Here is a 243,793-nt window from a genome sequence, read left to right on the forward strand (position 1 = left end):
CAGTGGATGACAGCTGAGGTGGAGAGTGTGACCTGATGGCTATGTATGTAGTCTGGGTCTCAGAGGGCAGAGAACTGAGGACCATGGAGACGACAGTGTTTGACAGAGGGTGCCTGATTCAGCAGCCTCCACTCATGAGGGCTACAGGGGAAGCCACGTTAGGTCTTGAAAGCCAAAGAATGTCCAGTGAGGAGGCTGGGAGTATGAGGGTCTTTGCTGATGAAGAAATGGGATTCCGGCAGTCACAGAGGAAAAGTTTAGGAGGAAAGGGGGGACAGAAGCTGAATCAAGTATGAGGATGAGAGTTCAGGGAGGATATAACCCCTTGAAAGGGCTTCCTTCTTGGGCACACATCAATATGTCAAGGGTCTCAGGGATGGCAGGTTTGACAGCTACACGGATGCAACAGAATTAATGGGGCAGGGCTCTCAGGATTCAGCTTTGTCCTGGGTATGTGACACCTCCGAGTCCTGGGTCTCAGAGTAATCTGGGTCTAGGCTCCAAGGAAAGTGCCAGAGTGGAGGGATGTGGGTGGTGTGCCGTGGTGTGGCTCTTGAGATGCGTGCAGGCCAGGGGCTGGGTGATACTCGATATCCCAACTTCACTCTCTCGTATTCTGCATTATTTCAATGCCTCTTAGTCTAGTCATTTTAGGACTCAGTTTTGTCTCTCAACTTAAGAGTCCAGGGGGAAAGTATTCAGTAACCTTAGAGCACCAGGAGTTGTTTCGGGAAAGGCAGCTTTCCTGACACATCAGAGCATTAACCGATTATAACCCAAGGAATATCAAAAGGTACTCCTTCAAGGAAAGATACAGTGTTTAGAGTAACGTCCTGGAATGTTTGCTTTCATTGAAGAAAAAGAGAGAGAGAGAGGCAGAGAGAGAGAGAGAATTTAAAAGGACTCTGATACAGTGCAAATTGATTTTTTTCTAAAATGTGTATGGCAATCCACTTGGCCTCAGGTTGGTCTATTTATGTATTATAGTTATGTTCAGTCTCCATGGTGAGGTTTTTGTTTTTGTTGTTTGTTTAAAAGGTCCAGGTCACATTTTAGCTTCTGTTCAGTTCATTACACACGAACAATTTAGTGTTCTTTAGGATACCCCCGAGCCCTTGAAATGCCATATGTTGAAGGGGTACCTTCCTTATGGTCTCCTTGTCAGCAGATTTTGCTATGAACATCTTGCTGGTAGACCCCATTGTTTAAAAAAAGAAACAACGGGCCCAAAATGGAGTCATTTATGCTAAGCTTACACCACCGAACCAATACTTAATACCTAACTTAACTGCAGTTTCGGCCTCTCCTGGGAATGTAACCATGAATCAGTCAGGCTGAAATTTCCTAGTCAGCAGTAGTGAGGTAACCTGCCTGATAGGTCCTTTCCATCTCCTAAAGAAAGATGAGATGATCTGCCTTTTCCTTATTCCTACCTCTACAAAAGCCTTCCATTTTGTACAGCTCCTCAGAGCTCCTTTCCAGTTGCTAGATGGGATGCTGCCTGATTCATGAACTGTTGAATAAAGCAAATTTGATTTCTAAATTTACTCAGTTGATTTTTTTTTTTTTTTGACACCATGAGGAATAATGTTTTAAAAAACCTTAGTGGGGCTTTGAAGTAAAGTAGAACGATCTTCTCTCTAAGCCTGTTCTACTCCTTTCCTCTTGCATAGTAAATTCCACCGTAAGTTGCATGCTTTTAATGGAGTGTTACCTTCTTGCTTACTTAAACTTCAGTGCAGCATCTGGTGACATGGGGATCATTTTACAGCAGGTTCAAAGCATCGGTTGACAAAAGAAAGGGTCAGTAAACAGCACTGTTTATATCTTAAATGAATCCAATACTCACAGCAAACCAGGTGGCTTGGAGTTTGGCTGTATCAGATACCTGGTGTCATGATGCAAACGACCATGCTTATATGACTTTCTTCCACATGGCCTGGGAACACTGATGACATTATGGTTAAAATATAGAAAACACAGCTAGCGTGGGAGAGATGCTAAGTGGTCAGTTTCCTCATTCACTGATATGTTTGTCATTAATTCTTTACATCCCCACATGACTGATTCAATCTAGTCGAAAAAATTAAGTGTAATCATCATACCTTAGGTTCTGCTTAAAAAAAAAAAAAGAAGGGTGAGTTGAAGGTAGGCAGGGGATAGCTGTTTGCTGCTGTTGAAGTCAGTTGGCTCTGAGCTTTCCTGGCATTTTTTCATCTGTGCTGCCATCTAGAGAGGAGAGTTAGAAACACACAGAGGTAAACTGGAAGTCCCAAGATGGAGTACGGGAAAATGGACTCTATACTAATTTGTAGAAAACTGTAAGAAACATCAGTGAGATTTTGGGGTGATAATTTTATGTTTTTTCCCTCTCTCTCTCCGTCCCTCCCACATACAAGGCAAGACTTGGATATCTGTTTATTGTTTTTTATGACAACATTCCAGGCATTGTGGGGAAGCCATTTCCTGGATTCAAACTGACTTCTTACATAAGTAAAATTCAATTGTATTAACTTTCTAGTACCTCAAGACTAGTGTCCATAGTTAAAATATTACTGAAAGTGCTCATATTCTCAGTCCTGCAGGATTTGGAGAAGAAATGCCAGGATGTGTGTGTGTGTGTGTGTGTGTGTGTGTGTGTGAATTAACGAGGTAAAGAGGGCCTTTGAATGCAGTAGGGCAGTTTCCTGAAGTCAGTGTGTTCCACAGAAACTACTAGTTCTGTTTATAGGTGAAATATTGGTCAGATAAATTGGGGGGAATGCTAGGTAAACACTTTTAAACACTTTTCTTTATTACAAGCAGGAATTCTGATAGGTTATAATTTACCAATGTACATTGAACTTTCAAGAGAAGAGAATGCTGGGCAAAATTTCCCAAATTTACTTGACCTTGAAACCCTGGGCTTTTCATAGGACTGGTTTTGTGTGGAGAAAACTTTAGGAAATACTACAACAGGGAAAGGCAGTTGGCCTGCTTTGGTTTGAGTAGAGATTGGGGAATTTAACTGTTTTTTCCCTGATGAAGTGTTATGGGAGTAGGATTTGATAATTGCTACATCCAGGTAAAACAAAGTAAATTTACCTACAATGCAGGCTAGATTATCTCTCACAGCTTGTACGTCAACTAGCCCATAATAAGATAGGGTCTTTTTAGCCACATTTAGGGTGCTCTCACCCTATGCAAGTACAATTTGGTGGAAAGAAAAGGAAAAACTGATTAAATATTATTCCTGCCTTTGTCAAACCATTCCATAAGTGGAGTGCTAAGGTTAGATACAATTTACTAAAATTATAAATAATTATACCAGATTTATTCATCATAACTGAAATATTAGGGCTTTGTTTCCCCCATGGAAGAAAATGGTCTTAAAGAAATACTGTTGTAGTAGCACCCGCTGTTTGAGGATTTCGCTTTATTATTTTTTTAAAAATTAAAATGTCAGTGGCGATGAGAATATTTCTGTATTAATTCTGAAAAATGACATTCTTGGTGAAACTAAGTGAACAATATTAATGCTTCTCTTTCAATAATTTTCCTGCACTTTAGGAAAGGAAATATATAATTCATGCTTTTGACTTAAGAAGTAATGTCTCTGTTTAGGTATTAATAAGGATAATGATAAATTATCATCTCTCACAGGGAACACATATTATTTTCATTTTGTAGAAGCAACTGGGGCTCAGAAAAGAGAATCAGTTTGTCTGATTGCTTGTAAATTGTGAGTTTCAATTCTAGTCCTGTTTGCCCCAAATCCTTATGGTACCTAAGATGGTGGGGCAGAGTAATTTTAGAAAACGTTTACATACCCCTTTTTCTCTGTAACCTAAAAATATGACTTGCCAAACTGAAGTGAGAAAAATGGTTTTCCTGGGAGGTAGAGAATTATACACATACATATACATATACATATATGACACTGTAGGCTTTATGAGAGCAAAAACCATTGTACCATGTCTGTTCTCTTTACCATACTAAACACAGTGCTTAGTATGTAGGTCCTCAATAAAGATTTGCTCAACAAAGTACACACAAATGACGATGTTTGGGATTGGGTGGTGGGCACACAGGAATACCTTCAATATCCTATTGTCATTTTTCACAAAAGCGTTCACAGGGGATGCTTGGGTGGCTCAGTTGGTTAAGCTACTGCCTTTGGCTCAGGTCATGATCCCGGAGTCCCAGGATGTCCCAGGATGTCCCAGGGTGTAGTTCCCCATCGGGCTCGCAGCTCCACAGGGAGTCTGATTTTTCCCTCTGACCTTCTCCCCTCTCATGCTCTCTCTCTCAAATAAATAAATAAAATCTTAAAAATAAAATAAAAATCAGAATAAAAAAAAGAATTCACGGTTATGAATCTATAAAGTCTTCTCTCTTCATGAAATGGTCTGAACTTGGTCAACAGCATTATCCACACTTGCAAATGTATTTCCCAATCAAATGTCAATAATCAATTAATCACATTGTGGGAGGTATTTGTGTGGTTTTGTGTGGTTACTAAGAACCTTCCCCTGCTGAGTTGTATTCATTCTCTAACAAATTCAGTCCCTGTAAGTGGATAAAATTAGCAGGCTTAAAAGAAAACTAAATTTGAAGGCAAAGACTCAATATTTTTTATACTTGTATTCTCGGTGCCCTGCTATATAATAGGTGCATGGCACATGTTTGAAATGAAGGAAGAAAGCAAGCAAGTGAGGGACCAGTGGTAGGTGATTTAGCTTTGGTTCAGCCGTGTAAACTTGGCCCCTCATTTCCCCTTTTTTGTTCCTCAGTTTGCTTATCAGGAAGCTAGTGTTGATCTAGTTGATCGTTAAGGCCCCTCTGGATTCTTTCTTGGTATAAACAAGACCATGTTTCTTTGTGTCCACTAGGGGGTACTGTAGTACCAGTGCAGTGGCCGCCATCTTCCAATTTATCCAATTCTGGTGAACTTTTTTTCCTGAATTTACTCCCCTGAGAAACATTCCTTACTTTTAACTTTCAAACTCAAATTCATACTACAAAGTATATGATTTAATTCAGTAATATAAACTGTATAAACCTGGGAAGAATTTAGCTTAATGACTCATTCAGCTCAGTAGGGGAATTAGAATCATAGAGTGATTTGCATAGGAAAATAATGAGATGTTAAGATTTTGCTTGGGCCAAAAGAAGGGCCTTGAAACTCTTAAAAGAAAATAAAATGGAACAAACTCTAGCTACCCTAAGAAAAAAAGACATAAACTTAAGAAGTGTGCCAAATCTAAGCCAAGAGAGCTATATCAAGAGTATAAAAGGCGGCTTAAGAAAATAGAGATATACCATGTTCTTGGATAAGAAGATTAAAGATTGTAAAAATTTTAAATTATTTCTCAAATGTATTTATAAATATAATACAATTCCAATTAAATTCCAATGGGATATTCTTGGAAACATGATAAAAGAGCTGTGAAATTCATTGATAAATATTAAGCTGAGAAGAGCCAAGGAAAGTTTTTAACCTTTTGAGGGGAAAGGGTTGAGCCATCAGATGTTAAAAAATATTTTAAAATGGGGGCACCTGGGTGGTTCAGTCATTAAGCGTCCGTGCTCGGCTCAGGTCATGATCCCAGGGTCCTGGGATCAAGCCCCACATTGGGCTCCCTGCTCAGCAGGAAGCCTGCTTCTCCCTCTCCCACTCCCTCTGCTTGTGTTCTGTCTCTCTCCGTCAAATAAATAAATAAAATTTTTAAAAATATTTTTAAATGGCTGCAATTAAAACTGTCATAGTGATAACAAAATAAACAGACCAATAAAACAGAAGAGCAAGTCCAAAAATAAACCCAAGGTTATGGTGGCCTGGCTGTGTGTGTGTGTGCCCATGTGTGTTGGCTACTTTGTATCCCAACACTTTTCCCAGTATGGAAACTGAAAAAGGGCATATTGTCACTCTTCTAGACAGTAAGGGCATCAGCACAGAGCTGAGGTTTGTCCAGTGGGATTCTGACGCTCAATCCAGAAGGAGTGATACAAAGGTGCATGGACTAGCAAGTTACTTACAGAGATGGTAGTAACCTCAATAATCCAGGAGAAGAGAATGTCTGGTGGTGGCAGTGTCACCGAAAACATTCTGCTTAGCCTCTTCCCATAAAGGCTCTTGGCCAAGTTCTGGCAGCATTCTGACCAGACTTTCTACAGAGGTTCTTGGCTGAGTTTTCTGTCGCCAGCCTCTTTTGGCTCCTATCCATTTTCTGAGCCTTGTTTTTAAATTTCCCATAGATTTTGTGAGCCCTTGTTTTGCTTCCAACAAACTCCACTCTATTTAAGCTACCTAGAGTTGATTACTAATGCTTGCAACTATGAATCCTGACTTGTACAGAAACTGGTGATGGGGAATTGGTTATAAACAACAGACTCTTAACAAAATGAGACTAGTTATCTAGACTCATTATGTTCGAAGATAATAAAAACCTGATTAATATTCAGAGATGGGATGCTGGAAGACCACGGCTTGTTATAGTTAAAGAAATTAGTGCCTGTGAACATTAGGACTAAGGTGGGCATTGAAGACAAGAGCATGGAGGACCTAACTGTTGTTACCATAGAACAGCATGAAGGATATGAGGAATTCAAGAGCCGTGTGCTAAGGTTAGCTGTTTCCATTGAAGAGATTAATAAACGAAATCTCTAGATTCTCATTTTAAAACATGAAATGAAACCCAAACTAGAATTTGTTAAAAGAAATTCTTATCACCCTAGGACTGAGATAGCTATAACTCAATATTTGTTTTTTCCGATTGCTTACAAATCAGTTGAATTCACCTCCTTATCTGGGAGTCTTACATGAGTATATGCTAAGGTGCTGATCCAAAAAGAGTTATAGACTTAAAATTAAAATGCCATGTAGAAGAGAATTTGGAGAACTTCGATAACTCTCACCCCTAAACTCCACTGAACCTCCCTTGCCAGCTGAAGCATTATCTCCGTTTGCTTATGAGGCTGTTCCTCCTTCGTCTGATGACACTGAAACACCTACTTTGAGGGAGTTACCTTATAAGAGGAAGCCAGTTTTCTAATGCCCACTCTTTTTTTTTTTTTTAAGATTTTATTTCTTTATTTGACAGACAGCGATCACAAGCAGGCAGAGAGAGGGGGAAGCAGGCTCCCTGCTGATCAGAGAGCCTGATGCAGGACTCAATCTGAGGACCCTGGGATCATGACCTGAGCCAAAGGCAGAAGCTTTAACCCACTGAGCCACCCAGGCACCCTCTAATGCCCACTCTTACTCCGAATATCTCCAGATCTTTAGAATTAAATTCTGGTATGTTTCAAGAGACCAATTACAAAGTGAAATTCAGGAAGAGATAGCTCCAGCACCAAAGGAATTGAAGAGTTTTGCTAATTAATCTGTGGAGTGGGTTAGAATATATTTTAAGAATGCTGGATGAAGGAGAGGAGGACCCAACTGAATCCTGAGCTGATTTACAAACAGGGTTTATAAGAGATTCTGGATTAACTGTTCTAGCTTGAAAAGTTGGGGATAATTCTGTTTGTTCTGCTAAAGTTTGACTGAAATCTGGACATAACAGTGACACATGTAAAATGAAGTTAAGATGCAAATCTCTTCAATAAAATGTAAAAGAACACATTTAAAAATTTCAAGAGACAGGAATGATGGGGTGGATTTATCATTTCTGACCCAACCACTCACCTCAACTATGTCTTTCGATAAGGTCCAGAAGCCATTCTTCACAAACGCCTTTACAGAATATGTGTGGCTGTGATTCTAAAGTGAGGGATAAAGCATTGTACCTGAACCCTTTACCAATATGAAGAGGCACTATTTTTGTGAACTATTTTGGATTTTTAGAGTCTTGCTACTGGGTCCCACTGTAACAACTAACCCAGGGCACCAAGTGATTGCAATCTCAATTGCTCAACATGATCCAGATGTTATCGGAGACTCCTAGCCCAAGTTGAAAGGTAAATATAGAACCAGGCTTGGACAGGTTTTTGAAGGCAAGTAAATTTTATGAGCAAGTTGCCTATATTCTCTTGTTGCTCACTCATGTCAGACTGCTGTCCCTTACACATATGGCTTCACGGGGGTATTCCCATGACCACAGAGCCCAGAAGGACAAAGGAAAAGGATAATCCTCACAATGGGAAGAACTTGAACTAATAATATATCTCAGTGTTCAATTTGCCTGGAATTAGCAGTGTCTAACAATTTGATTTTCTAACCTGAGTAGCAACTTGGGAGGGGTAAGACTGGTGACAAGGATGTTTGAGAAAAAGGCATGTGATAGGACCTTTAGGAACGGACCAGGGGATGTGAATATGATTTCCTATACTGTTGAAAAAAGAAGTAGAGATGATCAAATTCCCTGGTTATAATATTAAAAATTTTAATTAGCTTTGGAGCTTATACTGGAGATTAATAATTAAAACAAACTTGATCCAGCAGTAGTTGAATGTGGTAGGGTGTGTGTGAGTGTGTATGGCAAAGATCTCACCTAATTCCTCTTCAGTCTTCCCTTATAAGCCCTTAGGCTCCTCAGAGCATGGTTTGAAAGCTGCTAATCTAGTCCATCCTCCTTATATTTTTTTATTTTTATTTTTAAAATTTTTATAAAGATTTTATTTATTTATTTGATAGACAGAGATCACAAGTAGTCAGAGAGGCAGGCAGAGAGAAAAGGGGAAGCAGGCTCCCTGCTGAGCAGGGCTTGATCCCAGGACCCTGAGATCATGACCTGAGCCGAAGGCAGAGGCTTAACCCACTGAGCCACCCAGGTGCCCCTTTATTTTTACTTTTTAAAAAATTTTATTTATTTATTTAACAGAGAGAGAGAGAGTGGGGGAGGAAGGACGTGCCCATGGAGGGGGAGCGGGAGAGGGAGAAACAGTCTCCCCCCTGAGCAGAGAGCCCGATGCAGGGCTTGATTCCAGGACCCTGGGATCATGACCTGAGCTTAAGGCAGACGCTTAATAGACTGAGCCACTCAGGCACTCCACCATCTTCCTTTAAAGATGAGAAAATGTCCAGAGTTGACTTGAACTGTCTCAGGCCGTACGCTAGTAGCCAGGATGAAACTCAGGTCTGCTTCTCAGGTTAGTGCCCTCTCTGAATAGCATATTACTTCTGTAATTGGGAATAAGTCCCACTTCATGGCAACTCCATTCTTCCCCGTTATTTAACTCATAACTTATTGAGACGGGAAAGTACCATCATTTCTGTTCTTCAAAACAGGGAAAATAGAATGGCAGGGGTAAAGACCAGAATAAAAAAGGTTAGGGGCGCCTGGGTGGCTCAGAGGGTTAAGCCTCTGCCTTTGGCTCAGGTCATGATCTCAGGGTCCTAGAATCGAGCCCTGCTCAGCAGGGAGCCTGCTTCCCCTTTTCTCTCTGCCTGCCTCTCTGCCTACTTGTGATCATCTCTCTCTCTGTGTCAAATAAATAATAAGTCTTTTAAAAAAAAGAATAAAAAGGTTAAATATTTGAATGTATATTTGTAATCTCTGTTATATAACATTTTCCTCTCAGGCTTGGAATGGCCTTCCAGCTGTAAGTGTCTAAGACTGTGCTAAGCATGTTGTAGTCATTGTGTCATTTAAAGGTAAGGCAGATTAATTCTTTGAAAGACATTGTGTCCAGTTGTAACTTTTCTCTTACCTAAAGGCTGTATTGTCCAATATGATAGCCACTAGCTACATGAGGCTACTAATAACTTGAAATTTGGCTAGTCTGAATTGAGATATCCTGTAAGTGTAAAACACACACCAGATTTTGAAGACCTAGTATGCAAAAATAATGTAACACATTTCATTAGTAATTAAAAAATACTGATTGTATGTTAAAATGAGATTTTGGAAAAAATTGGTTAAATAAAATATTAAAATTAATTTCACAGGGTTCTTCTAAATTTTTTTTGTTAATGTGTCTACTAGAAAATTTAAAATTACATCTGCGGTTTGCTTTAACTTCTGTTGATTGGTGTTGATATAAGGAAATCAAACCAAACCAAGTGGAATTCGGCCAAAGTTCCTGGTAGTTCATCAGAGTTGTCAGAATTCTAAAGATGTCAGTTACTTAAGTCTATGAGGTGCTGAGCTTTTACTTTTGACAAAATTGCCATTCACAAATTGGAATTTTCACACTTTACAGAAAATATTGGAATGGCAATGAGCAAGATGGGACAGTGTCTAATTCTGTTTTTAATACAGAATGAAGTACCTTGTTGGCATTTGATATTTTTGCTTTAGAAATCAGTAGACAAGAGCTATTTAGTTCCCCAGAGAAGTTACAGCAAAAATGTGCCTTCTGGTTAATTGCTTTGAACATAGAAATATTTACACTGAAAATCTGAGCCTCATATCACTCTATTATATCCTTTCCAATTTTATTTCACTATAAAGTTTTCATTTCTCTACCTGTAACCATGAGCACAGAGTAGGCAATGAGTTGATGGTATTCTTTATGATGTGTTATATACAAAATTTTAGGTTGGCTGTATTTATTCTTTTAATTATATTCACTAAATAAAAACAATAAGTCAGTAGAATATACTATTTTAGATCTATTATATAAAATATATTATATTATATGGACACACACCAGCATGACAAAACTATCGTTAATGCCTTCCTTTTCAGAGACCAAGTAGGAATCCTAAATTTCCAGAACTTAATGATTTCCATGGCCTCCTACCTGGAGGAATTCCAATAAAGTACAAACAGTCTGTCAAGATATAATCATATTACAGCTGTCTTTGAAATGAGATATTCTGTGATTGCTACATGGGAACAGAACAATTTTACTTGCTAAAATGGATCATAAAGGTCAGTGGTAATGCTCAGCTAGATTAGTGTCTTCTCAAATCCGTTCTCCACCTTCTCCTGTGTTGATGGTATCTCCATCTATTCACAGTCCTTCCATACTTCCTCACTTTCATTCCCTGTTCCAAGCAATCGTTAAGTACTGCCAAGTCTACCTCTGAAATTACTCTTGAACTCTTCCCTTTTCCAACCAGGTGAGTCACTTATCAACTCGGCCTCATATGCCTGGAATAGACTTTACATGATTAGGGTTTCCAGAATAAGGACCTTTGAAACTATTTTCCCATTTTTAAAAAAAGATTTTATTTATTTATTTGACAGAGAGAGAGAGAATATGAGCACAAGCATAGGGAGTGGCAGGCAGAGGGAGAAGCAGGCAGAAGCAGACCCTCCGCTGAGCAGAGAGCCCAATGCAGGACTCGATCCCAGGACCCTGGGATCATGACCTGAGCTTAAGGCAGACGCTTAACTGACTGAGCCATCCAGGCACCCCTGTTTTCCCATCTTAATTTTTTAAATTTTATTTTAAAGATTTTATTTATTGGGCGTCTGGGTGGCTCAGAGGGTTAGGCCTCTGCCTTCGGCTCAGGTCATGATCTCAGGGTCTTGGGATTGAGCCCCACATCAGGCTCTCTGCTCAGCAGGGAGCCTGCTTCCTCCTCTCTCTCTGCCTGTCTCTCTGCCTACTTGTGATCTCTGTCTGTCAAATAAATAAATAAAATCTTTAAAAAAAAGATTTTATTTATTTATTTCACACAGAGAGACACAGTGAGAGAGGGAACACAAGCAAGGGGAGTGGGAGAGGGAGAAGCCAGCTTCCCACTGAGCAGGGAGCCCGATGTGGGGTTCGACCCTGAGATCATGACCTAGCTGAAGGCAGACGCTTAAAAACTGAGCCACCCAGATGCCCCTATTTTCCCATTTTAAATGAAGTTCCATACTGCCACCAGGATATCCTAAAGATCCAAACAGATCACTTACTTGCTTGAAAACTTTCCAGTTAGATCCCCACTACCTATAAGATAAAGTCCAAACTCTTTAGCATGACATTTAAGTCTTTGTATGTTCTAATCTCAGTCCCTTTTCCAGACTTATGTCCTGCCTTTCCACCAATCCCATCTAAGAAAACCTAAGTTTTAAAAAAAATCACATAATCTATTAACATTCTGAATTTTTTTTATTGATAATATGTGAGGGAACTGAGAGGATTTGTATGTGGTATAATAAAGCTGACACTACTCAAATATAAATCTATTATTTATGGAAGATTTATTCAATGTATTTCCTTTTGTCAAAGAAGTGAGAGTCCTTTTGATAGCAAGTGACAGAAATTAATTTGAATTAGCCTTGGCAAAAATGAGAAATAATTGGCTTATAAATGCCAAGGAAGTATTATAAAACCAACCTGAGAGATGGGCAGGGCTGCAGTTGGCTCAGGAACAACTGCAGGAAATCCACTGCCATCAGAATTCCTTTTCACAGTTGGCTTGGCTCTTCTCTGCATGTCAGCTTCATCTGCTCTCACTGCAGGATTTCCCCACAAAGCAGAAAACTTGGACAACAACAGCTCTTTGGGTCAGTGTCTTTTAACAACCATATAAATGACTCTCTTTTAACAACCATATAAATCACTCTCTTTCTTGACCCCAGCTTGAAAAATCCATAGGAAACTTCTGATTATACTGGCTGAGGCCAGGTTCCTACCCATAGACCCAACAAGTCTGACCAGGGGAGTGGGGTCGTATAAGCACGAGAAGTTCTGCTTATAGCCATGTGGATGGTTGTGGGGCAGGGGGATATCTTAGGAAAGAGCTTTTGGGAAAGGCAGTCTCACTGACATCTATGACGGTAATTCTTAAGTAATTTTAGTAGAATTAAAACAACGGGGCGCCTGGGTGTCTCAGTGGGTTAGAGCCTCTGCCTTCGGCTCAGGTCATGATCCCGGGGTCCTGGGATCGAGCCCCGCCTCGGGCTCTCTGCTTGGCGGGGAGCCTGCTTCCTCCTCTCTCTCTCTGCCTGCCTCTCTGCCTACTTGTGATCGCTGTCTGTCAAATAAATAAATAAAATCTTTAAAAAAAAACAAAAAACAGCTGAAAATTGTATGACTAATTATATTTAACTTCAATTATAATTACTACTTGATTGCTTATTCTATCTAAGATTTGCTATTTGTTTTAAGGTATCTAGTCATAGTGGTTCCAAATAGTGTAATTATATTTCCTAATAGTTACAGCTTGTATTTCTGTTTTGTTGCTTATTTTACTGGTCAGAACTTCCAGAATCACATAAAAGGATCATCTGTATAATTGTAAAATTTTCAGGTATATGTATAAATAAAGGTTAATATGGTAAGGAAGCAGGAAAAGGACATCTCAATTGAGTGATATATATGTTTCTGTTGGAGCTAGAAGGGAACTCAGATACAACATACCAAAGCTTATAACAAACCAGGATGCAGAGTATGGCATTTCTAGTTTTTAAAGCATTGGATCAATTCTATACGGGTTGGTGAACTTCTGTGAACTTCTGTGGCCCTGAGATATTATCCCTCTTCTACCTCTCTGCAGTCCAACAACTAAAGATTTATATCATGGCATAGTGGGGGACTAATTGGTTCTGACTCATTGTTTAATATTTTGAGTGTCAGTGATATTAAAACACAGTGATATTAAACACATTGTATAATTTGACCCCTGGTGGGATATACCCTCAGGACCAAAAAACCCCACAAAACAACAACAAAAACACCACCACCACCATCACAACAAAAAAAAAACCATGCAAAACATTTTCATATTATTTAAAAAAAGATTTAATTAATTTATTTATTTTGAGAGAGGGTAATAAAGGGGGAGGGGCAGAGGAAGATGGAGAGAGAATCTTAAGTAGACTCCCCACTGACCGTGAAGCCTAACTTGGGGTTCAATCCTACAATCCTGAGATCACGACCTGAGCTAAAATCAAGAGTCAGATGTTTAACTGACTGAACCACCAAGGTGCCCCTCAAATTATCTTTAATACTAAATTGTCTGTAAAAATTCTGAAAGTGTTAAAGTATTCTAAAAGGAGGGGACAAGATTTTCAGCAAAAAGAATGGAATACAATTATAAAATCAAAGAAGTAAAACTCTGTAATCCTAAATTTGAATAGAAAATATCAGTATGAACTCATAATTTATTTTCTTATTTCTGTTCACAGAAAAGGCCTAGACGCAGTTAACAAACCATAGAAGTAAATACTATTATTGTCCGGATTGTAGTCCCTAGGGATTCTTAGAGAAATGTCTGATTAGAGATCTGGGGCAAGAAATGTATGAGTCTGGACATCTTGTCATACAAAAAATAAAGAAGCTATCAAAGACTACTATGTGTTAAAAGGACCTTGGAGCCAACTCGAAGAGGTTCTTATAATCGGAGTGTCTGTAAGAGTAACCGCAACTGAACAAACACATTAGATAGGTTTAAATCCTGAGAACATAATGATATTTTATTTTATTATTATTTTTTAAAAATTTATTTGTTGTTGTTTTTTTTAAAAAAGATTTTTATTTATTTATTTGACAGACAGAGATCACAAGTAGGCAGAGAGGCAGGCAGAGAGAGAGAGGAGGAAGCAGGCTCCCTGTTGAGCAGAGAGCCGGATGCGGGGCTAGATCCCAGGACTCTGGGATCATGACCTGAGCCCAAGGCAGAGACTTTAACCCACTGAGCCACCCAGGCGCCCCCATAATGATATTTTAAAAACGGTTTCCTCAGTCACCTTGAGAGGATAATAATGAACAAAGTCATTATTCTGAAAACTGGTAAATAAAAGAAAAGAATCAAGCATTTAATCTGCCTTTCTTTTATGAACTGTGTCTCATGGCAATTAACCAGTTGAGGTCAGGAAAATTGTAGAAATAGGTATTGTAGAAATAGTCTAGCTAATAAATGAAGAAGAAAAGATATAATTAGAATATTACCAATTGCAAACCCCAATGGAAATAATGGAGCTAGGCAATTATCATTAAGGATTGTTAACGTATAAAGAAAGAAGATTAGATATCACTATCTCCTAATGGAAATACTCCTTACCCTTGTGAAGTGTTTTTGTAAAGAAAAAAAATCAAGCCTGAACCAGATCAAACCACCAGACCTAACTAGAATTTTATAGGTGATAAAGGGAACAGAGAAATATGTTAATTGAGGAATACAGTCAAATCCAGATGTGGGAAACTCTAGGATGAATACCCAGTTTCTTCAATGAATACAAGGGAAACAAAAATGGGGACATGAGAAAAGCATAGCTTCAGAGAGACTTAAAACACATAGCAGTCACACACAATATGAGGACTTTGTTTGGTTTCTCATGAAAACAAACCAATCAGAAAAAAAAATCAGAAAAATTTAAACACTAGATATTTATGATATTAAGAAATTACTGTTAATATCTTAGATGTGCTAATGGTATTGAGGCTATGTTTTTAAAAAGTCTTTCTCTTTAGTGATAAATACTGAAACATTTACAGATCAAATAATATATGTAGACTATTTCACAAGAATCCAGTGGGCCCAGGGGTAGGGAGGAAAGTGGGTGGAGAATAGATGAGGAGAGAAGGACTATGAGGTGCTGACTATTGGGCTGGGGGACAGGTCATTGGACAAGACTGTCAACTCTCGTGAAAGTTTGAAATCTTCCATAATAAATGTCAACAAATAAGTTAAATTTATTTAATATCATCCATGGATGTCACATAATTAAATTCCCTAATTTTACAGATGGTACAAACTGAAGTCTAGAGAATTAATCAGTGGAAAAAACTTCTCACTTACTCTACTAGCTATGTGACCTGGGCCGAGTTACCTAACTTCTCTGAATCTCAGTTTTGTGAGAATTAAAGGAAATGAAACCTATAAAGTGCCTAGCACAGGGAGCACAGAATAGGTGCTCATAGGTAGCAACTGTCATTTTCAGCATCCAAGATCACACAGCTTATTGTGGCATAGCAAGATCTAGAGCACACATTTTCCTTTAAAAAAAAAAAATTATTTACTTTTGCAAGAGAGAGAGAAAGTGCATGCACAAGCAGGAGAAAAGGGACAGAGTGGGGAAGCAGACTTCTCCCTGAGTAGGGAGCCCAATGCAGGACTTGATCACAGGACCCTCTGATCATGACCCCAAAGGAAGGCAGACACTTAACCAACTGAACCACCCAGGCCCCTGAGCACACATTTCCCAATTGGTAGTTCTGTCATAATATGTCATTTCTTTTGAGTAACAGGCTTTTAATAAACACTAGTTGAACAGGGGGCGGGGCGCGGGGGGAGCAACCCCTCAATAGAAATTGGCAATTGACAAGAAGAGGTTTTATCTGAAAAAGATTTATTTTTCCAGATATCATACCATATTATATCTTTGATAATGGCAAAGTTTAGTTTCTCATCTGATAGTCAAGGCCTGACAGGATCCTTCTGCAAGTCCACACATGACTCCATGAGGGATGATTGAAATAAAAGAAAGTTCCTTTAGTAGGCTTTCTATTTTGAAATCTGTAACATGAGGCAACTAACTATACATGGTAATAGACTTGCCCAAGTCACTCTGCCACACAGGGGCAAATAGGATTAGAACCTAAATTCCCAGATCTATGTGTTTGCCTTCAGTGAATGTATCATTTTTAGGTGTTTACACATTAGGGAGGATGATTTCCACTGCAAAGCATACAATGCACAGTTTTATCCTTCTTCTAAGAATCAACAATAAGGCAGTTCAATTTATCAGCACATGGACTATTTCTTTGTTTGAGATATTAGTTTCAGTGGATGCTCCTGGCATTTTAAACTTCTTATCATCTGCTCTGAGAAATAGCCATGGGGCTTTAAACAAACACCATACCCAGTGTTATGTATTTGTTGGCATTACTTGTTTTGTTCTATATCTTTGTAAGCCTCTTTCTTCTCTTGCGCTTCTTTTAGTAACCTTTCGTAAGAGAGGCAAAGAGGACAGGATGCCTCTATTCTCTGTACTTCTCTGTGGAAGTGAGGGAGAACATATGATGAAATTGATTAATGGAACTGATCAGACTAAAGGACTTAGGCCCAGTCTAGTACTACAACAATGGGAAAAAAAAATCAAGCTAGTTTAATCAATACCTAACATTGTGTTAGATGCTGAGATACAAAGATGATCCAGACAACATACCAGTTCACTGTACCTGCCCTCAAAACAGAGTTTAGGAGGTTAGGTGGATGGGTATCAAAACAACTATGATTAAAACAAACCAACACACAAGCAATATAACTGATAAACAGGGGTAAAAACAAAACACTTGGGCGAGAGGAGAGAAGTTCTGACAAGAACAGGCAGGCTTTCAGAGAGAATGTGGCACGTGGTTGGGACTTTGACGGACCTTGCTCTGCTGACTAGGAATCAGAATTCAAGACTCTCCACACAAAACTCTTGGTGGTTTCAGTACGTAAAGGAAATGCGACAGGACAGGGTGTGTCCTGAGAACGCTGGAGCGGCTGCAAGAGCCACAGCTGCATTTCCGCCGGCGGTTTCTTTCTCGCCGTTTGGAAACAAAATGTAAAGGCATGGCGGCTAAGAATAAGCAAGCCAAATCGAAATAAAAAGAATAGCCGCACAGACGACACAGTAAGAACAGGGTAGTTTCCCTCTGCTCAGAGCCTGTGTGTCAGGAAAGGGGCTGTGTGCACCTGTACGGGACGAGTGTGGCCATTCATTCAACAGATACTTAACAAGCCCCTCCATGTGCTGGACACTGTGATAGATGCGGGGGTAGAGCAGTGAACGAGACCCCCATCATCTCTGACTTCATGAAGTTTATGTTCTGACTAAGCAGTCAGTCTTTAAAAAACAGCAAAGTATAGAATTGCGACTGTAATAAACATTGTGAAGGAGAAGGGCAAGATGCTAGGGGAGCCTCTGACCAGGGACCTCATGTATTAGGGAAGTTGTCCTTGAAGAAGTGACATTTGAGCTGAACCCTGAAGAAAAAGTAGGGGTGCACAGGCCAGAGTTAGGGTTAAGGGCAGGGGGGAAACCAGGTTGGTGGTAGCACAGTGTGGGTGGTCCACAAACAGTGAGAAGGCTAAGGAGGTGGGTGAAAGGCTCTCGTGCACAGCCTTGGAGGCCCCACTCATGATTTGGGTCATTACCCTTGCATACCAGGAAGCAACACCTTTTTGAAAGGTCAAGCTGAGTGCAGAATGGAGAAAGGATTAAAGGGAGACAAATACACGTGTAAAAAGGCCAGTCAGCAGGCTATTGAGGCCTGCCTGCCCAGAGTCTAGGCAAACAAAGGAAGGTGACTTGGATTGGGGTGGAGACAGTGAGATGGAGAGAATCCAGAAGAAAGGTCAGGAGGAGGAGGGCACCATCTGAAGCGAGCATTGCTTGACCAAGTCAGACAGTGTATGTGTGTAAGAGCGGACCAGATTTTATGTCAATAAGACTGCACTGTTTTTAGTTATACTCTATTTTTCTTCATGCCAGAATCCCCACACTCCCAAACCTGGCCCCAGGTCAGAAGAGAACTTCAAGAATCAGGCATTCTTTTCCTAATCCCCATCTACAGAAACTGGGCAAGATGTGGCTTGTGGGGTCACACCCTAGGCTTTCTCACTCCTTTTCCAGAATCTTGGGTTCAACCTTAACTAGAGGCAACAGGCAAGGATGCGAGGAAGTTATAAGAGGAAAGAGAAAACTTATAATCAACTAGAAAGAGAGAGTAGCTGAGTAAATATGGATTAACTCTACAGGCTGAGTTGGAAAAATATATCGTTACGAGTCCCCCAGCCTCCCTGTCTTGGGTGGAGATAAAAATCACCCTCTCAAGTGAACGTTAGCTGTAACCACGTTTGAGGCTCCTGTCTGCTGAAGCAACGCCTAGTACTCGACTTGGACCTTGCGGTCACTTAGTCAATATTTGTTGAATGGAAGCATGATTATAGCAAAGTGTAAGGGCTGTCCCAAGATTCCGAGAGCTATATATTCTCAGCACAATTTAGAGTTCCGCAGCTCCTGTCATTTCATTGTAGAAAGGAGAAGGAAATAGGGAACAGATAAGGGCTTCCTTACTGCTGTGGAAACAGGAACTTTGTGGCATATGAAGTAAGTTTTGGGCTGGGAGTTCTAGTAAAAAGTTGACCAAGGCTGTGTCTTTGCTTTCTTAAAGTAAGGGGATCATATAACAAGGGCTGTAAGTCTAACGTAGTATGAAGAGCAAGGCCCAAAAACTCACATAAATTTGGGTGGGGAAAGGAAAGAAAGCAAGCCAGTTATTGGAGGCAACTAGAGAGCTTCCCCCCACCCCCTACCTACATTTCAAAACTAAACTGAGACAGTGCTCAAGTGTGCATTCCTCTCTCTGGCTCGACTAGGAAGTGATTCCTTTATCTGCTTTTGTTCATATCAGCAGCTATTATTGTCTAAAACAAGTATTCTCACTTCACAAAAGTCCTCAGTTTCCCAACAACTTTCCTTACAACACAGGAAACCCAGTGACCTTGCCAAGGACTGGAGTTCATCTCTGTTTCTTCAGCCACAGCCTCTTAGGGTCCTTATCCAGGGTGGCCAAAGCTTAAGCCTCCTTTCCAGGCACTTCAGTGTTCAAGTGCCAAGGGAAAAAAATTTTGTTTTAACCTCTAGCAATAAAGATGGTTTTATAATTTCTAATGAATTCTATTCTTCATGGGAATGAGAGCGGGCATGGGGAGGCTGGCCAGGGATCTCTATGTTTAATCTGCTCTTGCAAACCATGGCCTCTGTAGCGAGGGGAGCGCCCTGGACTTTAGGATACAAGTAACAGGTAATTGAGGCTCTGGCAAACTTAACTCTTCCAAAAGAGGTTTGGGCAATGGTTGGATCCCCTTGACGTGTCAATCGAGGTAGAAATCAAGGGCCAGTGATAACACATTGAAACCTTCTTATTTGAAACCCTGATGGCCAAGCATTTCCCTTATCTTTTCTTTTTATCTGAGGAGTCAGCAAGCATAATTCTCAAAGAGGGATTTTTGACAAAGGGCCTTCAGATAAAAATGTAATTATCAAAACCAAATTTTCAACAAAGGGCCTTTACACACTGTATAATTCTCCTTCCTTATAATAAATACTCAATCTCTTTCTTTGAAGGGTCCCAAATGTCTTGCTTAAGAACAATAGATAATAGTCATAGTTTCCTCATTCTATTAGTCAGAAAAAATTGTGAATTCAGAGGATCTTTGGTCATAGGTGAGCCTTTCAAGATATCCTGTAACAAGGGTTGACATAGAAACATGAAAAACTCCCAGCAGACACAAATTTAAGAAAAAAAAAAAAAGCATTAAGTTGGCTTTATTTGGTTTACTTTGAGGGATAGGCTGGAGCCTACTGGAGTCTAGTTAAACAGCAATATACTGGTTTGCCCTATGTTCTTTAACAGGGTTTCCATGGCAATTCTGTAGATTTTCTGGCTTGTCAATAGCAACTGCCTTTGACTTGCCAACAAGTGTAATTACGATAGACCTGAAATTCTAAAGACATATTCATCCTACTTGAATGAAGTTGTCTTGTTAGGGTCAGAATAGGGTATTTGGCACCCAATCAGTTTCCACAAAGAATCATCTAGAACTGTGCTAATATGGCACCCATTAGCCACATGTGGCTATTTAAATTTAAGAAAAATTAGATAAAAATTAAAAACTCAGTTTCTGAATTTCAAGTGCTATATTTCAAGTGCTCAGTAACTACAAGGAGCTAAATGGCTAACTCATGGGCAGTGCAGTTACAGAGCATTTCCATCATCACTGAAGTTTTGTTGGATAGTACTGATCTAAAAGAATCATTTATTTGCAAATATATCAATTAGTAATCCAATTTGTAATTCACTTAAATTGGGACAACTCCCTAAATTCTTTCAGCCTCCTAAAAAAACTGAAAAAAAGCAAACAATCTCTTCTCCACCTCTTGAAATGGCTCTTTAATATTATATTTCTATGTAGCTCCAAGTTGGGGGAGAGAGGGAGAAGTGTCCTTATTAGTGAAGTTGGGGAATGAGCCATATTGGACAGAATCCACATTGTTCCTGAATTTGAAAGACTCATGGACAAAGGCTCTCCATATCTTGTATTAACTTAGGGAACTGCAGAAGGTTCTTTTGTCTTGCTTTAAATATACCTTTTCTACCTACTCATTGATATATCCTCTTTCAAGGAGGATATATATATATATATTTAAGTGGTAACATTTTTTAAAAGATTTTATTTATTTGACACAGAGAGAGAGAGAGAGAGAGAGACAGAGATCACAAGTAGGCAGAGAGGCAGGCAGAGGTAGAGGAGGAAGCAGGCTCCCTGCTGAGCAGAGAGTCCCATGCAGGGCTTGATCCCAGGACCTTGAGATCATGACCTGAGCCTGAGGCAGAGGCTTAACCCACTGAGACACCCAGGTGCCCCCCCCATTTTTAAACATTACCATATAAAGATTTAGTATAAATATCCTTGGGAGAAATATACTAAGCTGTAAATGATTCCTGTTTACTACTTTCCAATAGGTTTTCATTGGAAATGGAAGAGAAAGTTCAAAGTTGCTAAATTCCTAGATTGAGGTGAAATTTGTTAAGAAGGATCAGAAGGGGAGTGATTTGGAGTGGGGATAGATTTTTATTGCTCAATTTTTGAAAGGTTGGCCTTTGGTATTTAGGGAATATGTAATGACAACAGAATGGACAGAATATTCAGCTCTGGTTTCCATTTGTTTTGAAAGTGGGTCCTCCTGTCCCTCCAGCAATTTACTGATTGCTGTCAGCATGAACATGGTCAATATTGGTTGAGGGTGGTATCTGAAAGAGGCATTTGACTCTTGGTGACACTGAATTACAGAATTTCAGAATGAGAAACTTTGGGTAGCATTTTGTCCACTTCACTAAATCAAGAATTTTCAGATTCTCTTCTGTTAAATTTCAGGGGGTATTTTAAATATCAGGGGATATCACAAAATTTTACCTGATTTTCATTTTTAAGTTGCAAAACTTGGTAGATAAGAGTAGATACTTCCTGCCTGTCATCTCTATTTTCCATCACATGGAAAAACACCTACTAATGTTTGTGGAACTGCTGAGCAGCAGTCCCCTACTTTAAAGACGAAGAAAATGAAGGCTAGAGAAGGAAAAACCTTCTCCTAAGGTCACAGAGTGGGGTAACAGTAAGATAGCAGCAGGAGAAAATCTTCTGTGTGTACTTTCCGCTCCACTCTGCTGATTGCTCACAACTGCCTTCTTTCTTCAAATACTTAGTTCTGGAGGCTGGTACAGCTTCCCACCCACAGTTTAACTGGGTGCAATTATTGTTTCTCTCTTATTTTTGCATTTTTTTATTTATTTCTTGTCCAGCAGTGTTGAAAGCATCAAGTGATAGTATTTTTCTTGTACCAAACAAAGACAGTTCAACATTAAAGAAAAAAAATACTAGAAAGGAATACAATAAAATATTATCAGCTTATCTTTCTGGGTGGTGGAATGATAAACTATTTTTATTTTTTTCCTTATCTTTTCTGGCACATTCCAATTTTTCTACAATGAACATTAATTTTAAAAGTTTTTATTGAATTTTTTCTCATGAATTACTTTATAATCAGAAGAGAACATTATATATATATATATATAATCTCCTTCTCCTCCTATTCCTACTGTTTGAAAGGCTCCTGCCTTCACTTAAATAGAGTGGAGCAGTGGGCTTCCATTAAGCCAGGTAAAGGGCACATTAAATATCCAACAGATTTTTGGAGTAGTCAAGAAGGACTCTCACCTGTGCTATTCCACTTTCATATTTTCAGCTGAAAAGGAAGACTTGTTGTCTGAAATGATTGCTGGTCTTTCAGTTGAAACCAGCTCAATCTCCTTTTCATTTTATAGCACATGTCTTGGCTTTCTGTAAATGCAGTTTTGCTTCATTCTCAACAATCCATTGATTTTCGTATTTCATATATGTGTGTGTGTATGTGTGTGGTTTAAAGGAAAACACCCTTTATATACCTACATAATTCAAGACAATAAAATATTAATCCTAGAGGTAGACTTTTTTACTTCACTTGGCAAGTAAAAGGTAATTAGTTTAACTTCCTGAATATTGCACTTACATATTTTTTCATGATATATAAAGAGGAGTATATTCTTAGGTTTCTGTATATGAGAAATAAAAATAAATAAAAAATAAACCTCAGAAACTATTAATGATGTGTGACTGTGTGTCCATGTGAAAGAGAGAGAGAGACAGAGACAGAAAGAGACTGAGAGAAAGAGAAGGAAGGAATGGGTCCTGATCCTCTATTGGTTGGCCTGGGTATGTTTTAAGATGTTTTTCTGCATCTACCACCACACACACACACACACACAAATCTATAAAATCCCACAGAAGTTAAACTCTGAGTTTCGTCCAAAGTGAGGAAATGTGAAGAATTTGAATTTTTTTAAAAAAGATTTTATTTATTTGAGAGAGAGACCAAGCACCGATGTAGTGTGTGTGAGCGGGGGTGGGGGAGAGAGGGGGAAGGGAAAGAGAAAGGGCAGAGGGACAAGTAGACTCCCAGCTGAATGTGAAGACTGCTGCAGGGCTAGATCCCAAGACCCCAGGATCATGACCTTTGCCAAAGTCAGATGCTCAGCCAACTGAGCCACCCAGGCACCCTGAAAATTGGAATCTTTTAATAACTATTTAGACATTTGTTTCTTTCCCCTCTTCTTTGCTGAACCTCGAGCACCCTCATCATACCAGTTCCCTTATGCTGCTAATCAAAATAAAAATTTGTCAGTAGCATCTGTTTTGCTACTTTTCAGCTTTGCCCAGATTCTAACAATTAGACAAGGGTCAAAATGGACAATTAGAAGATGTGCCAATTTGCTCACTGACATTTTTCTATTTAACAGATATGTAATATATATTACAAAATTATGTTTTCCCCTAGGGGACTTAATAGAAGAGAGGTATTCATTTAGAGTTTTAAAAAATGTAGCCCAAAACATTTTTTCCCCCAAGTTGGGTTTCATGAAAATAGTGGCTCACCACTGAGCCAAGATCACATCCTTGTTCATTTAAAACATTTTTTACTTTCTGCCATTGAAACCACATCCTCAGTATCTCCTTCTCCAAGGGCCAAGCGTGAAGACCAGGAACTACCCCAAACACTATGGATTCATAGTTTATCCAGTTCAGTTAATGATTTCAATGACCTCTTCGGGAAGAATCCCTTCTGAAAGTCACCTTTTAGTGACTGAAAAAGGGGGTTTCAGGAGGCCCAAGACAGGCAGGGAAGGCCTTTTCTTTACATCTCCCACCTCCCTGTTCCCCTGTCTCTCCATCTGTTGTCTCCTTTCCTTCTCTCCTCCTTCTCCTCCTCTCTCTCTCCTTTTATTTTTACCACCTTTTCTCCCTTTCTCTCTCCCTGCCTGCTATAGAACTTAGCCATGTAGAAGATGGATGGGCCCTTTAATGCTAAGATCTTAGTGTATAGCCCTTGGGGATTATACTATGAGACTGTGAGAACACAAACTACTCTTATTTACTATTGTTATCAATAATAACAATTATTACTACAACCAATAAAGTTATTATAACTATAACAACTCTTTATTTTTGTATCATGATACTCATAAAAGAACGTTTCCATCTAATAGCTATCTGGTTTGATTCTTAGGGCCTTGTGAAGAAAGGCAAGCATTATTTCTATTTTTCAGATGGAGAAATAAGGGTCCAAGAGGTTGACGTGCCTGTAGTAGCACAGGTAGCTAGCAATGAGTTTGGGACTGGAACCTGAGTTCTGGTGGCTGTATTCTCTTAGATGGAGTTGAAACTGTAAATTTAAGTTATGGGGAGTGGTACCCAATAATAAAGGTTTGTTTATTACGAGTAACTGACAGTGTAGATAAAGGAAGTGTGCCTAACCAGCAATTCCTTATACACTTGCCAGATGTGATTGAGATGGCTTTTGCCTCATCTTACTACCAAGGGTTATTCCTGGAATACTCTTTGGTTGCCTCACATTTGAATTTTAAGATGAAAGCCAGGATTTAAGCAGACACAAACATACACAGGGTTTGGAGCTTACTGTAAAACAATAAAATAATTTTCTTTTTACAAATGTGTTACTTTGGGGTGTCTTTACAGTAAAAATAGGTTTTTAGGGCAAAGAGGAGTAAGTGGGGCGAGGTCAGTGAGTAGAGGACAACAAAGACAGCAGGAGCTAGAAAAAAGAGTGAAAAGACGGCATGGGTGACTCAGGAACTTGCTCAATTGTGGTGGCGTTACTATTGAACCTGGGAGAATTTTGCCATAATCTCCTCCAAGGTTGGCTCCAGGCAAGCTTGTGAAAGAAGCAATTTTGTAATTCTTCCAGTACCACAACCCTTTGTATAACTAAGAATCCTTCCTAGAACCCTTATGCAATCTCTTAATTACACCTAAGGGCTCTTTCACTCCATGCCCTGAAAGTATTCTAGGCCTCTTCCATCTTGGTTTCTACTGCCGGAGAAACTACTCTACTTTTCCATCTTGGTTTCACTGCCGGAGAACTGTGCTCCCCTGCTCAATGGGATCACTGTGTTACTCTAGTCATACTTCAGGTGGCAGTGTTATCTTTCTGCCTTTATTTGTGGGGAAACTGTGAGATAGCTCTGTGTTACTTTCTACTTTCTCTGTGTACAAGAAACTGGTGAGTGAACTCCTGAACTATTACCTTTAGGTGATAACTTTCAAGTCCAAACTCAAGTCCATGTAGTAAAACTATAGGCATCTCAAAATCAACATGTCTGAAAACTGGACATACGGTTTTCCCCTAAATTTGATCTTCCTTTTGTGTTCTGGCAATTCATTTCTCAGTTGAGTAGGCTTGAAATTTGCTAAGTTTTATATGGCAAGAGCTGGTTGGAATTTCCCCCATATCCCTAGATTCCTCCAATTCTCTTAATTGGAGTAAATCCCTCTCCTACCTCTGGTACCTTGGAGCCCTTTGCTTGTATCTATAGGAGAGCAAACCACATTGTATCTACTGGTGGTCACTTCTGAGGATGTGTGCGGTCTCTCCTCTAGGAGCCTACAAGTTGCTACCAATCTCTTCTCTGCCCTGTTATCTAGGCCCTGGTATATAGCAGGTGGGGCTGGTAGAGTGTGCTGGAATGTTACAGGTTATAGGAATTGAAGTCTCTACCAAAGCATGCTCCTCAACTTAGCTATGCTCTCAAATGTGTCCTTAGTGAGAGCTCTTCACCATTCTTCTCTGCAGGTATTCCGGTCATGAGTACCCTGTTCCTTAGACACCTCCCTGGCTTATCCTTGAGAAAGAGCCTTGCCTCCTGTTTCATTCTGAAAATCGAGAACACTAAGGAATAACTTCCTTCCTAGACAGTACTTTTTAGGTCAGAGATCTTTTTTCTTTTCTTTTCTTTCTTCCTTTCTTTCTTTCTTTTTTTTTTTTTAAAGATTTCATTTATTTATTTGAGAGAGACAGAGCAAGCATGAGCAGGGGGGAGGGAAGAGGCTGAGGGAGAGGGAGAAGTAGACTCCCCACTGGGCAGGGAGCCTGATGTGGGGCTCGATCCCAGGACCCTGGGATCATGACCTGAGCCAAAGGAAGATGCTTAACTGACTGACCTGATTTTGCATCCTGACTCTCCTAAATGACAAGATGCCTTGTCTCTCTACCAAATTTATAGGCAGTTTGTCTGTAAAACTGGGATAATATTAGTGCCTTCTCTAAATGGTTACTGTAAAGATTGAATTAAACAACCTATGTAGGGGTGCCTGGGTGGCTCAGTGGGTTAAGCCGCTGCCTTTGGCTCAGGTCATGATCTCAGGGTCCTGGGATCGAGCCCCGCATCGGGCTCTCTGCTCAGCGGGGAGCCTGCTTCCTCCTCTCTCTCTGCCTGCCTCTCTGCCTGCTTGTGATCTCTCTCTGTCAAATAAATAAATAAAGTCTTTAAAAAAAAAAACAACCTATGTAAACCACTTAGTGCAGGGCCTGGTGCCATGAATATTAATTAATGTTGTTATTAATAACTTTCTCTCTCACCACCTACAACTTTGTCTTTCTCTCTCAGCCCATCTTCTTTTTTCCTCTTTCTACCTGGGCCGAATTCCACCTCACTTGTGATTTGTCCCCTCTGCTCTGTCTTAGCTATTTAGCCTTACCCCAACTGCCCTGTTTCTTAATCTTTCCTCTCTATTGACTTTTTTCACTCCACATACAAAGAGGTTCTGATTTTCTCATTGTAAAATAACCCTCCTTCAGTGGTGCATCTCTCTTTCTCCTTTCCTGTATTACTCCTGACCCTTCACAGCCAAATTCTCAAAAGGCCAGTCTACACTTATTGTCTCTGCTTCCTTACAGCCTCAATCCCTGCAATCCCATTTCCTTGATAACGCTCTTGCAAATGTCCCTAATAACCTCATGATAGCTAACTCTGGGGGACACGCTAATGTCTTCACCTGGGGCTCTGATGTTTCTGGCCAACCCCTACTTGAAATTCTCTCCTTTCCTTGTGCTTCTGTTTTCCCACTGTTTTGAGTTTGTACGTCCATGGCCAGTTCACTTTAGTCTCCCTTTGGGTCACTCTTTTTCCACTCCACATTTAAGTGTTGGTATTTTCCTAGTTCTGGGCCTCAGACCTCTGTTCTCTATCAGTTCCTCAGTGACCTCCCTCACCTACCCAAGTTTTCAGCCACCACTTTTCTCCTGATGACTGGAACATCTCTATTTCACAACAGGATTTACCACAGGTTTCTTTTTTTTTTTTTTTTAATATTTTATTTATTTGACAGAGATCACAAGTAGGCAGAGAGAGAGAGGAGGAAGCAGGCTCCCCACCAAGGAGAGAGCCCCATGCGGGGCACGATCCCAGGACCCTGGGATCATGACCTGAGCCAAAGGCAGAGACTTTAACCCACTGAGCCACCCAGGCGCCCCTACCACAGGTTTCTTTACCATAGGACTCCTCTAAGGCATTAATGTGCTAATGGAATTGGTAGCTCTTTGGGAGAGGGAATGATGGTATATATGATGGGAATGATGGTTTCTCATTTATTTGACCATGAAACCTTCATTTTGTTTTGTTTTATTTTTCATGGAGAATCTTGCAGACTGGTGCTCCAGGAAACATACTTTGGAAAATGATGTTTCATTCCTTACTATTCCCAGTCTGATTTAGTTGTGTTTCCTCTGGGTGCCCGTAAGCATTTGCACACAGTGTACTCTATCTTCACCACGCTGTACTTCTCTGACTCTGCCACCCGCTCCTTGAAGGCAAGGTTTCTATCTCTTTGCATCCACTGCACAGTGACTGGCATAGAGAGTTTGCTCGAAAATACCTGATGAGTGCATGATGCAGGAATGAATGGTAACCTACGTCTTCCTGGCATAGTAAAGAATATTCTATGGCACATTTAAAGTAGTACTAATTGGGCAGTACTTGACCCTGATAGTTGGTCTTGAACAGGTCTTATGTTAGGAGCTACAGTAGCTGAAAAGAAATATGAGACAAATTCTTTTTCCTCAAGGAAGACAAAATAAATTCAAATAAAGCCATGTGGAAATATTTAAGTGTTAAGCTGTATGGGCCTGACTATAAGTGCTAGGGGTACTCTGAATTTGTAGAGATCACTGAGGTCTGGAGAAGTAAGACTTGGTAAAAGGTATTATAAATGATACTTTAGTAGGACTATTCTGGCAGGACTGTAGGTTAAGAATAATTAAAAAGAGGGAACTTGGAGAAAATTAGAATGGCTGGGAGTGAGGAGATATGGCCTGGCATAAACTGTGGTGGTGCGAATAGGTGGGAATAGTGAAGAAAAGGCCATTCCTTTTCTGGTATAACTTGGTGATGGTCAGAAGGGAAGTGGAAGGACAGGAGACAAGTAAAAGAGTTTTCAGGTTTCTATCAGAAATCTGCTGGTTCTGATAGAACACGGGCAGCACCAGCAGATTTGAAGAAATTAGTTATTGCAGGTGTAGCCAATCCAAGCACTTGGAAGTTACAACTCTAGAATATACTGAGAGGAATATAGAGCTAATTACTATGCAAGGTATACACTATACAGAGACTTGGATTATAAATTTAAAGAATATGTCCAACAGCTGAGCTGACATCATTGACTTGATAAGGTCTATAGATAAAATTGACTAATAACTTGCATAAATTTCAGACCAGGTTTGCTAAAAATGTTATGCATGATAAACCATGAAAACAGGAATGAGAAGTTCATGATTTCCCATAAACAAGTAGTAATTCATTTTGTGATCTACTAATCCTGCTGTTTGCAGCAAGTTCTCTAATTTCTCCAGCCAGGGGGAGATAATAGAGCAAAACATGTCTTGACCATACACGTCTTCAAAATATTTGCTGTTTTCACAGTAATTCAGTACAATGAAACATGCTGGTACTGTAAGTCAACATTTAACAGTAAATTATTTTAAGGAAACAAAATCAGTAGGTTTTAAAACCCAGACACAGTTTAAAAGTAACGCAAGTGATGAAGTCCCAAAAGTTCATTTTCACTTTTGTTTCCTTTGCCTTTGGAGACATATCTTGAAAGAAGTTGCTGTGGCCAATGTTGAAGAGATTATTCCCTATGTTCTCTAGAATTTTGACAGATTCCTGTCTCACACTGGGGTCTTTTATCCATTTCGAGTTTATCTTTGTGTATGGTGTAAGAGAATGGCTGAGTTTCATTTTTCTACATGTAGCTGTCCAATTTTCCCAGCACCATTTATTGAAGAGACTGTCTTTTTTCCACTGTATATTTTTTCCTGCTTTGTCGAAGATTATTTGACCTTAGAGTTGAGGGTCCATATCTGGGCTCTCTACTCTGTTCCACTGGTCTATGTGTCTGTTTTTGTGCCAGTACCAGACTGTCTTGATCACAGCTTTGTAGTAAAGCTTGAAATCAGGCAATGTGATGCCCCCAGTTTTGTTTTCCTTTTTCAACATTTCCTTAGCAATGCGGGGTCTCTTCTGGTTCCATACAAATTTTAGGATTGTTTGTTTCAGCTCTTAGAAAAATGCCGGTGGAATTTTGATCAGGATGGCATTGAAAGTATGGATTGCTCTAGGCAGTATAGACATTTCAACAATGTTTATTCTTCCAATCCATGAGCATGGAATGGTCTTCCATCTTATTGTGTCTTCTTCAATTTCTTTCATGAGTGTTCTGTAGTTCCTCATGTACAGATCCTTTACCTCTTTAGTTAGGTTTATTCCCAGGTATCTTATGCTTTGTTCTATAGTAGGTGGAATCTATTCTCTAATTTCCCTTTCTGTACTTTCATTGTTAGTGTATAAGAAAGCAACTGATTTCTGTACATTGATTTTGTATCCTTCCACATTACTGAATTGCTTTATGAGTTCTAGTAGTTTGGGGGTAGAGTCTTTTGGGTTTTCCGTATAAAGTATCATGTCATCTGTGAAGAGAGAGAGTTTGACTTCTTAATTGCCAATTTGTTTTTTGTTTTTTGTTTTTTTAAAAGATTTTATTTATTTATTTGACAGACAGAGATGACAAGTAGGCAGAGAGGCCGGCAGAGAGAGAGGGGGAGGCAGAGACCCCGATGCACGGCTCGATCCCAGGACCCTGAGATCAGATCTGAGCCGAAGGCAGAGGCTTTAACCCACTGAGCCACCCAGGCGCCCCTTCATTGCCAATTTGAATATCTTCTATTTCTTCTGCACAGCAAAGGAAACAGTCAACAAAACAAGGAGTCAACCCACAGAATGGGAGAAGATATTTGCAAAGGACATTACAGACAAAGGACTGATATCCAAGATCTATAAAGAACGCCTCAAACTCAACACACACAAAACAGATAATCATTTCAAAAAATGGGCAGAAGACATGAAAAGACACTTCTCCAAAGAAGACATACAAATGGCTAACAGACACATAAAAAAATGTTCATTACTAGCTATCAGAGAGATCAAAATCAAAGCCACACTGAAATACCACCTTACACCAGTTAGAATGGCCAAAATTAACAAGAGAGTAAACAACATGTGTTGGAGAGGATGTGGAGAAAGGGGACCCCTCTTACACTGTTGGTAGGAATGCAAGTTGGTGCAGCCTCTTTGGAGAACAGTGTGGAGATTCCTTAAGAAATTAAAAATAGAGGGCGCCTGGGTGGCTCAGTGGGTTAAGCCGCTGCCTTCGGCTCAGGTCATGATCTCAGGGTCCTGGGATTGAGGCCCGCATTGGGCTCTCTGCTCAGCAGGGAGCCTGCTTCCCTCTCTCTCTCTCTCTGCCTGCCTCTCCATCTACTTGTGATCTCTCTCTGTCAAATAAATAAATAAAATCTTAAAAAAAAAAAAAGAAATTAAAAATAGAGCTTCCCTATGACCCTGCAATTGCACTACTGGGTATTTACTCCAAAGATACAGATGTAGTGAAAAGAAGGGCCATCTGTACCCCAATGTTCATAGCAGCAATAGCCACAGTCATCAAACTGTGGAAAGAACCAAGACGCCTTTCAACAGACGAATGGATAAAGAAGATATGGTCCATATATACAATGGAGTATTATGCCTCCATCAGAAAGGATGAATACCCCCAACTTTTGTATCAACATGGATGGGACTAGAAGAAATTATGCTGAGTGAAATAAGTCAAGCAGAGAGAGTCAATTATCATATGGTTTCACTTACTTGTGGAGCATAAGGAATAACACAGAGGACACTGGGAGATGAAGCGGAGAAGTGAGTTGGGGGTAACTGGAGGGGAAGACAAACCATGAGACACTGTGGACACTGAAAAACAAACTGAGGGTTTTGGAAGGGGGTGGGGTGGGGGGGTTGGGTGAGCCTGGTCATGGGTATTTATGGAGGGCACATTTTGCATGGAGCACTGGGTGTGGTGCATAAACAACGAATGCTGGAACACTGACAAGAAATAATATAAAGTAAATGGAAGAAAAAAAAAGAATGCAAGCGAGATCTGGCTTTATTGGAAACACAGGCATTAAGAATCCTGAATTGGACCTTATTAACTTTCTGACTTTGTGCTTTTCATCTAAACTTTTTTTTCATCATTTATTGAACACCCCCAGCATGCTTACACCCACTTAGAGCATGCCAAAGATGCAGTCCTAGAAGGTCACTTTCTAAAACAAAAAAATGGATAAATGCACAAAGATGTTTTTTTTTTTTCTGGATTAAAAAACTGAAAGAGGTTTAGGAAGATTGCTCATGAAATTCAGGGTGGGAAATTTATACCCAAATTCATGAAATTTAGGTATAAAATCTGTCCATTTTATACAAACATGACATTTTGTCCAATTCTGAACCCAACTCTCTCTATAATGTTGTTGTCAGATCAAGTTAAATATCAAGAACAGAGCTGCTAATATCTCATCCTTCACCATATACAAATTTCCTATCATCTTCTCAAATAAGAAATAAATGAGTACACTTGGAAGCATCATGATTCTTTGTTTTTTAAATTTATTTATTTATTTATTTGACAGACAGAGATCGCAAGTAGGCAGAGAAGCAGGCAGAGAGAGGGGAAGGGAAGTAGGCTCCCTGCTGAGCAGAGAGTCTGATGTGGGGCTCGATCCAGGACCCTGAGATCCTGACCTGAGCCAAAGGCAGAGGCTTCAACCCACTGAGCCACCCAGGCGCCCCAAGAAGCATCATGATTCTTGCCATGTGCTGAGATATTATGAGCTCCTTCCTTTCCTTTTTATAATGTTCTTATAAATCTGTAACCCTCCCCTCCCTTCATCCTAACCAAGAAGTAGTGGACTCATTGCTTCTTCTATTCTACCACTTGCTGAGTGTTTTAGTATCATCTTGAATTCTCGTGCTTTCATCCAGGGAATTAGTAGGCTCACGAAATTTGGTCACCCATCTTGATTATGACTTCCATATACAGAAACACTGAATTTATATGTGTATATGTGAATGTTTGTGTGTGGAATAAGCTTTCTAGGTATGTCCAAAAGGCTCGATTCTGCACAATTGGCTGAACTTACAGCTAATAGAAAAAGGTTGTATTACATAGATTTAGCTTTAGTCTCATATTCAAATGTTAAGAATATGCTACCATGACCCCCATTCAGGACATTAATAATGAAACTCAGATTGACTATTCTGGGCCATCATTCGCAGAATGATTTCATCAATGATCACTGTTCTTTGGGTGCTGGCCTTGGTTATTCATATCTTGAGCATATACTCTGTAGGACCTTAAAATTAAGCCAATGTATCCCAAAGGTGTTAGGAGGAAAATCATTCTGTGGATGAAACCCTATTACACAGGGTTACAAAGAATTTCAGGAACTTTAATGAGTAAATGGGCAATTTGACTTTTCAAGGGGGCAGGGTTACAGTGGGAAGTGTTTCCCAAATTTATGACAGTAGAACCACAGAAACATGCTCAGTCTCCAGAAGAACTAGCATCCTACCGAATTTACTCTGGGAAACCTCCAACTATATAAATTTCCAAAGTGGCAGATCCCTGCAATCCATTCTCTTTCTCCAGGGGGGAAAAATACAGAACATTCCATAGGCCTCTGGAAAATGCCCAATGGCTATTTGGTGTTGGACCGACTTTCAGTCGGGCACCAGAACCAGATGTATAACTACCAAACTAGGCTGATCACCTAGCTGGTTCTAGGTTAGAATACAGAAATCCAGATTCAATGTAGGCAGTTCTTCCCATTATATTATACTTGGTGTGTGTATGTGTGTGTGTGTGTGTGTGTACATTACACTTGTACAGAATCTCAACTTAAAAAATATTTTATATTAAATTTTCCATTTATCACTTTAGAAACCCTAACACTCTACCTTAAGGCTAAAGTCAAAACTTTGCCTAAACCAATAAGAAATTATTAGTCATAGACTGAGAAAGGGAATGTGAAATAGAATGTAAAGCTTTATTAGTTTTTCTATAATTATATTAAATATTTGTGAGCATTTGAACTGTGGTTGAAGCAGACTTACCTGTCATTTTCCTCTTATTTGGATAGCCTGTTATTATGTTATAAAATGAATTTATTTGGTATCACTTCTCTTTTTTTTTTTTTTTAAAGATTTTATTTATTCATTCGACAGAGAGAGATCACAAGTAGGCAGAGAGGCAGACAGAGAGAGAGAGGAGGAAGCAGGCTCCCCACCAAGGAGAGAGCCCAATGCGGGGCTCGATCCCAGGACCCTGGGATCGTGACCTGAGCCGAAGGCAGAGGCTTTAACCCTCTGAGCCACCCAGGCGCCCCTGGTATCACTTCTCTTTAAGAAGCCATTTTAATTGCTATCTGAGCAAGGAATTGGTATTTTCCTGATGGATTAATATATTATTTTACTGATTTTAGTGTTTTTTTTTTTAAGATTTTATTTATTTCTTTGACAGAGAGAGACCCAGTGAGAGGGAACACAAGTGGGGAGAGTGGGAGAGGGAGAACAGGCTTCCCGTCAAGCAGTGAGCCTGATATGGGGCTCAATCCCAGAACTCTGGGATCATGACCTGAGCAGAAGGCAGACGCCTAATGACTGAGCCACCCAAGTGCCCCTGTTTTAGTTTTTTTATGTATATCAAAACTGAACTAAGCTGGGTTATCCTTTACTTTCTGCCTAGCATTAAATATTTCATTTATCTTCTTGCAAGTTTTAGGAAGTTTTATCTTCCAAGGTCTAAAGCAGAATGACAAAGGACAACATGTTCTTAGGAATACTGGTGTTTTTTTAGGGTTATTAACTTTGAACATACTTTCATTTGTACTACTTCATTTGAACTTAACAATAGCCCATCAGGTAAACAAGATTAAGATCTGATTAAAAGGTAAATGTGAACAAAGGTAAGGAAAAGAAGAGAGAAAATGTGATACAACCAGAACTTCAATCCAGATCTCCTGACTCAGGGTTTCGAGTTATTTCTACAAAAGCAGGTTTCTTTCCCTCACTAATACTGTGAGGTGTATACCATCAGACCCTCATGCTAAATATATTCAGCAATTAAAAATAACATCTCTGACCCAACGTTTGATTTCTACTCTACTTTGTCAAGACCAACTGTTGTACCTAACTAAATTATTTTAAGATTTGGGGATAAAACCACCACCACCTAGAAACCATTAACAAAGAAAAACAATTATCGTTACATGGTCAATTGTAATCACTTTTGCTTCCCTGTTTAGGGGAGTATGTGTGAGATTTTCCTCACTCTTCCACTAACATACACAATTGAAGAATGCTTTTCTGTTAACCTTTATATCCATTTTATTTTATTTTTATTTATTTTTTTTAAAGACTTTATTTATTTATATGGCAGAGAGAGAGAGAGATCACAAGTAGTCAGAGAGGCAGGAAGGTGGGGGGAAGCAGGCTCCCCGCTGAGCAGAGAGCCGGATGTGGGGCTCGATCCCAGGACCCTGGGATCATGACCCGAGCCAAAGGCAGAGGCTTTAACCCACTGAGCCACCCAGGCGCCCCCCATTTTATTTTTTTAAAGGATTTTATTTATCTATTTGAGAGAGAGCAAGAGAGAGAGAGCACAAGCAGTGGGTGGGGGGTGATGTGCATAGGGGCGGAAGGAGAGGGAGAAGCAGACTCCCCTCACTGAAGGGAACCTGACATGGGGCTCCATCTCAGGACTCTGGGATCATGACCTGAGCCGAAGGCAGACACTAAACCAACTGAGCCACCCAGGTGCCCTTTTTATATCCATTTTAGATTGTATCTCATTTCTTATTTATCTTTCTCTCATCTTTCCTTATAAGATAAAAAACCATTCTTCATATTACTCTTAGGTAATTTAGCCTCAAGGAATCTTATCTAGGATCGGAGAAAATTCCCTGAAATATGAGTGACTATAAGATCAGTTTTTTAAATGAAAAAATAATAAAAAGAGTTTTAATGAGTTGACAATAGTTTTGAAGTCACAATATGAAGGAATATTCCCATATATTCATTTTAATTCCTCTGGAAATCTTGGAGATGCTCTGCTCTTAGGTAGAACCTGGATAGAAGGACAGACTGCTAATCTCAGATGTAGGTATATTCTGTCTGACCTCGAACTCCTCTTAGCTGCTGTGTCCTTGTAGTATTTCTATTCCTGACCTATCAAAACTTGCTCTTAGGAGAGAATCTGCTATTAATCACTTATTCTTTGGTGAGATATTACCTAGCTTTTATGAGGTTTTCTTTCATGTTTGTGTAAAAAAAGATTTATTTCCTATGCTACCCTCATTGTCTCCTACTTCACACACAAATCATACAGGATAAACTTCTACCTGTGGTTAAGGACAAGTCAGTCTGTAGGAGTTCTTCAAAAATAAACATATGAGAAAGGAATTAGACCTACTGCTAGGATCAACACTGTTCTTCCCTGTTCTTCCCTGGGGAAAAGTGTCTGCTAAAGTGAACCTAAAAAGAAAACCTAAATAATTTGGCAGCATAAACATTATAATGCATGGAGTGTAAATCAGAGAGGAGTGTCTCTTCATCCTGAACTATGTAATTATCGTTAAAGAATAAAAAATATTTTATTTTATTTTGGGGGGGTGCAGTATTCTTTAGAGCGGTACCAAAAAAAAACAAACCCACAAAGAAACATAAACCTCCTTAAATAGATACCAGTGAATTATCTTGACAGGAAGAAAAAATCTGACAACAATATAATTCCACATGTTCTGATAACATCAAGAAAGGACTCAAAAAGTAATCTGCACCTCAGAATTGTAGGATATTGAGAAGACTGTTGGGTTGGGAGGAGATAATGATTAATAGTGACTATTAGACTCAGAATGAAGAGTCACATGCATCAAACTCTTTCCATTAAAAAGAGTTAATTTATATTCAACTGATTGCAAAAATGATTAAGTCTCTCTTACCAATGAGTAAAGTTATCATTAAACCTATTTCTTTCATGATAACTATTATGAAAGTGAAAAGATGTCACTCATCTTTCCCTTTTTCTTCTATGGTAGTTAAAATAATCATTCTTTGACTTGTACAATTTATCAATTGTATATTTTAAAAAAGATTTTACTTATTTATTTGAGAGAAAGAGAGAGAGTACAAGTGAGGGGGCAATGCAGAGGAAGAGGGAGAAGCCGGCTCCCTGTGCAGGCTCCCCATTGACATGGGGCTGGATCGCAGGACTCTGGGATCAGGATCTGAGCCAAAGGCAGATGCTTAACAGACTGAGCCACCCAGGCACCCCTGTTTATCAATTTTAGACCTACTTTTGAGTATGTTATTAGTTTTTATTTTTGATGAGATAATACCTACTTGCCAATACATCACATACTTCATTATAATCTCATCGACATCATAATTTAAAAAAATAGGCTTCTCTAGGTGGACTGGAATTTGTCTACACTTCAGTGATATACCCATATCAATTACTATGAAGTTATTGGGTTATTTGCAATGAGGACTTGCATTCTGAAAGTATGGTAGGAAACCCTGAAATGCTTTTCAAAACCACTAGTGCTAGAAATCAACACTGTGTGTTGGATTTAGAGATGAATACAGAGGAAGAGACTGAAGCATAACTTTTAATTTGGTGTGTATAAACTGAGGCCTAGGAATAGCTAGGGGCTGTCAGTTTATAAATTTTCCAATGTTTTCTTCAAGGCCTCTATGGGTATGGAAGATTATTTACTTCCTTTGTTGAAATTTTAAGGTTGTGGACAGTAAAAACCATTTGCTGTATTTTCTTTCTTTTCTACCATGATTCTTTGGTTGGGGTGGCTAAGATTACAAATCAACAAAAAAACCAGGCTGGAGCATTTGTGCCAAGTCAGACCGAAGTCCACTAGGAATGGGACTAGAAACCAGGAGGCAGTTTTTGACAGAGGAGCACGCATGATCCCATTTGGGAAGGGCGGGGATAAAACAGAATTTAGCAGCAATTACCACTACTGTCTATTTAGCTCTGAATGTAGATAAGCTTGGCATCCCTTGGCTTGGGTGCTTGATAAGTGTTCTCTGCTTTTATACACAGAGATTTATAGCAGTAAGTATTTGCACTTTTAAAATAAGTTTTACATGACTGAAAGTTACTGTTTGGCATCCTCTTTAGTTAACAAAACCATCCTAGATAGATTAGGGCCCAACTATACCTCACTCAAAGACAACCCTTGCAAATCTACCTTCGTATATCCTATCTCTAATATTTGAGAGTTACTGCTCTTGTTCTATCCTACATGTAGTAGCTAGCCTCCAAAATGGTCCCCAATAATCCCTGCCTGCTGCTATTCACATCCTGTGTCTCCCCTTCCATGATGTACTAGGGTTGGTCTGTCTGACCAACAGAAAAAGACATAAATGATGGTATGTTATTTCCAAGACTAAATTATAAATGACTGTGGCCTCTATCTTATGTGCTCTCTTAGCTGCTTGATCTCTTCTTTCTCTTTCTCTCACTCTCTGTCTCAACACTTACTCTGTGGGAAACCAGCTGCCATGTCATGATAGCATCAAGGAAGCCTACCACAAGAGAGGCTTGTAATGGAGGCTGGCTAACAATCTTGTGAAGTGAACTTGGAAATGGACTCTTTGACTCTAGTTGAGCCTTGAGATGACTGCAACTCTGGCCAACAGCTTGACTGCAACATCCTAAGAGACTGTGGGCTGGAACAACCTGCATGAGCCACTCCTGGGTTCCTGACTCTTAGACACTATATGAGATCATAAGTGTTTATTGTTTTAAGCTGCTAAATTTTAGCAATCGATAACCAGTATACTAAGTGTACTGGATTATGTACTGATGTGTGCTGAACTGGGAAATACTGGCTTTATGTTAGGTTGAAGAAATGACCTCTCTTACTGTTTTTGCAGGTGGCAATTAATTTCTCATCAGTGTTTTTTCAGGGTGCTTTGCAAAGCTACTGCAGACAGTAATTGACCTGATGATGTCTTATTCCCTGACAGAGTTCATTCAAATCGTGAAGGACAAAAACATTTCTCTCTGGTGTCTATTTACTCATGTTGGTTCACCATTGGACCTGACCTTGCAATTATGTCTTCTGAGTGGATAAGCAGCACAATGTATTTTATAGCTGTTTTTATCATCTCTCACTTTCACAAACATGGGGTAAGAGCAGTTTCATTCAAGAGAAATCATGGCATGAAAGTTAAAAACTACTTGGGGCTACTAGAACCACTGATCAATTTACATTTATGAAGTAACACACTATTAGCATATTTGATATCTGAGTGTTGGGAAAGGTCATTATGTATGCTGAGATTTTTTTCTCCTTCTTTACACTTTACAACACTTTCTAGAAACTTTAGAATCTGTATTGATTGTTTTTGAAGTAGTAATAAAAAAGACGGAGCTAACATTTAAAATGTAATTATTAAGCTTCTTATTACAGAAAATTTTAAACATATATAAAACGAAAGAGTATGTGAATCCTCAGGTAGCCACCACCCAGCTTTAAGATGGCTAATTTTGTTTGGACTATTCTCTAATCTGCTTGCTGCCTTCCTGGATCACCTGCACTAGATTATTTGGGTAAAAACCCAAAACATCACATTTTTCCATAGATAAGGTAATTTTAATAATCTTTCAAAGCTAGGAAGCAGAAACTTACCTGTTGTTCTTATGGATTGGTTCTAAGGAAAATGTGCCTTAGCTGAAATATATTTTTATTCTAAGCAAGTTGTGTAACTGGTTTTTGACCTATATTTTATGAATTCCTGTAAGCTAACATGGAATTTTCACACAACATTATGGTAGTTTTATGTATTCATATGTGGAATTCTGGGTTTCTGAAATTTTTTTCCTGACATTTTAAGATCTGCTGGAAGATCCACAGATTGTTTATAATAAACAAACACCCTTGATAATGGAGTCCTCTTCAGAAAATCATGATTAGAACTTGGGATGGAGCCGACTACAAACGTATTTGTAGCTAAGTAGCAAAAGGGCAGGTTAATGGGTAGCCACTGAAGGCTGATTTCCCTGACCTCTTAAAAGTACCACCCAGAACTAGTATACAAAGTGATTCATTCACTCAAACATCTTCCTGTCCCTTTGATAGAACCTCTGGCTGCTGTGGGGCCTAGATGTCTTCATGATTATTATTGCATCTGGTGTCATGTTTTTCCAGCTGGTGCACTGTCTCCCTGTAGGAGATTTTTTGATGTTCATCCCTCTACCAGCCTCCTGCTTGCTCTCTGGAGGCTCATCCTATGACCCTACTCTACCCAGGCAACCTTCTAACTTGAACTGTGGCTAAATAGATGGGCTTAAAAGCTGTTTATGGATCACATGGCTCATCATAAAAATAAATCACTAGAACTGACTATAATTAAAATTTCAGTAATGTGAATTTCAACTCTGCTCCATCCTCAACCACACATGAGCAAATCAGAATATTACTTTCGATCCAGGAGCTTTGGACTTTTTCTCTATTCTTTTCTTTCTTCTTTCTTTCTCTCTCTCTCCCCTTCCTTTTCTTTCCTTTCTTTCTTTCCTTTCTTTTTTTCTAGAAATAAGAAATGAATTGGAGCCCCTGGGTAGCTCAGTCAGTTAAATGCCTGACTCTTGATCTCAGCTCAGGTCTTGATCTCAGAGTCAAGCCCGATGAGTTCAGGTCTGATGTTGCGTTCCACGCTGGGCATGGAGTCTGCTTAAAAAAAAAAAAAAAGAGAGAGAGAGAGAGAGAAGAAATAAGAAATGGATCACAGTTTCCTGATATTTAAATTCCTTTAAAACAGAAATGGAAAATTATCTAACACTTCAAACACACCATTATTTTGCACACAAGCTTAAAACAAGGTGGACCAAGGATACATTTTGAGGACTATATTCAGAGGGTCAGAAAATGTCCTTAAGGAGTGTATATTAAAAGGGTCCCCTTTAGCAGAATTAGTTGGCCTTGAAATGACCATCTTCACTTTCATGCCTTGTAGTCTAGCTATTAGTGGTTCTCCTCAGGGCTCCACTTTGAGGTGTGTTTCCTGCCTTGATTTCTCTTAGGAGGATCTCCCAACATTAGTTTTGGTTGTTTTCCCATGACTGTCTCATTTTAGTGACCCTGAACACCTACTTTCCATACATCTTTTCTAGCTCTGATTATATTGACTCAAGTTGAAAAACTAGGAAGAGAAAAGATGGTTTTAAAAGAAAGAAAAAAAAATACAAAGGGGGGGGTGTTAAAGAATTAGGAAAAAAAATAAGAGCATGAAGAAGCTACCATATGACTTTGTTTGAAAATACAGTCATTTAATATGTCAACATTTTGTTTTTTATTTTTAAAGATTTTATTTATTTATTTGAGAGAAAGAGCACAAGTGCGGGTGAGGGGCAGAGGGAAAGGAACAAGCAGACTCCCCACTGAGCATGAAGCCTGACACGAGGCTGGATCTCAGAATCCCAAGATCACGACCTGAGCCAAAGGCAGACCCTTAACTGACTGAACCACACAGGCGCCCCTGATATTGTTCCTTTAAAAGCAGATTTTGGGGTATAGTGGAAACATTGCATGGGTAGTTAGTAGATCATTTTAAACATTTGATTCAAAGTAGCTCTCATACCTCTTCAGGCTTCAAGGAGATATGATTGCTGGTGGTCGGAGGTAGTGCCATGGTTCACCAAGACTAGAGAAAAAACTTCTTTAACTGTAAGAGGATAAGAATAGGATGACCATTAGAGGTATGTGTATCTCTAATACACCCACAGTAGCTTTCTTGTAAAACAACCTAAGGCAGTGGGAAGTAAAGATGGCTCCCCTATTTAGGAAAGATAATAATGGGAAATGGTTGAGTAGAGAGAGAGCTGAGGGACACCTATAAAGGGTTAAGCAGGAAAATTATTTCCACCATAAGTTCTCCTAAGTATGGAGTAGGGATTCCTAAAGACGTATATAGTCTTGAAGCAGTCAAAAGTAGACTTAGCCAGAGTTCAATTACAGGCTCTGGGAAACCACTGACTTTTTGCCACAACAGCTTCAAACTTGGCTCTTTGGAGCTTTGGAGGAGTCTTAGTGCACTCAAAGACTTACTTTGTTTCTTTATCCCCAAAGAATATGTTTGAGCAATGGAAATAACAATTCCCAGCATACCTGAATTAGGACCGAAAGGATTTACCTTTGAGAATATTTCTTCTCCTGGGTGCTTGATCGCTGTTGTCCACACATACAAATAGTTAATCAGGAAGGCTTAAGAAACCTGGAGGTATGAAAAGCCAAATGCTAGGATTTGTGAATACACAATTTCCAAGTTATGATCTCCACAGCTTTAAAAAAAAAATCGCATTGGGAACAATTGGCCCCGAACATCCTTTTAACTATTTACCAATGCAATGATAAAAATAACTTTCTAAGCCCAAAATGGGAGTGAGCCTGAATTTACAAGGTAAATCAACAATTTAATTAAATTTATGATTAACAAAACATGTTGTCACAAAAGTCACACTAAATTCATTAACCCCAGTTATAAGAATTAATTTTCTGTTCACACATGAATTGCATTTCAAAATTTCATTTTATTTTTTCAAAATTTGATTTTAAAGTATAGGAATCACTTTCAAAATGTTGTATAAATTTAAAAATATATATTTCACATAGAATGCATCAAAATATTAAATTATGCTTTAAGTATTTTTTACAATGTTATCTTTTATCAATAATGGCACTGCATACTACTTTATGGTAATAGAACTACTTCTAGCATCTAGCTGTTTAGAGTCAAACCTAGCAAAACATTTTAGCAGACATCTATAGGAATACTTCAGAGCAGCAGTTCTCAAGATGTGGTCTTGAAACACTTGTAGGTTCTTGAAATGCTTTCAGGGGGTCAGCAAGGTCAAAACCATTTTCATAATAAGAATTAAGATGTTATTTGTCTTTTTCACCTCATTCTCTCATGAGTGTCGAGTTTTCCAGTAGTTACATGGCATGCGATATCTCAAAAGATTGAATTCAGAAGCAGATATGAAAATCCAGCTGTCTTCTTTTAAGCTATGCATTAAAGAAATTTGCAAAAATGTAAAGGAATGCCATTTTTCTCAGTTCTTTTTCTGAGAAATGCAGTTATTTTTAATAAAAGTGTTTTATTTAGATTAATATTGGCTTATCATTATAAAATAATAAAGAAATACTTCAATGTTTTTCAATAGTAATTTCTAATATGGTATAAGTAGATAGGTAGATAAGTAGATAGGTAGGTAAATAGATATAAACAAAAGCTCTTTGGGGGAGGTCTCAATTTTTAAGATTATAAGAAAGACTTAGAGACTTAAAAAATTTTAAAAAATTTACTGCTTTAGAGTGTTGATTAATAAATATCAAATCTTGCTTTTATATGTCCCAAAGAAAATAATTATTTTAAAGTGACTTTGACTGTGGTTTCCAAAATCTTGCACACTTATCATTTTACAGTAAATCTGACAGGTAGGCAGGTTAGAAATTACTCTTATCTATAACATGAAGAAATAAAGAAACAAAGAATTTTAGATTGCACAGTAAGATCATAAGAGAACACAAAGTACTTTCAACTCTATCCCAATGATTTGGTTGATTAAGTCAGTTTCTCCTTAACCTATACAGTGTGATTGTGACATCCTGAAATAGAAATGTATTGCAACAGAACATGGAACCACCTGTAGCACTTTCACATTAAACATCTTCACTACCGAAGCTAAGTCAGTGCCCCTTACTGGAGTAGACAGCTAACCATAGTTCAATGCTCCCCTGTCATTCAAAAACATTGTTATTGCTAATTCGGTTTCTTCTTACAACCTCTAAGAGGTCCTCAGGTATACCCAATAGGCTGACTTCCACTTGAGAATGAATTCCTAAGTAGTAGTCTTTTCAGGCTTTTCATGCAAATCCTCTGCTAAAGAACTTCTAATAGCTCTCACCAGGTCAAGTTTTTACTCTTCTGCTGTTTTCAGTGCTCTGATGATTTGGTCTCACATTACCCATTCAACCTTATTTCTTCTCCCTCTAACACCAGTTATCTTTTCTAGGAAGGCTGTCATCCTTATACTTGCCTCATTTTCACTTCCATAATAGCAATTAAAATTTACTATATTTTTTGCACATTAATCCTTTAATAGCTCTGGGAAGTAGTCATTACCATTCCAGTTTTATAGATGAGGAGCCACGCCCAGAGAAATTAATGTGACAAACTCAAGATAACATATCTGGTCAACGATAGAGCCAATATTTGAACCAAAGTTTGTCTGGCACTGAGGCTAGTGCTCTCAGCCATTGAACTCAAAAGGGCTAAATGACCCAATATTTTATACTTACACTGCTTAAAAGAAAACACCTAGGGGGCACCTGGATGGCTTAGTCGGTTAAGTGGGCTACTCTTGATTTCAGCTCACGTCATGATCTCAGGGTTGTGAGATCAAGCCCTACATCAGACCCCCGCTCAGCAGGGAGTCTGCTTGAGATTCTTTCCCTCTTCCCCTTCTCTCCTTCCTGCCTCTCTAAAATAAAATAACTGAATATTTAAAAAAAACCAACAACACACCTAGGCTGTTTACAAGAGACACATTTAAATATATATGAATACAGAAAGATTAAATAAAAGCTAAAGGATGGGATAACCCCCCCCCACACACTGATGTAGCTAGAGTTCAATGCAAAAATTATTATTAGAAATAAAAAGGGATATTTGGTCATTGTAAAAGGTTCAATTTATCAGGAAAATATAATTTTGACATGTTTAATATATTGTTTGGAAGTACGGGAAACAAAGATTAGCAATACAAGGAAAATTAGATAAATCCATAACAATAGTGGGAGATTTTAACATGCTCCCATAACTGATAAAAATAAGTAGACAAAAAAGCCAGTTAGTATATTAAGATTTAAACAATATAATGATCAGGCCAAATTTGTATTTGGGGAACCCTACTATATCCCAAAACAAAAACAAATACAAATTATTCTTTTCTTTTTTAAAAATTAATTATTTTTTGTAACATATAATGTATTATTTGTCCCAGGGGTACAGGTCTGTGAATCATCAGGCTTAGACATTTCACAGCACTCTCCATATTACACACCCTCCCCAATGTAAATTATTCTTTTCAAATACAAATGAAAACTACTTGGAACTGAATAGTAACAAAAATACTGTTATCAAAAGGGGAATGAAGTCAATTACTTAGAGAAAAATAAACACATATATCAGAAAACAAACATCCAAAAAAGGCTGAAAAATCAATGAACTAAGCTTTCATTTCAAGAAAGTACAAAAATAAAAAGGAAAGGAAAGGAAAGGATAAGGAATATTAGCAGAAATTAATAAGAGAGAAAACATACATATAATAGGGTCAACAAAATAAAAAGTTGGTTCTTAAAAAAAGTATATAATTGATAAATGCCTGGCAAACTGATTAAAAACAAAAAGATAGTGAAATAACCAATGTTGGGAATGGAAAGTGGGACATTATGGAAGATCTTATAGCCATTAAAATGATAATAATAATGAAAAACTTTATGTCAATAAATTTGGAAGTATAAATGAAGCGATAATTTCCTAGAAAAATACTGTCAAAGACTGAAACAAGTAGAAATAGAAAATCTGAGTAATATTAAACTATTTAATCTATAAATAAAAACCTTTCCATAAAGAAAACTCTAGGTTCAGACCATTTATTTGATGAATTCTAACAAAGATTTAAGGAAGAAATAATAAGCAATTTTACACAAACTCTTCCTGAGACTTAAAAACCAAAGTAATACTTGCTAACTGGTTTCTTGGGCCAGCAAAAGCTGACAAATTCCTATTAGAGAACTAACAGACCAACTTTACTATATACAAAATCTTAAACAAATTTTAACTCGGTATTCAGTAATGTATAAAAAAGCCAATACCTGGCTATTAAAAAGGCCAATACAATGACCAGGTTGGATTTATGTTAGCATTGCAAGGTTGGTTGACAGTGGAAAACTGATCCATGTAATTCACTGTACTAACAGGATAAAAGAGAAATCATGTGATCATCTCAATAGATGCAGGAAAAAAAAACCTGATAAAACTCAATATCCATCTATGATCAAAACTCTCAAAAACTAGGATTAGAAGGGGAGTTTCTTAATCTGCTAAAAGGTTAAAAAAAAAGAATAATCAGCAACTCACTTTAAACAACGGCAAAATGTTGAGAGATTTCCTTTTGAGATCAGGGACAAGATAAGGGTGCTACCCTCACAACGTCTATTCAACATTGTACTTGCGGTCCTACCCAGCAAGATAAGGCAAGAAAAAGAAGTACAAGGTATAAATTAGGATTGGGAAGAAATCAGCTGAAAAAAATCAACTGTTATTGTTCACAAATGATATAATTATATTAGAAGATCTAAAAGAATACAATACAATATTGTAAGTTACAATACAATATTGTAATATTGTATTCTTGTAAAAGAATACAATAAGTTAAGAGAGTGAGATACTGGCATAAGATAGACAAATAGACCAATGGATAAAATACAGAGTCCAGAAATACACTAATGCTATATGGACACTTGACTTATAACAAAGATGGCAATGCAGAACAAGATCTTTTTGTTTTTTAAGATTTATTTATTTATTTTTTAGAGAGAGAGAGAACGTGTCTGCATACACAAGCTGGGGTGAGGGGGTGGGAAGAGGGACAGAGGCAAGGGAAAGAGAATCAAGCAGACTCCCCAGAGTGCAGAGCCTGACACAGGGCTTGATCCCACCACCCTGAGATCATGACCTGAGCTGAAATCAAGAGTTGGATGCTCGACTGACTGAGACACCCAGGCACCCCTGGAACAAGATCTTTTTGACAAGTAGTGCCAAAACAGTTGGATACTCATATGGGAAAAAAACAAACAAACAAACCCCAGAGACTTGATCTCTACTCCATAAACAAAAATCAATTCCAGTTAAACTATAAATGAAAGGAAAAACAATAAGGCTTCTAGAAGGCAATACAGGAGATTTATCTTCATTACACATTCACAAATGATGATATCCAAATGGTCAACAAACATACAAAAAAGGCCCTCGATCTCATTAGTAAAATCAGGGAGATATGAATCAGAATCACAATTAAGATAATAGTATATAATAGCTAAAACTAACTAGACTGACAATAACATATGGTAGAGCAATGTTCATATGCTCCTGGGATACATTTGTACACTCTCTGTGCAATAGTTTGGCATTTCATTATCCATTGAACATATGCATCCTTGGTGACCTAGTAATGTTATTCTTACATGGGTACTTAACAGAAATTCATCTACATGTCTACCTCGAGACATATGCAAAAAATGTTCATAGCAACCTTATCCACAATAGTCCCAAATTAGAAACAACTCATGTCCATTAATTATAGAACAGAGAAACTCTGGTATGTGTGTGTGTGTGTGTGTGTGTGTATACACACACACACACACATATATTATATATATAAAGGAATATTATACAGCAAAGAAAATGAATGAACTACAATTACATGCAATAATATGGATGACTATCACAAACATAATGTTGAGTCAAAGAAACCAGACACAAAAGAACATATCATATGATTATTTAAATTTAAAAAGCTGGTAAGGGATGCATGCTTAGTTGTTAGAACCATAAAGAAAAACAAGGATATGTGTACTATGAAACTGAGGATCGTGGTTACCTTTGGCATATAGGAAGGGCTAAGCCATTCAGAGAGGGCATAAGGGGGACTTCCAGGGTGCTGGCAATGTTTTATTTCTCAATCTAGATAGAAGCTACGTGGGTGTTTGATCTGTGATAATTTATGCTTTGGTTCACTTTTCTCTGTGTTATATTTTACAATAAAAATGTATAAAATGCAGGAATTCCTTCATCAGGGAATTCCTTAAAATAGGTTATTCTGTTGATATATGCAAAATTTATAAATTTTGCTTCCTGAGAATTGGTGAGACGTGTATTCATACCTCAGTTTGGACAACAGTGAAGAACTCAGTTAACTATTGCCTAGTGTTAGACTAAGCTCTCTTGAGAGACAAGTAAAAATTAATAGACCAGCAGCTCTGTAGAGAAGTAATGGAAATCAGTGCAGTAATGTGGTGCATGTGATTTGGTACTATCTCCTATTTAGACTTTTCTTGTGCCTCATGTCAGAAGAGGTATCATAAATGGAAATAAAAGCCATTGCATTTAAAATTCCTTTTGTTCTTAGGCTCACCCTTTGTTTCTGTATATGTGGTCTGCCCTTCATTGGATCTAGGTTATTAAGGGCCAAGTGTTCCAGGACCCAGAAGGAACAGGTGTGTTGAGATGGCCCTCCTGAATGTTATATTCACTAAGGTTTTGCTTTTTGTGGTAATCATAAGCATCTCAATGGACCACACCTTGTGTGGAACATTCTCTCTTTGAAATAAATTTCAAGGCACTCTGCTTGGGCTTTGTTCTTGTTAGGAGAGAGGGTAGGAAACCCTTCACCTACATCACGCTTATCCTACCCAACAGTATCATACATCTCCCCGCCCCACATATATCCTAACTCCTAATTAGCCTGATTATATCATGCAGATGAGGCACTGACTTACATACTTTTGTATCTCCTAGCACATAGTAATGAATTAGGTACATATGTTTTTACTGCCTGTATTTCATTACTGTATATATATATTTGAAAAAAAATCTCTAATTTTTCCACTGAGCATTCATCCTCAGAGTTGGTGAGAAGTATATCCATACCTCAGTTTGGACAACAGCGAAGAAATCAGTCAACTATTGCCTAGTGTTAGACTAGGCTCTCTGAGAGTCAAGCAAAAATTAATAGACCAGTCTCATTCCAAAAAAAAAATTCTGAGTAAGTTGTTGCTTATTAATAGCATTTTTGGCAAGAAAAATGCCAATTTTACATGACTGCAAGCAAATTTTAAAGCTCTTCTAATAGCATGTAGAAAGCTTGTGAGAAGCTTGAGGGTTAGAGTGGCTGAACTCTCAAGCTTGAGAAGACTTTCCCCTTCCAGCTCTCAGCGATTTGCCCCTGTTACTTTTCGTCTCCATTTTAAATAGCCAATGGAGAAAAGGAGCAGCTACACAGGAGTTGGGCTCAGTGATTCCAGAGCTAACCTGGATATTTAATGTTGAACTATCTTTTAAGAGCTGGAGATCTGGTAGTTAAATCATCTTCCTCATTGTATGAATTTTCTCAGAACTATTAAGTAGTTCTTTTATATTAGTCAAATAGCTCCTGGGATATCTTAACTCTTTCACAGAGCCTGTGTTAGAAAGAAGGTGGTTATTTGGAAAGAAGGTGACTTCATTGGGCTTAGAATGCCTATGGCAACCCATTTTCTTACCATTCCCAAGACTTATCTTTGAATTGCTCATTATGCAAAAAGGAACTTTATTTCCGATGGTTAGATCTGCAAGGTGCACTGTCCTGTGAGATCCCCCTAATTTCACCAAGTGTTATTATCCAGAAAGTCATTTTGTAGAAAAGCAAGAAGTCCTAAGAACAGCTGTTGGGCAATTCTATCTGCAGCAATAAAGCCTGGCTCCATTAAAGGAAGGGCATAGCATTTAGTAAGGAATGGAAAAAGAATCTCGGTTGCAACTCAGCTTTACCTCCTCAGGCAAGTTAGTGTCTCTGAGCTTCAGTTTTTTCATCCGTACAATGGAGATTACTTGAGATCTAGTATTAAGCACAGTGCCAGTCACTAAGTAGATGAGGAGAAAATGACCGCTATTTGCTCTAGTGGTTACAAGCAACGAGACAGTTTTGAGTTACTTTAGTGACGTGGAGGGGACACGGGGAGTAAGCCGGAGCTCATTCAGAAGAATGGCGCTTCTTAAGCTGTCAGGTCCAGCAGCACCCTGGTCCTAGGCGTCTGCCCTGTAAAGCTGCTCCGGAGGCCAAGGCGACACCCGAGGTCACCACCCTGAGTACTAGACCATCCCGGGAAGCTTGTGGTTTGGATTCTGGTCCAGCTCCACCGAGCCGTGTCTGGACCAATCCGGGACCGCTCACACTCACCTGCCTGGCAGGTGCTCGCCGTCCGAGGCGTGACCGCGGAGGGCGGGCAGGCGGGCGCGGTGGGCGGGAGCTGAGATTGGAGACTCCCGGCGCATGGCACCAGCCGCCCAGTCGCCGCGGTGGCTGCCGGGATGCGCCGCAGCGAATGGTCGCGCCGGGCGCCACTCTAAGCGACCTTTCACCCGCGCCCAGCGGTCCGGGGCGGCGGCACAGGCGGAAGCCATGGCGGAGGCGGAGGCTGCAGCGGGTGGAACGGGCGTGGGTGCGGGCTCCGGCTCCGCAGCGGACCGGGACCGGGACCCGGATCCAGACCGGGACCGCGCCGGGCGGAGGCTCCGGGTTCTCTCGGGCCATCTGCTGGGCCGGCCCCAGGAGGCTGTGAGTACCAATGAGTGCAAAGCGCGGAGAGCCGCGTCGGCGGCCACGGCGGCGCCCACTGCCACTCCCGCCGTGCAGGAGTCAGGCACCATCCCCAAGAAGCGGTGAGTAGCGGCTCTGTGGAGCTGGCTGGCGGTGAGACCAGGCCAGGCCTGTGCAGCGGGAGGGCAAAGGCAAGGTGGGAAAGGAGGTGACACCAGTGGGAGGAAAGCGTCCCGGTCCCTGAAAGTGAAGAACCGTCTCGAGAGAGAGTGGACGAGACCCTGGACTCTGGCAGTAAGGGGGCGGGATGGAATGGTGCATTTTTGTCACTTTGAGAGTAACAAATCTGAAGGACTGTTATTGGGGAAGACTTCAGGGGGACCCGTTTTCTTGGAGTCTTAATGCCAGGAATTCATTATCCTGAATTAATACTTGGGGATAAGGTCTTCGAATGGATAGAAAGGTTTCTGACATGATCCTCCAAGATTTAAGTTTGCACTAGGTGATGGCTTTCTTCAAATTCGCGCTAGACTGGGAGTGGGGAGAGGTGGTTCTTGGGGGAAGGTGCTGACTGGTTTCTGTGGGGGCAGGTTTCCATTTGCTTAGGGGCATGGTCTTTGACTTTGAAGGGAGAAAAGTGAGGGATGGGTAAGAAGCAAAAAACTTCAGATACTAGTTAAATGATTTAGGTTGTGGTGGTGACTACTGAACTCTGCTGTAACTAGAAGCTGCAAGACCCTTGCCTGTGGCTGAGGATGTTTTTAAGTGATCCTGGCTTACTACTTTTTGGAGAAATCTTAAGCGCTGATGGCAGCTACCAGAGAAAATATTTTCTGAGATGTGGCTTTGTCATGTGGACGAACTTTCAGAGTGGGGAAAAAAAGTGTTGCTAATGTTTAATGATACTGTCAGTGTGCCAGAGATTGTGTTAAGTCTGTTATTTCTTTTATTCCTCTTCAAACTCTTGAGTTTCCTACAGATAAAGAAATAGAACAGATTTACAAAGCCTGCTTCAGATGTTGCATGTTAGAATTCCAGAGTAGGTTGTATTAACTTTAGGGTCAATTTCTTAACTTGTACTACTTGTGGTGAATTCATTTATTAATTCCACATTCATGAGTCCTTCATCTGCTAGTATTTACTCTACTGGGAATACAAAATGCAGTATTTACTTAAGAAACTAATAGCCTAGTAGGGTAAAGTCATAATACAGTGTGGTAAGAAATTTAGCTGATAACCATAGCAGATGGTCACTAACCCTAGTTTTAGGTCTGTATGTCAGGGGGAAGGCTTCCCAGAGTAAGGATTGAGTAAATCTTGAAGTTTGGGTTGGAAGTAACCTGACAAAGGAGAAAAGTGTTTTTGGCAGAAAAACAGTGTGTTCACAGATAAAACAGCAAAAGACAGATTGGGAAACTGTTGGAAGTTCACTGGAGTAGGAGGGGGTGACAATGACAGAGGGTGAGGGCTGGAGGCAAGTCTTGTTTGCAGGCTTTTATGTGGGGAAAAATATTACATTTACCTTTTAGAAAGGTTGGTTTGGGAACCGAATTGAAGAAGGTTAAGCGGAAGGTTAAGGCTGGGAACAAAGGCCTGAGTTTGGATTTCCACTACATGATTCTAGTTGCATGACCTTGGGCAAGTCACTTAACCTTTTTCAGAGCTTCAGTCCCTTGTCTGTGAAAATGAGGACAGTAATTCCTGCTCTGTAGTATTGCTGTGAGAATTCAGCAATACATAGTTAAGTGATCAAGTGCTTTAAGTGCATTGCTGGTTATATAACCCTTCAGATGAAATGGTAGATGCAATTTTCATTGAGTCCAAGGACAGGGTAGCCAATTAGGAGACTATTACTCTGATGACAAATACTGCCATTCTGAACTAAGGCACAATATTGGGAGTAGGGAAATCTATTTGAAAAAATATTAAAACGTAAATTTTTTATAACTTGTTTACTGAATGATGGGGGAGGGAGGAATCAAGGATCACATCCTGGCCTCAGGCTTCACTTGATGTTATTTGAGCCATCATTGGGTTTAAAACTTTTTTTCTCCAAATGGCTTCATGTACATTTATGTCTGTTCATTTGTATGTATCTGTATGATGTACATTTTTATGCATGTTCACAATCTTAGAACTAAGTAGGTAGGTCGGGTGTTCCTTATAGTTGGATTTAGGGGCCTTTATCTGCAGCAGTCAGAGAAAAATAATAATGTTTATAAGGCACACTGGGGTAATGAATGAGGCTTCCCATGGCTGAAGGTGACTGGTCTCTGTGGTTACTCCATAGACAGAAGGTGTGCACAACTGTTACCTATTGTTGGTGTAGATTATGGTTAGAAAGCTCTGGTCTTTGGTTCAGAGTTAGGTGTGGCTAGTGGTAAAATCTAGCCCTGTACAACTGTTTTGAAATTTGAATCAAAATATGAGGGAACATAAAAACTTTTATTAGATGGAAGAATGATCTCCCTTGGAGAGTGATCTACTTGCTATATTGTTGTTGGGGAGCCAAGGTCTCCCTTCAACTTCCTTCTGCCTAGCTGAGCTTCAGTTTGCCAGCAGCCAAGTTGAGTCTAAAGGGAAGACGAATGATGGAGCAAGGAGCCAGCATGTAAATCTAATAAAGTGTGAGTGTGACTGTTTGTCTCTTATTTTGGAATCACTTGCTGATGTGTGTTATTTGTATAACTCCTCTCTGATTACCTTGGATAATGTCATTGGTTGTAATTCTTCTATCTCAGGGCTGGTTATCATCACGGAATTGAAGGAGTGACTTCTTGAAACTTCATGTTTTCATTTCCCTCACAGGACCTTCATATGTATGTTAATTTATCCAATGTTTATAGAATAGTTGCTTTATGACAAGTATTGTCCTAGGCACTGAAGGCGGAGAGATGAATAATTGTCCTCGCCTCAAAGAATTCACAGTGGTAAGGGAGATACACATTCCAGTACAGATTGAGTAGAGCTGCTATGAATACAGATATAGATAGATGTAGCACAAAGGAAAGAAAGAGTGATTATCCTTGGGGTCAGGGAAAGCTTTCTAGAGACAGTTTTAAAATATGGATGATGGTGTGGCAGATTGATTGGATGGTGAAGACAGTTCCAGGCAAAGATAATAGCATATGGCAAAGCAAGGGGGCATGAAAGTGCATATTGTATTTAGGTAATTGAACAATTCAGTATTGGTAGAGGTGGGAGTGGTATAAAAAGAGGTGGGCCCTGGCCGGTCGTGGAGGCCTTGGCCTGTAGATCATCAGTCCATTAATTCATTCATTTACTCATTCACTCATTCATGTGTGACTATTTCAGTGCTTACTATGCAACATACAGCAGTGGACAAAAACTCTGCCCTTATGGACTTACATTCTAGTTGGGGTGGAGATAGCAAATAAGTAATACAGTATGTCAGATGGTTATAAGTGTAATGAAGAAAAATGAAGCAGCCAAGGAGATTAGGTAACAGCAAACCCTTGAGGCAGTTAAGTTGGGAAGAGACTTGATCATATTGGGTTTGGGTTTGGATCCACGTACAGTGTTAAGAATAGACTGGAGAAGGATGAGAATGCACATAGGAAGACCAGTTAGGGAGCTGTTATAGTGGAACAGGTGAGAAATAATGAAGGATTAAATCAAGATGATGGCAGTGAGAATAGAGGAAAAGATGGATTTGAGTTTTGGAAATTAGTGCATTAAGTAATACATAAAATTATGTGACTCTATGCCATGGGAGTTTTGGAGCAATGATAATAGAAGAGGGATGGTAAAAGTCTTGAGCAACATGGCTATTTAAGAGGGTGGGCCAATCATAACCTGTTGCATTTATCACGTTGGTCTCCTATGAGTTGGTTCTAATTACTTCTATCCAGGAACATATATTCTTATTATTTGAAATTGCTGAGCAGAGTTTTGAGAATGATGAGTGATGGTTTGCTTTTGGACACTCTGTTTTTCTTTAAATTGCATGAACAGTTTCTTTTTTTAATCTTGCTACTGGTTGCAGTTTTAGATTCTTGAAAATCATAGTAAATGCCAATTAAGTATGTGACACTTTTATACCTTGGTTTTAGATTTTTTCAGTTAAAAAAAAGCTATTGTAATGTTAGAAAAATGAAGAAAAAAATCCCTTGTGACATCCATCCCTCTGCACTGTTAACGGCTTTCCCAGTTGTGGTTTGGGTTAGTCAGAACTGTTCTATGGCAATTTTTACAGAGGTTATAAACTCTCCTCAGAACAAAAGAAGATCTGATTAAGGCTGCTACCAATTGCTTAATATACTTATACTGCCATTTATGCACACCATTCTTTAAAAAATGATGTATTATTTAAGAGCTCCCAGAATCCTTAGTAGATGTTTTCCAGACAGAAAAAAGCTGAGTTGACCTTGTGTAAATGTTTCCTAGGAGGGCATCTTTGTCATGCCAAGTTTCAACCATTTATGATTAAAGAGATCATGATCAAGTACAGTGTCGTATGGTTAAGGCACTAGTTTATATTGTACTTACTGAATAAATTAAAAAATATATGATCCTATCAAATTAAAATTCTTAATTTTTGAAAACGTAATGCATGGTTTTAAAAAATAGACCAACCTATTTCCTTCTATGAGTGGATTTTGCTGTTTCATTTGTGGGAGAGAACAATTTGAGAATAAAACAGAAACATACTTCTCTTAGATTGCAAGTATCATTTTGGAATGGACCACATTTTCTGCAAGTAGACTTCTTTATGTCAGGAAGTTACTTACTATAAAGCCACCTACCCCCAGTCACTTAATAAAAATATCTAGGAATAAATTAAGTGATCTATTTTTAGGCTGCAGGGGAGTAGAGTGCTGTTGTAGTCAGATGATGTACTTTATGGAATACTTTAGAAGAAAATGCTAAGCAAGTATTACTCCTTTCAATTTTATTTTCTTATTATTGAGAAGAGAATTTCTGTTGTTTAGCAGATTAGTATGTTAATTTCAACTCCAAACCAAATCAAAATATCCTGAGTAGAGTTTACTCTTTTGACATGAAATAGTAATCACCCTCCCCCCATTAGTATTCTCTTCATTTGTTAGGCTTTAGAAGTAATATTTAATTTTATTACTGTCCCACATCTGAGTTCAGCTTCATTTGAGAATACATAGAGTATAGACAGGTGGAGATAAAAATGCCAGCTTTATTACAAATAAAGTTGGTTGGAGAATGTGGCTTAGATTTGGACTACCTAATAATTACTCAGAATTGGATATACAGTCACAGGTAATGCTGGACCACAGAAGGCCTCCCCTGCTAGAGCAGAGCCAGCTCCAGTAAGCTTTATAGATGGCCCTGAGAGAGACTCTATTATAACCACTTTGTAGCTGATAGATTCTAAGGAGAGAGAAGGCTGACTCCAGATGCTTGGTGCCTCTTCTCAGAAATTACTAACCAGGTAAATCACTCCTCCCATGAGGAGGGATGACTGTGTGACCATTGGGGAGGTCAGGTCAGCTACTCTTCTGAAGTCCCTCCAGACTGGAAACTGGATGTCAGGGAATGGAGGTATTACTGACACATTTTTGAGTAAATTAAGGGAAAGGGTTGAAAACTTTATGGTAGGTAGTCTTCCACCTGCATCATTTGCATGTGTCATTCCCATTGCCTACTGAATACATTCCACAGTTTTCTTGGTTAGGGCAGTTAAGGTCTTCCAGGGGAACAAACTGGCCTTTCTAGACCTCTGATTTCCTTGGTACCTACTATGTACTCTAGCTCTACACCAGAATTATTGCTCTTCTGGGGACATGCCCTTCCTTTCCCCTTTTCTTTGATATGTTAATTTTCCAAAGTATAGTACACATAGTAGTGATGGTCCTGGGATAATTTGGGATGGTACATGGCTTACAATCTTACTTGGGTGGTTATAAATGTTTGTGTATATACTTATTATTTTTTGTTAAACTTTTAAATTAAATTTTTATTAATTTTATAAATTTATATAAATTATTACTTTTATAAATTTATATAAATTAATAAAATTTATAAATTAATTTTTTAATACATTTATTATAAAAGTAGATGCACAAATCATGTTTACTTAATTACTTTTCACAAAGCGAGCACATCCATCTTATCAGTATTTAGATTAAGAAACAACATTACCAGTCAGTCCCTAGAAGCCTTCATGTTCCTCTTCACCTCCCACCAGGAAAACCGCAACCTTGACTGGAGTTGGATTTGCTTGTTTTGAACTTTATGTACATGGAGTCATGCAGTGTATATTCTTTTGTGTGTGGCTTCTTTCCCTTATCATTATGATTGTAATACTCATCTATGTTTTCATGTCTAGTTGTATTTTGTTCATTCTTACTGCTGAGTAGTATTTCATTGGATGGATATACACTGTGAGTTATACATTATGTGTGTGTGGTTTTTTTTTAAGATTTTATTTACTTATTTACAGAGAGAGTGAGTGAGAGAGAATAGAGCAGTGGGAGGAACAAAGGGAGAGGGAGAAGCAAACTCCCTGCTGAGCAGGAAGCCCCAACTCTGGGTTCTATCCCTGGACTCTGGGATCATGACCTGAGCTAAAGGCAGACCCTTAACCGTCTGAGCTTCCCAGGCATCCCATTCAGTTTATCCATTTTGTTCAGGATGAGCATTTAGGTGGCTGCTAAATTTAGGTTTGAAAATTTATTGATTTTAATATGAAGTACATATCTAATGTTTTTATAGATATTGCTGCATAGAAATAGGCTAAAATGATTAAAATGGTAGTTAGTATATAATATGTTCAATCTTCTTAAGTATATAATTTGTTTGAGGTAATAAGATGTTCCTAGATACTATATCATTCCTGTAAACATTAAACTGCCTTTTTGAACACTGTGACCTTAAAGTCTTTGCAGTGTTCAAATGTTATTTATAAACTTATAAGATCAGCTTAAAGTCACAAGTCTAAATCTATAATTCAGTTACACATTTGAAATTTTTTACAAGCCAGTCATTCTTATAAGTGAAATCCTCTTCAATTTTCTAAGTATATAAAAGATCAATTTCTGCATAGCTTTCTTGAAACAAAAACAGTAACATCTGATTGTGAGTCCCTTCTCAAACATTTGTATATTTAATTCTAGATCTTTTTATAGTTGAAATAAGCTTATTCATTAAGGAACGCTATACCATTCTAGGTAGCTGCAGTTACTTTTGACGAGGTAGTTTGCTTCTTGGGTGAGATTTGGAGCTATAGGTATCTTATCATTCACTAAGAAAACTATTGTATTGCATGTAATATTTGTCCTGCAGGCATATCTGAAGTTACTAACCAGAGATTTAAGCTGGCATGCTGACCAAATTCTTGTCAGTAACTTTACTGGGCTTCTCCAAACTCTATTTATAGTTGACCTCATATTATCACCTTGGGTGTGTTCATGTATTCTAGGACCTTGTAATGAAATAATCTGGATTATTTCATTTGTTATATTCACATTTTGCAGTTCCAACTCAGATTGTTTATGTGGTTGGATTTTGCATTTCTTCATCCTGAGCTTTCCAGGAATCCAGCATCAGGGATATTAAAATAACACTCGGTTTCTATTCTGCTGTCAACTCAAAGTTTATAAATCAGCACTGTGCTCTAGAGCTTTCTGTGATGCTGGAAATGATCTGTAATCTGCTATATAATATGGTAGCCACTAACCACATGTGGCCATTAAACACTTGAAATATGATCATTATGACCAAGGAGCTGAATTTTAAATTTTATTCAATTTTAATTAATTTTTAAATTTAAATAGGCATATTGGCTAGTTACATACCATGTTGGACAGCACAACTGCATACTGAAATCTAACTCATTATCTCTCCTTTCTTGTTTCCAAATGAAGTTACCTTTCTGGCTTTCCTTTCATTTTTTTTTTTTTCTTTTAAGATTGAACTCTCTCTCTCTTTAATATTTTTTTTTTTAATTTTTTTTTTAAAGATTTTATTTATTTATTTGACAGAGAGAAATCACAAGTAAGCAGAGAGGCAGGCAGAGAGAGAGGAGGAAGCAGGCTCCCCGCTGAGCAGAAAGCCCGATGTGGGGCTCGAACCCAGGACCTGGGATCATGACCTGAGCCGAAGGCAGCGGCTTAACCCACTGAGCCACCCAGGCGCCCCTCTCTTTAATATTTTATTTGTTTATTTTGTCAGAGAGAGAGAGTGAGCAAACAAGCAAGGGGGAGCAGCAGGCAGAGGGTGAAGCATGTTCCCCGCTGAGCAAGGAGCCTGATGCTGGATTCGATCCCAGGACCCTGGGATCATGACCTGAGCCGAAGGCAGATGCTTAACCCATTGCTACTCTTATACGCGTTTATCTCATCTGATCTTCACAACCATCCGTTTTACAGATTAGTAACTGAAGTTTGCAGACGTTTGCTAGAAAACAGTCATTTGCTATATATACTAAGTGGTAGGGCTTAGATTTGAATCCAGATCTTTTATCTTAAGTCTAGAGCTTTTTCCTTGATACTGTGCCGATATCACCAGTTCTAGTCATTTTTTTCTTCAAAATCTTTCTTAAAACCATTTTGTGGATTAAACAAGTTTTTATTGGTCATTTGTGTTCTAGGTGTTTGGGCTACATCAGTGAACAAAGTAGGCAAAGATCTATTCTTTCATGGGACTTATATTCTTATAGGTGAAATAGATAATTAATAACAGTAAATAAGTCAATTATTAAGTGTGTTAGAAAATGCTAAGTGCTATGCAAAAAAGAAAAATAACAGAGTAAGGGGGTAGTGTTCAGATTTTAAAAAGGATATCACTGGAGAACATGACATTTAAGCAAATATTTGAAGGAGATGAGAGTGTTAAGTTCTATGGATATCTAGTTGAGTGAGTGTTCTGGGCACAGAAATACTATGTGTAAATACCTTAAGGGGATGCACATGTGTGTTGTTTTAAGCGAGTAACAAGTGCAGCTGAGGTCAATTCATAATCTTCCCACCCCCACACTGTTTAAAGTGTGTACCGTTGAAACCTTAGCTCCTAGTTTACCTGTCTCTGCTGTTTTAGTCAAGGTCTCTTATTCATCCTACATTTTCTAGCTTCCACAACTTTCCTTGTGCCACTTTCTGGAAGATCTTTGCTTGTCGGACACCAGGCTTCAGGGTCTGTGCGTTTTGAGGGTCTTTTTATTTTTGAGAATCGAGACTAGGCAATTGTCAGTTATCTCTTCCCTGTGATTTCTTATATTATAAATAATAACTCTTAAATCATTGTTAAGTATCATGCAATATAATATTTAGGCCTGGAGACTTTAATTCATTTAAAGCAGCTAGATACCTCTTGGCATCTTCTCAGCTGTTTGAAACTTCCATCTACTCAAGTTTGTTGGCAGTTGATTATTGTTTTCTATGTGCTAAGGACTGGGGAGAATTAGCACATAGTTTCTGCCTTATGGGACATGTAGGTCTACTAAGGAAAACTGATATGTCTTCTGTTAATGCAGGGTGCTAAATGCTAGATTAGAGGCAAGAAGTGGGAGAAATGATGACTCGTACAGCAATGGAAGGGCCTCTTCATTTCAAAGAAACATAGATTAGAATGGTGGAGGAGTGCTCTTCTATGTTAAGATGTTATGAGAAAATTCTTAACTCTGAGGGTAAAAACATAGATGAGAGCATTTGGATGAAAATAGAATCAGAAGAATTAAGAGTAAGAGAATGTAGACAGTATAATAAAGAACCGGTATGGCACTTGGCCCAGTAATGTTGGGGGCCTTCAGCTACCTGGATAGCTTTTAGAAGTCTTATTCTGAGAGCAGAATATCTGTTAATTTACAATTTAAAAAAATCAGAGGGTACCTAATTGATGCTGAAATGTAACACATTTTATTTGAAGAAAAAAACAGTCAAAATGCAGACTTTGAAAATAATGAAGAGATAAACACTATAGCTTCTCGACATCTTTTAGATATGTCATATATGTATAAAGTTGTGCTGTAATAATGTCTTGAAACCACTATTTTTCACTATCTTATGTATATAACTTTCTATGTCAAGGAATGTTAATGGCAACCTCATCCTCAGGGGCTCATCAGGTATTGTATTATATATAGGTACTCTAAGTTCAACCAGGACAGTATCACTTTTTATTGTGTTCAGTCTTTCCCTATTATAAAGAATGCTGTGATAAACTTTTTACAGTTAAAAACCTAAAACTTTCCATAAGACAAATTTTTTAAAAGGGTTAAAGAACATTGGAAATTTTTTAAATGGGTTAAAGAACATTGGAATACATTATTCATCCATCTCGGTGGACAGAGGCAGAAATAAAGCACAGTTGCTTCTTCGGATTTAATTTTGACCGAGAATAAAGAATTGGAAATTATTGGAATCTCAGGAGAAAGACTCCTATCATGTTTGAGCAGATTTATATCTTAAAATTTAAGAAAGCAGCTTTCCAGAAATTCACCTAAAAGGAAATGCAATGTTTAGGCCTGGGTTGCTAAGGGGAATCCAAAACATGACCACAGAGAGCCTAGGAAATATTGCTTAACTTTGCCTAGGCCTTGGAGGTGATGAGGAGAGAGAGCTGAGGCAACTGGCTAAGATGTGCCAGTTTATTTATTTTTATTTTTTAACATTTTATTTATTTATTTGACAGAGAGAGAGAGACTGCGCACAAGCTGGGGGAGCAACAGAGAGGGAGAGGGAGAAGGAGGCTCTCAGCTGAGCTGGGAGCCTGATGTGGAGCTTGATGCCAGGACTCGGTTCATGACCTGAGCCGAAGGCAGAAGCTTAACCAACTGAGCCACCCAGGCACACCAGGTGTGCCAGTTTAAACCACTTATTGTTATCAGTAAATATGGTACACTACATGCTTATTCAGATGGCTCATACTCTTTGGTCAAATCTTTCTACATCTTGTGATGCAACTTAAGAATTGTAATGTCAGGGCATCTGGGTGACTCAGTCGTTGGGTGTCTGCCTCCTGCTCCTGGGATCGAGCCCCAAATCGGGCTCCCTGCTCAGCGGGAGGCCTGCTTCTCCCTCTCCCAATCCCCCTGCTTGTGTTCCCTCTCTAGCTGTCTTTCTCTATCAATCAAATAAAAATCTTAAAAAAAAAAAAAGGAATTATAATGTCTGTAGTTTTCTTTTTCTCCCAACATATTATGTTGAAAAAATTGAAACATACTGCGAAATTCAATTTTATAATAAACATTTAAAAAAATTTTTTAAAAGAATTATTTATTTATTTACTTATTTGACAGAGAAATCACAAGTAGACAGAGAGGCAGGCAGAGAGACAGGGAAGCAGGCTCCCTGCCAAGCAGAGAGCCGGACTCGGGCCTTGATCCCAGGACCCTGAGACCATGACCTGAGCCGAGGAAGGCAGAGGCTACCCACTGAGCCACCAAGGCACCCTGTAATAAACATTTTTATACCAACCACTTAGATTCTACCATAACATCATACTATGTTTCCTTATCACATATCTGTCCATTAATTCATCATTTTCTCTATTCAGTTAGTCTATCTTATTTTTGATGAATATTAAAGAAAATTAGTAGCTTCATTTTTGAAGTAAAATCTCCTGTATTAGCTTTCACTACTATTGAGGGAATTTTTCAGTTAATATCTCTAACTCTTCAATCTCCATTTTCACATTTTCAATTTTTGGACATTTTTATCTGAGAATTGATGTTTTGACATAGTGGTAATCCCTTTTTGAAGTAAAATTTTAAAATTCTATTTTTTTAAAGTAAAAGGTTCTGCTTTTGTTCTTTTATGTTGATCTTGATTTCCAGATAGTATTTTGTCTGCTTTGTCTTTGCAAAATATTTGTAGCTTCCCAACATAATTATTAGATTTCCAGTCTGATTTTGGCTTTATTTCCAAGTTCTTTCCTGCCATCTGCCATTATTTTCAGAAAGTACATTCTAGTTTGCTATGCCTGTCTTCAGATTTTATATAAGAGGCAACCTTTTTTAAGAATGAATTCTTATTTGTTAGCACATGTGTTCATTAGGAGTTTTGTTTAAAAGTATCAGTTAATTTGAGCTAACTGAAAAAAAGAAGAGTGCAAGGACACCGGGGTGCCTGAGTGGCTCAGCTGGTTAAGCATCTGCCTTTGGCTCAGGTCATGATCCCGGAGTCCTGGGATCAAGCCCCACATCAGGCTCCCTGCTCGGCAGGGAGTCTGCTTCTCTTCCGCCTGCTGTTCCTGAAGCTTGTGTGCTCTCTCTCTCTCTCTCTCTCACTCTCGTTCTATATCAAATAAATAAATAAAAATATTAAAAAAAAAAAGAGTACCAGGGCATCTTCCTCAAGGGCAGGAAAAGAGCTTTGCCACAGGGTGGAATTAGAACTAAAACCCAGAAAGTCATCAGGCTTCTTGCTCGCATCACTTCTTGCTAGTATCTGCTACATGTTTCTCTAAGGAAATCAGCCTTTTCGGCTCTTCTGTCCAAATGTTAAAATATGGTAACCCCTCTCCTCCTGGATATTCAGCCAGTTAGCAGCAAATAATTGAACTGTCCTGTTCCCAATAGCTGAGTCACATGTCTACATTGTTCTAATCAGCAATTGCCTAGAAATGAGTGGTGGTGATCTTAGTTCAAAAATAGTTGCCCAGGCAGCTAAATGAACTGAACTTACTCTGGTTATCATACTTAGAAATATGTCACAGCTGGATCATCTGCTTGTCCTTTTTGATGACTCCTTCCCCAGAATCTTGCTTCATGAGTCATCCTTTTGTTTTCCTCTTGGGCCTCAATCTTTTTTTTCTTTTTTTCCTAGTTGATGATTTTTTAAAAATCAAATTATAATTAACATGCAGTTTCAAGTATACAATATAAGGATCCAATTCTGTATATTACTCATTGTACATCGAGATGAGTATACTCTTAATCCCCTTTATTTCATCCATCCCTCTGCCCACCTCCCCTCTGCAACCACCAGTTCTTTGTATTTAAGAGTCTGTTTTTGGGTCTTTCTTCCTTTGTTTGATTCTTAAATTCCACACATGAGCACAATCATGTGGTAATTGTCTTTCTCTGATTTATTTCACTTAGCCTTATACCTTCGAGGTCTCTCTATGTTGCTGCAAATGTAAGATCTCATTCTTTTTTATGGCTGAATAATATTCCATTGTAATAATATCACACATATTCTTTATCCATTCATCCAAGGATGAACACTTGGTTTACTTCCATATCTTGACTATTGTAAATAATACTTAAGTAAACAAGGGTGCATATATTTTTTAGAATTAGTGTTTTTGTTTTCTTTGGGTTAGTACCCAGTAGTGGAATTACTGGATCATATCGAAATTCTATTTTTAATCTTTTGAGGAACTGCTGTATTGTTTTTCAGAGTGTGTGCTGCACCAATTTGCATTCCTACCAACAGTACACGAGTGTTCCCTTTCTTCTACATCCTCATCAACACTTATTATTCCTTGGGTTTTGATTTTAGTCATTCTGATAGGTGTAAGGTGGTATCTCACTTTGGTTTTGATTTGCATTTCCCTGACAGTTAGTGATGATGAGCATCTTTTCTCATGTGTCTGTTGGCCATCTGTATGTCTGTTTTGGAAAAATGTCTAGTTAGGTCCACCGGCCATTTTTTAATCGGATTATTTTGGGAGGGGGTTGGTGTTGAGTTGTGTATGTTCTTTGTGTATTTTGGATATTAATTCCTTGTTGGCTATATCATTTGCAAATATCTTCCATTCGGTAGGTTGCCTTTTTTTTTGTTTTGATAGTTTCCTTTGCTGTGCAAAAGCTTTTTACTTTGGTGTAGTCCTAAATTACACTTTGGTGTATTTAATTTTGCTTTTGTTTCCTTTCCCTCAAAGAGACATACCTAGAAAAATGGTTTATGCAGCCAATGTCAAAGAAATTACTGCCTGTGTTTTCTTCCAGGATTTTTGTCGTTTCAGGGCAGACATTTAAATTTTTAATCCATTTTGCATTGATTTCTTGTGTGTGGTGTAATAAAGTGGTCCACATTCATTCTTTTGCATGTAGCTAATCAGTGTTCTCTGCACCATTTGTTGAAGAGACTGTCTTTTCCCCATTGCGTATTCTTGCCTCCTTCATTGTAGATTAATTAACCATATATGCATGGGTTTATTTTTGAGCTTTTTGTTTGATTCTATTGATCTGTGTGTCTGTTTTTGTGCCAGTACCATAGTGTTTTGATTACTATAGCTTTGTAGTATATCTTGCAATCTGTGATTGTTATACCTCCAGTTTTGTTCTTCTTTCTCAGCATTGTTTGGCTATTTGGACTCTTGTGGTTCCATACAAATTTTAGTATTATTTATTTAGTTCCTTGAAAAATGTTGGTATTTTAATAGGGATTGCATTGAATCTGTGGATTGCTTTGGATAATATGGACATTTGAAAAATACTGGGTCTTCCCGTCCTTGAGCATAGAATATCTTTCCATTTGTTTGTGTCATCTTCAGTTTTTTCAAGAGTGTTTTATGGTTTGAGGAGGGTTAATTTTATTCCTTTTGGGGTAATTGTAACTGGAATTATTTGGTTAGGTTTATTCCTAGGTATTTTATTCCTTTTGGTGTAATTGTAAGTGGTATTATTTTCATAATTTCTCTTTTTGCTATTTCATTATTAGTGTACAGAAATGTAGCAGGGGTGCCTGGGTGGCTCAGGTCATGATCCAGGGGTCCTGGGATCGCACCCCACATTAGGCTCCCTCAGTAGGGAGCCCGCTTCTTCCTCTCTCTGCCACTCCCCATGCTTATGCGTTCTCTCAAATAAATAAAATCGTAAAAAGAGAAAGAAATGCAATAGATTTCTGTATATTAATTTTGTGTTCTGCGACTTGACTGAATCCATTTATTAGTTCTAATAGTTCTTTGGTGGAATCTTGAGGGCTTTCTATATATAGTAAAATGTCATCCTCAAACAGTGGAACTTTTACTTCTTCCTTACCTGTGTAGATGCCTTTTACTTCTTTTTGTTGTCTCATTGGCTGGAACTTCCAGTACTGTGTTGAATAAAAGTGGCAAGAGTGGACATCCTTATTTTGTTCCTGATCTTAAAGGAAAAGCTCTCAGTTTCTCACCATTGAGGATGATGTTAGTTGTGGGTTTTTCATATATGGCCTTTATAACATTGAAGTATATTCCCTCAAAACCTTCTTTATTGAGAGTTTTTGTCATGACTGGATTTTGTATTTTTTTTTTTAAAGATTTTATTTATTTATTTGTCAGAGAGAGCGAGGGAGAGAGAGCGAGCACAGGCAGACAGAATGGCAGGCAGAGGCAGAGGGAGAAGCAGGCTCCCCGACGAGCAAGGAGCCCAATGTGGGACTCAATCCCAGGACGCTGGGATCATGACCTGAGCCGAAGGCAGCTGCCCAACCAACTGAGCCACCCAGGCGTCCCTGGATTTTGTATTTTGTCAGTTATTTTTTCTGCATCTATTGAGATGTACATGTGATTTTTGTCCTTTCTCTTGTTAATGTGATGTATCATGTTAATTGATTTGCAAATATTTGACCATGCTTGCATCTGTGGAATAAATCTCACTTGATCATGGTGAGTGATTTTTAAAATTTATTGTTAGATTTGATTTGCTAGTATTTTATTGAATATTTTTGCATCTGCGTTCATCAGAGATATTGGCCTCTTGTTTTCTTTTTTGGTAGTGTCTTTCTCTGGTTTTAGGGTAATGTTGGCCTTATAAAATGAATTTGGAAGTTTTCCTTTTTCTTTCTTAGATTTATTTATTTTAGAAAGTGTGTGTGAATGGGGGAGTGGAAGGGTGAAGAGAATCTCAAGCAGACTCCCTGCTGAGCATGAAGCCCAATGTGGGCTTGATCTCACGACCCTGAGATCACGACCTGATTGAAGTCGAGAGTTGGATGCTTAACTAGCTGGGCCACCCAGGCCCCCCTTCTTTTTCTGGTTTGTTTTGAATAGTTTGAGAAGAAGAGGTATTACCTCTTACTTAAAATTTTGGTAGAATATTTTGGTAGAATTCACCTGTCAAGCCATCTGGTTTTGGACTTTTGTTTGTTGGAAGTTTTTTGATTATGCATTTAATTTCATTGCCAGTAATCATTCTGTTCAAATTTTCCATTTCTTTCTAATTCAATTTTGGAAGATTATATGTTCCTAGGAATTTATACAGATCTTCTAGGTTATCCAATTTGTTGACATATAATTTTTTATAATATTCTCTTATAATTCTTTGTATTTTTGTGGTGTTGGTTGTTAGTCTTCAGTTCTGATTTTATTTGAGCACTCACTCTCTCTCTTTTTTAATGAGTCTTGCTAAAGATTTATCAATTTTATCTTTTCAAAGAACTAGCTTCTAGTTTCATTGATCTATTCTATTGTTTTTACAATCTTGATTGCATTTATTTGTATTCTAATCTTAAGTACTTCCTTTTTCTGTTGTCTTTGGGCTTTGTTTGTTCTTTTTCTACCTCCTTAGGGTGTTAGGTTCACTTATTTATTTGAGATTTTTCTCATTTCTTGAGGTAGGCCTGTAATACTCTAATCTTCCCTCTTAGAACAGGTTTTGTTGTATCCCAAAGAGTTTGGACTATTGTGTTTTCATTTTCATTGTCTCTGTATTTTTTTATTTCCTCATTGATTTCTTTTTTTTTTTTTAAAGATTTTATTTATTTATTTGACAGAGAGAAATCACAAGTAAGCAGAGAGGCAGGCAGAGAGAGAGGAGGCAGCAGGCTCCCTGCTGAGCAGAAAGCCCGATGTGGGGCTTGAACCCAGGACCTGGGATCATGACCTGAGCCGAAGGCAGCGGCCCAACCCACTGAGCCACCCAGGCGCCCCTCCTCATTGGTTTCTTAGTTGATCCATTCATTGTTTAGTAGCATGTGATTTAGCCTCCATGTTTTTGTGTTTTTTCCATATTTTTTCTTGTGATTGGTTTCTAGTTTCATACCGTTGTGGTTGGAAAAGATGGATGATATGATTTCAGTCTTAAAATTTATCAAGACTTGTTTTGTGGCCTAAGGTGATGTATTTTGGAGAATGTTTCATGTTCACTTGAAAAGAATGTAAATTCTGTTTTTGAATGGAATGTTCTGAATATATCTGTTTGGTCCGTCTGGTCTAATGTGTCATTTAAAGCATTTTCTTGATTTTCTCTTTGATTGATCATTGATATAAATGGGGTGTTAAAGTCCCCCATTATTATCTTATTATTGTCAGTTTCTTTCTTTGTGTCTGTTAATTGTTGCTTTATGTATATAGGTGCATCCATGTTGGGTACATACATATTTATAATTGTTATATTCCCTTGTTGATTGTTTTATTGTTATGAAGTGTTCTTTGTCTCTTGGTACAGTCTTTGTTTTAAAGTCTATTTTGTCTGATATAAATATTGCTACCTCAGCTTTCATTTGTTCCCATATGATGGTAAACTTTTTCTATCCCTTCATTTTCAATCTGCATGTGTGTTTAGTTCTGAAGTGAATCTCTTATAGGTAGCAAGATGGGTCTTGGTTATTTTTTTAATCCTTTAGTCACCCTATGTCCTTTTTTTTTTTTTTAAATTTTAAAAAATTCCAGTATAATTTACCCTATGTCTTTTGACTGGAGCATTAAGTCCATTTACATTTGAAGTAATTATTAATGGGTATGTACTTATTGCCATTTTGTTACTTGTTTTATGATTGTTTTTGCAGTTCTTCTCTGTTTCTTTCTTCTTTTACTCTTCCCTTGTGGTTTGATGGCTTTCTTTGGTGTTACATTTGAATTTCTTTCTTGAGATGCCTGGGTGGCACAGTCAGTTAGTGTCCAACTCTTGATTTCAACTCAGGTCATGATCTCAGGGTCATGGGATTGAGCCCCATGTTGGGCTCCAGACTGCTGAGCATGGAGTCTGCTAGGAATTCTCTCTGTCCCTCCCTCTGCCCCTCCCTCATGCCCACATGTGCACATTCTCTCTTTCTCTCTTAAAAAAAAAAAAAAAAAAGGAATTCCTTTCTTTATGTTATAGGTTTTTGGTTTTTGGTTACCATTTAGGATCACATATAACATTTTATGTGTATAGCAGTTTGTATCAGATTGGTGATTGTTTAAGTTTGAAACCATTCTAAAAGCACTAAATTTTTACTACACCCACGTTTTGTATATATGATGCCACACTTTACATCCTTTTATTTTGCAAATCCCTTGACTGATTTGTATAGATGTAATTGACTTTACCACTTCTTTGCATACTAGTTTTATAAGTGATAAATCTACTCTTACTACATATTTGCATTTTCCTGTGAAATTTTTTCCTTTCACAGTTTTCTTACTCATTATGGACTTCTCTTTCTACTCAAAGAATTCCCTTTAACATTTCCTATAAGGCTGGTTTAATGGTGATGTGCTCCTTTAACTTTTGTTTGGGAAACCATATTTCTGTCTATTCTGAATGGTAATCTTGTTGGGTGGAGTATTCTTTGTTGAATGTTTTCCCTTTCAGTACTTTGAATGCATCATGCACCTCCCTTTTGGTCTACTAAGTTTCTGCTGAAAAATCAGCTCATGGCCTTGTAGGATTTCCCTTATATGTAACAGTTTTCTTTTCTCTTGCTGCTTTTAAGATTTCCTCTTTATCATTACTTTTTGCCATTTTAATTATGTGTCTTGGTGTGGACCTGCTTCGGTTCATCTTGTTAGCAACCTTCTGTGCTTCCTGGATCTGGATGTCCATTTTCTTCCTCAGATTAGGGAAGTTTTCAGCTATTGTTTTTTCAGATGAGGTTTCTGTCCCCTTCTCTCTCTCCTCTCCTGAGATCCCTATAATGCAAATGTTATTACACTTGATGGTGTGGCAGAGTTCCCTTAACCTAATCTCCATTTTTGTTATTCTTTTTTTTTTTTTTTTTCCTTTTTGCTGTTCTCCTTAGTGGCTTTCCATTACCCTGTCTTCCAGATTGCTGATCTGTTCTTCTGCCTCCTCTAATTTGCTGTCAATTCCCTTTGTGTATTTTTCTAAGATTTTATTTATTTATTTGACAGACAGAGATCACAAGTAGGCAGAGAGAGAGGGAAGCAGGCTCTTTACTGAGCAGAAAGCCCGATGCGGGGCTCGATCCCAGGACCCTGGGATCATGACCTGAGCTGAAGGCAGAGACTTTAACCCACTGAGCCACTCAGGCGCCCCTCCCTTTGTGTATTTTTAATTTCAGTTATTTTGTTCTTCTGACTATATATATCTAATTCTCTTTGTTGACATATAGTTATATATGTATCATTTCTTTGTTGAAGGTCTCACTGAATTTTTTCTTAAGTCTAGTATCTTTATGACTGTTACTTTGAGTTCTTTATCAGGCATATAATTTATTTCCATTTCTTTTTTTCTTTCTTTTTTTTAAAGTGGGTGTCAAGCCCAATGTGGGGCTTGGACTCACAACCCTGACATGAAGACCTATGCTGAGATCAAGAGTCAAGCACTTAACTGACTGAGCCACCCAGGCACCCCTAACTTATCTCCATTTGCTTTAGCTCTTTTGTTGTGGCTTTGTACTGTTTTTCATTTGGGACACAGTCTTCTGTCTCTTTGCCTTTTGTGGATGCACTGGGCAGGGTTTGGTCCTTGTGTTGTTAAGGGGCCAATGTGGGGGCCACTGATTATGGTTGGATAGTGTCAGCAGTCAGACCAGGTGACTGTCCTCAACTTGTCTGTTGGTCTGTATTCACACTGACCTGCAGGGTGCTCTTCTCACACTGTCCCCTGAAAGGCTTTCGTTTGTGGGCAGGGTGGGCCATCAGAACAGATGCCTTCTCCCAGTCCAGGACTAATCAGAAGGGCATATTCTCTGCACTGCTAGCTATGAGGTTTGTTGCTGGGACTGCAGGCACACCGGTGTGTGATTATATTCCCCGCTTCCCAGGACAGGAGTCACTTTGAAGTTGCACTGGTCCTTGTTGGGGTAGCTTCCAGGGAGAGTTGGGGCAGGTTCCAGGGAGAGTTGGGGCAAGAGCTGCTTTGAAGGCACACCTGCCGAGTGGGTCAGGTTGGGAGGGGTGGATCCAAAGCAGAACATTTGCAGGGTGCCTGATACTAACAAGATAGGTAGAGAGTGTCCTTGCTGGTTCCTGTAAGTGATCGGCTATCTAGGCTTGGGTAGGGTGAGAGAAATGGTGCCCACCAGCATTTTTGTTTTTGGAGAAGTCTCCTAAGGATCCCTGTCCCTCTAGTGCCCTTCTGAGATTAGTGAATAAACCTTCATTATATCCAGGTACTTTTCAAACTGCTGCTTCTATGCTGCATCTTGCTAGGTTATTTGTTATGCTGGCCCTTTAAGGGTGGAGACTGTTTATTAATCTCCCTCTGGGGTGTCTCCCAGAGCTATGCTGGCTGATTTTTTTTTTTAAAGTACCTAGAGTTAAGCCCTGCTTATTGCAAAAACACCCTGAATTAAGCCCCACTGGTTTTCAAAGCCAAATGTTATGAGAATTTGTCTTCCAAGGGGCTCCAAGTTTGGAGTGTTTAGGGTGGGGTCTGATTCTTCCACTTCTCTCTGCTTGTGGTATCCCTTTTGTTTGTGGTTAGTCTCTGAGAGAGGGTTGGTGGGAATGGGAGGGAAGGGTGAGCAGGAGAGGTGCGGGTGGGGACCAGAGTTTGGTTCCCAATTATGTTTCTGCATCTCCTACCCTTTGATGTGGAAAGTCTGTTCTGACAGTCTTTGGGTGGTTTTCAGAGTTAGCTGCACTTGTGTAGCTCTATCTTAGTGTGTCTTGGGACAAGGTGAGCTCAGGATCCTCTTACTTAGCCATTTTCCCAGAACCCCATTAGTCTTTTTTTCTTTGTTGCTTTTTCCTGCTTTGTAAAATTACACTCAGATAATTTATTGAGATTGTTTTCAGCCTATGTCACTCTTTTGAAGCAGCCCTTTTAAAAGCCATCAATAATCCAATTATAAAATCCTTAGTCATTTTACTGAGCAGTTTCCAATACCTGGTACCTAATATCTCTTTCCTTAGCTCCCATGTTATTACACTATCTTGGTTTTCTTCCTACTCTTCTGGCCATGATTTTGCTGACTTTTCTTCCTTCTGCTTCCTAAATTTACAAATTCTTGAGATTAATTTTTTAGTCCTTTTTTCTTTCTTTCTTTCTTCCTTTTTTTTTTTTTTTTAAGATTTTATTTATTTATTTGACAGAGAGAGAGAGCTCACTTGTGCTCACAAGTAGCCAGAGCGGCAGGCGGAGGGAGAGGGAGAAGCAGACTCTCCACTGTGCAGGGAACCCTATTCAGGGCTTGATCCCAGGACCCTGGGATCATGACCTGAGCCAAAGGCAGCCGCTTAACCAAGTGAGCCAGTCCTTTTTTTTTTTCTTAACGTTTTTTTTCTTAATAACCTCATCGACTCAGACTGTATTAGCTTTACCACTATTTGGGGGGAACTTCTAATATTTCTGTCAACTTCCATTTTCACATTTTTAATGTACATTTCTTTCTGACTGTCTTGCTGAATTCTTCAACCTAGTATGCATGTATAAGGTCGTTATTTTAGCCTAGTACTAGTATTCAATCCTAATACTCCACTATTTCTGTTTATTTCAACTGTTATTAGATACCTTTCAAGGCCAGTGTCTTAGTTATGAGGCCTTGCTGAGCTCCATTCCCTCTCCCTTATTCAGGCTGTTAACACACCAGATAGAGTCTACTAGTTGTGATTATCAAGACATTTTTGTTTTTCTCCCATTGACACCAACCTAGATAAAAATCTTAATTGTCTCACATCTACTCTGGTCTTCCTTTATTTTTTCCCCTTCAGATGATTCTCCATTCCATTACCAGACCAATCTTTGTTCAGAGGAAGTGTGAGTACTTGCTACCTGCTAGTGCTCTGCTACATTCTAATGTCGCAAAATTTATTAACAGCCCAGTAGAGATAGAGACAGATATGTAGAAGTTATGACATAGTAAATGCTATAAACAATGTAATACAGAGGGAGCCATAAATTCTTCCTCAGGAAGATAGGAAAGGCTTTAGAGGAAAAGTAACTTTTGGACTGGTTCTTGATGGATAAATAGTTTTCTAGAAGGAGAAGGGTATTTCAGATGGGGAAGTGTGTATATATGTTTATATACATACATATATATATATATATATATATATGCATAAAAAATCAATGATGTATATAAGGAAATGTGTTAACTTTCAGTGTGGCTGGAAGAATTGTTCTTAAGGGAGGTAAAAATGTAGTTTAGAGCCAGATTGCAAAAGACATTGTAGGCTATATTAAAGAATTGGAGTTTCATCCACACTGGAGTATAGCAAAATTTTAAAGCAGATGCTGTTAGATTTTTACTTTTGGTGGCTCTGTGAAGCATAGAATATACTGTTTTGATCCTATTGCTCCCTGTTGATTATTGAAGTAATAAAGCGTAATCCCTTAATTTCGTATTCAAAGTTCTTTTGCTGTTCTCCATGACTTTCTTGCATATACTATATGCTTTAGCTAATTTGCGCTACTTACTAGCATGGGAAAAGTCCTTGTGCTTTTATGCTTTTGCTTGATTATTGAACTTTCCAAAGCAACTGGAAGTGAAGCCTTTTCCTCTCAGCTAGAGATGAATACTATATTCTCTGAGCTATATTGAGCTATATATATGAGAATACTATATTCTCTGTATTCCACCTGTGGCAATCAATGAATACACTGAAATCATAGCTTGGTAATTAAGAAGCGTTGGAGCCACAAGACCAAGATTTAAATACTAGTTGTGTCATGTACCGTTTGTGTGACTCTGGACAAGCTACTGACTCTTTCTAAACCTTTCTTATGTTTTATTTTCTAAAGATTTTATTTATTTACTTGAGAGAGAGAGAGAGAGAGTTCGCGCATGCACACATGCACAATGGGGGAGGAAGGGCAGAGGGAGAGGGAGAAGCAGGCTTTCCGCTGAGCAGGGAGCCTGTTGTGGGGCTCCATCCCAGGACCCGGGGATCTTGACCTGAGCTGAAGGCAGACGCTTAACTGACTGAGCCACCCAGGTGCCCCCTTTCTTCTGTTTTAAATAGGAATAATAAAACTTACATCATTAATCTCACATACTTCAATGTGAAAAAGAAATGAGGTAATGATTATAAAACCTTCAGCTTTACAGTATTACACACTGTTACTACTATTGCAGTATACTGTATAGAAAGAGTAAGAAGAATCTGGTGCTGGAATAATGTCTGAAGGTGAAAGCATAGGCAGTGGCAGCCATGGCATTTTAATATTGAGGACAAAGTTCTAATAAATACCACCTTATGCGTTAGGAAGAAAAGGAAGAACCCCAAGAGTAAAGAGAATTAGCAATTTCTTGTCCTACTTGGTGTGCTGATTGTCAGTATGATGTACACAGTGGTCACCATTGTGCTGCTTGTCATTTGCAACTCTTTCCTGTGGCTCTTAGGAGTTGCTGCCTCTACTTGGTGTGTGGCATTGGTGGCCACATAAATTGTGGCCTTACATAAATTGGAATTTGAATAAACATATTGTGCTAAAGGCAAGTTATTCGATAAGCCATTATCTTAATTTTTATACTTTATAACTCCTTTAACATGTGTAAACTAGGAAAATTTCCATAACAGGTTGACTGCTGAAATTCGAGTCAGAAAGTATAGCCATCATTCCCCCTTACAGGATAATCCTTTCTAAAATTTGGCTGTAGACCTGTCTGCCTCCTCTGTCACATAACCAAATCTCCCATTTCCTGTTACTGCCTTTCCCCTGTCTTCCACATGGTGAGTGCCCTCACTTTGCCCTCTTGTTTTGTTGCAGAATTCTCCTCAGGTCCATCCTCTCCCATAGTGCAATGAATTTAAAGTTGTCCCCTTCTCTCCCACCAGTTCCAGTCCCTTCTGATTTTGATAGAGGTTGGGTAAGAGTAAATTGATAAACCATTTACATTAAGGCTTTGTATTCCTTTGTGGCTATTCAACAGGTGAGGCTTCTACTCTCAACTTTTCCTTGTGCCTTAAGGCAGTGCTTGCACAATTATGGTCTGTGGATGGCTAGTATGAGAATTTTGGGGTAGTGTTGTTTAAAATGTTTATATTCTGAGGGTGCCTGGGTGGCTCAGTGGGTTAAAGCCTCTGCCTTCGGCTCAGGTCATGATCTCAGAGTCCTGGGATTGAGCCCCGCATCGCATCCGCCCCGCATCGGGCTCTCTGCTCAGCAGGGAGCCTGCTTCCCCCCTCACTTTGCCTGACTCTCTGCCTACTTGTGATCTCTCTCTGTCAAAAAAATAAATAAAATCTTAAAAAAAAAAAAAGTACGGATTAGAGAGCTCACATGGTCAAGGGAAGGGTATATCCTTGCTTTTGTCTTTTGCCAAGACAGCTCCCTGATACTGATTAGAACTGTTTCCTCACTATGTAGACCTAGACATGAAGGTAAGGGACAAGATAGTTATGTCTTTCCAGGCATTTGGAATGGCAGATACCAGGCTTGTGTGAGTACATATTTATATAACATGCATGCCCTAGCACCAAATATTTGGAATATATACTACTACAAGTATAAATGACTAATGGTCTGTATTTCTATTTTCAAAGAGATTTTTCAAACAGTAATGAATTTTTATTTTTTTGTTTGTTTATTTTGTGGAGCCCAGGGTAGTGCCTGGGCTTGAACTCACTCTGAGATTAAGACCTGAGCTGAGATCAAGAGTTGGAAGCTTAACCGACTGAACCACCCAGTTGCCTCCATATCTTTTTTTTTTTTTTTATAAATTTTTCTATTCTTTTTTGTAAAGGGACTTTCTTTTATAGTATACACACATTACTGTGCTTTTAACTAAGCTGCTTAGGTTAGCAAAAGGAAATTAGTTGGCACTGTTAGATTGAGGAAGTAAGCATTGTAAATAGTTTTATATAGTTTTGCTATTAGAGTTTTTAGAAATAATTTTGTAAGGGATGCCTGGGTGGCTGAGTTGGTTAAGCATCTGTCTTTGACTCAGGTCATGATCCCATAGCCCTGTGATCAAGTCCTTTGTCAGCCTTCTGCTCAGCAGAGAGCCTGCTTCTCCCTCTGCCTGCCACTTCCCCTGCTTGTGCTTACTTGAGCGTTCTCTCTCTCTCTCTCTGACAAAATAAGTAAATAAAATCTTAAAAAAAAAAAAGCAATAATTTTGTAGGACCTGTAGACTAGATATGATAATTAAATTTATTTTAAAGTGTATACATTTTAAATTAAGTTTAGAATAGTTTTCTCCCCTCATTAGCCCCTTATATTTCTAATGGTAACTCAGCTTCAGTTTTTTTTTTTTTCCCCCAAATAAAAGAAGTTAGTGGGATTATTATTTCAGTTGTAGGAATTTTCTGTAGCTGGTTTTTCCAGAGATATATTTGTTTTATTGATCAAATCTTGATATGTTTCTCAAAACATTTTTACTTCACTTTCATAATTTCCTTTAGGTTTTCTGGGTCTTGAGGTATAAGGATTTTTTACTTTTATACATATTGTACTACATATGGGATTAATATGAGTTTATCTGATACTGAGCATGGTTTGTTAGAAATCCAGCATTAAATTTGGTTTTGGCTCATATCGTGATCTCAGGGTTGTGAGACCCAGCCCTGCAGGAGATTCCATGCTGGGTGGGGAGTCTGCTGGAAATTCTCTCAATCCCTTGTCCTCCGCCCCTCTTTCCACTTGAATGTACACTTGAACTCTCTCTCTCTCTCAAATAAATAAATCTTAAAAAAAAAAAATCCAGGATCGAGGCTTAAGTTTTGTACTTTGGTTTTTATTTTCTAAAATCTCTGAGAACGTAATATCTTTTTCTTATTGTTTAAACTGGAAAAGATAAAAATGTGGTTTTCATCTGAACTAAGTAGTGAAGAATCTTTTATTAGAATTTTGATTATTGGAATTATTTTGGGAAAAAATTGTTTTTAGTTATCACTAAGCTGAATTTTTTATTGCAAAGTCAAAATAAAATTAGGATAAAGCATATTTTCCTTTTCTATATTTTCTCATGAAAAAAAATGATTAGAAATAGTAATGGTAGAAGCCATGCCTTTGTATCAGGATGCTTGCAATTTATTAGAGGAGTAGTCTGACTATGTATATGCAGAGATTTAAAAGTGAGTATCTCCCATTTTTAAGAAAGGATCTCTGGGTTTCATAATAATAATGATGTTAAATCTAAATATTTCAGTAAAGATTGTGCAGACAGCAGCATGGGGAAAATGCAGAGTACTGAATATGTATATCATGGAAGAATACTGCCACCTTGTGTATACATGATGCTATGTTAAATCTCTTTTCTTTTGTTAACGCCAGCTAATAATACAAAGTGCTTCTTCAGCATTTGGTACTATGGTTAGTTAAGTAAATGTGTAAAACATTTGTTTTATTTTTTTTTTTTTCATTTTTCATGTAGTAAAATCAACCCAACTTTTCTTTTTTCTTGGCAGGAGGAGGGATCTTATATTTTTAAGACATTAAATTTGGTGTAGTTAGCTCTGAGAATTGGAAAGTCTGAGGGATCAGTTTGGTTAATTGATCTCTGGGGCTGGTGGAAAATTGAATAATTTTATTTGAATCTTATGGAATGTTGATGATTCTTTGATCATTCTTCATTTTAACGCTTGCCGTGCTTTGGGATCATTATTCTGAATGCCAGAATTCATTATACTATAGATAAAGGAAGTAAGGGCATTTGGCTTACTGACACAACCATCGTCCTTGATTTTTAAATGTCAAGTGCAGAAGAATGACTATAATAATAACTTGGAATAGTGCTTTGAGAAATATTGATGTGATGAAAGAAGAGTTCCTTTAAATCATTTTGGTTACTTGAGGGCATGACTTAGTGGGTTTTGGATATCACAAGACTGAGGGTTCACTTTCTGATGCTCACAACTAGCTTAGCTGTGTGTGTAATCATGAGTGCTTCTCTGGGCATAAGTTTCTTCATCTGAAAACTGAGCAGTTGAACTGGGTGATACCTGAGGATATTTTTAGCTTTAGAATTCTATGGCTGTTAAGTTTTACTATTTTTTTTTTAAAGATTTATTTATTTATTTATTTGACAGACAGAGATCACAAGCAGACAGAGAGAGGGGGGAAGCAAGCTCCCTGCCGAGCAGAGAGCCCGATGTGGGGCTCGATCCCAGGACCCTGAGACCGTGACCTGAGCCGAAGGCAGAGGCTTAACCCTCTGAGCCACCCAGGCGCCCCAAGTTTTACTATTAACTTTTAAAATGTTAATGCTATAATGCTCTTCAGGTTACTTCAGGTTACTCATTATTTTCTTCTGTATAAGAAATTGTTTTGAAAGTTTAATGTATAATCAATCACATAGCTGTGTTTAACTGTCATGAAATATATTAGTAATTTGAGGGGATACTTGTATACAAAAGTTTAATATCAGAAACCTAGGAAATTTGCCTACTTTTTTATATAATATGCGGGGTACTTGAAGATACCAGAAGATTGATTTTAGGGTAACCTAGATTTTAAATATATACTATTTTCAACAACGTAACACTGTTGGGGTTGCACAAACGGATTACAAATGCCTACATTTCAACTTCTGGGAAGACTCCAAAAGTTGGTATGAATATGGTAATGATATATAAATGGTAATGGTATAAGTATCATAAGCAGAATTTTCTAGTTGAGGTGAAAAGAGAGAAAAAAATACCTTTAGCTTATAGCTGAAAACTTGGGAATTCTTTAGGCTATTACCCAACTGAAAATTTAAGACTAGTGATTCTGCAGAATGTAAATCTCTTTATTTTTGTGTGCACGGCAGCAGATATTTCCTGCTTCCCTTGATTCATTTTTCTTGTGCAGTGCTAAGAGTGAACACATGTAATCAGGTTTTCACTTTTTACTTTGAGGCCATATGGGAATAATTTTTTAAAATTCTAAACATAATTTTAAGGAAAATGATTTTCATTGTTAAGCTATGTAAACATGCCAAATTCAACATCTGTACTGAAATAATTTCCCAGTGCCAAGTGATTATAATACCAAAGCAAAATGACTATGTTGGTATTTTTGAATTTATTTTGCGTAACACCAAACTTTTATAGAGTACAGACTAAATGACAAATGTTTAAATTCACTAATAAATTGCATTTCATAAATAAACAATTTGTGCCATATTATAAAACATTAAGTAAAAATGTTAATTAAAATGTACATATCATCCTCCTGTAAGTTATTCTGGAAATACAAAGTATTAAGTAAATTATACTTCATGAAAGTGAAAAGAATATAATTATGAAAAAAGTGAAACAGATAATAACTTCAGTTGGTTTTTAGAAAATGTAATCTTAAGAAAATGGGAAGTCAGTGGTGGCATTAGCCATGAGGTTTTTCCAAAAGCTCTCTTCCAGAACCTCACTCTATAATGAGATAGGAATGTGAAATCAGAAGAAAACGTTGGGTGATAGTTCATTAACAAGCTCATCTACAAATCCAATCTCTGGATTGATATTCTTGAGACATTTTGAATAGTTTGTTTTTGTTTAGGAGCTGGTGTTATTATTGATAGTAAACTGTAGTTGTTTTTTTTTTTTAATTTTTTTTAAATTTTTAATTTTAAAAAAAGATTTTATTTATTTATTTGACACACAGAGAAGGATCACAAGTAGGCAGAGAGGCAGGCAGAGAGAGAGGGGTAAGCAGGCTCCCCGCTGAGCAAAGAGCCCGATGAGGAACTTGATCCCAGGACCCTGAGATCATGACCTGAGCGGAAGGCAGAGGCTTAACCCATTCAGCCACCTAGGTCCCCCAAACTGTAGTTTTTTTTTTTTTTTTTTAAGATTTTGTTTATTTATTTGACAGAGAGAGATCACAAGTAGACGGAGAGGCAGGCAGAGAGAGAGGAAGGGAAGCAGGCTCCCTGCTGAGCAGAGAGCCCGATGCGGGACTCGATCCCAGGACCCTGAGATCATGATCTGAGCCGTAGGCAGTGGCTTAACCCACTGAGCCACCCAGGCGCCCCCCCACCCCCAAACTGTAGTTTTAAAGAGAGCATGCCTAGTTTTCTTTTTCTTAATTTTATGTATACGTAGAGACTAGTTAATGACGGTACTTGGTTCAGTTGTGCTATGTTAATATTCTCCTTGGGTGTTTGAAAAGTCTTTGATTTGGATGAAGAATTATGATTGTAATAAAACATTTACTTGTCAGTTGACATATTTTTCTTGCTTGGGAATTATGGAGAATTAGAATGTTTTCTAATGAGTACATCTTTGTTTATTTTGACATTTTTAAATATTGAGATGTAATTGATATGTAACTAATTTCAGGTGTACAACATGATTCAAAATTTGTATATATTGTGAAAAGATCACCACAGTAAGTCTAGTTAACATCCATCACCACACATATTTACAGATTTTTTCTTGTGATATATTTTGAAATTTTAATGCAGCAAATAACCTTTTGTAGGGAAGAGTTTTCTTTAAGTATTTTTGTCATAGACTACATAATTGAATTTGCAATAAGATTTGTTTGCCCAGATATACTAGGATACCATGCTAAAACATGTAATAAATGCTGATAGAATACTTCAGTGTGTTTGCTTATTGTGTTCTGCACAGGCTTAGACCTATCTTTTCTTAGGCAATGTTAAAAATTGAATGAGTCTAGGGGCGCCTGGGTGGCTCAGTTGGTTAAATGACTGCTTTCGGCTCAGGTCATGATCCTCAATCCTGGGATTGAGTCCTGCATTGGCTCCGTGGTAAGCAGGGAGTCTGTTTCTCCCTCTGACTCTCCCCCTTCTCATGCTCTCTCTCTTTCTCTCATTCTCTCTCTCTCAAATAAATAAATAAAATCTCCTTAAAAAATTTAATGTCTTTTTTTTTTTTTTAATTTTATTTATTTCTCAGAGAGAGAGCACAAGCAGGGCCTGCTGAGCAAGCAGCCTGATACGGGACTCAGTCCCAGGATCCTGTGATGATGACCTGAGCTAAAGGCAGATGCTTAACCTACTGAGCCACCCAGGCACCCCATTGAGTCCTTGATTTTGGTGAAAATGATTTTTTTTTTTTTAATTTATTTGACAGAGAGACACAGCGAGAGAGGGAACACAAGCAGGGGTAGTGGGAGAATGAAAAGCAGGCTTCCAGCAGAGCAGGGAGCCCGATGTAGGGCTCTATCCCAGAACCCTGGGATCATGACCTGAGTTGAAGGCAGACGCTTAAGGACTGAGCTACCCATGTGCCCCAAAAATGATATTTAAGACAATGAAATACTAGCATTTTGGAAATTCAAAGTACCATATTGTTTTGGAATAATAAAAACTGGTGTAGTCATTAACTGTTATGCTGATATGTAGATTAAGATAGAAATTGGTAGTGACATGGAAGTTGGAGGATTCAGAATGTTTGTAAACCCAGCTCTCAGATTTTTTAATCTATTTTATTAAGTCTCTGCTACTAAGAGTGTCATTACTAGTGAACTGACTCTCTAAATTGGTCGTCTTCATCATAGCAGATAAATAATTGTGATTTTTCTATATATTTATAGAATAAATATATATATTTCTATATATATATATGCATCTATATGATGCATACTCTATATTTTTCTCTTATTCCTTTTTTTTTCCTTTGAATGCATTAAATTTAGTTGTTGTCCTTTGGGAAACAGATGCTGCTCATCAGAATGATTCTGTATTTAAAAATATTAACACATAGACATTTTGATATACTATTTAAATCAATGTAATATTAGTGGAATAAGGTCTTTTAAATGATTGTGAAAGTTAATATCAATGATATATTGTTCAGTTATGAGATGTTTAGCATAGGTCTAACATATTTTTTTATTATTACTAGGCAAGAAGTTATGAAATGGAATGGATGGGGATATAATGATTCCAAGTTCTTCTTCAATAAGAAAGGCCAAGTTGAGTTAACTGGGAAAAGGTAACTGGTTGCTTTATTCTTTTGTTCTTTTTTCCCCCTCTTTCTTTCTATAAAAAACTTTAAACATAAATAGCAAACATAATTATGTTAAATAGACATACGTAAAAATAGAGAGGGTAATATAATGACTCCTCCCTCCATTTAAAGTTATCAACATTTTGACATAATTGCTCCTTCTTTTGTCTGTGGTATTTTAAATTCTGGCATTGTCATGTCACTTCTAAATATTTACATATGTCTCCTTTAAAAATATAAGGACCTAATATCAGCTAATCATAATAATGTCATTATCATATTCCTCAAAATAAGAGAAATTTTATATCTGATTATCTAGTCTACATTTCTCCTGATATCTAAAATATGCCATTTTATAGGTAGTTTGAATCAGGATCCAAAAACGCCTGTAGTCGTCCTCCCACCCAATCTCATGCCATTGACTTGTTCAAAGTAACTCCATTTTTAGGACTGGGAATTTATTTTTGGGTGTGGGTTATTATGGAAGGTAAACAATTTTAGGTCTTTGTGAATATAAATAGTATTTTAATTTTTAATTTTTTAAAAGATTTTATTCATTTATTTGACAGAGAGAGCCAGAGAGCACAAAGTGGGGTGGGGGGGTTGGGGGGTGGCAGAGGGAGAGGGAGAAGCAGGCTCTCTGCTGAGCAGGGAGCCCACTGGGCTTGATCCCAGGCCCCTGGGATCATGATCTGAGCCTAAGGCAGACCCTTAACTGGTTGAGCCATCCAGGTTCCCCATAAATAGTATTTTTAAAATTAGCTTTCTGAGATACATTAGGGAAGAAGTAATGAAGAAAGAGCAATCATTTGTGTGATAACTTTGACATTTCTGAAATATTTTTGGTAATGTGTGGATAAGAATTCTGAAGAATATTTGTATTGTTATTGTTCCAGATACAGACAGAATTGTAAAATAAGTTCTTAGTTGATTTTAAGAACTGACCCTGCCAAAATTGGTGTTTTGGGTGGCTTGTCTATTGAATTTTGATACTAACTTTTGAAAGGACAGTGAGTACAAATGCGTAAGATTTGAATGCTAGCTCTATAAATTAAAAATTGAAAGTAGATAGAAACTTGGATCGGATATATTTCAAATCTGTTCCGTTATTGTGCTTTGACTTAATATCTATTGGGCATTAATATGGTTAGATTAATATTTTTGGTATGTTGATATATTGAAATATCAGCAGAAAAACTTTTATTCCTTTGGAGAAATTCTCTTTCTTTGCAACATAATCATTTCCGTTTTCTGACTTAAACATACTTTGTACCTGAAACAAAACCTCAGGAGTAGTAATTAGGGACTAATTTTAATCAAGGTATGAAATATACATTTGACATTTGCTTTTTAATAAGAGAGAGAAATATCTGTATTCTCATTCCCGTTTTTTTTTTTTTTTTATATTTTATTTATTCGACAGAGAGAGAGATCACAAGTAGGCAGAGAGGCAGGCAGAGAGAGAGAGAGAGAGGAGGGGAAGCAGGCTTCCTGCTGAGCAGAGAGCCCGATTCGGGGTTCGATCCCAGGACCCTGGGATCATGACCTGAGCCGAAGGCAGAGGCTTAACCCACTGAGCCACCCAGGCGCCCCTCATTCCCGTTTTTTAAGTGTGACTGGGCAGCATGTTGGTGGAGGCTTAGTTGAGAAATTGTATAAATCAGGTAGAAGGAATTTCTGGTTAAAATTAAATTTACCAGTGTTCTAAATATTGAGCGTTTTGTGTTTTAAATGGAATAGTGTCTAATATGGTAGAAACTTATCTATGTGGAAACTGGCTTTGCAAAATCTCCTGGGGGGAAGAGTAAATCTTCTGAACTTAGAAAATCAACTTCCTTTCCTCTCAGACACCGTCTTCATTTCTTTCTCTCTTTGGACCTAGAAAATATGGCATCTTTATTTTATGAGAGGGGACAAATTGTCACTTGTGCATGGTGCCACTGAAAGCATTAGACACCTTCTGACTTGCCTGGAGCACTGTAGGCTAGTTAGTGGTTTGTGTTGGAAGTCTGTGTGTGCGAAATGAATGATCAGTGACAGAAAATATCACAAGTAATTGTATTTTACTAGTTCCATGGATTCAGAAGCTCGTTCTTATTGCAGGTGTTCTGGCGCTTGATTTGTCAGTTTTCGCAGAGCGGATCAGGTTGTAGAGGTCTGACACATGTGCCACACTCATGATATAGTCAGGAAAAACATTAGAACCCCAGTGTATTCATTAATGTTTAGATTATTCCGTTTTCCATGTACAGAGGCCTTCATGATATTAAGATATATAGAAAATAAAATGTAAAGTTTATTGTTTGGAGAGCATAGGTTCAGAGTAAAGGGGATTCAGTGGCCTTAAGAGAGCTTTTTATCCAGGTTCTAATAGAACCAGAGAATGTATTTGTTGGACTTCTGACTTTGGAAGATTGCTGCTCCTGCCATTCTAACCAGAATTAGTTCCTTAAAGCCTTCATTTCTTTGCATTATCTCCTGAATCAGGTCCAGTGGGAAAAAAAGGAAAGAGAATGGGGTGCATCTGACTGGCAGAGCCTACGAGGGAAACCCGTAATGCAGATTTTGGGCACGTTTGTTTTAGTGGAAGGTAGCCTTGGCTTCTCACTAAGCCTCACCTAGAAGGCAATTCTCCAAATACAGAAATGGGATTTAAATGCTGTAGGATTAAATATGTACTACATAAACTATTTAATAACTAAAAACAATAATTAAATAATATTCACTTCCCATTTTAGTGCTTCCAGAAGTACCATTACGTTGTCATAGACAGGATAATAAACCGGACTGAACTGGATCATAGCTTTCTGTAAATTTAGTCTAGCCTCCTAGGGATTTCTCTGGTTTTTATCAGAAAACATTTAAACATTCTTTAAGGTAATAATAGCTATTATTTAATTGAGTGCCTGCTGAATTATCTTAAAATAACTTTAAGATGGGTAGTGGTATTTTCTTAAAAAGAATTAAGAGATTGAGGATGAGAGGTTAGATAGCTTATTTGAGGTCACTTGCTCAGCAGGAAACTGGGATTAAAACCCAAGTGTTTTTAAGCTTTGTTCTTGTGCTATTTCTATTGTACTGAGCTTCTGTAGAAAACCATATTCATCTATTACATTGATCTTGTTTTCTCTCCAAACTCTGAGAGCACTTTATAGTAGCCTTCTATCTGCTATACACTAGCACAGCAGAGTTAGTCATATTGTAAAAAATTACCCTATGAGAGAAATTCCTATTTTTCTAGTGAAGGGCATGTTGCAGACGCAAAAGGAGGTTGTGATATTCTTAAAAGAGAGTCTGACTAGAAAGGTTGAGTTATAAGAAAACACTGATTAGGCTGAACAGTATTAATTCACCCTTTTGTATTAATAATAGTAGACAGGACAATTTTTGAAATTCTTCATAAAAACTTTTTATTCTGGCATTGTAGAAGACTGGACAAATTACAGACCATTTGTTTTGTATAACTATAGAAAACATGAATAAAATATCCTAAGAAATATATAAAACAGAGCTGGGAAAAAAGGGGAATTCTTAGGTGCTGGCAACCAAGGGTGAGTGTCTGTGAAAATTTATGGGGATTCCCTTATTTCTGATCCAAAGACACTGAACAGGTAAGAAATTTTTATTAAGCAAATGTGTTCGAATGTGTATATTTTGGGGAGGGTAGCGTTAACATTTCAAACCCAGCCATTAAATTAGTATATGATATGCTGTCGAAGCGAGCACTCCAGCCATTGAATTAAAAGCAGTTATTACAAACTGTTATAGATCTTTGGGAAAAATCAGAAGTTTTTTCCTGAACACAGTCTTATCTTCTGAACATATTTACAATTTGTCAGATTATAAATCCTTAGGTTTATTAATTTGCCATTCTTACTTCTTCTAGATATAGATGAATTGAGTCCTCCTGGGTTTAAACAGCAGAAGGCAATACGTATTGTCAGAGCTAATGCTACATTTTTCTACAAACTAAAATTTTTGGAAAGTGTCCTTATTCATTGACTTTAAAGGTATTAAATATTAATTGGTGCTTACAAAGCAAAAGTTAGTGCTTTAAATGGAGAGAATTTGTTTGGGTTTATGTACTTTCTATTTTCAGTGACATAATTTTTCATTAAAGTTTGTCTGATTATAAAAAGATTTTTAAATTGCTTAGCAATTATTATGGAACTCACTCTGAGAATAGAGGTCATGCCTACTACTATCTTGCTGCCTCTGTGCACAGCCACAGAGTGAGAGTGCTTTGTCTTTAGTCACAGTAAATCCTGATGTTCACCTCCTTCTTGGATATTTATGTTCACAGGATTTTCTTTCCACACAATGATTTCTTTGGTCTTGAATGCTTCCCCTGGTTCTATATCTTCTACAATATTGTTAATTCTATCCTGACGGGAGGTGGAAAGTTGATCTCACCTTGTATTTACAATATGAACCATTCCTTAAAATTCTCAAACTCATCTTCAGTCTTGATTAAAGATCCATTCGGGAGCCACCTGTTTCAATAATTGATAGAGGTACCTGGCTTTCCTCATACCATATTTCTGGCAAAAGTTGCATGTTTCTTGCCCATATATTCATCCTATTAATCAAGTGTCTTTGTAGCTTTGAGTAAACAAAGTTGTAAATTAATTTCTTCCTTCCTTCCTTCCTTTCTTCCTCTCCTTTCCTTTCTTTTTTCTTTTCTTTTCTTTTCTCTTCTTTCTTTCTTTCTTTTCTTTTTTCCTGCCTTCCTTGCCTTCCTGCCTTCCTTCCTTCCTTCTTCTTGGTTGTAAGTTTCTTAAGAACAAAAGTTGTAATACCAAGTCTTTGTGTCCTGCAATACTCAGTACAGTCTTACAAGTGTTAAATGCTTGTTTATAGTTTTGAATGTAAATCTAAATTATTTTACTGTAATGTAATAAGCAAGTTATTACCTGGCTATTTCTTGAATTAAAAGCCTCTTATTCCTTTAACTTTTCTTAAAATGTTTCTTTTCAGTTAATTTACTTCTTTGACTTCAAAGTTTTCATTTTTACTTCATGATATTTTTTTTTTTTTTTTTTTTAAATCAGCCCGCAGGTTTTTTTTTTTTTTTTTTTTTTTTTTTTTTTAAGATTTTATTTATTTGACAGAGAGAGATCACAAGTAGACGGAGAGGAAGGCAGAGAGAGAGAGGGAAGCAGGCTTCTTGCTGAGCAGAGAGCCCGATGTGGGACTCGATCCCAGGACCCCGAGATCATGACCCGAGCCGAAGGCAGCGGCCCAACCCACTGAGCCACCCAGGCGCCCCCTACTTCATGATATTTTATGAGATTTTTGGAATGCTTGGCAATATGCTAGGCTTTATGATTATTGAGTCAGGCTTCCTTCACTATTTTTCAAATCCCAGGGCATTAGATGCAAGACAAAGTACAGTTGAAAGGTTTATATTCTGACATGACTTTTTGAACCATATGTTTTGTGCAGAATTGTAGATAATGGAGCAAAGTCTCTCTCTCTCTCTCTCTCTTTTTTTAAAGAAACAATTTTTCTTTTTTCTTAAAGATTTTATTTATTTGAGAGAGAGTGAGTGTGCATGTATGAGTGGGGGTGGGGCAGAGGAAGAGGGAGCAGGCTCCTTGCTGAGCAGGAGCAGGGCTTAATCCCAGGACCCTGAGATCATGACCTGAGCTGAAGGCAGATGCTTAACCAACTGAGCCACCCCAGCACCCTGATAGTGGAGCAAAATCTTAAATCAAGTATTTTGCCACACAAGATAACTTCTTTAGAGTCCAAAATACTGTGCATTCAGATGTGAAAATATATTGTGTTTGTCTTAATGGTAGAATGTAATTTTAAATTTTATACATGGCAGTAACACCAACTCTATATCTATTAATTCAATTATCTTGAAGGTGGTCACTTTTTTATTTTATGGATAATGTTATTTGTGAATTAAGGGAGTCACAAAGGTCTGAATATGATTCTGTCATGAATATCAAGGGTCCAATATATTTTATGGAGACCCAAATTAATTGTACATTTAACATATAAAGACCCAGCATTAAAACCTAATAGTTCCAAATTGGTCTTTTGGTAGGACATTACTAACATATAATGCCATATCTGGTAACAACCAGCTTTCCAGAATTTGTACTTTACCTCAGTTGAAATGAGGAAGATTTTATGTTGAATGACTATCTGTCATTGTTTTAGCTATGAGCCCCATATTCTCTTTCATTTCAATTTCCTTTTTTTTGTTGTTTTAAGATTTTATTTATTTATTTGACAGAGAGAGATCACAAGTAGGCATAGAGGCAGGGAGAGAGGGGTCGGGGAGCAGGGAGCAGGCTTCCTGCTGAGCAGAGAGCCTGATGTGGGGCTCAATCCTGTGACCCTGAGAGCATGACCCGAGCCAAAGGCAGAGGCTTAACCACTGAGCCACCCTGCACCCCTCATTTCTATTTCTTTAGATTTATGAAAAAGGTATTATGATATAGTACTTTAAACACACCATTTCAGTTTGATTTTTATTTAGCACTTGTGATTTTTTTTTTTTTTTTTTTTTTAAACGTAAAGAAACTGGCAGGGGTGCCTGGGTGGGTCAGCCTCTGCCTTCAGCTCAGATCATGATCTCAGGGTCCTGGGACTGAGCCCTACATCGGGCTTTCTGCTCAGCAGGGAGCCTGCTTCCCCCTCTCTCTCTCTGCCTGCCTCTGCCTACTTGTGATCTCTCTCTCTCTGTCAAATAAATAAATAAAATCTTTTAAAAACAAAACAAAACAAAGTTACTGGTTTGATTAAAACATATGTGTTCTTCAAGTTTTTTCCTTTCTCTGTCATTTTTGTTTTGTTAATGTTTATGTAAAGACTGATTTGACAATTTTAGATAGGATTTTTGTTGTATAATTTGAAGTTAACATGAGGAGTGACACCCACTCAACCCTTGCTGTGTAACTGTTAAAATTATGTGACAAAATGAGTGCTTTTTGTCACTTTCAGTTAAGCATTCCTTTGGATGGGGCCTAATACCAGCTTTTTACATGTTGAATTCTGCATTATTATAAACATATATTTAATTTTGAACAGAGTTTATATATTACCCACTGGCTCTTTAAAATTTCTTTGTGATATCAAAGTAATCTTTTGAGGCTAGTTGCTAAATGCTTTGTCGTTACTCAAGTTCTGATGAAATGAGTGGGAAATAACCTTTTGAGCAAACATTATACTTTGAACTTTTTAAATAACTTGCCTCACATCGATGTTAAAACCAGTTTATTGTTTATTCTGATTCATTGTCAGTATTTAATCATTATTTATTTATTTATTTATTTATTTTTAAAGATTTTATTTATTTATTTGACAGAGAGAGAGATCACAAGTAGGCAGAGAGGAAGGCAGAGAGGGAAGCAGGCTCCCTGCTGAGCAGAGAGACCGATGCGAGGCTCCATCCCAGGCCCCTGGGATCATGACCTGAGCTGCAGGCAGAGGCTTTAACCCACTGAGCCACCCAGGTGCCCATGCTTAATGATTATTTTTAAATTGTTTTTTGATCTGGAATGGGTAGTGACTATTAGAGTATTTCTTCTTTTCTCCATTTAAATACACACACACACACACACACACACACACACACATACACACACGCAGGAAATAAAGATTGCCGTAGATCCATTTAAACTATCATCTTGGAAAAAATTAATTTTGATGTTACTTCATGTCAGCTACAGAGATCAATTCCAGATAGACTGTAGACCTAAATGTAGAGGCTAAAACTGTAAAATTGCTAGGAGAATATGCAGAATGTTTTTCTGAATTTAAGGTTGTCAAAAAGTAGAGAACAAAAAGTGTTAACTTTTATAACAGAAGAAAAAAATGAATCAGTTAGATAATACTAAAATATAAAACTTTATTTTCTTTGAAAGACTCCACTAAGAGAATGAAAGGCAAGTCATAAAGCAGAAGAAAATATTTAATACATACGTCTTTGATTTCAGAATATGTAAATAATTCTTATATATCGATGAGAAAACAATAGTAACCCAATAGGAAAATGAGCAAAAGATGAACTGGCATTGAAAACAATATTCATGTATCTATTATCCATTTGGATAGAAACTCAAACCCATACGTAACCAGTGAAATTCAAACTAAAATGGTTAAGAGATTACCAGTAGAGTGTTTCTCATTCCCAGCACGAAGTGTGGGAAGGATGTGGAATAAGTCCATATAGCACTGTTAGTGGTAAACATGTTGGAAAACTTATCTACCAATATCTACTAAAGTTGAACATATGCATAGACTATGGCCTGGAAGTTCCACTCTAGTTATATACCTGTCAGAAAAATGTGGTACATTCTTGAGAAAACAAGTTCAGGAATGTCTCTGCATGCACCTTAAACACTGTTGTCTATCGACAATACAGTGGATAAAGAAACCTGTGTTATACTCTCACAGTGGAATTAAGCCATGGAAGTGAATGAATGTTAACAAGATTTATCAAAAAAGATAAATCTCACAAATATAGTATTTGAGCAAAAGAGGGCTAACACAGAAGAGTACATTTTATCTGAGTTCATTTATATAAAGTACTGAAACAGTCAAAATTACTCTGTGATGATAACAGGATAATGATTCCTTTGGTATGAGGGAAGGTGATGTGCCTGGGAAAGTGCATGAAGGGGAGTGTTTCTGGGGTACCAGTAAGTGTTCTATTTCTGGATCTGAATGGTGATTACATGGGAGGTTTACTTTGTAAAAATTCATTCAGCTCCAGACTTTTTTGTCTGTATTTTTGAATGTATGTTTTACATACATTTACGTATAGGTAAAATATTTATAAAATCAAACAAAAATAATGTAGCTATAATATAGGTTATTTGGCTGTCTCATCATCATTTTATTGGGGGAGTAGAGAAGTTGTAAGAACATTGTAGTGAAAAAAATTTACTGAATGTAAGTACCATGATTTTATAAATATCATTCATAAAGAATTTTAGGATAATGATCTCACTTAAAATGGTGGTAAGGGAAGAATCAAACTAAAGGCAGCATCATGTAGTGGTTAAAAGCACAGACTGAAGCCTTATTACCTGATTCAGATCCTGGTTTTATAATTTTTACTACCTGTGTAACCTTGATTAAGTTACTTAAATACTTCACACCTTAAGTTAATTTCTGTTGCCTTCCTCATCTATAAAATAGGGATAATAGCACAAACCTCATAACATTATAAGTTAATATACATAAAACACTTAGAACAATGCCTGGCACATGATAATGGTATGTGTTTATTTAAGTAAAAAGTTTAAAGTACTGTTTCAAAATACACATTTTAAAATGTTGTTTTGGTCTTTTCAGAGAGCTATTATATTAGTGCTGTTATAACACACTGGGTCATTATTGTTTGCCTATCAGCCTTCTTCACTACACTAATCTAGACTTATTTTATGTCTTTATTTTTAGCACTTACTGCTATTTAATATTTTGCCACCTCTGACAAGTATTTCCAAAAGTGAAAAGCTGTATTTCAAAGCACTTAAGTTTTCTGCATCAGTTTATATATATATATGTATATAATTATAATAATATAATTATATAAGTATATATAATAATCCTGTCTTATATATATATATAATTTAGGATTTCTTGTGTATATAAAATAATGTTCATATTTCATGTAAACTATTTAAGGATTGGTATGGAAATGTAGGAAATGAAATCTGAGTAGCAAATCTAGTTTTATCCATACTGTTCCTACTCTATAGAACTCTTGTGTGTTTTAAATTTCTTGTACAACTTCATGTAAAATCTAAGTATCTTTGAAATCTGTAGGTTTATTTGCCATTCTGTATTCTTTTTATAGTTGTCACATCATAAACTCTATAACATAGTGATAGAATTTGGGTTTTTGGGCTATTTTTAATATTTATTTGTTATTCTAATTTATTAATTAACATATAAAGTATTATTAGTTTCAGATATACAGGTCTGTCATTCATCAATCTTATATAATACCCAGGGCTTATTGTGTCACCTGCCCTCCTTAATGTCCATCACCCAGTTACCCCATCCTTCTGCCCCTCTCCCCTCCAGCAACCCTCAGTTTATTTCCTGTGATTAAGAGTCTCTTATGGTTTGTCTCCCTTTCTTGTTTCATTTTGTTTTATTTTTTCCTCTCTTCCCCTATGATCCTCTCTTTTATTTCTTAAATTCCACATATGAGTGAGATCATATAAGTCTTTCTCTGATTGACTTATTTCACTTAGCATAATATCCTCTAGTTCCATGATAGAATTTTTAGAAGCCATAAATATTGGACAGAAATTAAGAAAAAAATCATTTTGTTTACCCACTTATTTACTTTCTGATATTTATTCTGTCTTGAAGATTTCAGTTTATATTATGTGTTGTATTTCCATTCGGCCTATAGGAATCACTTTACCATTTCTTGAGTATAGGTCGGCTGGAACCAGGTTCTCTCAGTTTTCATCCGAAAATGTCTTAGTTAACTTTTATTTTATTTTATTTTTTTAAAGATTTTATTTATTTTTTTATTTGTCAGAAAGAGAGAGAGAGAGAGAGCAAGAGTGCACAAGCAGGCAGAGTGGCAAGCAGAGGAGGAAAGAGAAGCAGGCTCCCTGCTGGGCAAGGAGCCCAATGCGGAACTTGATCCCAGGACCCTGGGATCGTGACCTGAGCCAAAGGCAGTGGCTTAACCAACTGAGCTACCCAGTCATTCCGAGTTAACTTTTATTTTTGAAGTATATTTTCACCAGATACAGAATTCTAGGTTGAAATTCTTTTTCTTTCAGCACTTTAAGAATGTTCAGTTTTTTGGGCCCCCTGGGTGGCTCAGTGGGTTAAAGCCTCTGCCTTTGGCTCAGGTCATGATCCCAGGGTCCTGGAATCGAGCCCCACATTGGGCTCTCTGCTCAGTGGGGATCCTGTTTCCTCCTCTCTCTCTCTGTCTGCCTCTCTGCCTACTTGTGATCTCTGTCTGTCAAATAAATAAATAAACAATTTTAAAAAATGTTCACTTTTTTCATGGACTTCATTGTTTCTGATGAGAAGCTGGTCATAATTTTTATTGTTACTACATTGTATGTAATGTGTCATTTTTCTCTAGATGCTTTTTAACATTTTCTTTCTCCCCCTTTTTCTTTTAAATTGTAGTTTGACTATGATGTGCGTAGTGTGAGTTTCTTTGCATTTATTTTCTTAGTGTCTTCTGGCCTTCTTGAATTTGTAAATGTATATCTTTCATTAAATTTGGAAACTTTTTGCCATTATTTCTACCAGTAGTTTTACTCGATTTCCCTCTTTTTTTTTTTCCCCTTTTTCTTGGGACTCTGTATGTATGTTGTGTATATTATATATATATTATATATTATATTAAATATATATATATATATATATATATATATATATATATATATAATATATATATTTTGCTATTGTTCCATAGGTTTTTGAAGCTGTTTATTTTTTCAATCTTTTTCTCTGCCCTTTGGGTTGTATATGTTAATAAAACATATCTGTACATTTTACTTTACTTTATGCTTTACTTTACTTTATCTGTACATTTACAGGCATCTCCAGTCTGCCCTTCTGTTCTTTCAATGAATTTTTAAAAGTTCTAAATATAGAATTTCTGTTTTTTTCTTTTTATTATTTCTATTTCTCTGCTGAGATTTTTTCATTCTCACTGGAAACAGTTTCCCATTTGTCCTTTAACATCGCTATAGCCATTTTAAAATGGTTGTGTGCCACTTCCAGTGTCTTAGTTCTTCTTAGGGTCAGTCCCTATTTATTGCTCTTTCTCTTGATTATGGATTACAGTTTCTTGTTTGTTTATGTCTAGTAATTTTGGAGTGCATCTTGGACAATGTAAATAGTCTGTGGTAGAAACCCTGTATTCTATTATGTTCTTCTGAAGGGGCTTTATTTATTTTTTTAACAACAAGTAATTAACTTGACTATTCTCAAATTCCCATTTCCCTCTGTGGTGGAGAGCAACCGAGTTCTTTTAAGCTTAGTTGGGCTGCTTCAAGTTGGCTCCATATGTGTGTAATTCAAGGTCAGCTAAGCATTTGGACAGAGTTTATACATACATCACTCAATGACTCTCTCCTTTTCTGTGATTTCTGAGACTCTTCCCAGCTGTTGTGTTCACTGCAAATACTGCCTTCTGGTTTTTCAAGGCAGGAAGACAATAGATTTTCTGTATTTTTGTTTCCGTTTTTGGTACCACTAGGCTGTCCCTCATTCTAAAACCTGTATTAAAAATAAAAAACTTGGAAACTTACGTAATGCTGTTTACTTTTTCTAAGTGTATCACACCTCCTACCCTTCTATTATTGCCTGCTTTTGTCTGTCTGTACTGCCTTCAGAGTTGTGTTTTGTTTTTGTTTTTGTCCAGAGTTTATAGTTATATGTGGGGGGAGAGGGTGTTGTTTTAATAGGAACAACTTGACCATTACTAGAAGCCAAAGTGAAGATTTAAATTTAAATGAAGATCCTTTACTCTAATGTTTTATCTTCTTTGTAATCTTAGGTACCCTCTTAGTGGTATGATTTTACCAACTTTTAAAGACTGGATCCAAAATACCCTTGGAGTAAGTCTGGAGCATAAAACTACCTCTAAAGTAAGCAAATAAGAATGATGACTAGTATGTTTAAGTCTGTGTGGGTGTGTCTGTGTGTGCATGGACATGTGTTTAATCCCTAATCAGTTAGATTTATCTTTGTAATTTGTTATAATTGCTTTAATGCATTTGTTGTAATTTTGTTTGTTTTTTTTTGTTAAGAAGTTTACTGGTTTTATTGGCCTTGCTAGGTTTTCTAGGGATGACTTTTTAGCATCACAGATCTAGATCCCAATCTCAAAATTTATTTGAGATTTGTCTGGTAAACTTTTTATCTTCTCTGAGCCTTAGTTATCCTAATTTGAGAAATGAGAGCAATAACTATCCATTCTGCCTTTCATAGGGTGGTAGTAAAATGCACATGAACTAATTCTGTGGGAGGACTGTTACAAAAATATTATCAGTTGCTATTAATTTTGGGATATTTAATGGACTGACAGTAATCCAGGATTAATATAGAATAATTTGAAATAAATGTAATTTTACATTTAATATAAAAGCATTTAGAATATTAGAAGACATGAAAAAATAAAAATTTGATTAAGATATGAGTGATAATTTTAGTTCATGTAGTTTCACTTTTCTTAAGCTAGGGTTAAAAAACTTTAAATTGTATTCATATCAAACTAACAAAATAGCATTTCTTTATGGTTTTTATTATTTATTATTTGCTATGAGATGGTATTCTGCATGTCCCTCTAACTGGATATAAGTTCTGTAAGTGCAGGGACTGTGGCTTATACTATATTCTCTACTGTATCCAACATGTTATTAAGGACTTAAATATTCAGCTACTGCTAGTTTGATTTATTTCTAAATCCACAGTTATATTTTATTTACTAAGTAAATTATGTTAACAGCTAATTTTTACCCCTCCTAAGCCAAATTCTTTCAACTTTTCTTAAAAGATCTTTTTTTATTTCCTTAATTATTTCTTTTGACTATTTGTAGTTACTTTTTTTTTTTTTGACATTGATGCAATCCGTATACCATATTCAGAAATTTCACCGGTTTTACATGCATTTTATTCTGATTTTGAGCCCTTTTCAATTTTTAACAACAAAATAGTAATATGTATGTTTTGTTGGGGTCCTTATGGCCATTTCTTTTCACCATAGCATAAATTCCTTGAGGTCAAGATTTTTTCACCTGATTATCTCACTGCTGTATCCCCAAGGTCTAGAACACTGCCAAGTATATAACACACACTCAGTAAATATTTCTCATATAATTGAATATTAAATATAGACCCTTTAATAAGATACTAACAATATGTAAATATCATATATATTTTTTTACACATTCTTATATTTTTTTTCCCAAATACTATAGCATAGCTTTTTCTTTTCTTTTTCTTTTTTTTTTTTTAATAGCAGGTTTGATTTGGTCAGCCTCTTCTTACATATAAGAAGAGGCTGCCTACATATATGGTTGGCAGGTTTTTGGTGCTTTTCATAAAAGTTATGACATTTAACCTTTCTTCTTTATGGTAGTTGTATAAATTTAGTGGTGATAATCTCATTTAATAGATGAAGAAGCCAGGGTCCAGAAAAGTTGTGACTTCCCCAGTGTTGCATAACTTTAAAGTTAAAGATTTTTTCCCCCCTGCTTACCTCTTAGTTGAAATTAAGTATCAAATTATAATGTTACAAGTTTTAAAGCAGTTCTGTGAAAATGAACCTGTTACTTATTATGAGGTTTCTTGTTGATCATTTTAAAATAATAATTGAACTATAAGAAATGTAAATTTTATCTACAGGTGAAAATGTAGATGATGAAAAAAGTTAGCTTTTCCCCAGTTTCCTTGATCTAAAATGAGAGATTTGAGACTTTGCCATCTTCTCTGTTCTTGATTGCAGTCTTCAGAAACAATGAAAAAGTGGGGCATAGATGCAAAAGAGGAAACATATGGCTTCTATAACTTATGTTACAGAATGTGATTAACTGGACCATTTATAATTTGTTATTGTCACAGAGTTGGTTTCCATATGTGTTACTTGGTATCTTCTCATGCTTTTGTCTCAATTCGGATATTAAAAATTTACATTTTATGGTCACTGTCCTAACCAGATATTCAGAATCTATTTTCTAGAAATAAGTCAAAGAAACCAATTTTATTTTTTAGGCATCCTTAAATCCTAGTGATACACCTCCTTCTATTGTAAATGAAGATTTTCTTCATGACCTTAAAGAGACTAATATTTCATATTCACAAGAAGCAGATGATCGAGTATTTAGAGCTCATGGTAAGCAACCTTATAAAAGCACTATTTGATTTTAATTTTAAAATTTCCTATAATTTAAGATGTTTTTACATATTCTTTTTTAAATTGCAAAACAGGTCATTGTCTTCATGAGATATTTTTGCTCAGGGAAGGAATGTTTCAGCGAATTCCTGATATAGTTTTATGGCCAAGTAAGTTCTTCTTTTCTTTGTGTCATTAATTTAGTATTGTGAAATCTTAAGTAAATTTAGTATTGGAAATATGTACTTTTGAACATAGGAGTTGTAAAAAGTACAGGTAGCTGTACTTTTAAAGTTTACCAAAAGTCATATAATTCTTTCTTGATCTGAGCATTCTGAACTATTGGTTTTCATGACTGATCTTGCTGATGATTAAGTTTTCATTTTAAATGTTAATATCATATTGGGAGGTCAGTTAAAAAAATGTATTTCTGGTTAGTTTGAAAGCTTAATGAAATTAGTATTAATCAATGATATATTCAGAGGTAGAGAAATTCTTAACTATTAATTCCTGCAAATTTGTTGTAGTAATTTGTTGATATCAGCTTGTGGCCTAAAAAGCATTATGTCCAAATGGTGAAACAAATTGTTTAAGATACCCGTTGTCTTTGATATAAATAATTAAATTCTGGGGCGCCTGGGTGGCTCAGTGGGTTAAAGCCTCTGCCTTCGGCTCAGGTCATGATCTTGGGGTCCTGGGATCGAGCCCCACATTGGGCTCTCTGCTCAGCAGGGATCCTGCTTTCTCTCTCTCTGCCTGCTTGTGATCTCTGTCTGTCAAATAAATAAATAAAATCTTTAAAAAAATAATAATTCTGAAAAATTAATATCATTCATGATTTTGGCTCGAGAAAGAGGATGGATGAGCTTTATGTTGTTATTTTGCTCTTGCTGATGATTAGACAGTATATTTATATGATTTTTATATCTATCTCTTAGTAGAAAATTTAAAGCAGAATTGGTATAGTGTACCTTACTGTCCATCATTACCATTTAAAAAAAGTTCCAGTGGTATGGTCCTTTTTCCTCTTTAGATTCTATTAAAGGAGTAGATGGAGTATTTTATTTTTCAGAAGTTGGCTTATCTGTTTTTAGATGTGATCCTTTTACATCTGGGAGGGAGTATCTGAAGGAGAAAATCATACTTTAATATAGAGGTAGGAGGGAGGTGACATACATAGGAGGAAAATCCAAGAGCATGTGTAGCTGAGATTAAATTACTGTCTTGATACTTATGGTATATATTCTCCCAGTATTCTTTTAGTAGCTTTAGGCTACTTCTTTACCAAGATTTGGGGAGGATTTATTTCCATTTTTTTACTGGAAAAAATGAAAGCAAAACTTACCAGTTTTCATTTTCCATAGGAAGCTTTAATAGACCATCTTTTGATGATGTATCTTGAGTAGAACTTTCAAGCATGCCTTCTAGGTATTTTCTTCATGTGTCTGACTATTAAAATACTGAGAAATTACCATAATGAAAATGTAGGTCTTGCTTTAGGAAATACAAATATTTCAAAAAACCCAGATTTAGGAAACATGATTTAGGAATCCAGATTTAGGAAACAATTTAGTCTATTGTTGCATAAAAGTTTTCTTTGTTCTGTGAAATCTGTCCCATTTGGCAGTTCCCTTAAAATGTTGTCCTTTTTATTTTTTTCTGTATCAGTTTTCAAATCAGGCCCTTATCAACACATAGCTGGATTTTTCTTAATAGCCTGTAAGGTTCTCTCTCATGCTTCAAGTTTCTTGTTCCCACCAACTGTCCCATATACTCTTGAGAGATTAGTTTTTCTAAAATATTCTCTTTACCATCATGTTCCGTACCTCAGGAATCTATATAAATAGTATAAAGATGTCTGAAGTAAGTTTATAATTTTATTCTGTTGAATCTTTCAGTATAATGACTTCTTAGAAATAGTTCCCCCCTCAACAGGTTATCAGATCTCTGAGGCCTTTATTTAACTTTAATGTAAATTTTCTGTTGGTGATAAAGTTTGTTTTTTTTCTTTGAATGAGGGCAAGTTTTGAGACAGTGTGGTATGCCACAGAGTAGAGGCGACTATCTTATCCTACAGTTTGAACACACACACACACACACACACACACACACACACACACACTCCCTGTATGGATACACATATCTAGGAGATCTATCCTTGTGGATGTCTTTAAGTCTGGCTATAATTTGAATCTGAATTATATATTTGCTTTAATAGGATGTCTAGGACTTATCTAAGCATAAGAACTTGTAATATATGTAATTTTTATGATTTGGACTCATCCTTAAACCAGGATTTGTCACCATTGTGACCCTTAACACAGTGTGAATATCTCTGCCTTTCACTTAGTTTGGACGAATAGTCACTCATTTATGTTGTCTATGGTTAAGTATGCTTATAAAAATAAAGTCTCCCTTAACAATTACATATTTTTAAATCATTTGACTTATTAAACTTAGTATTTATGCATTATTTTTAACTGTCTAAATACCAAAACTTTAGGCCTGTGAAAATAAGTGCTAGGAACTGTTCCAGGTATTAAGGATGAGCTGTGAACAAAACAAAAATCTGTTCTCAGGTGCCATGCAATTTAGTGAAGAAGAAGACAGGAAAAAGAGAAATGAATGTATAATGTATTGAGTGGGGATAAGTGCTGTGAAGAAAAGGCACAGTAGAAAAATAGAGAGCTGTATAGGTGAGCAGTGGGATGAGGGAGTGCTATGTCAGATAGCGTGGTTGAAGAAAGCTTTTGATTAGGTGACAGTCCTAGAAGTAGTTTAGTCTTGTTAAAGGATTTTTGTTTGGGTATTTTATTAGTTATTAATCAACTGGTATTCCACTTAGTAAAAATTTTTACCACACATAGTAATTTTTATAAGCTTAATCTGAAAGCTTAAAGTGGATTTTTATTAAAAATTGGAATGACATGGGGCGCCTGGGTGGCTCAGTGGGTTAAAGCCTCTGTCTTCAGCTTAGGTCATGATCTCAGGGTCCTGGGATCGAGCCCCGCGTTGGGCTGTCTGCTCAGCGGGGAGCCTGCTCCCCGCCCCCTTCTCTCTCTGCCTGCCTCTCTGTCTACTTGTGATCTCTCTCTCTGCCAAATAAATAAATAAAACATTTTTTAAAAATTGGAATGACACAAATGACATATTCCTAGTTTTAAACAAACCTGAGAAATGATAATTCTTATAGAACAATATTTTTACTTTCATTAATGGATATTGTTATGCCCGAGTTTTTGCGTCCAAGAGACCACCAAGGAGCCAAACACCGATGCAATCACACGAGGGTTTATTTGACAAGCTTAAGCTTGGGCCCAAGTATACCCGACACAGTGGAGTAGGGACTTGGACCCCGAGCCAGATTACAGTCAGAGTTTTTAAAGGCAGAGTAGGGGTGGACTCAGCTGTGGGTGAGGACAAAGGGGGTTATTGATGATGTAAGTCTCTAAGGAATTTTGGAAGCGAGGTCTCCAGGGCCTTGAGGGGCTAGCTGTTGTCTGGGGAAAAGGTTATTCATTACCAATAATAAAAATCTTCTTGTGAGACCCTTTAGATGTATATCAGTGGGTCATATGCTTGGAAATGATTGCTGACACTATCTTGGAGGTTTAGAGATAAAGTTTCACATTTCTCCTATCAAGTGTCCTTGTTAGTGAGATTTAGGTTTAGAAGAAATTTAACTTTATTTACATTTCCTTCTGCCTCAGCCTCCTTCAGTTTTATGGTGGGGAGGGCGACATTAGGGCTTAAGGAACTGAGTTATTTGCCTCTGGAAATTGTGCTATTGTTAAGATAGCTTCTTTGTTATAAATCTCTAGGACATTGGTAAACCAAGGGAGACTCCTGTCTTGCAGGATTGTGATCTCTGCAAATTAACTATTTGTTTTTCTTTTAGGGCAGCCAGGGGTGGCTGAGGAATGTCATACATACTACCGAGGGGAGGGGAGCGGGTGGAGAGGGGGTGCAAGGTGCCAGCCTCCACTTTGCCAAGATGGCTGTACATAATTATGTCAGGGCTAGACTCGAGGTGGGTACAGCCTTGTTTTTCTTGGCCCCCACAGTTACTCACTTGTATGTTTTACATCCTTAATTTCCCTTTCAAGCTCTTAGCAGGTAATACTTGATTTTTGCATTGTTTCCTTGCGTCAAGTCTTTTTCTCTTCTTTGCCATGCCATATTAAGTGGAGAAAGATTTATCTTTCTCAGATAGTTTCTTTGCCATGTTGGTCCCTGACTTAATGCTCTATTGCTAGTCAAATTGAGGTTTAGCATCTTGTGTCTTATATCTAAGATCTTCCGTTGTCAGGTTTTTGTTACTCATATAACTTACTCTGATAAAGAGTACTCTTTAGTTGTGTACAATAGAAAGGAATATATGTAGTATATTATGTATAGCATTTTAAAAATTGCTTAAAAAACAGTAGCGAATCAACGGCTGCAAAAATTAGTGGGTGAAAGTATGATGAGAAATGTATTTATATAGAGTAACTATCTCCCCACAAGATACTTATTAATTATAGTGTTCTTATAGTGGAAAAACCTAGCTGATACTTTATAACCAAAGGATGAAAGTTAACATTATCAGAAACAGGACCTGGCTGTATCACGTGGCTCTAGATGTTACTCAGTAAGAAAGGCACAACATCACTTCTGTGGAATTCCTGCCGAGATGTGTAACCTGAATTTAATGATGAGGCAGAAACCCAAATTGGCAGATACTCTATGCCATAACTGACCAGTGCTTTTCAAAAGTGTCAGGGCCATGAAAATAAAAAATAGACTGAGGAACTCTCTCAGATTAAAGAAGAGTAAGTAGAGGTCCCTGGGTGGCTCAGTCAGTTAAGTGTGTGCCTTCTGTTCAGGTCAAGATCCCAGGGTCCTGGGACTGAGCCCCACATCAGGCTCTTTGCTCTGCCTGCAGCTCCCACTGCTTGTGCACACTTTCTCTCTCTCTCTCTCTCTCTCTGTCAGATAAATAAATAAAATCTTTCAAAACAAAATATAAAGAAGAGTAAGGAAACATGACAACTACATACAGTGTGTGATTGGCTGGTGCAGAAAAAAGGGGACATTAGTGGAACAATAGGCAAAATTTGAATAAGGCCTATGTATTAGTTAATAGTATTGTGTAATATTAAATTGCTTGATTTTGATAATTGAAAATATAAGATGTTAATATTTGTGGCTGCTGGATGAAGAAAATTCTTTGTCCCTTTTTACAACCTTTTTGTAAGTATGAAATCATTTAAAAGTAAAAAGTTAAAAAGATAAATAGTAAACATTTTGTTTTAATATAGCTGTTTAATGTGTGTTAATGAGTGAATAAAGAAAGAAAAAGTTTATACACTAAAGAACTTCATGGACCTTTACTTTGCAGGGTTACCCAGGTTTTGTTCATATCCCTGTGATTAATTTATTTTTCTTTTTTTTTTTTCAACAGCATGTCATGATGATGTAGTTAAGATTGTGAATCTAGCGTGCAAATATAACCTTTGTATCATACCAATTGGTGGTAGGTATTGTGCCTTTTAAATTTTAATATGGTAAATGTGTTTTTTATTTTTATTTTTATTTAAATTATTTGTATTCTAAATATTGGTATCTTCCCATTGAAAGCAAACATTCTTGTAATTATGATATGATTATTCTGAAAAAAAATTTTTATGTTCATTTTTGAGTAGATCTATCACCTAGACTGTTTGAAACATGTTCATGGGTTCTTTGCCATATAGATCCCAATTCACACTGTGACTTAATGCTTAAATAAGAAAATGTTCCCACCTTAGTAATTATTTTATAACCTTTTTCTTTATGGAGAGAACATTATTTTTCAGAGGCTAAATATATCCAATATATACTTTTGAGAAGGAACACTATGCAGTGTGAAAGATCAACTAGGACAATGATGACCAGATCAGTAATACATTTTAATGTTGAAAACTAACATTGCTTTGTATTTTAAGACAAATTTGCCTTTAAGACAAATTTGATCTCTTGATCGTTTATCAGCCACATTCTAATAACCTATACAAGCCAAAGGAAATTGACTTCACTGATTCAGTTAGCTTTGATGAAACAGAAGTGGGACCCCAAACAGATCAACTCCAGATTCCTTCTTCAGCTGATACTTTTAATTCATGAAAAACAAAAAAGGCACTACAGTGCTGCTTTTAGTGAAATATTTGTCTGATTTCAAATGACTGTGACAAGCAAATAGTATTTACTAATTACAGGCATGCTCTTAATTGACAATTCACAGTCTCATCTTGTAAAAGTAAACTGAATATAGTAGGTCACCACCTCCTGTAATTCTTACTCGTATCAAGAGTTTTTTTAATCCAAGACACATGGAAATACCAATTAAGAATTTACTCTGGTATATGGTAAGACAGATGGTTAAGGACTAAATGCAGTATTATTTTATGTTGGTATCAAGAAAACATTTTTCCTTTGATAGCAAATGTTAATGGGAAACAGGATTACATTGGTTATATACTTGTATATATTTATTCTATATTAAAATCACCTTTTCATCTTTAACATATATATTTGTTTGAATATAATATAATCTGGGCAATTTTAACTTGCTTATATTCTAATTTATTAAAGTCTTTTTGTATGACAGTATAAGATATTTCAAATGATAAATGAATTTTATAATTAAGGTAAGGTGTCTTTAGTTGAATTAGGAGGTATTTTTTCTTTTAAGCAATATCTCCAGAGTAATCATTAGCTTAGAATTTTTCTAATCATGTTTTTGGAGTTTCACAAATTGCTAGGGGCGTCACTTGAGTGTGCCCAGGGGATGGAGCCATATCCCATTGCTTTCAGCTCCATAATATTTCTTCATTTTGGCACGCAGCATAAAATAAAGGTGAGTTTGCTTTTAGTGTGTTAGCATTTGCAAATTACATTTTGCAAAGTAGAAATAGGTATTACTTTTCTAGCGGGCCTGTTTGTATACTTTGTATTAGGGATTTGCCCTAGAAATGTAGCTAAAAAATAAAATATTAAAATTGTTTTCTATTTTGGCAGGAGGAACAAGTGTATCATATGGCCTAATGTGTCCTGCAGATGAGACAAGAACAATTATTTCTTTGGACACTTCACAAATGGTATATGATACTTTCAGACATATTTGAAGATAGTGTTTGCTTTAAAAAAAACTCTTATGTCTCAGTCTTAGTTGTCATTAAAAAGGTATATTTTGGTACATTTTGTTTTAAATTTATTTTATCATTGTATTTTACCATTGTCTTCAGGTCTCAGAAAGCTAAGTTCACTCACACTTAGGTATATATCTTGGTAATTTCTACCAAATTGGCCTGAGAAATTGATAATTTGGGAAGCATAGTTTGGAATATTGGTACAATAGATGACCTGATTTGTATTGTTAAAAGCAAAACAATATTATTACTTAAGGTTGATTTGAAACACCAAGACTTATCCCCCAAATTTTCAATGCTCTTGCACTTTTGCTTCTGGAAGAATGGAGAGCAAACTAATTTTAATCATAGGATTATTTTGTGACCTTATGGCTCGCTATGGTCCAAGAGTTGGACATGGTGCCATGTTAAAGCTTTGATTTGGGAATGAACTTAAACTTTATATAGTCAACAATATTTGTAGTTGCATATGCCTTCATTACTATAAAAAGTTTAAGACTTATTTATTATTTATTTTATTAATTTGAAATTTTTTTCAAACACCGAAGTAGAGACAATAGTATATCCGTTTTCTAGATTAAGTAATTATTGACATTTTTTTTATCATATTGGCTTTATATTTCTTTGTCTCTTGACTATTTAATTTTTAAATTTTTATTTAAATTCAGTTAATTAACATATAATGTATTATTAGTTTCAGAGGTAGAGGTCAGTGATTCATCAGTCTTATGTAATACCCAGTGCTCACTACATCACATCCCCTCCTTAATTTCCATGACCCAGTTACCCCGTCCCCCTACCCCCTTCCCTCCAGGAATCCTCAGTTAGTTTCCTATGATTAAGAGTCTCTTATGGGTTGTCTCCCTCTCTGATTAAGTCTTGTTCTGTTTTTTCTTCTCTTCCCCTATGATCCTCTGTTTCTTAAATTCCACATATGAGTGAGATATTATGATAATTATCTTTCTCTGTTGATTTATTTGGCTTAGCATAATACCCTCTTGTTCTATCCACGTCGTTGCAAATGGCAAGATTTCTTTTTTTTTGATGGCTGAGTAGTATTCCATTGTATATATATTTGATATCTTCTTTATCTATTCATCTGTCAGTGGACATCTGGGCTCTTTCGATAGTTTGGCTATTGTAGACATTGTTGCTATAAACATTGGGGTGCACATGCCCCTTCAGATCACTACATTTGTACTTTTGGTAGTAGTGCAATTGCTGGGTCATAGGGTAGCTCTATTTTTAGCTTTTTGAGGAAGCTCCGTGCTCTTCTCCAGAGTGGCTGTACCAGTTGGCATTCCCACCAACAGTGTAAGAGGGTGTTTTTTTCTCTGCATCCTCACCAACATTTGTTGTTTCCTGACTTGTTAATTTTAGCCATTCTGATTGGTGTGAGGTGGTATCTTGTGGTTTTGATTTGTTTTTTCTTGATGCAAAGAGATGTTGAGCATTCCTTCATGTGTTGGCCATTTGTTTATCTTCTGTGGAGAAATGTCTGTTCATATGTTCTGCCCATTTCTTGATTGGATTATTTGGGTTTTTTTGGGTGTTGAGTTTGATTAAGTTCATCATAGATTTTGGATACTAGCCCCTTATCTGATGAGACATTTCCAGATATATTCTCTCATTCTGTCAGTTTTCTTTTGGTTTTGTAGACTATTTCCATTTCTGTGCAGAAGTTTTATCTTGGTGAAGTCCCAATAGTGCATTTTTGCCTTTGTTTCCCTTGCCTTTGGAGACGTGTCTAGCAAGAAGTTGCTGTAGCCAAGGTGACAGAGGTTGTTGCCTATGTTCTTCTCTAGGATTTTGATGGATTCCTGTCTCACATTTAGATTTCTCCTCCATTTTGAGTCTATTTTTGTGTATGGTATAAGAAAATGGCCCAGTTTCATTTTTCTGCATGTGACTTGTCTAATTTTTTCAACACATTTGTTGAAGAGACTGCCCTTTTCCCATTGGATATTTTTTCCTGCTTTGTTGAAGATTAGTTGACCATAGAGTTGAGGATCTATTTCTGGATTCTCTCTTGTGTTCCAGTGATCAATGTGTCTGTTTTTGTGCCAGTACCATACAGTCTTGATGATTACAGCTCTGTAATAGAGCTTGAAGTCCGACATTGTGATGCCACCAGCTTTGGTTTTCTTCTTCAACATTCCTTTGGCTACTCGGGGTCTTTTCTGGTTCTATACAAATTTTAGGATTATTAGTTCCAGCTCTGTGAAAAAAGTTGATGGTATTTTGATAGGGATTGCATTGAATGTATAGATTGCTCTAGGTAGCATAGACATTTTGACAATATTTGATCTTCTAACCCATGAGCATGGAACATTTTTCCATTTCTTTGTGTCTTCCTCAACTTCTTTCATGAGTGTTCTATTTTTTTTCTGAGTACAGATTCTTTGCCTTTTTGGTTAGATTTATTCCTTGGTATCCTATGGTTTTTGGTGCAATTGTAAATGAATCAACTCCTTACTCTCTGTTTCTTCTAATTCTTAATGTATAAAAATGCAGCTGATTTCTGTGCATTGATTTTATATCCTGCCACTCTGCTGAATTGCTGTATGAGTTCTAGCAATTTTGGGGTGGAGTCTTAGGTCTTCCCCATAGAGTAGCATGACATTTGCAAAGAGTAAGAGTTTGACTTCTTTGCTAATCGGATGCCTTTTATTTCTTTTTGCTATCTGATTGCTGAGGCTAGGAATTCTAGTCCTGTGTTGAACAACAGTGGCGATAGTGGACGTCCTTGCTGTGTTCCTGACCTTAGGGGAAGCTCTCAGTTTTTCTCCATTGAGAATGATATTCACTGTGGGCTTTTCGTATATGGTTTTTATGATATTGAAGTACGTTCCCTCTATCCATACACTATGAAGTTTTAATCAGGAAAGGGTGCTGTACTTTGTCAAATGCTTTTTCTGCATCTACTGAGTATCATATGGTTTTTGTTCTTTCTTTTATCAGTGTAGTGTATCACACTGATTAATTTGCAGATGTTGGACCATCCTTGCAGTCCAGGAATAAATCTCACTTGGTTGTGGTGAATAATCCTTTTAATGTACTGTTGGATTCTATTGGCTAGTATCTTGGTGAGAATTTTGGCATCCATGTTTATCAGGGTTATTAGTCTGTAATTGTCCTTCTTGGTGGGGTCTTTGTCTGGTGTTGGGATCAAGGTATTGCTGGCCTCATAGAACAAGTTTAGAAGTTTTCCTTCCCTTTCTATTTTTTTAAACAGCTTCAGAAGAATACATATTAATTCTTCTTTAAATGTTTGGTAGCACTCCCCTGGGAAGCCATCCAGCTCTGGACTTCTGTTTGTTGGGAGATTTTTGATTATGTCTTCCATTTCCTTGCTGGTTATAGGTCTGTTTAGATTATCTATTTCTTCCTGTTTCGCTTTTGGTAGTTTATACATCTCTAGAAATGCATCCATTTCTTCCAGATTGCCTAATTTGTTGGCATATAGTTGCTCATAATATGTTCTTATAATTGTATTTTTTTGGTGTTGGTTGTGGTCTCTCCTTTTTCATTCATGATTTTATTCACTTGGGTCCTTTCTCTTTTCTTTTCGATAAGTCTGGCCTGGGGTTTATCAATCTTATTAATTCTTTCAGAGAACCAGCTCCTAGTTTTATTGATCTGTTCTACTGTTCTTTTCGTTGTTTTTTTTTTTTAATGATTTCTGGCCTAATCTTTGTTATTTCTCTTCTCCTGCTGGGTCTAGGCTTTATTTGCTATTTCTCCTTTAGGTATAGGGTTAGGTTGTGTATTTGAGACATTTCTTGCTTCTTGAGAAAGGCTTCTATTGCTATATACTTCCCTCTTAGGACCACCTTTGCTGCATCCCAAAGGTTTTTGAATAGTTGTGTTTTCATTTTCTTTTGTTTCCATAAATGTTTTTAATTTCCTGGTTGACCCCCTCATTCTTTAGTAGAATGCTCTTTAGCCTCCATGTATTTGAGTTCTTTCCAAATGTCCTCTTATGATTGGGTTCAACTTTGAAAGCACTGTGGTCTGAATATATACCGGGAATGATCCTAGTCTTTTGGTACCAGTTGAGGCCTGATTTGTGACCTAGTATGTGATCTATTCTGGAGGATATTCCGTGTACACTTGAGAAGGATGTATATTCTGTTGCTTTCGGATGGAATGTTCTGACTGTATCTGTGAAGCCCATCTGGTCCCGTGTGTCATTTGAAGTCCTTATTTCCTATTTGATCTTCTGCTTACATGATCTGTCTATTGCAGTGAGTGCAGTGAGTATGATACTATTATTGTATTCTTATCAATGTGTTTCTTTAATTTTTTTATTAGTTGGTTTATATAATTGGCTGCTCCCATGTTAGGGGCATAAATATGTATAATTGTTAGATTTTCTTGTTGAATAGATCCTTTAATTCTGATATAGTGTACTTCCTCATCTCTTATTATAGTCTTTAAAATCTAATTTGTCTGAGGTAAGGATTGCCACCCCAGCTTTCTTTTGATGTCCATTAGCATGATAAATGGTGTTTCACCCCTCACTTTAAATCTGAAGGTGTCTTTGTGTCTACAATGAGTCTCTTGCAGATAGCTTATCTATGGGTCTTGCTTTTTTTTAATCCAATCTTAAACCCTGTATCTTTTGTTTGGGGCATTTAGCCCATTTACATTCAGAGTAACTATTGAAAGATATGAATTTAGTGGCATTGTATTGCCTGTAAAGTAACTTTCTGTATATTGCCTCTGTTCCTTTCTGGTCTGTGTTCCTTTTGGGCTCTTTCTTCGCTTAAGGGATCCCTTTTAATATTTCTTCTAGGGCTGGTTTATTGATCATAAATTCTTTTAGTTTCTTTTTGTCTTGGAAGATTTTTTTTTTTTTTTTTTGTTAAAGATTTTATTTATTTGAGAGAGAAAGAGAGAATAGGATCAGGTGGAGGGGCAGTGGGAGAAGCAGGCTCCCTGCTGAGCAGGGAGACCAGTGCAGGGCTTAATCACAGGACCCTGGAATCATGACCTGAGCCAAAGGAAGAAGCTTATCCAACTGAGCCACCCTGCTGCCCTTGCCTTGGAAGCTTTTTATCTCTCCTTCTATTTTGAATGACATCATAGCTGGATAAAGTATTCTTGTCTGCATATTTTTCTCATTTAGCACAGGAATATATCATGCCTGTCCTTTCTGACCTGCCAAGTCTCTGTGGATAGGCCTGCTGCCTGTCTAATGTTTCTACCCTTGTATAATATGGACCTCTTGTCCTGAGTTGCTCTCAAGAATTTTTTTCATCTCTGAGATTTGCAAGTTTTACTATATGTCAGGGTGTTGACCTGTTTTTATTGATTTTGAGGGGGATTGCCTGTGCCTCCTGGACTTGGATGCCTGTTTCCTTCTCTGGCTTAGGGAAGTTCTCCAGTATAATTTGCTCCAATATACCTTCTCCACCGCCACCGCCCCCCCAGGATCCCAATTATCTAATATTGTTTCACCTTATGGTATCACTTATCTCTCAAATTCTCCCCTCATGATCCAGTAGTTGTTTATTTCTTTTTCTCAGTTTTGTTCTCCATCATTTTGTCTTCTATATCACTGATTTTTTCCTCTGCTTCATTTAACCTGCAGTTAGAGCCCCCATTTTGATTATATCTCATTAATAGCCCTTTTGCTTTTGACTTGATGAGATTTTGGTTCTTTTTTTTTCTCCAGGAATGCATTCTCTAGTGTCTTCTGTGCTTTTTTTCAAGCCCCACTAGTATCTTCATAATTGTTAATTTGAGCTCTAGTTCTGACATCTTACTTATAACCATACTGATTAGGACCCTGGCAGTCAGTACTGCCTCTTGTTCTCTTTGTAGAGGTGAGTTTTTCCATCTTGTCCTTCTGCCCAGAGAAGAATAGATGAATGAGAGAACAAAATACTAAAATGGCAACAACGACCCCAGAGAAATATACACTAAACAAATCAGAAGATACCTGAAACTGAAAAAAAAGAAAAAAAGAATGTAATCAGACAGGTGAACAGACAGAGCAATACCCCGGACCATGTGTGTATTTTGGTCTGTTTGTTAGAAAAGTAGATCCCCAAATTGTAAAGAAGTAAATATTTGTATATGTATGAAAATAAAATTAAATGCAAGGAAAGGATAGAATGTAAATGTGAAGATGAAAATTAAAAGACAAAAAGAAAAAATGAATATAAACAGGTGAACAGAACAGAGCAGTACACTATATCCTGAGTGTATTTTGGTTGGTTTGTTAAAAGAAACTATATCTCAAAATCGTAAAGAAAGAAAAACATATATATATATAAATAAAATACAATGAAAGGATAGAGTTTAACTGTACAAATGAAAATTTAAAAAAGATTTTAAAGAAAGAGTTGATAAAACAAGAAATTGGTTGAAAAAGGAAAAAGAAAAAAAATTGAAAGACTAAAGAATCGTGGGGAAAAAAACCCATGAAGTCTGTATACTATTTTCCCCTAGTGCTGGAGTTTTACATTTCTCTGTGATTGATAAACTTGGTATTGGCTGGATGTTCTTGCAGATCTTCTGGGAGAGGGGCCTGTTGCATTGATTCTCAGGTGTATTTGCCCCAGTGGAATTTTACCACCCTTGTCAGGGGGCCAGGCTAAGTAAGCAGCTCCGGATTGCTCTATGTGGCTTTTTGTTCCCTGAAGGCTTTTCCTGCCACTTTAGAGGATGAGAATGAGAATGGCAGCCTTCCAATCCCTTGCCCTGGAGCTGGAAGCCTGGGGCCCCACTCCGCAGTGCACCCTCAGGGAAAAGCAGTCAATTATTCCTGTCTCCCTGGTCTCCGTCCTATAACCGAGTGTTTCTATATCAGGCACGCAGCCCCATTTCAAGTCTCTAAACCCTGTAGACTCCTGTAGTGTGTGCATCTGTGCCGGTCCTCCTGGCGGAGAGAGGGAGGTCTCCCTGGTTCTGTGGTTTGCTGGGTCCCTGCTCAAAGAGCAGTTGCCCAACGGTGCCGTGGGTGGCAGTATATGGCGTCCCCGAGCTGAGACTCACTCCTGGGCTTGCTTATTGCAGCTGACTTTCCCACTCTGACGCCTGGGAACTCTGCCACACTCAGGCACCCCTGGTCTTCCTGTGACCCGGGGGATCCTGGGACCACCCCGTCCTGCCTAGGATTCCACCCTCCTTCGCCACCTGAGCACCTTTCAGGCAGGGATGTCCCTTACTGGAGCAGACTTCTAAAAGTTCTGATTTGTGCTCCGTTGCTATATCACCCCCTGGTTCCAGCGTACATAGGCTCTCTCTCCCTCCTGCTGTGGTTTATCTTCCCATATATTGTCTTGGATTCACTTCTCTGCACCTCCTACCTTACAGGAAGTGGTCACTTTTCTATTTGTGGAGTTGCAGCTATTCTTTTCTTTGATCTCTGGTTGAGTTCACAGGTGTTGAGAACGATTTGATAGCTAGCTAGCTGAATTCCGGGGACCGGATGAAACTAAGGTCTTCTACTCCTCCATCATCATAGACTGTCCTCTTAACTATTTTAAAAGTAAAGCCTGATATTATGCTACTTATCTAAATATTACTTATGTATCTGTTTTTAAAAGGCATTTCTCCCTATATTATTATTTCTTCTGGCAAATATAAAAAGAATTCTTTATCATTTAATATCCAGTTCACATTCAGATTTTATAGTTGTTTCAAAATTGTCTTTCTTTTATACTTCATTTGTTCATAGGGAGATTCAGACAAGGCCCATGTTAGCTTTTGGTTGTTTCCCTGTTTCATTTCATCTGAAACCCCCTTCTTTCTCCTTTTTTGAATGTTACTGACTTTGGGAAAATGTAGGTTATTTGCAGTATAAAATGTGTCATATTTTGAATTTCCCTGTCATTTCATCTCGGTGTCATTTAACTCTTCCAATAGGCTTTGTATGTCCTCTAAACTCAAAGTCAGATATAAAGTCTAGTTAGATTCAGGCATAGCTTTTAAATTTTTTTTTTTAAGCAAGGATATCTTGTAGATGGTGATGTGTTTTTCTAGCTCACATCACATCACATCAGGAGGCACATAATACCTGGTTGTCCACTCTACGTGTTGCTAAAATTAGTCAGGATGTTCAGATGGTAACAGCCTGATTATTCTTCTATAAAGTTCTTCATTGACCTTTGTCCTTATCCCAGAGTTTAAGAAAAGGCAGTTTCCTTAGAAGATCACTTAAGAGTAGCCTATTCTGTAATAGGCTTTGGCTGTGTTTGGATTTCTGTATACGTATACTTTACTGTGTACAAATTTACCACTATTTCTGTTAATGAATTTGTAAAATAGAAACAGTAATAATCCAGAAGGTAATTGTGAAGATTAAGTGAGATAATGTAAAATAAAAGTCTTTTACACTGAGTAGATGCTTAAAATTCTGTGCCAGGATTTTAAATGCCAGGTTTTTAACCATTTATTTTATAGAAAAACCTTATATATTCACGGCTTTTAACATTGAACTGTCTTAAATATTGTAGTGGATGGGTGGTACTTAAAATTGTGATTTGCTTTAGAGTTGATAAGCTATGTCTCTGCATGATTTTGCACAGAGTACTTATGATACAGTATGTGTAAAATATGATAGTTATGCCAGTTTTTTATTATTGTGTTTCTTAAATACATACAATAATACTAGGGTCTGTTGGTCTCAAAGTTTTATTGTTAACTTGTATTGGGTAGTGTATATTGGATATAATAGGGTATTCTATGTATTTTCTTTGAGCTTTTCTGTGAGTACCTATAAAAGGTTGTGGGTTTGTTGTTGTTTTTTTTTCCTGTGCTTCCTTCAGTTTTTTTTTTCCTACCAAAAATATGTTTGGGCTCCTGGTAAATTGAAGGTATATAATTAGCACAAGTACGTAATCTCTTTAAGAGCCAGCCTACTAGAGGAGAAGATGTGTGTAAGTTATTATAAGGTACCAATGGATTACTGAATTCTGTCTTTTTACTTCAGTTTAATATGTCCTTTTGTTTAGTGGCTATAGAACCAAAAGACTGATTTGGTTATATTAAAATTACTATTGTTTTATTGTGAGAGTATAATTAAAATGAGAGTTTTATATAACACAAAACAGAAAATACATTCACATATACCACCTTATTTGATGTTTATCATAATCCTGTGAATTAAGTAGTACAGTTATTTGTATGCAAATTTGAAATATAGGTAGACAGTTTTCATATCGTCTGTTGTATTCTTTCCTTTTTATTATTAGCTAAACTTACCTTTGTTAGTTATTGCCATGAAATCGAAGATATCAAAGTGCAAAGAAAGCTTCCCTGGGATCCAGAAGAAGAGTGTATATGTTAATGTGATTGCTCAGCCAGATAGAAGGGGGAAGAAGTCTGTTTTGAAAATTTAAAATTTATTTAGAAATAAATTTAAATTTTTGAAATTAAAATTAATATAAACAAATATTAAGTAATATAAATTTTAATATAAATAATATTAAATAGTTAATGTAAATAATATCAAGTATTATAGTATAGACTTCATATTACAATGTTATAATATAAATTTATAAAGTATAATAATTATAGTTATAATATAAATAAATAATATTAAATATAAATACTGAAAATAATATTAAATAAAAATTAATATAAATTTAAAATTTATTTAGCGAATAATTCACGAAGATTCATATATACAAAAAAATAGGTTAACCAAGAATGTTAAAAACATTTTTTGGGCAGTCTGACATTTGGTAAGTTGAGCCAGTTCATACTCAGTTCATTCTTTTAAACAGGAGGCAGGGGTATGCTTTGTTTCTGTCCTGGTCGTATTTGGGATTAAAAACAAAGCAGGAGTGCCATTTGGTATATTCATATGTCTTTTTAGGTGAATTTTTCTCCTCTCACAGTGACCATCTTCTGATATTCTTAAGTTACAATGATTATTAACTATTAATAGTAGTGCAGAGAGTATTTGCAGAATGTCAGGAACTTTGTATGCTAAGTGGTTTTTTTTTTTTTTAAGATTTTATTTTAAAATAATCTCTTCACCCAACGTGGGGCTCCAACCCACAACCCGAGATCAAGAGCTGCATGCTCCACCAAATGAGCCAGCCAGGCACCCCCGTATGCTAAATTTTTATGTGCAGTATCTCATTTAATCCTTACACCAACCTTATGAGTAGTGTTACTATTCACACTTTACAAATGAGGAAACACTAAACTTAGTTACATAATTTGGCTAAGGTAAGCGGTAGAGTTTAATTCAAACTAATCCCTGAATAAAGACAGAGTCTGTGTTTTAAACCAATTCCTGTGAAATATACTGCGTTTGTTACTGTATCTGTCATGTTGTGTAGTCTGGGATATATGGGTAGTGTAGTAGCATGGGTAACCCTGTTTGCTAGTTTTCTGTCTTGTCACTTGCTTCCTTGAGTTAGGAAGTTATATTTCCTCAGAAAAAGTCAATAGACATTTGGATGAAACGTTTGGATCAGATGTTGGAGATGAGACTTTTTTTCTTCCTTTGCAACAGAATCGAATCCTCTGGGTTGATGAGAACAATCTGACAGCTCATGTGGAGGCTGGTATCACAGGACAAGAGTTGGAAAGACAGGTATGTTATTTCTTTAATTAAGATTTTCAAAATTGCTATGTATCCTCTTTACTTTATTTTTTAAAAGATTTATTTACTTAGAAAGCAAGTGGGGGGAGGGACAGGGAGAGAGAGGGAGAGATAGAGAATCTCAAGCAGAGTCCCTGCTGAGCACAGAGCTAGACTCAGGGCTTGATCTCATGACCCAGAGATCATGACCTGAACCAAAATAGAGCCAGGCGCTTACCAGACTGAGCCACCCAGGCGCCCAGCTTTGTGTCCTCTTTATGAATGGAGTATCTTTTACAGCACATTCTCTGAACAGATTGCTCAGTTTCTGTTGTGGGTCAGGCACTGAGCTAGATACTGAGGACATAGTAGTGAATAAGATCCCAACCCCTACACTTGGAAAGCTTATCTTATAACAGAAAGTTAGGTAAATAGACAATTATGATTCAGAGTGAGAATTGCAAGGTGAAGGCTGAATGCAGGGTGTTATAGCTCATCAGACAGGGTTAGCAGGGAGGGAATTGGACAAAGAAGATATCACAGGGAACACAACATTTAAAATGAGACTTCAGCATGGGTGAAAGTCAGCAAAAAATGGGAGTGGAGAGAACAATCCAGTCAGAGGAAGCAGCAAGTGCAGAGGCTTTTAGGGCAGCTATTGCTTTTGGGGGGCCTGCAGACAGCTGAGTGTGGCTGAAGTCTAGTGTGTGTTTATGGGAGAATACACATTCTTGGTATTTATGTTGGATGGGAATATGTGCAGTAGTGGTAAAGGATGAAGCCAGGAAACATGAACAGATCAGATTAGAACGGGGCCTTATAAAGTCCCTTTTAGAAGTTTGAACTTTACCTCTGTATTCAGGCAGTTCTGGCTAGTTCCTGTATGGAGGTTGGGTGGGGCCATGTAAGGGTGGTTAAAGGTTACTGGCATAATTAGGGCAAGAGCTGATAGTGACTTGAAATTAATGAGTAAGAATTGAGCAAGGAGGAACATAGAGGACATTGAACTCTCAGAAGTTGATAAATTGGATGAACTGATAGATGTCGATATTTGCTATTAATTTAACTTCTCAATGCCTAATTTCTTTTTCTTTTTAAGATTTTATTTATTTTAGAGAGGATGGGGTGGAGGGGTATGGAAGAGCAGAGGGAGAGGGAAGGGGGATGACTCTCAAACAGACTGCATTGAGTGTGCAGCCTGATGCAGGGCTCCATCTCACAACCCTGAGATCATGACCTGAGCCAAAATGAAGAGTCAGGTGCCTAACTGAGCCACCCAGGTGCCCCAATGCCTAATTTCATTGAAAACTGCTCATCTCATGAATTAGTCAAACTCTTGGAGACCTTGTAGCACTTTTTTAGGATCCTGAAGAATTCTTGGAAAACTTTAGGTTCCTTTCATACATTCTAAGCAGATAATTATTAAAATGTATTTCCAACTTCCTCAGACATGGTCAAGATGACTATAACTCAGCTTTTGTAAACCAGAATTAGAAAGTTTAATTTGTTGGTGATATAGTGACCACTTTGTTCAACGTGAGTTATAGAGACTCTTCTCTTCTACCTTTGAGTGGGACAGAGAGAGACAAGACATCCTTGTCGGTCTTATTTTTATTGTCTTTTTCCTTATTTCTTGGAAAAAAAGTTGAATCGTGTGCCACTGACCAATTCTGGATGAAAGGCTTTGAAAAAAAATTATTAAACTATTATCTTTATTTTTGATTTATGCACTAAGATAGAACTGGAATGAAATTGAGGCAGTGTTAAAGATCTTTAACAATTAGTTTAATAATTAGTTGAGGCAGTGTTAAAGATCTTCAATAAGCCAAGGTTTTATAAACCCAGGTAATAGATTTGTTAATTATTACAGTATATAATGAACTTAGGTGGGCAGAATAATAGTATTTAATGAAAAAGACTGTAAAAATCCTATATTAGTTTTCTGTTATATCTGAATGAGGCACTATCAACACACCAATTTTTTTTATAACAAAGGGTGGTCTTTCATGTCTCTAATTTTATATCTTCTTTTATTACAGCATTTGATGGAGTATTTTAACCTTTTCAAGTTTTTTTTTTTTTTTTTGAAAGGTTAGAATTAAAATTCAAAGAACATATTTCCTTGAAATTTAAATGACATTTTCCTAGACTGGGGAACTTCTGATATTTTACCTACTAGTTCATTTCCCTAAATGCCAATATAGAACTTTCTTTTTTGCCTCCAGTAAACTGTAATGTAGTTTCTACAGCCATTTTGATCCCAGTTCAAGTTCTTCCTCATTAAACTTCTGTACTCTTCAGTTTCTTAATAAGCTGAGGTAACCAGCTTAAAACATCCTGCTTTTTCCTTCTAGAAATTTTAAAATGACACAAAGATTGTAGTTGGGTAGCACATGTTTTAATCTCTTTAGTTTGTAAATTATGTTGATTTTATTATGTGTACAATTTAAGGGAGGTCATTAACATGTCAATTATGGATTTGTTGTAGAGTAACTTCATTGAGGTAGAAGTGTCATACAGTAAATTGCACTTATTTTAAAGATACAATTTGATATGTTTTGATACATGAGTACAATCATGAAACCATCACCACAATCACAATAGTAAACACTGTACCAAACCCAAAGATTTCCCCTTGCTTCTTTATGATTCTCTCCACCCAACCCTTACCCTCCACCCCTGACAATCACTGATCTGCCTTTTTTTTTTTTTTAATAACATAAGTGTGTTGTGTCACAGTTCTGGAAGTTGATCTGCTTTCTATCACTGTAGATTTGTTTAATTGTCCTACAATTTTACTGAAAACTAATCAGGTACTCTTTCTGAGGGGGATTGAGGGTATGGCTTCTTTCACCAGGCATAATTAGTTTGAGATTCATGCATATTGTTGCATGTATCAATTAGTTTGTTCCTTTTTATTGCTCAGTAGTATTGCATTGGATAGCTATACCACTGTTCATTTATCCATGAACACTTAGATTATTTACAATTCGGGGCTATTTAAAGTAAAGCTGCTGTGAACATTCATGTGCAAATCCTTGTATGGACATATGTTTTCATTTCTCTTGGGTAGATATTTTGAAATGAAGTGGTTAAATCAAGTGGTAGGGATATACTTACCTTTTTGAAAAACTACCAAACATTTTCCCACAGGGCATCATTTCATATTCCCACTAGCACTGTGTATGAATTCCAGTTTCTCTATATCCTCTCTAGTACTTGTTAATGTTAGTCTTTTAAGTTTTAGTTATTCTACTTGATGTGTTATAGTATCTCATTGTGGTTTTAATTTGTATTTCTCTAGTGTCTAGTGATCTTTACAAGTGCTCTTTGTCATCTGTGTGTTTTCTTTGGTGAAGTATCTGTTCAAGTTGTTTCTCTAATTTTTAAATTGGTTTGTTTGTTTTCTTATTGAGTTTTGAGAATTCTTTACATATTCTGGATAGAAGTCCTTTTGCCGATCTATGCTTTGCAAATATTTTCTCCCAGTCTTTGGCTTGTCTTTTCAGTCTCTTAACAGAGTCTTTTGAAGAATAGATCTTTTTAATTTTGGTGAATTCCATAATGTATTTAATTTTTTACTTTATATTTCATGGTGTTGCTGTCATATCTTGAAATCTTTGCTTTACTTAAGGTTACAAAGATTTTCTCCCATTTAAGTTTCATAGTTTTTGGTTTCCATTCAAGTCTCTGATGAGTTTTGAAGATTCTGAGTTAATGTTTATGTATGGTGTAAAGGATGGATTGAAGTTCATTTTTTTTTTTTGGCATATGGATATCCAGTTATTTCAGCACCATTTGTTGAAAAGACTACCTTTCAAATTGTGTTGGCTCTTCTGGGTTTTTTCCCTTTCCATATAGACTTTCAAGATTTTTTATATAATTATTTGACAGAGAGAGAGCACAAGTAGGCAGAGTGGCAGGCAGAGGGAGAGGGAGAAGCAGGCTCTCTGCTGAGCAGGGAGCCCAATGGTGGGGTTCAATCTCAGAACCCTGGGATCATGACCTGAGCCGAAGGCAGACGCTTACCCCGCTGAGCCACCCAAGCGCCCATCCATATAGACTTTAGAATCAGTTAATATCTGTAAATACCTTGTTGAGATTTTGATGGGGTTTGTTACACTGAATCTGTAGATCAATTTGGGAAGGACTGACATCATGATAATATTGAGTCTTCCATAAACATGGAATATATCTCTCCATTTATTTAAAACTTTGACTTTTCTTTATAGATTTTGTAATGTGTCTGTTAGATTTATACCTAAGTATTTCATTTTGGTGGGCCTAATGTAAATGGCATTATGTTTTTATTTTTAAAAACCACTTGTTGCTTGTTGGTATATTGGAAAGCAATTGAGTTTTGTATATTAATCATGTGTCCTGCCGTCTTGCTTTAATTGCTTAATAGTTCAAGGTTACTTTTCTGTTTTTTCAAAGGTATTTTAACTGAGTATAGAATGATAAGTTGATAGTGTTTTTCTTTCAGTAATATAAAGATAATGCTTCACTGTTATCTCACTTTAGTGTTTCTGGCTAGAAATCTTATCTTTGTCCCTTTGTACATTCTGTGGGGTTTTTTGCCCTCTGTTTTGCTTTTAAGATTTTCTTATAACTGCTTTGAGTTATGTGATTGTGATAGACCCTGGTGTAGGGGTTTTTTTGTGTCTGTATTTCTTACACTGGGGCTTTGTTGAGCTTCTTTTATTTGTACGATTATACTTTTCATCACGTTTGGAAAATTTGGGGCTATTATTTCTTCAATTATCTGACTCTCCCTCCCCCACCTGACTTTTAGGGACTCTGTTTACTTATATTTAAGGCTGTTTGAAGTTCTACAGCTTACTGCTGCTCTTCTCATTTTTTTTTTTTTAAGATTTTATTTATTTATTTGACAGAGAGATCACAAGCAGGCAGAGAGGCAGGCAGAGAGAGAGGAGGAAGCAGGCTCCCCGCTGAGCAGAGAGCCCGATGCGGGGCTCGATCCCAGGACTCCGAGATCATGACCTGAGCCGAAGGCAGCGGCTTAACCCACTGAGCCACCCAGGCGCCCCTGCTCTTCTCATTTTTTTCTTCAGTTTCTTTTGCTACGTCTTGGAGTTCACGAATCTTTTATTTGCTGAATATATTCTGCTCTTAACCCCACTAAGTGTATTTTTTATCTCAAACATTGTATTTCTTACTTTTCTAGATATTTAATTTGGGTCTTTTTATATTTTCTGTGTCTCTACTCTGAACGTATGGAATACAGTTAAGTAACTGTTTTAATGTCCTGGTCAGCTAATTCTAACATCTGTGTTAGTTCTGGGTTGGTTTTGATTATTTACCTCATAATATTGTTTTCCTCATTATGGGTTGTGTTTTCTTGCTTCCTTGTACACTTGGCAATTTTTTTAAGATTTTATTTATTTATTTGACAGAGAGAGAGAGAGAGATCACAAGTAGGTAGAGAGGCAGGCAGAGAGAGTGGGGGAAGCAGGCTCCCTGCTGAGCAGAGAGCCCGATGTGGGGCTCTATCCCAGGACCTTGAGATCATGACCTGAGCCGAAGGCAGAGCCTTTAACCCACTGAGCCACCCAGGCGCCCCAGCAATTTTTTATTAAGTACCAGACATTGTGAATATCATCTTGTTAGGTCTTGGATGTTTTTCAGTTCTATAAATATTCTTGAGCTCTTTTTTCTGGGATATAGATATTTGGATATAGTTTGATTCTTTAGTTCTTGCTTCTGCGATCTTTTAGGTGGATTCAGAAGCAGTGCTCAGTCTTAAAACTAATCATTTCTCATTACTGAGGAATGACCATCTTGGGTGTTCTATCTCATGCTTTGTGAAGGAAAAATTTTCCAAGTCAGGCTGGTGGGAACAGATTTCTGGCCCTGTATGAGTGCTAGTACTTTTCTCTAATCCTTTGCATTGTTTTTAACTCTCATCTTGGGTAGTTTCCTCACTTATATGTGCTTTTTATTACTCTGCTGACTACTTTAAAGGGCACCCTCTGCCAATCTCCAGGGTTTTCTCTCTTTGCTGCTCTCTTCAGTACTTTCTCTTGTGAATTTTATATGCTTTGGTTTCCCACAACTTCAGACTCAGTCTCCTTACCTCACACACAGTGTTTGCCGGAGTTGTGCTTGGATTCTCTTTCCCTGTATCACCATCTGGAGCATAAGCAAGGGGCATTCATAGTATTCACTTCCTTTGTTTGCTTTCTCAAGGGATCATAGCCCTTTGTTACCGCATGTCCAGTTATTTAAAGACTTTTGTATCTTATATTTTTTCAGGGTTTTTTTTTTTTTTCAATGTGAGAGGATAAATCTAGTTCCTTTTACTTGAACTTGGGTGAATGTCTCTGCTGCACTTTTAATTTTTTCCTTTATACTTCTAATTGTTCTGTATTTATTTAATTATGTTTCTTGTTAAGTTCAGTTCCTTCAATTTCTATATAATAACAAGCTCTGCAATTTAGAATTTGCTCTTAGTGATGTGTCTCATGCCTAGAACATAGTAAGTATTTGTTGTTTTAATATTGAATGGGAGTACAGAAATGAGTAAGATAAATTTCTTATTCTGTTTTATGGGATACAGATGGAGAGGAGAGGTTATTTTATTTTATTAAAAAAGGATATTTGATTAACTATATGAGTTAAATCTGTAAACCTTTGTTCAGATTTTCCTGCAGCTAATGGCATTAACAAAGGCACAGCAAGCGGTGTCTGAGTGGCTCAGTTGGTTAAACATCTGCCTTGGGCTCAGGTCCTGATCCCAGACTCCCAGGATCAAACCCTACATCGGGCTCCCTGTTCAACGGGGAGTCTGCTTCTTCTGCCTCTTACCCGACTCTTGTGCTCTCTCACTCTCTCTCAAATAAATAAATAAAATCTTAAAAACAAAAACAGAACACAGCCTTTAGAAAAAAAGTGGCTGAATGTATGTGGTCATAGATACCATTTATTAAACACCCAACCATATGCTGAAAATTGTTTCCTATTAATAAGTGTACTATAACATGCAGATTTTCTAGCAAGCATAAATGGCAAGTTTCAAGTTCAGGTTCTTAACCATTACACTTACTTCACTTACCTAGTAGGAAGTTAGTCAGATTTTAACAAAGTAGTAATTTAAAATGGTGTGCTAAGTCGAGGTTCTTGAGCATAGAGACTGTCTTTTTTTTCCCCCATTCTTTTTTTATCCTCATTTTCATTGCTTTACATAATTCCTGGCTTGTGGTAGCCACTTTATAATTGAGGAAGGTAATGAAGTAAACCTACAGGCATAAGAGGCAAATTATATGTAACATTGGATATACTTACAGAAGTAGTTTAGATTTAATTTGCTTTGGTGTAGGTAATGTGGAGATTTTGTCATCAGAATATATGAAAACTCACTGTTTAGTGCTTAGGATATCTAAGTGCTCTATTAGTGTTTTTCCTTTTTCTGCTAATTTCAGAAAAATTGAGTAACAGTAGTCTTTTTTGAGAGTAAATAATATGAATATAGATTGGGAGTTAAGGAAGAACTATAAAATAGCAATTTGATGATCTTCATTTTAAATTGTTCATTCATATATTTAAGCTACTTCTTTGTGAGTAGTTAGTAATTTCTTAAAATTAAACACCTTGAATATTTAGTGAAATTTATTATTAATAATTGATATCTTTTTAAATTCTGTTTTTCTAGCAAAAATGTTAGAAAAGATAATAATTTGCCATGCTTATGTGCAAAAGCTAACAAATTATGTTTAACTTTTTAAGTTCTCTCAGTTTGGATCACAACTTTTACACCATACTTACAGATACAAACATAGCTGACATATTCTACATCTCTGCATGGCTTACGTGAAAAATAGAAGCAGTTGCTTAACTGGATGACTATCAAAATGGTCAATACAGATTGATGGGCTTGAGTGCAGTAGACAGTGAGTGTGCAGATGGTGGTGTCTGTACCATTTGACATGAGATGCCTGAGTCTTTAAAATGATTTCAGTGGAATGGCTTTGGTGGTGTTACAGTAAAGGGCATCCATTCAACTTCAGGTGCTGTGCAGATGGCAAAGCCAAGCTAATATAGAAAAATGAGAAACAAGTGACTATTTAATGTACAGGAATGCATGATCTGCATCACAAATAAATGATGGTATTACATGCAGGAAACCTAGCCAGATGGCTGTACATTAAAACACATGACTCCTTGAGAGAATTAAGTGCAGGCAATTTGCTTAGATTTTCTGCAGGCCTGCTGCATATTATGTTAGGGTAGGGAAAACAAGAGATTAAGTGCTTTATTTATTGAAAGTGTTTAGGTGAAGTTGGCAGTTATTTAAACATAATCTGATCTCCGTAAGTATTTAAATTATCTCTTTGTGGTAAAAAAAAGAAAAAGTAGGGACGGTAGTTGGTTTTATTTTAAAAGGATGAAAGGAATAAGATTGGCTAACAAGTACGTCTTTTGGTCCACATTTTTCAGTTTTATAAAGTTTTCCACTGGGCAAAAGCTTAAAAAATTTTTTGGATGAGCATGATAAAAGTACTTCTTTTTTTTATATGGGTTTTAATGAGTCCAAATACCAGTGACATATGGAAATTTTAAAGTGTGAAGCATGAGAGACTGTGGACTCTGAGAAACAAACTGAGGGTTTTGGAGGGGAGGGGAGTGGGCAAACGGGCGAACCTGGTGGTGGGTATTAAGGAGGGCATGGATTGCATGGAGCACTGGGTGTGGTGCATAAATAGTGAATCTTGGAACACTGAAAAAAATTAATGTGTTGAATGCTATATGAAATAGTCCGATTTTCACTAGTAAAATACTACATTTTTTGTTTTTCAGCTTAAAGAAAGTGGTTATTGTACAGGTCATGAACCAGATTCACTGGAATTCAGCACCGTGGGAGGATGGGTTTCTACTCGGGCATCGGGCATGAAGAAGAATATCTATGGCAATATTGAGGACCTGGTAAATTTTTTTCTGGTTACTATATTATAATTGATTAGTATATTACTATAAAATGATTAAAGCCTTTTTTAGGGTTGTATGGTAGGGTCTTCTCAAAAGTATATCCCTTTTGATTATAGCGAAGTTGACTGTGTGTAATAGAAGCAGTTTAAAGGCCACTGGGGTCATTATTTACAGGTGCTCCTTTTCAAGTGACTGATATTTCAGCTTTATAGATGCTTCATAGTATCTGACTTATAAAATATATAAACATTATTTTATAAGCCTCATGGAGCCTCAGTCTTCAAGTCCGTCAAGGTTTTAGTCTGTTTATTTAGATGATCTCATCATCGCCACTCTTGCCTTGGAGAGTTTATACTTACTTCTCTTAAAAATTTTTTTTCTCTATGGAATTAGCCTGATTGAAAAGGTTCTAGTAGGTGGCAATATGACCTGTAGTGGTTTATGTGCACACCATTTTATTTTAGCTGATCTGGTGCCAGTGTTCTGGGAGTTAGTGTGGTAATAGTATAACTGTGGGCATTCTGACTAGGGATTAGATATCATTTGTTCCATGTGTACCTTTTCCAGTGATTAGTTGTGTGACCTTGTACAAATTGGCTCACCTTTCTAAACTTTCCTCTTCTGTAAAGTAGAATAATGATATTCACTGCATGGAATTATTATAAGTGTATATTATAAACACTTAAAATGTTCACATTATCCTGTTTTTTTTTTAATTGAGGATATTTTAGAAATCACATTTTTCCTTTTGCAAATAAAATAACATCCAATTTTAGAGGAGAGAATTTGATCCTTTTACTATTGGATTATTAAAAACCTTATCATAGTTAACATGTGATAGACTGCTACATTTAATACTGCTAAAGTATGTAATTTATTTTATCCCTTTTTTGGAGAGCCTTAAGGACCACAGATTATAAGCATATATCCTAATGTGCTTATTTGCATGTGTATCTAGCATGTATCTAGCTTTTGATACAAAAAAGGATCATCCTGTGTTTAATCTCTTTAGACTATGTTATCAATATATTAACTTGTAAAAGAACAAAGACAAATGTATTTATACACTATCATTTTTAGACGTGTATAATTCTCTTTTACTGGTAATTCATGGTTTATTAAAGTAATTCCCAATTAGTGAATATTTTAAGTTATTCTTGATTTCAAAATTGTAGGAAACAAAGAGGAAAATATCTTCTTTGGTAATTTCCTTGGTATACATCTTTAATCACTTTGGGGAAGTTCCTAAGGCTTGAATTGTTGAATCAGACATTTATATATGTTTTTTAAGCCTTTGAATTTTTATCGCCAAAATGTTTTATAGAAATTTGTGCCAGTTGGCATTCCCACTAGCACTATGAGAATATTTCTTTCACTGGACCCTTTATTTATATTTTTGTCTTTTAATTTTTTTATTTCTTTAATTGCTAGTGAATGTATCCTTTTAAAATGTCTTCATTGGTGATTTTTGGTTTCTATTTTGTGAATTGTTTATTGATGTCCTCTGCTCATTTCCTTAAATAATAAATAGACTATTTTTGTTTATCTGTCAAAAAGCTGTTGTAAAAATGTGTTGGATTTTCACCTAACCATTTCCTGATTTAAATTTCAGGAACTATTTTTGAGTGACCCTCTCCCTCGAGTATGCTTACATTCTCACTTGTGTGAGACTTGTATCACATGAATCTATCTTTTTTTCTTTTCAGTTCAATCACTACATCTACCTCTTCATCCCATTTTTTGCCTGATTATAATTAATACTTCATTCTTTTCATTCTTTTCTACTAAGTGGGCAAAGTAGATAAATTGAGGGTGGGAATAAGGCAAGAGTAAATTTTTTCTTAGAATTCTAAGCATTGAAGCAGCTTGATGTAATTAATAGTGCTTCATTCAAAATTAAGTGAAAGAATGAACCTATTAAAATATGATCATTTTTTTCATCCTTTAGTTTTTTGCCACATGGATAATCCTAGACTAAATTTGGTTTAAAGAAAAGTGCTTTTCATTTTTTTAAGGTGATGAACATACCCAAATCAGTAACAATCTTAGAATGATTTTTTCTTCTTTTAAAGTTATATAAAATTTATTTTTAGTCTAAGAATTATTAAAAGATACTAGAATTCTGAAGGGTGTCACCATTTATCACTTAATCTATTATTTTAAAAGTAGAGTTTTTTTTTAAGTAGAGTTTTTTATAAATATAGATGGTTGTGTGTACACACATGCACAACATTCACTGACAAATATGTAGACTTTACATCATGCATTGTATTAAACAGGTGGTTCATATAAAAATGGTAACACCTAGAGGTATAATAGAAAAAAGCTGTCAAGGACCTCGTATGTCAACAGGCCCTGATATCCATCACTTCATCATGGGATCTGAAGGTAAATATAACTAAATTTATTACAAAAAAATTACAGGTTAGTGACTCAGTTTTGTGAAAATCTGTGATATTGTGATATAAGATCTTTGAAAGAAAGACACGTTTTATATATTTAAAGAATTGTGATTTTTTTAAGTTTTATTACTTTAATTTAGTACTTCATAAAGTTTTTATTATGAGAACATCTTATTAAACGTCCTTTTACATTTTGTTTTTTTTATAGTTTTAGAGATAAGTTAGCCTTTTTGGTATTTTATTTTTGTTTTACAGTTTTTTAGGAAGAGTAGTTGTTAAGATTTAAAATGGTTTGCTTTAAAATTTTATATATAATAGTATTCTCTAATCTTGCCTGACTTCTCAGTGGGGAAGAGCTGAGAAAGTATTGTCTTAGTGTCTTGCCTTTCTGTAGTTGTACTTTTTATTACTTGCTATTTGATTCTTGAAGAAGTGGAATTTAAAATCCTGTTGATTTATAGATCTTTTAAAACTTATGTTGTACTTTTTTTTTTTTTTAACTACTTACTATTCTTTGCTTGGTTACTTAACGCTGGGTTGATTAGAATGTAGTTCTTTATCTCACATTTAATTGCTGTACTGATCAGGAAAATACTGACCTTCTATTTTGCAAACTAACTGTTCTGCGGTATATGTTACGGATAAGATGAACATAGTCGTGTTTTTTAATTCTTAGAATAGTAGAGAGGGATATCCCTTAAATTCAGAGAAATAAGATAAAACAAGTGTCTCTAACTTAGTGGAGGAACTCATTACTAATTTAGAAGATGATACAAGCTAAAAAATAGATTTTTGAAATGTTTAGCTGTATTCATGGATGAGAGAGCAATTATAATAAACTAGGATGATAGGACATCAATCCTGTCTTTTGATAGAAACATCAAGGAGGGAAAATACAACAAACTATGTCTCAATGACATGTTAGAGGTCAACTGTTGATTTGATGAGCAGTGATATAGCTTAAATATTTTTTCATGATAATCAATGATAAACTTTGTCAAGATGTTTCACCAGTTTACTTTCTTATTTCTTTTCTGATCAGTATAGTCTTCTGTGGAAAAATAGAACTACATTTTTATGAGGAAAATGTTAAATTCCCTTAAAATAATATAGTTCCTTGGTAAATATTCTGCAACTTCTAATACTAACACATCATCCAAAAGTAAACTAAGATATATAACCTTTTGCCACCTGGTGTCAAATTGAGTAACAAATAGGTATTAAAACTGAGAGTTATTAATTATACTCTTGGTGCATACATAGTTGGAGTCAACTCTATAAATATAAATGATCTTTTAAAGTAACTATGTCAGACATTTTTTTCTCCCTTCGCTTAGTATTTTAAAAATTTTTGGTGCTAGGTACTGTTCTGGCACACTGAAGGGACACAGGTAACAATTGACCTTTATAATATAGTATGATAAATTGTATGATTAGAAGTAAATGCAGGAGAAATACAGACAAAGTTCATATTAATGGGTGCTTAAGAAGACCTCTTCAGAGGGGCCCTGCCTAAAGTGGTCCCTGAAGGTTGATAGGAGTTGACGGAATAAGGTGGTGAGGGAGTTGCCCTGCAGAGAGAACTGCAGGTGGGCAGACTTAAAGTGAAAAGAGCCGTCTCTGCGTGGTGAAGCTGCCGAGTTTTCAGTATAACAGGAACATAAGATTTAGCTATAAGAGTGTGTAGTAGGCAGCCGGTCTAGGGTAGAGTGGTAAGGGTTACAGGGTAACTGGAGAGAGAATTTGGTCTTTTATGTCTTTTAAAATAGTTTAAACTGTATCTAAATGACTAGACTACCTCTCTCAATAATAAATTATTTTCTGAATTTAAGGAAGGTAAACTCATAATAGAGGAAGCAAAGAAATATGATTTATTAAACATATACTAGGGCAAATTACTGTATTTAAATGAGATTTTATTATACACATATATGTAAAATGATTTAGGAGCATGAATGATGAAATCTTTCAGATCTGGATTTCAGTCCTGGTTCCACCACATAAATTTCTGTGACTTTGTGTAAATTAGGTAATTTTCTATGCCAGTGTTCTCAGCTATAGAATGAGGATAATAAAAAGAAACCATTTTCATAAGCTTTTGTGAGGGTTAAATGAGATTATGATAAGCAGTCTATAAGCATTTAGTAAATACTCAACAAATGTTAAGTTTATTACTGTTGTTGCTATTTATTATTTTGGCATCAGTGGTCTTTACAAGTATAGTCTATACAAGTATAGTCCTTAATCCCCATCTCAGTATGTGGATATAGAGTCATCTTAATGCAGGCTGGGAGACAGCATGATTGAGAAAGTTAATTTATGTGAAATCATATTCTTTTTTATTTTATTTTTTACTTTAGAATTTTATTTTTTTTACGTTTTTAAATTCTAGTTAGCATACAATATAATACTAGTTTCAGGAGTATAGTATAGTATAGTGATTCAGCACTTCTGTATATCACCTGGTACTCATCACAACAAGTTCATATTCTTTCATAATATGTATTTTCATCTGTTGTCTTGAGCCATCTAATAATTACCTTCTGCCTTAAATGTGAATAATATACTTTTCTTCAAGTTAAAAAAAAATTTTTTTTTGCTATAGTTAAAATTATGTCATGATAGCCTTGAAAGCATTATCATTAAAGGATGCATTTTTCTTTTTTTTTTTTTTTCAAAGATTTTATTTATTTATTTGACAGATAGGGATCACAAGTAGGCAGAGGCAGGCAGAGACAGAGAGAGGGGGAAGCAGGCTTCCCTCTGAGCAGAGAGCCCAATATGGGGCTCGATCCCAGGACCCTGAGATCATGACCTGAGCCGAAGGCAGAGGCTTAACCCACTGAGCCACCCAGGTGCCCCTAGAATGTATTTTTCTGATCCTACTAAGTTCTACATGTGACTAACCATGTTGAATTTAATGTTTTTATCTTGTGTTACGAATTTTTCGTAATGATTTTTTTCAATTAGCAGCTTCCTTCCATTTTAGACACTATAATAGTTAAAGCCTCTGAAATGTTTTACATCTTTTCTTATATATGAAATTTACTAGTAACCCAAAATAATTAGTTCTTTCATTTGAAAAATGGTTAAAACTACATTTTTATTTTTTTAAGCCTATGACCCACCCTTGTTTTCGTCTTTGCTCTATGTTGAAATAAGTGAAATGCTTATTATCAGCCCTTTTGTGTAACTTTACCTTTTGTATGACCTTGACACTTGTAAGACAGCTTGAGTGGTTATAATGTCCATGGGTTGTACTTTGTTTCCTTCATTCTTGAAAATGCTGCTCCAGTGTTGCTTGGTTTTATATGTTGCTTTAAAGAAATCTAATGCTAGTTCTTTTGCCTTTGTGGATTGTTTCCATCTTTTTGCCTGAGTGTCCTAAGGATTTTTTTAATTATTGAAGTCTACTACTTTTATAACTCAGAGTTGATTGTTCTGTGTTGTTTAACATGGCACGCAGTGGACCCTTTCTATGTTTACATTTACATCTTTTATTCTTTCTGGATTTGGATCTACTGTTAAATATTAGGGGTTCCCCCCTCTTTGTTTTGATTTTTCTTCTTCAGGGACACCAATTATACTATGCTTGACAGTGTTTGTTTGGCATTTCAGGGAGTGACTAACCCTTTTTTATTCCCCAGCTTTTTTCTTTATTTCATTTTCATTCCCTTCATTATTTTCCTGCTCTTCTTCAGTGCCCTTTATCAAGTCTTCATTTGAATCTATTCTCTATTCTCCTTTGGATACCTTATAACTTAGCCTTCATTTTTTATATGTCGTTTTATTGTTGTTGCTGCTCTTTTTCTTTCCTGACATTAGTCATCTCTCATTTCATTTCTTGTTTTTTGTATTTCTGATTCAGGTTTTGTTTTTTTATTTTTAATATCCCCAAAGGCTTGCTTGACAATATTTAATTCAGTTTGAGATGTTTATTACTGTTTTCTTTTCAGGATCATGGTTGGTTTAGGAGAGAGACTTTTCATGATCAGAAAAGCTTTTATTTACATTTTGTCTTTTTCTAGTAGTTTTTGTGGATTTGGTCTGCTTTTTTCTATTGCTATTTATTACTTAGAAAGTGTTTCCTAGTTTGGGAATGTCCTTTCCTGTGCTACTTCCCTCTTTTGTGCTACTTGTTTTGTGGATGGTGGTATTTTGGTGGGAGAAGGCATGGCATGTCTCCTTTTTTATTTCTATAGGATCTTTAATTTCCCTCTCTTACTTCATTCTTTCCCATCATTACTTTGTCTCCAAGGAGTACAACACTTCTCTGAATATAATGCTCCTCTGAAAATACTCCTCTTGTCTCTCTAAGGATGCCTTTCTAGTTCTTCCCATTTTCAGACCCCTCCCCATAGCCAGGACTATGGATTTCCCTGTACAGGATTTTGGTGTTATTGTTGCACTTTTGGTGTCTGTGGTTGATTTTGTCTTTGCTTTCTCTAGGTCCTCAGATACTCTTTGTTTTTCCATATAAAATCTTTTAAGCCTCCCCTTACTTTCTACCCTTAGAAACTTGCAGCAGAAGGCTATAGTAGGGCTTTTGGAATTTTTTCTTTTTATCTCTATTTAACAAGTAATGTGAAGGTCAGAGTGGTTTTTTGTCTCCTAGTAATGGTGAAAGTTTTATTTCAATATTATTTGTGGTTTTCTGTTTCTTGTTGATTTTTATGTTTTGGAGTGGGGGAAGGTAGAGAGAGAGGGGATAGATTCAGAGTCAAATGACTTACATTCTTCTTAGTCCTAAAGTCACCTGAAAGTATATTGTTAAATTACAAAAGAATTTATTTACTTTAAGCAAATACTTGCATTTTATATCAAATAGCACGTGAAGCTTTCAGTTTTCTTGAGAAGAAACATTGTATTTGAAAATTATAGATTAGAAAATTCTTAAATTTATTGTAGTGTAGTTTTGATGAAACAGAAAAGTGAATGATGTATAAGCCTCTGTGATGTCATATTGCCATGGAATTATTTATAAGCAATTATATAAAGTAGATTTAAAATATAAGGGTATAAAGTGATATAATGTACATATATTCAAGGTACAATAATTCAAGTCTTTTATATCATTCCACTGGCATAACATTCCCAAAGCAAAAGAATTATTAAGTATAATAGAACACAACAGAAATGAGCCATTTGATTGAGTGAATTTGGATATATCCATTTGTGATGGGCTAATTTGAATGGAAGTTGAATGGAAGCTGCTCTCTGAGACCTAGGTGACTTTGCTTTCATAGTGGGACCCCCTGTAGACTCATTGCTGGATAGTTGCAGAGACTTGGTTTGGGCATTTCATTAACCTTGTGATAATGCAGAGTTTCACTTTACAATTTTTTTTTTTTTTAACCTCACTTATAATGTTATGGTGGGTTTTATTACTTGAGAGTGCCTACTCTACATAGGAAGCAATACAGGTAGGCAGAAGTTTAAGGCATGGTCACTTTCCACTGTAGAATTAGAATTTTAAAAGAAGTTTGGTAATGTAAAGGTATATATATTTTAAAATAAACTTTTTGAACATAGTAATTACATGCACAAAATTAAAATGTGGACAGATGTACAAAATTCAAAAGGTTTTAAGGATGTATAATGGGAAATCTGCTTCTATCCCTTCTTCAGAGCATTTCCTTTGTTCACAGTAAACACTTTGTGCTATATTTAAGTGTGTATGTATGCTCTTTTAAAAGCACAAACAGGATTTTACTACTCTGCTCGCACTTCTTTTTGTAAAGCTTACTCCATATTATTACGTTTAGAGCCACTTCATTCTTTTTGACAGCTACTGACTGTACACTAGCCAGACCCTCATTGATTGGCATTTAAATGGTTTCCAGCTTTTTCCTGGATTATATTTAAGTTGTATTAGATAATATTATATGCTTTAATTCAAAGAAGGATTTTCAAATGGCTCCATTTCTCAGATGTTAAGGAAAGATTTCACAAAAACCTGGGAACTTGGAGTTTAGTTTTAAGAAGAAAAGTGTTCCCGTCTGCAATCATGGCTTATTCTGACCTTTTCCTTAATGGATTTCAATCTGGCGACTTTTGAGTTTCAGCAAGTATTTATTAAAGTGTTCTGTAATCTGTGGTCAGATTAGAGTTAAATAGAGATGATTCCTGTGTTTGGGATTATATGCCTATCAAATTTCAGTTCGTTTGTAGAAAGGACATTTAACATGAGGTGTTAATTCCAAGGCTACCAGGAGCTTCTATAAATGTAAAAAGGGTTGAAAGAATTACAAATAAGCTTAGTGGTACTGTCAGCATAGTGGTAGGAAAATTAGCAACTTTAAAAATTAAAGTGACACCACTTGTATTGATAGGAACGAACAAGTGTGGTAAATAATTCTGTACTGGTGGATGAGGGGACATCGTAGTACTAGTAGCGTACTTGTCAGCCTTTTGCCTCTTCTCTGGCAAAGGTTTAGAAGTTCTTTTAGGTGCCTTTTATAGCATAAGATACTTATATAAGTTCTTTTAGGTGCCTTTTATAGCATAAGATACTTTTATAGCATAAATACAAATTTTCCAATTTGCACAATGTATAACTGTTAGCTCCTTATTAAAAAAAAACTCTGAAGTTTCATTTGTAATTCGTTTAGAGAATTAATTAACTTATCATGGTTATTTTTTAATAGCTTCATTGAAATATAATTCACATGCCATAAAATTCACCCATTGTAAGTGTATCTCGTAGAAAGGATAGTTCCTGAGGTTAGTGTTTGGGATTCTTTTCTGAGCATATTTGGCGTCTTGAGGCATATTTGGCATCCTGCACACTGTTTCTATATAAGCAAGCTAACTGGCATACAGTGTTGCCTTTATCTACAATAAATTTACCTATGTCCTCCCAGTTGCCTTTTACCACATCCTCCACTGTTTTAAGAGTACTCTTAGGCTTGAACTTTTCCATGCTCTATTTGTTGCAAACAAAATAATTTTCTTTAGAAAGAGATTAGGAACTGTTTTCTTGGCTTGTATTCCCTTCCCCACCTCCCTCCTCAGCCCCTTGAGACCAGGTCTCTGAGCTTGAGTCTCTGAGCTTCTGAGTCTCTGAGCATGGCTCAGGAGGGAGCGGAGGGGAGCAATGGGATGCTTTTCTCTGAGGACATCCCTACTTTGGTAGCTGAGTGCTAGGGAAAAGGGGAAAGGAAAACAGATTTTCTTGGTTTGCTTCTCCTGGCAAGATGCCATCTCTTACAAGCCAGGCTAAGGGCAGTTGGGACCCTAGTATTAGTGTGTCACTCCAGTAGACCCTCTGTCCCACCAGGTGGGTACAAGAAGGGAACTAACTTCCTTCCCATTCCCCTAATCTCTTGGTGGTACTTGCCCAGAATGTAGCCTTAGGAAAAGGTAGCGGAGAGTAGGGTAATGTGGACTAGGACCAGAGGTTTTTCTAAAATTAAAAAAGTCTTCATGTATATATTCCAGAGAAAGGAAGACATACATCCACACAAAATATGTATATAAATTTACATGTATATTCACAGTAGCATTATTCATATGAAGTAGCCAAAATGTGGAAATCTATGGAACTTTCAGCTCTAGGGAGGGGAGAGGGACTGGACATTGAATTAGTGGTTTAATCAATCATGCCCATGTATTGAAGCCTTCATAAAAATCACTAAAATGTGAGTTTCAGGGAGCTTGCAGGATGGTGAACACATGGAGGTGCTGGGAGGGTCGTGCATCTGCAGAGGGCATAGGAACTCTGAGCCCCCTCCCCCATACTTTGCCCTATGCATCGTGTGTGTGCGCGCGCGCGCGCGCGCGCGCTTTATATTTAAAAAAAAATGTGGAAACCCAAATGTCCATTGACTAATGAATAGATGAACAAAATGAGTTATATATACAATGGAGTAATAGTCCACAATTAAAAAAGAATAAGTACTAATGCATGCTATAATAGGGATAAACCTTGAAAACAGAAGAGTCACAAAAGACCACATATTGTAAAATTCCACTTATATGAAATGTCCGGAATAGGCAAATTTATAGAGATTTTATGAGATTTATAGATTTGTAGAGACTTATAGAGATTTATAGATTTATAGAGATTTACGAGATTAATGATTGTCTAGGGCTGAAGTGTATGTGTGGGGAAATGGAGAATGGCTATTTCATGGGTACAGGGTTTCTTTTGGGGGGTATTAAAAATGTTCTAGACTTAGAACTTTTTTTTTTTAAGATTTTATTTATTTATTTGAGAGAGAGAGCTGGGGTGGGGGGGGCAGTAAGGAGCAGAGGGAGATAGACAAGCAGACTCCGCACCGAGCATAGAGCCCAACACAGGGCTTGATCCCATGACTCGGAGATCATGACCTGAGCTGAAATCAAGAGTTGGTTGCTTAACCAACTGAGCCACCCAGGTGCCCCCTAAGCTTAGATTTTGATGATAGTTGCATATATCTGTGATTATACTGAAAACATACTGAGTTTTACCCTTTAAATGGATGAAATTTATGGTTTGTGAATTATATTTAAATAAAGATGCTGAAATAAAAGATAAAGCCTTAGTCACTTTTGTGATCTTTTAAAATTTACAAGATATATTTACTTTTTATTTTAATACTAATTGGGCCAGACTTGCAGAGTTTTTGTGATTTAAAAATTATAGTAGGGTCATATTTGATATCTTGGTAGGCAATCATTTGTATATGTGATGAGCGTACTGTGATCTAATGTAATTTACTTTTTAATGAACTCTTAGTTTTTAATCTTGTATCCTGTATTGAAAATTTTGGGTGTATTATAAATTTACTGGGAGCTTTGATTTTTGTGATACTTTTTATTTATTTCTGTTGTTATCATTAAGTTCTCCAATTCAGAGATTTCCCTCTTTCTTGATTCTTTTTTACATCATTCTCAGAAAATTTACTAATAGTATTAATAATTTCTACCATTTGTACATCAGAAACCACTAATTTGAAAAGCTTGGCTTTCTGAATATAATCATTTTAACCATGTCTCTTCAGATATTTTAGCATAGTTATTTAGATCTCACAGAATGTAGTTTATATTTAACTTGCTTTTCTCCTCTTTGGTTAGTCTCTCCTCCATGTAAGGAGGAAATTTCCACATAAGGAAAGAGCATTTGTTTCTTTGGTGGTTCTCTTGTACTAGGTATTTATGGCAACTACTCTGTCTCTGAAATATCTGGGTTTTTTTGTGTCTTACAAGGGCATCTTAGTATTGCCATTGTCTTTGTATGAATTCCTAGGCAAAAAGGCAGGGTAATAATAGTCCCTCTAATTTCTTCTATCATTTTTAAATTCTCATAGAATTTTCTTTTTGCCCCAGCAAATTTTTCTCACAGTGAAAGTAGGCACAAATATCAAAATATACTTTTGTCTGAATGTTTGAGGTATACAAACCTGTTGTTTTTAAAAATTTTTTTCTTTTAATAGGTTGTAATACTTTAAAAACTATTTAAAAGTAACCTTCTTGTAGGAAGGTTACCTTAAAAATGTTTTAAAGTATTTATACTTAACATAAGAAAATGTATCCAAAACCTTTTTTTTTTAGAAAGTATAAAATTTGTTTAGTTATTTTTCTAAAAAGACTGGAGTAGCCATTATTTCCCACGTAGAATAAATAGATTTAAATATGAATAGAATAAATTAATAGAATAAATAGATAAAATAGATTTAAATATGATTTAGAAAATTGGCATGTGATATATTGGATTATTCCCCCTTCTTTTTCAGGAACTCTTGGTGTGATAACAGAAGCTACAATAAAAATCAGACCAATCCCTGAATACCAAAAGTATGGCTCAGTAGCTTTCCCTAATTTTGAACAAGGAGTAGCCTGTTTAAGAGAAATTGCAAAACAGGTAAAAACAACAACAACAACAACAACAACAAAAACCCACCCATCTATATTTATATTTCAAAAATTCTACTGCATAATTGATTTTGATATGTCACAGATAATTTCATATTTAGTTGTGTTATATATGTGGTTTTTACCCAGTTCTCTATGAAAAGGTAATGTAAAATCATCCCTATAAGTGCAGTTATTTCTTTGTATTTTGGTTTAAAGAGTGCTGTGTGATTTTAAGCCAAGGTAAGGTGTGTACTTGGGTTGATGGCTTTGAATGACTCTGCCTTTAATGAATGTTGTATTTTCATAAATTATTTTTAGGTAGGACATTTTGTGATTAATTTGAAGTATTATTTTTCTTAAGCTAAGACAGTTATCGAAGTTCAAATAATGGCTGAATGTCAAGGATAAAAAAAACAAATTAAGTATAGTATATCAAACTTTCTCAGTTCTTAGAATGTGCTGCTACTAGGCCCTACTTTGTTTTATAATACTACCTAAGCTATAGTTTGAATTAAATAACATAATATAGCATAATATAACACAATATACTTAGCTGTAAGTTAAGAAGACTTCCCATTTTCTCTTTCCTTCTTAAAAAAAAGATGCATTATTGAGGATTTTTAAAAGACCAGGTAATGCCATGTAATTTTATTTCTATGCTCTATGTGTCATTGTAGAAATTCTTGCATTTCTTTTTTTTTTAATAATTTTTTTTTAAAGATTTTAAAGATTTTATTTATTTATTTGACAGAGATCACAAGTAGGCAGAGAGTCAGGCAGAGATAGAGAGGAGGAAGCAGGCTCCCTGCTGAGCAGAGAGCCCAATGTGGGGCTCGATCCCAGGACCCTGGGATCATGACCTGAGCTGAAGGCAGAGGCTTTAACCCACTGAGCCACCCAGGCTCCCCAAAATTCTTGCATTTCTTTAGGCATTTGGTTCATTGTTTGAACTACAGTGGTTTTATACAAAATTTTATTGCACATTTCTCAGTAGGGAGGAAATCAAGGAAATAATACTCCAGCCTGTTTCTTCTTTCTCCAAACTCCTAGAGTTCTTTAGTACTTCCCATCAGCTATATATTATTGGAATCTTGAGGGCAAGGGAGCTTTCTGACCTGACCCATATAGGTCAGCTTCCAGGTGTCATGAGCAGGGTGAAGGGAGGATCTGATGAGGCAAAGGAATGATATCCAGCAGACATTCCAAATTCATTGTAGACCTTTGTAAGGTATTGAAATGGAAAGTGGTCAAGAGTCTTATCTTCCCACCATCCCAAGAAAACCACTCTTAGATGGTTTAAAGAAATTAAAATTAGCAGAAATATTTTACATTTACTCACTTACCATTTCCAGTGTTCTTGAGTTCATACACTTAGTTTTGCTTTCTGAGACATTCATTTTTTTCTGTCGGTTTTCCATTTGCAGAACATTCCCAGCTATATGGTCACTTATCTCATGGTTGGCAGAGATAATTTTTATAATTTCTAAGTAGCTTCAGTTACTTATCAGATTGCTTCCTTCAACAAAACTTAGCCATAGCCCCCTTAATCTCGATTGTCTTACTGCTAGGTGGGGGAAGAGTTTAAATAAAGAAATGTAGTCCTGAAGTGAACATTCTTGAACTTGTGGGAGGTTACTTTAGTGGTGTTAAAGCAAAAGCGAATGTTAATATTTGAAATTTTTACAAGAAGAGCTTGTAATTCCTAGAATTTGTGGATATTATGTTATGGTTAGAGAGCTAAAGTACACAGTAAGTATTATGCTATGTTTGCTAAAATAATGAGATGGTATAATATTTAAATATTATTTTAATATATAAATATATATCAGCACATCTATTATTAAATATCATTAATATATTATGTATAATTCATGTACTATTAAATATTTATAATATTTAAAAGCAGGATTATTGAATAAAGGAGTGGAGATAAGTTTTAGGAATAAATATTTGTTATTCTAACGTAATATCTGAGCACTGAGCAGTAAAGTTCAAGTGTGTTTTAATATTGTTGCTAAAATCTTTCTCACTTAGAAGCAAAGGAGAGTAATTTCAAATTTAAGATAGCCCAGGTGTTAAAGAGTAAAAGAACTATTTGCAAAGCCTCATGGTTTTGCTCTAGGTAGTTAAAACCTAGAAGAGTGAAAAGCTAGGTTTTTGTGTTCTTTGTTTTTATTTTGTTTTGTTTACAAAATAACTGAGTTCACCAATTAAAAATTAGAACCGACCATTTTCCCTAATTAAGTTATATTTTCCTATTAATTTCAGTCTTAATGATTTTTTATTAAAGTGTTTTTACTTGGTATTATAATTTATTCTTTGTGTTAAGTACTTTTTAGCTTTCTGTCTGTCAAGCTTGATTATTTCCCTCCCCAAAAAAGCTTTATAGTAAAAGATATAGTTTATCTCTCTTGTTCAAGGTTTGAATGACATCTTTTTTTTTTTTTAAGATTTATTTATTTATTTATTTGATAGAGATGACAAGTATGCAGAGAGGCAGACAGAGAGAGAGAAGGGGAAGCAGGCTCCCTGCTGAGCAGAGAGTCCGATGCGGGGCTCGATCCCAGGACCCTGGGATCATGACCTGAGCCGAAGGCAGAGGCTTAACCCACTGAGCCACCCAGGCACCCCTGAATGACATCTTTTTAACTGGCCATTGTTGTGTCTGTTTTTTTCAATGGCAAAATAAGCAGGAATGCCAAATTGGATTTTTTTTAAATCATAGAATTTATAAAACTATCTGGTATGTATATATTTTCAACAAAAAATCTCATTAAGGTCACTTGGCCAAATCTGCCCCTTCACAAGATCTCAACTCTAGAACACAGATTTAGTAGACTTGTCAAAAAGTGTTGTATTGTGATCTTTGAAGTAGAGACAGACATATTTTGTGCTTTCCTGCTTTTCCGTATTATAAATATTTGTATCTTAGGTTTCATTAATGAGAAATGAAGTACAAATATAATCCTAAATTTATAATTTTATTAAAATGGAACTGTTGGATTTAAACATAGTTGCTATAATCTGATGTGGTTTTTGGTACAATTTAATATGCCCCTAGTAGAAAGTAACAGAGAAGAACTGCTTGTGCTAATGAAAAGCAGAGGGTGAAATTTTCCTTCATCCTTGCATAAGTCAGTAAAAATTGCCCTTTTATTCATTTAAAGAATTTTTGGGATATTCACCAGTACCATAATCTAAATTGACTACACAAAATTGTATTGGGTATATGGTTTGGAGTAAACAAATGTGATGGTTGATAAAGTGCCACCTTGTGGTTAAAGACATCAAAAGAAAGCTCCTTTCTAATCTACAGTTTTAATAATTTGGCTCTGTGTACTTAGTAATAGACAGTTTTTAAAGACATACATACCATGCAACTAGAGAGCTTGCCTTGCTTGAAACTGATTAAAGAGCCTAGATACATAATATTTTATCCTCAAAAATTGCTTGTATTGGGGCGCCTGGGTGGCTCAGTGGGTTAAGCCGCTGCCTTCGGCTCAGGTCATGATCTCAGGGTCCTGGGATTGAGTCCCGCGTCGGGCTCTCTGCTCGGCAGGGAGCCTGCTTCCCTCTCTCTCTCTCTCTCTGCCTGCCTCTCTGTTTACTTGTGATCTCTCTCTGTCAAATAAATAAATAAAATCTTTAAAAAAAATTGCTTGTATGAATGAAACAATTAGGATAGTTACTGCGGTTTGGAGATATTCCGCTGTTTGTGGAGCATACGTATTTTACTTCTGCACATAAGCATTAATGTTTACCTTCCCTGGAAATGGGTAAATCCTTGTATTATGGTTTAGGGACATTTACATGTCAGTTTACAGAATGTATAAATCTCGTAGGTCAAGAATGGAACCATGTGTGCTGTAGTGCTTTGTATCAGTTTTCTGAGGCAGAAAAATTGAGAAAATGATCATATTTTGGCAAGAGTTCTTCAATTTGCAATTTGGAATTTCAACTGATAGCAGGAGAATTAAGATCCATTAAAATAGATGGTACATGGTTTATGACTGTGCCAAATTCTTGATTGAATAATGAGTTGGCTGCTTGTAATTTCTCACTGTCATTTCATAGTACTTCCATTTTTGCAGTATTTTCAGACTCAAGTTGCTTTTGAAATGGGAAACTATACTTTGGATATGTATCTTTTGGAAAGGCGTATACATGCTTGTTTACAATTAGCAAAGTGGGCTCTGCATATTTTCATCACTTTTCCTACTGAAGGAAATAAATTAAACAACTTTATACTGACAGCAGAAGGATTCTACTAAGGTCTCTCAACTAATCTTTGTCCATGTGAGGATTGTCCTCTTTCAATACTTCACTGCCTGGTGAGGAACTAGAAAGGAAGATTTAGTGGAAGATTAATGTGATTCTATCTTACAAATGGCAATCCAGTATAATCTCCAACTTAATTCAGTAGATGGGTAAGTAAGTGATTTTTAAGATTTTCTGAGAAAATAGATTTCCCTCTGTAGCCTCTCAGGAGAGGAGAAAGTGTTTCTTAATCAGAATATCAGTTTCAGGTGTATTTTATTATTCTCTTATTGTCTGTTTAAAGATGACAGTGATATCTTTATAAAGTTTTAAGGGAAAAATGTTGAACTAAGCTCAAAAGCAATTTTTGAAGTCTGGGGTTTCCCCTTCCCAGTAAAAACTTATGAGTTCTGCCCTGTAGTATTGAGGGAGGACCATTTGTTCCATTAATGGGAAAGACTGTATGTGTGGCACAGATCAGTATGCATTCCTCTGAAAACAGTCTTTCTCAGTATTAGAACTAGGTTTTTAGAATTATAAATTAAAAGGCAGCTTTTCCTCTCCCTTTTGACAAGGGGTGTCCCATTCTACCTACCATCACTTTTATTTCAAGCAATTTTAAACCGATATGGTGTTGTTTTCTAGAGAGTTTGGACTATAATTTGGAAAGAAGTACATAGTTCATGTTTGACACCTCAGACTGTTATATCTCAGTTCTGATTGTTCTGTCTTAAACTTGATTTATCCTGGAGGTGTTGAAGTAAATTAAAAGGAGCTAGGTTTAGCACTTACATTATAAAATAATTAAAACTTCTCTCTATTCAGTGGTAATTCTTGGAAATAATTTGTTACATGTAGAAAATGGCATTATTTTAAATGAGCGTGTGTGTGTGTGTGTGTGTGTGTGCATGCATGCACGCACGCATGAATGCATGTTCTTTCCTTCCTCTGAAGCAGAGTAAATAACCTCGCCAAATGTTTGATTAATTGGAATCTGTACTCTGTGACCCAGCAAAATGTATTAAACTTGAGGACAGTTACAAGGCCTACTTTCAACCAGGAGCTAGTCAGAGCAAGTCATTACACCCTTACAAAAATGAAAAATAAAAATGACGCACCAGAGACTGTTTGGCATTAACTTTTGGCTCTTCCCTTAATATAAATGGAGGGAAATACCTACTCTATAAGATGTATTGTTTCATTCTTTAAAACCAAGAGTTAATTCTCTTGTTAAAGAACATTCTTATTGTTTACAGTGTGGACTTCTAGCTGTCACTTCAAGTGGGACTGATAGTTATACCAGTAGCCTTAAATGCTGTCTGATTTCATCTGTGGTATCAGCTCTGAGGAAGAACCAATTACCTGTCTACATTTTAAGTTTCGTCTCTCTGGAGATTTGCAATTAACAGAATTCTCTTCACATACCCTTTTTTGAATTTATTTATTAACTTATTTTTTGTGTGTGTATCTGTATTTGAGATAGTGTGCTCTTAACTTTATATCCAACAAAGTACATTTGATATTGTGTAAGTTAAATAGACATAGTTCCTGGCTTCTAGCAATCACTATAGATGGTGTATATCATAATAAATTTTAGGTGTTTAAATTTTTGTATGGTTAGGTACAAGGAGTTTGGTATTGGAGCTTTGGCTTCTGATACAGTATGAGATTACTAGACTACCTCCCAAATAGACTCACGGTTCAGGAATTTGGGCTGTTCTAGAGTCTACACAGAATGTTTTGATTTACTTCTTGAATAAATAAGCCTTTTCAATACAAAGAAGATTCATGTGTTAACCAAGGTAGTTTAGATATAGGACTACCAATTCAGTGCTTTTATATTTCATCTTTATGAAATTGGAATAGCAGAAATCCTGCTGACATTTGAAATGTTTTAGTATTGATTTGCCAGTAACTAGTTAACTAAGAGATACCTTTACAAATAATGTGTCACATCTACAATGCAAGTTCTGGTTTTCTTTGTGATAAGAAAGAGATATGACTTAGTTCCATAAAAACAGATTTTGCAGAAATTTTCTGATGTGTTTCTTATAGGGATTATTTTTTGGAGAAGATGTTTGGATTGAGAAATCTGTTGGTTTTTAAGTTAGTGTAGAGAATTCTACTCAGTAGATAAGACTAATCAGTGATGGTTTTTTATTTTTCAGGTTTTATATTCAAGTAAATTCCTGGTTGTAGTGTCATTAAAGGGAAGATATTGCCAGCAATTTAACTGAGTCAGTCTACACTTGTGCTCTCAGGTCAATGTAGTTATTTATTTATTTTCAGATAGAACAAAGATAATTTGATATTTCCTTATTAGTCGATAATGAGTTTCTCATCTCTTTTCAGATTATTTACTAATATAAAGTATACTTGGGTACAAGTCAGATGACATGAGGGATTCTAGTAAAAAATACATTTATCATAGTAGAAAATATATCATTTATTTCATTAACTCCTGTTTGGCTAAGCAGATTTTGTTTGAGTGTTCCTTAAAATCCCTGAATGAGTATTATTAACCCACCAATAAAATTACTTGTTATAACTGTTCCTCTCAGGTTAGTTCTGACCACAAACCACCAGGGGTCACTTTAACTCAAGGACACTTTTCCCCCTTTCCTCATCTGTGGAATACTCTTAGCATAATTGAATAGCATGGGAATGAGTTTAGAGCTCAAATTCTCAGGATTTGTGATGTCTCTGACTTTTAAAGGAAATATTTTTAGGTTTTCAAATGAGGTTTTTATAGCAATTTTATAGCAAAAAAAATCAATTTTTATATAAATTGATCTTAACCATAGGTAGAGTTACCCAGATTGAGTGTTGTTGTTGTTTTTTAAGAGTAATATTATTTTGATCTTTTGATTATAGGAACTTAAACTTAATTAGTTATAGTGGCAAGTTTTCATGTAAAACTCTAAGAGGCTTTTCTTGCTTTGTGTTTTTAGAATGATGCACAGTCATTACAAATGATCAATTGCCAGAGGATCATAAAGCAATATGGATGCTGTTTTTTATTTGAAAATTTATTTTATGAGAGAGAGAATGGGAATTTACTCATGAGACTTTACTTGTGATAACTAAAAAACTCATTTACTTACTTTTAAAAGATATGGCACTATGAAAACAGACTAAATACAGCTATTTATTTAGTCTGTTTTAATAGTAGCTTTAATAATAAAGCTATTATAAAGCTAAATTATCAGATTAAATAAAACATTTTTTTAAAAGTCAGTATTGAAAACTAATATTTATTATCTAGATACAATAAACTTTCTTTAGCTTTTCATTCTTTTGTGGTAGGTGTTAGTCTGTAACCATCTACCCTGCCTCATTATAAATAGGAATAGTACATGATTGACTAGTTATGTGACTCAGCTGTCAGGTTAAAATCGTGGTCAATATTATTGAGTATGAGTTGTTATATGTACCAAGTGCCCTGAAGCTTACTTAGTTTTTCAGTTTTTTAATTTGAAAGTTTTAAGCATATAGAAACTTTAAAAGAACAGAGTAATGCTCCTCTGTATACCTACAAAATACATCTTGGGTATAACTGGAACAATTTCAGTTATACCCAAGATGTATTTTGTAGATAGTCTTTTCAAACCAAGATTTTATCAAGGCCTGCATATTTATTGTATTTTAGTTGTTTCAGAGATGGAATTCCACTGCAGATTTGCTGTACTAGACATAATATATTTCCCTGCCATTTTCTGGTATATGTGTCCTGGTGCTGGTGGTTTTCATTAATAGCACTTGCTGTAGGTATAGGAGTAGTAGAATCTATGTAGCAGTAGGAGATAGAAGTTACAGGTTGTTGTTAGGAATTTAAAAGTTGTTTTTTGTGGGTAGGGGTGTATCTGGATGGCTTAGTCATTAACTCTTGATCTCAGGGTTGTGAATTAGAGTCCCATGTTAGGTGTTGACATTACTTAAAAGTAAAATCTTTAAAAAAAAAGGTTTGTTTTCTAATGATAGAAGGGCTCTGAATTCTTTCTTATATGTTACTGGTGTGTGTAAGCCAAAACATATAAATAAATTTATTATATGATATTCTACTTATTTTACAAAGAAAAGCAACTTTGTCTAAGCAGGCTTCATATGTCTTACTAGAAGTTGGTACTCCTGGGGCTCCTGGGTGGCTCAGTCAGTCAAGTGTCTGACTCTTGATCTCAGCTAAGGTCTTGATCTCAGGGTCTTTTTTTTTTTTTTTAAAGATTTTATTTATTTATTTGACAGACAGAGATCACAAGTAGGCAGAGAGGCAGGCAGAGAGAGAGAGGAAGGGAAGCAGGCTCCCCGCTGAGCAGAGAGCCTGATGCGGGGCTCGATCCCAGGACTCTGGGATCATGACCTGAGCTGAAGGCAGTGGCTTTAACCCACTGAGCCACCCAGGCGCCCCATTGATCTCAGGGTCTTAAGTTCAAGCCCTGCGTTGGACTCCATGCTGGGCGTGGAGCTACTTAAAAAAATAAGAATGAAAATAAATTTTGAAAAAGTTGATATGCCTCTTAAATAGGAACATTTTAGGAAGATTGAGTTTTCTTTAGTATTTTGGAAACTAGTTTGGTTTTTAGAAGTATAACCCAATTACAGAGGTATCTTTATACCAAGATTTGAAATTACTCACGTTGTATATTTTTTATTTTATAACTGCATAGTGAATAGATAGTTTTCACATACATTTTATTTCAAATATGACTTGAAAGGTGTGTGTGTGTGTGTGTGTGTGTGTGTGTATGTGTGTGGTGTGTGTTAAGTCATTTTTTTGGAAGCTTTGTGGTGTATTTGAAATACTGCTTTTCTAGCAGTCAGGGTATATCTTGGTCCTACTTCTGTCTTTTACTCTTGTCTATTTAGCAGTCTTATAACCTTAGACAAGTCTTTTAACTTCTCTGGTTCTTATGTACTCATCTGAAGAATGGGGATAATACCAGTTCTGCTACCCTGATGGGGTTGTTTCTTATATTAAATAAGACATGTGAAGATAAGTTAGACATCACAGGATTCTATAAAAGTGAGGCATAGGTTATCATTATATTATATATATAAAATTACCTAGTACTGTTTCTTTAGATTTGGCAGTGACTTTTTAAAATACAGATTGAATTATCTCACCTTTAGCGTCAAAGGTGAGTAAATAAATTGTGCAGTGTTTAAAATGAGAATCTAGTCATTTTGTTGGGTGAAATAAAATATGTATTGTGAGTGATTTTATAAAATTAAGTATTCATTTAAGTAAAAGTGAATAGTAGCAAAAATGCACAATTATATAGTAAGTTTTGTTCTCTTGAATGATCTGCATAAATCTTAATGTCGTGTTGATGCAAATTTTATTGATAAATGTGAAAATTTTGTCATCTGAAAGTAACCTCTTGGTAGAACTTTAACCATGTTAAAAATTTACATAGAAAATAAAATTCTGGAGTCCAGCTTGCTTTAATGTTATGGAAAAATTATAGCTAACTTAAACCTTTCTAGTGTTTGTGTTGTATTTCAGCATCACAAAATTTATATGGCTATCAGCTCTCCTCATTTTTCTTTCCTTGTAGCATTTAGTTTGATGCCTAGACTGAATTTTACACTTGCGTAGTTTTAGATACGTAATGTTATCACTCAGAGTTTTGTCACTATTTCATACAAGTAACCTTGAAAGATTTTAGAATTCTGGACATTGTTTGTTAATGTCCAGAATTTTCTATTTAAAAGGGATTATGAGAAGGGATAAAAAGGGGAGTTCCTAGAGTTGTGTATGAAGGCATCACAGATAATTTTTTTTTAAAGTACTTTTACTCACAAAAGTTCCACCATCATCTTCTTCATCTTAAAAGTGTATATCCACCATCATCTTCTTCATTTTAAAAGATGATATAAGAACCTGAGGACACATTATAATTCACAAGTAGTGTAGTGTTCTAGGCATTGATTTTAGTCTTTGAAATTTCTTCTTTGTTCTAAAATAATCCACCTCAAGCCCCAATATTTTGTTTAGGTGCTTCCATAGATCTTTGCTAAGCATTAAGAAGATCTAGTTGCAGACAAATTAAAGATATGGCAACATATGTGTGTATGTATTATACATGGGGATTTCTCCTCCAGGTATTTTATAGAAGTCACTGATGTTCTGTCATCTTAAAGTTATATAAAAAGTTAAGAGTTTTTTTATACTGTATATATTCCTAGGAACTGTACTCTTGATCTCAAATACAGAATGATGACATTTCTATTCTACCTGTCTAGCTTCTCTACAGTATTAAATTTATGTCACATTTTCTTCTTTTTATTAAAATAGAGATGTGCTCCTGCATCTATCCGCCTCATGGACAACCAACAGTTTCAGTTTGGTAAGTAAGGAGTTGTCATTTTAAACACTGCTCATGAAGCCACAAAATTTGTGAAACAGCTGTTACCTGCCAGGAAGAGTACTGAATGAAGAGGTAGGAAGATGAATGTGATAGTTCCTGTCCTGCAGGAAGCTCTCAGTCTAATGAGGACAGACAATTACATAAAGAATGAGTGTAGGATTATTGCGGGTGTTGTGAAAGAAGAGTGCACTGGGTACCCTAGGGTGCAAATGAAGGAGTGGTTGAGCCTGTTGAATTTTGCTGCATGTTGACATGGGGAGTCAGGAAAGCCTTCTTAAAGGACTTTAATGCTTAAGCTAAGTCTTAAAAGGAGAATACAAGTTTGCCTTTTCCCTTTACCAAATTTGTTCACTTATCAGCAAAAAAATATGGAATTGTAAAACCTCAGTGGCATGTTTGTACTTCAAATAGTTCAAGATGGCTCAAACAGAGGGTGGGTGAGAGTTGTTGCAAGAGCTACCAGGTGGGTGGACTAGGGCTTAGCAGGATCGATTTGGATTTTATCTTGTCAGAGGGATTTCTTGTAGAGGTAATAAAATAAATTAGATTTACATCGGAGAAAACTCCATTCTACTAGCATTATGCAGGATGGAGTAGAATGGTGCAAGTGTGGAATAGGAGTTGAAATGCTTCAAGAGGCAAATTTTGGGGGCCCTGATCAAGGCAGGAGTAATGGAGATAAAGAATAAGGCAGAGATTTCCCAAAGCTCAGTTTGCCAAGGTTCAGTAATGGGAAGAGTTGAGAGCAAGTCCCAGATTTCTGATTTGACTGACTGTGTGCATTGAGTAACTGTCTAGAGGAAGAGATGATGATTTGGTGGAAGAGATCTTACAGTGGGTTGCCTTTAAGGTACCATTTGGAATAATCTGGTAGAGAATTCACTAGCAGATAACCATGTTTCTTTTTCTCCCTATTTTGCTTTAAAGTATTTGACTTTCTGATGCAGTTTGTTATCTTTTCATTCTAATTTTATTACTTCTATATTTTTCTCCATATGCTGAAATTGAATTTGGGATCCAAGTTTATAGAATTGAAGTCTTCAGAGCAGTGTCTGAAATTATAGGAATGATTGCTCAGTAGTAAATATTAATGGCTAAGATAGGCAGGTTTTGTGTGTTCTACTTAAAAGTAGTTTAGATTTTAATTTAGAGAGGAGTGATTATTATATAGAAACTTAAGGAAGTCATGTTCATAATATATCAAGAGTTAGGTTTAAAATTAGGTTCTTCCAAGTCATAGCTTTTATTCCTTTAAGTAAATTATTTTCAAAATGATAAAAGCTTAAGATAAGTGTGTCCTATAAATAATGAAATAGTTAAATCAAGTGAAAATGAAGACTTCTGTGTGTTTCAGCCTGCATTTAGAGATGTAGGTCTTAAGAGAGCCATGTATCTGATTAATAATGTTGTGTTATCCATTTATATGCTATTATTATAGTGAATTATGTTAGACGTAGACATATTTATAAAATTAACTGATTTGACTAGATTTTATTTATAATTGGGATTTTAACAATTTAAAATGAAGGTTTAAAGCAAAGATCCTCTGGCCATCTGTCGTCCCTATTCCACATTCCTATTGGTCTGTCTAGGAACATGTTCTAAAGCAGGTTCTACCATCTCTAGTCTGGACCATATCTCTTCTTTCTACTATTTACATGGCCACCCTTTACATGGCCATTAAAGTGGTTTGTTGAACAGACAGATCTGATTCTGCTTCTTAGCTATCTATAACCTTTTTGATTTCTCACTACCTGTTGAAGCCTTTCCATCTATATATCTTTCATGGCTCCATGATCAGGCAACTAAAGAATAACACTTAGCACAGCAAGGGATGTCTAGGACTTTTTACTAGCTGATTTGTGGTGTTTGTACCATATTGGTTGTTAACAAAGCACAAACCCTTATTATTAGATGTTAGGTTTTTTTTTTTTTTTTTTTTTTTTTTGACAGAGAGATCACAAGCAGGCAGAGAGGCAGGCAGAGAGAGAGGAGGAAGCAGGCTCCCTGAGAGAGCAGAGAGCCCGATGCGGGGCTCGATCCCAGGATTCCGAGATCATGACCTGAGCCGAAGGCAGCGGCTTAACCCACTGAGCCACCCAGGCGCCCCCTTTTTTTTTTTTTTTTTATAAGTATTTTTTGAATGAGATTATTTATTTATTTTTTTTAATTTATTTATTTGACAGAGAGAGATCACAAGTAGACGGAGAGGCAGGCAGAGAGAGAGAGAGGGAAGCAGGCTCCCTGCTGAGCAGAGAGCCCGATGCGGGACTCGATCCCAGGACCCTGAGATCATGACCTGAGCCGAAGGCAGCGGCTTAACCCACTGAGCCACCCAGGCGCCCCGATGTTAGTATTTTTAATTTCACTCCTACCTCTGATGCAACCCTTCAGTTTATTATATTGAAATGATATGTTTTAAATATTTTGAAATGACATATCATTGAATATATTGAAATGATCTGTAGATTTCCTCTAAAAACTAAAGTTTGTCAAATTTAGGGCATGTTTCTTGATCATTTTTGTATCTCCTACACCTGTCATATGATAGGCCCTGATGTTGATTGACTTAATCATCCACTTAGCAAAAGAGGGTGAACAAATCTTGAATAGCGCTTAGTACTATGCCAGGCACAATATCAGTATCATGGTTTATCAAATACTCCTCACAGCTGTTCCTGAAAGTGACTCCCAGTTTACAAATGACTCAAAGGCTAGATATTTCAACCAAAGCCCACAGGTTGTATGTGGTAGAGCCAGGGTTAAACGCAAATCTGACTCCAAGGCCCAAGACTTTTTCCCACCTTTTGAGATTGCTTCTTTGAAATGTAGGTATTTATTAAATAACTAAAAATGTTTAACAGTGTAACAACACCAAATTTATAAATCAGACTGTTCAACTAGTAAATTTGAAAACCTAGTTCCTTCATTTACTATAAAAAATAAAACACAGTAGCCAAAATATATTTAGAATGTAATTAATTTGAAAGGCAACAAGAATTTAAGAATAAATAAAAGATCATATCCTCTTAGGTGACTACTAATGCTTGACACACTTAAGGATAGTATTGCTTTTATGATGATTATTCTTCAAAGCTATCATGTCAACTCATTATTTGGGATATATGTGACTAAGTCCCACTAGTGTAATAGAAATTGTGCAAATAAATTTCCATGTGTTAAGATGACCCTTAAGGATTATTTCACATTAGTGACTTTTGGAGTCATAAATTATGTAAAGATATGTGGATCAGAAGGCTTATATGGGAACCCATAATTTCAGTTTCTTGAAAGAATATGACTAACATACACATTTATGTTTATTCATTTCTAATTATTAAGGTAGGATAAATTCCATTTGGGACAGAAAGTGAATATTTTGATGGTATGTTATTTCTAACTTTATACTTTCTAGAAATGGTATTTTTTAAGGCACTGATGATGCTGGAGAAACATTTTTTGACAGGGTACAGTAAAAGAAAAAAAATTTCCCAAACATTTGATCCAGGAACTTGAAAAGATTGCTAGGTTGATCTCTATCAAATCTGCCCTTCATTTTTGTTGTTTTTTGTTTTGTTCAGTTATAGCATGGATAGCTAACTCTTTACCTCTGGTTAAGACTTATGTTACTTGGTCTTTCATGTCACAATTTCCTACTGTAAGTAGTAGAAATATAGTAAGTATAACAGATTCAGATTCTAAAAAAAAAAAAAAAAAAAAGAATGGGAAAAAAAAAATACAAGTCATTGTTTTTTCCCCCTAGAAATCTCTCCCCTACCCACCAAAGAAACTCCTTTGCTATTTGCACCTATTTTAAAGAAGAGATCTCTGTTTTAAACAAACAAACAAAAACAACATCCCAAAATCTTAAAGCTGTTTTTAAAAAATAAAATTTTTATTTGAAAATAACTTCAGATTTACTAGAGACTTTAAAATTCTTTATAACAATTCTTTGTAAATGGTATGCCCCATTTTTCTGAATGGGGGCTTTAGCACTAAGACCAGATGTATGACTCTAACAGTCAAAGGGAGTTAAGAAGTTGTTATTCTGAAAACAATGAGAAAACAGTAAAAGACTTTCACTCAATTAAGCCCAATCCGCAGGCAAAGATGTTAATTTAACAGACTCTGAGACACTGTTTATGTTATTTTGGCAATTTTAACTCTCTGGTTGTGATTAAGGAAGCAATTGCTAGTTTTATGCCAAGAATTCTGGAAGAATTAAGAATTAATTAAGAAACAACCTTAAACTTGGCATTGACTGCATATTTGGTTATAGTTCTGAATGGTTTCTGCATAATTACAAAAAATAAAAGTAAACTCAGCCACCATTGGCTATTCTTAAATAAAAATTAATGAAGTGATTTTACTATGTATAAACTATACCATTGAAAAATAACCTAAACTATATGTAGTATTTACATATAGTAATTTGAGTTCAAAAAGAAACGAGAGGTTTTGTAACAGAAAGTTGTGACTTTTGAAAGAAAATAAAGTTAAAAGATGTAGATATTAATATCAATAGCTATATATAAATGTAGGAAGATTTAAAAAATTGGAGACATGAAACATTCACTTTTTTAGGATACTAAATTAAACTAGCCTCTTAATCTTTTGAAAAAGAGAATTTACTATTAATTTAAATTATGAACTTTTTCTTCTTAGGTCATGCTCTTAAACCTCAGGTTTCCTCTATTTTCACATCATTTTTGGATGGCTTAAAGAAATTTTATATTACAAAGGTAAGAATTTTTGTAAAATGCTAAAATTATAAGTGCTTATGATATTTTGTTTTCTGCCTTCTCCCCCTTCACATGTACCAGTTATCAAGTATGTTTTTTCATGGTGTTATGTACATTTTTAATTATTATTTTTTATGTTGGAATATATATGTTATCAAGTAAATCAGTTATGCATTTAATTTCAGAAATAATTTTTTTCCAGAGATGAAGTTCCTAAAAAATAACATCAGTTTCATGCATGTAAGATTTTTTATAGTTTGATTTTTTATTTTATTTTTTTTGTTATAGATATCTCTATCTAGTGAAATGAGAGTGTGGATTTTTTTTTTTTAATCTTTGCTGAATTCCTTTCCTAAACACTTATGCCAGCTTACATTACCTCTAGGGACACACCGGTGCTGTTTCTTTGTTCCATCCTTGCTATGGCATGTGGGAGTTGTGTTCTGTTATGTTCTAAATGTACTGAAACCGGCCGGTGGGGGAGGGGAGTAGTACTTTATTTTAGTTAGTGTTTCTCATTGAAATTCCAGTGAGACCCATCATTTCCCTGTAATTCCTAGTACAGTTTTTGTCTGCATTAGTTCAGTATGGTTATTTTGCCAGGGGTGGCAACTTTGTGGTTTTTTCCCTTGGTACTTTGCTTGTACCGTCTGAGTAATGGGATTATTAGATGCCTTTGTCTTAAATGTTGTGAAGAATTTTTTGAGTCAGGTGACTCCCTTTTAATTAATTAACTAATTAATTAATTTGGGTGACTCCCTTTTTAATAAGAGTTTTTCTTTTTGGTGCAAAAGTTTCAAAATTTTGTATCTTTTTCTGTGATTATTTAACCACTTCTAAGTTGGGAGCATTTCTTCTCTCTCTTGCTTTTTTTGTTAAGCGGGAATTAAAAAATTTTTATCTTTATTACTCTTTGAATTTATTTCAGTTTAATGATTTGAGATAAAGCTCTAAATTAACCTCACCTTGTACTTCCCCAATTGCTAACCAGTTGTGACAGCACCATTGACTAACTAATCCCTGCTTCTCTTACGTTGACTTGCCATGTCTGAGACATCTTATGTACTGACTCAGGATGTAGACTCCATTTTAATGTATCAAATACTGTATGATTTCTCTTATATGTGCAATCTGGAAAAAATTAAAAAAAAAACACAAAAAACTAAGCTTATAGATACAGAGAACAGACTGGTAACTGCCAGAGACAGGGGTGAGGGGTGGGAAAAGAAGATGAACTTTTTTTGCTTTTAGGGGTTGAGGGGTGGGAGGAGAAGGTGAACTGTTTTTTTGTTTGTTTGTTTGTTTAGTTTATATAAATTGAATTTTAAAAAGGTATCACATTTTTTAAATGGCTTTTTGTTCTTGAAAAATTAAATGGATTTAATTGCTATAGGTCTAGTTCTTGTTTTTTAGAATTTTCCTTGTTTTCCATCATAGCCTACTGTTCATCAACCTAGAAAAACCTTAGAAACTCTTCACCATCTTAGGAAGTCCATTAAGGTTTCTATCAGAATTGGAATGAACCTGTATATTAAGTTGAGCAAGAATTGACAGGTTTATATGCTTAGTTGAGGCATTCTAGAACATAGGTCTTTATAATCCATTTTTAGACATGTTTTCCTAATGAGGTTACATATTTCCTTTTATGGTTATTCTTAGGTATTTTAATTGTATATGTAAGATCTCCTTTGAAAATGTTATTTAAGAAGTTATTTTTGGTGTGTAAGGATGCTGTTATTTTTTACTTTTTGCTCATGTTACATCTTGCTAATTCATTATATTCTATCATTTGGTATTTTTATTTGCTTCTTTATTGCAGCTATAATTCTTACATGTTCTATTGTTGTATTACTTACCCATATGTTATTATAAGTGACACCATGGCATACTTTGAAAATAAGTATTTTTCTATAGCTTTGTTATTTATAACAACCTGAATAGGTGCATTAAACATCCTTTTTGATTCACATGTAAAATTCCAAAGCTCAGTTTTAAAGAGTTGGTATCTTTGAGCCCAGATCAGAAGGAAAAATGAGCAGAATGTATTTTGATTTACTGTTTTGTAGGATAAGACTTATCTGTAATAATTTTTTTTTTTTGGTAGTTCAAAGGATTTGATCCAAATCAGCTGGCTGTTGCTACATTACTATTTGAGGGCGACCGTGAGAAGGTTCTTCAACATGAAAAGCAAGTGTATGACATCGCTGCAAAATTTGGGTATGGCTTTTAGTTCATAATGGCAAGAGAATGTTAATCTAAAATTCTGGTATCTGGGGGTACCTGGGTGGCTCACTGGGTTAAGCCACTGCCTTTGGCTCAGGTCATGATCTCAGGGTCCTGGGATTGAGCCACGCATGAGGCTCTGCTCAGAAGGGAGTCTGCTTCCTTCTTTCTCTCTGCCTGCCTCTCTGCCTACTTGTGATCTCTCTCTCTGTCAAATAAATAAAATCTTTTAAAAAAATAAATAATTAAAATTCTGCTATCTGTCAACAGTTGTTAATGTATCCTTTAAAGTATTAAATTTGGGTAATATATGATAGTCAACTTAAAATGTGTTGGTTTACTTCTAAAATTTGTGATCATATATGAGATATATTAAATATTTTATTATATTTTTCCATTAATGCTGATTTTATAATGTTTGCTTTCATTGTACTAGAGTAAAATATGAAAAATTCATAGTCCTCTTACTATTTAGTGTTAATTGTGTATGTATAAAACATGTCATTAGTATGTTTTTAAAAGGAAATTTTTTAAACAAAAGAATTTGATAAATTTTCTATACTCCACCCCTTGTCACTTACTGTTTTGTGCTGGTATAAAGAAACAGAAAACATTTCACATCTATAACCTACTGAATAATGATTGGGTGGTTTCTTTCTGTCTTCTTGATGGATTATGAGATTGATTGATGAGAACTATAGTGAAAATGCCATTTATCAGGACTACATTTTTTCCCTTTCCTTTCTAAGTACATAAACTAAGTTTCCTGGATAACATTTTCCTTTTTTTATTTCAGAGCTTAAAATATACATTATGTTTAATCTGAGTTCTTTGTAAATATTTACTTTAATTTCCCTTTTTTGCTATGATGAAAATAAATGGGCACTTAATTTGTAGCCTTGTCTTTTAGAATGCCTCACTTTTATGTATTTTTCTCACATACAATATGTAGCGCTTCATTTTTAGGATGTTCTGAACTTAGTATTTAAATGCAGAATTCTTGGAAAAAGATCTAATCTTGGGCTTAATTTTTAGTTTAATTTTATACTGTTTTTGAGTATTGCAAATTAGTTTCTCGGTTTTATTTTTACCTTATTCTGAAATTGGCAAGTGGAGTTTCTTCAGTAAAAGATGAAATTAATTAATCTTTCACTTTTCCTCTTTCACAGTACCTTTTCTGGGAATTACTGATTTTTTAACTAAATTAGTTAAGAGTAATTGTGCTATAAAAGTTCAGTTAGTAACTGAAAGGCTTAGATTACAGGCTAATCTCTGAATTTATTTTTGAAATGTACGTGTACCTACTTTTTAGTTTCTAAGTTTTGGGAGTTTATACATAATTTGATTTTTAGCTTATTTCCTAAAATCCATGGTGTTAGAAAAAATTAAGGTGGTTTAGATGAAAACCTTTTATATATAAAGTAAATCTTTTATTTCTGTTCTTAAATATTAGAGGTTGAAACTTAAACAAAATTTTTTATATATTTAAAAAATTTTTTAAAAAAGATTTTATTTGACAGAGAGATCACAAGTAGGCAGAGAGAGAGAGAGGAGGAAGCAGGTTCCACTCTGAGCAGAGAGCTCAGTGTGGGACTCGATCCCAGGACCCTGAGATCATGACCTAAGCTGAAGGCAGAGGCTTAACCCACTGAGCCACCCAGGCACCCTATATTTTTAAATATTTAATTGGGATTTCAAAATTGTTCAGGAGCACTTGTAGGGAAATGTACACTATAATATTTGAATCATGTTATATAATAAGGTAAATTTGCTTAGTTTCACCTTAATCCCTTCGTCCTCAACCTACTTCCCACACACACCCCCACACATGGATACACATGTATAGAAATTCTACTTTATGGTATCTTTAAGTGTAATTATAATTCAGAGTAGCCAGCAAAATCATTAGTAGTTAATAATGTGCTACATTTCCTATTGGACTGGGTGGGTAGGATGATGGCAAAATGCCTTTTCATGTGAGGTAAGACATAATTTTTATAGGGCAAGTCCTGTCTTCTCTTGGATATCACTGCTGATGCCTAGTATATACTAGATGCTTGATTGAACATTTGTTGAAAGAATTAAGGAAACTGAGTATTTTTCCCTAACAAGTTTTATTCTGTTTCATATATGCCTAACTGCTATGCCCCTCTTTAAACAGTGTATTTTAATCTTTAGGTATTTATCAGAACCATTTTGTCAGTTTTAAGTTGAGCCGCCAACTGTCATGAATTCTACTGTCATATAATTCGTCTTGCTTTTCCCATGTAATTCCGGTCATTTACAACTTAGAAGTTAAAAATGAACTTCCTTAGGATGAATCCAGGTCTTTTTAGATACTGATACTGAAGCCTCAGAACTACTGAGTTCATTCGAGTTATCTGTTTATATCAAACAAAACATATCAAAATCATCCATTAAAATAGGTTATAGTAAGTGAGATACCTATTTAAAGCAAGGGCAAAAGATTAAAACTGAAACTCTGAGTGGGGTCTCGTTTTTTTGGCTATTATTATTTGCTACTTATTAGTTATGTTATAATTAATTTCTTAATGTGCTTTCATCCTGGTTTCCTTCATTTGGATGCAGAAATCTTCTGTATTAATAATTCAGGCTGTCATTAGGCAGATGACTTAGGGCTATTTTGGTTTTGATTTGATTTGATACTTGGAAATATCTTCATATGGTTTTCTAGCAGAAGTCCTGGTTTTCTCCGTGTTTCTCCCTAGGCACTAGTTCTTCGTTCTAATCACTGAAAGATTTAGGGATATTTTTCTTACTTAAGATGCCACTTGGCCAACCCTTGCTCCCCAATGAATGATTTCTTCTGCATAACTAAAAAGCAGCATAAATTTCTTTCTGCTAAAGTTTGATTAGTTAGTTTAGTTCATGTATTTTGTTTTGAATTAGGACATTATTCATCTATCCTTTATTTTCTGTTCTTTTGCTTTATCTTCTATTCCTACCACCTCATTAGCTTTGAATTGATTATTTTAAATAAAGTACTCCCAACAGTTTAGAACATTTTTAAGTGTTATCTTAGCCATTTTTTCCTTCTTTCCTTATACCCCTACCCTAACACTGTTACATACCTTTGAACACGTATGTGCCAATGGAACATAATAGGCAAATGTTGAATAATCATACTTTGGTTGTTTATCTATGTTTGTTAGCAATATACTTTAACTTCTCTAAGCGTTAAACAGAATAAACATTCCCTGTCAGCAATCATGACAGATGTATTGACATTTATCATAGAACTTAAGGTAATGTGTTGTTATTTTTAAAGTGTGTGCTTAAGTTGTTTAATGTAATTCAACATGAGAGTGATTAGGTTCACCAGATGGCTCTTTTATATAAAAAGATTGTCTCTCATTCCTCTTTCATTAGTCTTCCCAGCCCTTTCTCATGAAACAGGTTTAAATTTATTTAAGAACCTTGTTAATTGATGTTTGAGATTTGTGGAGGGGAGTAGGAAGAGATGGATATTGCTACTTTGCCATAAAGTGGTTTGAACCGTAGTATACTTTTAAAGTTTATCACAAATAGAAAATCTGGAATTAGAAAAATTTTAGACATATTTTATTTAGAATTAATTCTATATAGCAATCCTCATCAGTGAACCAATTACTACTTGGACCCAAGTTAAATACCAAAATGGCTGCAAAATGGCAAGTTAGAAGCATTTAATTTCTACACCCTACTCTTGTTTATATATTGTATTTTAAAGTAATCCTGTCTAGAAGATAGAGTTCTGAAAGTTACAAAAAGAGACAGAAAGAGAAAGAGAGAGAGATCGAAGTTACAGAAAGCTAAATTTGCCAGAAAACCTGTGATTCCGAAAAGCAGAATGATTTTTCTTCTCCTTTGGGATTTATGAATAATTAGAATGACTTTGATTTTTTCCTGTTTTGGGTAAGAAAATGCATGTTTCTGTGTGGTTTGTCACACTGAATTCCAAAATGAAGCAGATCTTCCCATCCTACCAGATGTTAACAGGATCTAAAGACAAATGGCTTGAGATGGGATTGCAAAGTAGGACTTTTTCTCACCCTGATTTAAGAGAGACAGGTCTTCTAAATGTCCCTACCTATTACTTCCCACCAAATACCTGCTTAAAGCGTGCCTTCTCAGGGATTCCTAGCGCAGGTCTCCTGCACCCTTTGCTAGTCTTCACTGTCCTTTCTGCTGCTAGGCCCGAGATGAATTGTTCCTGTTTCCTAGCTCAGTAGTGTTTTTTCTTTCTTGAAATCAGTGTCTGACTCTGCTTCAAATCTACCTGAGGTATAGACTCAGATATTTTCCTCCATGCACTTACTTTACCACAGCAACCTTCTGACTTGTCTGCTTCTTGTTTTAGAGCTTTATTTGACCTCCTACCCTGACCTTAAATCCATATATATTCAATCCAGAATTATATTATTTCTTCTTACTTTTCACTTTCAACTGGTTGACTTTAAGTTTTGTCTTCTTTGGTCATTAACATTTAGTAATACAAACAGCCCCCCCCCATTTCATTTCATTGTATTCCATTCCATTCCATTCCATTCCATTCCATTCCATTCCATTGTATTTCATTCTCCTGTATTCCAAGACTAGAGCTGCTCCTGTCAAGTGTTTGCCAGTTCCCTGGGTGATACTGATTTGTTTTTAGGCAGCTGTATTCTAAGTCAGGAAATCTGATTTGGCCCTTACATCTGAGCCTAAAATTGCCTTACAGTATTTATATAGCATAAAGGTACATCTATGAAGTATTACTTACTTACTGCTAAATCCAAGCAAAACTTAGGGGGAAGCAAGAACTTAACTCTAAGGTGTTAATCGAAGCAATAAGAAAATTGATTCTTCGAGAGAAGGCTCAAAGAACAGAGGTTCAAGACCTGAGTCTTAGGCAACACTGTGATTAAGGGCTCAGCATCCTCAGACCAAGGAAGTGTAATTATGGCATTCTATAGAGATACAGAGAAGTTTATCACCCATTATGACCCAAGAAAGTCACATGAAAGTGCACTTTTCTTTTTATCTGGTTTTATTGAGGGATTTTTTTTTTCCCCCATGGGCACTTTGGGCGTTTATGGTAAGTTTTCTTCAGTTGACTAAGAATAGTTAAAATTTAATTTCTGTCTGATGATGGGAACAAGCAAAAGTGAAAGCTCTTTACTGAAGGTAGTAGAATAAGAATGACTTTCACAAAGCAGAGACTTGGACTGAATTATATGTCATATGGGATTAGTTCTAACTAGATCACCAAATACAGTTTCTGTGGATAAAACTACTCTCAAACAGAAATGAATAGTTCATAGTAATAAAACCTTACCTGTTTTCTTGTAATTGTATGTTGCTTCCTAAACTTTAATATTTCTGTGTACATATATTTTGTCTCATTTAAGTTACAAGTTTCATAAAATAAACACTGTGTCTGTTACTTCATATGCAATGCGCATGAGTATGCAAAAAACTTGTTGGCATTTGGAAGATGTAGTCCATCATTGTACATCTTTATATGTGAACAAGACTATAATGACACATGAATATATGGATAAGAATATATGAATAAAATAAGAGTATTTATGTATCTTGTTATGCTTGTGAAGTTTATTAAAGTTTTCTTAAATTTGTTTCTCCTGGCTAATTCTCTGTTGTCAGTATGGGTAGAAGTAGTTGAGTTCATGAGTCAGTTTTATTAGTTTGATAGATAAAAGTTTGAAATTAATGACCAAACTGAAATATTATAAGTGTTTTTAGGTTTTTGTTACCCAAGCTCATTCTTTTCACAGCTCTTTGATACATTTGTGATAAATTAGATTAAAATAAAAATGAGATGCAATGTAATATTTGTTAATCTGTTAAGCAGTTATCTTTGGGTGTCATATTAGTTTGGTTAGTTTTATATATTTTTAATAAATACATATGATATATATTCACAGTTTGTTCTTTAATTACAGTGGATTGGCAGCTGGAGAAGATAATGGACAGAGAGGTTATTTGCTGACGTATGTCATCGCATACATTCGAGTAAGTTATCTTGTATTTCCCTTGTCAGTTTATGTTGCAGACCATACTTTTCCTTACTTTGAATGAATAAAATTATTAAGTTTTAATCTAGTATGGTGTACCACATCATTTACATGAATGTAGGACTAGCTTACGAGTGTTCAGAAGCCCAGTGAAGTCTTCCTTAAATGTCTTTGAGGAATTTAAAGATTATTTAGGTCATTCTACTCTGACTGGTTCATAATCTCTTCTAAAGATATATAATCTTTCTTTAACTCTTTAAAAATTGGTATTTAACTTGGTTCCAAGTAGTAATTGGTTCACTGGTGATGATTGCTATATAAAATTAATTCTAAATAAAATAATTTGTCTAAAATTTTTCTAATTCCAGATTTTCTATTTTTGAGAAACTTTATTAGTCATGTTGGCCAAGAGTCTACTATACTTACCAATAGGAAAGTATTCTTTCAGAAGTTTATTCATTTATTTTGTTTTGTTTTTCTACTTTGGCTGTAATAAACTCAAGTTTTGTAATTGTTTTTGCTCTTATTAGGGTTACATTTTGAAAATATTGCTTGTTTATGTAATTTGAAGGGTCTTATTTTAAAAAGTCATTCCTCAAATGTCCTACTGAGAATTTAACTTTCCCAAGTGCTGAATTTTCTAACTATTCACTTGGAAATTGTTCTGAAGGAGATACATAAACTTATATAAAATTGTTTTTATTTCTCTAAGAAAGTTTGGATTGTTCTCATTTTAAAAATAACTAGTTGGTTAAGCATCTGTCTGCCTTCAGCTCAGGTCATGATCCTCAGGGTCCTGGGATCAGCCCGGTATTAGGCTCCCTGCTCAGCAGGGAGCCTACCTCTCCCTCTGCCTCTACCTGTCTCTCTGCCTACTTGTGCTCTCTTTCTCTGTCAAGTTAATTTTTTAAAAAAAAGTCTTTAAAAAAAATAATTTAATCCTTGGTAAGATCTAAATTTTAGGTTGCAGTAAAGTTGAAGCATATACGTTTTCCTGGGCAACCCCATTCTTCCATGCTGATAAGGAAAATTACATTTATTGCTTGTGTGTTATGTTAGAAATTGTGATTAAGGGATTTACAGATCATGAAAAGTAATAGATGATTTTAGGTCTTATTAATAATGTTTACCTCCATAGACTGTTACTATCCCAAGCTCTCCCCTAGTAAGCAATCTGAATGTATATAAATGTTTTGTTGGGCATTTTCTCTAAGTATATTGACCATTTTCCTATAATACTGAATTTAGAATTCTAGAAAATGAAATGTAACTGTAACAAGTACAGCATAGACACTGTTAAAACGGAATCAGAAGCAATTTTGACATTTGGGGCGGGGTGAATATTTGTTTTGTCTTATTTTTTATTTTCCCAGTGCTTAATACCTTGTCACCAAGTGTATGTACTGCATAAGTGAATGCAGAAGAGAAAATCCACATATTTTAGATCAGTAATATGGGGATTTTTCCTGTCAACCAGTGGTAGAATTGAAATGATTCATTTTGCTAGAAGTGAAAATTTAACATGTATTGATTTTTCTACTTATAAAATTTTCTTTCCTATCTTTGCACTTCTGTGGTGGCTTATGAATTGCTTTTTCCAGTTTTGGTATTAAAGCAGAATTGTATTCCGGTTAAAGAAATTTGTATTGTAAGTTAGTTACCAAATAAGAATTATATCTTGTGTGTTATAAAATACACTTTCCTAGCAGAGATGCTTCCAGATATCCTATCTTATTTAGTTACTACAAAGCGAGGCCCTATATTTTCTAATTTATTTTTAAAGAAAAGTTGATTTCAGGAGAGAGAGATACCTTCTTCCTTTAGTCCCCCTCCCCCACTTCTCTGTTGGCCTGGTCCTTCCATCCTCCTGACCACTTTTTAATGTTGTTTAATTTGCTGTTTAGGTTACTAAAAAAATCAGTCCTAGTATCCCCTGCATGTACACAGATAGTTCTTAGATAGAGACTCCATTCCTTGGAGAAATATTTAAATTCCATGTGTCAGGCACATTGCCTGGTACAAGGGTACAGAAGACAGTAAGACAGACAAAGTTCCTGTCCTCCTGGAGGTTATAGCTCACTCTCAGGGCCACTTTCTAGTGCTTTTATGGAGTGGAGAGTAAAGAGCAGTGGAGGTTACATTAGAAACAGGTAATACTAAAAATTATGTGAAATACTAGCAATATTACAATAGTATTCATTCTTCTGTGCCTGTTGTAATATCTTGATTTTTGTATATATGTTTTAACAGGACTTGGGTTTGGAATACTATGTATTAGGAGAGTCTTTCGAGACTTCTGCTCCTTGGGACAGGTAAAATATAATAAAATGCCTAATATTATTCAAATATGCTATAGGAGTTGCTGAAATAATGGATCTTTGTACATGAATATACGAATTTTTAAATTTTTGTAAAGAAACACTTTTATTTAAATTATTATCTTTGGGATGCCTGGGTGGTTCCAGCCAGTTGAGTATCTGACTATCTCTTTCAGTTCAGATCATAAGATTAAGCCCCCACATTGGGCTCTTGACTCAGCAGAGGGTCTGCTTTAAATTCTCTCTCTCCCTCTCTCTCTCCCCTCCCCTCGTGCTCTTTCTCTAAAATAAATAAATCTTTTAAAAAATCAATATCTGGGGCGCCTGGGTGGCTCAGTGGGTTGAGCCGCTGCCTTCAGCTCGGGTCATGATCTCAGAGTCCTGGGATCGAGCCCCGCATCGGGCTCTCTGCTCGGCAGGGAGCCTGCTTCCTCCTCTCTCTCTGCCTGCCTCTCTGCCTGCTTGTGATCTCTCTGTCAAATAAATAAATAAAATCTTTAAAAAAAAATCAATATCTTCTTCAAAATGTCATATTTGTGAGCCTTTTTGTTTGTTTGAGGCAGATTTGTCCATGTCCCATAGAAGAAGAAGATATTACTGGAATCTACATTTTAAAGAATCTTATTGAGCACTTAAGTGTCACTGTATAGTTTCACTAGCTTTGGTGTAAAATTTTAAGTGCTTAATAGCTTAAATGTCCTCTGAAAAGTTCCCCCAAATTTTAAAACCACTGTTAACCTTCTTTTGTAATAAATGATTTAGCTTTTGATATTTGTAGGGGTATTATTAAGTAAGATTTTAACTTGTATTTCAGTGATTTTTAAAAGAAATCCAGCTTAAGATATTATGTACAATTTCTGTTTTTGCATTATACACATGTACATACAGATACTGGTTTAGGGAATTGATAATAAAAACTGATGAGCAAATGTGAGATGGTTTTATTAAAAATGGACTTTTGAGTTAACTCATTCAGCAATAAAAATTCTTAAGACTGTTGGTACATTTTTGTTTGAGTATGCCTTAACATTTTACTTTTTCTTTATAAAATCTACAAATTATTTTAAGGCTATTATAAAGTAAATAAGATATAACAGATCCATCCCCATGAATCCACCTGTAGATATTACATATCTTAACATTTTTTTTCTACTCTAACCTCTTTACTCCCCTCCCCCAGAAAACTTTTTACTTTTCTGCATTCATTCTTTATCTACTCTGGGTTCTAACTTGGTGCATGGATGTTCATAGTCCATGCATTATAAAACAGTGATCAAGTGTATAGTACCAATCTGTTACTCAGTTTTTGATGTGATATTTTAACAAGGGGATAAATCTTATAAATAAAAAAATCAGCTTACTGACATCTGAACTTTTGAACGGCAAATATCATTTGGTAGCTATTCATAGTTGTCTAGCTATTCATAGTTGTCTCAAAGACCATTTTAGTCTTTTATATGTTTACTTGCTGGGAACGGTAGGTTAGTGTAGTGTTAACTTCTTCAGCATTATGAATTTCCTCATCAGTTACTATTAATTGATGATTGCCATTTGTCTTTCTATTCTTGTAGCTATGGAAGCTAATCATATATTATCTTTTCACTATTTAAATCCTTTTCTTATGTATTTTTTATATATTTATTTTACTCACTGACAATATCTTTTATACAGGGTTATATATTTGTTTTGTTTTCATTTGAAACAATATCATCAGCTGAAGTTTTCTTAAATAAAATTGATGGAAAGCAGCTACATTCCTGACATAAAAGTTACTTGTTACCCATTCAGCAACTTGCTTTTTCTTTCAAACATTTAGCTAGGAAGAGACCATGTTTAGCAGAAACCCATGGGATCAGTCTTCAACTCTCACACATTAGTAGATTGCTAGGCCTTTTCATGCATAAGTCTCTTACGGGATTATTGGTCTTAGTAGTTTTTGTGTATTTCTCAGTAACCTTAGCAAAATGGCTATACCTGTTAAGTGCTCAATGAATATTCTGCAGAGTACTATGAGTGAACTCTGGAATGGTTTAAGAATACAGCCTATAAAAATAGCTGTCTAAAAGGTCTGAATTGGAGATTTAAAGATTTTGGAGACTCACTGGCATGAGACTTGGGATTAAAACCAAGAGAGTAAATACAAACCCTTATAGGTAGTATAGGTGAATGGAAAAAAAAAAAGAGGGCCTGAGAGTGAATTCCAGGGAATCCCAGCATTTAAGGGATGAGCATACAAACGAGAGCTAGCAAAAGAAAATAATATCCAGAGGATTTGGAGGAAAACCAGTGATGTGAGAGAAGCCCAAGGCAGTTTTTTTTTCAAGTAGGAAATAGTCAACAGGGTTAAATTTGCTAATAGGTCAGGTAAGAATTTGAAAGTATACACAGTTATTTTCTTTCCCATAGGATGATCAGTCCAAATGGACTGAACTGTGTACAGGTTCGATGAGAGAATGCTTTCAGAGCCCCTCTGTATAAATCATTTCCAGAAAGTATCCCATTAAGGCTTTTAACCAGTCAGTCAAGTTCTTGGTTCCATCTCCTCCTTACTACTACTGTAGGTTATTATTATTGTTATGTAACAAATTAATGCTATGTAAAAAATCTGTCTTCTAGAGTCATAGTAAAGAACTTGTTTATAAATTTTTAATCTTTATTAACCCCTGTAGCTCTTAAAGTTTAGTAGCTTTAATTTATATTTCAGGTATTTGTTTTATAAGTTGGATTTTCAAAATAATGACACAATAAATTCCAATAATCCAAATACTTTTACAAGAGGTATTTTAAAAACATATATCCTATCATTCCATAATTGAGGCATAGATAAACTTGATAAATCATGTTTGCCTGGAACTCTCATAAAATCAATCAGAATTTATAAAGCTTGCAGATACCATATTAAAAAAAATTTGAGGGACGCCTGGGTGGCTCAGTTGGTTAAGCAGCTGCCTTCGGCTCAGGTCATGATCCCAGCGTCCTGGGATCGAGTCCCGCATCGGGCTCCTTGCTCGTCAGGGAACCTGCTTCTCCCTCTGCCTCTGCCTGCCATTCTGTCTGCCTGTGCTCGCTCTCTCTCCCTCTCTCTCTCTGACAAATAAATAAATAAAATCTTAAAAAAAAAAATTTGACATGCTACTACAGTAGCTAATAAAATACTAAAATCCCATATTTATATTTTAATGTATATTCTTTGTTCTTATTGGAAATATAAGTAACTTTAATGTGTTTAATAAAGCATAATCCATGTAAATATTAGTTTTTTTAATCAGATTGGTTCTCACACAGTCAAATCAGTCTTTAGACTAGAGATGGCCCAGCCTTTTGAGTTTCTTTGTTATCTTTTCTATTCTCCTGATTCTAAAAAGACCAAGATTTAAAATACAGTCAGTGTCAGTATGTAGCCAGAGTGTTTATTGGAGAATAAGGTGGCTTCTATGTCCCTTAGAAGCTTTATTTTCCAAAACAAGTGGAATATGTAGTAATGACAAAATGTTACAGCTCATATTAAAAAAAATAGATTAATCTTTTATCTGTCAAATCTTTTGTCTCTGGATCTCCACCCTAGAACCTCTGATTGACATCCATTTTTTTTTTCTGAGCTTATTCCCCAAATATGGATACGTCACCATTAGATTTCCTCCACTCCCAAATAGGACATTAAAAATTATATCAAAAACTAAACAACAAGGGGCCCCTGCGTGACTTAGTTGTTAAGCTTCTGCTTTTGGCTTAAGTCATGATCCTTGCCGGGATCCTGGGATCCAGCCCAGTTCCCCCCTCCGCAGGAAGCCTTCTTCTCCCTCCTCACTCCCTCTGCTTGTATTCCCTCTCTCGCTATCTCTCTCTCTCTATCAAATAAATAAGTAAAATCTTTAAAAATAAATAAGTAGGGGCGCCTGGGTGGCTCAGTGGGTTAAAGCCTCTGCCTTCGGCTCAGGTCATGATCCCAGGGTCCTGGGATCGAGACCCGCATCGGGCTCTCTGCTCAGCCGGGAGCCTGCTTCCTCCTCTCTCTCTGCCTGCCTCTCTGCCTACTTGTGATCTCTGTCAAATAAATAAATAAAATCTTAAAAAAAAAAAAATCTTTAAAAAATAAATAAGTAAATCAAGCCTATGGTTCTCTTTATTTAAAAAAAAAACACTAAAGAACAAAAGAAATCGGATACCTTCATATTTTAAAACAACAGTATTTCATGGTCAAAATGAATTTTGTTATTTGATGAAATATGAATATAGTGTGTGTTTTAGTTAATAGTGATGTCCTTAGGTCAGTTTCTTAGTTTTGACAAATCTGTCATGGTTAATATAATATGTTAATGTTAGAGGATACTGGGAAAAGAGGAACTCTTTGTACTGTTTTTGTGATTTTTCTGTATCCCAAACTATTTCAAATAAAAAGTTTATTTAAAATTTAGAAAAAAGGATTGACATTTTGAATATTATCAATCCCCTCTTCTCTTTAAGAACTATTTCTTACTTGTCTGTTTTCATTGACTTTTAATATCAATCTAGCATAGCTTTACACATAGTTCATGTGCAGTAAGTCTGTGTTGAACTGTATTTTAGCTTGGTGCTTGACAGTAAGCTATTGGACATTTGGTATAGCATCATAACTACTATTTTTATATTAAGGGAAATGTTTTAGACATGGACACAGGTTGGTATTCCTATAAACCCAGAATTGAATTTTCATTAACGTGTTCATTATGGCTTTTTTAAAGCTTTTTAAATCTTGTAATTAAATTTATTTTGAAATTGGGCTTGCCTGAATATAAGAAACCGCCTTCAGGAGGCTTGAGTATGCTTTTCTGACTTCTGTCTTTCCTATGGCAAAAAAGGGAAGAACTTTGCTCCTTTGAAGTTATAAGTGGAAGGATGCCAGGTAAACGAGCATTTATTCACATTTTTGAAAATTTTTTGAAAACTTCATATTGTGTTCAATGATGTTTTCTAGGGTTGTGGATCTCTGCAGAAATGTAAAAGAGCGAATAACAAGGGAATGCAAAGAGAAGGGTGTTCAGTTTGCTCCTCTTTCTACCTGCAGGTGAGTTGTTGTTGTTGTTGTTGTTCTTATACTACTTACCCTGAAAAGAAAAACAACCCACATTTTCTAATTAGTGGAGAAATGTAATTTGCCAACTGAGGAATATCTTCAGTCTATTCCATTTAGCAAGTTTTCCTAAACTTCCCTTTTGCCACCTTCTTAGGATTGTGCCTAGGATTTTAAAGCAGTCCTTAGCGCTTTAGGAGTAGAATACCTTTCCATGAGTGAGCCTTCTCCTCTACTGGGACAGCATGATAGTGCAGAGCCAAACCTTGGAGCTCCTAGAAAAAGTAAAGGACTCCCTCTTCATTCACTGAAGCTGTAAATCACACATATATTCAAGAAAATATAATTTAATACACACTCAACATAACTTTTTCTTCAATAGACAAAAGGTGCTTTTAACCACTTTGTTATTGATTAAATGAATGGGCATAGAATAAAGGAATGAGTGGAGCAAAATACCCAAATAAAGATTAAGTCGTTGTTTTCAATAGATCTTTCTACGGCAATGGAAATGTTCTTTGTCTCCCCTGTCTGTTATGGTAGCCACAAGCCACATGTGGCTGTGCAGCTGTTGAAATATGACTGTGGAACTGAATTTTAAGTTTTATTTAATTTCAAATAATTTAAATTTAAAACACTCCGTGTGGCTGATATCTTCCACAGTGGGCAGTTAACTGAAAGTCTTGTCCTCTTTGTTAGATAGCAGCAGTCCAAAAGGAGGTTTTTCTTGAGAAGGGGCACTTTGTAGTCAATCTTTTCTTATTAAAAGACCTGTATAAAACACCAGAAAATTAAATATATGAAGACTGAATCAAGCATTTGACTTATCTGTGAAGTTATAGAATTAATTGGAATGGAGAATAAAGGGAAATTAGGGGAGATTATGTGAAGGGGATCCTTAAAGTAAATGATACAGTAGTTATCTAGCACTTTAAAATTTTTTAAACATTCTGTGTTACATAACTGCCTCTCCTGTGTGTGTGTGGTTTTCAGGAATGTAATTCAATATTTATTATAGAAATAAACACAAAAATTACAATAGAAGTAAAATTAGAAGTTAAGGTAATTTGGGAAATAATGTTATATCCTTATTGTTAAGTGTACCTGATGCGGGACTCTAAACAACAGATATGCTTCACCAAAATACCATTTCTGTACATTTCTATTTGTGATGCTTGTTCTGATTTGCTCAGAATCACTTAATCTTAGCCTGGGAAGGCAGACCTGGGCCTAATCCAGCTAGAGAACTAGGCCCTGCTGACCAGCTGTTTGGCCATGGCAACTTCCTGTTTACTTTTAAATTTCTTTGTTTTGTAACACTACATGTGTATGACAGGTGAAGGCGCTGTTTTGCCGTTTATTAGTAATTTAATCTCTTTGAGCTCAGAGTTTATCGTTAGTAAGGCAGTGTAATACCATCTACTCGATGAGCTTGTGAGTCTGAAGTGTGAGAGAGGGCATGTGAAGGGCTATATGAATGCCATTGAATTGTTGTGAGGTCATTACATGAAACTTGAGGTAGACAACCTATACTAGTGCTAGTGAAGGAAATTTAGGTACTGTTTTTCTTCGCCAATGACAAATCCTCATGAAGGCATCCAGTTGTTAAGTCCTCTTTAATATTTTAATGTAGCATGATAATTTGCATATATTTCATTTGTAAGACTGCAAATATTTCTATGCTTTTCAGACTGCTATTTCTTTTGATTTTTTTCTTTTTTCTATCTTTTATATCCTCATCTCATACTTCCCTACTACCAGATTGTATTTCTTAGTTCTACTTATTACCCCCTTTGGGACAGATATCTTTCAGAATTTGCTAAATTTTTATTCTTTTGCTAGGGTAAGAAAGCAAAATTCTAACATGAGATCTGAGGAAAGCCTCTTTCTTAGACATTAAATGTTCATGTCAGCTTGAAAGATCTACTCGAAAATGTGTTTTTGGCTTCTGTGTGGGAGGGAGAATATCAGGGTTTGATGACATTTCAGGAAGTACTGAACCTGTGTATTAATTTATGTATTAACATGTTTTAGAACAAGTGTATTTGGGGATGAATCTAAAAACATAAAAGCTCAAAATGTGGATTATTGACTGGTCATTTGATATCTAAAGGAAGGGAAAATCGGAGCCTTGCTTTGTACAATAAAGAACTTATAACTTGATAAACCTGCTGGTGGCCTAGTGACTGATCTTGGAGAGAACTTCTCCAAATAAAGGTGTAACAATATACACCTTTCTTTCTCCTTCTATCTCTCTCTCTTTCTTCCTCTCTCTCTCTTTCTTTCTCTCTTTTTTAATTGGCGATGTCTTTTAAAGTAAGTTTTTTATCTTAAAGTCTAAGAAAAACTTTTCTGTTCATTTATATTATGAACCCAAATTGATGCTTAATTCTTTTGGTGGTCTGGTCTGTCATGCCTCCTACTGTAATACTGAAAGCAAATCAGGCCTAATAATCCAAAAGTTATTTGTTACCAGTAAAATTTGAAATACTTTAAATAATGGAATCTATTTTTTTGTAGTTGAGAATTTTTTTATTCCTTTGTTTTACCAAGTAGCGACTTAATAGATTTTGTCCCCTCTTCCTTCTTCTGCCCCACCTCCCTATTTCTCTGTCCAGACTTTTCCCCTTCCATTATGAGAATATCACTGTGACAAACCACTACTTACTGAAAGTTATTGGGAAGTAAAATATTCTGCCCTCAGGATAGCACAAGTCTAGGATCTTCAGAAGGAACTCATAAGGGCTTTAACTAAGGCTCTTTGTTATGTATTGTAGGTAGATAGACTAAATTTGACATATGTCATTTATTAAGCAGCTATTTTTTTTAAGAATGATTTTCTGATAAAACCTTAAATGCTCAGCTTCTGTGATCATTTTATAAAACCAAAATTTAGAATGTGCAGTCTAGTTATTTGAATGGTTTTGGTAAGGAATTTTAAATATAGTTCTTGTATCTCATACTTGATAAAATTAATGTTTAACCAGAGTTTGATTTTAGTTTAGTTTGATTTGAGCTGCTTAATAGTGTGGGCCAAGGAGGTTATTGTGTGTTGAATGTAAATGTTGAATGTGTGAAATACATTTTTTAAACTATTTTTAAAAATTTATTCTAAAATTAACTTGAAATAATTATAGCTCTCATTGAAATCAAAGATCCCAAGGAAAATAATTAGCTGTAGGGTGTATTTATTGGGTTCATTTATTTCATTTCTGTCTATTAAAATGTACTTTATACTGGAATAGAAATTCTACTCCTAAATTTTCTGAAGTTTTATGGGAAGGAATTCCTGGCCAGTGAGTCTAACATAAGAACTCCAAAAATTTATTAGAAATTAAAGAATAATATAATGACCTTGGCAGGCATGCTATCACTTGTCCAGATAATTTTGGAAGCTGTTGGTATTTAAGTGTCTTAAATGATAGAATTGTTCTATTAAAAGATATAGACCTGAGTCAGTTTCTGAAGTAGATCCAAACTGAGGTTTTCAAAAAAATGTTTTTTATTATTTTTACTTTGTCTTTGAGTTACTGATCAGTGAAGCTTTGTTATATGACTTTTAGAAGCTTGTTTATCTATTGAAACTGAACTCTGTGGTATAGATCCTAGATTTGTTGGAAAGTAGCAATGCTCTGTTAGTATTTAGTTGTATTTTCTATTTATTGATATTGATTCAAATATGAGTGATACATATTTTACTAATTGCTATCAACTCATTTCATTCAGGTATCCTTTCAGTGTATTTAAATTTGATTACTCCTAAATGATAGTGCCCTCATAGTTAAAACTGTTCTCCAGTTTTTCTTAAACTTTGTAAATCTGGTACTTAAAATGTAAACATTCAAGAGATCTTTTTTATGAGTGTGAATTAACACTAGAAGAAACACACAGCTGGCAAATTGGCAGTAGCATTGTTAAACAGTTCATTTCTTCTGTTCTGAGGCACCTAACATTTGGCCTAAAAGGCCATTAAAATTTTAGATTAGATTCTGTTTGTATTGTTGTAGTAAAAAGAGTATTTCCTCTGTATGCTCCTTCTGTTAAATTCTTTGTAGGAACCTCTGTAAATTGCACTCACAGATCTGACTATGATTATCTTAGCTCTCTTTTAAATGCTTCACCTAATTGCATTTTGAAAGCCCAGATATATGTCATATATATGATTTAATAATCTAATGTGCTTGGTATCGTTTGTAAACACACATACAACATGCGCACATATGGGGCCTAGAGTGTAAAACCTTTGGAGACAGTATTTTAAAGCCTTGTCACTGCATTTGATCTGATCATTCAATTTGTTTCCAAAGTTCTTAATAATTATTAATATGAAGTTAGTGAAGATGCTGTATTTTACCCAGCCTGATCATTTTTGGTATTTGAAAATTTCTCTTATTTCCAAGGTTTATGTTCTCATGCCTATTTTGTTGACTTTGAGCAAGTTTAGAAGGCTTATGATGGATCACCAAGTCCCATTTAGTCTGTTTGGGGACTTCATTAACTTCCCTATACTTTGTAACAAAACCAAACCAAACCAGTCTCTTCTGAGGAGGTAGAGTTTTTGTTTATTTCAGATCAATTGGAGAAATATACATTGTTTTTAATTTTTTAAATTCTTTGAGTAATAATCCAGATTTACTAAAAAAAAGTTGTTAAAAGTAGTACAGATAGTTCCTGTGTTTCCTTCATCCACCCAATCTCCATTCCTTCCATGGAGTTAAGAGTCTAGGTAGAGAATGAGATTATGGCTTAAGCAAATTAAATGATCTTACCTTTACATTTCTAAATGTTAAATCTGATTTCACTTAACTTAAAGTCTTGTGGGGATTATCTCTTTGTTTTTTAGGGTGACGCAGACGTACGATGCAGGTGCATGTATCTATTTCTACTTTGCCTTTAACTACAGGGGAATAAGTGACCCACTGACTGTGTTTGAACAAACAGAGGTAATTTTGCATACATGAGTATACTTTTATATTCTTTTATTAATTTAAATAAACTTTCCTATCAATTTCTGAATTTTAGTTTGACTCTCTTTAATCACTCAATGGCTTACCTGGTTGGCAGTTCATAGAAATGAGAAGCATATTTGGTGCACTGAGTTGTATACTGAATTGTGAGTTTAAAGTAATATTCTCTAGAGATGTTAGAATTAATATTCTGTAACCTGTGATTCTTTGGTTGTTCCTTACAGGATATAAAACCTGATTAACTTAAATAGCGAAGGACTATAGGAATCCTTGATATCACTTTGGCAATTCATCCATTTGCTGACGGCAGCTGCACTTGCAGTCAGCAGCCCTGATGTTCTTGCCTTTTGTTGCTGTAATATCCTCATTCTAGTTTTAAAATTTTCTGTTTGCTATAGCTATACATAGGCCACTGAGGTTCATTTACTGCTAGTTTCTGTTAACATTCCTTCAATGGCCTTAAGATTCCAATTGTCATTACAAGTATGCCTAGAGTTGAGGAGACAGACTAGACTATGGAGGAACTGGGAAGAGACTGAGGTTTGTTAAAACCTTAGGTGTGCTCCCGTTTCAACTAGTGTTTAAAACCTAGTGTCTTAGTGTTATTGCATGCCTGCCAAAGGTAGCACCATGCAATGATTTTCAGTGCCACACTTTTAGACTCAAACGGTAGCAGGGTTTGGTTGGCTGTCTCCTATGCCTTTTTTTTTTTAAGAGCTTTTTTGAAGTATAATTAAAATACAGAAAACTGCATGTATTTGGGGTGTGCATTTGATGAGCTTTGCATATGTTTACACCTGTGAAAATAGCACCTCAATCAAAATAATGAACGTATTTATCACCCCCAAAAGTTCAGATACTTTTCCATCAGTTTAGCCTTTCAGTGTTTTGGTTGCCTTCTGACTACTCAAAGGCCCTGTCCCTGTATTACTGTACTGCAAGAGTGAAATTATTCCTTTTTCCCTGATCCAAACTGCAATTCTCTAAGCACTACTAATTTCAAATAGTTATTGCCTTATTTAAAATTATTTGTTTAATTAATGTAGTAGTTTGTTAAATTTAAAATAGTTATTTAAAATAATTTGTTAGAAGGTATAATGCTAGAATTTTTTGGATTCATTTGAAAAACCCTAAATCCTCAGTGATGAGGGTTTATATAAGTTACTTTGCAATGAGATGTGGTCCATCTGTCCTGCCTGGGCCCTCTTCTACCCTGGCCTAATTCCTGATAGTTATACACACCTGAGTAATTCTGAGTTCTAGGCATGTAGCTATTTCATCTCATGGCTGGTATATACTCATGAATTGCATGTAATTCTACTTCTGTTCCCTTTTTTCCACTCTGCACTTCAGTCATTCTCTATTTTCCTTTAAGTGTTTATTTTTCTAACCTTAATGCTCTATAAGGAGATTAATCAGGGTCAAACATGTTAGGAGGAGAAAATAAGGGGGTTTTTTTGCACTTAAATAGGTCTGACCATAATTTGTCCCGGGAATTGACCTATGAAATGTTCTGGGTGTGGTGCATAAACAGTGAATCTTGGAACACTGAAAAAATAAAATTAAATTAAAAAAAAAAAACTTCATAAGGGCTTTTCCGGTTGATCTCTGGTAGCTTTGCAAGTGATTTTGAGTCTGATGCCCACTTTATGATATTTGGTGAGCACTTTAACCATCAAGCCTCATTTTCTTTGTCTGTGAAATATGGATAATTGTAATTATTCCATAAGGCTGTAGTGGAAAATAAATGAGTTGCTGCAGGTAGATTGCTTACTGTACTTTTGTAGACATAAAATAAGCAGTTAAATGTTAAAATAAGCAGTTAAAATAAATGTGGGTTAGTAACATTTGTTGGTATAATGAGATGTTTACTTCAGAGTAGGACTTGACTGTCTTCATAAAACTTTTTTTTATTATTAACAATGTAGTGCTGCTGAATTGATCATTTTTCTTCTTTTTGTTTTCTAGAATCTTGAAGTGACTGTTGTAGACATTGTGACCATTCACTAGAAAAAAAAAAAATAGAAAAAAAAATAGAAAAAAAAAAAAGCTAGGCTGCATATTTTAACTGTTTCTTAAATGTAGTTAACCCCAGAGAAGGGAAAATTAGACTTCCAGTTTGTTATTTAACCCAGGAAGTATGTGCCTCCTTTGGGAGCTGGGTTTTACTCTTTCCCTGCAAAGTGAAACCTAAGAAGCAACTGTTTGTTGTGTTGTTTCCAAATACAGGCCGCTGCTAGAGAAGAAATCCTTGCTAATGGAGGGAGCCTGTCGCATCACCATGGAGGTAGAATTTCTAATATTCCTACTGTTAAAAATAATTGGTTTGATAAAGTGCTGGGGAGAGCCACAACAGTACATAATTTGAGGGCACCTGATATTTCTTGAGAGTTTGTATGTCTGTCATTGAGGTAGCCTAGAGTTGTGGCGGTAACACACAGAAGAAATATTAAACATTACTGTTCTTCTTTTAAAGTATAAAATCTTATTTCTCTAATTTAGACACTAAGTTAATTACTTGCCATGCTTTAGATGTTAAAAAGGAAATGAGTCAACATTTTAATTTCCGCATCATAGACATTTATTGTTTTCTGAGCTCTTACATGTAAATCAGTTTGACTTTCAGATTGTTTTTTTACTTCCTGACTGTAGGTTTTTAACATGTTGTCAGTATCGGGTAACAAAATAAATATAGGTCAGATCATGTTACAATAAAACTTCAGTAATTTATTTGCATTTTCAGGTTCTAGGCCCATAGGTCTTTATTTGTTTAAAGATTCCCAAGTTTGATGAAATGATTTATTTTTAGAAATTATTGACTTGAACTTGAATGTAGCTAGGTTTGATTATGTATTAATTTATTAAGATTCTGCCTCATTTAAATAGAAATCTTATTTTTATTGTATTTCTCATATTTTTGTTTTCTGTGTGCTCAAAAATTACAGCTGCATAGAAAAAACTCTAAACTACCTGGTTTCCTCTAGTGCTTAGAAAAAGAAACTAGGTAAGCCTAAATACAAAGTATATTTCATGTGTGCTGGTAAAATGAAGATGCTTTCCCTTTGCCAGCTTGCCCTCTTCTAAACTTTTAAGTATTGGAGTGTCCTCCAGGACTCCTCCCTGAGCCAGTTTGTTCTTCTGTGTTCACTCCAATGGTGATTACCTCAGTCCCAGGACTTAAACATATGCTGATGATTCTCAGCTACCAGAAAGCATCACCACCAGGGCATTCTAGTTCAAATCACTCTTTTTTCCTGCTGAGACTTCTGCAGTAGCATGTTAGCTGGTCTGTCTACTGCCACTCTTGATCCCTTACTGTCATTTCTGTTGCTCCCAGAGTAATCTTTTCCCAAAATTCAGTGCTTTCTCCTCACACTAAAAATAAAATCCAAACTCCTTATCAGGACCTTCAAGGATATAAATGTTTCTATCTCTACGTCCACATCTCTTACTACTTTTTTACTCTAGCAACATTGGCTTTTTTGCTATTCTTCAGACATACCAACCCCTTTTCCCCTGCAAAGGGGAAATCCCCAGATTTCCTTAAATCTTAAAAGCCTGCAAGGCTTTTTCTGTTTCTTTTTTTTCTAATGTTCTTCCATTCTCTTGTTTTTCCCCCAGATATTTTCATGGCTCACTTTCCCATCATTTAGTTCTCTGATAAAAATGTCAGCTTCTTAGGGGTATCCTCCTCCCTGTTCTTTTGTTTAGTTTCTGTGTTCCTCATTTGAATAAGTTCAGTGAGGTTACTGACTTTATCTTGTTCATCACTGTGTTTTCCAGTCCCTAGAACAGTGACTACTGGCTCTTCTGTATAGTAGATGCTCAATGAATATGTTAAGTGAGTGGCTAAGTGCCCAAGTGCTCACAGAATTTGGAGCAGTTTTGCAAATTCGCAAATAGCTTTGAATCATTCATATTAAAGTGGCTATAGTCTCATTGCTAATTTATCTTCAAATATTTAATGGTCAGGCTTTGTTTGAATATGGGGTCATGTTTAATGATGAAAAGGCTCAGTTTATTCCATAATATTTTTTTTTTAAAGATTTTATTTATTTATTTGACAGAGCGAGATCACAAGTAGGCAGAGAGGCAGGCAGAGAGAGAGGAGGAAGCAGGCTCCCTGCCAAGCAGAGAGCCCGATGCGGGACTCGATCCCAGGACCCTGAGATCATGACATGAGCTGAAGGCAGAGGCTTAACCCACTGAGCCACCCAGGCGCCCCCATAATATTTTTTTTTTAAGATTTTATTTATTTATTTGACAGAAAGAGATCACAAGTAGGCAGAGAGGCAGGCAAAGAGAGAGGGGGAAGCAGGCTCCCCACTGAGCAGAGAGCCTGATGCGGGGGCTTGATCCCAGGACCCTGAGATCATGACCTGAGCTGAAGGCAGAGGCTTAACCCACTGAGCCACCCAGGCACCTCATTCCATAATATTTCTGAGAAAATATATTAGAGCCAGTTATTCAGTAGAGAAGTAGGGTAAAGTAATGTGCATTTCTCTACAGCTGTATAACAGCAGCCATTTTAGTATTCTTCCATAGATGCATTATGTACATAAGGTTCCATTCAAACTTTGTCTTAAAGCAAATAAAAGGTTGAGAGGCTTATAAACAAGGCGAAAGAACATAGACATTGGAATCAAATCTGTATTTGACTCCTGGTTCTTGCACTTAACTAGCTGGTGACCTTAAGGAAATAACTTCTCTGAGCTGGTGTTCTCTTCTGAAATAGAACCAATAGTACCTACCTTGTATATAAATACATTTAAAATAATAATTTAAAAAATAAAATTATTATAAGAATTACATGTGATATGTAAAGCATCTAAGGTGCCATGCATATAGTAGGCGCTTTAAAAAAAAAACAGTGGCTTAAAAAAATAGCAATAGACAACTCCAAATGGAAACTCTGGTTTATATTCTTAACCATTGAAGAAAGGATTACAGTTTATATGAAAGGGATACATTCATACATTTAAGGTATATGATACAACAATTGTCCTAACATATTTTCAGTTGTAACTTGCAGTTGGTCTCATTCTATAGGAAGTTCTCTTATAATCTGTATGAAAGAAATTTCCTTCACACTCTTGGCTACAAAATATGCTATACAAAAATGTCTACTCTCATAAATGCCTCCTGCTTAAAGTTAATCATCTAATTTATAAATGTCAAATATCCTGTACTGTTCAGTATAGTTTCATAAAACAGAAACCTTTCTAGATAAATTTGAAATTGAATAGGTTTAATTGTCCTGCTAAACTTAACTAATGACAGAGCTTTTGAGAGATCACTTCTTTTTATGTGAAGAAAAGATTTTCCTTAATTTGCATCCTGAACTTAAAACTCAAGTTGACCTCATAGTGTCATCTTTATTTACTGACCTTCAGGCAGTGTCATGACATTCTCAGTACCATTTTTGAGTTCAAGAGTAGAAGGGCTGGCGGTTGGGAGAATATTGATGCAATTTCTCTTAGAGGGTTTGGCCTGTAATTGTGATTAATAACGGTTGTTTTCACTATCTGGAAACAGACAGGCTGATTTGTCTGCCTACAATCATACTGTGATAAATGGAGCTATTTTAACTCTGGTTTTGTGTATCAAAGAAAACAGATGTAGTCGGGAACTGGGGGCTATAGGAAATATAAAGCCTGCTTAACTTAATCTTCATAGTGCTTGTTTTTATAACTGACGAGCTGGTCAGTTTAAAGAGTTTTTACCAGCCATGTCCTTAATTTCAATTTATGACTTAAGTTTTTACCTAATATTATACCTAAGTCCTTGTCAGAAAGTATAATTCTTTGATTAAATAAAACCAGTCTTAGTTTAAATATTGGTGTTTTTACCTAGCCAAAATTATTTCCCTATTGTTCAGAGAATAACTGTGGGGCAGCTGCTCCAAGGTTTTGTTTGTTTATTTGTTTGTGTCTTAACAGAATCCAGTAGTATCAGAAACTTTAAAAAAGTAAAAAAGAGACGACGCAAAAGAATGAGCAAAAGATTGGCTTTAAAGCCCTTTGTTAAAACCTTAGTGTGAAATAAAAGACATACATATTGGAAAGGAAGAAATAAAATTCTTGCTATTAATAGGTGCCATAATTGTCTATGTAGACAATCCCAAAGAATATATAAAAACAAGATCAGCAAAACTGCAGAATTTAAGAGCACACATAAAAATCAATCACGTTTCTAATATTAAGAACAAACAGAGAGAAACCGAAATTTCTTTTTTTTTTTTTAAGATTTTATTTATTTATTTGACAGAGAGAGATCACAAGTAGATGGAGAGGCAGGCAGAGAGAGAGAGAGAGGGAAGCAGAATCTCTGCCAAGCAGAGAACCCGATGCGGGACTCGATCCCAAGACCCTGAGATCATGACCTGAGCTGAAGGCAGCGGCTTAACCCACTGAGCCACCCAGGCGCCCAAGAGAAACCGAAATTTAAAATACAATACCATTTCCAGTTGCTTCAAAGAAAATGAAGTGAACGTAAATCTAACAAAATTTGTACATACTTAGGCATAAATCTAACAAAATATATACAGGATCAGTATTCTGAGAATTATAGCACATTGATGAAAAAAATCAAAGAAGACTTAAATAAATGGAGAGACCGTGTTCATGGATTGGTTGAAAACTTGACGTAGTGAAGACAGCCATTTCCAGATTTACTTATTTGTTTAATGTGATTCCTGTAAAAATTTCAGCAAAATTTTTAGTAGGTACATTAAAGATTATTCTAAAATGTATATGGCAAGACAGAGGAACTAGATAGCCAAAACACTTAGGAAAAACAATTATGAAAAAGAAGACTAAAGTCATAGGAATCTATCTACCTGATTTCAAGTCTTAATATTGTAGCTCTAGTAAAATCAGGACTGTGCTGTTGGAAGAGAGAGAGAAACATCGTCAATAGAACAGAATAGAAAAGCGCCCCCCCCAATAAGTATGTCCAGCTGATTTTGATAATACAGAAGTAATCCAGTAGAGGAAGTATATAGTTTTTCAACAAACGGTCCTGTAGTAAGTGAACATCCATAAGCCAAAAAAAAAAAAAAAAATCTTGACCTGCATTTCAACATCTTATACCAAAATTAACTCCAAATAGATAACGGACTTAAATATAAAACATAAAATAATAAAACTTTTAGAAGAAAACAGGAAAAAATCTTCAGGGTCTAGAGTTAGGCAAAGAGTTCTTAAGCTGGTCGCCAAAAGTATAGTCCTTTAAAGGAAAAGTTGATAAATTGGATCTCATCAAAATGAAAAATGTTTGCTCTGTGGAGGACTCTGATAAGTGGATGAAACGTTGAGCTACAGAGTGGTAGAAAAGACATGCAAACCACATGTCCAACAAAAGACCTATGTCTATGATATATAAAGAATTCTCAGGGCGCCTGGGTGGCTTAGTGGGTTAAAGCCTCTGCATTTGGCTCAGATCATGATCCCAGGGTCCTGGGATCAAGCCCCGCATCATCATCATCATCATCATCATCATCATCATCATCATCGGGCACTCTGCTCAGCAGGGAGCCTGCTTCCTCCTCTCTCTCTCTGCCTGCCTCTCTGGCTACTTGTGATCTTTGACTGTCAAATAAATAAATAAAATCTTAAAAAAAAAAAAAAGAATGCTCAGAATTCAAGAGTAAGATGCAAACAATCCAATTAGAAAGTGGGCAAAAGATACAAAGAATTTCACTAAAGAGGATATATAGGTGGTAAATAATCACATGAAAAGAGGCTCAACATCATTAGCTATTAGGAAAATGCAAATTAAAGCCACAAGGGAAATCACTATACACATATCAGAAAGCTAAAATTTAAAAATAGTGACAATATTGGGGCGCCTGGGTGGCTCAGTGGGTTAAGCTGCTGCCTTCGGCTCAGGTCATGATCTCAGGGTCCTGAGATCGAGCCCCGCATCGGGCTCTCTGCTCAGCAGGGAGCCTGCTTCCTCCTCTCTCTCTGCCTGCCTCTCTGCCTGCTTATGATCTCTCTCTGTCAAATAAATGAATAAAAAAAATCTTAAAAAAAAATAGTGACAATATCAAATGCTGGTGAGATATGAATAAACTAGATCAATAATACATTGCTGGAAGGGATGTGAAGTGGTACAGCCACTCTATAGACACTTTGGCAGTTTTTTATCAAATCAAACATGCAACTAGCATTTAACCCAACAATTATACTCTTATGTATACCAGGGGATTGTATAGCAGGTTATTAAAAACTTAGGCTCACACAAAAACTTCTGCATGAGTATTTAGAGCAGCTTTACCCATTATATAGTCCCAAACTAGAAACAGTGTAGGTGTCCTTCAGCTGGTGGTTGGTACATCCATACCATGACAATTCCTCAGCAATATGAAGGAACCAACTGTCAGTGCATGCAACAACTTGGGTAATTCTCCAGGGAATTATGATGAGTAAAAGAAAGCCAATCCCCAAAGATTCCATACAATGCGATTCTATTTCTATGACATTTTTGAAGTGACTGAATTACAGAAATAGAGAACAGATTAACAGTTTCCAGGGATCGGTTGTGGGGAAGGGGTGACTGTAGAACAGACAACACCGGTATCCTTGTGGTGATGGAATTGTTCTGTATCTTGACTATATCAGTATCAGTATCCTGGTTGTGATTTTGATCTTTTTTTTTTTTTTTTTGATTTTGATCTTTTGATGCCTACCAGATGAATATAGCCTTTCCAATATTGAGTATCAGATTACCATAATATGGCAGAAAGTTTGTTTTGTCCTTTAAATTAATTTTTTTTCCTTTGGTTCCTTCATTGTAACTGGCTTTTTCTCACAAAACTAATATTTTTCCACTGAAGTAATGTTGTAAATAGAGTTCAAGACCAGCCAATTTGACCCATAATTTCACTGAACATTTAATTATTACAGCTGTATCATAGGACAAACAGATTTGAGAACTGACAGAAAATCTGTTGTAAAGCTTGTATTGATCCCTGTGCCTTTCCATGTATACAATTCTAGAAGTTGCCTGTTGTAGCTTACACCCTCAGGTGTATCACCATCATAGAATAGATGGCCTCGATACTAATATTTCTCTTTGGACCTCTAAAGAGGTCCCAGCAATTTTATATCCAAGACTCTACTAAGTAAGATGTTTGTTAGTCTGAATGTCTATACTACATTATCAGATTGTTAGAGAATGATTAACTTTTGTAGTTTCATGTGATAAACAAACAGTTAATTCTAATAGATATTTTCAAATGCTCATTAGGGACATACAAATCAAATGAGATACTGCTCCACACCCATCAGAATGGCTAAAATTAACACCCAAAAGATGTTGATGAGGATGCAGAGAGATGGGAACCCTCTTACACTGTTGGTGGGAATGCAAACTGGTGCAACCACTCTGGGAAACAGTATAGAGGTTCTTTGAAAAGTTAAAAATAAGACTACCCTGTGACCCAGCAGTTGCACTACGAAGTATTTACCCAAAGGATACAAATACAGTGATTTGAAGGGGCACATGCACTCCAGTGTTTTAGCAGCAATGTCCATAATAACCATACTGTGAAAGAGCCCAGATGTCCATCAACAGAGGAATGGATAAAGAAGATGTAGGTGTGTGTGTGTGTGTGTGTAGTGGGATACTACTCAGCCATCAAAAAAAATGAAATCTTACCATTTGCAGTGAAGCTGATGGAACTAGAGGACATTATGCTAAGCAAAATAAGCAGTCAGAGAAAGACTTATCATATGACTTCACTTGCCTGTGGAATTTAAGAAAAAAAACAGATGAATGTAGAGGAAGGGAAGGAAAAATAAATTAAGACAAAATCAGAGAAGATAAACCATAAGGGACTCTTAACTACAGGAAACAAACTGACGGTTGCTGGAGGGGAGGTTGGTGGGGGATGGGGTAACTGGGTGATGGGCATTAAGGAGGGCACGTGATGTAATGAGCACTGATTGTTATATGCAACTGATGAATCACTAAACTCTACCTCTGAAACTAATAATACACTATATGTTAGTTAATAGATTTTAAATTTAAAAAATATATAACAGAAAAAACCATATAGATATTTTCAGATGTGAATCTATTAAAAGTGATGTTAGTTGAATTTTTTTTTTTTAAAGATTTTATTTATTTATTTGACAGAGAGATCACAAGCAGGCAGAGAGGCAGGCAGAGAGAGAGGAGGAAGCAGGCTCCCCGCCGAGCAGAGAGCCCGATGCGGAGCTCGATCCCAGGACCCTGAGATCATGACCTGAGCCGAAAGCAGCGGCTTAACCCACTGAGCCACCCAGGCGCCCCAGTTGAAATTTTTTTTAAGTGTTGCTATGTATTGTCTAATACAAGACCCACTAAGCTACCTTTGGCTATTTAAATTTAAATCAATTAAAATTAATTAAAATTAGGGGCACCTGGGTGGCTAAGTCCATTAAGCAGCCAACTCTTGATTTTTGGCTCAGGTTACGATCTCAGGGTTGTGAGATTGAGCCTCTGTCAGGCTCTGCAAGGGGCATGGAGCCTGCTTAAGATTCTCTCTCTTCCTCTTCCTCTACCCCTCCCTTACCTCTCTGTCTTTAAAAAAAATTAATTAAGATTAAAAATTCATGGGGTGCCTGGGTGGCTCAGTAGGTTGAGTGTCTCTGCCTTCATCTTAGGTCATACTCCTGGCGTCCTGGGAATAAGCCCTGAGTGAGGCTGCTTGCTCAGCTGCCTCTCCCTCTCCCTCTGCTTCTCCTGCTTCTTGTGTTCTCTAATAAATAATTTTAAAAATCTTTTTAAAAAATAAAATTAAATTAAAAATTCATTTTTTCACTTGCACTAGCTCTATTTCAAATGCTCATACCCACATGTGGGTAGGAGCTACGATGCTGAGTAGTGCAGATAAAGAACATTTGTATCTTCATAAGAGAGTTGTATCAGATAGTGCTGTTAAGCTTTATTTCATATATATATATATTCATGCATTGGGTAGAAAAATGGCACAAATAATGACTTACAGGTTTTTTTTCAATAGATATTAAATTCAAGTTTTTAGGAGTTAACTTTTAAAATAAAGTAGCATTTGTCGGGGCGCTTGGGTGGCTCAGTGGGTTAAAGCCTCTGCCTTCAGCTCAGGTCCTGGGATCGAGCCCCACATTGGGCTCTCTGTTCAGAGTTGAGCCTGCTTCTCGCTCGCTCCTTGCCTGCCTCTCTGCCTACTTGTGATCTCTGTCTGTCAAATAAGTAAATAAAAATCTTTAAATAAATAAATAAAAAGATAGATAGATAAAAAAAAATAAAATAAAGTAGCATTTGTCATCAGTGGTTGATGTTCTAAGATGTAACTTCCATTTATCCTTTCTCCAGAATTTCAGTTTGGTCAGTAGCCTCAAATTTAGAGTAAGTTCACTTTAATCCAGTTGATTGTCACAGTGAGAGTATGTTACCCTTATGGAAACTGTTTGGGCTTCTAAGAGAGCCCCTTGGAAGCACATAGTCCAGGATTCTTCATTTTGGCACTGCAGATAGTGCTTTGTTCTGGAGACTGTTAAGGGCATTTAAGATATTTAGCAGCGTCCCTGGCCTCTGTCCTTTAGATGCTGGTAACATCATCCCAGCTAGGACAACCAAAAATGTCTCTTGGAGGGCAAAATTGCCCCCATTGAGAACCACTGATAGAGTCCAAAGAGTTCTGGAGATTTGAAGGAAAGAGCTTTAGGTTCTTTGACCTCTTGTTTTAGCTACTATAAATAGCTCTGCTTATATCCAAGAAATAATGTCAGAATATAGGAAGTGCAAGGCAAATAGAAGCAATGGAAATTAAGGAAACTCAGATAGCTTTCCCTAGATACTTGAATTTCTGCTCCTTATCTAACAGGACTTACAGATAACTGTGGTTCAGTATTTATTTTTTATGTCTACTAACATTGAATTCTTACTGTGTGACATACACTGTTCTACCACAGAACCACAAAAATGAATAAAACATGGCCCTAGTCTTCAAGGAGCATATGCTGTTTTCTATTTTTTTTTCCTGTCCTTATGTATCTCATGTTATTTCACCTGTTCACTTGCCTTACTCCATTGTATAGGTATGAATTGACAACTTGGGTTTAAATTTCAAGTGTGTCAAGCCCTCTGTGGGGGAAGTGTAACAGAATTATCACTTGGTTATATTCTGAAGACGGATCTCCTGTGATCTGTTATTGGCCGTAGTAATTCAGACTTTTATTCTATTTCATAATCTCTAAAGACCTATTCAAGGATCAATAAGACCTTCAAGCTATTGTGTGAACTGCACAGATGAAATCTGAGCATGAAAAAAATTGACATTTTAAATATTTAATAAAAGAAAAATCCTATTAGATTTTAATTGCTTTATTAAAGCCTGTTATATCCATGTGTTTGTCATCTCAATATCGGAAATTTCATTAGTAGAAAATAAGTCGAATTTCTGAAAAAGAAATGGAAACATGACTTAAAGTATCCACAAAGCACTAAAACTAAACTTTCGGATAGGCATAGTCGCATCTCATGTGCCTTTAAAGCCTGGATGATAGGGGCGCCTGGGTGGCTTAGTGGGTTAGGCCGCTGCCTTCGGCTCGGGTCGTGATCTCAGGGTCCTGGGATCGAGCCCCGCATCGGGCTCTCTGCTCGGCAGGGAGCCTGCTTCCTCCTGTCTCTCTGCCTGCCTCTCTGCCTGCTTGTGATCTCTCTCTGTCAAATAAATAAATAAAATCTTTAAAAAAAAAAAAAAAAAAAAAAAAGCCTGGATGATAGCATCCCTCAGTTGGAGATCTGTTGGCTAACATTCAGCATGTACCTCTACCAGAACCAAACACATACAAAAATGTGCTGTGTAGCACGAATGCATGGACAAGTGCATCCTCTTTTCATGTTGAAACCCTTGCTCTGAAGAAGCAAGTCATCACAGTCAGATCACCTCAGAGTGGAAGTTGTCCATGTTCTCTCTTCTTATCAGTACCTAATAAGTTTCATGGGGCCAGAACCACAAATGGCATGAGGTTGTTGGGCTGATTCCAACATGTATTCCAGCACTGATTCCTTACATAATCCACCAGTAGTTTGGTTGGATTAATTAAAACTTGAAATACAAAGTTAATGCTCAGATCACTCATACAAGCACCTAAGTCGAAATTTTCTCTTTAACATCTGACCTATAGAGTAGTGCTAAAGTGATACGCAGGATGCCCAAACTAGAACTTTCAAAATATAAGTTGTTATATAGTAATGGTTAGGTGCTTTTAGCTGTGGCTAAGTTCTACTTCTGAGCTTTAGCTTTGGTAATCTTCTAAATGTACACAGTCTGTTTCATAATCTCTTTTTAAAATAAGCATTATAATCTTTGCAATCTTATAATCAGATTCATAATTCAAAAAGTTTTTAATTTAGCTAAAAAGAACTCTGGCCAGCAGACCCCAGATTTATCCCTTTTTTTTTTTTTTTAAAGATTTATCCTTTTTAAAACAGGACTGTTTGGGATGGGGTACCTGGGTGGCTCAGTGGGTTAAGCCTCTGCCTTCGGCTCAGGTCATGATCTCAGGGTCCTGGGATCGAGCCCCACATTGCAGGGAGCCTGTTTCCCCCTCTCTCTATCTGCCTGCCTCTCTGCCTACTTGTGATCTCTCTCTCTCTCTATCAAATAAATTAACTCTTAGAAAAAAACAAGCAGGACTGTTTGGTAGCTTCTGCGAAGCCTTCAGTCCCTTAGACCACAAAGAGTAGTTTCAGATAATTTTTGGTGACTAGGCTGGCTACCATGTACATTTTTTAGTTTTCACACCCAGTGCTTCTGTACTCCCTTACATGTTTGGTCATTCGTACCACAAAATACATTCTTTCTTGGAGCTTAAGCATCCAAAAGGGATTGTCGAACTTGTGACTTCAAATGCTGTCCCTAAAGGCTTCCATTTCCTCTGTTCCAAAAGTAACTTTTAAAAAATATACTGTATATTGTGGAGGAACATAAAATACTTGTCTTATCCAATCTGTATACACATAATTAGGTACTAAGTTGTAAAAAGGTGAATTCCACTTTAATTTGAGCAGAAAAAGAATTTTCCCCTTCATTTTGATAACGTTCAGCATTTAGCTGGTCTGTATTTTTTGTATCTTTTTTTTTTTTTAAGATTTTATTTTTTCGAGAGGGAGAGAGAGAATGACCAGGGGGAGGGGTTGAGGGAGAGGGACAAGCAGACTTCCCACTAAGCATAGGAGCCCAATGTGGGGCTGGGTCCCAGGACTCTGAGATTATGACCTGAGCTGAAGGCAGATGCTTAACCGACTAAACCACCCAGGCACCCAAGTTTTTGCATTTTTAAGAATATACCTAAGCCCCTTAAATACGTGGCTTTAGACTTTGGGCATCAATAGGATAATTGTGAGTTGTGGAGTACAAGGTCCCTATCTTGGCATTTGTAGCTCTAGTGTTTATACTTTATACTTCTGGAAAATCAGAAGTCAAATAAACATAGTTGAGTCAGTAGTCATGAATAACCCAGGTTCAGAAAGAGGCATAAACTTCATGTGGTAAGAATGTACATAAATGTCTTGTCATGAATAACGTGTGAATACACGCAAGGGATGCTGAAATAGTCTTCGGCTGCCTGTTATTTGCTATTCTTATCCATTCTCCCCTCCTCCAATATGGCATGCTACATCAAAGACAGAGTGTCGTTTCCTCCATTTCTGAAATGAGCTCTGCAAATGCTTAAGCACACATGTATTTGTGCACATGTGTGTTAAACATATCCAGACCAGTACAGTCAACTAATTTCTAAATGCCTAAATGCAGTGCAGGTAAGGATTGTACAAAGGACATTATTAGTGTTGTTGTTTAGCTCTAGAATAAAAGTGTAATCTACTTTGAAGTGTAATCTCTCTTTGAGATTATGGCCTTTGGTTTTTTTTTTTTAGATTTTTATTTATTTATTTGGCAGATCACAAGTAGGCAGAGAGGCAGGCAGAGAGAGAGAGAGGAGGAAGCAGGCTCCCCGCTGAGCAGAGAGCCCAATGTGGGGCTCGATCCCAGGACCCTGAGATCATGACCTGAGCTGAAGACAGAGGCTTCAACCCACTGAGCCACCCAGGCGCCCCTGGCCTTTGGTATTTTGGTGTTATTTTCACTTACTGATTCATCTGCGATAGCTACCAAAGGTTCTTTGGTAGCATTTTATGAAGACTGTTTCTCCTAATCATCTTAAAGTCTTAGAAGGCTGAAGACTTTTACTTAAACTGTGTTTTCTGTCTGTACACTTATCCTACAGTATAGCTGACCTAATTGTTAAGCAAAACTAAAAAGATTCCTGGTCACTTTAATTTTATAGGCCATGATTTCTGACCTCAGATCAAATTCTGTTATCACTGATGGAAGAAGCTCAGAGACCTCCTCCATCAAGGGGTTAAATTCTTTCATTAAATACATCTATGAGGGACCACAGCCATTTTGCCTGTACTTCTTTTTTTCTTTTTTTTTTTTTTTTTATTTTCTAGTTCACTAATCAAATGTATGTTAGATTGATTATTGTAAAAGTATAAACCATGGAAAATTTGACAAGATAGATGTGTAAATTATCCTTCTGACAGAACTAATGATGCACTCCAAGCACCTTCTGTTTTCCAGCGCTTGGTGAGCAACTTCATTAAATATGCAATGGCTGTTGGGTGGCTTCTCAGAGGATGGTTCAGCTCCTTGTGGAATTGCATTATTATTAGAGGTGTAAAACCAGGCAGACAAGCTAGCTGTTGGGCATCCTGCTGAGGTTCTAATGTGCTCCATCTTGTTGGAGCAGTTGTTTGCAGTCTTTTCAGGACAATTACATCCATAACCACAGGACACATTCAGTGAAACTATATTACAGATAACGGAGACTAACATTGACTGCTCTTCACCCCTCTCCCTTGAGCTGCCTCCGTGTGGGGAGCTTATAATAATACGACTTCTATCACTCACAAAGTAGTTGTGTTTGTTTTTTTTTAAATCCCTTGGAGCAAATCGGAAAATAACTGATTTGTAACTTTTTTGAGTGCTTAAAATCATAAGCTGTTTGAGTTGAAAGACTTCATAGATTCTAATCCCTTTGAAGATGACAAAACCAAGGCTAAAGCATTGTAGTGAGTTGTCCTTTCGGGAGCTAGTAGGAGGACGCGGTAGGACATCTTTTTGGTGGTAGAGATTGCATGAATAAGAATCTGTTTTGTTTGGCTTCTGGTTTTAGAGCTCTTTTAAACAGTTTTTTTCTTTTTGAATTTAAGATTTTTTTTCCTGCTGTATCTCATTTTTCCCCATCTTAATTCCAGCAAACTTTTTTATTTCTGCAAGTCAAGCAGAAATACTTTGCTTTCTAAGGGTATCATGCTATAATTTTAATGACAATTTGATAGTTTCCTGGAGAACTGGACACAAAGATGGTTTCAGTTGAGCCTGAAATGGTATTTAAGGTTCCAAATGGCAGATGCTACAGTGTATCACTGCAGCCTGATAAATGAGATTGCATTTTAGAATGACAGGCTGAATACTTTAATGAAAGAAGGTTTCCATTTCAGTTGGCCAATTAAATCACTGTTGATGACTTTGGATCATTAATGAACATTTGTGGAAAATGACCATTTGAATTCAATTATTACAATAATAGTTTGAAAAGTACTAACTGCAAATAAGCCTATCTTTAAATTAAAAGATTTATCCATTTTGCCACAGATAAATTAGCATATTGCTTTGCTTTTCTTAATGCCAAAGCAAGTTATCATTTCAAAATTTTTTTACAGATTAAGTACATATTCTTTCTTATAAAAGTTCTACTTAGAAAAGTTTGTTTTTTCATTGGGTGCCCTCAAAAAGGTAATTTATGCTGTGGATCATCATATTACTTCATTATTCTTAAACCAGCAAGAGCTGGAAACAGAAAAGGGGAACATTATACAATATATAAAAGTAGAAGATTAAGTTTTAAGTGGATTAGGTATTTATTTAGTGCCTTAAAAAAAATCTTTAATTCTGGAAAAACAATAGGAAGAAAATAACCATTATTAGGGAACATGTGAATTTATTTAAAAGCAATATGAAAATAAAATGCAAATGAAAGTTTCATAACCACATTTTTTTCTTAAACTCATTACAGGTTCAGATTTCCTTAATTATTTTAAGCTTTACAATATTTTATGGATGTATATATCCTGCCATTTTTGCTATAATATTCCCAATAAATTCATCTGGAGATGATGTTTTTCTTTAGTTAACTTCATTTTCTCTGAAACTTTGGCATGTTTCGGTAGTTAAGACAGGAGGTGGGTTCTTTTGAAATGCATGTTTTTCTCATTTTATTATTTGTGAAGTGGCCCTGATCTCAGCCCAGGCTTCCTTCATCTCCGTTTCACAGTTTACAGAGAAAGGAGACACTGTGGAGCTCAGGCTTCCCCTGGGAATACATTGGGCTTAATGAGCTTGATAGTCTGGTGGGCTCAATAAATCAAATAAAGCAAAACATTTCTCATTTTTGAATAAAAGCATTTATCACACAGTGTTTGTTCATTCATGGTCACAAGATTGATTGGTTCTCAGCATCATAGTGTATACTGAAGCATTTTTGATTTTGTTTTTCCAGTGGGCAAGTTACGGAAGCAGTGGCTAAAGGAAAGTATCTCTGATGTTGGCTTTGGGATGCTGAAGTCTGTCAAGGAGTATGTGGACCCCAATAACATCTTTGGAAACAAAAACCTTTTATAAATCCATTACTGTTGTTACAAAAAAATGTCACTTTTTTTTTTTTAAAGTCTTCAACTATGGTTATACCAGTAATCAAATATATCATGGACTGTATTTCAGCAAAATTTGTTTGTTGGTTGAAAATAAGTTGTTAATCATTCTGTATTTGTTTTGTTTCTACATCTATGGATTGACAGATGGTATTCCTAAATCTCTCTCCTTGTAGGTGCATCAGTTGACCGCCAACTGGTTGTCATTTCAAATTTTAGTCAGGCAGCACAAGGCTGCTAGCTGTTATTTCAAAGGAAGATGCTGCCAGCTGCTCTGTATTGATGCCTCCCCTTGGGAACAAAGGCAGATTTTGGTGTCATCCACTGCTTATCCAGCCTCTTTTTAAAAAGGGCGTTGCTGGGAAGCAGATATCTAAGGGAAGGATTCCGTTGCGGAGTGATTACAAATTCTAGTGTGAGTAGGCCATTAAGGAGGGGACTCAGGAAAGAACATAGGCAACCTGTTACTTAGGATACCTTCAGTTCTGTGAGGTGCTTGGCCTACATTTTTCTTTGAAATGAGTATACAGTTATAGACCTTAAGTCAGTCTAAAAATTATTGTTAGGGACATGTTTTAGTTTGTTTCTACTGAGGTATGAATTGTATGTGTATAACTGAGAAAATCTCTTGTTATATCCTAGTTCCTTCATAATATGTTGTATAAGAAAAACTGACCTATCATTCATTGAATTTGAAGGACAATTTTACCATGAAATGAATGCCTTTATCAGCTTAACAGTCCTAATGTTTCTGATTTCACATTCTTGTTGCTGAGATGCAGAAGAAGCTGCAATAGGAGCAGAAAAAGGAAGATTCCTTACACTTCATACTTCCAGTTCAAAGAATCGTTTGGCTAACGAAACACAGTTATCATTTAACTGCTGAATTTGAAAACTTCAAGTTTCAGTAACAATTTTTTTTAATTAATCCAAACAACATGATAAATTTTCATATAAAACTAAAGTTTCAGTTTAGTTTTTAATAGTGATTTAACGCCTTTTTGAATTACTGGTTTAACCTAAATTTTGAAAAAAATGTATTAATACACATGCCATAATCAAAAGTTTGAAATGTCTTATTTCTTAAATAATAGGGAGAACGTTAATCACATTTAGCAGACATTTTTACATTCAAACCTGGATGTTAAAATAAGTGAAATTATTACTTTGAATCACTGTCTGTCAAGGTTCATGATTCACATTTTGGGATGGATTCTTTTCTTAATGCAATACCTAACTTTTGATAATTTTTTAAAATTAATATTTGATCAAATAATAAAAGTCAAAGTGCAGACGATCCTTTAAAAGGACACGCTGTCTATGTAGCAACAGCCCCAAAGTATTTTTGGGCAGTTTGATACCTTTTATATCTGAAGTATACTTAACCAGAAAAGTGAAAATTTAAATTGACAAAATGGTATTTTTAAGACTTCAAAATGATAAAACAATATGTTATAAAATTGGCCTCAAACTAATAAACTTAAAATCTGTAAGCAAATCAAAATTAAATATCAGTTTAACAACAAAAACTAAATGTTTATTTATTAGACGCTGCCTCTCTTCACTGGTGATTTATTTTTAATTATAAAATTTCCAGCAGATCTTAGCTTTAAAAGCCCTTGCTATTTGAAATAGTTGGATGTTTGATAAGGAAATTCCACTTGCCTCTAGAATTATAAAAATCTCAGCTTTATAAAATGCATCTATCTATTCATGAAGGTAATTTCTCTAACTGGTGATCAAAATGTAAAACTTAATACAGTAGTAATATCTCACTGGAGTGTATACATGTTTCTGAGTAATTTTTTTTAAATAAAATTTACAGATTCATAAGCAGACCCATTCCTTTGCACGTGATTGTTCTAACATTCTCTCCCAGAGAGTTCAGATTTCAACAACCTCAGAAATCTGTATTTGGTTTTAGGAAACTATAAATGTCACAGCTGAAAATTGTTGTGTTCACTGTTCTACATGAACCTTACGGAATAATTAGTGATTTATGTCTTTGTTTTTCTTCTCCCATGTATGCAGGACTCCCCAACCTTGATTTTATAGTGATGACTACATTCTGTTCTTGGAATGATTTCTACAGGGATTATTTTGAAACAGATGAACACTCGCCAGTGCTGTTTCACTCTGATTTAGTAAATCAGAAACCCTGTACCCCACTTTCTCACACCTGCTTCTGAGAGATACCTCGGAATATACTTAGTTTCTATGGAGAACTGGGTTCTTGATTATGCACAGAGGCACTTAAACCTTGCCTCATATTTCTGGAATATCTGAAAATGGCTTCATAAAAGTTAAAGCCTGGAGTATATTGTTTATGTGAGGCTTTTAAACTCATTTTGACTAAGTTTCTTTAAAATTTTAAAAGCTCATAACTGATTTGGTTTTTAGTACAGCATAAACATTGACTTGTCTTTCTTAAATTAGTCATATTTCTAATATTTGTTGATGTTACATTTGGGTTGAGGTTTTAGTGGGACTAGGAACTTGCTGCTAGTCAGAAGTGGCATTGAATACTAAAGACTCCATATGAACAGGCTTTATTGACCTTTAGAGAAACTGATGCCTTAATGTCTGGTGCAAAATACAGTGCATAAGTGAATTTTGTCTTATACTGAGTAACTTGAGCTTTTTTAGTTTAGTAAGAATTGTGGAAGCCACATGTTTATTGTGCCCAGCATTTTACCACAAAGAAAGAGGATTGAATTCTTTCGTCTTGGGAGGAATTGGGAATTTACATCCTAAACGCTTACATATTTAGTACTATTACTTAAGAGCTACTTATGAAGCTGGAAGCCTTCTTAAATGTAGTTGTATTGATGTATTTTGGAAAACAAAAGCTCAGTGAAGGATGAGCTTCCATCAGTGTGTCAGATATAGAGGGTTGCAAGGAAACCTGGTTTTCAGAATATTCTCTTAGTAACTGCTAAGTCCTAGCTTACATTTTTGATAATGCCTTTCTGCATGCTGGCTCCAGAGATTTTTCTTTGTTCTTTTCTTTTTTAGCTACAACTTCTTAACCAGAGCTGATCAAAGAAGCTCTGTAGTCCCAAGCTGAAGCGTGTAACCTCAGCTGTTCAAATGGGGCTGGGTGTGGTTGAGCATCTATTCTGTATAAATGTAGAACACAAACAGTTCCTTATCATGGATTCAGAAGCTACATGTGCTGGCGCTTGAAGCACCCACAGTGGAATGCTGTGGAAAATGTGTGCATTTTAAGAAACACTAAGACAGGCATTAAGGACAGCTTTAATAGCTTTTCGTTTACCACTTAATCTTTGGCAACTTTTAATTAGGGCTTAGCTCATGGTGGAAGAAAAGCTGAAAATAACAAGTGCCAGTGTTGGATTGAAGAATCCAGAATCACTTTTGGCTTTACGAGTATGGAAGTGTGGCTTTGCTCAAGGCCCCAGATGAACCATATGTCAATACATTCATTGAATTCTTACTCATTTCAGGGTCCTGAAAAGGAAAGAATGTATACATTGATGCTGAAATTCAGAAAATGTAAAAGATTTTTTTTTAACTATTGAATTTCATGCTGTCTGCTATGAAGGATGTAAGACACTTGGGTTTCTGCTTCCTAAACCACACTGTTTGCCTTCAGTGTGGAATTTGTAAAAACTACTTGTAACATCAACAGGTTATAGAAATGTATATCATTAATAAAATGCACCCAGGTCTAAGAGATTTTGTTTTCTTCAAAGGGAGTGGGAAGCTCATTGTTCTGTTTGCATATGGGTTTTTCTTTCATTTTTAGTTTTTCATCTTCATATTTCCACTGATTCAAAAACAAAATTTTATAATTTTATTAATGAAGTATAATCAAGCCCCTTTAGAATATAGTTAGCTAGGTTTTTTCACTAATTATTTTTTAAATCAATGTTATATTCCTTGGAGGTGTTTAGTCTCCCTTGAACCTGAAGCATTCCAATTTGAACCTAGGAAGATCCTCAGAAAATGAGCACTGTGCTCTTCTAACCACAACAATTCCTTAACAAACGTGAGTGAGGACCACTGATATATGGAACACTCAAGCCAAAGAACCATCACAGAATGAAGGAACTTGAGTTCTGTGAACATGAAAAGATTTCTTTTTTGGTTCCCAAAGGAGATTTTTTTTATAACTTTTTTTTTTCCCCACAAGGAAGAAAAATAAAAATTAAGTATCATTAAGAACATTTTTCAGAGACTGAACTTCCAAATCTAAGGGGGAGAGAGAAGGAAAAGAAAAATGTTTTAGTGTGGATTTCTAAGCTGCACAAATACCTGTTTTTCAGGCATCTTATTGTTAGCAGTGTTTTTCATGAAAAATATGAGCACCCTATGAAACTTATGGTTTAACCCTTAAAGTAATCTTGTTCACATATCCGTAAAGAACATGAAATGCTTATACTGGTATACAGTTTCTATAAATAATTATTTTTTTGGACCTCGTAATGAATTTTCCCAAAAGTTTACAGTGCCTTGTTGGGATTTTTTTTGTTTTTCCATGAAATAGCCATTGTTTAAAATAAGTGGGAGAGGATAATTAAGTCTTTAAAGACTGAGATTGTTTAGTAGTTCAGGGCTCTTCCTCTTCAAGAATATGTCAGGAATTAAGTAGTTATGAGTAGAAATACTGAAAATCCTTTCCACAGTGTGGGTTTGGATCATCTGTTCTAGTCTGTTTCACTAGTTATACGGTGGACCTGTACTTCATATATCCATTCAGTTGATGGGATTTATATGTACTTTCATTCTTAGATTTTCATTCCTATTGTCCCAACTTAGTAGCCCTAACTTAGTAGCCCTAAGATGTGGCTTAGTGGATGTGGCCTACTCAGTCAGTCCCTGAGACACCCGCTACTTGCTTTTGGATGTTAGCTCACACAGCTCCCTGAGGAGCAGGGCCTGTTGGGGTGGGGGGGATCTATTCCTTATATTGTGTGTCAGTCTTTTTTTCTGTGATGGTGCCTTCAGAATAATGAGTATTTCTGTTCCTGGACAATGATAAATCTCACGAGAAATATGTGTAGATTATATCTCTTAATTTTTGTCCTTTTTTGCTAAGCCTGTGAAATACTTTGGCTCTGATACAACTTGACTTGAATAATATCTTATCCTGAGTCTTCCTCCAAGGCAGTACATATTCCTGCCAGTACTGTAGTAATCTTTTGGGAACTACATGTGGGTAAGCTCTTGTATGTAAGCCATTATATTGCTGTAACTAACGCATACAAACAGTTCTTCTCTTTACGTTTATAGTTTAAGTGTTGATACGTAGTGGGAAGGGAAGTTCCTGAGAGATTCAACGCAGCTTTGTCAGTTCAGACTGAGCCATACTGTTTTCCACAAGGGCTCAAAACATAGTCTATCTACTGTGCTTTTGGTGTATGTTTGGATTCTCCTTTTATTGCTTTTCCTAGACTGTACTGTTCTATAAGCAAATGCCCATGTATGATTTTTAAGATGTGCTGGGAAGAAATAAAACAATATCAAAACCGCTCATTGTTACAGAAGTTGTTGCTTATTTCACGTTGATCCCAGTTAACCTTACTTCAGCAGCGTCATGCTAGGCAGCCAGAGAGTGGATAGAATATAGTCTGTATCCATGAGTAGCCTCTCTATTACTGAAGGACATGTGTACAGATACTGATCTTCTCCCTGCCTGCGGCTCCTGTACTGGAGGGAACGTTAGTTTCCTGGGCTCTGAAATGATTGAGGATCAAACCTGTTGAACCTAACCTTACTTGGTACATTTCAATAACCACTTGCCTCACTAAGATTTCAGCTCTTAGTTAAATAAAGAAGTTTTCTGCTTGGCTCATATGAGCTTGGACTGAATGAACCTTAGAAATCCTCTCATCTTACCTTTTCCTAAACATAATTGTCTAATTTCCCCTATCCCCCAGGCCACAGTTAACCAGTCTTCCTGAACATTTGCTGTGACCACAGGGAATTTATTGTCTTTCCAGGAAGCCTGTTCCAGCTTGAAATCTTCAAGTATTAAGGGGTTTTTGCCGTTTAAACAAATCCACCTTCCTCTTCGATTCACTAAGGTGACTTTTAGCTCTGTAGTCCTAGAGAATTGTCCAGGTGCTCTAGTGAAGGGCAACTCATGTTCCCCCACATCTTCTTCAGTCAGCTTTTGCTCCTGTGACTTGCAGAACCATCACCATCCCAGTCTCTCTTCCTGTGTGCCTCCTTGATACGGTGGGGGTTTTTTGTTTTTTGTTTTTTTAGATTTATTTATTTTAGCAGGTGGAGGGACAGGGAGGAGGTGAGAGAGTCTCAAGCAGATTCCTTGCTGACTGCAGAACATGACACAGGGCTCAGTCTCACAACCCTGAGATCAAGACCCGAGCCAAAACCAAGAGTCAGCGTTTAACTGACCATGCAACCCAGGCGCCTCAAAATTTTATTTTTAAAATTTTATTTGTTACTATGTTTTCTTTTTTAGAAGAAAGTGTATGAGCAATCAGGGAGGAGGGACAGAGAGAGTATCTCAAACAGGCTGTCTGCTGAGCGGGGCTGGATCCCACTACCCCTAAGATCAGGACCTGAGCTGAAATCAAGAGTTGGATACTCAACTGACTGAGCCACCCACGTGCCTCCTCTTTGATGTTCTTAAAGTGAAGCGTCTAGGCCTGTATGGGCCAGAGTAGTAGCAATGATTTCCTTATTCTAGTCACTAATAAATGCATTTTTGATGAACATTGCACTGTCCCTTCACACTGAACTTGAATTTAGCAAAGCTTGTCTTTTCTGCGTATGCCATTTTGGCCACATCTCCCTGGAGTCTGATTTTTTTTTTAAGTCCAATTACTTTTATTTATTCTTACTAAAATTTGCATCTTGCTGGATTTGATTCCAGAGTTTCAAAATTTTAGAATCTTGACTTTGATCCAGAATTTCTTTTGTTCCATCCAGTTTTGGGTCCGTAGTAGAAGTGAGACATAGTATGTCTGGATCTGGTTGCAAGTAATGGCAGAAAACTGTAGTACGTGAGCGTCTGCCCAGTAACACGTCCATGAGAGAGCTTTCCGGACACAGACAGCTATTCTTCCACTTCATGTGCTAGTATCCACTTTACATTTTTATATTTTGTCCGCAAACAGGCTTTTTTCTCCCAATGAATCAACAGTTATTTCAGACAAAACTTAAACATGCAATTACATTTACTTAAGTCAGTTGCCAGACTGAAATCCTTTGATGAAGTTTGCTGCTCAAGTTTCTTGTCCTAGCCTATGAGAAAAGCAGACGAGGTCTGCCATCACATTTACTCTTGCCTGTGTTTGGCCTCAGGGGCGTGTTTCTATTTTCAATATACTTAAACCCAGTTTATGATGCGACCTGTTGATTGGGTCTAATATGGGCTGGTGTACAACCTCTTAAATCCATTCTTACACAGTTCCGTCACATCTTCTGTACCTCGTTGTATCCACAGTACACCTGGGAAAGTACCCTTTAAAAATTGAAGTTCTGTCACTATAAAGCTGTAAAATAAGAGAGGATGGGGTTCTAAAGCCTAAGAACACAATGGAAAGAGTTCTGTTCTGGAATTTTGAGTGTGTTCCATTTTCCTCTACCAACTACAAGTCATTTTCCCTATTTGGAACCAATTTCTTTTGTAAAATGAAAATCTCTAAGGTCCCTTCTAACTTGGTGATTCTGATTAAGTCTGGATATTTTTGCTGAATACTACCCTAGAAATGATGATTGCATCACTAATTTACTTTTTAATTCATCCTTTATTAGCCAGACACTGTGCTGAGATTTAACCCTAGACAAGAGGTAATGATTGTTATAACAATCCTGTGAGGTGAGTGGTATTATCCTTTTTTTTTTTCCTTCCTTACTGGTGAAATAACTGAGGTTTAGTGAGGCTGAGTAACATCAACTGTTCATAAGTAACTGGCAAGTGGGTCTGACTAAATCCAGTGCCTCTGCTGGCTGCTTCACTGCTCTAGGCTGTTTGTACTCAGTATCTATGACATATACAGAATTTCTGCTTTTAAAGTAGATTGTATATATTCTACATGTAGACTATATAAATAGTCATTGCCCTCTGCAGGAGGGCATAAGTAAGGAAATGGTCTCTCCTAGCTACAAAGTGGAGGCCACTGTCTTCGTGACTACACACCATAGAAAATTCCAGGATGTCTTTTGTCTCAGATACTGTTTTGCTCTGTAAATGTTTAATCCAGAAAGTCCTCTATTGGTACCTTTGTAGGGTTAATATGGAACTTATAAAGGAAGTGCTGTATTTGATGGCCTTAATAAATTTGCATTTTTAGAGCTTTAATGCTGTATTCCTTTGAGCTTCACTTAAAAATGTAAGAATACCTGTTTCCATAAGTTCTATACCTTCCCATAAAGAGACTGGAAATTGAAAGAACTGTTAAGATTAAGGAGATGTTTTATTATAATCTAGAGCCCATCTATGGAAAGTCACAATTGCTTAAAACTGCTAATTTAAGAATTAAAGTTGCTGCTGAAGGATCTGCATTTTATCTACATTAGGATACTAAAAAAGTTGCGTGTATTTTATAGCTAGAATGAAAGTATAAGTTTAGAATCTGGTGGTTACAGTCATTCTGCTTCTGTGGTTGGACAGCCAAGAGCCCAGAGTTACTGGCTCTTCACAAAATGTTCTGTTTAATACTCTGGGTACAGCTCAGTAAGTGAATACAAAAAAGCCCAAATGTCACTTTAGTCCCAGAGACAAGAGAAAGGATAAGAGGCAGTTAGTGAACGGTAGATTGTGAGGGGCAAGTCACACCGTTGCTAGGAATTAGTGTGTCAGAGAATACCATCAAGAAACCACAATCTCCAAGGTATTTCTAGATCTAGAACTATAGCCATTAAGAAAAAGACTAAGGAACGTAAGACAAAAACTTATATTCAAAATGCTGGCATTCACTTGAAATGAAAGGTTTCGCTTTGGTGATGTTATCCTTTTAAAATTAGGTACTTTAAATAGCTATACCCTACTTACCTGGACAGACTTCCAGCACTGCTAACTAACTCTCCGTATTCCAGTGTGGAAATAGGCCCAAACCAAGATTACAGGACAGAGGGGTCAGAAAGTTATTCCCTTAAAGCTTCCCCTTCAAGTCATTTACCCTTTTTTATCTCACATTTTCTAGTAAGCTTATTTATCTGGGCATCAATCCCATAGCCCTCCACAAACAAATTGTTAGAATCTGGGGCCGAACCTATCACTGGCAGTTCTATATGGATTTGATCTGAGGAGATCCTCTGAGGTTTGGGAGGCCATACCTCTGTATTCCTGTCTCACTCTGCAGAGAGAGATTGTGATCATCTCCTATGATTTCACTGCCCGATGACCGCCCTCTATCCCCACAGTTCTCCTAGTTCCTGGCTTCTTATAAGTAGGTCAGAGGTAATCACTATGCTCTGACCTCACAGATGGAGTTAGTGTGAATATTTGTGCCACAGCTGAGGCCAGATTCAAAGAAGGCTGTCAGGAGGAATGGGAATCCTTTGGCAGGCAGTCATGTCACTGATCAAAGGAGTCTGCAGGTTGTTCTGCATGGAAAGATCAAGTTCTTATTCATGCCTGAGGAAATGAAAATAACTACTTGTGTACGAACAGGTTTATATTATGAATATGTGGAGATGGGGGGTTGACTAGGATCATGAAATACTGGATTTAATCTTTGATTCCTGTAAAATATACCATGCAGACATGATGAAGAAAAAGGAGTAAATGCTTTAGAAATATACAGAAATCCTTTTGTCAAGAAACGTGCTTTTAACAATTATATCTCTCTGATACAAAGAGTTTGAGAGGCAGGGTGGGGGGTTTGGGGACCAGGGAAGGAAAAAATGAAACAAGATGGGATCAGGAGGGAGACAAAGCAGAAGGGACTCTTAATCTCACAAAACAAACTGAGGGTTGCTGGGGGGTGGGAGGGTAGGGAGAGGGTGGTTGGGTTATGGACATTGGGAAGGGTATGTGATATGGTGAGTGCTGTGAAATGTGTAAACCTGGCGATTCATAGACCTGTACCCCTGGGGCAAATAATATATTATATGTTGATAAAAGTAATGAAATAAAAAAAAAAAAAGAAAAGTGCTTTTGGCACTTAATACATAATGTTGTAAGAGCATAGAACAAAACTTCATCAGAGTTTTAGGGATGAAAGCCTTCAGTTAAATGGCAAAATACAGCCATTGTGAAGTCACTTGTTAGTGTCATAGTATCAATAAGCAGAGCTAAGTACTTCCAAGGTGAATTTAAAAGAAATATATCCTCAGGCACCTGGGTGGCTCAGTTGGTTAAATGTCTGCCTTCAGCTCAGGTCATGATCCCAGAGTCCTGGGATTCAGTCCCTCATTGGGCTCCTTGCTCAGCCAGGAGTCTGCTTCTCCCTCTGCCTGTGGCTTCCCCTGCTTGTGCACGTGCTCTCTCTCTGACAAAATAAAATCTTAAAATAAATAAATAAATAAATAAATATATATATATATATATATCCTAAAAATAAAGGACAGTAATGTCTGAAGAGTTAGGAATGTCCTCAGTCTCCTCTAACATTCAGAAGACAGGGCAGCTTCCGTAGGTGTGGTTCAAGAGTCTTTGCTGTTGCCAGGCAGCAGTCTGTCAGTCTGAGGGGTGCCTCTCCAGAGAGCCTGGGTAAGGAAGGGGATAAATGCCTTGATTGACCTTTATTCCTTTACTCAGAGGTAGGAGCAGTCAGGATTTCCTGATTCATTACTAACCAGGAAATCCCAGCTGCCCAGTGGCAAGGGGTTAAAACTGTTCTGAAAAGCTTTTTATGTTCTGGAAAGCTAAATTACACATACATGCAAACCACAAACACACAGCACCTGGGTAAATAAAATGTGACTGAATAAAGGCCAGGCTATTTGCAAAAGGGAATCTGGAAAACATTTGCTTTTGGGTGGTTAACGTTACTTACACCTTATTTTTTTTTTTTTTTTTTACTTTTTTTAAAGAAAAAAAATAGAAGAAAGCTGCAAAAACATCAGAATTTTAACATGGCTGTTGAAAATAAGATTTCAGTTCATTTACTTTCGTAATCTTAAGGGACTATGGAGATTGAGAGGCGCATAGAGCTACTGCACAAAGCAGCAGCAATACTTTTAGTATAAAAGTTGTTAAATGAAGACCATTTCCCAGAGATAGAATTGTGCTGTGGAATGCACTGAAGTCATTAAACATGAACTGTCTTCCAAACGTGGGATCAAACATCTATGGTAAATGATATTATATGTAATTATAATTAAGATTAAAAATGCTTATAAATTTAAAACCATTGGACTTCATGGTAGGCCAAATTTTCTAAGAGATCTGGGACGCCTGGGTGGCTCAGTTGGTGGGACGACTGCCTTCGGCTCAGGTCATGATCCTGGAGTCCCGGGATCGAGTCCCGCATCGGGCTCCCGGCTACACGGGGAATCTGCTTCTCTCTCTGACCTTCTCCTCGCTCATGCTCTCTCAACTGTCTCTCTCTCAAATAAATAAATAAAATCTTAAAAAAAAAAAGATTAAAAATGCTTATAAATTTAAAACCGTTGGACTTCATGGTAGGCCAAATTTTCTAAGAGATCTAATAGAATTTGAGCACCTAGGAAGTCATGCTACAAAGGGTTTACGCTGCACATAAGGGATTTCTCCTGGAAGAAAAAAAATCGTCATTTCATTAATGCGGGGATTCACTATTACTTGAAAGCTATCAGATTGAACCATGAGAAACTGCTAGTTTTGTAGGTCAATAACTTTGAAGAACAGCAATTTCATGTAATTCAACCTAATACTTTCTTTTCTGAACCAGGTCAACTTGGGGTTGACAGTTACATTTATGGATAAAGGGTAGGTAAACAAATAGTAAAGCTCATATATGGTTCATAAAATAAAATGCCTAAGCAGAATGACTAGAGTTCTCCTTGGGAACGTTGTGGGTATGCAACTGGCATTATGAATCTACCAGATAAGGTTTCAGAACTTTTTATCCGTGATAGAGGTAGGAAAGTAGTTGGGTGGGGTCATGGGAATGGTGTAGATTTTTCCTTACCAGAGAGGCTACAACACAGAAACAACTCCAGCATTAACCTATCCTAAGTAGGTAGGAATTAAGAATAAGTTTTTAGGGGGCACCTGGGTGGCACAGTGGGTTAAGCCTCTGCCTTTGGCTCAGGTCATGATCTCAGGGTCCTGGCCCCATGTCTGGCTCTCTGCTCAGCAGGGAGCCTGCTCTCCCCCACCCCCCCACCGCTTGCCTCTCTGGCTACTTGTGATCTGTCTGTCAAATAAATAAAATTTTTTTTTTAAAAAGTTAGTTTTTAGGGTACCTCTGCTTTTAGTCACTGTCTAGACATAAATGAGTGCAAAGTTATGAAAAAGAGTAACGTGTATCTTGTTCATATGTACATATTAACAAATGGAACAAAAGAAAAAACAAATGGAACAAAAGAAAACTATGTAAGGTTGTTTTTTTTAGCAATTGTTTATTGTCTTTATACCATAGCACCGTAATTTTGTTAAGGGCACAAGATTTCCCACTGAATCTTGTCCATTAAGAAAACAAGAACTTTTATCACCTAAGGAATTCTGGTTACAGAAAACCCTGCCAAAACATCTTAAACTCTATGCAACATGTGTGCATTTTAAATTAATACGAGGGTAACTTGTGAGAATAGAACACACAATCCCTAAAACTTAATACTAAAAGCCTAGAAATCCTCTATGTTAACTACTTTGTTCTGGGCTTGATCGTGCCAAGATAGTGCTGGAAATTGTAATTCCTGTACAGGGGACACTCTAAATACAGCCAAGCACAACTGATAAAAAAGGAGAGGGAACATGGGCACTACAAGTTCCAATAAACACAGAGTCCCAATTCAGTTTCAAATTTTTCATGTATCTTTCTAGGTTAAAGTTAAAAGAAGTAAAAAAGTTAAAGTAAAAATAATAATTTTTCATGTATCTTTCTAGGTCAAAGTTAAAATAAGGTTAATCTAATATGATTTTCAAATGTACAAAGTTTAACATGTGACAAATGTAAAGATGATGATAGCTAAATATAGATACAACTATAAAATATATATAAAGCTATTATGATAAAAGACATTACCAGACATAACTATATATTCCATCCTATAATCTCATAAATCAAAGCTTTTAACTGTCTGGATTCATATGTCACTGTATTCTTTCCACTATGCATTCTTTCTTCTTCCAGGGGTTGTTCAATAACGGCAGGTATGTTCCTGCCATAAAGTTCACAGTGTTCTAGAAACTGGACACATTCTTGAATAACACTGTCACGAAGCATGATCGTATGTTTTGACATGTTTTCTAATAAGGAGAGGAAGCATCTTTTAGCATAATACCAGGTATCAGTTCCCAGTTTCTTATGATAAGGTTCCAGGCTTTTGATAACCCGAGAAATACCAAAGTCGTAATTTCCTTTGGCACAGTAGAGCGTCCCTATCACCAAATTCACAATGCAGAGGTGGTAGATTTTCTTTTCTGGGTCATCATAGGACAGCTGCTCTTCCTCCTTCTCGATCTTCCTCATCAACTCCTCGGCTTCTTCATTCTGACTTGTCATAATGTATGAAACACACAGGTTAGCCAGCACAATAGCACTGACATTCAGGATGTTGTCATAGTGCTTCTTGACGATGGGTTCGTAGAAACCGATAGCTTCTTTGTATTTGTTTTCCTGCATGAACAAGACATGAGCCACGTTCAGCTTCCACACATCATGGTCATTACAGAATTCCACAGACTTGCGGAAGATCTTTTCCACCATTGCATAATTCTCAAGGTTCCAGTAGATCTTTGCCTGGGCCATCAACACGGGAATGTACTTCTCCAGAGTGTCATCGTACTCATTCACTGCCTTTTTGACAGCTTCATCATCTCTATTGTGTCTTGCTTCCTGTACTTGTATGGTGAGTCTCCGGAGCTGTTCAGTCAGCATCCCTGCCAGCCCGTCCAGCTTAATGAAAGCCTCTTCTGGGGCTGTCTGGCAAGTGATCATGGCGTCCAGGAAGTCATAGAGATAGGGTGTGAGCAGCCTGTACGTCAAATGGGCATTCTCTGCCAGGACATCGGCTGCCAGGTCAAAATACTCGTACTTACAGTAGAGCAGCAGCAGGTTGCCAAAGGTCTCTGGGGGAAAGGGGTTCTGCTGGAGCAAAAACTGCAGCTTTTCAAACCCCTCGGTAGGCCTGGCATCCATGTTCATGAGCGCCTGGTTGTGCAGGGTCACGGGGTCTAACTCTTCTTCTGCCCTAGGTGGCATGTCCGTGAGGGCTTCCTGGGCCGCCTCGTAGTTTCGCAGTTGGTACTCGATGGCGGCCTTGAGGTTGAAGGCTTCCACCAGGGCAGTCTGGTGAAGGACTAAGGTGTTGCCAACACTTCGCACGTCGATGCCCTCTGTCGTCATGCCCACGCCTAGCTCTGGGTGCTGGCGGATGCCACGCTCAATGATGTCGGCGATGTACTTGAGCGCCGGGGCATAGTGCCGGCTGCTGTAATAGGCTAAAGCCAGGTTGTAGGAGAGGTCAGGCCGGTAGCCCGAAGCCTGGAGGGCCGCGAGGAACTTGGCACACGCGGCTTCATACTGTCCCTCCTTGTAGAGCAAACAACCCAGGTTGACCTGGCCGTCCAGTTCGTTCTCGCCCCCACTGTCGTCGCCCCCTTCCCCACTCAGCAGCTGCTCCACCAGGCTCTTGGCCCCGGGCAGGTCGCCCTCGCTGTACTTGATGGCGGCCTGCAGGCGGAGGACCCGGCCGTGGTAGGCGGGGTTGTCCAGCAGGAGGAAGGCCACCCGCGTGGCCTCTGGGTAGAGGCAGGCCTTGTACAGGGCCTGGGCCTGGTACAGGCGGTACTGCTCCAGTTCGGGGTGCAGCTGGCCCAGCTGCTCATAGCACTCGGCGGCCAGCGCGAACTCCTGCAGGCGATAGTAGCAGTAGCCCAGCAGCGACAGGCCGGCGCGGCTCCTCGGGCTCCGCTGGAGCTCGCCGCCCAGCAGCTGCACCGCCTCGGCGTAGCGGGAGTCGCGGATGAGGCGGTACACGATCGCGGTGAACTCCCCATCGGGGATGTGCGCGCCGCTGAGGCCGGCCATAACCGCCGCCGTGGTGGTGCGTGCTGGTTACCACGGCAACGAGCCCGCCGGAAGCGGAAAATACAAAGAATAGTTAGGTTTGTTTTCTTTTTGTGATTTTTTTTTCTTTTTTTGTCTATTCCCAATGATGTTACATTGCAGGGGAAGACCAGACTATGGTTAGAAAGGAGTCACTAATTTGAGTATTTCATGTCTGGGCTGTCACCAAGGCTCCAGACTGTGAGCGGCGTTACCAAAGAAGAAACTGCTCTGAGTAGTTCAGAGACCGAGACTCCACTTCCCGTCATGCTCTGGTTCAATCGCGCCGCCGCCAAGGTCGTGACCGCCTTGCATGCTGGGAGGCGTAGTCTCCGCCAGGCGGACGCGCAGTCTTCAGGCCGTGAGGTTTTTCTGACTTTTTTCGTTAGCGTTTACACTTGGCGCTATCCTCTGCCTTGAACCTCCAAATTTCACTACCATAGAAAGACGGTGGAGAAAATCTATGACCTGGTCTTTTCCAAGGTGGGATGAGAATAAAAACACGACCAAGTTTCTCTGCACTAACTCTTCTAACTCTCCAAACCTACTTTGTGTGTGTGTGTGTGTGTGTGTGTGTGTGTGAGAGAGAGAGAGAGAGAGAGAGAGAGGAGAGAGAGAGAGAGAGAGAGAGAGAGAGAGCCTGATTCATGTACTTGTCAGGGTTTAATGTTTTTGGATATCATTGATAAAGATTGGATTTTATTTCAGTTAAAATAAAAAGAAAATTTCCTACACTTCGGTTTTTTTCTTACCTCGGATTCCTAGTTTGAAGATCTCTGGAAATTTGTTCCAGTACAAAAAAATCCTAGACTTTCTTTTGTTCTTTTGTCATGTATTTGGAATAGATGCTCTAGATTCCATGTTACTACCTCTGGGCTATATCTGTGTAAATACTTTTGAATTTAGTATTGTCCCTCATGGGACAGTGGAAAACTAGGGACATAATTATCTTATACAATTATAATGGATCACTAATAAAAAACATACCCATAGTTTATACTGATGTGGAGACTAAAATTTGTGAGAGATGAATATAATTTTTCAGTCAGAAATGAGAGACAAAGGTAGACAAAACAGCAAAAGACACAACTGGCTTACCCCAGTGAGGTAGCAGCAGTTCTTAAGATAATAAAATTAGCTATAATTTATGGAGTGCCTGGGTGGCTCAGTCAGTTGAGTGTCTGGCTCTTAATTTTGGCTCAGGTCATGATCTCAGGGTTGTGGGATCGAGCCACATGTTGGGCTCCACACTGGTTGTGGAGCCTGTTTAAGATTTTAAGATTCTCCTTTCCTGCTGTGTGTGTATGTCCCTCTCTAAAGGAAAAAAAAATAGCTATAAGATATGAATATCATACACAGTGCCTCTGGGGTAATGGGGTTTTCTTTCATAGTCTGACACAGTCTTTCAGATTTCCATTGGCTTCACTACAATCCAAGCTAAACATAGTTCAGGTAAAAACATGTCTTTGCTATGTAATTAAAGACTTCAATGCAAATCCCTTACCTGCCTCAGTAGTATTGTAACCTATAAGTTCTATAAATTCATTTTGGAGCCAACATCAGCTGTGTTGCAGGGCACTCTATTAAACTGTTCATATAGATTATCTCTAAGCTTAATAATCACCTTGTATTCTGCTTATTAGAGAGAAAAAAAAAAAAAAAGAACAGCTGAGACGTGATATCCAAAAGCTAAGTTATTAGGAAAGAGACTATTGAATTAATTCAATGTATGTATTACCTAAGAGCCCAGTTTTGAGGGAATACTAGTGTCTTGGTTTTTTTGCTTGTTATTTTTCCCATTTAAACAATCACCTTGGTTTGGGCAGTAAAATTGGAACTTTCTGGCCTGAGTTGCAGCTGTTAGCAGATGTAAGGAAGTGATTGGTGGGTGGCAGTGTAGTTCCTAGTCACCTGTTACAGCTAAAAAGAGATTTCAGAAGGCATCTGGATGCTATACTGTCAAGCAACTGATTCATGTACTTGAGCATTCTTTTCCCTTGCTGAGAAATTTGCCAAACTTGTGTTCTTCTAGATGGAACCAGACAAAGAGCTTTTCACTGCATGAATACTGGCAAAAGGAGAAACTGCACCCATTTCAGAGGAATTGGGGGGTCTCTGGGCCACTCAAGATTCCCTGAAAAAGCAGCTGAGAAGACCTCTATATAATCCTACTCAAAAGCTTCTTCCGACCCAGTCTCTGGCTGCAGCCTTTTCTGGTCTTCAACCAAAGAAGGTACACGGTTTGAAGGATGCTAGCTAGTGTGGCTGAATAATCAGGAAATAGGGTGTCTTCTCCTTTATGGCTGCCTGATTGACACTTAACTCTTGAAAAAAAAAATTATCCAAAAGGCTCAATATTTTGAAATCTTAATGTATTTTAAGTTCTTAAGTATGAAGCTATTACCTTTGGTAATTTGCTACTAAATCAAGGTAAAATGACAGAACACAGAAATGGGAAATTGCCTTTTCTATCTTTTCATGTGTTTCAGAGTTGTATCATGAAAACATTCACCTTCAAATGGCTTCTTGGAAATGTATGAAAAATGGACTATCTGCTCTCCCCCAAATTTCCCTGATCTCTTTAGGCATCAGTTGGGGTCCCCTCTTTGTGTTGCTACCTGTCTGTGGGTGAGGCAGCTGATGGGGGCAGAAGGGGGGCTGCTCTGTGTCTTTCCCGTTATTTCATGTGCTGCTGCTCCCAAGGCCTGGCTTGGAAAAGCACAGGACATTCGGTTTAGACAGATGGAGGGCAGGGTCATTTTCAAAATGAAATGAGTGCACAAATCACACTGTGAAATTGGCATGGCCATCACTGCTGCTGTGATAGACTGACTTTTATTTAGTCTCTGATAGGCAGTTGGGGAATACGTTCGTTTGTGGGGGCAGTAGTGAAAGAAGGCCCTTTAATTAATGAGAGAAATTCTGGAAAGCAATAAATGGGGTGGAATATTATAAAATGTCATGAAGGATCATTTTGTTTCCAGCAAAATCTTGGAAAGCTGGAAGATGTATCAGAAAGTAAGAGTATCGTAGAATTCCTAGCAATAAGAAAGCATTTGGCGGTTGCAATAGAATGATTCAGTGCCTTATGGAAAGAAACTAGGATCTGAGAAAATGAAGTTGGACTCAGGGTGGATTTTGCTGCATAAGCAGAGGCATGTTGACCATATAGAAGAATTTCATTTAGACAAAATGTATAGGAGCTAAAAGCATGATATTTGGCTCTCCATGTGCTCATGTTTGTCCCTGCCAAAATGTGAGATGATTAAGTCCCATCGATATTCTATTTGGCATTCTCTTATAAAGCTAATTGGAAATGACTGTTTCTTATTTAACTTGTAAAATAACCACTTTTTTTTAGTAAACATTGTTATTTTATGAGTATTTCAACCTCAGCTATGATTAAACATTTTCCCTGATAAAGGAAGACCTTCTGCAAAACCATTTGCCAAGTTATTATTTCTGTTTCCCATCCAGTCCGGGCCATTTTCTGTAGGATATCCAGATTGATTCCTCTGGAGTCCAACTTGATATTTTGTCCCCGTGTGTCTGTTGATGATGATAGAACTGACCCGCTTTCCACCACCTCTCACCTCTCACCCATAAACGGGGAAGAAAAGAATAAATTAGTGCAAAAGTTGTAATGCAGTTCACCGACCTTTAGGAGCATCTGTTCAATCTTTTAAGACTCTTGGAAAAGATTGTATGCTGAAGCCACACTTGGGAACATTTAGGCTCAGATAGTGAGAAATTTAACCTCACTGAGACTTAATCTTTTTCCTCTGGTAGTTCCAGCTCTATTAATATTTTATATCATAATATGTTTCCTTCTTCATATATCTTGCTTTTGATCAAATAATTTCTATTTTGAGGTTTATGTTGTTAATATCTAAACTAATTTATTAGGGAGATCACAAAACATGGTTTAGAAAAAGGAATTAGCAGAGTAGCCATAATGGTGGTACTACCCTTGGAAAATTTATTCCCTAGGGTTGGAGTGTGCTGTGGAATGCACTGATGGGACTGGTACCCAAATCTATTAGCTTCTTAGTGTTTTTCTTACGATTTTTAGGAGCTCTTTGTATACTCTTTTACTAATCTTTATCAGTAATGTGAGTTGCAGGCTTCTTCTTCCAGTTAGTAACTTTTCACTTTCTTTAAGGTAGAGTACTTAAGTTTAATGTACTTAAATTTATTAATCTTTTCTTTTATACTCAATGCTTTTTATATCTTGTTTTGAAAACTTCTTTATTTCATGGCTACATTATGCTCACATATATATTTAAAAGTTTTGTTTCTTCATTTAAATTTTTAATGCATTGGGAGTTGATTATTGTGTGTGTTGTGAGGTAGAGATTCATTCTAATTTCCTTCCAAATGGATAACCTTCTTTTCTTAGCTCCATTGGTTGAACAGTCTCTCTGTACCTCAATTTGGCATGGCTTTTCTGAAATATACAAAGTTTCATATGTATATAGGCCTGTTTTAGAGCTCTCTATTCTATTCCATTGTCAGCTTATCAAGTTTGGGACTCACCCAACATTGTCTTAATTTCTGTAGCTCCATTATAAATCAAATATGGTTGGGCAATATCCCCTTCTCTACTTTCCTTTCTTTCCTTTTTCAGAAGTGAACTGTCAGGGCACCAGGGTGGTTCAATTGGTTAAGCATCTTTCTAAGGCTCAGGTCATAATCTCAGGGTCCTGGGTTTGAGTCTCCATTGGGGTCCATGCTCCCAGGGGAGTCTGCTTCTCCTTCTCCCTCTGCCTTGCCCCCACTCATGCACATATGTGCTCTCTCTCAAATAGAGAAATACAATCCTAAAAGAAAAAATAATAATAATAATAAAAGTGAAGCATCTTGGCTGCTCTTGGCCCTTTACTTTTCCTTATATACCTAATTTTTAAATCGATACTATAAAATAATGCCCTTACTATAATATGAAGAAGAAATAAAGGGAAAATGTTTCTATAGAATAGTATGTAGTTTAATGCATATAAGTTCTAGGCAATACCAGAACAACAATCTTCTGAGATGTTCTTCTAACAATACCAGAAGAACATCCCCACAAATATTCAAAATGCCCCCTGAGAGTGGTGCAACGCCTACTGAGAGCTGACAGGCTAGAGAAGTGGAGTGATGCCATCCAGGAGCCTTAGAGGATGGAGTGGGATTTAGGCTTGCAGATTGGAGAGAGAGAAAGAGGTCGAGTTTCACTGCAAAGGTTAAAAAGCACATGTTTATAAAAAGGGATGTTTTTATAAAAAGTTCATCCTGATGAAGTTGGGAGTAAGTTGGAAAGATTTTTTGGAATGTTTTTTGTTTCTTTGGGAGTGGCTGACGCAGGCCAAAGTTAGTTAATACCTGTATCACAACCCCTTAGCTGGTATGGTCCAACACGCAGCTGACCCATCTGCTTTCCTTTGGGCAAATCATCTAGAGATGAAATAAAGTTCTGAGAACATAAACTAATAAACCAAAGCAATAACTCCAGCTTTAATAAAAATGAAACAGGTTCCCCACATTTCACTTTAAGCTATAACTTTAAGTACATTTACCTTGTATTTTATTAAGCACCTTCGTAATAACCTTTTTTTTTTTTTTTTTTTTAAATTGAGAAGTATTTCCTATTCTATCACTCTCCCTCTGTAGATGGCCTAGATCTTTTCTAAAACAAGATTTGGACATTTTAAGAGCATGATTATTGCTGCCTGATAAAACAAGGTAGTTGGAGAGTGGGGAAAGGGCCCCCAACTTGTTTATTTGATGACTAAGCTGGCCTCCTTGAGAATTGCAGTCTTCCTTAGGTAGGGGTCCCCAGGCTACATTTCATTCTGTTTATACTATAGGGAGGGAGTCAAAAGGGAGGCTGTTCACTTGCCTTTTTAGTATTAGTTTCTGTATAAGTTTAAGGGTCTAACTAGCAATTCCCTTTAAAGACAGAATAGCTACTTTTTTCTAGACAATCAGTTAGTCAATGGCATTAGGACCTCCTTAAAGGTGTTGATGTTGCAAAGGTATACTCAGATTGTGTGTTTCATAGTGAAGGGCTTTCTTTGAGTCTGATTCTAAATAGAATACCTTTGAAACTGTATAGTATTATTTAACCCAGACATTAATTGTACCAAATCACTTCTATGACATTTAAAAAAGTTTTTTTTTAAAGATTTTATTTATTTATTTGACAGACAGAGATCACAAGTAGGCAGAGAGGCAGGCAGGAGGAAGCAGTCTCGCCGCCAAGCAGAGAGCCCAATGTGGGACTCCATCCCAGGACCCTGAGATCGTGACCTGAGCTGAAGGCAGAGGCTTTAACCCACTGAGCCACCCAGGTGCTCTTAAAAAGTTTTTTTTACTACTAACATATTTCAGTATCCCCCTTCTCCAGGTTTGCTAGCTTTTGCAAATAAAACTGCAGGCAGGACATGTAGTATAAGGAGAAGTATATTTGGGACATATACTGAAAAGTCACCTGTTTATCTCAAATTCAAATTTAACTGGGCATTTCTGTATTTTTTCTGGCTACCCCATCCCCAATGTGTCATACTCAGATTGTTCACTTCCACTGAACTCGGACTTCTCTTAAATATTACTTTTCCTGGCATAACTTTTATTTCTTACAACTATACAAATATGGAAGATGCTCATTTTCTTTACACTTTCCCATATACCACTCCCACAAGGCACTAAGTAGGAATAACATTGGGGAGGGGGATGTATGTGAGAATAATTGGGTTAAAGAGAAGCAGTAAAACCCTATCTCTTATCCCAGGTACAGTATGTAGCTGTGTATAAAAAAAGAACTTCAATTTATTTGGGTGCCTATTTATGTGACATATTTTGATATATTGAACTAATTAAAATTATCTTAATTAATGCTGATCTTCATCATTTTTAAATCTATAGCTTGTTTCATTGAATGAATTTAATTCAGCTCTTTTTGAAGATTTTTTTTATTTATTTCAGAGAGAGAGAGAGCGGGGGGAGGGGCAGAGGGAGAAAATCTCCAGCAGACTCTGCGCTGAGCACAGAGTCTGTCACAGGGTTCAATCTCACGACCCTGAGATCATGATCTCAGCCAAAATCCAGAGTCGGTCGCTTAACTGACTAGGCCACCCAGGTGCCCCTAAGTCAGCTCCTTTTATTAAAAATCTGGTGTCCATGGCAGAATAAACAACTTTGTACTGAAAAGATTAGCTATCCCTATTGTAAAAAGTCATATACTGCACTAGGGATTTCTCACTTACTTTCTCTTCTCTTGAGTTACAGACTCACTGCTCTCTTCCTAGGCCATCCCTTCTCATCATCTCTTCTCATCTCTCCCAACGTCTCCCCTTTTTCAGGCCCCCTATTCCTCCAGCACTGCTCCTAGAAACTCAAAAATTCTTCTCACTTTGTAAGCCTTCTTGTCTCATTCAGCCTATCTCCTGTGGACCATCTTGCTACAGCCAAAGTGTTATCCACATGTTTGGTAGTTATCATGTTTGGTAGGGAAAGTTATCCACATGTTTGGTGCACAAATACAAGTCTCCACCCAATGAATTCCGCTACTAGCCCCTGAAGCAATATTCCACTCTCTGTTCTGTTTCTAAAGGGGAGAGAAGAGGGGGGTCAAAAATGACATTTGGACTAGGAGGATAAAGAAAGGAAGGACCCTCAGTGGTCCTTTGGATTACATTTGAAACCAGAAACTGAGAGAGCTGCCCAGGAGGGACTTCACTGGGCCTGGATGGGACTCCTAAGCCAGGTGATAATTCTAGGGTCTGAGGGAGCAGGACGGGAGGAGGGCTTGCTTGATCTTCCCCAGCTTTCTTCTGGTACCTGGAGCTTGGGAAATCTTGCTGGCACCTAGAGATAGATAATGGTATTCCTCTGATGGGCAGTGTCCTCTTCAGGCTAGGTTATAGGCAGCTAAAGGGGCACCACTACTGAAGAAGGATGGGGCACTGCTGTTAACAGGATGGTGCTCAGACTTCTATGAGGCTGCTTTTCGGATCGCGCAATAATAGCCAGGGGAATCTAGGACAAGTAACAAAAGAGAGGCCAAGGGAGAAATCACACCTGGTTATTGGATATCTGTGGAGGAGACATTAATTAACTAGACCTTGAAATATTTCTCAGAAGGCAGCCTCACTTTGAGAAGTAAAATCTGTTATGTAAAGAGAAGTGCATCCATATATGGTTTTTTTTAGTATTGTTACTAGCTAATGGGATGTAAAGACAATGACTTCTTACCAAGGAAATTATTGCATTGCTTCTAATAGATTATGCTAGATTTCTTTCCCTCTTTTTTTTTTTTTTGAAGATTTATTTATTTTGAGAGAGAGAAGCAGGGGAAGAGGCGAAGGAAGAGGGAGGGAGATAATCTCCAGCAGACTCACCATTTAGTGTGGAGCCCAACACGATGTTCATTGCAGGGCTCAACATGGGGCTTGATCTCAGGACCTTGAGATCATGACCTGAGCCAAAATCAAGAGTCTAACACTTAACTGACTGAGTTACCCAGGCGCCCCTCTTTCCCTCTGTTTCTAACAAGTATGTAATGGTGGTGGCATGCAAATGAGAACACTCGGGAGAATATGATGGACTAGCCCATGAAGACAGTGGCCATGAGCCCTGTTAGGTCATTCTGTGTTCATAGAATCAAGGACTATACAAAATTTGATGGCCCACAGAGAATGTTCTTTTAAAAACTCACTTCCCAAAGAAAAAAACACAAGCAAGCAAAACTCCCACCAGTATAGAAAAAGAAAAATGGCAACCAAGGCATGTCTCTGAGGGTCGTAGAAGCATAGAATCTGTCTCCTGTCTCCTGAGAGCCACATTCATTACAGCTCCTCAGGGTGACTCTCTAACCCTATTGCTTAGAACCCTAGTGAGGTGTGTGGAGGAAAAGCTGCCAGCTCTGGGCGGCCACACGAGAAGCAAATCCATTTGGCGGATGGACGTTTTTAAAACCTGCCACATATGTTAGCTGTTTTTATGGCAATTAAATTGTTGGGGGATCTGTGAGGTGAATGTGCAATAAAACCTTTCGCAATAAACCATGTGGAAAATCATCTAATCCAACCCCTGGAGGTCAAAAGCCACAGTAACATGTTGCTTTATTCCATGAAGAAGAATTAAGACTCTATAGACAGCTTGCTTTTTCCCTTTCTTCTTTATAGATCAGTGCTCTAGATTTGGGGTGGAAAGTACACTGTGTGAAATGGCAGTGGCGGGTCACTGGAGGAGGGTGGGAAAGCCTCCCTCGCCAAGTTGAACCTAGGAAGTGCTTTGCCAATAACTTTCAAAGCAGCATCATTTCTGTGCTACCCTTTTCCAACCTCAGGAAGTGATATTCTTCCCAAGAGATATATGGGGGCGGGGGGTAGGCAGGGAATAGGACAAGGACGTAAGGCACATAAGTCAGAACAAGATTTCATAGTGAGAGGACCTGGAGTTTGGGAAGTGTAAAGGAGGCCGTGATCATGTTTATTGAGTCATTTACATGGGAATACATAGGTTTCAGAACATTGGGGAACCCTTTCATTTTCTCCTGAGGCAAAGTAATGGTCTAAACAAAAATAAAACGTGTAAGAGCTCTAGGAAACTTTCTTACTGATGTGCACTTTGAGAATTTAAGCCTAAGTCATTTAGCTAAGTAAGAATCTAGAAAGTCATTATAGTTAAAAGAAAGTCATGGGGCTAAGGAACATTTGAAGTTTCACAGTAACTCCTCAAAAATGACTAGTTAAGTTTGTTTATTCCCATTTGAAGTTCATTTTGAAAACTTTGGTCATTCACCTTTATTATTTTTATTTCCTAAAATGGGCTTCTAATGAAGTTAGCATGCCTTTCAGTCCTCTCTTATCTTTTCTACCCAGGTGTTTTAAAATTTGAGATTTAGAGCACATCTGAATAGCATGAAATGCATGGTGAGAAATAGTTAGAAAGGAAAAATTTTGAACATTAAGAAGATAATGTTAAGGGGCACCTGGGTGGCTCAGTGGGTTAAAGCCTCTGTCTTCGGCTCAGGTCATGATCTCAGGGTCCTGGGATCGAGCCCCGCATCGGGCTCTCTGCTCAGCAGGGAGCCTGCTTCCTCCTCTCTCTCTCCCTGGCTGCCTCTCTGCCTTCTTGTGATCTCTGTCTGTCAAATAAATAAAATCTTAAAAAAAAAAAAAAAAGAATCAGAATACCATTGGGATGCCTGCATGGCTCAGTTGGTTGGACTTCTGGCTCTTGATTGCAGCTCGAGTCATGGTCTCATCAGGTCACAGTCTCAGGGTCATGAGATTGAGCCCCACATCAGGCTCTGCACTCAGTGCAATCTGCTTGTCCCTCTCCCTCTGCTCATCCCCCGACTCATGTACATGTTCTGTCTCTCTCAAATGAATGAATGAATAAAATCTTAAAAAACAAACAAAAAAAGAATCAGAATACCATCAGGTGTCAAATTCTCATCTGAAATGACTGAGATACAGTCTCACTCTCGTTCTTGCTACGTGATGGTCTGAAGTTGGCCCGAGTAATGGCACAGGTGGTCAGGCCATGCTCACTGACTTCAGGTCCAAACTGAGGCTAATTATGGATGAATAAAGGTATGTGGATAGTGCTGTGCCTGTCTCTAAGTACCTTCACAATGTAGTTCATTTCACTGAAGGATGATTTAGGATATGCAGATAAAACAACTGATCAATAGATTAAATTTTCATTTCTTGGTTGTCAAGTGTGATCCTAGAGACATGAACTATACCATTCTCAGAACAAACCTTCAAGGTCTTGGTTGTGGCCCCTTTTCTGTGCTGGGATCTTAAGGACCATTTAGTTTAATACTGTTTTATAGATGACAAAGCTGAGGTTCAGAGAGGTGGGGGGGAGTGGCTTTTCCATTCAGTAAACTAGGGCAAGAACAAAGGTCACCTGAATTTAAACCCCAGGTCTTCCACTGAACAGCTTAGGGCCAGTTATATACTGTGGACTGCTTTCTTCTCCTATAACATCAGGGGTTGAATGATTTAATATGGTTTGCCTCTTGGTCCCAGCATTTCTGTGTTCTTTCCACTATACTGTATCTTTGATTTCATTCACTCATTTTTCATTGATTCATTCATTCCATGACGAGGAGTGGTTAGAAGCAACTCTCCATCAGGGATCATATTTACCAGCCTGCTCCCCCTGCCTTCTCAGCCCTTGTATGTGGCTGGAGCCACTTCTTACCAATTGGACATGATTGGAAGAGAAGCATGTCACTTCCAGGCAGAAGTGATTGGGTAAGAGGTGTGTTGTTTCTATCCTTTCTTTCCTATCTGCTGGCTGGAATGGTACTCTACAGTCTTAGGGGATAGTGCAGCCACAATGTAGAAGCCTGGGTTCCTGAATCACCCCATGGGAGGCTGCTTACTAAGCAACTGCACTGGACAGTTAATGTGTACGAGAAATAAATTTCTTTGTCTTAAATGTCGTTATTGAAACTACTAGCATGATCCTGACTAATGCAGTCAGGCAATAGGCATTTAAATGCTTACTATATGCATGATATTATGTTGAGTAGTAGGGATCCATCAATGACTAATAGTTCCTGCCCTCAAAGAGTTCAGCCTGGCAGGAGAAGACTTATAGATATATCAGCAGTTGCGATACAGTGTGACAAGTACTGTGGTAACACAGTATGTTGTAAGAGAATATAGCCTTGGGCATTTCAGGAAATATGCCCAGCAGAGAGGTAGCATTTAAGTTAAGTCTTAAAGCAAAGCCTATTTGATGGTGGGATGATGTTATGAACTGAATGCTTTGTATTCCCACAAAATTCATAATTTCAAGTTCTAATTCCCAATGTGATGGTATTTGGAGATGGGGTCTTTGGGAGGTAGAGTTGGTTGAGGTCATGAGGGTGGGGCTCTCCTGGTGGGATTAGTTTCCTTATAAGAAGAAGAGAAAGAGATTTTTCTCCACCTCATGAGAACACAGTGAGAAGGCAACCATCTGCAAGCCATGAAAAGAGCCCTTATCAGAACTTGACCATGCTGGCACCCTGATCTTGGACTTCTAGGCTCCAGAGCTGTGAGATATGTCTGTTGTTTAAGTTGCCTATTCTATGGTATTTTGTTATGACAGCCCTTGCTGACCTTAACAGATGGGCATTTCTTCCCAAGGAACTAGTCTTTGCAAAGGCCCAGAGATAAGGGACAGCCTGATTTACTTGTTCAAGAATTTGGTAGCTGCCAAGGAAGATGGAGAGGTAAGCTAAGGTTGCATCTTCAGGGATAAATCTCCCATTACACTGAGGCCCTTGAATAAGGTTCCCAGGAAGATGGCTTCTGTCAGATACATGCTTTGCAGAGGCCCTCAAGGATGGTGAGATGAGCAGAGACCTGGGGGTGTGGTCTAAAGGGTAGGCAGGCAGAGAGAAGTAAGGGATTGGCCTAGAAATGATACTAGTGGTATCTATAGTGTCTGCACTGAAGAAAATATCTAAATGCTTGCAGGTCAGTTCGATTTGACACAGTTTAGCAGCAAAGAGAAAAGATAAGCATCTCCAAAAAATATAGTTCAGTTGTCATTAATGTCATTAAACAGACATGGGGTTCAACTCTCAAATTCATGGAACGGAATACTGTGTGGCCTTTAAGGTTGCCGGGGAAAGCAAGTGCTTCAGGGACGCAGCAAGACTTGAAGTCTAACACTAATGAATTCCGCACTCCAGAGAGAGAAGTCGTTATTTGCATCATGATTTCTGACTTGGCAAATAACCAGAAGGAATAAATCAGAAATCTCCCAACCCATTTTCCAATGAGGATCATCTGGTAGACTTTTTTCCTTGTCTTTATTCGAGGCTTTTCCTCACCCTCAAATCTTCACAAAAGAAGGAAGAAAAACAACAGAGCCTCCCTTCTCTCAAACCTTGTCTAATCCTTTCATAATTCAAGATCACAGAGCTGCTGTAAAAACTCAGCCTCTCTGCTGTGCTTCTTCCCTGTGAGCTTGGCAGAGCAAGCAATTCCATTTACCAGCACTCCAGCGAGCATGTGGTGATAAATAAAGCTGCCACCCTCTGCTTGCCCACCGTGTTTAAAATGACACATTGGACAAGTGGGTCTCTATTGCCTCCATTTTTTTCATGAAAAGGCTAAAACTGGTCTGCAAATGCAGTAAATCTTAATTTCTAATATAAACTCCAAACACAGAAGAAATATCATAGGCCAGTTTAGACTGCAGTGAATTTGACGATCAGCTAGTGAGGATTTGAATACTAAAGAGATAAAGCCATCTGAAAACTAGCTCCAGTAACCTCCTGGGTGTGTGGGGTTTCTCCTTTTCTCTCCTTAAAGCGAGCTTGCCATCTCCCCATGCAACATTATTGCAAACTAAAAACACACATACAGGAAGAGGAAAGTCAACATGAAAAAAAGCTGTTTCTAAATGCAGAATCCTGGGCGCCTGAGTGGCTGGCTCAGTGGGTTAAGCCTCTGCCTCCGGCTCAGGTCATGATCTCATGGGCTCTCTGCTCAGCGGGGAGCCTGCTTCCTGCCCCCCCCCCCCACCACCTCTCTGCCTACTTGTGACCTCTCTCTCTCAAATAAATAAAATATATTTTTTAAAAATTTAAAAAATAGAATAAATGCAGAATCCCAGAATTTCAAAATGACCTCTTGTTGTGGTTATGCATGCTAATAATTACCTTTTTTTTTTTTAACAGTTTCTGTATGATGCATCCAAACCAAGTGATTTCATGCATATCTCACCGAACTTCTGAGTCTGTGAATTTTCTTTTCTAATATTCCAATCTGGAATCAAAGGCATTCTTTTTTCTTTATTACCATTAGCAGGAGAATTGACTTTGAGTTACACATTGAGTATGAAGGCCTGGAAGGATGATCTCTAACACGAATGAGTCGGCTTGAAACCATCTTGTTGATCTAGAGGAATGGACCCCTTTCTCTGGCAGTCAGAGCCCTCCTTGGTCTTGTCTAAACCTACTTGGAAATCTTTTTTCCAGCCCCTCTGTTTCATCATCTCCCTCTGTGCTCTAATCTCATTATATAGGGCTCTCTTCCCCCATGCATACCCCATGCTTTCCCAGCTGTCTGCCTTTGCTCTAGGTCAGTCATCTACTTGGATTACCTTTCACCCACCCCATCCTCACCTCATAATCTCTACCCGACCACCAAGTCCAGCTCAGATTTCACATGTGCCATGAAGCCTGGCCTAATTTTCCTCCCCAAGCTGAAAGTCACCTTTTCTCTTTTGATCATCCAATCCTCTTAATTATTAAGTTCAGAAACTCTCTTTGCACAGGAGTTCATAGCAGTGTGGTCATAATAGCAAAAAATGGGAAATAACATACATGACCATCAAGGGAGTACCAGGGTTGTTTTTTTTTTTTTTAATATTTTATTTATTTATTTGAGAGCAGGCACAAGGTGAGGGAAGGGCAGAGGGAGAGGGAGAACAGACTCCCTGCTGAGCAGGGAGCCTGATGCGCGGCTGCATCCCAGGACCCCGAGATCATGACCTGAGCCGAAGGCAGGAACTTAACCAACTGAACCACCCAGGTGCCCCTAGAGTGTTGAATAAATTGTGTTCTTACTCATTGTGGAGAACAATATAACTACTAACCATCGTGATGCAGATTATATATATTTACTGATTTAGAAGGATACCCTCTCTAGATTATAAATTCAAAAGAAAGTATCTTTATTTTTATTTATTTAATTTTATTTTTTCAATGTTCCAAGATTCATTGTTTATGCACCACACCCAGTACTCCATGCAATACGTGCCCTCCTTAATGCCCACCACCAGCCTCACCCAACCCCTCACCCCACTCTCCTCCAAAACCCTCAGTTTGTTTCTCAGAGTCCACAGAGTCCACAGTCTCTCGTGGTTTATCTCCCCCTCCGATTTCCCGCAACTCACTTCTCTCCATCTCCCAATGTCCTCCGTGTCATTCCTTATGCTCCACAAGTAAGTGAAACCATATGATAATTGACTCTCTCTGCTTGACTTATTTCACTCAGCATAACCTCCTCCAGTCCCATCCATGTTGATACAAAAGTTGGGTATTCATCCTGTCTGATGGAGGCAGAATACTCCATAGTATATATGGACCATATCTTCTTTATCCATTCGTCTGTTGAAGGGCATCTCGGCTCTTTCCATAGTTTGGCAATTGTGGCCATTGCTACTATGAACACTGGGGTACAGATGGCCCTTCTTTTCACTACATTTGTATCTTTGGGGTAAATACCCAGTAGTGCAATTGCAGGGTCATAGGGTAGATCTATTTTTAATTTCTTAAGGAATCTCCACACTGTTTTCCAAAGTGGCTGCATCAACTTGCATTCCTACCAACAGTGCAAGAGGGTTCCCCTTTCTCCACATCCTCTCCAACACTTGTTGTTTACTGTCTAAAAACAAGTATCTTTAGGGTTGCCTGGGTGACTCAGTGGGTTAAGCCTCTTCCTTTGGCTCAGGTCATGCCTTTGGCTCAGGTCATGGTCTCAGGGTCCTGGGATCGAGCCCCACATCGGGCTCTCTGCTCAGCAGGGATCCTGCTTCCCTCTTTCTCTCTGCCTGCCACTCTACCTACTTGTGATCTCTGTCTGTCAAATAAATAAATAAAATCTTTAAAAAAAATAAAAACAAGTATCTTTAAATACAAAAATAATTTAAATTTTACCTGCTTCAGTCTTCAGTGGCTGAAAGATTAGGCCTTAGAAGTGGCCCAAAATTGTTTCTGAAAGTCCCCAAAGGTCAGGGAGGGAGGTTTACATATGCCCAGAGCTGCAGCCACTATCCAAGCCGGCTCTTGGAGGTGCTCTAAGAAGTTTCATTGCTTTACCTTCTGATGGAGCCCATCATGAGACATTGATTCACCCAAAGCCATTAGTCTGTGAGCTGCCACTGAGTCCCACTGTGTTCCTTAAGTCTTCCTGACTTCTCTTCCTCCATCATTCACCTGTTTCATCAGCCCCCGAGACGAAGGTAAACAGGACATGATTCCTGTCCTGGAAAGGCTCTCAGACTGTCCAGGCTTACATTCCAAGTCCTGCTTGGAAATCCCTTTGTAGTACTCTGCTAGCTGCCCAAGGGTAGGCAATGTGGACAGAGTGCTGAGTGAGAAGATATGGGTTCATATCCCAGCTTTGTCACTTAATAGCTTACCATCTTGGGCAAGGCATTTTCCCTGAGGCTCAGTTTCTTCAAATAAAATGGTAGTAACAATATTACTTATCATATTGCTTTGTTATGAAGGATAAAGGAGATGTGATTATCAATGTTATTCATACATCATAAAAATCTAGAAAGGCCATTTAATATTTAATAACACGTACTTAATTCTAACCCTACGTCCCTAACCCCTAATGAGATATGTCAGTTTATATGACTTCAGAGAATTTTTCAGCTCTGATATATTTTTAAATACCAGCAAGTGTTTTTTTTTTTCAAGATTTTATTTATTTATTTGACAGAGAGAGACACAGTGAAAGAGGGAACACAAGCAGAGGGAGTGGGAGAGGGAGAAGCAGGCTTCCCGCTGATCAGGGAACCTGATGCAGGGCTCAATCTCAGGACCCTGGGATCATGACCTGAGCCAAAGGCAGACACTTAATGACTGAGCCACCCAGGGGCCCCTGGCTTTGGTATTTTTTTAAAGCCCAGGATGGGAATGACACCTGCTTGACTTTGTAGATCTGACCTTCAACTGACCCTGACTGCCACAGTGACCTTGACTAGGATGTTTCTCATGTTAGAGGGACCCAAGGTGACAGCACCTCAGTGGACCAACAGCTCTGGATAGGAACTCATAGCCCATCCTCAAGTTCTCATCTGGCCCTCCAGAGAAGCCTGGGAAATCCACTATCTCACATGTCAAACAGGAGCCCTTCACTGAAATGCAAAAATGTGTATTCCTAGGATTTGAATGGACAAATCACACTCAGGAATGTTGAGAGACATTTAAAAATGTCCCTGTAATCTTTTGCTTCTTCACTGCAGAGCCTTTCTGGGAAGAATTGTCTGTCCTGCACCAGAGACTGTGACCACTTCTGGGTGTGTGGACGGACTGTTATGTGTTCTGCCTGTGGAAAGGTTTCTTTTGTGGGTGTCAGTTAAGTTATGAAGTGTTAACAGGCTCCTGGAAGAGCCATCACATCAAGTAAAAGGTGTTGGGTTTTGATTCTTGGCTGTGGTTCAGGTTTATTTAATTTGTCTCCTCCCCCCACCTCCTTACTCTCAGCCTATTAAGATTTGAACGCTCAGGCTGTCAACTCCAGTTGACTTATTTGTATCTGTTTTAGGACTGAAGACACTACCATTCTTGCCCTTTCAGCTTTGGAAAGAGCCTTTTTTTTCCATGCATGAAGAGGTTTAACCTTGATGGGAAAACCTGCCATGTTCAAATACTTTGTGCTCTTTTGATTCTCTTCTGGGAGTGGACAAGAACTGGGCAGATCGTTACTGCTATGGCCCATGTGGTTGACTTAAAAACAACACATATGGGTTTATGTTCTCATGTGCAGTTTTTATTTTAACCCAAGTGTACCGCAATCCTTCTTCAGAAGCTTGGTCTGAGTCAGATGTTAGGGAGGTTTATCTGCTGGTCATTTTTCATCTTGATAAACCCAAACCTTCAATGGGAACTCTGTTGATGAATGAGCATTCTTTCTCTTATATTTTCTCTCTTCTGCCTTTGATTAAAAAATAATACATCTGTACACTGTGGAAAATTTAGAACATAGAAATGCATAAAGCAGAACATAAAAGTCACACCATTAGCTTGTCATCTCAAGACAACTGTTAATAATCTGTATGTCTTTTGTCTAAAATCAAATAGAATTCATGCTCTCTGCAAAGTACTTTTTTCACTTAGTGTATCACAGCCATATTACTGTGCCTGGTCAAGCATTCTTACTCTTCAGCATAATCTTTCCTGGCCATGGAACACTGAGAGCTCTGGACTGCACCAACTTCCTTATGTGGACTTTGTCTGGCTCCTGGGTTGGAAGCTATGGCCCAACTCCTGAGGCTGGGTACAAGCTCATTGGAACCACTATCCCAGTTCTAAATATGGCTGTATATTCACCTAAAAATGTAAACTACTTCATTGTCAAAAAGAACCCAAGAGATCTGCTCAGGGCCCTACCTGAGAGAATTACCCATCAGATCCACTCTTTTCTTCAAGTTTTCATAGGTTGGAATGCCATTTTCTCTTATTTATTCATCCATTTGTTTGTTTATTTATGGCTTTGTTTTTTTTTTTTTGAGTTTTGGAATCACAAAAGTTGAGCAAAATTAAACAAAGTATAGAAAATGCCCATATACTCCCTCCCCTGTCCACTTCCAGCCTCCTTCACCATTAACATCTCCCACCACAATGGTACATTTGTCACAGTCAATGAACCAATATTGACATATCATTATCAGTCAAAGCCTATGGTTTACATTAGGTAACTTCTATGGTGTCGTAACTTCTATGACTTTTGACAAATGTATAAAGACATGTATTCACCACTTTGGTATTGTACAGAATAATTTCACTGCCTTAAAAAATCTCTCGTGCTCCACATGGTCATCCCTCCCCTCCCCTAAGCCCCTGACAGCCATTGATCTTCTTACTGTCCCCATAATTTTGCCTTTTTCAAAATGTCATATAGTTGAAATCATATAATATGTAACCTTTTCAGATTGGCTTCTTTCACTTAATAATATGAATTTAAGTTTCTTTCATCTTTTTTATGGCTTGATAGCTCATTTCTTTTTACTGCTGAATAATATTTCTATTGTCTGGATATACCACAGCTTATTTGTCCATTCATCTACTGAACGACATCTTGGTTGCTTCTAAGTTTTGTCAGTGATGAATAAAGTTGCCTTAAAAACATCCGTGTGCAGGTTTTTGTGTGGATATAAGTTTTCAACGCCTTTGGGTAAACATGGAGGAGCATGATTGCTGGGACGTATGGTCAGAGTATGGATAGTTTTATAAGAAACCGTCTTCCAGAGTGCCCATACCATCCTGCACTCCCGCCAGCAGTGTCTGAGAATTCCTGCGGCTCCCCTTCCTTGGCGGCACTTCGTGTTCTGGAGTTTAGACAGCCTGATGGGTAGCGGTAACATTTTTATCTCTTTTTGTTTTATCTCTTTTTGTTTTTCCTACTTGTAATTGCCTGAAAATGAGTGTGTGACTACTAATCTAAGCAGGTTCTCGCCTCTCTGTTGTTAAGCAGATGTCCACTAACTTCCGAGAGCCACACAGTCTGCCCCTCTGTGTCCGCTTGGCGTCCTGTAGGTGGTTAGAAAACGTTTGCTGATTACATAACTCTCAATGACGCAGCGACCTCTACTTTTGAGAACTGGAAGGATCTGTTTGGGGAGATTTGGACTTAGATGCACATGCATACACATACATAAAACCACAGGCACTGTTCTATACCAGCTTCGGGCCACATTGCCTAGGTTTTCAAACCCTAGACTCTGAGGACCTCCACGTGTTGGCCTTAGTCTATAAGTAATCATAAATGAATATTTTTGGTTATGTTTTACTTTGGTCAATCATCAGACCTATTATCTCTGGGTCTCAGACAATGAACTAGTTACTCTTCCTGTTGGAGCCCATGTGAACGAATCCCGAGGTGGTAGGTGCAAAAGCTGATGAGAACCGTGTTCTTTATCCCCCTCATTTCCTTTTGTTTTGTTTCCTTCCTCCATTGTTCCTCCAAAAGGATTCTTAGAAACAAGGAGACCTATGATTGAGTCCCCTGGAGATAAGCTTACACCCTGTTTCTTGTGCTTCCATTGTGCTGGTTCTGCATTATGTGCCTGACGCATGATAGGTGCTAATCAATGTTTATTGAATAAATAATGACCTTTGGTCTGATATGGAACTCTAGAGTTTTCTGGTGAAGAACCATGTAACATTCTTAAGTTCATTGTTGGAGCTTCTGTTGCAGTTGCTTTGCAATAGCAGAAATCACTACAGGTTTGCCTTCATGAGCCCATGGCCATGGCCAAGTGCAGAGCCAGTACTTCCCAACTCCCCGCCTCCTGCTTATTGTCAAAAACACACCACACATTGTAGCAATCATATTGCCAAAGCTTTATGGCATCCATAAATTGAAAATTACTGCCTCTGACAGTTATGGGCCTGTGTCAACACCAGATCATGTTGACTCTCCTGGAATGTGTTTGTGAATGCACCATGCCAGCCTTGGAAGCTGTTGACATCAGAGGCTCTAAGTTAATTAGATGTGGCCCCAGAGCATTGTGGGTTTTGCTATCTAGGAGGATTTTAATTTTTTTTCCTGAAATTCCTCTCCCCTTTGATTTGATCCCAGGGCAGGAGCTGTCTTGGCTGCCGTGTTTGGCAGACAAGATCAGTTTAGAGGAGGAGACCACCTCACAGAGCAAGTGATGTCTGTGAACTGCTTCCCTTTCTTCCCCTTTGGCAGATTGCAGTATGAATGGCTGGAGGTAGTGGGAAACGGTGCTGGTCATGACTTCTGCTGTGAAGGAGAGACACAGTCTGCACAGTCTGTGTGTTCTGAGCAGGTTTTGTCTGACTATGCCAGGGCAACCATCTGGACATGATGTTCATGAGACCAGTGTTGGGTCTTCATTCTAGCGGCAGTGCACGCTGTGAGCTCCCTGCCCTGTGTGCCTCTGTGCATGTGTGTAGGGAGAGAGTTCCTGAGAGGACACCCCAGCTCTTTGAAGGTCCTCTTGCTGCCTTATTTTTCCTCTCTGCTCTAACATCCTCATCAATCACAAAAATAAAAAGAATCCCCACTAGTTAGAATATATTTCAGTGTGTGTGTGTGTGTGTGTGTCTGTGTGTGTGTCTGTGTGTGTAGTTTCTATTCTGGAAAAATCAAGAAAGGAAGAAAGACCCTGGCCAGTTCTGTCAAGCTTCAAAGAAAATGTCTGCCTATGACACTATCAAGACTTGGGTCGTTCTCACATTACCAGAGCCCTGACGCAGGGCATCACCCTAAACTGACAGACTGCCACAAGGGCCTAAGCTGGCAGGACCCAGACAGAGTAACAGAAAAAAGTGGGTCTCTTGGGAAGTGGGAAGTGAAGCCACAAGGTCAGGGAGAGCCCCACAGAGTTGTTTCCTGCCAACTAATTTCCCTGCTTCAGTCCATATTCATTGAGCTCCATGTGAAGAGCACTGAGCAAGACCCAGAAGGAAACAGAAACCCATTTCTGCCTTCAGGGAGTTTACATTCTAATGATGGAAAAGACACACTCCTATGCAAAGGCAAGGAAATGGGAATGAGGAGGTGTGATGGGGTAATGGGGAGCAGGTGAGGAAAGATGGTGAATGGAGGTGGGGTAGACAAGGCTACAAGGATAGAAGGTACCCAAGGGCTGGAAGTTCTGTCCATTGAATTCACTACTGTGAATACCTAGAGTCAGTATTGCCAGTTCACTTCGTGGACTACTACTGAGATGTACGTTGAGGCTAGGGACTGAAGGAGCTTTAATTCCTCAGACAATGTTCTCCAGGTATGTGGTGGATTGAGGTGGAATTTTACGTGGAGTTGAGTACTCCTGGCATTGATATGCAGAGTGATTGAAGAGGGCTGGCTTTTAGGCCACTGTCCTAATTAAATAAATGCTAATCCAAGCCTGAGGTACTAAGGGACTCAACTCTGTTAGAGTTCAGAAAGGGGGTTCAGTAGGAGAGGCAACGAGGGTTTCAGGAGCAAGCTCACTAATGCAAGTTGCAGAACTCTCAGGAGACCCCCCGTGCTATCGCCCTCCTTCTGTGAGACTGCTCTGTGGTCATGCCTTCTGGAGCAGACCTAACCTTGCTCCCTGCTGCTGCCATTAGCCATAGATAGAGATTTCACTGTCCATTTTTGTGAGACATTTCACATTTTACCACTGTTCTCAAGAATGTCCCGCAGAAATGACTGCTGCTTTAACCAAAGCTCATTTATGAGTTCATTCATTCTTTCACTTCTACTGTTATCTACAAGTATATACTTTGTGCTTCACCCTCCTCTGGCCTAAGTACTCATCAATAAATCAGAACTCCTGCCTGCCCTCCACGACCTTAACAATTAAGCAGGGTCAAACATAAACATGCATGCGAGTAATAAAGGGCTGAACATCTGCAAAAGACCTAGTGAGTGCCGAAAGGAGGATGTCCGCCGGCTCCACATTGAGGTGTGAGGCCAGGAGCATCTTAAAAGCACAAGTGACAGGGCACCTGGGTGGCTCAGTCGGTTGAGCATCTACTTTTGGCTCAGTTCATGATCTCAGGGTCCTGGGATTGAGCCCTACGTCGGGCTCTCTCCTTAGTGGGGAGTCTGCTTCTCCTTCTTACTCTCTTCCTGTTCTTTCTCTCTCTCAAAAATAAATAAATAAATAAAATCTTAAAAAAAAAAAAAGAGGCAGAAGTGACAACTGAGTTTTTCTTTAAAGTGTTCACCAGCTGGGCAAAAAGGAGTTAGAGGATGTTCTAGCAGAGAGCAAAGTGTGCAAAAGCTTTGAGGAGAAACCGCTGACATGGGCTTTGAAACTGGGTTCTAAATCCCCTTGGGTGGCAGAGTGGGGTGTGGTGGGTTTCGAATCCTAGATGTCAGCAGATCGCTATGGCCTGATTCACTGTGCATGTGATTGAAAACAATATATTTATATCAAAGCAAATAAGACTATTTTGAGGCAGAATGCAAAAATACCAAAACTCATCCTAAAAAAAAAAAAAAAAAAGACTACAAAGTGATGTCAAGGTTTATGCAGACTCTTTCACAGTTTACCCCTTGTCTTAGTTCTGGCTGCCATTACATAATCCCATGGACTAGGTGACTTAAATAACAGAAACTTCTTTCTCACAATTCTGGAGGCTAGAAGTCCCAGATCAAATTCTGACAGGGTGGATTTCTGTTGAGAGCTCTCTTCCTGGCTTGCAGACTGCCTCTTTTCACTGTGATCTCTCATGACAGACAGAGTTCTGGTCTCCCTCACCTTACAAGGACACCAATCCTATTATATTAGGGTCCTACCCTTATTTATTACCTCCTTCCTCCACATACAGTCATACAGGGGATTGGGGCTTCAACATATGGATTTTGAAGGCCACGATTCTGTCCCTCAAAATCTAGGCAGTGGGAGAAGGTAGCTCTTTTATATCTACCTCTTCAAAACAAACAACTAGCCAGCACTAGTGGTGCTTCAAGAAACTTCATGTGAAGGTTGTAAAGAAAGGAGAAACTAGCAAGAAGTCTGAAGAAGTAAGCTGGAGACTAATCAAGGGGCCCTGTGTGGTGTGTGTGCGCCAAGGCTTTCCCGAATGCAATGGAGCCCCTGAGAGGGAGAGACATGAACAGACTTGGGTTCCCAAGAGTTCCCTCTGCATGCAGCCTGGGAGAGTATTGGAAGGAGCATCCTGGAGGGAAGGCTATGAGTTAGAAGGCTATGGTCCTGGGCAAATAAAAGGCTGAAAGCCCGAAAACTTGTGTAGAGATGAGAAATGTTCAGGGTATAAAATGAAAGAAATCGGTGCCCAATTTGATTTGAGGGAAAGAGGAAAGAAAATGAAGTCATCTAGATATCTCCCAAGTTTCTGACTTGGGTGAATGAACTATTCAGATTTTCAAGGAAGTAGAAACAGTTCTAAGACTCCCCTGGCAAGGTCTACTGAACTCGCCAATAGTAATCAGTTCCTCTCCTGTCTTTGACTCCCTTAACTCTTCTACCATTTTTCTCATGGTAAAAATGCAGCTGGTGGCAAGGTAGAGCAAGTGCAGAGTGAAGAGAAAGGGATTCTGTGAGTTTGAGTGATGGACCTGTTGCTTTTGACCACCCAGTAGTTGGCTAACTTCTTCCTAGCAGAACTCTTATTTCCCTTTGGGTATAAGCCCTCCCCTGTGCTCTGGGATGTCTTGGTAGGTCTCTTCATTAGGGCTTGTCTCACAAGTGAGCTCCTTGTCAATCAAATGAGGTTTTGTTTGGGTCACCTGATCCAAGTATAGCCAGTCACAGTCACCAGGAATGGTGAACAGCTTGAAGGTGGCCCAAAAATGTTCTGGGGGCACTGAGGTGGCTCAGTGGGTTAAGCATCTGACTCTTGATTTCAGTTCAAGTCATGATCTCAGGGTCATGAGATGGAGCCCCGTATTGAGCTCTGTGCTCAGCGGGGAGTCTGCTCGAGATTCTCTCTCCCTCTCTCTTTGCCTCTCCCCCCTCTGGAATAAATCAATAAATTAAAGAAGTATTCTGAAGAAATTAATATGTTCTTATGGGTTGTTACCTTGATCCCAAGACCTTCCCTTTTTCCTGCCCTTTCTAAGACTAAGCTAATCACCCTCTTTTGTTTTGTGAGCTACCCTGTATCCTTTCAGCAAGTTCCTTTTTTAAAACTTAAACATACTTTGTTTCTGTTGCTTGCAACTAAGGAACCCTAGCTGAAGCCCCGAGGGTAGCAGGCAAGGCCCTATACAACTTTCTCTGTTCATTCTGCCTTGTGTTGCTAAAGGAGACCTGAGACCACTCCTGCTGCCCCATTATGACTATCTCAGGCTCTGTGCAGGCCCCTCTGCCCATCTGTGGTAGGGAGTTTGGTACGTACACTGCATTCTAAGCCATTTCCTCTCCACTGCGGTCTTAACTGACAGCCCTTATGGGAATTACTTCAGCTATCTTGCCCAGCTGTCAAACTGTAAGGAGGAGGGAGTCATAAACCAGGGGACAGTGGAAGACCATCCATAGGCCTCTCCCAGTGAGAACATGGAAAGGACAGCAGAGGCTCTGACCACTAAAGAGAAAGTAAAATGGAGAGCCATAAAGAGAGGGGCCGACAGATGGAGGTGGCCCTGGGTGAGCTTTGCCAAGGCGACATTAGCTTTCTCCACATTTTTTAAAGTTACTGTTTTGCAGGTTCTGCTGCCAGAACTTTCTGAAATGCTAGGCCTGGGTGCCAGGGCAAGCTGGAAAGCCAGACAGTGTGGGCTGTGAGTGCCAGAAGATCACAAACACAGGCACTAATAGCAGCTTGCCTGAGATCTCACTGCCTTTTTTCCCTGCCAAATTGATGTGACCATCAAGGTAACCTTCCAGGCTTCGTGGCCCAGGTGGTGTACCCAGAAAGGCAGACCCAGCCGGGATCCCTGAAATTGACCTGGGGCAATGGTTTGGGGGCTCTAATGAGTGGCCTTCCTTGTCACATTCAGGCAGGTCTGAACCACCTGGGAACTTCAGCTCTCAGTGTCTCCAGCAGCCAGGAGTGATTGCAGAACATCTGTTGGGAGTGGGATCGGGACTCACTTCTGTCTCTTTAAGCCTTTGAGCTTCTTCCCTCCCCATCCACAGCCCGCCAGATGTTTGTGTTCTGTTACTGCAAAGAAATATTAAAGGCAGCAATAACAATAGCATTAGAATTGCCCAGGGCAGGCACCTGCTACCTATCCCATATGCATGCCTGGTCTAAAAAATCAGGCAACGGACAGCCGTAAATGTCAATCGATTTTATCATTAATTGACCAAGTACTGTGTTCCAAACATTATCCTAGGTGCCATCAGGAAGGCCCTTGAGGAACTTGGTTGCCTTTCTAGTGAGGGCCAAAGACGAGATTATAGAGAACTGACCTCAAGGTCTAAAGCTCAGCTCGGGTTCAGCTCAGAACACAGAAGTCGTGGTGGGGAAGGGCCAATTCTAGATTCTCTGCACTTGGTAGTGAGATGTCCAGTTTGTGCTGTTAAAGTATTGCCTGTGCCACTCTTTGGCACTTATTACATACCTCCTTGCATGGTCAGTTCCCCTTGTAAGTGTGTGGGTGTCGCTGTTTACAAGGGAGGGCAAGGAGAGACTCACCTTTGATCTCATATCTTAAAAAGTGCACCATGGTTAATGGACTGGTTGGCTGGGGAAACTTCAACGTTCAAGGCATGGCTGGTCAGCTATCACATCATCTAACATGTGGGCTTATCCATCCCCTGCGGTTTTAGCCAGTACTGCTTAAGCATGTCTGCACAAGACAAAAACCATATGAAACCCCAACTAGTCTTGTGTTTTATACAGAGAGGAATCAAACATATCCCCAGTTGGAGTACAAACAGTGTATCTTCTCTTTACTTGATACACATATAAGAGGGATTTTTAGCAGAGAGATTTGGTTAGCCAAGGTTAGTGGTCCCATCATAAAGATGAAGACCAAGCTGTGAAAACGGACGTTAGCATGGCAGTCTACCCCCTCAGAACCACTAGGCTTTGTGTAGCTTAATTCTTACAACTGCCCTGTGAAGGAGGTGATGTCCTCCTCCCTCTGCTGTTTGTGAAGCCGAGACTCAAAGTAGTCAAGGAGCCTCATCAGCTGTAGGTCTATTGAGTGAAGGAATCGGGATACGAATGCCTGTGTGTCTCATTCCTTCAGGGAGAAAAGTTGAGCTGTTCTACACTCCCAGTACCACAGATCTCAGTGTGTGTGTGGGGCGGGGGGTGGAGAGACTTCCAGATAGATACCAGTTCTCTTCTCCCATCAGGCCTTTGGGTTGGTTAAGATCTTTGTTCCTGTGTGGCATGGGGTAGTAGAGAATGGGCATATTGGAATGGGTGGTGCAAAAGGTTAGGGTTAGGGTTGGGGTTAGGGTTAGGTTAACCCCAACCCTAGCCCTAACCCTACCCCTATCCCTAAGGTCTGTACCTGCTGGGAACAAATCTGTGAACCTAGCTGCTTGGCCAGCAGGATGTCAGGATAGGGACTGTGTAGGGAGCCAGGGAGGAGTCGGGAGCTTGCCTTTGAGAAGGGCAATGTTAAGGAGACCATGAAGTCAGCCTTGGTTGGGCTTCCCACTCTGAGGTCCCAGAGGCCAGTTGAGATTCTAGGGATTTCCATGGCTTGTTGCAACCTGGAAGAGACCAGTTGGGTGCACGTCAGCATCCTCCCTCGGTTAGCTCTTCCTTCAGCTCCTTCCCCACCCTACTGTGGAGCTCAGTGCAAGGACTGAAGCAGAGCTCCAGCTCAGGAATGTGGTCAGACTCCATTCCTCCACACTAACTGCCTGGGAATGGAAGTGATCTTTGTTCCAGTAGCCCAGAAGTTGTTTGCTGAAGTGATTAATAGGAATCTGATGTCAGGGCTTTAGAATATCTGTACTTGATATGCACAGGACTGAATAAATAGCATATGAATCTTTTTCCTTAATTAAAGTCACCTGGCCTGAACACTGTTCGAAAAAAATGTTTTAGGTCTCAGTGAGAATGTACGTATAGAATTATCCTATAACTCAGCCTCATTTCAGTTAAATTAGTGAGATTTTAGAGGTATGTGCTTAGGTTGTCAATGAAAAAACAAACCTGCTTCTCTTCCCAGGCCCATTGGTTTGGGATTTCCGGATGACGTAGTCGCGTGGAGGTCAGTGCTCACATGCTCCTACTTGTCTGACAGGGCACAAAAACCATAAAGTGGGACTAATTGGGAAATAAGAGCAAGGTCTGTGTATATTTTAGCTTCATGATCATTTCAGGACCATATCAAAGCATACAGTGTATGTCATTCATTTATTTATTCATTCGAAAGTCATTTATTATTTCATTTAAAACCACTTAAAATAGTTTCTATTATTTATAGTATGTATTGTGTTGGTATACCAAAGTACAAAAGTGCATCCATAATATGAACTCCTTACTGTTTTTTTTTTTAAGGATATACATTTTCTAAATAAGTTTATACTGATGTGGAAACATTTCTGGAAGAATACTTCAGAAACTGTCAACAGTATCCCTCTGGGGAGGGAGTGGGATAGGTAGCTGTTCAGAAAGGAGACATTTATGTTTTATACATTTTATATTTTATATCCTCTTATATATTTACATTTTATACTTTCCTGTACTCTCTGAGTTTAGTTAAATATCCTTTCATCTCTAGTGCCTGATACCACTTGTCTCAGTAAAATTGTCACTGGTTTATATGATGAAATTTACAATGAGATGGAGCAATTTTTTTTTTTCTAAGAGAGAGAGAGAGAAAGAGAGGGGCAGAGAGGGGCAAAGGGAGAGAGAGAAAGAGAATCTCAAGCAAATTGGACACCCATCATGGAGCTCTACATGGGGCTCAACCCCACAACCCCGAGATCATGAGGTGAGATGAAGTCAACAGTCAGAGGCTTCATCGACTGAGCCACCCAGACGCCCAGAAATGGAGCAATTTTTAATCGCATTCTACAATTATCACTATGAATTCTGGATCCCATATTAGAGGAACATATTTACATATCAATATATTAGGGGGACCAGGCAGGTCAGATGTGCTTATGATATGTGAACAAAACAAAATAATGCAGGGGGGCACCTGGGTGGCTGAGTTGATTAAGCAACTGCCTTTGGCTCAGGTCATGGTCCTGGAATCCCAGGATCGAGTCTCAGGATCAAGTCCTGCATCAGGCTCCTCTCTCAGCGGAGAATCTGCTTCTCTCTCTGACCCTCTCCCCTCTCATGCTCTCCCTCTCTCTTTCTCTCTCTCTCTCTAAAGTAAATAAATAAACCCTTTAAAAAACAAAAACAAAGGGGCACCTGGGTGGCTCAGTGGGTTAAGCCTCTGCCTTCGGCTCGGGTCATGATCTCAGGGTCCTGGGATCGAGCCCCACATCTGGCTCTCTGCTCAGCAGGGAGCCTGCTTCCCCCCCGCCTCTGCCTGCCTCTCTGCCTACTTGTGATCTCTCTCTCTGTCAAATAAATAAATAAGATCTTTAAAAAAACAGAAACAAAAACAAAAACAAAGCAGGGACATGACATACAAGAGTAGCTTGGTTTCCCTTATCAGTGACAAGGAGTCTTTAAAAACTCTACATCCTAGACTACTAATGGTGCTGGAAACCTTTTTTCCTTTCTGGATAGTCTTTGCTAGCTGTCTTCCTAGCTAGACAGATGTGGGGTCCTGAGCTTTTTCATTCTCTCCATTCTTTACTCGTCCTGAAACAATGAAGACCCATAGGACAGGTGGAGGCATGCAGGGTTGCTCAAGTTCAATGCAGTGGGCACTTCCTTAGTTTTGTCTAAGAATTTGTATCAGGCTCAGGGAGCCTGGGTGGCTCAGTTGGTGGAACAGCTGAGTCTTGGTTTCAGCTCCAGTCATGATCTGAGGGTCCCGGGATTGAGCCCCGTGCTCAGTGGAGAGTCTGCTTATCCCTCTCTTTCTGCTCCTCCCCCTCACTTGTGAGCTCTCTTGCTCTCATTATTAAATAAATAAATAAATAATTTAAGAAAGGTTTGTATCAGGCTTTATCCCTGAGAATCTCGGCCCAGAAGAAGCCAATCATTTTCAGAAGAGGACCTACAACCTCGGTCCTTCCCGTGGTCTTCACCATGCCTCATTCCCAGAGGCCCTTTCCCTTCTCCCCAAAGTAAAATGTGTGTCCAGCCAAGACAAGTATGGGGTTGGATAGGAGTTCAGCAACTGGAAGTCACCTGTGAAAGCACAAGGACACACTCCTTGAGAGCTGTCATTATTTGCTGGGCCCTGAGGAAACAGGCCGAGGTGGTGTGGGCTCAAGAGCAGGACATTTGAATCCAAACTCTACCAGCTATGAGACCTTGGGTAACTTGTTTACTTAAGCTCTCTGAGTCTTAGTTTCTTCGTCTGCAAAATGGGAATTAAAATACCTGCCTTGCAAGGTTATTGTGATGATTTGCAGTAATTAATCCACAGTGATATGATGTATCATTCATCCATCAAACAGTACCTGTTTATTATGCATTAAACAGTGTGCTAGGCACCAAGAGAGATTTCAAATATTAATAAAACATGGCCCTTGCCCTGCAGGGATTCACGTCTAGAAGAGGAGATGAAAAATTTAACAAATACATTAAATCAGGGTGATAAATGCAATAATAAAATACATACCAAGCTCACTTGTGTTACAAAAATAAGAGAGAAATTCAGAATTTAGAAACAGGTAATTTACTGTAACAAGTAATGTTTTGATAACAAAGATGATTTCTTTACTGAGAATTGCTGATTATTTATTTATTTATTTATTTAACAACTCAGATGCTTCATATGGGCAGAAAATTAAGGGAGTCGCCCCGTCCCTTTTCTCATTCCCATTGCTTCTGCCTTGGTTCAAGTTAGCATTTCCCATAGGTGGTAACCTGCAGTCTCCTAACTGACCTTTTTACCTCCCGATTTTCCCAGCACCAATCCATTTTTTGTTAATTGCTTGGTGACACTAGTAACAATCTCTCACACCCATGTTTTGTCCATTTACAAACTCTTTTCATAAACGTTGTCTAAAGTGATCTTCACTACAATCAAATGAAGTGTGGCGAGGACAGAAGTGATTATCCTTATTTTAAAGGAAAATGAGGGCCTTATAGGTCAAGTGACTTGTTCCAGGTCATTCAGACTTAGACTCACCCCCTTCTAGGTGAAAATCTAGTACCTTCCTCTCCATGTCTGTTTGACCAAGGCACTGGGCTGTTAAACCATTTTATGGCTTCTTGTTCCTTAACATAGTTGACAACTTTGTTAGTTGTTAGAGCTCAGGAGAACCATCTGTTTGATCAGAGACTTTTGATGCTCTCAGCCACTCTTGCCAAATGCAAGATTAATTAGAGAGTGTAACTAAAGTCCTCTCCTGTTCCAGAGGCCTCTTGGGTCAAGCCCTGTGGTTGGCATGGGGGATTTTCCTAGCCAGAGGGAGGTTCTGGGTGAAGCACCTGGCTCACAGGATTTTTCCTTGCTCACGCTCTGAGAAGGCAGCCTATGAGGGGCAGGTCTGGGGTCCAGAATACAAGTGTCTACCAGGAACAGCTCTGGTCCAGGAGGGCTGCTGAGCGGTGTCCCGATTCCTTCTTGTCCTGGTGTTAGACTAATTGTCTTCTGAGTAGCACTTGCTTCTGCTTCATTAATCTCATTTATTGCCTCATATGTTCATTCATGCATTTATCCATTCATTGAACATATATGTAGCTACCATATAGGCATTGGCGATGCAAGTAAGCATAAGATGTGGTCCTTGCTGCTTCTTTCTTTCTGTCTTCAGACCTGAACTGGACATATTAGTCCTGTGCCTGCTTCACCGATCCCCACCCTTGTCCTCCAAGGAAATGCCATGCTCACAGCCGTCCTGCCAAGGTGGCCAAATGTGGTACCATCAGCTTCACTGATCCAAGAGGCAAGTTATCATTTAAAAATCCCAGGGAAGGAGTCCAGTTAGTCCCAGTTGGATTCTCTGTCCACGTTTAAAAAATAAGTATACGAGTTAATATGATTGGGCCAAACTGGACACATGTTCCCACGCTTGTGGCCAGTGGAGCCGAACTCTTTCCAGAAGACAGGAGAAGAGTGCTGAGGAGGTAAATATTTAAAAGATAAAAACAGTGGACCTCTATGCTTTCCACGGCATGGGGTTAGCTGACATTGCTGCATATCCCCCGCCGTGTGTCCCCCCATCCTGAGGGAGGAGAGTCCTTGAGTCAGCCTTGAAACACTTCGTCTTGAAACCATTCTCCTGGTCTGGTATGTGACCCAGTTATTTCATACCCGTACATCTCCAGAGCTTCGTCTTCGCTTAGGGTAGCTTTGGACCTCCTCCTCAGAACCAGTTACCCCCATAAGGAATCTGACATTAATCCATGCAGGTGGGATTAATACATGCAAAGGAATAGGCAGGCACAGCAAGATGGTGGGTTTCTAACAGGGATGTTTCTAATTAATCATCCTCATGTCTCAGATGGGGAGAGGGCAAAGAGCCACTGAGGGCACGTCAACGCAGGCTTGCTACATGGCTTCCAGTTGACGGCTGGTGCTGTTTTGTGAGAAGCCTGCACCCGGGATTCCACCTCCTTGTCAGTGAGTGTGCAGCTGGGTGGAGCGTTTCTGGGTGTGCAAGTTCACGGGGTCATAACTGAGAATCTCTGTGTCCCTCTGCCACTCACGCAGGCTGGCGTCCAGGGATCAGTGGGTCTGTGTGAGAGCCTGCAGTTGGGCCTCAGGGTTTTGCTGGAGCACACATTTGTGTCTACGCGAGCCAAAAACTGACCGCATTCACTCCAATCCAGGCAGACGTGGAAGCAGGTGTGGAAAAATCTGCCTTATGAGCCAGAGTTCTCCCTTGTCATCGAGCTGCGTGAGGGCCAGGGATGATGATGGGCTGAGGAGATTCAGCCGGCTCAGAGCTGTTAGCTAACTGAGTGAAGCTGAAGCAAATGGCTAGGGACCTTTTAGCTCTTTTCATCTGATCTTGAGAGAAATTCCTTTACCAGGCTCCTGGCTGAGTAGAGGTGAGGTCAACACTCCAAATTAGGGAGTGTTAAATGGGACTGGCCCCATTTAAACGAGGATGTTTCTTCTTTCCAGACTACACTCTCTTTTCAGGACCACATCTGCCCCCCAACTGCTAGGCACCACCAGGTGGGCCTAGATGTCTTTCATTATAGAGGGAACCATATTGCTGTCATGTTTGTCAGGAAGTGCCGAGCTTTTAACCCTCTACTGACAAATGATTATAGCCTTTCCCATTTTGCTACCACACGGCTGTGTTCAAGTACTTTTCTTGAACTTCACTTCTTCAGAGCACCTTAGCTCTAAGTTCTAGATAGCCAGCTCTGCCAGAGTCTATCCACGTCATTTATAAAATACTCCAAGTCAGTCATCAGACATGGACCTTTGCTCAGCCTTTGTTATAATCAGACATCCGGTTCTCTTTAGCTACTCAAGTTTGACCAAGATCTTGTCTTTTCATTCCCTGTACCTTTCCTTTTTCATTTTCATTAATTTCTAGACTTTTAGCTTCAAATATCTGTTTGATAATTGGCCTATGATTGTAATATTGTTCAAAATATTTTCTGCTTTTCTGTGGGACAGAATTATACATCCTCACCCTATTGATGTGATGTGGTCATATGACTTTCTTTGACTCATGAAGTATTACCAGAGTGACACATGCTGCTTCCGAGCAGAAGGTCACAAAGGCTTTTGTGCGGCTTCACCATGTTGTCTTTCCCTTTTCAGGGGGAAACTGAAAACCAGTATTGCGATCACTGGATAGATCCCTGGAGATTATTATTTTTAAGGGACACATCCAATATTTTATACAGGGGGATAAGCTCTCAAGACCTAATCTAGTCCTGGTTCCTATTTTTCTCCCCCCGCCCCCACAGCATCCCAAAGTCTCCTAATCTAGACGCCATCCTGAAATGAGATAAGCTAATTGTGGGAAGGGGAAGGAGGGAGGCAAGAAGCGGAGGTGTTAGTAAAGATGTGGCTCCAGAGGCCAGAGCCAGAAGTGAGGCAGCTGAGTACATTACAGTATGTGTGTGTGTGTGGTGGCGGGGGGGGGGGGGGGGTCCCAAGTGCTGCGTCAGGCAGCCCTCTTGCGCCAGCCCAGCAGTAAAATCAGGTTAAAGGGGGAGCAGAGAACTTTGCCAGTGCCTGAAGATTTCCCCAAGGCAGATGTTTTTGCTTCTTGGCATCTATTCCTGGAGGGGAAAACAAAGAGATGGACTTGCTGTCATTTGGAATGACTCGGTCCCTGTGGTGAAATTGGCCAGCCAAGACTGGTAATATATTGAGGTGGCTTCCTAGTTTGGTTCGCTTCCTGGAAGTTGAAAGCCTCATTTCTCTGAGCATGTTTCTCTTTTATTACTGTGCTTTCCAGTGCCCTAGTCTTCGGCTTTATCCAGCACAGAACAATTTGGGTATAGGCCTCAAAGAGGACTCTTAACAGCGTGTATAAGGACTTTAGGTCCTGGAAAGGATACGTTTCTCTTCCCATCACCTCTATTCCCACATATTCATATGACATGAATTTGAAATGCCCTGTTCATAGATAGACTGCACGCTGTTTCAAGCCATCCCAACAATGGGTAAAATGCATTTAAGCTGTCTCTCTCAGTGCAGAAGACAGAGCCTTGCTAAGCCACACTGCAATTAGCTTTGTATGTTTCTTGTCACAACCACAGTCTGCCCACAGTGAGACCAAGATGAAATGCCATTCCTGCTGACTTTGTGACTCTGTGTGAGTATGTGTGTTTAGGCACTTATTTAAAACACAACCACAAGCCAATGTGCCTTTATCGAAGCACATGGAGATCATTACTGCACACTTGCATTTCGGGTTGGAAGGAAGTACAGCAGTTAACTGAAATCTCAACAGTAAAAGACCACCATAAAGTTCTACAACTGTGGAACAAAAGATTACAAAATGTAGGTTCCGTTAAAAAATTAGGAAGTAGTTTACGTTACAAACTTGAGCACTTTTGTCACAGTGATTAGTAGAGCTTATTACATGCGACTAGAATATTCCATTTCTACAAAGAAATGGGGCAAAGAATTAGAAAAATTTCAGTTGCTGTATTTTTGATCCCAACCCCATGTATTCAGACAAAGCAAACAGAATTTCTCACAGGCTTTCAGTATGTAAAAACAATGCACTTGTATTACTAATATTTTAGATTTGTTAGTCTTTTGCCAACAGCAAAGGTGACCACCATTAAGCATTCTTTCCGAACAGTTTTCCTCTTGATTAGGTGCTCTACCAGACTCATTTTCTTGGAGAAAATCCCATTCAGGTCCTGGAAAGGTTTAAAACACCTTAAACTTTCATTCTAAATTCAGTTCTCTGGAAAGTAGGTTGAGATCCAGAAGTCCTGAATGAAGCCAAGTGCTTTGGGAGACGGCTTGGGTTGGCTTAAATTAAAGCTTGCTCTCTGGAGGGCCATAGACACCACAAACAAAGCTTTCTCTGCTGTGTTCCGCTACTGTATTCAATGCACTGAGTAACTCTTAATGTTCCTAGGGTTTCCTAAATGGCCTAGAAATAAAGCTAACAGAAGAGGGCAATATATTTCAGTTAACTAACTTTAACAGTATACCCAAAGTTATTTCTTTTCAAAGAGCTCATGAAAGGCCTTGGTCAGAATTTTGGTGGCATTAGAAATACTTGAACATTAATCCATCAGCTGTCCTTTAGGTCTCCAGACTGTAAGCACATTAAGAATGAAACACCACCCTGGATGCTATAATCTTTATAGGTCTGTATTTCTTTTCCAAAAAATAAAAAGAACAAAGTCAACACTCTCAGAACTGGGGGAAAACTCAGTAGAAACTCAACACTTTTTCAATGAGAAATACTTGATGTCATATATTTTGTTTAATAAAGACTGAGTTGGTTGTACACTAAGCCAATTTAAGAATGTGATCTGTAACTCACTGTCTTAATTACATGGAGAAAAAGTGAATGGGTTCATTAATGTTGTGAAAAGGAACAGTGACCTACCTGCCAAGTGGCAAGGTGGAAATAATTAATCTGGTCAATTAAAAAGAAACAGATAATTTAAAATGCAAAGCCTTCCAGGTGGTGCACTGAATTCTGCTATCTGGAATTGCAGATTCTTACTGTCAGTCTTGGTTTTCTCAGTACACATTCCTTGTCCTTTTCTTTGTCTTTCTTCCATGGCTCAAATCTAATAGAAAAATCGCTCTGTGCTATAAATCATGACCTGCTTCTTTATGTCTTCTGTCCTAAAATATTTATTTATTCTAACATGTACTCTAGAAATGCTCCAGGGGATTACCAAGTCCCTAGAACCATCTCCAGGATTCCATTTTCCCTTTGTTGAGGGTCTGTTATGTCTTACTTTCCCTCTGAAATCGTTTGGCCCTTTTCTGGGGTTTTAATAATGTTTTGAAAGAACTAGAGCCTGAGCCACACTGTCTGGGTTATCTAATCCCATTTATGATCCTATAACCTTGAAGCTTGCCATGGCCTGGCTGTCAGCACCAGGTTCTAAATACATAGGGTAGTGCGTTTGCTCCATGGAACCGGAAATTAGTCCAACAGTTACTTTTCTACAACGTTCATAATTCCTCTTGACATTTACAAGCAAGTAGTAGTTCTTATACGTAGAGTCATCTCAACACACCTCAGCCTGCAGCGAGTGGCTACCTGCAGCAAAGCGCAGGGGCAGGTGCAGAGAGGCAGGCACTCTGCTCCCTGGCGTCCCCAGGTCACGCAGCCTGCCCCCGCCTCGCCCGTGGCTGCGGAGACGTGGGGGAGGGGCGCGTGGGGGAGGGGCGCGCGGGGGCGTGTCGGGGAGACCCCTGTTCTTAGCTTAATCCCTTTCAGCTGGTCCAAGCTCAGTCCCCGGACAAATATTAATATCATGTTCATTTGAACCAAGGCAAAGCTTTTTTTTTTTTTTTTTTTTTTTTTTTTTTTTTTTTTTTAAAGATTTTATTTATTTATTTCACAGAGAGAGATCACAAGTAGGCAGAGAGGCAGGCAGAGAGAGAGAGAGAGAGAGAGAGGAGGAAGCAGGTTCTCCGATGAGCAGAGAGCCTGATGCGGGACTCGATCCCAGGACCCTGAGATCATGACCTGAGCCGAAGGCAGCGGCTTAACCCACTGAGCCACCCAGGCGCCCCGAACCAAGGCAAAGCTTTATAAAAGCATCAACCAGTTCAAGGGAAGGCTGTTTTTACGGTGAGAGTCTGCCTGTAAATTTCTGGTTGCAAAGGAGGAGAAAAAAAATCTCTTCTAAAAAACCCAAATGCTGCCGCGGTGAAGTGCGACTTGAAAGTCTCTATTTCCTAGGTGTTAGACTTGGCAAGTTGGAAATAGCGAGGGAGGCGAAAAGAGCTTTTCCTTGATGTGCTCAAACAAAGCAGTACATATTGTCAGCTCCGCAGGAGGCGCGCGGCGGCCATATGTGCGTCGCCCGGCGAAATGGAATAAACAGCTGCTGCCCGGAATCCAATTCCTGGCAAGGAAGCAAACCCAAGTCCTCCTGTTTCCAAAATAAAAATCACCAGAGGGATTCCCCTTCCTGCAGTTCCAGCCAGTAGTTTTATAAAAGCATAAAACATCGCTGTATTGTGGTTTATAATAATCCCTTACATTTGTAGAGCATTTTACAGTTTACAAAGCGCTTTACATACATTATCTCATTTGAGCCTCATAATAGCCCTGGAGAGTACAAAGCACAGATATCCTGAGTCACTTTTTACAGATGGAAAAAGGAAGGTTCAGAGTGGGATGAGGTGGTGAACTGGGTGCCACAGCCCAGGTCTCCTCCTGACTAGTCCAGGACTGGCCCGGCAGAGACCTGGGGTTCTGCCAAGGGGTGGCGGTGTCTCAGGGATCCAGCGAAGGGACCCTTTCTTGTGCTGCTGAACTGAAAATGCAACTTCACTTTGCTTTATTTCTTTGGTACAACCATCCATTCACTCTGCCAAAGGACTTCTCTCCCACTTTACGAAGCAGCAAGGGAGGCAAGTAGGTTGCAAGGGAACAAAGAGAAGAGAAAAGCAACCCTGCACACTGAATGTGAATTTGGTTTGCCCTTGATGGCAGCCAAAAGCCACCACTTCATTTTAAGCATATACTGCAGAGATTAGCCAAGGTCATTCTGAGCGTCAGAACTGAAGGGAGGAAAAAAAACATGGATATTGTTCAATTGTTCTCAGACACTGCCACCTCTGTACAATCTTTGCAGAAAAACATGCTTTTCTCCTGGAACTGCCCGTCTTCTGCTCATGGTGAAAGCAGATTTACAAAAGGATCTACAGGACTTTTTATATATAAGAATCTCTCGAAACTTAGGAGATGGTGGAGTGCTGGTGCAGGACAATCCTGTCCTATAGGATAGAGGACATGGTAAGTGCATGGCGGATGGGCTGTTATGGGCCACTTTCCTTCCAAAATAGAGAACTGCTTTCCGGTAGAGACTCGGAGACTTCGTTTCCTGGTCAGGTCTCACTGGGCCTACTACCATCCCTTGGAATTGTGTGTTCGTTGGTTCTAGCTGCAGAATTTGGCATTAAAACTTTGCTGCTGGAACTAAAATGCCAGGCTTTTGGCTTGCCAAGTGTGTGAGCTTGAGCAAGTTTACTTAAGCTTTCTGCCGCGCGAGAGCTGTGCCTTCCCTGAAAATGTGGGACTTCTAATAAAACCTGCTTCACGGGGTTATTGTAAGAATTAAATGATTATTATTGTAGAGTGCTTAGAGCAGAGGCTGGTGTGAGGTGGATGTTCTCTCAGATTCTGTTAATCTAGGAAGGCTGTACTTTGGACAGCAGCAGACCAGTTCCAGCTGACCCCTTCTTGCTCCCTGAAGATGTCCCCCTTATAGAGAGTGGTTGGTGACATCCCTCCTTCCTGGGTCAGCTTTGACCCAGACGTACCTTCCCAACATCCCTCACGGAGATGCACAAATCAAGAGGCACTTTGCCTTGTTGATCATTCATCAGCAAAGCAATCAGGATTTGCAGCAACACAACACATTTTGGCTGACCGTATTTACATTGTTGGTGTCAAAGCAAAAATTGCATGGACCAAAATTAAACATCCAAGGAGGACTTCATTCAAGGCTGTTGCACTAGGGAAGAGAGCCCAGAACTCAGTCTGAACTCAACTCCACTGCAACAAAGTGTGGTAGACTTTTCAAGCACTGGGGTTGAGAGAATGATCATAGCCCATCTGTGTTTGCTAACTGACTTGACCTAAGGAAAAATAACGTTCTGTATCTTTACAAGTATTCATTTTACAGCTTAGAACAAGGTACCCCCAGAAGTTAGGCTTTTACTCTCCAGGAACTGGGAAATGGGGGTGGGCTGCTATCTCTTTTGATGATTACATTTCCAAAGGCTTGTCAAGCTGAGGGAAATATTAAGGCCCTCTTTGTCATCAGTGTTTTAGAAATTGGATGGTGATTTGATGCCGAATGCCCCTCCCACAGAATTCCTTTTGAAGGTGAACAGAAACAGTACAGTTTCCCTATTAGGCCTTGATAGTGGGGCAGTTTCTTTTGGTTTCCCGAGTATCCAGTCTCTTCTCTTTCAGAAGGCACTGATGGAAGAAGGAGAGAGCCTCATTTTACCTGTTCTCTTAAACCCTCTGAGTCCTCGTCTACTCCATTAAGTGATGTCCATCCCCTGGACCATGAGTCCATCCAAAGTTCCATGGTTTTGAAAAGAACCAGATAGTGCAGAGGAGCAGAATATGCCACCCCAAAATGTGCCACTTTGCTGTGCAGATTTTTTTTTTTAAGATTTTATTTATTTATTTGACAGACAGAGATCACAAGTAGGCAGAGAGGCAAGCAGGGAGAGAGAGGAGGAAGAAGGCTCTCTGCGGAGCAGAGAGCCAGATGTGGGGCTTGATCCCAGGACCCTGGCTGGGATCATGACCCGAGCCTAAGGCAGAGGCTTTAACCCACTGAGCCACCCAGGCACCCCTGTGTGGATTATTTTGAGCTGAAAGTGATGAAGACCCAACAGACTTGGGAAGAACTTTCACCTCTTCCTTCACTGCCTTAAAGAATTGAGATAGGGGGCTTGGCCCAGAGAGAGAGCTATTACTGGAGATAACTTTTTATCTGACCTATCTGTACGGCATGGCAAACATCTAATTACATCGGCTCTTTTTATCTTCCTGAGACCTGCCCTTCTCCCCTCTCAAGCTCCAGGCCCCATCCTGTTCCTTAGCTCAGGATGACATATACAATTAGCTGACCTGCCTTTGAGTCTCATATTTTTATGGAACTCCCGTACACATGATTTAAATTTGTTTTTTCCTGTTAATCTGTCTTTTGTCAATTTAATTGTTAGACCAGCTGAAGAGCCTAGAAGAGACTAAGGGAAAAATTTTCTACTCCTTCAACAGCAGAGGAAAAGGCAGGACTTAACTAACTGAGACTTTGCGCTGAATCTCAAGAGGGATGCCCTGTAAAGATATAGGCCTTCTCAGGGGGAGAAAACCCCTTATAGATTCCCACTCTCAACCTGGGTCACAACCAGCTCATTGGCCTTCAGGTGCACACCCATTTCCTTTGTGAAAACTCAACTCCCACCCCTTCCCTGCCATTTGGTCTGCAGAAACCATCTGGGTCTTTACAAAATGATTAGTGATGCCCCCTGCTGTTTAAACCTCACAAAACAGCCAGGGAAGAGGGCTCCTTATTGCCTGGAAAAGGGTTAGTAGGCCTGAAGTCTACTGGTCAGATCCATTTTTCATTATTTCTACCATGGTGAGTGGCAAGAATGCTCATTCCTTCACCTCTTATGTTGGATTTGCCCATCTCACATTAATTTTCAAGGATGATACAATGTAAATTGATTTTGAGAAGTATTTCCCAAATTTTCAAGAAGTGTTTCCTCCTCTCTCCCACTTTCTCCCTCATCCCCCTTCTCCTGGAGGCAGTAAACTCCAGTTTTTGTGCACAACAGTGTTTTGTTTCCTTTCTGCTCTGCCCTCAGTTGAGGTGGGGGGTGGGGTGGGGAAGATTGCTGGGATGTTAAAGGAGCTATCTTACCCCCAGGGCCATC

At 37.5% G+C, this 243,793-nt stretch overlaps 2 protein-coding genes and 2 long non-coding RNA genes across 4 annotated transcripts; 2 read left to right on the top strand and 2 right to left on the bottom strand.

Moving 5' to 3' along the window:
- Nucleotides 1–36,901: 36,901 nt before the first annotated feature.
- LOC125095785 (uncharacterized) lies at nucleotides 36,902–42,709 on the bottom strand. Its single transcript, XR_007125951.1, has 4 exons — nucleotides 42,617–42,709; nucleotides 41,851–41,931; nucleotides 41,299–41,382; nucleotides 36,902–40,388 (listed from the first exon to the last, which is right to left on the bottom strand). It is a non-coding gene; the product is annotated as an uncharacterized LOC125095785 (long non-coding RNA).
- Nucleotides 42,710–49,828: 7,119 nt separating this feature from the next.
- On the top strand, nucleotides 49,829–192,092 carry AGPS (alkylglycerone phosphate synthase). The gene is made up of 20 exons (XM_047722274.1): nucleotides 49,829–50,202; nucleotides 80,846–80,935; nucleotides 93,465–93,555; nucleotides 95,681–95,801; nucleotides 95,897–95,971; nucleotides 101,245–101,316; nucleotides 102,840–102,919; nucleotides 113,451–113,531; nucleotides 122,337–122,462; nucleotides 124,745–124,853; nucleotides 134,584–134,711; nucleotides 145,257–145,308; nucleotides 149,995–150,071; nucleotides 152,176–152,288; nucleotides 158,240–158,309; nucleotides 160,562–160,623; nucleotides 165,584–165,673; nucleotides 170,523–170,622; nucleotides 172,876–172,933; nucleotides 188,247–192,092. Exons 1-20 carry the CDS (start codon nucleotides 49,943–49,945, stop codon nucleotides 188,366–188,368), a joined length of 1,977 nt encoding a protein of 658 aa, XP_047578230.1. The 5' UTR covers nucleotides 49,829–49,942; the 3' UTR covers nucleotides 188,369–192,092.
- Nucleotides 192,093–195,986: 3,894 nt separating this feature from the next.
- Nucleotides 195,987–238,631, top strand: LOC125095791 (uncharacterized). Its single transcript, XR_007125953.1, has 3 exons — nucleotides 195,987–196,210; nucleotides 200,211–200,248; nucleotides 238,440–238,631. It is a non-coding gene; the product is annotated as an uncharacterized LOC125095791 (long non-coding RNA).
- IFT70B (intraflagellar transport 70B) lies at nucleotides 200,868–203,768 on the bottom strand. Its single transcript, XM_047722282.1, has one exon. The coding sequence runs from the start codon at nucleotides 203,514–203,516 to the stop codon at nucleotides 201,519–201,521; it is 1,998 nt and encodes a 665-aa protein (XP_047578238.1). The 5' UTR covers nucleotides 203,517–203,768; the 3' UTR covers nucleotides 200,868–201,518.
- Nucleotides 238,632–243,793: the final 5,162 nt, after the last annotated feature.

Source organism: Lutra lutra, chromosome 3 (genome assembly GCF_902655055.1).
Source record: "Lutra lutra chromosome 3, mLutLut1.2, whole genome shotgun sequence".
NCBI classification, from domain to species: Eukaryota; Metazoa; Chordata; class Mammalia; order Carnivora; family Mustelidae; genus Lutra; species Lutra lutra.

Coding starts and splice junctions, on each gene's coding strand:
- AGPS (XM_047722274.1), top strand. CDS start 49,943: ATGGCGGAGGCGGAGGCTGCAGCGGGTGGAACGGGCGTGGGTGCGGGC. Junction 150,072..152,175: donor AGAAATTTTATATTACAAAG/GTAAGAATTTTT, acceptor TTTTTTTGGTAG/TTCAAAGGATTTGATCCAAA. Junction 172,934..188,246: donor CCTGTCGCATCACCATGGAG/GTAGAATTTCTA, acceptor TTGTTTTTCCAG/TGGGCAAGTTACGGAAGCAG.
- IFT70B (XM_047722282.1), bottom strand. CDS start 203,516: ATGGCCGGCCTCAGCGGCGCGCACATCCCCGATGGGGAGTTCACCGCG.